General features: G+C 45.0%; 2 protein-coding genes and 1 long non-coding RNA gene across 3 annotated transcripts; 1 reads left to right on the forward strand and 2 right to left on the reverse strand.

Moving 5' to 3' along the window:
• Nucleotides 1-35,542: 35,542 nt before the first annotated feature.
• LOC144768931 (solute carrier family 2, facilitated glucose transporter member 3-like) lies at nucleotides 35,543-143,962 on the reverse strand. Its single transcript, XM_078652939.1, has 19 exons — nucleotides 142,731-143,962; nucleotides 110,432-110,530; nucleotides 91,412-91,572; nucleotides 91,057-91,297; nucleotides 74,707-74,869; nucleotides 65,872-66,059; nucleotides 65,114-65,218; nucleotides 64,688-64,789; nucleotides 63,972-64,175; nucleotides 61,941-62,159; nucleotides 55,288-55,362; nucleotides 46,447-46,521; nucleotides 44,200-44,358; nucleotides 43,767-43,841; nucleotides 41,084-41,158; nucleotides 38,403-38,477; nucleotides 36,422-36,580; nucleotides 35,989-36,063; nucleotides 35,543-35,677 (listed from the first exon to the last, which is right to left on the reverse strand). The coding sequence occupies exons 1-19, from the start codon at nucleotides 142,752-142,754 to the stop codon at nucleotides 35,543-35,545; spliced, it is 2,409 nt and encodes an 802-aa protein (XP_078509065.1). The 5' UTR covers nucleotides 142,755-143,962.
• A 40,828-nt stretch (nucleotides 143,963-184,790) lies between these two features.
• LOC144768078 (solute carrier family 2, facilitated glucose transporter member 3-like) lies at nucleotides 184,791-234,812 on the reverse strand. Its single transcript, XM_078651465.1, has 10 exons — nucleotides 233,549-234,812; nucleotides 205,510-205,605; nucleotides 203,902-204,062; nucleotides 203,544-203,784; nucleotides 192,328-192,490; nucleotides 189,129-189,316; nucleotides 187,848-187,952; nucleotides 187,468-187,569; nucleotides 186,841-187,044; nucleotides 184,791-186,021 (listed from the first exon to the last, which is right to left on the reverse strand). Exons 1-10 carry the CDS (start codon nucleotides 233,561-233,563, stop codon nucleotides 185,785-185,787), a joined length of 1,512 nt encoding a protein of 503 aa, XP_078507591.1. The 5' UTR covers nucleotides 233,564-234,812; the 3' UTR covers nucleotides 184,791-185,784.
• Nucleotides 234,813-237,176: 2,364 nt separating this feature from the next.
• LOC144768079 (uncharacterized) lies at nucleotides 237,177-268,924 on the forward strand. Its single transcript, XR_013598464.1, has 3 exons — nucleotides 237,177-237,198; nucleotides 266,022-266,084; nucleotides 267,399-268,924. It is a non-coding gene; the product is annotated as an uncharacterized LOC144768079 (long non-coding RNA).
• Nucleotides 268,925-288,358: the final 19,434 nt, after the last annotated feature.

Raw genomic sequence — 288,358 nt, forward strand, 5'->3', positions numbered from 1 at the left:
TAGTTAGTGCAACTAACTATATATGGAATTTCAATGGTTTTGTGTGAGTAAAATAAGGTTTTTTAAATGCTAATTCCTAACTATATATGGTCTATAACCTATGGTTTTTTCAGTGAATTTTCAAGGTTTTGTAAATGCTAATTCCTAACTATATATGGTCTATAACCTATGTTTTTTTCAGTGAATTTCAATGGTTTTTTAATAGCAAATATCATAAGCTGTCGAATGTCAAGTACGTGGTAAGTGAAAACATTTTCGTGTTTATGCACACTGATCTGCTTTGAATGGTGCCCCCCCCCCTCATTTCTATTAGGAGTACTCTCTCTTTGCAGATAGTGAAAGGTAGTTAACGCAGGCCTTTGCCCCCGTTGTAATCCGTCGTGCCTGCTTCTCTCTCCATTTGATTGATTGTTATCCAAGTATTTACTGTTTTAGAATTAGTTCTCTTTGGTTCATTCTCTATTTACAAACAAACACAGAGTCGCAATACTCTGTTTAGTCTTTGCAGATAACGGAAAATCGTGTAAAAAAAAAGAAAAGGAATCGAGCAAAATCAGTAGGCCACTAATGGGATCTCTTTTTGACCTCGCTAAAATAGAAACATTAGGAACAACCCCTCATGACAAATACAAAACTAGTGAGATGAACTGAACTCCACACAATGATGGCTGCAAAACAGCTCGGCTCCGCCACCCACCCCGCCCAAAATAACGATAAAGAGCGGCTGCCATGATTGGTTGCGGAATGGCCACGACGGAGCTACGAAATGATGCTGCTCTCATGCTAACCCCAGCTTCAGTCTGAAACATCCAGAAACACTGTAGACTACCAATTCGATCAGTTCCGGTAGCGCCCCAATGTAACCCGGTAGAGAAGAACTAGCCCTCCCCTCTTTGACTGATGGTTCTTGTTGCCTGTCCCTTCTGTTCTCATTTAACAGAACTATTTAGCCTGCTGAAAGGGGTTGTGTTCCGACCGCTGGTTGGTGGAGACATTTTGACTATATTCTGGACCTGCGTTGTCGCGTAATGCGTCATATGACGCGCCGCGTTAGCGCATCCGGAAGTCATCCGGGGCGCGCAGCGCGTAACGTAAGCATAACAAGTCATGTGACTTGTTAATAAAACTTTTCATTGGTTCATTTTACTTTTCTTATTGTAATGATGAAAGGCTTGGTCATATGACCTAAAAATTACGCTTTTCATTACTTCCGAACATTATTTTTTCTTAAATATATGTTATAATGTTCCAGGCTAATGTACTTTCCCGGAAATTTTACAACTGTCCTGCAAGTAAAATATATTCTTTTTTCGAGAAAAAGAGCGTTTCTTCGTCCCATGATGGAGCCGTTGAGCAAAAGAGGGTCGACCTGCTGTCTTAGTCGCCGATACGCCTGAATATGAGATTCTTATCGATCACTTTATGTTGCAGGAATAGAAAACACAACAGCCCTTGACCATTTATCTTTACTGCGTTCCTTCGTATTATACCTTTTACCCTTCCTGTAATTGGTCTGCTTTATTTCACTTGCCTTTTAATGATTCTAAAACAGTGACTATTATTACAAACTTTACCAATGTATATACTACTACCATGTTTTCTTTTAAAAACCTTTATTGTGAAAATTTCATTATACAAATACGAGCCTATAACCACGTGGGCCGGCCACGGAGCAAACTGTAATCGTATGTGATGAGTAGACATTTACACTGTAGAGGAACGTAACGGGCGGGCCATTAGGTTGCAAGAACTAAGGTGTCTAACAGTTACGGAATCGGTGGACGTACATTTTATAATTAAAATACGACAGGGCCAGTTACAATAAAATTATCTAGATATACATTTGCGGGCAAGTACCATGGGTGACGTTAATTCGAACTTTCAACAGTACAGTAATCAATAACACATCAGAACTTAATATCAATAGGGATGTCGAAATATTCAATCAATTCTCGTCCCCGCCCGCCATGTGCTTCAAAACTGCATACGTATCTCGTGATTTCAAGGTTCTGCAACCAGTACACAACAAGGAGTTACGAGTCCCATTTATTCCGGCGCCATTTTGGGCGAGGACGGGCAGGTCCAGGATATAGTCAAAATGTCTCTACCAACCATCGACTATGATGATGTTCATATGCTGTATTTATTAGAGTAACACTCATCTGTCCACATGAAATTAATTTGCCACAATCTAAACATGTCATTTTAATCTTTCCAAAGTTCTTCTAAATATTTGGGACCGTTTCCCTTGCCTCTGAAGCTCTCAGTGCCACTTCTTTGATGAATGTACTAGCAGGTCAGGGGTTCTCCTCCAAATCTCTCTTTTATGCAGCACTATAATTAATTGGTGCCACCTCTCCATATGACGATGCATGGTATAGTTACCACAACTATATTTTTTTTCGGTTCCTCTGGAGAGTTCATCGTGGCAGATGAAGCGTGTAACGTACCGGGCATTTACCTTTTTTTGCATGTACAGGAAAGGAAAAAAAAATCGAGCGTCCGAGTTCTAAGGTGTCCCAGGGCCATTTTAGTGGAGGACATGATACAGCGATAATGCCCTGGATAAGGACACTTCCTTCGGGCACCCCACGCCGTCTTTCGGCGCAGCATTGTAGGATGGCCACACCAGTGCGGCAACTTGCTAGACACCACCTCGGTGCCATCCGGATCTCGGCGCCCCACTGCAGATGAACTGCCTCCACATGGAGAAGCGGGAGAGGCTCGTTTGCGCCGCCTCCCCCCCCCCCTTCGGGCACCCCACGCCGACTTTCGGCGCAGCATTGTAGGATGGCCACACCAGTGCGGCAACTTGCTGGACACCACCTCGGTGCCAACCGAATCTCAGCGCCTTGTGTTGTCTTCCATTCCGAAAATATTGTTGGCAGCATTTTGAAAGGAAAGATAAACAGCCGTTTGTGGCCCTCACTACACCGTTCTCCTAGTGAGTCTCACATTGTTACATTTAGGAAGAATGTTGAAGAGTAGTATGTTGAAAATCTGAAGCCATTGTTATACAAACTCTCAACCAGCCTTGGATGGAAAAATCCTGAAGAATGTACAAACTGAAAACCAGTTTTTGTCTGTATAGCATCAGCAGCAACGCTTGAGTCAGCTTTGTGTGAAGCCGCCATTTTGATTCAATCAATAGCGTCCCCCTGCACACATTCAGGGACCTGGTCGTGTCTTCAGGTCAAACGGATTGTGGGACAAGATGCACAAAGGAAAAGGAAAAAAGTTCCGCCGGACCCCGGGAGGTGGCCGCCTATGTCATGGGCGATCTTAGGCCACACCAGGGCAATAGTGAAGCTGCAGCAGGTGCAAATAAGCTTCAGACAGTGTTACAAGCGCTGCTCAGAACTCTCAACTATGACACCACCTCGGTGCCATCCGGATCTTGGCGCCTTGTGCTGGTTCCGGCCTATTCACACATCGGTCCGCTACTGACGCCACCTCACAGGCCAACGGGGCACCCCACGCCGACTTTCGGCGCAGCATTGTAGGATGGCCACACCAGTGCGGCAAATTGCTGGACACCACCTCGGTGCCATCCAGATCTCGGCGCGTTGTGCTGCCTTCGGCCTATTCGCCACAAGTGCGCACGCAACTCAGCTGCATAGCGAGTGAAACACCAAGGGGCGCCCCACTGCAGCCGAGGAACCTCCATCTTGGGGGCGACGCACAGCATCACATTGCTTTCCAATGCAGTCAGATCCTCAAACAGCCCCCACTGACTGACGCGAACTCACAGGCCAACGGGGCGCACCACGCCGACTTTCGGCGCAGCATTGTAGGATGGCCACACCAGTGCGGCAACTTGCTGGACACCACCTCGGTGCCATCCGGATCTTGGCGCGTTGTGCTGCCTTTGGCCCCATTCGCACATCAGTCCGCTACTGACGCCATCTCACAGGCTAATGGGGCGCCCCACGCCGACTTTCAGCATTGTAGGATGACCACACCAGTACAGCAACTTGCTAGACATCACCTCGGTGCCATCCGGATCTCGGCGCCCCACTGCAGATGAAGTGCCTCTCAACTATGAAACCACCACTGTGACATCCGGATCTTGGCGCGTTGTGCTGCCTTCGGCCTATTCGCACATCGGTCCGCTACTGACGCCATCTCACAGGCTAATGGGGCGACCCACGCCGAGTTTCAGAATTGTAGGATGACCACACCAGTACAGCAACTTGCTAGACATCACCTCGGTGCCATCCGAATCTTGGCATCTCAACGCCTAGTGGTATCTTCCATACAGAAAATATTGTTACGCTACCTTTGGCCCCATTCGCACATCAGTCCGCAACTTAGACATCACCTCGGTGCCATCCGGATCTTGGCATCTCAGCGCCTTGTGGTGTCAGTCAGAAAATATTGTTGCGCTGCCTTTGGCCCCATTCGCACATCAGTCCGCTACTGACACCATCTCACAGGCCAACAGGGCGCCCCACGCCGACTTTCAGCATTGTAGGATGGCCACACCAGTGCGGCAACTTACTAGACACCACCTCGGTGCCATCCGGATCTTGGCGCGTTGTGCTGCCTTCGGCCTATTCGCACATCGGTCCGCTACTGACGCAAACTCACAGGCCAACGGGGCGCCCCACGCCGACTTTCAACATTGTAGGATGGCCACACCAGTGCTGCAACTTGCTGGACACCACCTCGGTGCCATCCGGATCTTGGCGCGTTGTGTTGCCTTCGGCCTATTCGCACATCGGTCCGCTACTGACGCCGCCTCACGTGCCAACGTATTTTCTCCGCATTTTATACCCTATGCCGCATAACAGGTCATGTGACTTGTTTATAAAACTTTTCATTGGTTCATTTTACTTTTGGTTTCCTAATGATGGAAGGCTTGATCATATGACCTAAAAACAACACTTTTCATTGGATGAAAACTTTTTTTTTTTTCCAAACGATGAAAGCCCCACCTTGTTTCTGGATGTTTCAGACTGAAGCTGGCGTCAGCATGAGAGCACCACCATCTCGTAGCTCCGTCGTGGTCATTCCGCGAGCAATCATGGCAGCCGCTCCCCACCAGAAGCCTGCAGGAGTCGGGGCCCCCAAAACTTTTGATGAATTCTCAAGGCGGAGGGGACGCTTTCGAGAATGGGGTCCAAGACCTAGCAGACAAGCGTCCGATTTCCAAGGTGTCCCAGGGCCATTTCAGTGGACCAGGCCCAAAAAGGAAAGAGCCTGCCGCCATTTTGAGAGTCCTGTGACAGCCGCCTATCGCTGCACCGCAAGAGTGGGCGCAACTCAGCTGAATTGCGGCTTTTGACACAGTGGACCAAAAACGGACGGAATGGCAACTGAAACGGTAAAGGGGCGCCCCACTACAACAGATGACACTCCACCTGGAGAGGCCCGTTCACGCCGCCTCCCCCGGGGCGCCCCACGCCGTTATTCGGAGCAGCATTGTAGGATACCAAAACCAGTGCGGCAACTTACTGGACATCACCTTGGTGCCATCGTTCTGCTGCCTTGGAACTATTCGCACAACAGTTTGCTACTGAAGACCCACCCCCCGCGACGCCCCACGCCGTTATTTGCTGGGTGGCAACTTACTAGACATCACTTTCGTGTCATCTAGATTTCAGCGCGTTCTGCTGCCTTGGAACTATTCGCACAACAGTTTGCTACTGATGACCCACCCCCCGCGACGCCCCACGCCGGAAATCTGGAAGTTGTGCTGCGTTGGGACTATTCGCACAGCCGACCGCTACTTCGTTGTTTTTCCCTAAAAATGTTTATATGTTATTACTATTTTTGTTTTCTTGTATATATTTATAAATTATTAAAGTTTTATAATCTTACTACTTTGTCGGAGTGCTATATATTTTTAATGTGACACATAATTGTAAAAACTTTGATGTACAAAGAGTCATCCCTGGAATCTTCCGCTTCACGCTCGGTCCCCTCCCCAATCACAATACAGGATGGTTTTCAGATAATAGCAACGCTTCTGCTGTGACGGATCTCATCGAGTGTGGGCCTTGATCTACTATAACTCCTTTGAAGAGGGGTGAATCTTTACAGCTGTGGCCATAAACTACATCTGCAGGGCTAGCTGATACCCTAGGACCAGCCTGGACAATCGGACACAGAGGAAAAGGAGTGTCAGAGGGTGCAGTAGTGAATAGGGCGAAAGGGAGGTGTCGGGCGGGCACAGGGTGTGATTCTCAGGAAAGAGCAGCGCAGATGGGGGGAGGTTTATTACCCATGCATAAGACAGAGAGCGGGGGTGACCACTGCCTGGGGGAGATGCTTGCGAGGGTGGGGAGCCATGCTAAGGATCGACAGCGTGCACAGAGTGGGTCTGGTCAAGGCATCTAAAATGGCTGCCGTGCACGACAAAAGTGTGGCATTTGAAAAAAGACAAGATGGCGCAGACAATGTTTTTCAACACTTCCTGATTTCCTTCGAATCGAACGTTAACAGACGTTGGGGCATATTACCAAAGTTAAGCGATATTTATCCCTAACGATGCATTGCAAAGATTTTTTTACCGTCAGAAATTATCTCAGATAAACCTTGCTATTATCAAAGTTTATCGCAAATACGATAAAAACCGACCGCAATGCATTAATATCGCTGAAAACTCAGCGATATTCATGCATTACCGAGCTAATCCTCTTAGCCATGTTATCCACCTCCCATAGGATAACATGGCTAAGAACTGCTCAGGGCAGCTGTTACTTTTTGGAGATATTCGCGCTTATCTCGAATATTTCCAAAAGTTGATAATAGGAGATAGCGATGTTAGCGACTGTTTCCAGTCGCTAACATCTTGGCATGCCCACTTTGCATGTCATTAGTGATAAATATCACTCACATGCAAAGTGGGGCCCAAGATGGTCGCTATCTCCTACTAGCCGTCGCTAACTGGTGTTAGCAACAGCTAGGTAATACAGATATAATTTTATCTCCGCGAAGCGGAGCGCTGTTACAGATATATATCTTGTTTTTGAACGTTAATTTCTCAAAATGCACTGAAGCACATATATTGAGACCTAGCAAAGGCACATCGGGCTACCAGTCCCTAATATTTTACCAAGTTTCGTGCAAATCCATTCAGCCGTTCGATTATTATTATTATTTATTTTTTTTGCCCCGCGGGGCCCTTTTAAAACCTCCACATCAAACCTAGGGGATCAGCGAGGATCTACTATGCCCCCTTATGGTCATTTGCCCCTTCGCTTTGGCCTCCTCTTGTCTCTCGATCCTACCGAGAGACAAGATGGCGGCCGCTACGGACTGTTTGGAATGTTTACAGACACCGGAGAGCCAATCAGCTTCGCTTCGCAAAGCTCCGTAACGCGAAAAGTACGCGAAGCGGTGCGCTGTTACAGATATATATCTTTTTTTGAACGTTAATTTCTCAAAATCCACTGAAGCACATATATTGAGACCTAGCAAAGGCACATCGGGCTACCAGTCCCTACAATTTTGCCAAGTTTCGTGCAAATCCATTCAGCCGTAAGATTATTATTATAATTTTTTCTTTTTTGCCCCGCGGGGCCCTTTTAAAACCTCCACATCAAACCTAGGGGGTCAGCGAGGATCTACTATTCCCCCTTATGGTCATTTGCCCCTTCGCTTTGGCCTCCTCTTGTCTCTCGATCCTACCGAGAGACAAGATGGCGGCCACTACGGACTGTTTGGAATGTTGACAGACGCCGGAGAACCAATCAGCTTCGCTTCACAAAGCTCCGTTGCGCGAAAAGTACGCGTCCTGGGCCGCTGCCCGGTCCGCTGTTACAGATATATATCTTTTTTTAAACGTTAATTTCTCAAAATCCACTGGAGCACATATATTGAGACCTACAAAAGGCACATCGGGCTACCAGTCCCTACAATTTTGCCAAGTTTCGTGCAAATCCATTCAGCCGTTCGGGCTAAAAGTGAGGCCAACCGCCCTATGGAAATTAACATGGGAAAAACGCGTTTTGGGACCCCCCTTTTTTCTCGGCCCCCCCTTGACGAACCCCCCCCAAATTTTCAAAGGCTGCTCAGAAACAAAATGTGCCATTTTCCTGAAAATTTCAGCCAATTCCGTCCACAAACGGCAAAGTTATTAGACATAGAATTTTCAAAAATCCCATAGAGAAAAAATCCTAACTATATATACCTACTGGCGACCGCCAGTAGGTAATATATATTTTTTTTATTTGTGGGTATGTGAAACTGTGCATGAGACTAACAACCCCTCGGATGTTGATGGGGGTAAAAGATCAATTTTTAAAATTACGCTGATGACAAAAGGAAGGCCACAAAATATACAGGCCAGCAGCGACAGCCCAGGCAGAGGTCGAGGACGAGGAGGCAGAGGAGGAAAAGGGAAGAACTTCGCCGCAAACAGTACAGAAAATACCCCAGTGGGAATGCTAACAAGGGGAAGGCAAGCGAAAAAATGAAGAACCGGATGACAGTGGTAAATCTTTCAAACTGTTTGTTCTCTGAAATTGAAATGGATGTTTTGTCTAAAGGATCATCATTTTGTCCGTCGGCAGGTTTTAACTATACTGAACCAAGAATTGACCTTTTTAATTTCACTAGAAAACTTAAATTGACAAAGTGGTTTGCACTAAATAATAATAGAAGGACACATAATGTCTCTGAAGTTCCAACAGGTCTAACTGTCCATGACATTGATACATTACATGTGGTTCAGGAACTGAGAAATCCGGGAGGATTTATTGATGATCCTTTTCTGAACCTTATAAATACAGAAATTGACATTGAAATGAGCAGTGGAAGTAATTTCAAACCTAAATCCACCTTCATCCCCCAGATCAACAATGATGCAATAAATTGCTTTGAAAGAGGGATGATAAAAGAACTTAAAAATATTGAAAAGAAAGGCTATAAGGGCAAACAAAATGTATCTCAATTTCAAAGAGACGCCATTAAGAACATAGATAAACGAAGAGACATTGTTATCAAAAAAGCGGACAAGGGGGGAAATGTGGTAATTTGGCCACTACAAATGTATTTGGATGAAGGACAGAAACAATTATCTGATTGTACAAAATACAGTGTGGTGTCAAAGAGTGATTATGCGGCAGCAAATAAGGAAGTGATGGAGAAATTGATTGGGTGGCGGGACCAGGGTATACTTGAGCAAAATGAATACCTGTTTTTACACTGTAAAGACCCCAAAATCCCCATCTTATATCTCCTGCCCAAAATACACAAAAATGCCACTGTACCACCAGAGAGACCCATAATGTCTTCTCGAGGCAGCTCCCTAGAAAATATGTCTAAATATGTAGACCACTTTCTCCAACCCTTTGTACAGGGACTGCCAGCATACATGAAAGATACTAGTGCTTTTTTTTAAGAACATTAAGGAAATTGAGAGGAAGAAAGGATACTTGCTTGTAAGTATGGATGTGTGTAGCCTCTACACCAGCATCCCACAAAAAGGAGTGGATGCTTGCAGGCATTTCCTTAAAGGAAGGTCTTTATCATTTCTGTTGCACACAGAAATGATTTTGGAAATTATATCGATTTGTCTAAAAAATATTTTTTTTCTTTTCAATAAAGTTTTGTACAAACAGACCCAGGGGACGGCAATGGGAACCTGCTTCGCCCCCAGCTTTGCAGGGCTATACCTCGGCTGTTGGGAGAAGCAGGTTGTCCGGAACATCAGTCAGTATCATGACCATGTCGTCCTCAGGGCTCGGTACACTGACGACATATTCTGCATCTGGGACGGAAACCAAGTACAGGCAGATGAATTTGTGCGAACATTGAATCAAAACTGCTTTAATCTACAATTTAGCAGTGAGACAAGTGAAGAAAGGATTGAGTTTTTAGATATGGAACTAAAAATTGTGAATATTAAAATCTGTAGTAAGTTACATAGAAAGAAAGCAGCTGGTAACAGTTTACTACAAGCACAAAGCTGTCACCCTAAAAACCTCATAAATAGCATCCCCTTTGGGGAATTATTGCGTGAAAAACGCAAGGATGGCTACAGTAGAGAAGAACTAGTCATGTCACAAAGATTCAAGGATCGAGGTTACAGCTAAGCCACCATCAAGTCAGCTGTTGATAAAGTGGCCAAGTTACAAAGGGAAGAACTGTTTATGGAAAAGGAGCCAGAACCAACGAATAATCAGCTTAGGTTTATTACCACGTACCATAACCAGACTTGGGTGGTATGTAAAAGCTTGACGAAATTCTGGGAGATCCTTAAAACAGATGAGGACTTACAGGACAACATTGGTGCATATCCTTCGATGACCTTTTGAAAAAATAGATCATTGAAGGATACTCTGAGGACTAGTAGCATCAAGGAACCTAAAAAGCCTAATCCTATACAAGGATTCTTCACCTGTACCAAGTGCAAAGCATGTGGATACAGCCAGAACTGTAAAACGGTTAAATTATGTAGTGAAAAAGCAGCTTTCAAGATCATGAGACACTTTACCTGTGATACAGATTTTGCAAAGTATGCGCTAAAATGCCCCTGCAATCTGTATTATATCAGAAGTACCATCAACAAGGTTAAATTGCTTATTCTGCAACATTTACGTGCGCTCACCAAAATGACAAACAATATCCGATCGCCCGCCATTTCAGTGCTAAACATAACCAAAATCAAAAACTTCTGCAGTTCTGTGTGTTGGATTTGATCCCACCAAGAGAAAGGGGAGGGAACCGCACTCTTGAACTGAGAAAACTGGAACCCAGAATGATTATAAAATGCAATACAATGAGTCCCTGGGGTTTGAATCAGGATGAAGAGATGTCGATACATTTGAGATAATAGAACAGTCCTGAGCTGTGCCCATTCGTTACTGCCTTTCTTTTAACAAGTTTTTAACAAGTTCTAGTTATGTTTTAAAATTAAGGAGTTCTTTTGTTTGGTAACATGAGTTGTATTTGGTTGTGTTGCAGAAATGAAGAAAAAATAAATTGGAGATGTGGCTGATTCCATAGAAAGGATAATGAAATTTAGCTCACTGGAGCATGATTGTCAACTATCTGTATAACGTTGTTTGGTGAATTATGAAATTAAATGTAATGAAATGAGGTGCACTCACTAAATTCTCCTATGATCAAACTGTATTATAAACTAAACTATTTCTCTGTTTGGGGTGCTACACTATACTCTTGTTGGCTAACACAGTAGAAATCATAAAAAAGAGAATGCAGACAGCAGTCTGCACTGTTCCCTGGAAAACTATTTCCACTACAAAATTAACGAAGGTAATCAATTTTTTCTTTATGTACATTTTTTTGTTTTGAAAAAAACATCATAATTCATATTAAAGAAACAATTACATAATTATTTCTGAATGTACAGTACATATTATATACATACATATGTTAATACTGAATGTCTATCTATCTAAATTAATGCATTTGTATGATTTAACATTTCAACAACCAAACAGCATATTGTTGAGGAAATCACTTTTATACAGAATCTATGTATACATATGATTATAAATTTCATAGAGTCCGAAGCCCAATGCATTTCGGGTATTAAGTTTCCCTTCGTCAGGGGCAATTTCCTGAAACATAAATAAAATAGGTGTGTATCTGTATGAGTAAAAAAGCAAAACATAATTGAAACAAGACACTGCGGGGGTGCCGCTACATGATACTAGTGTGATTCTCCCATGTAAATGAATCTTTGGAAATGCGGGGATAGATTTATCAAAATATAAACCAAGTGAAAAATGGGTGAAAAGCCAATTAAACTTACAGTGAATGTGAACCTAAGTGTCAGTATAAAGATGATCATGTGAAATATATTAGCGTGTATGAAGAAACCAGTACCTGTGCTGCCACTTGCATAAGCTACTATACAATTTATCTACCTGAACTCGATACACCAATGTGAAATCCTCTTGTGATAACCTGGTATCAAAAATAATGCACAAAGCAATATGCACCTAAAACAAAAATCAAAGCGAAATAAAAAAAACTTTCAATACCTGTGCACATCATGTATACAGATACAGTCATAATGTCTCAACTATCCAATGAAGAATCAACACAATCATAGTGGTGAAATAATAACTATAATGAATGTTCTCTACGAAACCTTAGCGAAACTGAGTGTTTCCATCCCTGGCAATCATATGCCAATGCGCTAGCAGCACTTACACGTATTGAAACCTGATGTAACTAATAATAAGTTTATACGACCTGCCATATCTCTAACATGATGTTATGGTGTATAAATCCATACTAACTCAACTCAGTTTCCTAAATGAACCTGCTTCGCCCCCAGCTTTGCAGGTCTATACCTCGGCTGGTAGGAGGAGCAGGTTGTCCGGAACATCAGTCAGTATCATGACCATGTCGTCCTCTGGGCTCGGTACATTGATGACATATTCTGCATCTGGGACGGAAACCAAGTACAGGCAGATGAATTTGTGCGAACATTGAATCAAAACTGCTTTAATCTACAATTTACCAGTGAGACAAGTGAAGAAAGGATTACGTTTTTAGATATGGAACTAAAAATTGTGAATAATAAAATCTGTAGTAAATTACATAGAAAGAAAACAGCTGGTAACAGTTTACTGCAAGCACAAAGGTGTCACCCTAAAAACCTCATGAACAGCATCCCCTTTGGGGAATTATTGTGTGCAAAACAGTACTGTAGTACAGAGGATGACTACAGTAGAGAAGAACTAGTCATGTCACAAATATTCAAGAATCAAGGGTACAGCTTAGCCACCATCAAGTCAGCTGTTGATAAAGTTGGTAAGTTACAAAGGGAAGAACTGTTTATGGAAAAGGAGCCAGAACCAACAAATAATCAGCTTAGGTTTATTACCACGTACCATAACCAGGCTTGCGTGGTACGTAAAAGCTTGACGAAATTCTGGGAAATCCTTAAAACAGATGAGGACTTACAGGACAACATTGGTGCATATCCTTCGATGACCTTTAGAAAAAATAGATGATTGAAGGATACTCTGATGACTCGTAGTATCAAGGAGCCTAAAAAGCCTAATCCTATACAAGGATTCTTCACCTGTACCAAGTGCAAAGCATGTAGATACAGCCAGAATTGTAAAGCGGTTAAATTATGTAGTGAAAAAGCAGCTTTCAAGATCATGAGACACTTTACATGTGATACAGATTTTTCAGTGTATGCGCTAAAATGCCCCTGCAATCTGTATTATATCAGAAGTACCATCAACAAGGTTAAAATGCGTATTCTGCAACATTTACGTGCGATCACCAAAAATGACAAACAATATCCGGTCGCTCGCTATTTCAGTCTTAAACAAAATCAAAATCTTCTGAAGTTCTGTGTGTTGGATTCGATCCCACCAAGAGAAAGGGGTGGTAACCGCACTCTTGAACTGAGAAAACTGGAATCCAGAATGATTATAAAATACAATACAATTAGTCCCTGGGGTTTGAATCAGGATGAAGAAACGTTGATACATTTGAGGTAATAGAACAGTCCTGAGCTGCGCCCATTCATTACAGCCTTTCTTTTAACACGTTTTTAACAAGTTCTAGTTATGTTTTAAAATTAAGGAGTTTTTTTGTTTGGTAACATGAGTTGTATTTGGTTGTGTTGCAGAAATGAAGAAAAAATAAATTGGAGTTGTGGCTGATTCCATAGAAAGGATAATGAAATTTAGCTCACTGGAGCATGATTGTCAACTATCTGTATAACGTTGTTTGGTGAATTATGAAATTAAATGTAATGAAATGAGGTGCACTCACTAAATTCTCCTATGATCAAACCATATGATAAACTAACCTATTTCTCTGTATGGGGTGCTACACTACATACTCGTGTTGGCTAACACAGTAGAAATCATAAAAATGAGAATGAAGACAGCAGTCTGCAAGCAGTGTGCACTGTTCCCTGGAAAACTATTTTCCACTACAAAATTAACGACGGTAATCAATTTTTTCTTGATGTACTTGTTTTTCTTTTGAAAAAAACATCATAATTTTTATTAAAGAAACAATTACATAATTATTTCTGAATGTACAGTACATAATATATACATACATATGTTAATGCTGAATGTCTATCTATCTAAATTAATGCATTTGTCTGATTTAACATTTCAACAACCAAACAGCATATTGTTGAGGAAATCACTTTTATACAGAATCTTTGTATTCATATGATTATAATTTTCATAGAGCCCGGAGCCGAATACATTTTGGGAATTAAGTTTCCCTTTGTCAGGGGAAACTTCCTGAAACATAAATAAAATAGGTGTGTATCTGTATGTGTAAAAAAGTAAAACATAATTGAAAAAAGACACTGCGGGGGGTGCCGCTACATGATACTAGTGTGATTCTCCCATGTAAATGAATCTTTGGAAATGCGGGGATCGATTTATCAAAATATAAACCAAGTGAAAAATGGGTGAAAAGCCAATGAAACTTACAGTGAATGTGAACCTAGGTGTCAGTATAAAGATGATCATGTGAAATATATTAGCGTGTATAAAGAAACCAATACCTGTGCTGCCACTTGCATAAGCTACTATACAATTTATCTACCTAAACTCGATACACCAATGTGAAATCCTCTTATGATAACCTGGTATCAAAAATAATGCACAAAGCAATATGCACCTAAAACAAAAATCAAAGCGAAATAAAAAAGACTTCCAATATCTGTGCACATCATGTATACAGATACAGTCATAATGTCTCAACTATCCAATAAAGAATCAACACAATCATAGTGGGGTAATTAATAACTATAATGAATGTTCTCAACGAAACCTTAGCGAAACTGAGTGTTTCCAACCCTGGCAATCATATGCTAATGAGCTAGCAGCACTTACACGTATTGAAACCTGATGTAACTAATAATAAGTTTATACGACCTGCCATATCTCTAACATCATGTTCTGGTGTATAAATCCATACTAACTCAACTCAGTTTCCTAAATGAACCTGCTTCACCCCCAGCTTTGCAGGTCTATACCTTGGCTGGTAGGAGGAGCAGGTTGTCCGGAACATCAGTCAGTATCATGACCATGTCGTCCTCTGGGCTCAGTACATTGATGACATATTCTGCATCTGGGACGGAAACCAAGTACAGGCAGATGAATTTGTGCGAACATTGAATCAAAAAGCTTTAATCTACAATTTACCAGTGAGACAAGTGAAGAAAGGATTGAGTTTTTAGATATGGAACTAAAAATTGTGAATAATAAAATCTGTAGTAAGTTACATAGGAAGAAAAAAGCTGGTAACAGTTTACTGCAAGCACAAAGGTGTCACCCTAAAAACCTCATAAACAGCATCCCCTTTGGGGAATTATTGTGTGCAAAACACAACTGTAGTACGGAGGATGACTACAGTAGAGAAGAACTAGTCATGTCACAAAGATTCAAGAATCAAGGGTACAGCTTAGCCACCATCAAGTCAGCTGTTGATGAAGTGGCCAAGTTACAAAGGGAAGAACTGGTTATGGAAAAGGAGCCAGAACCAACGAATAATCAGCTTAGGTTTATTACCACGTACCATAACCAGGCTTGGGTGGTACGTAAAAGCTTGACGAAATTCTGGGAGATCCTTAAAACAGATGAGGACTTACAGGACAACATTGGTGCATATCCTTCGATGACCTTTAGAAAAAATAGATCATTGAAGGATACTTGATTGACTAGTAGTATCAAGGAACCTAAAAAGCCTAATCCTATACAAGGGTTCTTCACCTGTACCTAGTGCAAAGCATGTAGATACAGCCAGAATTGTAAAGCGGTTAAATTATGTAGTGAAAAAGCAGCTTTCAAGATCATGAGACAATTTACATGTGATACAGATTTTGCAGTGTATGCGCTAAAATGCCCCTGCAATCTGTATTATATCAGAAGTACAATCAACAAGGTTATATTGCGTATTCTGCAACATTTACATGCGATCACCGAAAATTACAAACAATATCCGGTCGCTCGCTATTTCAGTCTTAAACATAACCAAAATCATATTCTTCTGAAGTTCTGTGTGTTGGATTCGATCCCACCAAGAGAAAGGGGAGGGAACCGCACTCTTGAACTGAGAAAACTGGAATCCAGAATGATTATAAAATACAATACAAAGAGTCCCTGGGGTTTGAATCAGGATGAAGAGACGTTGATACATTTGAGAGAATAGAACAGTCCTGAGCTGCGCCCATTCGTTACAGCCTTTCTTTTAACACGTTTTTAACAAGTTCTAGTTATGTTTTAAAATTAAGGAGTTTTTTTGTTTGGTAACATGAGTTGTATTTGGTTGTGTTGCAGAAATGAAGAAAACATAAATTGGAGTTGTGGCTGATTCCATAGAAAGGATAATGAAATTTAGCTCACTGGAGCATGATTGTCAACTATCTGTATAACGTTGTTTGGTGAATTATGAAATTAAATGTAATGAAATGAGGTGCACTCACTAAATTCTCCTATGATCAAACTGTATTATAAACTAACCTATTTCTCTGTTTGGGGTGCTACACTACATACTCTTGTTGGCTAACACAGTAGAAATCATAAAAAAGAGAATGCAGACAGCAGTCTGCAAGCAGTGTGCACTGTTCCCTGGAAAACTATTTCCACTGCAAAATTAACAAAGGTAATCAATTTTTTCTTTATGTAAATTTTTTTGTTTTGAAAAAAACATCATCATTCATATTAAAGAAACAATTACATAATTATTTCTGAATGTACAGTACATATTATATACATACATATGTTAATACTGAATGTCTATCTATCTAAATTAATGCATTTGTATGATTTAACATTTCAACAACCAAACAGCATATTGTTGAGGAAATCAATTTTATACAGAATCTATGTATACATATGATTATAAATTTCATAGAGTCCGGAGCCCAATGCATTTCGGGAATTAAGTTTCCCTTCGTCAGGGGCAATTTCCTGAAACATAAATAAAATAGGTGTGTATCTGTATGAGTAAAAAAGTAAAACATAATTGAAACAAGACACTGCGGGGGGTGCCGCTACATGATACTAGTGTGATTCTCCCATGTAAATGAATCTTTGGAAATGCGGGGATCGATTTATCAAAATATAAACCAAGTGAAAAATGGGTGAGAAGCCAATTAAACTTACAGTGAATGTGAACCTAAGTGTCAGTATAAAGCTGATCATGTGAAATATATTAGCGTGTATAAAGAAATCAGTACCTGTGCTGCCACTTGCATAAGCTACTATAAAATGTATCTACCTGAACTCGATACACCAATGTGAAATCCTCTTGTGATAACCTGGTATCAAAAATAATGCACAAAGCAATATGCACCTAAAACAAAAATCAAAGCGAAATAAAAAAAACTTTCAATACCTGTGCACATCATGTATACAGATACAGTCATAATGTCTCAACTATCCAATGAAGAATCAACACAATCATAGTGGTGAAATAATAACTATAATGAATGTTCTCTACGAAACCTTAGCGAAACTGAGTGTTTCCAACCCTGGCAATCATATGCTAATGCGCTAGCAGCACTTACACATATTGAAACCTGATGTAACTAATAATACGTTTATACGACCTGCCATATCTCTAACATCATGTTCTGGTGTATAAATCCATACTAACTCAACTCAGTTTCCTAAATGAACCTGCTTCGCCCCCAGCTTTGCAGGTCTATACCTTGGCTGGTGGGAGGAGCAGGTTGTCCGGAACATCAGTCAGTATCATGACCATGTCGTCCTCTGGGCTCGGTACATTGATGACATATTCTGCATCTGGGACGGAAACCAAGTACAGGCAGATGAATTTGTGCGAACATTGAATCAAAACTGCTTTAATCTACAATTTACCAGTGAGACAAGTGAAGAAAGGATTGAGTTTTTAGATATGGAACTAAAAATTGTGAATAATAAAATCTGTAGTAAGTTACATAGAAAGAAAAAAGCTGGTAACAGTTTACTGCAAGCACAAAGGTGTCACCCTAAAAACCTCATGAACAGCATCCCCTTTGGGGAATTATTGTGTGCAAAACAGTACTGTAGTACAGAGGATGACTACAGTAGAGAAGAACTAGTCATGTCACAAAGATTCAAGAATCAAGGGTACAGCTTAGCCACCATCAAGTCAGCTGTTGATAAAGTGGGTAAGTTACAAAGGGAAGAACTGTTTATGGAAAAGGAGCCAGAACCAACGAATAATCAGCTTAGGTTTATTACCACGTACCATAACCAGGCTTGGGTGGTACGTAAAAGCTTGACGAAATTCTGGGAAATCCTTAAAACAGATGAGGACTTACAGGACAACATTGGTGCATATTCTTCGATGACCTTTAGAAAGAATAGATGATTGAAGGATACTCTGATGACTAGTAGTATCAAGGAACCCAAACAGCCTAATCCTATACAAGGATTCTTCACCTGTACCAAGTGCAAAGCATGTAGATACAGCCAGAATTGTAAAGCGGTTAAATTATGTAGTAAAAAAGCAGCTTTCAAGATCATGAGGCACTTTACATGTGATACAGATTTTTCAGTGTATGCGCTAAAATGCCCCTGCAATCTGTATTATATCACAAGTACCATCAACAAGGTTAAAATGCGTATTCTGCAACATTTACGCGCACTCACCAAAAATGACAAACAATATCCGGTCGCTCGCTATTTCAGTCTTAAACAAAATCAAAATCTTCTGAAGTTCTGTGTGTTGGATTCGATAACACCAAGAGAAAGGGGAGGGAACCGCACTCTTGAACTGAGAAAACTGGAACCCAGAATGATTATAAAATGCAATACAAAGAGTCCCTGGGGTTTGAATCAGGATGAAGAGATGTCGATACATTTGAGAAAATAGAACAGTCCTGAGCTGCGCCCATTCGTTACTGCCTTTCTTTTAACAAGTTTTTAACAAGTTCTAGTTATGTTTTAAAATTAAGGAGTTTTTTTGTTTGGTAACATGAGTTGTATTTGGTTGTGTTGCAGAAATGAAGAAAAAATAAATTGGAGATGTGGCTGATTCCATAGAAAGGATAATGAAATTTAGCTCACTGGAGCATGATTGTCAACTATCTGTATAACGTTGTTTGGTGAATTATGAAATTAAATGTAATGAAATGAGGTGCACTCACTAAATTCTCCTATGATCAAACCATATGATAAACTAACCTATTTCTCTGTATGGGGTGCTACACTACATACTCGTGTTGGCTAACACAGTAGAAATCATAAAAATGAGAATGCAGACAGCAGTCTGCAAGCAGTGTGCACTGTTCCCTGGAAAACTATTTTCCACTACAAAATTAACGACGGTAATCAATTTTTTCTTTATGTACTTTTTTTCTTTTGAAAAAAACATCATAATTTTTATTAAAGAAACAATTACATAATTATTTCTGAATGTACAGTACATATTATATACATACATATGTTAATGCTGAATGTCTATCTCTCTAAATTAATGCATTTCTATGATTTAACATTTCAACAACCAAACAGCATATTGTTGAGGAAATCACTTTTATACAGAATCTATGTATACATATGATTATAAATTTCATAGAGTCCGGAGCCCAATGCATTTCGGGAATTAAGTTTCCCTTCGTCAGGGGTAATTTCCTGAAACATAAATAAAATAGGTGTGTATCTGTATGAGTAAAAAAGTAAAACATAATTGAAACAAGACACTGCGGGGGGTGCCGCTACATGGTACTAGTGTGATTCTCCCATGTAAATAAATCTTTGGAAATGCGGGGATCGATTTATCAAAATATAAACCAAGTGAAAAATGGGTGAAAAGCCAATTAAACTTACAGTGAATGTGAACCTAAGTGTCAGTATAAAGCTGATCATGTGAAATATATTAGCGTGTATAAAGAAACCAGTACCTGTGCTGCCACTTGCATAAGCTCCTATACAATTTATCTACCTGAACTCGATACACCAATGTGAAATCCTCTTGTGATAACCTGGTATCAAAAATAATGCACAAAGCAATATGCACCTAAAACAAAAATCAAAGCGAAATAAAAAAAACTTTCAATACCTGTGCACATCATGTATACAGATACAGTCATAATGTCTCAACTATCCAATGAAGAATCAACACAATCATAGTGGTGAAATAATAACTATAATGAATGTTCTCTACAAAACCTTAGCGACATTGAGTGTTTCCATCCCTGGCAATCATATGCTAATGCGCTAGCAGCACTTACACGTATTGAAACCTGATGTAACTAATAATACGTTTATACGACCTGCCATATCTCTAACATCATGTTCTGGTGTATAAATCCATACTAACTCAACTCAGTTTCCTAAATGAACCTGCTTCGCACTCAGCTTTGCAGGTCTATACCTCGGCTGGTAGGAGGAGCGGGTTGTCCGGAACATCAGTCAGTATCATGACCATGTCGTCCTCAGGGCTCGGTACATTGATGACATATTCTGCATCTGGGACGGAAACCAAGTACAGGCAGATGAGTTTGTGCGAACATTGAATCAAAACTGCTTTAATCTACAATTTACCAGTGAGACAAGTGAAGAAAGGATTACGTTTTTAGATATGGAACTAAAAATTGTGAATAATAAAATCTGTAGTAAGTTACATAGAAAGAAAACAGCTGGTAACAGTTTACTGCAAGCACAAAGGTGTCACCCTAAAAACCTCATGAACAGCATCCCCTGTGGGGAATTATTGTGTGCAAAACAGTACTGTAGTACAGAGGATGACTACAGTAGAGAAGAACTAGTCATGTCACAAAGATTCAAGAATCAAGGGTACAGCTTAGCCACCATCAAGTCAGCTGTTGATAAAGTGGGTAAGTTACAAAGGGAAGAACTGTTTATGGAAAAGGAGCCAGAACCAACAAATAATCAGCTTAGGTTTATTACCACGTACCATAACCAGGCTTGGGTGGTACGTAAAAGCTTGACGAAATTCTGGGAAATCCTTAAAACAGATGAGGACTAACAGGACAACATTGGTGCATATCCTTCGATGACCTTTAGAAAAAAAAGATGATTGAAGGATACTCTGATGACTAGTAGTATCAAGGAACCTAAAAAGCCTAATCCTATACAAGGATTCTTCACCTGTACCAAGTGCAAAGCATGTAGATACAGCCAGAATTGTAAAGCGGTTAAATTATGTAGTGAAAAAGCAGCTTTCAAGATCATGAGACACTTTACATGTGATACAGATTTTGCAGTGTATGCGCTAAAATGCCCCTGCAATCTGTATTATATCAGAAGTACCATCAACAAGGTTAAAATGCGTATTCTGCAACATTTATGTGCGATCACCAAAAATGACAAACAATATCCGGTCGCTCGCTATTTCAGTTTTAAAAAAAAATCAAAATCTTCTGAAGTTCTGTGTGTTGGATTCGATCCCACCAAGAGAAAGGGGAGGGAACCGCACTCTTGAACTGAGAAAACTGGAATTCAGAACGAATATAAAATACAATACAAAGAGTCCCTGGGGTTTGAATCAGGATGAAGAAACGTTGATACATTTGAGGTAATAGAACAGTCCTGAGCTGCGCCCATTCATTACAGTCTTTCTTTTAACACGTTTTTAACAAGTTCTAGTTATGTTTTAAAATTAAGGAGTTTTTTTGTTTGGTAACATGAGTTGTATTTGGTTGTGTTGCAGAAATGAAGAAGAAATACATTGGAGTTGTGGCTGATTCCATGGAAAGGATAATGAAATTTAGCTCACTGGAGCATGATTGTCAACTATCTGTATAACGTTGTTTGGTGAATTATGAAATTAAATGTAATGAAATGAGGTGCACTCACTAAATTCTCCTATGATCAAACCATATGATAAACTAACCTATTTCTCTGTATGGGGTGCTACACTACATACTCGTGTTGGCTAACACAGTAGAAATCATAAAAATGAGAATGCAGACAGCAGTCTGCAAGCAGTGTGCACTGTTCCCTGGAAAACTATTTTCCACTACAAAATTAACGACGGTAATCAATTTTTTCTTTATGTACTTTTTTTCTTTTGAAAAAAACATCATAATTTTTATTAAAGAAACAATTACATAATTATTTCTGAATGTACAGTACATATTATATACATACATATGTTAATGCTGAATGTCTATCTATCTAAATTAATGCATTTGTCTGATTTAACATCTCAACAACCAAACAGCATATTGTTGAGGAAATCACTTTTTTACAGAATCTTTGTATTCATATGATTATAATTTTCATAGAGTCCGGAGCCGAATACATTTTGGGAATTAAGTTTCCCTTCGTCAGGGGCCACTTCCTGAAACATAAATAAAATAGGTGTGTATCTGTATGAGTAAAAAAGTAAAACATAATTGAAACAAGACACTGCGGGGGGTGCCACTACATGATACTAGTGTGATTCTCCCATGTAAATGAATCTTTGGAAATGCGGGTATCGATTTATCAAAATATAAACCAAGTGAAAAATGGGTGAAAAGCCAATGAAACTTACAGTGAATGTGAACCTAGGTGTCAGTATAAAGATGATCATGTGAAATATATTAGCGTGTATAAAGAAACCAATACCTGTGCTGCCACTTGCATAAGCTACTATACGATTTATCTACCTGAACTCGATACACCAATGTGAAATCCTCTTATGATAACCTGGTATCAAAAATAATGCACAAAGCAATATGCACCTAAAACAAAAATCAAAGCGAAATAAAAAAGACTTCCAATATCTGTGTACATCATGTATACAGATACAGTCATAATGTCTCAACTATCCAATGAAGAATCAACACAATCATAGTGGGGTAATTAATAACTATAATGAATGTTCTCTACGAAACCTTAGCGAAACTGAGTGTTTCCAACCCTGGCAATCATATGCTAATGCGCTAGCAGCACTTACACGTATTGAAACCTGATGTAACTAATAATAAGTTTATACGACCTGCCATATCTCTAACATCATGTTCTGGTGTATAAATCCATACTAACTCAACTCAGTTTCCTAAATGAACCTGCTTCGCCCCCAGCTTTGCAGGTCTATACCTTGGCTGGTGGGAGGAGCAGGTTGTCCGGAACATCAGTCAGTATCATGACCATGTCGTCCTCTGGGCTCGGTACATTGATGACATATTCTGCATCTGGGACGGAAACCAAGTACAGGCAGATGAATTTGTGCGAACAATGAATCAAAACTGCTTTAATCTACAATTTACCAGTGAGACAAGTGAAGAAAGGATTGAGTTTTTAGATATGGAACGAAAAATTGTGAATAATAAAATCTGTAGTAAGTTACATAGAAAGAAGAAAGCTGGTAACAGTTTACTGCAAGCACAAAGGTGTCACCCTAAAAACCTTATAAACAGCATCCCCTTTGGGGAAATATTGTGTGCAAAACACAACTGTAGTACAGAGGATGACTACAGTAGAGAAGAACTAGTCATGTCACAAAGATTCAAGAATCAAGGGTACAGCTTAGCCACCATCAAGTCAGCTGTTGATGAAGTGGCCAAGTTACAAAGGGAAGAACTGGTTATGGAAAAGGAGCCAGAACCAACGAATAATCAGCTTAGGTTTATTACCACGTACCATAACCAGGCTTGGGTGGTACCTAAAAGCTTGACGAAAATCTGGGAGATCCTTAAAACAGATGAGGACTTACAGGACAACATTGGTGCATATCCTTCGATGAAATTTAGAAAAAATAGATCATTGAAGGATACTTGATTGACTAGTAGTATCAAGGAACCTAAAAATCCTAATCCTATACAAGGATTCTTCAACTGTACCTAGTGCAAAGCATGTAGATACAGCCAGAATTGTAAAGCGGTTAAATTATGTAGTGAAAAAGCAGCTTTCAAGATCATGAGACAATTTACATGTGATACAGATTTTGCAGTGTATGCGCTAAAATGCCCCTGCAATCTGTATTATATCAGAAGTACAATCAACAAGGTTAAATTGCGTATTCTGCAACATTTACGTGCGATCACCGAAAATGACAAACAATATCCGGTCGCTCGCTATTTCAGTCTTAAACATAACCAAAATCATATTCTTCTGAAGTTCTGTGTGTTGGATTCGATCCCACCAAGAGAAAGGGGAGGGAACCGCACTCTTGAACTGAGAAAACTGGAATCCAGAATGATTGATGATTATAAAATACAATACTCTTGAACTGAGAAAACTGGAACCCAGAATGATTATAAAATGCAATACAAAGAGTCCCTGGGGTTTGAATCAGGATGAAGAGATGTCGATACATTTGCGATAATAGAACAGTCCTGAGCTGCGCCCATTCGTTACTGCCTTTCTTTTAACAAGTTTTTAACAAGTTCTAGTTATGTTTTAAAATTAAGGAGTTCTTTTGTTTGGTAACATGAGTTGTATTTGGTTGTGTTGCAGAAATGAAGAAAAAATAAATTGGAGATGTGGCTGATTCCATAGAAAGGATAATGAAATTTAGCTCACTGGAGCTTGATTGTCAACTATCTGTATAACGTTGTTTGGTGAATTATGAAATTAAATGTAATGAAATGAGGTGCACTCACTAAATTCTCCAATGATCAAACTGTATTATAAACTAACCTATTTCTCTGTTTGGGGTGCTACACTACATACTCTTGTTGGCTAACACAGAAGAAATCATAAAAAAGAGACTGCAGACAGCAGTCTGCAAGCAGTGTGCACTGTTCCCTGGAAAACTATTTCCACTACAAAATTAACGTAGGTAATCAATTTTTCCTTTATGTAAATTTTTTTGTTTTGAAAAAAACATCATAATTCATATTAAAGAAACAATTACATAATTATTTCTGAATGTACAGTACATATTATATACATACATATGTTAATACTGAATGTCTATCTATCTAAATTAATGCATTTGTATGATTTAACATTTCAACAACCAAACAGCATATTGTTGAGGAAATCACTTTTATACAGAATCTATGTATACATATGATTATAAATTTCATAGAGTCCGGAGCCCAATCCATTTCGGGAATTAAGTTTCCCTTCGTCAGGGGTAATTTCCTGAAACATAAATAAAATAGGTGTGTATCTGTATGAGTAAAAAAGTAAAACATAATTGAAACAAGACACTGCAGGGGGTGCCGCTACATGATACTAGTGTGATTCTCCCATGTAAATGAATCTTTGGAAATGCGGGGATAGATTTATCAAAATATAAACCAAGTGAAAAATGGGTGAAAAGCCAATTAAACTTACAGTGAATGTGAACCTAAGTGTCAGTATAAAGCTGATCATGTGAAATATATTAGCGTGTATAAAGAAACCAGTACCTGTGCTGCCACTTGCATAAGCTACTATACAATTTATCTACCTGAACTCGATACACCAATGTGAAATCCTCTTGTGATAACCTGGTATCAAAAATAATGCACAAAGCAATATGCACCTAAAACAAAAATCAAAGCGAAATAAAAAAAACTTTCAATACCTGTGCACATCATGTATACAGATACAGTCATAATGTCTCAACTATCCAATGAAGAATCAACACAATCATAGTGGTGAAATAATAACTATAATGAATGTTCTCTACGAAACCTTAACAAAACTGAGTGTTTCCATCCCTGGCAATCATATGCTAATGCGCTAGCAGCACTTACACGTATTGAAACCTGATGTAACTAATAATAAGTTTATACGACCTGCCATATCTCTAACATCATGTTATGGTGTATAAATCCATACTAACTCAACTCAGTTTCCTAAATGAACCTGCTTCGCCCCCAGCTTTGCAGGTCTATACCTCGGCTGGTAGGAGGAGCAGGTTGTCCGGAACATCAGTCAGTATCATGACCATGTCGGTCTCAGGGCTCGGTACATTGATGACATATTCTGCATCTGGGACGGAAACCAAGTACAGGCAGATGAATTTGTGCGAACATTGAATCAAAACTGCTTTAATCTACAATTTACCAGTAGAACAAGTGAAGAAAGGATTACGTTTTTAGAAATGGAACTAAAAATTGTGAATAATAAAATCTGTAGTAAGTTACATAGAAAGAAAACAGCTGGTAACAGTTTACTGCAAGCACAAAGGTGTCACCCTAAAAACCTCATGAACAGCATCCCCTTTGGGGAATTATTGTGTGCAAAACAGTACTGTAGTACAGAGGATGACTACAGTAGAGAAGAACTAGTCATGTCACAAAGATTCAAGAATCAAGGGTACAGCTTAGCCACCATCAAGTCAGCTGTCGATAAAGTGGGTAAGTTACAAAGGGAAGAACTGTTTATGGAAAAGGAGCCAGAACCAACAAATAATCAGCTTAGGTTTATTACCACGTACCATAACCAGGCTTGGGTGGTACGTAAAAGCTTGACGAAATTCTGGGAAATCCTTAAAACAGATGAGGACTAACAGGACAACATTGGTGCATATCCTTCGATGACCTTTAGAAAAAAAAGATGATTGAAGGATACTCTGATGACTAGTAGTATCAAGGAACCTAAAAAGCCTAATCCTATACAAGGATTCTTCACCTGTACCAAGTGCAAAGCATGTAGATACAGCCAGAATTGTAAAGCGGTTAAATTATGTAGTGAAAAAGCAGCTTTCAAGATCATGAGACACTTTACATGTGATACAGATTTTGCAGTGTATGCGCTAAAATGCCCCTGCAATCTGTATTATATCAGAAGTACCATCAACAAGGTTAAAATGCGTATTCTGCAACATTTACGTGCGATCACCAAAAATGACAAACAATATCCGGTCGCTCGCTATTTCAGTTTTAAAAAAAAATCAAAATCTTCTGAAGTTCTGTGTGTTGGATTCGATCCCACCAAGAGAAAGGGGAGGGAACCGCACTCTTGAACTGAGAAAACTGGAATTCAGAACGAATATAAAATACAATACAATGAGTCCCTGGGGTTTGAATCAGGATGAAGAAACATTGATACATTTGAGGTAATAGAACAGTCCTGAGCTGCGCCCATTCATTACAGTCTTTCTTTTAACACGTTTTTAACAAGTTCTAGTTATGTTTTAAAATTAAGGAGTTTTTTGGTTTGGTAACATGAGCTGTATTTGGTTGTGTTGCAGAAATGAAGAAAAAATAAATTGGAGTTGTGGCTGATTCCATAGAAAGGATAATGAAATTTAGCTCACTGGAGCATGATTGTCAACTATCTGTATAACGTTGTTTGGTGAATTATGAAATTAAATGTAATGAAATGAGGTGCACTCACTAAATTCTCCTATGATCAAACCATATGATAAACTAACCTATTTCTCTGTATGGGGTGCTACACTACATACTCGTGTTGGCTAACACAGTAGAAATCATAAAAATGAGAATGCAGACAGCAGTCTGCAAGCAGTGTGCACTGATCCCTGGAAAACTATTTTCCACTACAAAATTAACGACGGTAATCAATTTTTTCTTTATGTACTTTTTTTCTTTTGAAAAAAAATCATAATTTTTATTAAAGAAACAATTACATAATTATTTCTGAATGTACAGTACATATTATATACATACATATGTTAATGCTGAATGTCTATCTATCTAAATTAATGCATTTGTCTGATTTAACATTTCAACAACCAAACAGCATATTGTTGAGGAAATCACTTTTATACAGAATCTTTGTATTCATATGATTATAATTTTCATAGAGTCCGGAGCCGAATACATTTTGGGAATTAAGTTTCCCTTCGTCAGGGGCAACTTCCTGAAACATAAATAAAATAGGTGTGTATCTGTATGAGTAAAAAAGTAAAACATAATTGAAACAAGACACTGCGGGGGGTGCCGCTACATGATACTAGTGTGATTCTCCCATGTAAATGAATCTTTGGAAATGCGGGGATCGATTTATCAAAATATAAACCAAGTGAAAAATGGGTGAAAAGCCAATGAAACTTACAGTGAATGTGAACCTAGGTGTCAGTATAAAGATGATCATGTGAAATATATTAGCGTGTATAAAGAAACCAATACCTGTGCTGCCACTTGCATAAGCTACTATACGATTTATCTACCTGAACTCGATACACCAATGTGAAATCCTCTTATGATAACCTGGTATCAAAAATAATGCACAAAGCAATATGCACCTAAAACAAAAATCAAAGCGAAATAAAAAAGACTTCCAATATCTGTGCACATCATGTATACAGATACAGTCATAATGTCTCAACTATCCAATGAAGAATCAACACAATCATAGTGGGGTAATTAATAACTATAATGAATGTTCTCTACGAAACCTTAGCGAAACTGAGTGTTTCCAACCCTGGCAATCATATGCTAATGCGCTAGCAGCACTTACACGTATTGAAACCTGATGTAACTAATAATACGTTTATACGACCTGCCATATCTCTAACATCATGTTCTGGTGTATAAATCCATACTAACTCAACTCAGTTTCCTAAATGAACCTGCTTCGCCCCCAGCTTTGCAGGTCTATACCTTGGCTGGTGGGAGGAGCAGGTTGTCCGGAACATCAGTCAGTATCATGACCATGTCGTCCTCTGGGCTCGGTACATTGATGACATATTCTGCATCTGGGACGGAAACCAAGTACAGGCAGATGAATTTGTGCGAACATTGAATCAAAACTGCTTTAATCTACAATTTACCAGTGAGACAAGTGAAGAAAGGATTGAGTTTTTAGATATGGAACTAAAAATTGTGAATAATAAAATCTGTAGTAAGTTACATAGAAAGAAAAAAGCTGGTAACAGTTTACTGCAAGCACAAAGGTGTCACCCTAAAAACCTTATAAACAGCATCCCCTTTGGGGAATTATTGTGTGCAAAACACAACTGTAGTACAGAGGATGACTACAGTAGAGAAGAACTAGTCATGTCACAAAGATTCAAGAATCAAGGGTACAGCTTAGCCACCATCAAGTCAGCTGTTGATGAAGTGGCCAAGTTACAAAGGGAAGAACTGGTTATGGAAAAGGAGCCAGAACCAACGAATAATCAGCTTAGGTTTATTACCACGTACCATAACCAGGCTTGGGTGGTACGTAAAAGCTTGACGAAAATCTGGGAGATCCTTAAAACAGATGAGGACTTACAGGACAACATTGGTGCATATCCTTCGATTAAATTTAGAAAAAATAGATCATTGAAGGATACTTGATTGACTAGTAGTATCAAGGAACCTAAAAAGCCTAATCCTATACAAGTATTCTTCAACTGTACCTAGTGCAAAGCATGTAGATACAGCCAGAATTGTAAAGCGGTTAAATTATGTAGTGAAAAAGCAGCTTTCAAGATCATGAGACAATTTACATGTGATACAGATTTTGCAGTGTATGCGCTAAAATGCCCCTGCAATCTGTATTATATCAGAAGTACAATCAACAAGGTTAAATTGCGTATTCTGCAACATTTACGTGCGATCACCGAAAATGACAAACAATATCCGGTCGCTCGCTATTTCAGTCTTAAACATAACCAAAATCATATTCTTCTGAAGTTCTGTGTGTTGGATTCGATCCCACCAAGAGAAAGGGGAGGGAACCGCACTCTTGAACTGAGAAAACTGGAATACAGAATGATTATGAAATACAATACAAAGAGTCCCTGGGGTTTGAATCAGGATGAAGAGACGTTGATACATTTGAGAGAATAGAACAGTCCTGAGCTGCGCCCATTCGTTACAGCCTTTCTTTTAACACGTTTTTAACAACTTCTAGTTATGTTTTAAAATTAAGGAGTTTTTTTGTTTGGTAACATGAGTTGTATTTGGTTGTGTTGCAGAAATGAAGAAAAAATAAATTGGAGTTGTGGCTGATTCCATAGAAAGGATAATGAAATTTAGCTCACTGGAGCATGATTGTCAACTATCTGTATAGCGTTGTTTGGTGAATTATGAAATTAAATGTAATGAAATGAGGTGCACTCACTAAATTCTCCTATGATCAAACTGTATTATAAACTAACCTATTTCTCTGTTTTGGGGGCTACACTACATACTCTTGTTGGCTAACACAGTGGAAATCATAAAAAAGAGAATGCAGAGAGCAGTCTGCAAGCAGTGTGCACTGTTCCCTGGAAAACTATTTCCACTACAAAATTAACGAAGGTAATCAATTTTTTCTTCATGTACATTTTTTTGTTTAAAAAAAAAAAAATCATAATTCATATTAAAGAAACAATTACATAATTAGTTCTGAATGTACAGTACATTATATATACATACATATGTTAATACTGAATGTCTATCTATCTAAATTAATGCATTTGTATGATTTAACATTTCAACAACCAAACAGCATATTGTTGAGGAAATCACTTTTATACAGAATCTATGTATACATATGATTATAAATTTCATAGAGTCCGGAGCCCAATGCATTTCGGGAATTAAGTTTCCCTTCGTCAGGGGCAATTCCCTGAAACATAAATAAAATAGGTGTGTATCTGTATGAGTAAAAAAGTAAAACATAATTGAAACAAGACACTGCGGGGGGTGCCGCTACATGATACTACTGTGATTCTCCCATGTAAATGAATCTTTGGAAATGCGGGGATCGATTTATCAAACTATAAACCAAGTGAAAAATGGGTGAAAAGCCAATTAAACTTACAGTGAATGTGAACCTAAGTGTCAGTATAAAGATGATCATGTGAAATATATTAGCGTGTATAAAGAAACCAGTACCTGTGCTGCCACTTGCATAAGCTACTATACAATTTATCTACCTGAACTCGATACACCAATGTGAAATCCTCTTGTGATAACCTGGTATCAAAAATAATGCACAAAGCAATATGCACCTAAAACAAAAATCAAAGCGAAATAAAAAAAACTTTCAATACCTGTGCACATCATGTATACAGATACAGTCATAATGTCTCAACTATCCAATGAAGAATCAACACAATCATAGTGGTGTAATTAATAAATATAATGAATGTTCTCTACGAAACCTTAGCGAAACTGAGTGTTTCCATCCCTGGCAATCATTTGCTAATGCGCTAGCAGCACTTACACGTATTGAAACCTGATGTAACTAATAATATTTTTATACGACCTGCCATATCTCTAACATCATGTTATGGTGTATAAATCCATACTAACTCAACTCAGTTTCCTAAATGAACCTGCTTCGCCCCCAGCTTTGCAGGTCTATACCTCGGCTGGTAGGAGGAGCAGGTTGTCCGGAACATCAGTCAGTATCATGACCATGTCGTCCTCTGGGCTCGGTACATTGATGACATATTCTGCATCTGGGACGGAAACCAAGTACAGGCAGATGAATTTGTGCGAACATTGAATCAAAACTGCTTCAATCTACAATTTACCAGTGAGACAAGTGAAGAAAGGATTACGTTTTTAGATATGGAACTAAAAATTGTGAATAATAAAATCTGTAGTAAGTTACATAGAAAGAAAACAGCTGGTAACAGTTTACTGCAAGCACAAAGGTGTCACCCTAAAAACCTCATAAACAGCATCCCCTTTGGGGAATTATTGTGTGCAAAACAGTACTGTAGTACAGAGGATGACTACAGTAGAGAAGAACTAGTCATGTCACAAAGATTCAAGAATCAAGGGTACAGCTTAGCCACCATCAAGTCAGCTGTTGATAAAGTGGGTAAGTTACAAAGGGAAGAACTGTTTATGGAAAAGGAGCCAGAACCAACGAATAATCAGCTTAGGTTTATTACCACGTACCATAACCAGTCTTGGGTGGTACGTAAAAGCTTGATGAAATTCTGGGAAATCCTTAAAACAGATGAGGACTTACAGGACAACATTGGTGCATATCCTTCGATGACCTTTAGAAAAAATAGATGATTGAAGGATACTCTGATGACTAGTAGTATCAAGGAACCTAAAAAACCTAATCCTATACAAGGATTCTTCACCTGTACCAAGTGCAAAGCATGTAGATACAGCCAGAATTGTAAAGCGGTTAAATTATGTAGTGAAAAAGCAGCTTTCAAGATCATGAGACACTTTACATGTGATACAGATTTTGCAGTGTATGCGCTAAAATGGCCCTGCAATCTGTATTATATCAGAAGTACCCTCAACAAGGTTAAAATGCGTATTCTGCAACATTTACGTGCGATCACCAAAAATTACAAACAATATCCGGTTGCTCGCTATTTCAGTCTTAAACAAAATCAAAATCTTCTGAAATTCTGTGTGTTGGATTCGATCCCACCAAGAGAAAGGGGAGGGAACCGCACTCTTGAACTGAGAAAACTGGAATTCAGAATGATTATAAAGAACAATACAAAGAGTCCCTGGGGTTTGAATCAGGATGAAGAAATGTTGATACATTTGAGGTAATAGAACAGTCCTGAGCTGCGCCCATTCATTACAGCCTTTCTTTTAACACGTTTTTAACAAGTTCTAGTTATGTTTTAAAATTAAGGAGTTTTTTTGTTTGGTAACATGAGTTGTATTTGGTTGTGTTGCAGAAATGAAGAAAAAATAAATTGGAGTTGTGGCTGATTCCATAGAAGGGATAATGAAATTTAGCTCACTGGAGCATGATTGTCAACTATCTGTATAACGTTGTTTGGTGAATTATGAAATTAAATGTAATGAAATGAGGTGCACTCACTACAGTCTCCTATGATCAAACTGTATTATAAACTAACCTATTTCTCTGTTTGGGGTGCTACACTACATACTCTTGTTGGCTAACACAGTAGAAATCATAAAAAAGAGAATGCAGACATCAGTCTGCAAGCAGTGTGCACTGTTCCCTGGAAAACTATTTTCCACTGCAAAATTAACGACGGTAATACATTTTTTCTTTATGTACATTTTTTTCTTTTGAAAAAAACATCATAATTTTTATTAAAGAAACAATTACATAATTATTTCTGAATGTACAGTACACATTATATACATACATATGTTAATGCTGAATGTCTATCTATCTAAATTAATGCATTTGTCTGATTTAACATTTCAACAACCAAACAGCATATTGTTGAGGAAATCACTTTTATACAGAATCTTTGTATTCATATGATTATAATTTTCATAGAGTCCGGAGCCGAATGCAATTTGGGAATTAAGTTTCCCTTCGTCAGGGGCAACTTCCTGAAACATAAATAAAATAGGTGTGTATCTGTATGAGTAAAAAAGTAAAACATAATTGAAACAAGACATTGCGGGGGGTGCCGCTACATTATACTAGTGTGATTCTCCCATGTAAATGAATCTTTGGAAATGCGGGGATCGATTTATCAAAATATAAACCAAGTGAAAAATGGGTGAAAAGCCAATGAAACTTACAGTGAATGTGAACCTAGGTGTCAGTATAAAGATGATCATGTGAAATATATTAGCGTGTATAAAGAAACCAATACCTGTGCTGCCACTTGCATAAGCTACTATACAATTTATCTACCTGAACTCGATACACCAATGTGAAATCCTCTTGTGATAACCTGGTATCAAAAATAATGCACAAAGCAATATGCACCTAAAACAAAAATCAAAGCGAAATAAAAAAGACTTCCAATATCTGTGCACATCATGTATACAGATACAGTCATAATGTCTCAACTATCCAATGAAGAATCAACACAATCATAGTGGTGTAATTAATAACTATAATGAATGTTCTCTACGAAACCTTAGCGAAACTGAGTGTTTCCAACCCTGGCAATCATATGCTAATGCGCTAGCAGCACTTACACGTATTGAAACCTGATGTAACTAATAATAAGTTTATACGACCTGCCATATCTCTAACATTATGTTCTGGTGTATAAATCCATACTAACTCAACTCAGTTTCCTAAATGAGCCTCCTTCGCCCCCAGCTTTGCAGGTCTATACCTCGGCTGGTAGGAGGAGCAGGTTGTCCGGAACATCAGTCAGTATCATGACCATGTGGTCCTCTGGGCTCGGTACATTGATGACATATTCTGCATCTGGGACGGAAACCAAGTACAGGCAGATGAATTTGTGCGAACATTGAATCAAAACTGCTTTAATCTACAATTTACCAGTGAGACAAGTGAAGAAAGGATTACGTTTTTAGATATGGAACTAAAAATTGTGAATAATAAAATCTGTAGTAAGTTACATAGAAAGAAAACAGCTGGTAAAAGTTTACTACAAGCACAAAGCTGTCACCGTAAAAACTTCATAAACAGCATCCCCTTTGGGGAATTATTGTGTGCAAAATGCAACTGTAGTACAGAGGATGACTACAGTAGAGAAGAACTAGTCATGCCACAAAGATTCAAGGATCGAGGTTACAGCTTAGAGACCATCAAGTCAGCTGTTGATAAAGTGGCCAAGTTACAAAGGGAAGAACTGTTTATGGAAAAGGAGCCAGAACCAACGAATAATCAGCTTAGGTGTATTACCACGTACCATAACCAGGCTTGGGTGGTACGTAAAAGCTTGACGAATTTTGGGAGATCTTTAAAACAGATGAGTACTTGCAGGACAACATTGGTGCATATCCTTCAATGACCTTTAGAAAAAATAGATCATTGAAGGATACTCTGATGACTAGTAGTATCAAGGAACCTAAAAAGCCTAATCCTATACAAGGATTCTTCACCTGTACCAAGTGCAAAGCATGTAGATACAGCCAGAATTGTAAAGCGGTTAAATTATGTAGTGAAAAAGCAGCTTTCAAGATCATGAGACACTTTACATGTGATACAGATTTTGCAGTGTATGCGCTAAAATGCCCCTGCAATCTGTATTATATCAGAAGTACCATCAACAAGGTTAAATTGTGTATTCTGCAACATTTACGTGTGATCACCAAAACTGACAAACAATATCCGGTCGCCCGCCATTTCAGTGTTAAACATAACCAAAATCAAAATCTTCTGCAGTTCTGTGTGTTGGATTCGATCTCACCAAGAGACAGGGGAGGGAACCGCACTCTTGAACTGAGAAAACTGGAATCCAGAATGATTATAAAATACAATACGAAGAGTTCCTTGGGTTTGAATCAGGATGAAGAGATGTCGATACATTTGAGATAATAGAACAGTCCTGAGCTGCGCCCATTCGTTACTGCCTTTCGTTTAACAAGTTTTTAACAAGTTCTAGTTATGTTTTAAAAATAAGGAGTTCTTTTGTTTGGTAACATGAGTTGTATTTTGTTGTTTTGCAGAAATGAAGAAAAAATAAATTGGAGTTGTGGCTGATTCCATAGAAAGGATAATGAAATTTAGCTCACTGATGCATGATTGTCAACTATCTGTATAACGTTGTTTGGTGAATTATGAAATTAAATGTAATGAAATTAGGTGCACTCACTAAATTCTCCTATGATCAAACCGTATGATAAACTAACCTATTTCTCTGCTTGGGGTGCTACACTACATACTCGTGTTGGCTAACACAGTAGAAATCATAAAAAAGAGAATGCAGACAGCAGTCTGCAAGCAGTGTGCACTGTTCCCTGGAAAACTATTTTCCACTACAAAATTAACGAAGGTAATCAATTTTTTCTTTATGTAAATTTTTTTCTTTTGAAAAAACATCATAATTCATATTAAAGAAACAATTACATAATTATTTCTGAATGTACAATACATATTATATACATACATATGTTAATACTGAATGTCTATCTATCTAAATTAATGCATTTGTCTGATTTAACATTTCAACAACCAAACTGCATATTGTTTAGGAAATCACTTTTATACAGAATCTTTGTATTCATATGATTATAATTTTCATAGAGTCTGGAGGCAAATGCTTTTTGGGAATTAAGTTTCCCTTCGTCAGGGGGAACTTCCTGAAACATAAATAAAATAGGTGTGTATCTGTATGAGTAAAAAAGTAAAACATAATTGAAACAAGACACTGCGGACGGGTGCCGCTACATGATACTAGTGTGATTCTCCCATGTAAATGAATCTTTGGAAATGCGGGGATCGATTTATCAAAATATAAACCAAGTGAAAAATGGGTGAAAAGCCAATGAAACTTACTGTGAATGTGAACCTAGGTGTCAGTATAAAGATGATCATGTGAAATATATTAGCGTGTATAAAGAAACCAGTACCCGTGCTGCCACTTGCATAAGCTACTATACAATTTATCTACCTGAACTCGATACACCAATGTGAAATCCTCTTGTGATAACCTGGTATCAAAAATAATGCACAAAGCAATATGCACCTAAAACAAAAATCAAAGCGAAATAAAAAAGACTTCCAATACCTGTGCACATCATGTATACAGATACAGTCATAATGTCTCAACTATCCAATGAAGAATCAACACATTCATAGTGGTGTAATTAATAACAATAATGAATGTTCTCTACGAAACCTTAGCGAAACTGTGTGTTTCCAACCCTGGCAATCATATGCTAATGCGCTAGCAGCACTTACACGTATTGAAATCTGATGTAACTAATAATAAGTTTATACGACCTGCCATATCTCTAACATCATGTTATGGTGTATACATCCATACAACCTCAATTCAGTTTCCTAAATGAACCTGCTTCGCCCCCAGATTTGCAGGTCTATACCTCGGCTGGTGGGAGGAGCAGGTTGTCCGAAACATCAGTCAGTATCATGACCATGTCGTCCTCTGGGCTCGGTACATTGATGACATATTCTGCATCTGGGACGGAAACCAAGTACAGGCAGATGAATTTGTGCGAACATTGAATCAAAACTGCTTTAATCTACAATTTACCAGTGAGACAAGTGAAGAAAGGATTACGTTTTTAGACATGGAACTAACTGTTTATGGAAAAGGAGCCAGAACCAACGAATAATCAGCTTAGGTTTATTACCACGTACCATAACCAGGCTTGGGTGGAACGTAAAAGCTTGACGAAATTCCGGGAGAACCTTAAAACAGATGAGGACTTAGAGGACAACATTGGTGCATATCCTTCTATGACCTTTAGAAAAAATAGATCATTGAAGGATACTCTGATGACTAGTAGTATCAAGGAACCTAAAAAGCCTAATCCTATACAAGGATTCTTCACCTGTACCAAGTGCAAAGCATGTAGATACAGCCAGAACTGTAAAACGGTTAAATTATGTAGTGAAAAAGCAGCTTTTAAGATCATGAGCCACTTTACATGTGATACAGATTTTGCAGTGTATGCGCTAATATGCCCCTGCAATCTGTATTATATCAGAAGTACCTTCGAAAAGGTTAAATTGCGTATTCTGCAACAATTACGTGCGATCACCAAAACTGACAAACAATATCCGGTCGCCCGCCATTTCAGTGTTAAACATAACCAAAATCTAAATCTTCTGAAGTTCTGTGTGTTGGATTCGATCCCACCAAGAGAAAGGGGAGGGAACCGCACTCTTGAACTGAGAAAACTGGAATCCAGAATGATTATAAAATACAATACAAAGAGTTCCTTTGGTTTGAATCAGGATGAAGAGATGTCGATACATTTCAGATAATAGAAGAGTCCTGAGCTGCGCCCATTCGTTACTGCCTTTCTTTTAGCAAGTTTTTAACAAGTTCTAGTTATGTTTTAAAATTAAGGAGTACTTTTGTTTGGCAACATGAGTTGTATTTGGTTGTTTTGCAGAAATGAAGAAAAAATAAATTGGAGTTGTGGCTGATTCCATAGAAAGTATAATGAAATTTAGCTCACTGGAGCATGATTGTCAACTATATGTATAACGTTGTTTGGTGAAATATGAAATTAAATGTAATAAAATGAGGTGCACTCACTAAATTCTCCTATGATCAAACCGTATGATAAACTAACCTATTTCTCTGCTTGGGGTGCTACACTACATACTCGTGTTGGCAAACACAGTAGAAATCATAAAAAAGAGAATGCAGACAGCAGTCTGCAAGTAGTGTGTACTGTTCCCTGGAAAACTATTTCCACTACAAAATTAACGAAGGTAATCAATTTTTTCTTTGTGTACATTTTTTTCTTTTGAAAAAACATCCTAATTCATATTGAAGAAACAATTACATAATTATTTCTGAATGTACAATACATATTATATACATACAAATGTTAATACTGAATGTCTATCTATCTAAATTAATGCATTTGTATGATTTAACATTTCAACAACCAAACAGCATATTGTTGAGGAAATCACTTTTATACAGAATCTTTGTATTCATATGATTAAAAATTTCATAGAGTCCGGAGCCCAATGCATTTCGGGAATTAAGTTTCCCTTCGTCAGGGGGAACTTCCTGAAACATAAATAAAATAGGTGTGTATCTGTATGAGTAAAAAAGTAAAACATAATTGAAACAAGACACTGCGGACGGGTGCCGCTACATGATACTAGTGTGATTCTCCCATGTAAATGAATCTTTGGAAATGCGGGGATCGATTTATCAAAATATAAACCAAGTGAAAAATGGGTGAAAAGCCAATGAAACTTACTGTGAATGTGAACCTAGGTGTCAGTATAAAGATGATCATGTGAAATATATTAGCGTGTATAAAGAAACCAGTACCCGTGCTGCCACTTGCATAAGCTACTATACAATTTATCTACCTGAACTCGATACACCAATGTGAAATCCTCTTGTGATAACCTGGTATCAAAAATAATGCACAAAGCAATATGCACCTAAAACAAAAATCAAAGCGAAATAAAAAAAACTTTCAATACCTGTGCACATCATGTATACAGATACAGTCATAATGTTTCAACTATCCAATGAAGAATCAACACATTCATAGTGGTGTAATTAATAACTATAATGAATGTTCTCTACGAAACCTTAGCAGACTGAGTGTTTCCAACCCTGGCAATCATATGCTAATGCGCTAGCAGCACTTACACGTATTGAAATCTGATGTAACTAATAATAAGTTTATACGACCTGCCATATCTCTACCATCATGTTATGGTGTATACATCCATACTAACTCAACTCAGTTTCCTAAATGAACCTGCTTCGCCCCCAGTTTTGCAGTTCTATACCTCAGCTGGTGGGAGGATCAGGTTGTCCGGAACATCAGTCAGTATCATGACCATGTCGTCCTCTGGGCTCGGTACATTGACGACATATTCTGCATCTGGGACGGAAACCAAGTACAAGCAGATCAACTTGTGCGAACATTGAATCAAAACTGCTTTAATCTACAATTTACTAGTGAGACAAGTGAAGAAAGGTTTACGTTTTTAGACATGGAACTAAAAATTGTGAATAATAAAATCTGTAGTAAGTTACATAGAAAGAAAACAGCTGGTAAAGTTTTACTACAAGCACAAAGCTGTCACCCTAAAAACCTCATAAACAGCATCCCCTTTGGGGAATGATTGTGTGCAAAACACAACTGTAGTACAGAGGATGACTACAGTAGAGAAGAACTAGTCATGTCACAAAGATCCAAGGATCGAGGTTACAGCTTAGCCACCATGAAGTCAGCTGTTGATAAAGTGGCCAAGTTACAAAGGAAAGAACTGTTTATGGAAAAGGAGCCAGAACCAACGAATAATCAGCTTAGGTTTATTACCACGTACCATAACCAGGCTTGGGTGGTACGTAAAAGCTTGACTAAATTCTGGGAGAACCTTAAAACAGATGAGGACTTAGAGGACAACATTGGTGCATATCTTTCGATGACCTTTATAAAAAAATAGATCATTGAAGGATACTCTGATGAATAGTAGTATCACGGAACCTAAAAAGCCTAATCCTATACAAGGATTCTTCACCTGTACCAATTGCAAAGCATGTAGATACAGCAAGAACTGTAAAACGGTTAAATTATGTAGTGAAAAAGCAGCTTTCAAAATCATGAGCCACTTTACATGTGATACAGATTTTGCAGTGTATGCGCTAAAATGCCCCTGAAATCTGTATTATATCAGAAGTACCTTCAACAAGGTTAAATTGCGCATTCTGCAACATTTATGTGCGATCACCAAAACTGACAAACAATATCCTGTCGCCCGCCATTTCAGTGTTAAACATAACCAAAATCAAAATCTTCTGAAGTTCTGTGTGTTGGATTCAATCCAACAAAGAGAAAGGGGAGGGAACCGCACTCTTGAACTGAGAAAACTGGAATCCAGAATGATTATAAAATACAATACAAAGAGTCCCTGGGGTTTGAATCAGGATGAAGAGATGTCGATACATTTGAGATAATAGAACAGTCCTGAGCTGCGCCCATTCGTTACTGCCTTTGTTTTAACAAGTTTTTAACAAGTTCTAGTTATGTTTTAAAATTTAGGAGTTCTTTTGTTTGGTAACATGAGTTGTATTTGGTTGTATTGTAGAAATGAAGAAAAAATAAATTGGAGTTGTGGCTGATTCCATAGAAAGGATAATGAAATTTAGCTCACTGGAGCATGATTGTCAACTATCTGTATAACGTTGTTTGGTGAATTATGAAATTAAATGTAATGAAATAAGGTGAACTCACTAAATTCTCCTATGATCAAACCGTATGATAAACTAACCTATTTCTCTGTATGGGGTGCTACACTACATACTCGTGTTGGCTAACACAGTAGAAATCATAAAAAAGAGAATGCAGACAGCAGTCTGCAAGCAGTGTGCACTGTTCCCTGGAAAACTATTTTACACTACAAAATTAACGAAGGTAATCGATTTTTTCTTTATGTACATTTTTTTCTTTTGAAAAAAACATCATAATTCATATTAAAGAAACAATTACATAATTATTTCTGAATGTACAGTACATATTATATACATACATTTGTTAATGCTGAATGTCTATCTATCTAAATTAATGCATTTGTCTGATTTAACATTTCACCAACCAAACAGCATATTGTTGAGGAAATCACTTTTATACAGAATCTTTGTATTCATATGATTATGATTTTCATAGAGTCCGGAGCCCAATGCATTTTGGGAATTAAGTTTCCCTTCGTCAGGGGAAACTTCCTGAAACATAAATAAAATAGGTGTGTATCTGTATGAGTAAAAAAGTAAAACATAATTGAAACAAGACACTGCGGGGGGTGCCGGTACATGATACTAGTGTGATTCTCCCATGTAAATGAATCTTTGGAAATGCGGGGATCGATTCATCAAAATTTAAACCATGTGAAAAATGGGTGAAAAGCCAATGAAACTTACAGTGAATGTGAACCTAGGTGTCAGTATAAAGATGATCATGTGAAATATATTAGCGTGTATAAAGAAACCAGTACCCATGCTGCCACTTGCATAAGCTACTATACAATTTATCTACCTGAACTCGATACACCAATGTGAAATCCTCTTGTGATAACCTGGTATCAAAAATAATGCTCAAAGCAATATGCACCTAAAACAAAAATCAAAACGAAATGAAAAAGACTTTCAATACCTGTGCACATCATGTATACAGATACAGTCATAATGTCTCAACTATCCAATGAAGGATCAACACAATCATAGTGGTGTAATTAATAACTATAATGAATGTTCTCTACGAAACCTTAGCGAAACTGAGTGTTTCCAACCCTGGCAATCATATGCTAATGCGCTAGCAGCACTTACACGTATTGAAATCTGATGTAACTAATAATAAGTTTATACGACCTGCCATATCTCTAACATCATGTTATGGTGAATACATCCATACTAACTCAACTCAGTTTCCTAAATGAACCTGCATCGCCCCCAGCTTTGCAGGTCTATACCTCGGCTGGTGGGAGGAACAGGTTGTCCGGAACATCAGTCAGTATCATGACCATGTCGTCCTCTGGGCTCGGTACATTGACGACATATTCTCATTCTGGGACGGAAACCAAGTACAGGCAGATAAATTTGTGCGAACAATAAATCAAAACTGCTTTAATCTACAATTTACCAGTGAGACAAGTGAAGAAAGGATTACGGTTTTTAGATATGGAACTAAAAATTGTGAATAATATAATCTGTAGTAAATTACATAGAAAGAAAAGAGCTGGTAAAATTTTACTACAAGCACAAAGCTGTCACCCTAAAAACCTCATAAACAGCATCCCCTTTAGGGAATTATTGTGTGCAAAACGCAACGGTAGTACAGAGGATGACTACAGTAGAGAAGAACTAGTCATGTCACAAAGATTCAAGGATTGAGGTTACAGCTTAGCCACCATCAAGTCAGCTGTTGATAAAGTGGCCAAGGTACAAAGGGAAGAACTATTTATGAAAAAAGGAGCCAGAACCAACGAATAAGCAGCTTAGGTTTATTACCACGTACCATAACCAGACTTGGGTGGTACGTAAAAGCTTGACGAAATTCTGGGAGACCCTTAAAACAGATGAGGACTTACAGGACAACATTGGTGCATATCCTTCGATGAAATTTAGACAAAATAGATCATTGAAGGATACTCTGATGACTAGTAGTATCAAGGAACCTAAAAAGCCTAATCCTATACAAGGATTCTTCACCTGTACCAAGTGCAAAGCATGTAGATACAGCCAGAACTGTAAAACGGTTGAATTATGTAGTGATAAAGCAGCTTTCAAGAACATGAGACACTTTACATGTGATACAGATTTTGCAGTGTATGCGCTAAAATTCCCCCTCAATCTGTATTATATCAAAAGAACCATCAACAAGGTTAAATTGCGTATTCTGCAACATTTATGTGCGATCGCCAAAACTGACAAACAATATCCGGTCGCCCGCCATTTCAGTGTTAAACATAAGCAAAATCAAAATCTTCTGAAGTTCTGTGTGTTGGATTCGATCCCACCAAGAGAAAGGGGAGGGAACCGCACTCTTGAAATGAGAAAACTGGAATCCAGAATGATTATAAAATACAATACAATGAGTCCCTGAGGTTTGAATCAGGATGAAGAGATGTCGATACATTTGAGATAATAGAACAGTCCTGAGCTGCGCCCATTCGTTACTGCCTTTCTATTAACAAGTTTTTAACACGTTCTAGTAATGTTTTAAAATTAAGGAGTTCTTTTGTTTAGTAACATGAGTTGAATTTGGTTGTGTTGCAGAAAGGAAGAAAAAATACATTGGAGTTGTGGCTGATTCCATAGAAAGGATAATGAAATTTAGCTCACTGGATCATGATTGTCAACTATCTGTATAACGTTGTTTGGTGTATTATGAAATTAAATGTCATGAAATGAGGTGCACTCACTAAATTCTCCTATGATCAAGCCGTATGATTAACTAACCTATTTCTCTGTTTGGGGTGCTACACTACATACTCGTGTTGGCTAACACAGTAGAAATCATAAAAAAGAGAATGCAGACAGCAGTCTGCAAGCAGTGTGCACTGTTCCCTGGAAAACTATTTTCAACTACAAAATTAACGAAGGTAATCAATTTTTTCTTTATGTACATTTTTTTCTTTTGAAAAAAAATCATAATTCATATTGAAGAAACAATTACATAATTATTTCTGAATATACAGTACATATTATATACATACATATGTTAATGCTGAATGTCTATCTATCTAAATTAATGCATTTGTATGATTTAACATTTCAACAACCACACAGCATATTGTTGAGGAAATCACTTTTATACAGAATCTTTGTATTCATATGATTATAAATTTCATAGAGTCCGGAGCCCAATGCATTTCGGGAATTAAGTTTCCCTTCGTCAGGGGAAATTTCCTGAAACATATATAAAATTGGTGTGTATCTGTATGAGTAAAAAAGTAAAACATAATTGAAACCCGGACACTGCGGGGGGTGTCGCTACATGATACTAGTGTGATTCTCCCGTGTAAATGAATCTTTGGAAATGCGGGGATCGATTTATCAAAATATAAACCAAGTGAAAAATGGGTGAAAAGCCAATGAAACTTACAGTGAATGTGAACCTAGGTGTCAGTATAAAGATGATCATGTGAAATATATTAGCGTGCATAAAGAAGCCAGTACCCATGCTGCCACTTGCATAAGCTACTATACAATTTATCTACCTGAACTCGATACACCAATGTGAAATCCTCTTGTGATAACCTGGTATCAAAAATAATGCACAACGCAATATGCACCTAGAACAAAAATCAAAGCGAAATATAAAAGACTTTCAATACCTGTGCACATCATGTATACAGATACAGTCATAATGTCTCAACTATCCAATGAAGGATCAACACAATCATAGTGGTGTAATTAATAACTATAATGAATGTTCTCTACGAAACCTTAGCGAAACTGAGTGTTTCCAACCCTGGCAATCATATGCTAATGCGCTAGCAGCACTTACACGTATTGAAACCTGATGTAACTAATAATAGGTTTATACGACCTGCCATATCTCTAACATCATGTTATGGTGTATAAATCCATGCTAACTCAACTCAGTTTCCTACATGAACCTGCTTCACCTCCAGCTTTGCAGGTCTATACCTTGGCTGGTGGGAGGAGCAGGTTTTCCGGAACATCAGTCAGTATCTTGACCATGTCGTCCTCTGGGCTCGGTACATTGACCACATATTCTGCATCTGGGATGGAAACCAAGTACAGGCAGATGAATTTGCGCGAACATTGAATCAAAACTGCTTTAATCTACAATTTACCAGTGAGACAAGTGAAGAAAGGATTACGTGTTTAGATATGGAACTAAAAATTGTGAATAATAAAATCTGTAGTAAGTTAGATAGAAAGAAAACAGCTGGTAACTGTTTACTGCAAGCACAAAGCTGTCACCCTAAAAACCTCATAAACAGCATCCCCTTTGGGGAATTATTGTGTGCAAAACACAACTGTAGTACAGAGGATGACTACAGTAGAGAAGAACTAGTCATGACACAAAGATTCAAGGATCGAGGTTACAGCTTAGCCACCATCAAGTCAGCTGTTGATAAAGTGGCCAAGTTACAAAGGGAAGAACTGTTTATGGAAAAGGAGCCAGACCCAACAAATAATCAGCTTAGGTTTATTACCACGTACCATAAAGAGGCTTGGGAGGTACGTAAAAGCTTGACGAAATTCTAGGAGATCCTTAAAACAGATGAGGACTTACAGGACAACATTGGTGCATATCCTTCGATGACCTTTAGAAAAAATAGATCATTGAAGGATACTCTGATGACTAGTAGTATCAAGGAACCTAAAAAGCCTAATCCTATACAAGGATTCTTCACCTGTACCAAGTGCAAAGCATGTAGATACAGCCAGAACTGTAAAACGATTAAATTATGTAGTGAAAAAGCAGCTTTCAAGATCATGAGACACTTTACATGTGATACATATTTTGCAGTGTATGCGCTAAAATGCCCCTGCAATCTGTATTATATCAGAAGTACCATCAACAAGGTTAAATTGCGTATTCTGGAACATTTACGTGCGATCACCAAAAATGACAAACAATATCCGGTTGCCCGCCCTTTCTGTGTTAAACATAACCAAAATCAAAATCTTCTGAAGTTCTGTGTGTTGCATTCGAGCCCACCAAGAGAAAGGGGATTGAACCGCACTCTTAAACTGAGAAAACTGGAATCCAGAATGATCATAAAAAACAATAAAATGAGTCCCTGGGGTTTGAATCAGGATGAAGAGATGTCAATACATTTTAGATATTAGAACAGTCCTGAGCTGCGCCCATTCGTTACTGCCTTTCTTTTAATACGTTTTTAACAAGTTCTAGTTATGTTTTAAAATTAAGGAGTTCTTATGTTTGGTAACATGAGTTGTATTTGGTTGTGTTGTAGAAATGAAGAAAAAATAAATTGGAGTTGTGGCTGATTCCATAGAAATGACAATGAAATTTAGCTCACTGGAGCATGATTGTCAACTATCTGTATAACGTTGTTTGGTGAATTATGAAATTAAATGTAATGAATTGAGGTGAACTCACTAAATTCTCCTATGATCAAACCATATGATAAACTAACCTATTTTTCTGTATGGGGTGCTACACTACATACTCGTGTTGGCTAACACAGTAGAAATCATAAAAAAGAGAATGCAGACAGCAGTCTGCAAGCAGTGTGCACTGTTCCCTGGAAAATTATTTTCCACTACAAAATTAACGAAGGTAATCAATTTTTTCTTTATGTACATTTTTTTCTTTTGAAAAAAACATCATAATTCATATTAAAGAAACAATTACATAATTATTTCTGAATGTACAGTACATATTATATACATACATTTGTTAATGCTGAATGTCTATCTATCTAAATTAATGCATTTGTCTGATTTAACATTTCAACAACCAAACAGCATATTGTTGAGGAAATCACTTTTATACAGAATCTTTGTATGCATATGATTATGATTTTCATAGAGTCCGGAGCCCAATGCATTTTGGGAATTAAGTTTCCCTTCGTCAGGGGAAACTACCTGAAACATAAATAAAATAGGTGTGTATCTGTATGAGTAAAAAAGTAAAACATAATTGAAACAAGACACTGCGGGGGTGCCGCTAAATGATACTAGTGTGATTCTCCCATGTAAATGAATCTTTGGAAATGCGGGGATCGATTCATCAAAATATAAACCATGTGAAAAATGGGTGAAAAGCCAATGAAACTTACAGTGAATGTGAACCTAGGTGCCAGTATAAAGATGATCATGTGAAATATATTAGCGTGCATAAAGAAAACAGTACCCGTGCTGCCACTTGCATAAGCTACTATACAATTTATCTACCTGAACTCGATACACCAATGTGAAATCCTCTTGTGATAACCTGGTATCAAAAATAATGCTCAAAGCAATATGCACCTAAAACAAAAATCAAAGCGAAATGAAAAAGACTTTCAATACCTGTGCACATCATGTATACAGATACAGTCATAATGTCTCAACTATCCAATGAAGGATCAACACAATCATAGTGGTGTAATTAATAACTATAATGAATGTTCTCTACAAAACCTTAGCGAAACTGAGTGTTTCCAACCCTGGCAATCATAGGCTAATGCGCCAGCAGCACTTACATGTATTGAAATCTGATGTAACTAATAATAAGTTTATACGACCTGCCATATCTCTAACATCCTGTTATGGTGTATACATCCATACTAACTCAACTCAGTTTCCTAAATGAACCTGCTTCGCCCCCAGCTTTGCAGGTCTATACCTCGGCTGGTGGGAGGAACAGGTTGTCCGGAACATCAGTCAGTATCATGACCATGTCGTCCTCTGGGCTCGGTACATTGACGACATATTCTGATTCTGGGACGGAAACCAAGTACAGGCAGATGAATTTGTGCGAACATTAAATCAAAACTGCTTTAATCTACAATTTACCAGTGAGACAAGTGAAGAAAGGATTACGGTTTTTAGATATGAAACTAAAAATTGGGAATAATAAAATCTGTAGTAAGTTACATAGAAAGAAAACAGCTGGTAAAATGTTACTACAAGCACAAAGCTGTCACCCTAAAAACCTCATAAACAGCATCCCCTTTAGGGAATTATTGTGTGCAAAACGCAACAGTAGTACAGAGGATGACTACAGTAGAGAAGAACTAGTCATGTCACAAAGATTCAAGGATTGAGGTTACAGCTTAGCCACCATCAAATCAGCTGTTGATAAAGTGGCCAAGTTACAAAGGGAAGAACTGTTTATGAAAAAAGGAGCCAGAACCAACGAATAAGCAGCTTAGGTTTATTACCACGTACCATAACCAGGCTTGGGTGGTACGTAAAAGCTTGATGAAATTCTGGGAGATCCTTAAAACAGATGAGGACTTACAGGACAACATTGGTGCATATCCTTCGATGAAATTTAGAAAAAATAGATCATTGAAGGATCCTCTGATGACTAGTAGTATCAAAGAACCTAAAAAGCCTAATCCTATACAAGGATTCTTCACCTGTACCAAGTGCAAAGCATGTAGATACAGCCAGAACTGTAAAACGGTTGAATTATGTAGTGATAAAGCAGCTTTCAAGATCATGAGACACTTTACATGTGATACAGATTTTGCAGTGTATGCGCTAAAATGCCCCTGCAATCTGTATTATATCAAAAGAACCATCAACAAGGTTAAATTGGGGAGGAGCTTGGTGGGCATCCGTGATGGCCGCGTGAGCACAGCGCTCTCCGGACCCCCGCCACTCCCGGCATGATATCCTGAACATATCCTGATTTCTCACAAGGATTAATGGAGAAGAACCTGGGCTGATCTTAATATTGTTTTCAGATTTTGAATTGGACAAGGGGCACCGAAGTTACGTCGACTCAAACTTTCGGGGCCCGCCTTGGTGCCGTGCCCGGGTCTTGGTGAGGCTCTGTTGCCGTGTCTGAGTTGAACAACAGCGGCAGGGGGACTCGACCTAGGGGTCCCCCTCTTAACTTTCGGTTTCGATTCTGACTCAGGCGACGTCTCCCAACGGAGGTGTCTGGCCGGTACTGAGTCCAGCGGAGCGAGATTGCAGTTGAGCCTTTTGTCTGCTCTGTGTCCCTCCGGGCCGGTTCACACCTCGACTTGCCCTCGCTACTGACTTCTGGTTCCGGCGCCCTGTCTTTCTGCGGCCATTTTCACCAGGTCGCGTGGGTCCCGTGGGGACGCGGTCTCCGATATGACTGGCAGGGGGGACCAGGAGCGGCGGAAGACCAAGACGCCCCTTCGCGGGGGCCCGGTCCAGTCTAATATCATGGACCGGTACACACAGTCGAAGGTGTCCCCCGGTGCCGCCTTGTCTGGCCCGAGTGCAGTGGGGCACCCTTCGGAGGCTTCGGCGGAGCCGTCCCTGCAGGACATCATGGGCGCCATCTCGGGTATGAGAGAAACCATCGGCCAACAGTATGAAGCTTTGGCCCACAAAATTGACACTGTGGCTATTGATGTGAACCTGATTCGGGCCGACTTATCTAAAACCAATGAGAAGGTGAAGTCATTGGACCTCAAGTCATCTAGCCTCACGGCCGACGTCTCGGAGATACAGACGGAGATCGGCAATCTCAGAAAGGTGAATGATTTCATGACTCAGCGCTTGGAGGATTTTGAAAACAGGGCACGGCGTTGTAATGTACGTGTTATTGGTGTCCCGGAAAATCCTGCTCCGCATTCTGTTGATCTTCTGGTTGAGGACTTGATACAAAACTACCTTTCTCCATCCGGATTGAGCAAATTCTTTGCGGTGGAACGTGCCCATCGTGTTCCTGGTGGCCAGGGCAAGCCGGGCGCCCCGCCGTGCCCATTGTCGCAAAACTTTTTTATTATAGGGACCGAGACGCTATCCTGCAGTCCTCGAGAGCTAAGGGCCCGGTGGCCTTCGAAAATGCCACAGTGAACTTCTATCCAGACTTCTCACAGCTGGTGCAGAGGCAGCGAATGGGCTTCCGTGGAGTCAAGAAGCGTCTTCGGGACCAGGGTCTGCGATACGCCATGCTTTTTCCCACCAGGCTGCGAGTGGAGTACAATGAACGGACCCTTTTCTTTGATCGACCTGATTCGGTGAATGACTGGCTGGACTCTCTGCCGGATCGGCCTAATTTCGCTGATCCCACCGAGCACCCGGGTGGTGCCGAGGGTGGCGTGGAGAGTTGAACTTGTTATCTGGGCCCGGTGTCCGTACCATGTAATTTCTTCCTGGGTTCGGTAAATGAGTGATCTGTTTTCTGTGTACTCTCTTCTCCCCTTATTTCTGTCGGGGTGGCGGGTGGGACAGGGCCTTTTCCTCTTCCGGGGTCTTTTTGTAGAATGGGGGTTTTCGGGCGACAGGCACACTGCATGTTGGGGTGCCTTTTTTGTCTACTGCAGGGGTGCAGGGTGGGGGGTGTTTCCTTGGGTGTTGGGGGGGGGGTTGTTGGGGCGTTTGTAGTTTGTGTTTTGTTTTTTCAAGGCGATTCTATTTTGCTAATTGTACTTTCAGTGTCATGCTCATTGGGGGGTGGTTTCTGTGTTGCTTCGTGGGATGGGGGGTAGCGGGTTGAGGTTTGTTTCATGGAATGTCAATGGTCTAGGGGATCGTATAAAGCGAGGGGTGGTGTTTCGATGCCTGCGACGTTTGTCTCCCGATATTGTCTTTCTGCAGGAGACACACCTAGTGGGCAACACTTGTCACGCGATGAATAGGTGGGGCTATCGTCTTGTTGCGCACTCAGGGTTTACAACGGGTTCTAGGGGGGTGGGCATCCTTGTCCGGGCTTCTCTTCCCCTGGCGATAGATGATGTGATCCTCGATTATCGGGGGCGTTATGCCGTCCTCGTGGGACGATATGAGGGCAAGACCCTTTCCCTGTTCACCGTCTATGTGCCCCCTGGCCTGCAGACCTCTACCTTCTCTGATTTGGGCCGAGTTTTGTTGGGACTCCCTGATGGTGCTCTTTTCATGGCTGGTGACTTTAATTCTGTTCTCTCTGGTCTGAGTGATCGTTACCCCCCTAGGGATACACCTTGGACCCATTTATGGCTGGGTGGCTTTTTGGATACCTTTGGTTTGGTGGACTGCTGGAGACTTATGCACCCCACTCAACTTCAGTATACTTTCCACTCTGGGGCCCATGGGAGTTTGTCTAGATTAGATTACTTCCTCATGCCGGCTGAACAGTCGTCGGCTGTCCGTGAGATTAGGCACCTCCCCCGGGGCATCTCGGACCATTCTCCGCTCTGGCTCTGTTTTGATGTGGGGGTGGAGGCGGCGGGCCTGGTGGCTCCTATCAACCCTTGGTACCTGACCTCCCCTGAGACCCGTGGTCAATTGATTAAGTCCCTGGACAATTACTTTCTGGAAAACGAGGGGTCTGTCTCTTCTGCGGTGTCCCTATGGGAGGCTTTTAAGACAGTCATTCGTGGGCAGGCCCTGTCCCTTATTGCTGAAACCAAAAAGGCAAGGAATCGGGAGGTGGTGGATCTTGAGATGGAAATACTTGAGATGGAGGCTGACCTGGAATCGGGTGTCACTCGTGCCAAACTCCATGCCCTGGGTCTGAAGCAATTTGCCTATAAGTCTCTGGTCACAGATGCGGCCAAACTGATGTTTAGGGAGCAACAGGGTCGTCTGTATGATGTTGGGGACAAAGCGGGTAAGTTGCTTGCCTGGTTGGACAAAAAAGAGAGGGCGAATCGAGTGGTGCCTGTGATTCAGACTTTGAATGGTGTGCGGGTAACGGACCCGGTTGGAATAGTGGAATGTTTTGCGGACTATTTTCGTGCGGTTTACTCCCCAGTGTCGGTAAGGGATGAAGACGACTCTCGCCTCTTGCTGCGCGACATAGCTTTGCCCTGCCTCTCCGATCTGGAGCGGTCCTCCATGGAGGCCCCGTTCTCTACGGATGAAATCGCAACTGCTATTCGCTCTCTCCGTTCGGGCAAGGCTTTGGGCCCAAACGGTTTGCCAATCGAGTTATACAAACTACGCCCCGATCGGATTGCGCCCTATCTTCGAACGATGTTTTCGGAGTCCCGTGAGCGGGGTGTTCTCCCTTATGACCAGCGTCTGGCCACGATTGTGCTAATTCCTAAAGATGGTAAGCCCCGGGATCTTTGTTCGTCATATAGACCCATCTCCCTGTTGAATGTCGAGCCTAAGGTTCTTGCCAAGGTCCTGGCTACTCGCCTCCTAACGGTCATTAGTGACTTGATTCATCCGGACCAATCCGGATTTATCCCGCACCGTAACACAGCTCTTAATCTGCGTCGCCTTCATGGAGTCATCGCGAGGGCGGGGCTTCTGACGGAGCCGGCCATTTTGGCTTCGTTGGATGCCTCGATGGCCTTCGACACGATAGAGTGGCCCTACCTTTGGGCGGCTCGTGAGAAGTTTGGTTTTGGCCCGGGGTTCATCGGGTGGGTGAAGCTGCTGTATACCGACCCCTTGGCACAGGTCGTGGTTAACGGTCGAGTGTCGGCTCCCTTTCACCTTGGTAGGGGGACCAGACAGGGGTGCCCCTTGTCTCCACTACTTTTTGCTCTCGCGTTGGAGCCGCTGGCTGCGTGGCTTCGTTGGGAACCTTCTCTCAGGGGTATACGTTGGTCCCCAGATTTTGAGGACCGTGTTTCGCTTTATGCGGACGACATTCTTCTTTATCTTACTTCCCCGCGTAAATCTTTGAATGTCCTGTTTGACGTTCTCGCCTCGTTTGGAAAGAATTCTGGTTTGGTTATAAACTGGGCTAAATCCTGCATCTATGCTATTTCGGGCGATCTGCCTTCGTTGCCGAATAGATTTCCCATCCAGGTTGTTCAGTCCGGTTTCAAATACTTGGGGGTTTTTATTACATTGGATTCGTCGCTCCGATTTGAACGTAATCTCCTTCCCCCGCTTCATAGATTGAGGCTGGACGTTGCTCGCTGGCGTAAATTACCCTTGTCGCCGCTGGGCAGGGCCGCCCTTTTCAAGATGATGTCCTTGCCGCGATTCCTTTACGCGCTCCAGAATAGCTATGACGATATCCCCGCTACTTATTTCCGAGAGGTCGAGAGTCTGCAAAGGCAACTGATTTGGGACGGGCGCCCACGTATTGCACTTGCGAAGCTCACCATCCCTTGGTATGACGGGGGCATAGCACTTCCTGATATCAGAAGATATTATTGGGCTACGCAACTGTCTGCCATTAACCATTCGATGTATTCCCCGGGTCCGGCTCCGGCCTTTGAAATGGACAGACTCCAGCTACCGGGTGGTGACTTTAATAGAGCGCTTTACTCTAGGTCAGCTGGGCGCCACCTTACGGGACCGACTAGGATCGCGGTTCGTGTGTGGCGCGCTGCGAACGTGAGCTTAGGGTGGGATGATCGAGTGACGCTGGCGACTCCGCTTTTCGCGTCTGAGCTTTTGGGATGTCTTTGGACAACGAAGGGGTTTGACCACTGGGACATGATTGGGATCTGTAGAGTGGGTGACGTGTGTGCGAATGGAACGGTGAAGTCCTTCGAGGCCCTTCGGAATGATTATGACCTGAGTGATAGGGAATTTTTTAGATATTTACAGGTCCGTCATGCCCTCACTTCTGTTCTGACTTCTGGTACCGCAATCCCCGAGTCCTCCCCCCTCGAAGATCGTATCCTGGATGGTCATATCCCTGATAGCACTATCTCCTTGATTTATAAGAAGCTTATTCACAATCGCACGGACTTGCTCGTTCGACTTCGGGAGGCATGGGTCGGCGACGGGCTGGAATTGGATGACGAGGATTGGCAATTGGCGCTGTCTTCTCCGAAAGAGGTTGCCATTCCGGCCCGTCTCCGTCTGGTTCAGCTCAAGATCCTCCACCGGGTTTATGTTACTGGTCCTCGTCTGGTTGTGATGGGTTTTTCCCAGGATGGCCTCTGCAAGCGTGGGTGTGGGATGAGTGCCACGTTTCTTCACATTCTTTGGGAGTGTCCGAGGGTGGCTGCCTATTGGACGGGGGTACTTGCGGTGATGGCTTCTGTGACTGGAATTTCCCTGGTGCCGGAGGCGAGGAGATGTTTGTTGAATGTTTGGGAACCTACAGATTGTTCGGTGGCCCAAACCAGGTGGGCGACCCTGGGGTATATGGTTGCGAAGCGGGACATAGCGCAACTTTGGGGCTCGCACAGGCCCCCCACTGTCTCCGTGTGGGAAGAAAACATGGATTGGTCTATGTTCCGCGAAAAGACTGTCTACACAGCCAGGGGCAGACCTAGGGCATGGACGAAGATTTGGTGTCAGTGGAATGCCTATCGCGGGGATATTTGTGCTCCTCCCCTGGTGGAGGCCCCTGATGTTCCCTTGTTACCTTAGGTTGGCGATCCTGAACTTTCGTATACTGTCCTTTGGTTTGATATATTTGTGCTCCGCCCCTGGTGGAGGCCCCTGATATTCCCTTGTCACCCTAGGTTGGCGTTGCTGAACTTTCGTATACTGTCCTTTGGTTTGATTGACCTCCCCGCTGTCCCCCCCGCCTTGACTTAGCCTACTGATTGTGACTTTGTATTCCTGCTTAGTGAAGCTTCCGCCCCCCCTCCAGGGCTGACTCTCTGTGTATTATTCCTTCGCCTTGTTTTTGTTGTTTGTTGTTTTTGGTGTGCTTTAAAATAAGAAAAATGTCTTCTCCTGTTCCATATTGTGGGCGACATTTTGTATCCGGATTGTGCCTGACCGCCAAAGTGGCGACCACTGTTTTATACCGTGATATGTTCCGATCTTAGCGGCCAGCCCGTGCGGTTGTAGGCCCATCTCTGTACACATGCTTTTGTTGCTCAATAAAAGTTTTTAAAAAAATAAAAAAACAAGGTTAAATTGCGTATTCTGCAACATTTATGTGCGATCACCAAAACTGACAAACAATATCCGGTCGCCCGCCATTTCAGTGTTAAACATAACCAAAATCAAAATCTTCTGAAGTTCTGTGTGTTGGATTCGATCCCACCAAGAGAAAGGGGAGGGAACCCCACTCTTGAAATGAGAAAACTGAAATCCAGAATGATTATAACATACAATACAATGAGTCCCTGGGGTTTGAATCAGGATGAAGAGATGTCGATACATTTGAGATAATAGAACAGTCCTGAGCTGCGCCCATTCGTTACTGCCTTTCTTTTAACAAGTTTTTAACACGTTCTAGTAATGTTTTAAAATTAAGGAGTTCTTTTGTTTAGTAACATGAGTTGAATTTGGTTGTGTTGCAGAAATGAAGAAAAAATACATTGGAGTTGTGGCTGATTCCATAGAAAGGATAATGAAATTTAGATCACTGGATCATGATTGTCAACTATCTGTATAACGTTGTTTGGTGAATTATGAAATTAAATGTCATGAAATGAGGTGCACTCACTAAATTCTCCTATGATCAAACCGTATGATTAACTAACCTATTTCTCTGTTTGGGGTGCTACACTACATACTCGTGTTGGCTAACACAGTAGAAATCATAAAAAAGAGAATGCAGGCAGCAGTCTGCAAGCAGTGTGCACTGTTCCCTGGAAAACTATTTTCAACTACAAAATTAACGAAGGTAATCAATTTTTTCTTTATGTAAATTTTTTTCTTTTGAAAAAAAATCATAATTCATATTGAAGAAACAATTACATAATTATTTCTGAATGTACAGTACATATTATATACATACATATGTTAATGCTGAATGTCTATCTATCTAAATTAATGCATTTGTATGATTTAACATTTCAACAACCAAACAGCATATTGTTGAGGAAATCACTTTTATACAGAATCTTTGTATTCATATGATTATAAATTTCATAGAGTCCGGAGCCCAATGCATTTCGGGAATTAAGTTTCCCTTCGTCAGGGGAGATTTCCTGAAACATATATAAAATTGGTGTGTATCTGTATGAGTAAAAAAGTAAAACATAATTGAAACAAGACACTGTGGGGGGTGCCGCTACATGATACTAGTGTGATTCTCCCGTGTAAATGAATCTTTGGAAATGCGGGGATCGATTTATCAAAATATAAACCAAGTGAAAAATGGGTGAAAAGCAAATGAAACTTACAGTGAATGTGAACCTAGGTGTCAGTATAAAGATGATCATGTGAAATATATTAGCGTGCATAAAGAAACCAGTACCCATGCTGCCACTTGCATAAGCTACTATACAATTTATCTACCTGAACTCGATACACCAATGTGAAATCCTCTTGTGATAACCTGGTATCAAAAATAATGCACAACGCAATATGCACCTAGAACAAAAATCAAAGCAAAATATAAAAGACTTTAATACCTGTGCACATCATGTATACAGATACAGTCATAATGTCTCAACTATCCAATGAAGGATCAACACGATCATAGTGGTGTAATTAATAACTATAATGAATGTTCTCTACGAAACCTTAGCGAAACTGAGTGTTTCCAACCCTGGCAATCATATGCTAATGCGCTAGCAGCACTTACACGTATTGAAACCTGATGTCACTAATAATAGGTTTATACGACCTGCCATATCTCTAACATCATGTTATGGTGTATAAATCCATACTAACTCAACTCAGTTTCCTACATGAACCTGCTTCACCCCCAGCTTTGCAGGTCTATACCTCGGCTGGTGGGAGGAGCAGGTTTTCCGGAACATCAGTCAGTATCTTGACCATGTCGTCCTCTGGGCTCGGTACATTGACAACATATTCTGCATCTGGGATGGAAACCAAGTACAGGCAGATGAATTTGTGCGAACATTGAATCAAAACTGCTTTAATCTACAATTTACCAGTGAGACAAGTGAAGAAAGGATTACGTGTTTAGATATGAAACTAAAAATTGTGAATAATAAAATCTGTAGTAAGTTACATAGAAAGAAAACAGCTGGTAACGGTTTACTGCAAGCACAAAGCTGTCACCCTAAAAACCTCATAAACAGCATCCCCTTTGGAGAATTATTGTGTGCAAAACACAACTGTAGTACAGAGGATGACTACAGTAGAGAAGAACTAGTCATGACACAAAGATTCAAGTATCGAGGTTACAGCTTAGCCACCATCAAGTCAGCTGTTGATAAAGTGGCCAAGTTACAAAGGGAAGAACTGTTTATGGAAAAGGAGCCAGACCCAACAAATAATCAGCTTAGGTTTATTACCACGTACCATAAAGAGGCTTGGGAGGTAGGTAAAAGCTTGACGAAATTCTGGGAGATCCTTAAAACAGATGAGGACTTACAGGACAACATTGGTGGATATCCTTCGATGACCTTTAGAAAAAATAGATAATTGAAGGATACTCTGATGACTAGTAGTATCAAGAAACCTAAAAAGCCTTATCCTATACAAGGACTCTTCACCTGTACCAAGTGCAAAGCATGTAGATACAGCCAGAACTGTAAAACGATTAAATTATGTAGTGAAAAAGCAGCTTTCAAGATCATGAGACACTTTACATGTGATACAGATTTTGCAGTGTATGCGCTAAAATGCCCATGGGCAATCTGTATTATATCAGAAGTACCATCAACAAGGTTAAATTGCGTATTCTGGAACATTTACGTGCGATCACCAAAAATGACAAACAATATCCGGTTGCCCGCCCTTTCAGTGTTAAACATAACCAAAATCAAAATCTTCTGAAGTTCTGTGTGTTGGATTCGAGCCCACCAAGAGAAAGGGGATTGAACCGCACTCTTGAACTGAGAAAACTGGAATCCAGAATGATCATAAAATACAATAAAATGAGTCCCTGGGGTTTGAATCAGGATGAAGAGATGTCAATACATTTTAGATATTAGAACAGTCCTGAGCTGCGCCCATTCGTTACTGCCTTTCTTTTAATAAGTTTTTAACAAGTTCTAGTTATGTTTTAAAATTAAGGAGTTCTTATGTTTGGTAACATGAGTTGTATTTGGTTGTGTTGTAGAAATGAAGAAAAAATACATTGGAGTTGTGGCTGATTCCATAGAAATGATAATGAAATTTAGCTCACTGGAGCATGATTGTCAACTATCTGTATAACGTTGTTTGGTGAATTATGAAATTAAATGTAATGAAATGAGGTGCACTCACTAAATTCTCCTATGATCAAACCGTATGATAAACTAACCTATTTCTCTGTATGGGGAGCCAACGCAATCAATTAATATGTTGTCGGTCTCCCTGCTCCTCACAGGGCAGCGTCTCTGGCTTTCTGTTTCTGCCCTGTGAGGAGCAGGGAGACCGACAACATATTAATTGATTGCGTTTTAAATCCTGAAGACAACCCTTGATTTTAAGAACGCCGTGGTAAATAGCATTTCGGGCACGGCTACAGCGATTTTTCGAAGTGACAGGAAATAGGTGATATACAGCACCTGAACTTAGATCGGTGGCTCCTCCATGGCGGTGTACTTTTTAAATTTATAAATATACAGAAATTGAACTCACTATACCACGTAGACATATCGGTGCGGGTATACTCTCAACTGAGCATATTCAGACGTAGATGCGATATTGCAAAGTGTCTCCTAATAAACCCAGAAAATTGATAATTAAGAGAAACAGTCCTGAAGAAGGTGCCTATTATCAACACCGAAACGCTCCGTCGACATTTGTTCTCTTGAACAATTTTAATATATGGATGTGTAATCTTTGTTTTTAACAAATCTGTTTTTATATGTATTGTTTTTTTTAAAATGTCTATATGTAATTGTTATTGCACAATAATTTCATTGTATGAAACAGAATAAACATATATGTTTTAATTTTGTAACCACACTCTTGCCACAGACATTTTGTATTAGTACACTTACTGTTTTGTTAGAATTGTGTTTAGGTATTGTGTTTACAAATTGCTAATACCATTGATTTAAATACCTTATTGTAGTCCCTTTTGATATGAGTAGGTTCATACTTTTGTGGTTGTGAGGTTGACCCAAAAAACAGGCAAGTCCTATGGTGGATGCATAGTATCTTTTGGACCAACGTAGTAATCCATTAGATACATGCTCTAGGGACATCATAGATCTTTTTGAGAGTTTACATTAGGTCATTGTTTTCCATTTCTTGTGCCTTCTAACAGACTGTTTCATTTAGGAAGAGAGAAACCACAGCATACCAGCTCAAAGACTAGCCTCTCATTGTTTTCTTTTTTTACACAAACAGGTTAGGTAAGAATTATAAAGTTATTTAATGATTCCCTCTAGCTGTCATGCTGGGTTTAGTTTGCTGTTGTTTGTTGAATACAATAATAAGAAGAGTTATACAAAAACATGGAGTTAGTTCAACACGGTCCCATGGCACATTAACAATGCAGCTTTCTGACATACCCCCCACAACAACCCAGAAAAATATTTTGCCTTCCAATCAACTAAGTGCATAAAATATTCCTTTTATCGGTTATTTTCTTTGCAGTTTGTGAGCTCAAATTCTTTGAAAAATGTGTTTCTAGAATTATCTATTTACCTCACTCCGCTGAACATGCACCAGCTCTTTTTTATATAAATTAAAACCAGAAAAATCTTAGTTGTTATGTACACATTTTTGTTGTTTTCATTTCTTAAATCATGTCGATAAATGTGTGTCAAATTGGAGATCGTGTTACCAATTACACTTCTAAAAAGTCATAGTTACCAATTGTAGCAACATTTAGAAGAATTAGTTGCATAACATTGGATTGTGCACATTAGCACCAGTAAATTTTAAGGCACAACAAATACAGTTTAGTAAAGCATCACCACCATTTAAAGATAAAAACATACTAGCACCCAGACTAATTTATAGCATCTGATTCAATATCTACATCCTACAAGTCTTGTGGTACAACCTTCTAGAAGCATCTTTATCTACAATACTTGCAAAGAACAAATATGGAACTTCCTGCATTCCATCAAATGTATTTCACATTTTAATGGCTTGGTGGACTTCACTACATAACTCTTTCTTACTCACATCTCTTGGAGACTGATTTTAAGCAACAGCCTCTCCTTGAATATTAAATAAATATCCAAAGAACCCACCCTTCTTTTGGAGGAAGGTCTTATTAGTGGGACAAAGGGCTCACAATTTTACACATTTGTGAAATTTTAAAATAAATTGGTGGAGCACGCTCCCTATTGGCCACCGAAGCGTCCAAGGCCAGAGCTGACGTTTATACAGAAAGGAATCTGTTCAAGATAATATTCAGAAATACTCTCTCGGATCCTCACCAACGCTTTCCTTTGACCTTGAAATTCCATTGAAGTATTGTGAAGATTACTTTTCAAACCCCTAAATTTAAGGCTTCGTTTCCCTGAGAAATGCTGGATTTCAATGGCAGACATACACCAAATTTAAAGACAGGTGGTAACATCTGCTCAATTTTCTGCTTTCTTGCAACTTGACCTTAAATTTCAGTCCACACTGGAAGAAGATTCCATGTAGTGCGGTTCGGATCAACAATTTACAGAGCTTGAAGATTCTCTGCCACTTGATATATTTGGTTTATTAGATTATTGCAATTAAAAGGGAAAATACTCCTGAGTCTGTTTATCCAATAATAATGAAATCAGCTAAACTGTGCTCAGACAACAGCAACTTTCTAGTGAATTGTATGTAAGTGTGCCTAAGTTACCTCTTCATTAATAAAAGAAACATATCTCTAGTTGCCAGAATTTGGTAATAAACATCAAGGCCCATAGCTACTAAAGTTTCGACAGGCGTTGATGCAACGCTACTGAACGTAGTTTACTAACACAGGTAATAGACACTATATTTTGCGTCAAGTTGTGTCACGCAAGTGGCTCGGCAGTATTTTAAACCTGAGTGGGCTCAAATTTATTTCGCTCTTAAGGTACTGCTTAGCTGCTTAAAACATTACGAAGTAACATGTCTACATTTTCGGCCTTTCCAGTGAAATCAAGGATATATAGAAGAAATATTGAAAGATAATTCCAATGGAATTTTATTTCCCCAGGCGCAAAGTGCAGCATTTCTTTTTTTTTGGCAGTGTAAGGCATAGTATTGGAGCAGTTGTTCTAAGAGGTGAATTGTACACTTGTAATTCACAGGAAGATTGATACAGTTTCACACATGTACACAGATACATTACAGACACATGTAAAGATCTTAAAACACTACACATAAACCTCTCATTAGATACGCCATAAAATGTCAGATTCTGCAGAGATTTATGTGCTAATCATTAGCCCCATATACCAGTGGTTCCTGAAGATGGAAGCCTGGGGAACATTTTGTAGGTAGCTCTTATTTTCTTTGGCTGTGACTTTGACACACAGTATATTAATACATGGCTAATTGTACAGGATGCTCTGTTTGACCCAGAAGATAAAGGTTTCAGCTATTACTTAAGCTAGAACTTAAATAAATAACATTACAACCCACAATGCTTGTTTCTAACGAGGGCCTTCCTTCCCTGCAAACGAAGGAGGTGGTGTAAATAGCAAAAAAAGTTAAGATGCCTCACAATATCTCAGTTTCAATCCGTTGACCACTCTGGGCAGTCGAGCAACACAAGCTGGAATGTTGCAACAGCTAAGTACAAAAAATGGCAACACCTTTCTCAAAAATTCAATTTTCATTTCTACCTTTCCTTCCTTTTTTAGATCTCTCTGCAGAATTTCTAGAATATATTTATTTTATGGCAGTGATTGTTTATGTTGTCAAACTGTTTGTATACTTATTTGTGCTAAGTTCTTTAAAGAAGAAATAATATTATATGGATAAATGCCTGACATACACACGTCACAGAGTATTTCCAGAGACCAAGACAGCTGTAAGGAACAGATGCAAAACTGTACTACATACACACTAGCACAAACACCCCCTACACATACACACACGTGAACACCACGCACAGTTACGACATATCCCTAAATTGATAATCAGAGGGCGCCAAAAATAAGCTAATAGGCTTTGCAAATCGGGCTATTGACCAGAAGTGTGCTAAGAGAGTTATCTTACTACACTGTTATATCGATGCCAATTTCAATCAGCTCTTTTCATTACATCTTCTCGTATAGGCGAGGTGACGAAGTAGGGAGTTGTGAAACAATACCTCACTCTGTCATTGTAATAAAGCAAAGACGTCTGGTTCCATGCGCCGTAAGTACTTAAGATCCATAAACACCATTACCATTACATCATAAAAATAAAGTTATATATATTTTTGAAAAACTCAAGTTGAGATCTCTTTCTTTGCAGCTCCATGTCAGAGGAGTTAGTTGACCAACAATTCTGGCTTTGTTTTTTATCGCCATTTGTATGGAGATTCCAAATCTCTTGCCCTCTTAAAATTTACACAAGTGTGAATGGATGCCACCTGCAATCGACGATGTCAAATGTAGTTGTTTTGCATTTGCTCCAACAGATAAACCTCATTTCAAATGTGCCAACAAAAATTTGCCCGGGAACAGGGCAATCTACACTCTTGCTATGCTGCCCCGCTTCCTTAAAACCCTTCTAAAGCAACATTTGGATCCTGAGGTTGTTTCTTCTCACTGGTGATTTTTGTGAGTCTTCCAGGAAAACATTTCTCTTCTTAAATAGGCCGCAGGGAACAGAGGAATTGGAAATTTGCCATCACATTCAGAAGCTCTTCTTCACGGATGTATTTGGGATTTGCCCAAATCAGGGAGGAAATCTGTCCCACCCTCCAGAACAAAAACATTTTTAAAGTGTTACATTGGTCACAGAGAATTTGTTCTGACAGACTCTGGAACATGTTGGCATGCACCTTTTCCACCAGCAGCCATTGTGATAACATTATTACAACAGAACAAGTTCCAGCCATTGAAACAAGTCTCTACAGCTTCTTCTTGAGAGTTTGGTGAGGTCATGTTGAGTAGTGCCTCTTCTCACACCGGTGGCTCCCCATTTATGGCAGGATCAGCTTTCTTGATGTCTGCCAGCTCCTCATTGGGACCTTTCTCCACAGGTTGTTCCGCTGGGCATCTTTCAAAGTCCCGGGAAATTTCTTCAAATGTCCGTCCCTTGGTCTCTGGGACTTTGAAGAATGTGTAGACGAAGAAGATGAGAAGCAAGATAGCGAAGATGATGAAGACGTAAGGGCCACAGCCTTCCTGTTTGATATTAAAGAAAAGAAGATGAAACGAAGTAAGCATGTTTGCATGGTGAGTGCGGATATGCAAATTTTCTAATAGTTGTCCACCAAGGGCGCCAAACGCACACTTATCTAATGTTAATAACGAGGCTAGGGGAATATTTGTGGTAGTAGAAGGAAAACATTGGATGATTCCCCACAAGATAAACCCACATAAATCTAGTTCTGACTAATTTTATCAAACCTTGGGCAATATAATGCCAGCAGGTTGGAGACGGTTCTGCTCGTCAGACACAGGCGCATCCTCATTTGGCATGCATCAGTAAATCCAAATTCAGAGACACACACAAAGTATATAAAATGGCATCAAGCGGATCCAGTATTTTTGTAAAGGGCGAACAGTTACCCGATGGCATCCTGGAGCTGGGGGCCGTCAGGAAGATTAAGCAAGCTATTGCCCTTAGTCACTTGGTGCTGGGCTGATCGAACTGTGAGCCCCAGATTCCAGCGCCAGTCGCCCTGGCCGTGGCGCCACACCTCTTCCCTAAGCTAATCCCAACCCACAGCTGATGCTAATCACACAGCACATCCCTTGCTATTATGGAGAATATTTTGAAAGAAACTCAATTTTCGACCCAAAAATGACAGTTATCCAATTTCATCAAAAGGCTCACTCTTCATTCACGAGCAAAAGAAACAATTGATGGGGGGAATGTGGAACAATGCAAGCATTCACCCCCAGTCACAAGGATCTGGGCTTAAGCCATCATTCTTTTGCTCACCAAGGCACCCCAGTTTGGACCCAGCCATATATAAATCAATCTTGGCCCTGTTCCTCATGGAAACAGTCCAGCCCGAACTGCTAGGCCAGGTCCTCCCTAGACAGGAAACAAACACTGGGGGTGAATGCTTGCATTGTTAAGCATTCTGTCCATTATTTGTTCCTTTTGCTTTTGTCGCCCTAAGTGGGAAGGGTATGCCCAGACGTGAGTCCCATGCTCACTGCACCACTGGATTCAAGCTAGCCTGGCTGATGAGGGGTGAAGCCCGAAACTGGTCTCAGGATGCTTGTTTCCGATCCAGGGAGTAGCTGGCTTGGCAGTTTGGGCTGGACTGTTACCATGAGACACAGTGTAAAGACTGATTTACATATGGCTGGGTCCAAACTGGGGGTGGCGTGGTGAGCAAAAGAACGATGGATTAAACCCAGATCCTTGTGACCGGGGGTGAATGTTTGCATTACTCAGCATTCCGTCCATCATTTGTTCCTTTTGCCACCCTTCATTCATGGCAGCTTTGAAGATCTTCTGAAGAGACCCACATATAGAAACTTTAAAGTTGCCTCATGGCTATTTAATTAATTTCCCATGACCCACAAGGTAAGGGCAAACTTGATGCAGTTTTGCAGACCACATTAAGCTGCTTCTTCATTGACACCACCATTATGTTTCCACAGAACTGCATGTTCTTTAAAAAACTGGGCTCTCCCTTTACAGAAAGGCTGTAAACCCACTGACATCCACCATTGCTTTTAGTTCATCTGGTCTCCAGGTACATGAACTCCAAGTACTTACTGGCTGCACTCACACTGGCTGTAAACAGGCTCTCCCAGAACTCTTTGGCTGCACTCACACTGATCACAAATTGAACACAGCCATTATGCAAGTGCGCCACCACACTGAATATATGCTGAGCTATCCTAGTCCTCTTGGGAAATACTAATAGTGACACAAAGCTTAGATGCCCTTAGTTTTACAGGTTTAAGATACCGATGAATACACAGTCACAATAAGTGAGAACTCATTCCAGTTTTTGGAGAACACTGGCTTACCGCTGCATATTGGAAAAGCATGGCCACAAGGAAGTTGGCTGTCCAGTTGCAACATCCAGAGACAGCCATGGCGATTGGCCGTGGACCTTGGCTGAAGAGTTCTGCCACAATGAACCAGGGGATTGAGCCTGGTCCAACCTCAAAGAAGGCCACAAAGCCAAATATTGCCACAATGCAGACATAACTCATCTGGAAGATGGTCTCCTATTGAGATAAAGTAAAGCAATGATAGGGCACTGGAAGGGTTCAATATGGAGGAAGCAAAACACAGGTTCGAAACAATAGGTGACCACACACACACACACACACACACATATAAACATATATATATCAAAATATACTTAAATACATACATATATATATATATATATATACACAGACACATATGAAATATACCCTCCTGTTGACCAATTAAAAAACTTCAATCCCAAGTGCATGAGGACTAGTCCCAAGATGAACCACCAATAACAACTGGTTTACAATCATAACAACAACATGTTTCCCATGGAACCCTCTATGTATCATCTCTACCGCGTCATCGACTCTAAGGTGTGGCCTTAACGCACTAGCACCAGATATGGCAATTAACGTTTGTGTGACATTGTTTTGGTCATTTAACCATCTTTCTCAGGTCTGTCATGTATACCACCTTTCCTAGCCTTGCCCTTCTCTGTATCTGGGCCAGCAGGTTGGTGAGAGGATCTAGAAGGCCTCACCTTGAGTTTGAGTGCAATGGTCATCAGAATGGCACAGAAGAACATCCCACCAAGTCCTGTCAAGTGAAGGGTACGGCGTCCTGCTCGCTCAATCAGAAACAGCTGTAATGTAAATATTTAGGAAAAAGACAAACAGGTGTATACAGCATGAATAACTTATCTCAACCCAGACAATACCATATCTTGATGCATAGCTACCAAGTTTCCAATTTGGAAAAAACAATGTATTGACTCAGTTAAGTAGCTCTGAAAACGCGTTCTTCATCTCTTCGACGCTGCAGTCTTTCTGATTACTTTATGGATGCCCTTCTTTCAATGCACCATTTTTCATAGAACACATGGAACTCTTCTTCTTTAAGCAGCCCCAACCTTTCCCCCTCATTGCCCAATGGAAAAGATACTGAGTGATTTACAAATTGGCCTCACCGAGACAACAGTGAAGAAAACATTGACAGCCCCGACTCCAATGGTTGCGTAAACTGGGTAGAGAATACCGGCATCTGTGAAGATCTTAGTGGAGTAGTAGAAGACCTTGGAGAAGAGAAAGAAGATATGCTGGTTTTTAAGAAAAACAGAACCTAAATCCACATTTTTCATCAATAGATTTTCTGACACTGAAACACGGCCATTATGCAACCACTCCCTAGTTTGATGTCAAGGAAGAAATTGTGCCATATCTCAGGAAGTGCACCATCAAATCCTATCACCAATTGTCTACAAACTATTCAGACTGCTTGAGTTATAGGCATCAACAAACCAGAGCCAGTCTTAAATGTACAAGGTTTACAACTTAGAGATCTTAAAACCATGGATTGGCAAGAAAACGGCATGCTATTTCTTCCGAAAGCTCACCCTGCTTCCTAACATTCTGTCTTTACATTGATATTGCACTAGTCTCAACTAAGATGTTAAGGTCAGTCATCCTAAGGAAGCTGCTGTCAGTTAGGGTACTCCGTACTGTTGTTCTTTTGAGGCTATAGCACTAATGTTGGCCAACCTTTTAGAGGTAGGAGAATAGTCTTTGTTTAAATTCTGTGTATGCATTCATGTTAAACTAAGTGGCTTATCCCAGATAGTGTACTCCGGATATATAGATGTGTGTTTGGCTTGGTGTGCCTCAATCTAGCAAGAGGAATAGATCTTCAGGACCAGCAATGATGTGTATATTTTTGGATAGGACTTACAGCATTGATGCCAGACAGCTGCTGAGAAAGTTGCAGCACTATGGCGATAAAGATGGGTTTTCGGTACTTGCTCAGGCGGAAGAGCTGGATTATAGACACTGGCTTCTCCAGTGACATCTTGGCACTCTCCTCCTTCATCTCCTGGATGTCCTTTGATACATCGTCTGTGCCACGAAGCTTTTGCAGTACTGAGGACAAGATGGTAGAATGAAGATAAGTTGATGTGGAGGCTCTCATGCAAGGAACATCAACTTCTCCCTTCCTACTAACTCTATCTTGCATGTCTCAGCCAATTTTTTAACATGCAATGTCATATTATCAGAAGTTCTACCACCCATAATAATATCACCATGATTACCAGAATACAAATCCCCCCTATTTTTTAAACAGCTAACAGAAGCCCCAGCACCATCAATAATCTCCAGGAAGTTTCAGAAGCCCTATCGGAAGCTTAGTCCTCCTCCACAGTCATCCACCACATATTTGAAGTCCAACAATCCTCAATAGCCTTCCTCTCAGTGTTAGAAACAACCCCAATTAACCTCCCAACATGCCTCTGAAACCCCAGTACACTCAATAATGTATCAATATGTGTCAGAACAGAAGGCCCACCAGATTTGATTATCTCTGATAAGTCATGGGAACCCCCAACACCCTTAATCTCGGGACAGCCTTCAGAACCCACACTGTCATACTCAGTTATCTGCTGAGATGCAATAGAAACTCTATCCCGCTCAATAATCTTCAAAACATTATGGGCTACCTCACCACACTAAAACTTTGCAAATAGGTCTCATAACTACAATCACTCTGAGTAATCTCCCATCAAGTTTCAGGCATTCTCACACACTCAAAAAATGTCCAAATTAATGTTTGACACACCACCATCCTCAGAAATTCTCCCATGAATCACCATCAACTCTACCACACTCAGTAGTCACCCCATAGGTAACAGAAGGATGGCTGCCTTCAATAGTTTGCCAACAGATTTAGAAGCTTCACCACTCAAAACAATCTCCAAACAGTCATATGAAGCCTACCAACCTCAATAATCTGCCAGTATATGTCAGATACTCCACCACCCTCCATAATCCCCCAGGGGCAATCACAAGCACAGCCACCCTCTACCAGTGGGTACCAGGAGCCCAAGTACTCTTAATGATTACCAATATTAGGGCTCCAGAGAGCCCAACACAAGATGGCCACACTGTGGTGTAGCATTGTGGACCGGAACATAATATCCATACAATATCCTGCATCTATGCACCCATCTCAGCCGTGAAAGCTATGCCCTGTGTTTGTGGTGACTTTCTGTACGAGAGGCAACAAAATAAACATGCCCTCGAGGCGATGCAGCTCTGATAGACCCGCCTAGCCTCCCTGCAGCCTCGCCACATGGCGGTGGTGCTGTGCTGAAAGACAAATCATTCTGCTTGGTGACAACAGAGCTATACCTCGTAAGTTATGCTGCTGTTGATAGACTGCCCCCTGACTGACGACTTTCCGGACCTGGCAGGTGAGCTGCGGGAGACTACTGTGTGAGACACGGGAAGCACGGGGATGGGGGCCTGCAGGGCGGGGCCCTGCTTCCACTGGAGGAGCCCACAGAGCCTGCTATCGGACTGAGTGGAGGAGGTGCTGGTGCAGAGTGCCGCGTAGCCTGGGGCCTATAGCCGGGGTCCAGACACCACACGTCTTAGACAGCACCAATGGGTTATGGGCTGCATGAAGATGGGACTTCTGTGAAACGTCAGAGGATGTGCTTTCTTGCTGTACAAAGATTGAGGGGGAGCTGTGCGTAGAGCTGCCCGGTAGGATTTTGGCAGCCTATTGCTAGTCTGACCAGGAGAGACCCAGGGGAGCTGTCTGACTCCCTGTAGTGTGCTGCTGGGGGCCCTGACAGGAGTCCACTGCATCCGAGGTCAGCACTGAAGAGGATTTGGGCCAAGAGGACATGTGCAATGGTTAGTGCATTTTTTGGGGGTTTGAAGACATTGCTGCCTTGGGCGTTGCAGAATGAACTGCTGCGGGCCCTGAGAGGTATTGGACGGCCCTGACAGCCAAAGTGTGGCGGTATAGCACGATCCTTGGGCACCACGTGCACGTGTTGAGTGTCCATGCCTCCTTACCTGCTGCTTTTGTACTCGGCGGCCCTCATGGTGGTGTCGTTGGAACTGTACTGAGCGGGTTGGTTGTGGCTGCACTGGCGGGACTCGCTGACTAGGAACATTGGGCCCACCTGCTGCCATACTGAGCTGCCTACTATATCCTGAGTTGCTGCGCTTCCCAGATATTGTCACCCAGTGATTTGTTCTCTTCCCTCTGGGCGGGCCTGCCCTCCCGCCATGGGAAGACAGATAAGCAGCAATCTCACCTAGCCTTGTGCAAGCTGACCCCACGGTAGACCCTATCGAAATCTGAACAAGAGGGGTCGCCACAGGCAGGCAAAATATTGAAGGCTATGCTGTTGGCCATGCAGCAGAGCTTACAATCGATTAATAACAAAATTGATACCTTGACTCTCAGAATGGATCATATGGCAACCAAACTTGACAAACAGGCGGTGTGCATACCTGAGGCTAAGCAGCATATATCCACGACTGATGATACACTTCAGACCACGAGAGAAACCTGTCTCAGCATGGAGAAGGTGATTGCAGTTATCCAGGCTAAAACCAAAGATCTTGAGGTGTGCTATCGCAAAAACAATATACGTATTATTGGGTTACCAAAAACCACCAACATGGTGAGGATGGAGCTATTTGTGAACAACTGCTGGGTGATGTCTTTGGTGCTGATCAATTCTCTAATATGCTTGTTGTGGAGCATGCCCACATATCTTTGGGGACACTGCCACCTTCGAGGGGCCCCAATGCCCTGTCATTGAGCAGCTGCTGAATTATCGTGAACATGACACAGTGCTCCGCCTTTGCAGGAGAAAAGAATTATCCAACATCAGGGCAATACCTCGCTTTTTTTCGCAATTGAACCTCGGCAGTCCAGGGTGCACTACACAAGTTTCTACCTGTGAAGAGGAAGCTACAACAGACTGGTGTAGGGGTATGCTGTGATATACCCAACAAGGCAGAACATTGACTTGAAAGACGGGCAGAAGATATTCTCAAATTCATTAGCAGCCTTAGACTTTTTAAAGAAAGCAGGAATGGACTATCCCGCTTCATCATACAAAACTGCTTAACTGGTAATGGAGTCTAATGGAAAGGTTGGAGATTGGGTTGGAAACCCTGGGTTTGCCTCTCACTGTACATTGTCATGACATATTCATAGCTTGGGTCACTGTCTTGCACTGTTTCAGATTCTGACTTAAATTATATGGGGTTGGTTGGATTCCTTTTCATCCCCCTCCACCTGGAAGCTTACTAGATCTCTATTTGCCCCACAGAGGGAACACCTCATAAACCTATGGTGGCACTTTGTGCATTTTCTGTTTCTTTGGGAAAATGTTGTTGTTTATTGGCAATAGGACATTTGTGTACCTGGGGATGTGCCTTTAGCAAGTTGGGGATGCTGCAGTGGGAGGAGGGAGGGAATTTTAGTTTGATTGCAATTGCCCGCATAATGTGCTTAAAGGGTGCTCTGTTAAGCCTTGGCTCTCACAATAGTCACATCTTAGAGTTGACAGACAGGAGACACGAGTGATAACACTGGCCCCACTGCAGCTCCCCATACCCTTTTGTCCTGGAACTTTAGAAGTCTGAACAACCCAAAAATACAAGATAGGTACTGGCTTATTTAGATCACGAACATGTGCACGTCTCATTTCTTCAAGAAACGCATCTGTTGGACTATGCAGCAGGTGTGGTGGGTGCACCCTGGGTGGGATATATCCATGACTGATAATACACTTCAGACTACGAGATAAACTTGTTCCAGCATGGAGAAGGTGATTGTAGTTATCCAGGCTAAAAACAAAGATCTTGAGGTGTGCTCTCGCAAAAACAATATACAAATTATTGGCTTACCAGAAACCACCAACATGGTGAGGATGGAGGTATTTGTGAACAACTGCTGCGTGATGGCTTTGGTGCTGATCAATTCTCTCATATGCTTATTGTGGAGCATGCCCACATATTTTTGGGAAAAGCAAAAACAACAGTGGAACTTTAGAAGTCTGAACAAACAAAAAAAACAAGACAGGTACTGGTTTATTTAGATCACCAACATGTGCACGCCTCATTTCTTCAAGAAATACATCTGTTGGACTATGCAGCAGGTGTGGTGGGTGCACGCTGGGTGGGATACTGCACGGCCTCCAATTACTCCACCTATGCTTGAGGGGTGATCATCTTAATTAAGCAGGTGTGCCATTCAAACTTGTACATTCAGAGGCTGATGCTCGCGGACTCTATGTAATCGTTCAGGGCTGCCTGTGCAGCATCTTGGTCACCATGGTAAACACCTATGGGCCAAACATGGATGATTCTGAATACTTTGCACTACTCTGGTGACGGGTGCATGCCTTGCCCTCTATGACCTTGCTTTGGGGGGGGGGGAGATTTCAATGTATGCCTCGATCTTCGGCTAGATTGGCAGCCAGGATGGGTGGGCAAGGTGAACATGCAGCTCAGATTATGAGAGTTGGCATGTTGGAGTTTGGGGTGGTGGATGTGTGGTGTGTCTGGCACCCGGAGGTGTGGGAAGGTACATACACCTCTTCAGTTCAAGGCTCCTGGTGCCGCATAGATTATTGGTTAACTACCAGGGAGGTTCAGACCTGCGTGGGGGATGTTCGCCATCTTCCCAGAACAATATCCGACCGATGTACACTTGACACTGACCATTCCTGACCATATTCCTATGCAATTCTGCTGGCAACTGCAACCCACAGCTATGCTAGACACGGTGGTCCGGGGGGGGGACGTCTGAAAGGCAATAGTGGAATTCTTTCTACTTAACAAGGACTCAGTTGAGAGCATGGGCATACTGTGAGAGGCCTTCAAATCAACCATTGGGGTATCTTCCTAGGAGCACAGGCAATTATACTGAAGGATATACGGACTCAATTGTGAAACACAGAGGAAAAGATCTGAGGGCCGGAATGTGACTATGAAAAGCACCCAAAACCTGGCGGCTATTCGAGAATATGTAACTGCATACAATGAAATGGGAGAACAGGAAGTGCACCACTCGTCTCTTAGGCACGTGCATACAGGGAGGGAGGCAGACCGAGCCTCGCTCTGAGTACTAAGCTTAAGAACCCCAGAGCACATTCTCATGTTCTGAATACTGCTAGGTCAGATGGTGCACCATGCTTGGACTCCCCGTCCATCCTTTCAGCATTCTCAGATTCATATACCGATTTGTGCGGCTCTGAAGGGTCAGTGAATGCCAGTAACGTAGCTTCTATCGCCCACTATCTCTCATTAATACTGATACCAAAACGTTAGTCAAATTACTAGCAATCAGACTCCAGCCCTTACTTACTACCATGGTCCTGCAGAACCAGGTGGGGTTTATACCCACCCGCGAATCTGCTCAAAATCTTTATAAGCTATTTGCTGTATTGCAATACCTAGATCCCTCCTTGAGGGCTGTCACGGTCATGCTGGATGCTGCTAAGGCACTTGATTCTATTGCCTTGATTTATCTGTTCCCAATATTGCAAAGAATGGGAGTCCCCTGCTTTTATCAGCCGGATACAGCTGTTTTATATGGAGCCATTTTCCAGGGTGCTTGTTAACTGTCTCACCTCAGACCGTATCCAGATCCACAGGAGAATGGGGCAGGGCTGCCTCTGTTGCTGATCCTCTTTGCCCTCGCTCTGGAGCCACTGGCTTGCATACTCAGGCAGTGACACGCAGCAGTGGCCTTGCGCTTTAGACTTTACCCGCTGGTGATTCATTATACGCCAACGATATGGTGCTGTATGTCAGTTCTTGGAATTTGGGTACGTAGAGATCCAGACCTTGTTGTGAGGTATAATTACGGCAGGACGATCTCCAAAATGGAGGATCGAGTACGGAGGTGGTCAAGATTGCCTTTATCCTTAGCAGATCTGGTAGCAGTGTTAAAATGGTAATATTGCCTCAGCTTCTGTCCGTGTTTATTAATATACCGGTGCCCCTCACTCAGGCCTTCTTCAAAACCCTACAATCCACCCTAATATTGCTGGTCTGGGAAACAGCGGTGTATAGCATGACGTCAACTCACACTTCCTTGTGACCGGGGAGGGTTCAACGCCCGAACATCCTCCTTTACTATCTGTGCACCCAGGCTTAGCATTCACAGTACTGAGTGCACCCCCTCATGATATACTCCACACTTGGTGATCAAGCATGATGATGCCTATCCTGTGCCGCTCTCATCGCTGTTCATGCGAGGGGGGATAGAGTCGCTACCGGGTAGCATTAGTACCATCAACTGTACTCTGGGGCTTGGCAAGCACTTGACAGGTGAGCAAGTAAACATCCGCTCTGTGCCCGATGCATTCACTGGCTTATCAACCTGCTCTATCTGTTATGCCTCAGCCGAAGGTGTTATCGCTTTTATCGGTGGTGGGAGTCTAAGTGATGGGGGATGTATATCCAGATGATCACTTTTTTTAACCTCTGGGATCTGCCGCAGAGGAGTCACCTCTCGCCCTTCTTGCACTTTACTTATATGAGGTTACGGGATGCCCTGCATGTACCTTAGCCATCCTTTTCCCAGATCCCCCCAATTTGCAGTTGCTTCAGACTCTGTTGACCAGGTACACCCTTAAGGGCCTTATCACGCCCTCTATGAAGCAGCACAGGCTGATGAAGCGTAAACCACAAGCACACTATTTGACAAATGGAATGCTAGATACACCACTCACCGAGTCTGACTGGACCTTTTGCTGTGCATTGACTGGGCCGCTCACTGCCAATGGAAATTTGCGTATTATTCATTCCAAATTTTTGCAGCAAATGTACTATACACCTACACAGCTGGTCAGATTTGGGCTTAGACTTGAGGACAAATGTGAAAGATGTGCTGACTTCCTACACTTATACTAGGGTTGCCCCTAAATCGATCAGTCCTGGGAACAAATTACGCAGACACTGACGGCTGTGACGCTGGAACCAGCACCCTGCTACCCCCGCACATGTCAGTTGGATTATAAAACCTCTGCAGCCCGCCAATCGTAGGCTGGTTACTGTTACTCTTTCGCTAGCTAAGAGATGGGTGGCTATTAACTGGGGGGAAAAATTGTATCCAACACTGAAACAATGGTTCAGAGATGTCGCCTACTGCAGAAACCAATACATAAGAATTGCCAAAGATCTCACGTCCCAAGGACTTTTAGGCACCCATGACAACTGCTTATCTTTTGACATTGACTGTGGAATCAAAGATTGGGTATGTCCAAGATATGGTGAGAATTTTTCTTAGTTTCAACACTGCTGGTTTCCGCTTTCTCTTTCTTATAACCTGCAACTATGTGTCAGTATGTAATTTACAGGGCTGCTCCGCAGTTGTGCAGTTGTGTCTTGTTGTTTTCTTTATGACTTCTAATGAAATGTTTAATAAAAAGCTATAAAGAAATGATTACCAATAATTATCACAAGCCCCAGAACACTTTCTAACATACCAAAAAGTTGTCAGATCCATATCACTCCTACTTTCTGATACATAACAGGTGTCCCACATCCTAAATAATATTCTGACAATGGTGCACCCCACCATCACATTCATTAATCTCTTGACAGTGGTCAAAATCCCAACCTCCTTCAACAATTCCTAACAGGGCCTATACCTTTACCTCCTACAATAATATACTGACAGTTGTCCAGAGGCCCAGGACCTTAAAATACTGTCCTTACAGGTAACTGAAGCTCCACCGCTCAGAGTAATCTCCGGGCAGGAAAGCGCCATTGCTTTCAAAAGTCTTCTCATACACCTTCGATAATCTGCAGCCGGCGGTCTGGAGCCCTCCACTTTTAGTAAACTGCACAGTGGCCCAGGGCTCTGCCGCCTTCAACAATCTCCTGACCATAAGCCTGCCTTCCTGGATAATTCCCTGACAAGGGTCCAGTGCCCCAACACCCTTAATAATCTGACTGGTTCAGAGTCCTTCCACCTTCAATCGACTCTTGACCGGGGTCAGGAAACCCACCACCTCCGATAATTTCCTGATACAGATATCGCTAAGAATTTATCAGCAAACAACTGAGTTTCTAGCTGGTACCGTTTTGGTGAGCTCTAGAGATCTAATTTAGACTAGAGCAAAGTTTCCCCATTTCGATGAGACAGTCCTGTTTTACAGTAGCGGCTGGTGTTGTCGAAGAGTGGTGGGGAGGGAAGGGCAGAAGGGGTCGGGGGACGACAAAACAAAACAAAATTAAGAAAAAAGTACCTGTAGCTGGCCCCATCGTGCTCTTCTGCTCCTCTCACCCGCAGGCACGGGCTCCTAGACTTCACTGCGGCCAATCCTGAAGCTGCTCTCATGCTGCTGGAAGCAATGTCAGGATTGGCCTGAGCTCTCTGAATTTGGGCTCCCAATGAGACTGGGAACCTGTGCCTGTTGTCTCCAACCTGACAACTCAGTTCGGGATGGAGATAGGGTTCAAGATGGTTTGGCCGGCCTGAGACGACTGGCCAAACCATCATGGGCACTGACAACTGTGCCAACCACTCCTCCTGCAGCCTATCACCCATGGCCCTGACCCAAGGACTCGGCAGGAAAGAAAAAATAAAACGATAATAAAACGAGTCTTGAGGCAGTCGGCGGGGGAGGGGGGAGACACTCTTCTAGAAGCAGTTTGTTCTTATGGTCTTCAGCTGTGGCCCACCTTTCTGCCTGGAGTTTGACAGGGGCACTGCCCATAGAAAGAGACTGAAAACCTCACGTACTGGCCTCCGCTCGCTCTTCCTCCTTCTTCATGATGAGCAGGAACCGAGGGCTCTCCGGGCAGAAGGGCAGCAGAGCAATCTGTATGAAGGCCGGAAAGACAGTGAAGGCCACAAGAAGGGGCCAGAGGCGCTCAGAGCCCATGATGACCTCCAGACCGAAGACCTGCGGAGAGGACGGGCAAGAGAGGGAAGGGGAGGATAGGGGGCAGAGGGGAAGTAGGAGGCAGGGGGAGGGTAGGGGAGGGGAAAGTGTGAGGGGAAGGGAGGGGAAAGGGGAAGGGGAGGGGAGCAGAGCAGAGGGGAGGTAAGGAGGGGAGGAAAGGGTAAGGTGAGGGAAGGGAAGGGGAAGGGGAGAGGCAAGGGGAGGGAAGGAAAGGGAAGGGAAAGGGGAAGGGGAAAAGAAGGGAAGGAGAGGAGAAGGGGAAGGGAAGTGCAAGGCAGCATGGGATTAGATAAAGGTCACCAGAAGATGAGGGGAAGGTGGAAGCAAAAAAGGAGGAGAATGTAAGAAAGTGAGGGATGGATAACGGAAGGGATGGAGTATAAGGAGGAAGCTCAGATGAAGAGAGGGTGGGAGAGAGACAATTGGAGGGAAACAATGACAAAAGGAGGAGGAAAGGGGGAGAGTGATGACGTTAGGTAAATACATTGGTATTATTGGCATTGTTTGATACTCCAAAGCACTCACATTTGACAAGAACAGCACTCATGGTGCTCACTTTATCGACCTTGACAGAATGAAGTACTGGTTCAACAACAGGGGGACTAGTACCTGTTGTTCCATGTTTCACACTCATCTCTACACCAGGTATACGTATCCACTGTCCCATTCTCCTGGCACACTCTTGTTTCTCTTGCTCTATCTTATAACTGTATTTTCCTTAACAAGTCTTCAGATTTTTTTTCCATATGTGGATTATTGCTTCAAGATTCACAACAACAACAACCCATTGTTGACTGTCTGCTTCCTCCGCCTATTACAGAGCTGGGTGGGAGGAGTGTGTCTTGGAGAACAAGAGAAGCATTACATCCCTAAATTACAATCAGGTAAAAAACCTTTTTATCTTTCCCCTCTGATATCTTTTTGGTGATACTTGAACTCCATAAATACCCTATCACTACCTCAGGGGGGCTAATTAAAAAAATAATTTAAAGTCTCTGGATGCAGAGGAACATATCTACACATGGCTCAAGTCACAAAAAGAGAGTACTTCAGGAAGCTGTCACTGTCACATTTGTGCTAAGATTACCCATGGAATACTTTGATGCACTCATTCAAGAAATTCACCCTTTCTCCAGCCCAACTTGTGAGCAGATTTTTACTTTAAAGAGAAAAAATTCTATTTCACAAGGTGTGCACTCTGAAAACGGCCCCCAGAATATCGATAGGACATAATATTGAAGACACAACATTGAAAGCAAAAATATGGAAAGATAAGAATTTACATTTTCTATGCTTAACTCCACATATACGTACCTACGTGGTACATATATATCTTCAAGGTCCGTGAATGTGGAGTTAGGAATATTAAATCTATACTTCTCTACATGCACTTACCTTTTCGATATTTTGTCCCTCAATATTCTCTCTCTGATATTCTTGTATCACAATATTCTGGGGGTCAGTGTTCACTAGTACAATCGACTACTATACATTTCAATTCTCCAGCTTGAAACTGCATGGCAGAATATGGCCAAGGACCAGAGAGGCTGTCATCTAAGCCATATACATGACACAGCAATAGAACACTTAATTTGTCATAATCCCAATTTTCTTGACCTGTGGAAGAATATTTTCCATCATCGTTTAGAGTATCCGGCATCAGGACAATCAAGAGTATCCAGCATCGGGACAATCAAGAGTATCCTGCATCGGGACAATCAAGAGTATCCTGCATCGGGACAATCAAGAGTATCCAGCATCAGGACAATCAAGAGTATCCAGCATCAGGACAATCAAGCGTATCCAGCATCAGGACAATCAAGAGTATCCAGCACCAGGACAATCAACAGTATCCAGCACCAGGACAATCAAGAGTATCCGGCATCAGGGCAATCAAGAGTATCCGGCATCAGGACAATCAAGAGTATCCAGCACCAGGACAATCAAGAGTATCCGGCATCAGGGCAATCAAGAGTATCCGGCATCAGGACAATCAAGAGTATCCGGCATCAGGGCAATCAAGAGTATCCGGCATCAGGACAATCAAGAGTATCCAGCATCAGGGCAATCAAGAGTATCCGGCATCAGGACAATCAAGAGTATCCGGCATCAGGACAATCAAGAGTATCCGGCATCAGGACAATCAAGAGTATCCGGCATCAGGACAATCAAGAGTATCCAGCATCAGGGCAATCAAGAGTATCCGGCATCAGGACAAACAAGAGTATCCGGCATCAGGACAATCAAGAGTATCCGGCATCAGGGCAATCAAGAGTATCCAGCACCAGGACAATCAAGAGTATCCGGCATCAGGGCAATCAAGAGTATCCGGCATCAGGACAATCAAGAGTATCCAGCACCAGGACAATCAAGAGTATCCGGCATCAGGGCAATCAAGAGTATCCAGCACCAGGACAATCAAGAGTATCCAGCATCAGGGCAATCAAGAGTATCCGGCATCAGGACAATCAAGAGTATCCGGCATCAGGACAATCAAGAGTATCCAGCATCAGGGCAATCAAGAGTATCCAGCAACCAGGACAATCAAGAGTATCCGGCATCAGGGCAATCAAGAGTATCCGGCATCAGGACAATCAAGAGTATCCGGCATCAGGACAATCAAGAGTATCCGGCATCAGGACAATCAAGAGTATCCGGCATCAGGACAATCAAGAGTATCCAGCACCAGGACAATCAAGAGTATCCGGCATCAGGGCAATCAAGAGTATCCGGCATCAGGACAATCAAGAGTATCCGGCATCAGGACAATCAAGAGTATCCGGCATCAGGACAATCAAGAGTATCCGGCATCAGGACAATCAAGAGTATCCGGCATCAGGACAATCAAGAGTATCCAGCATCAGGGCAATCAAGAGTATCCAGCACCAGGACAATCAAGAGTATCCGGCATCAGGGCAATCAAGAGTATCCGGCATCAGGACAATCAAGAGTATCCGGCATCAGGACAATCAAGAGTATCCGGCATCAGGACAATCAAGAGTATCCGGCATCAGGACAATCAAGAGTATCCGGCATCAGGACAATCAAGAGTATCCGGCATCAGGGCAATCAAGAGTATCCGGCATCAGGGCAATCAAGAGTATCCCGCATCGGGACAATCAAGGAACTCTGTAATTTTTGTTTTAAAAGTTCCTCGCACAAATCAATATGGACTGTTATGAAATATTTTGAACTGCTTCAAAATTACTTATAGATCTTTTGTTTCAAAACAACTTTGTTGACAAAATGTGATCATGGTGCACCAAATTGTAATGTTATGTTCATCTTTTTTAATGAAATCTATCTGAAGGTTTGTAGACCTGTCATCCTTGGCATGGTACTTTTTTTTACCTTCGCTCCTATTTTCTATGCTAATCTCAGTTCTGTTTATTCATTAAGGCTCTGGGCACTTTACCACTACTAACCAGCGGTAAAGTAGTTGTGCTCTTTCTCTATTAAACATGGTAAAATTGGCCTACAATTGATTGGTACATTTACTTTACTTGCAAATCCCCAGTAAATAGCACTGTCTCAGGCTTGCCACTGCAGACTAGAGTGCAGTTTTAAACTGCCATTTCGGCCTGGCAGAAAAAAACTTTTGCCAGGTCTAAACCTGCCTTTTTATTAATTATAAGTCAACCCTAAGGAAGGTGGCCAAGGTTCATAGGCTATAGTGCATAGTATTTAAAAAGTAGGAAATGGATGCTTAAGCTTTATGTGTCCTGACAGTGACAAACTCCTAAAGTTATTTTCACTGTTGTAGCAAAGCGAGCAAGCAAAGGCGAGCCCGTCTGCGCCCGTCCGTGCCAGCACGGGGCAAGGGGCAAGTTACTCTGCCCAACCTCTTAGCTACACATTAGCAGATCTTTGTGGCCTACATCGGGCGCGGCTCCCTTTAGAGACCGCCATAATAAACCATCTCGAAAGGTATGAAATCCATCAGCAACGTGAAAGCTTCCCAGAGATATCGCGCACTAAGGTAAAGGAAGGCAAAATTGCCCCCTCTAAAGTACTCCGGGTGTACTACTTAAACACACGCTCCCTAGTTAAACATCAGCTAGAGATTTTCACACTACTGTCTACTGATCAACCTGACATCTTGTTTGTCACCGAAACCTGGCTGACTCCTGACTCCACACCAGATATAATGGCCACACTCCCCACCAATTACTACATTTTCCACATTGATCGTCCCCCTGGGAAATCGGGTGGGGGAGTGGCTGCGATCATTCACTGCAATCACAAATTCACGTCTATTGCACCCTAGAACCTGGTAGCCAGGGACAATTTAGTCATTAAATTGGAATCTGACTCCACCTCATTGATCTGTGTTGTAATTTATAGGCCCCCTCTGCACATGCCTTTATTCCCTCTTTCCCTGAGCGAGCAAATAGCAAACTTAGCGATTAAATATTCTAACATTATGCTTATCGGCGATTTTAATTACTGGTTTGGTGATACATTAGGTGGCCCCCACTTAAAGGAATTCACTGACCTACTAACCAATTTTAACCTTACACAGCATCTATCGATACCAACACATAACAAGGGTCACATACTGGACAAGGTCTGGACAACTAACACGATTATCTCTGCCCTCAGGGTACTTCCATGCATATGGTCCGACCACCATCTTATTCCTTTTTGGCTGACCCTGCCTCCCAGAACTAAGTCTCTTCTGGACGAGGGGGGCCTGACAAGATGCTGGGGCACTCTTGATAGACGGGAATTTATGAACCTTTTAGCCACATCAATCCCAACGCCCACTGAGGACTTGGACCTCCACGACACTCAAACCACGCAATGGCTCAAAACTGCGAGCGATCACTCTGCACCACTTAAAAAGATTAAGGTCAATCGCAAGGCGGACGCTCATAAGTGGTTTTCTAGTGAACTAAGGGCAATGAAACTGTCACTCCGTCAGAAGGAGAGAAAGTGGAGAGCACACTACGCTCCGGGAGACAAGCTCCTCTACAAAAAAGAGCAGGAAAATTACAATAAAGCTATTAAGGCAGCAAAAGAGGAGTATTTTTCCTTGAGGGTTCTGAACTCCACAAACAGATCGAGAGAGATTTTCTCGATTGTGAACGAGCTGTCCAATGCCGACAGAGTCTCGCCTAAACCTACTCCTACCCAGGAGCTATGTGACGAGCTGAACACCTTTTTTCTGGATAAAATAGCGACAATCAAATCCAGTATTTTGTGCTCCCCATTAACTGAACCCCCATTAGATACATTTATGAACACTTCATTGCTAGAACAGTTTCCTATAATTAGTCCCCAGACACTTCTCCTTCTGCTGGCCAAAGTAAAATCAGGATCTCCACGGGACTGCTGTCCTCCGTACATCCTGAGGGAAATTTTTTCCACCTTCCCTCAGTCTGCCCTGTTTCTTCTGAATGCCTCACTGTCACAGGGCTGTGTCCCTAAATCATTTAAAGACGCAATAGTGGTCCCCCTGGTAAAAAAAACCTGGTTCAGATCCGTCAAATCCCGCCAACTACCGTCCAATTTCCTAACTCCCATACTTGGCCAAGGTACTGGAGGCACATGTGGCCAAGTGTATGTCTGACTTTAAAGAACAGTCTGGACATCTGGACTCCCACCAAGCGGGCTTCCGCCCTGGCCATTCTACGGAAGCAGTCATCCTGGCAGTACTAGATGACCTACGTAGGAAGGCGGACTCTGGAATCCCCCAGGCACTGGTCCTTTTGGATTTGTCGGCCGCGTTCGACACGGTGGACCATAAGATACTGGTGGACCGTGTCGGGCGGGCAGGCATCCAGGGCCGGGCCTTGGAGTGGATTATGTCCTTCTTGGAGGGCCGGACACAGGCAGTGCGCCTGGCAAATTTTACAGCGCCCAGGCTGAATATTACTTGTGGGGTACCTCAGGGCTCCTCCCTGTCCCCCCACCTATTCAACGTGTACCTTCTCCCCCTGATTAAAGCACTAAAAAAGAGAAATGTGACCACATTCAATTATGCGGATGACTTACAACTATCTTTTACCATAGACAACTCTCCTGATTCCATCACTAACTTTCAGGAAACTATGTTGTACATACGCCATTGGATGGATCACAATCACTTGAAGCTCAATCCTGGGAAGACGGAGGTGCTGCTGATAGGTGGCAGCCACGTCTTCTGGGGCCCCCATTACTGGCCAGCTGAGCAGGGGCCATACCCTAAACCCTCCACCTCTGTGAAAAGCTTGGGGGTAACTATAGACAGCGATCTTTCCCTGAATACCCAAATAGGGACAGTGATCTCAAAATGCTTCTTTCAATTACGAAACATCCAGAAGATACACCATCTGCTTACTCAAGCAGCATTGATACAGGTGGTGATAGGGTTGGTATTGTCTAACCTAGACTATGCTAACTCCATATACCTAGGGCTCCCTTCCTGCCAGATAAAGAGGCTCCAACTTGTACAGAATCCGGCCGCAAGAGTGATTTGTCAGCAGCCCAAGTGGCATTCTGCCAGACCTCTTATAAAAAAGCTACACTGGCTCCCACTGCGTCAACGATCCACTTTCAAGACAGCGTGTCTAACATTTAAGTCTCTAAACTGTCACAGTCCTATATTCATTAATAACCTGATATCCAGATACACTCCTACTCAGGACCTATGCTCGAAATATCAAAACCTGTTAGTCAGCCCGAAGTTCAAGCGGACACAATATGGTGGTTGCCGTTTTGCACTCTTGGCCCCACAGCTGTGGAACTCACTCCCACCGGAGTTCCGGTCTTGCTCTGACTTACTTCGGTTTAGGAAGCACCTTACAGGCTCATGAATAAGTCCTTCCTCGGTATGCGACCAGCTTAGAATAGCACCATGAAACCTTGGTCTACGTGCACTTTATAAATTTGTTATAACATAACATAAAATAACATCTCTCCCATAGAATAACACTGGGTTACCTTACCGCACTGAATAAGTGATAACCTCAGTTCAGGAACAGATAGAAAACCACTTCTTCCAATCAAATAAATCGTAATTATTATTATTATTATTATTATTTTATAGCATTTGTAAGGCGTGCAGCTACCCACAAAGGGTTTCCCGGCGCCAGAACTGCAAAACACTCAAATATCACTGGGGAGAGAACAGACAAAGCAATTATTTATTAAACAGCCACGTTTTTATGCTCTTTCTAAAATTCACGTAGCTTTCCTCCTTGCGTATGTGGATGGGCAGTGTGTTCCACAGCATTGGCCCTAGGTAGGAGAAAGATCTCCCGCCTATTCTGGCTCGTTTAAACCTTGGTACTACAAAGTTTGCCGCTGTACCTGAACGCAGGTTGCGGTTTGGGAGGTAAGGCTTAGCAAGGGCCTGAAGATATTTGGGGGCCGTGCCAGCTTTGATTTTAAATAGGTAGCTCAAGGCTTTGAAACGAATACGGTTCTCGACCTTAAGCCAGTGCAGATCCCTGAGATGTTGGGTGATCCTAGCCGATCTGGGGATTTTGCAAAGCAGTCTAACCGCAGCGTTCTGCACTAGTTGCAGACGCTTTATCGCTGCCTTATTTGAGCCCAGGTATAAGATGTTACCGTAATCAAGCCGCGATGTCACTAAGGCGTTGACCACGGTCTTCTGGGTAGTAGGTGGCAGCATCCAGATGATTTTGCGTAACCATTTGAGAATGGCGAAGCAAATACCTGCTACTTTGTTGGCTTGCTGGGACATGGATAAACAGTCATCAATGATGACCCCAAGGTTTCTAACCTGAGAGGCTGGAGATGGGAGTTTACCCAATGATGGTGGCCAATGGGAATCATTCCAGAGATCTTTACTATTTCCCAACAGGAGAACCTCTGTTTTATCTCCATTTAGTTTAAGTTGGTTGTCTGACATCCAACAAAAAATTTCTTGGAGGCCTACTTTTAGTGCAGATGGGGTAGAGACATCAGATTTAGAAAGTGAGAATAAGACTTGTGAGTCATCTGCATAGGTCATTAAACTTAGGCGAAAATTTTCTGCAAGGTTGGCCAGTGGGCGTAGGTATAAATTAAAAAACAGAGGGCTCAAAATTGATCCTTGTGGCACACCGTGAGGAGAGTGGAATACCTCAGAGCATGCCTCCGAAGAGGAGATCTGAAAAGTGCGGAGGGATAGGTAGGATCTAATCCATTCCAGAGCTCTGCCTTCGACACCATTCTCCCCCAGCCTGTCTAACAGTATGGAGTGAGAAATGGTGTCGAAGGCCGCACTGAGATCTAACAAGACCAGTGCTACTGTTTGGCCATCATCCATAAGCTCCCTGATCTTTTCTGTGACCCCGAGCAGGGCCGTCTCAGTAGAAAAACCACTCCTAAACCCAGATTGAGACGAATGTAGGAGATTATTGTTTTCTACATAGGTTGAGAGTGCCTTGTGGATATGCCGCTCTAAGATCTTGGAAAAGGCAGGTAGCAAAGAGATTGGGCGATAATTAGCCAATATCATAGGGTCTGCGCCTGGTTTTTTAAGTAGGGGGCTGACCATAGCATGTTTCCATAGAGCAGGAACTATGGCTTGCTCTATGGAGGCATTCAGTATTTCTGCTATGGGAGTTAAAGCAGCATCCTTTAATTTGTTTATGATACTGACAGGAATAGGGTCCCGTGGGGAACCCGATTTGATTGATTTTAATAGTTCCTTCAGTATGTCTAATTTAATAGGCGGCCAGGCTTCAAGACGACAGTTTACTCTAGGGACTCGGGTGGTGTTCCCTTGTTCGTCTGTTGACATGTTGGCATTTTTAATATTAGAGACGATGTTCTCAATCTTATTCGTGAAGAAAGAGGCCAAGTCCTGGCATTGCTGGGTATTAAGAGGGGTAGGTTCTGCTCTAGCGTTCTCCCCAGCTAACTCTTTTACCGTGTTAAAGAGAGTCTGGGATTTATTTACGGCCATGTTAATAGTATTGGTGACATAGCAAGCTTTAGCTTTCATGCATGCTGAATGGTAACAGTTTCTGGCCTTTCGGTAAACTTCTTTTTGATAAAGGTCGTAATTTTTTCGCCACTGCCTCTCTAGGTTCTTACAGGTAGATTTTTCTTTCTTCAAGGCTTCTGTGAACCAGGGAGCAGGAGGGCGATGGACTTTCCCTTTGCAACGAGCTAGGGGCAAGCAAGTGTCAACGGCACCAGTTAGCCACTTTTGTGTTAACTCTGCAATGCTATCCATATCTCCATCCAAAGTCGGGTGATCTTCCTTCAAAGCATTGTTCAGATCATCCAAGTTTAGGAATTTCCAGTTTCTTCTAAAAGATTCTGCGGGAGTCGGATTTGAACCTTTCTTGGGCTCTAGCAAAATGGCGAAACTTTGAAGAAAATGATCTGACCAAGGAACAGGCGTGGTGTTAAGCCATGAAAGTTCTTTCATGTTTGATATTATAGGGTCCAACAAGTGTCCGGCTTTGTGAGTTGGACCACTATTTCGTAATGTCATGTCCAACACCATGAGGTCATCTATTAGATTTTTACAGGTCTTGTTTTGGACGTCATCTAGATGAAGATTCAAATCTCCTAGTACAGTATAGTTTTGGGCTTTTAGATGTAGGGGTAGGATAAAGTCTGCCAAGTCGTCTGACCAAGAGGGGTTGTTTACTGGTGGTCGGTAGATTAATAGGCCGGAAAAGGTGAAATTTGGACTAAGGGAAATTTTGAAAGATGCAGCCTCGCAGTTAGGGATAGCTGCAGGTTCAAAAGTGCACACGTAGTCTCTGCTGTAGATGATAGCAATACCCCCTCCTATTTGTCCTACCCTATCTCTCCTGGCTATAGCGTAGCTCGGGGGGAGGGCGGTTGCAACATCAGGGCCCGATCCATCATGAAGCCATGTCTCAGTTAAAAATATGGCGGTGGGCTTTATGTCAATCAATAGGTGGAAAATATCTAATTTATGCTGGGGCAGTGAACGGCAGTTAATCAGAAGGAATAAATATTCTTTCGAACTCACTTTCTGTTGATGGGATTTAAAAACAGTCCCCTGTGGGGTATCGGGATAGGGCTGGTAATTAGTCAGGGTAAGGCTACACTTCGGGCATGTTTGTGCACCAGCTAGTAGAGGATTCAGAGTTATACAGATGTCATGGCTAAAGGGGCGTAATGCCCTGAGTTGGTTACCTGTTAGCATATCTTTACAGAGAAGTGGGCAGAGGGTTGTGCCCTATGTCCCGGCCTGGCCCGGACGGGCACAGACGGGCTGACTCTGGCTGGACTCCGGCGAAGACGAGGCGCGTCCGCTCAAAACGCGTCCGCTAACGCGGAAGAGACCGTTTCCTTATAAAGCCGAGACTAGAGCGCTCTCACCGCTCTATCCCGCCCCAAAATGGCCGCCACGAAATTCCCTACTGCTCGGTGATTTGCCCTGAAATGGCAAGAACGAGCGTGTGTATGCTGGGGTGACTGCGTGTGGGCGACAGGTATGCTGAATGCAGTTTTGTGGTTTTTAAAAACACAGGAAAACAATTGTTATTTACAAATTCTAATTTTAAAAATTCGAGTCAATAAAGCCTCCTAAAACATTTCCAATTCCTCTGACAAAGTGTACAACAGAGAACGTTTTTGCCTGTCCTCTCACAAGCTATTGGCAGAAAGATGAACACTGCCGAGTGCTTGCTAACTCGCAAGACACTGCCTGGGGGCTCCTTATAAAGCCGAGACTAGAGCGCTCTCACCGCTCTATCCCGCCCCAAAATGGCCGCCACGAAATTCCCTACTGCTCGGTGATTTGCCCTGAAATGGCAAGAACGAGCGTGTGTATGCTGGGGTGACTGCGTGTGGGCGACAGGTATGCTGAATGCAGTTTTGTGGTTTTTAAAAACACAGGAAAACAATTGTTATTTACAAATTCTAATTTTAAAAATTCGAGTCAATAAAGCCTCCTAAAACATTTCCAATTCCTCTGACAAAGTGTACAACAGAGAACGATTTTGCCTGTCCTCTCACAAGCTATTGGCAGAAAGATGAACACTGCAGAGTGCTTGCTAACTCTTAAATTGTAAAGTCAGTCTCTAAGCCTCAGTTCTGATAATTGCAAAAAACACAGTTGATGGACAGAATGTAGAACAATGTCATACATTCACCCCTGGGCCTGGGCCTAAATCCATCTTTTTTTGCACTCCACACCACCCTGGGTTAGACACTTGCTATATGCAAATCAGCTCTGACCCGGTGCCTCATGGGAACAGTCCAGTCCGAACTACCAAGCCATGTCTTTCCCAGACCGGAATCAAGCATCCAGGGACCGGTTTCTGGCTATCAGCCTTCATCAGCCTGGATAGCTTGACTCCAGTGGTGTGGAGAGCCTGGGACTCACGTCTGAGCATACCCAGCACACTCTGGGTGAAAATTGCAAAAAACACAGTTGATGGACAGAATGTAGAACAATGTCATACATTCACCCCAGTACAAGGATCTGGGCCTAAATCCATCGTTTTTTTGCACTCCACACCACCCTGGGTTAGACACTGGCTATATGCAAATCAGCTCTGACCCTGTGCCTATGGACTATGGTAATGCCCTTTTAATAGGTCTCAATCTCAAAGGCCTTCACCAGCTCCAATGCATTCAAAATACGGCGGCTCGTCTGGTGTTAGGTCTCCCGAGAAAAACTTCTATTAAATCTGCCCTAACCAAACTGCACTGGCTTCCTATCAAGGAAAGAATTATTTTTAAAAATCTCTGCTATGCCCACAGGATAGCCCATAACAAAGGCCCCCTGTACCTAGGTAGTCTTCTGACTATACACCGACCGATGAGAGCTCTAAGGTCATCTGGTGCAATGCAATTTAAAATCCCCCGCATTAAAAAAGCTAAAATGGGTGGTAAATCCTTCCGATTTTTAGCTGCTAAGCACTGGAATGATCTCCCCCTTCAATTGCGGATGGAACCGTCCGAAAGAATTTTCAGGGCAAAACTCAAAACGCTCCTCTTCCCTAAATAGTTAGCTGATATGACTCTCTTTCTCTAGTATCTCTGGGTCCACCTTTTGGATGATTTATAAGCAGTTAGCGCGGGGACGCACAGTTTGTGCAGCCAGGCGCTTTATAAGTGTTTTTATTATTATTATTATTGTGCCTCATGGGAACAGTCCAGTCCGAACTACCAAGCCATGTCTTTCCCAGACCGGAATCAAGAATCCAAGGACCGGTTTCTGGCTATCAGCCTTCATCAGCCTGGATAGCTTGACTCCAGTGGTGTGGAGAGCCTGGGACTCACGTCTGAGCATACCCAGCACACTCGGGGTGAAAATTGCAAAAAACACAGTTGATGGACAGAATGTAGAACAATGTCATACTTTCACCCCAGTACAAGAATCTGGGCCTAAATCCATCGTTTTTTTGCACTCCACACCACACCACCTCAGTTCTGATAATGGCACTTTTTGAAAGTTAGTATTTTTCTGATTAAACCAAATGTGGATTTCTACCAGTGTCCTGGGTCACATGAATGTCAATGGCTGCCCTGCTGTGGGTTGTGTATTCCTTCCAGACATGGGGACAAAACGTAATTGATTTTATAAATTTGTAGTATAAAGTAATGTCGTACAATACCATCTGCTGCTAAATAGCAATCCTCCATCACTTTTTTGCTAAATTTGTCAAGGACCCTGGCATCAGACACTGTACTTGCAAATGTTATGCTCCATCCCTCAATCTATAAAACCCATGTGAAGATGCCATCTTTCAGCCAGCACCACAGGGCAACACTGTCATTTGCCTTTTTTACCAGTCAGTGCCAGTCAGAATCTCTCATTCTGCAGCTGTATGACGTATGGCCTTCTCGTTAAGTTTCCAAGTGCAATCTTCAGCGACATGTTGGATGGTAAGCACTATGTACGCAGATTGTGTGCATTTGAGTGCTGTGTAAATTAGAGGGAACTTTTGTTTGGGACATGTGCCGCAAATGCTGCCAGAGGGGTGCAATCAGGCATAATGTCTGAGTAGAATTCTCAACGCTTGAGATCGCTCGGTAAAGCAGGGTCGTTGCAAAAGCTGGTTGATGAGCTCATCGGAGACCAAGGCAGCTAAAGCAGACTGGCCAGAGATGGGAGTTTGCCTGTTTGTGAAACAGAGGATTATTATTTGTGGTGGATGGCGGTCCACCACAAGCAATAATGTCCCTATTCTTGTTAGGTTGGGTAACATTTTCATTAATTTAAACCTGAGCTCAACCCCTTGTAGCCATGGCACAGAGCAGACAGGCTTAACATAAGAAAATGTGCAAATCATGTAGAAGTATCAAAACACTTACAAAGTCCAACACACAGTGCAATAAAAATCCTACTATCATTTACAAAAATAGAGAGCAATTCAATTAACAAATTGACACCAAAACTACAACAATCCAATAAAGGGGAACGGAGCTAAGAATGAAATATTTAAATTAAAAATAGCACCAAAAAGCGTGAAGTGCCAACCATGGTCATCTGTTTTTTCTTGACCAGTACCTAGGCTTGATTTAAGGCAGACCACAATGGAGCATGTCAGATAGAGGAACAAGGTTTGACCCGGTTAGAAGTTTTATCGTAGGACTTAGTCTCTGAAATGGAAGTCAACAATCCTCAGCGGGAAAAAGCAGGGGGCTGTGGTCAAATAAAGGATCCAAAAGGCCGGATAGCTGTTGGGTGAAGCCTTTGACTTTAGATGGGAAAGCTTCAAGCAGGAAAAATTCTAAATACGCATCCAAGGAAGGTCTCCATCAGTCAGATACATTTGGCTTCATCGCCCAGTGAAGATTTCAACATTTGAACATAGTCACTTTTTTGGGGTTTGGGTTTTTCCAGCAGGGCAAGGCTGCTGGAGGTAGCCAAACAGGGCTCTACGAGGCCAGATATCGTCTCTGCGATGTCTCGCTGACATGGATTTGCTGCTGTAGAAAACCTCTGAGTGGGAGCAGCCTGAATCTTTGGGCCAGTGGCAACGCACCGTTGAATGGAGTTGGCAGGTTTGTCCCAGTCCTCCAAAGGTGCGGAAGGTACGGGCTGGAGGGAGCTCCTTTGGCTTCCTTGCCTCAAAGGCCTGGAATGACCTACCTGTTGACCTTAGGACGCGCCCGTCAGAGATTTTGTTCTGGAAAAAACTAAAAACATGGCTCTTCCAGCACTCTCTGGGGAGCAGAAAGTAGACCTTTTTACTTGTTCTTCTGAGGCTTTAGGCTGGAGGGAGGGAGGTTTCAAGCCAGCTGCCGAGGTGTTGTTGGTGTTCTAGTGCGGGGACACTCTGTTGGGAGTACAGAGACGCTCTATAAGCTGAATAATAATAATAGAGATCTTTGGAACCAAAAGGTTTCTAAGTCCTAGGCTTTCCAGGATGGTGGCATACCCTGACACAACTGAGGCTCCCAAGATCTCAGGAACAGCACTTGGGTGTCAAAGCAGCAGAAACCACTAGCAGGGTCCAGGGCAGGTCCAGTTAGAACTTGTCAGCTGCCGACCCCAGAGGTGTGGCCAGGGAAATGCTCAACCATTCGCTGTGGTCACTTCAAATCAGTTCTGGGGCATCTCCCCCCACTGAGATTGGCACCTACCTGACTGGGTAGAAAAAGGAGTGCCTTGCCAAGGTGTCAGCTAACCTTTGCTTATGAAAAGTAAGGCTTATTTGAAGTTAATGAAGTTCCTGAGTACAGCCCAACTGGTCATCCTGCAAGAAGAAGAGAATTACAGAACACCTCCCCAAAGGGCTTTGTCTTAGCTCTGGGAACACGTTTATACCTCATCAAGAGGGCTATTCGGCTCCTGGGTGACCTTTGAAGCTCATGTAAATGGGCTTCTAGAGGCTTTTGGGAAGGGGAAAGGTAGCTTTTGAAAAGTGACTTTTCATATATGTATTACAAATCTGACTTTATCAGTGGATTTGGCTTGTCATAAGGAGTTTAAGCACCCCAAGAATTCATTTGATAGCTGTTACCTAGCTGGTGATAATATTATTAAAAGTAATACTGTATTCTGATGCTTTACTATGGAACACCCAGCTATAGTGAAAACAGCGTTGTGGCTCTTTTCCTTGGAAGGACATGTTTAAAACTAAACTTTTACATGTCCTACTTTTAAATAGCATACTCTCTCCCTTACTTCCTGTAAGGTGTGCATAGGGGTTACATGTTAATATTTAAAGGGAGGGTTGAGGCCTGTCAAAAAGGGGTTATTTTGGCAGTGAGAATTTTCTGTTTTATAACTGCACAGTCCGGCTACAGTGGTAGGCCCTCAGTCATGTTTGCACTGTCACTGTAACGGGTTGGATAATGGGTGCTGCAGTCCATTTGTGATATTTAACTGACATGCCCTGGGTGCACTTTCCACCATATACTAGGGATTCATAGTTAAGTTACATTGGCCAATAAGGATTATAGCCAATTTCAACATGTTTAGGGTCAGAGCATATCCACTGGGCCTTGGTTAGCAGAGTCCCATTGTACACAGTAAAGAAACAGCAGCATCAGTCCAGAAACGGGGGAAATCAAGCAAAAAGAGGGATTTTTCCTACTCTTTTGTTCCACTTCAGAGAACACAACAGCATGGAATGGCCCCTTGGTTTTCTGGATCCCCTTTTCCTGCAACTTAGCCCAAGGACCTTCAGGCACTATCTTTTCCCAAGAGGAATGGTGCCTGATACATAGTTAGATGAATAAAGATAGACTGAAGAAGAACAGCATTCGAGGCGTACCCCAAATTTACTTTTTTGTGCAGCCAATGTGGTGGTGGACTAATGCCCAACTGGATCTGGTTATATCGATAAATGTGTATGGGGAGGGCATAAAATAGATTAGAGTCTGAGTAAGCTCCATTTCAATTAAGGTATCAGGGTCATAGAATTATCAAGGGAATATTGATATGAAGCGCTTCCGACTGTAAATATGCGTTGATAACACGTATGTTGAGGGCTTTTTAGGATCCTGCTGCAGCTCCAATGAAGGCATGTGGCTCACAGATCCAGATGGGCTTGTGAGGGTCAAAGTTATCAGTAATTTGGCTCCTGATTGCCCAACCTGCCAGGTCCCGCAGGGACTGTCACCTTGCATTCAGTAAACCACTCCAAACACATCACACACTGCCCTACCAAACATTGTCAAATCATATCCTCCCATCCAGGGCCTCAGTTTCCCACTGAATTCAAATTCTTAGACTTCCATTTATTTCTCCTGTCTTGCTATAAAAAGCCTTCCCAATTTCATAAACACCAAGCCTGCTTTCTTACCTGTGCGATCAGGATGCCAATCACGATGGCCAACTGGTGGAGAGTCCCAAAGGCACCACGAAGGCTGGTGGGTGAAATCTCCCCAACATACATGGGTACAAAGCCTGTGCTGAGTCCGCTGTAAACACCAATGATGAAGCGTCCAACGATGAACATTTCATACGTGCGGGCCAGTTTGGAGAAGCCCATCAGTGCCCCACTAATAATGGGCAAGATGTTGGCCAACAACATCGAGTTCCTTCTGCAAAGACAAGAGTAAAGAGATGAGTGAGCACAGGACAACTATGGGTCCCCAAAGGTGGGAGAGAGTTTGAATAATACATATGTCAGCACAACGCAGCCATCAGTCACTCACCTGCCAAGGCGGTTGACAAAAAGTCCCACCGAGAGGGCTCCGACCATGCCACCAACAGGAAAGATAGAAACGGAGGCAGACCAGAGAGAGGTCAGGAAGTTGCGGTCTATCCATTTGTTGTACCGGGCCATGTACGTCTCATTGTAAAATTTCTCAATGATCTGAAGAGAATGAAGAATGCACAAGATTTATGAGCTCCATGTCCCAGAGACAAGGGGCATGTGGAGAATTGGACCAGGAGTGTTTTGGGGACTCAGTACTGAAATAGCAGGAGAGCAACAACTGTGGTGCATGAAGTGGACTGGAAGAGGATTCAAGCACTAGGACAAGAGAGAGGCATACCGTAGGACAGGGTTAGAGATTATGTGCCTAATTTGTGCCGGCGTTTCCCAGAGCTTGGCACCAGCACTTATCACCAGCACATATTTATGACATTCCACCACATGGTGGTGGTGTTTGTGTAATTTCATTCAAAGCAGTTCTGCTGCATGTTTAACAATTCAATGTACAATAAAAATAGTTTTACCAGTGCATGTCGGCTATTTGTTATAGCATTGGGTGATGTAGAATAGATCAAATAGTTACTTTTGTAGGAATTTGAGGGTCTGCAGGTAGTGTAAGTATTGGCATTTAACAGCACTGGCAGGGACAGTATCCAGTGCAAGCTGTAGTGTGTTCCTGAAAAATATCCTGGGCCCTGCACTGAACAGAGTGCTTAATGTATAGACATGTAAATATCCTAGTCCTGGATCAGTGGGAGAGGGTGCAGAACAAAACACCTGAAAACACCTGGAAGAGCACCATGTTTGCTTGGTTTCATCAGGGAGGTGTACTTTAAGTCCCTCTGAGTTGGCAAGCATTGGACCCACCTTCTGGCCATACCAGTGTAAATTACTAGGAAAAACATAAAGTCTTGGTTTGAATTAACCGTAACATTTGCTAATTGCTCTGGGGAGATTGGTCCATCTCTTTTGCTCACTGTGCTGTTACAGACATGGATCATTCATATCCGAATCAGTCTTGGATCCACCCTATAGCTACAGTCCTGCACCCACTGCATGGCCCTATCCCCCCGATGGGAACACTTCTAACCCCAGAGACATTTCAGCTTTCATGGGCCTTGAGAGTAAGGTACAGCAAGCCTCTTGCAGCTCACTGTGGGGAATATGGAGCAGCTTTTGGAATGACCTCTATATATACTCATTCTACTTAGGACAGGTCAAAGGAGAAAGCAAAAGGGTGTGCTATGGGTGGGCTCTTGTCCTTGAAAAGGCATGGAGTCTCCTCTTGACCTGTGCAAAAATGCTTGCAAAACAGGGCAATTCTCAATTATTTGTTTTTTTTCAGAAGAATTGTCTACTTCATTACTCAATAGGGACTCCAACCCCAGCACAGAACTGGGACAGCCTTACTGAAGGTATCCAACATGGTTAAATTCACCTTGCACATGTGCTGCCCTTATTTTTCTTGATTTAACCTCATCGTTCTATACTTTCTCCTGTCAAATTCTCCTCCAGTTTATAGTGGAGCTAGGTATCACAGGGCAGGGATGGAGTTGGATAAAATCTTTTCTGGAACAAAGAGACCATGATATCTGGCTGGCACCAGTCTCTTCACTTAGCCCCACATTGTTTAATATCTACATATCACCTCCAGCCAAACTTATTGAGTCTTACGAGATGATTACTGTCTCCTATGCAGATGATACCCAGTTGCTCTTTACGTTTGATTCCACCATGACAGACATAGATCCCATCTTTCATTCATGTCGGGTATATGCATTGAACTGGCTGAAAGAGAGCCATCTACAATGCAATGCAGATAAAAGAGAGATTCTTCTCTTTGGGCCAGCAATTGATCAGTTGGTCAATGCTTGTTGGTCGAAGGATCTTCCACCTTCCCACCAGCAGCACTAGTAGCTAAGATCCTTAGAGTCAGGATAGAAGCCGTCTCGAGAGGAACATGGCGGCGGGCTGACGCCGGACGCAGGACGCAGGAGCCCTCGATGCAGCAAGCTAAACGCCCGTCTTAGCGAAACTCTTTTTCTTGTAGTGATGTGACCCTCACGGTGAGAACGGATGAGGAGCATTTTGGTGTCGTTTGTATGTGCGAGTGGTTGACCTCCATGTTTTTCTTGTTTTATCTTTCTCCTCTGGCTGCGAGGCTGAGAGACTACGAGGCTGAGGAAGAGTGGAGCGTTCTAGCATTGGAGCTGCGGGACCGGGAGTCGGGCGTTAGGACCCGGGTTGGAGGCTGTATGGGGAAAGAGGTGGAGGCGGATTCCAAGGAACTCGAGGAGGTCTGTGGAGGATACGGAGGACGCCGCACTTGGCTCTGGAAGAAAATCCAGGCGGCTGCTGCACAATTTGACTTTCGTGCCCCGGAGGGCCGAGGGGTAGCTGCAGTACGGTCAGTGGCGGGGGGTAGGGGTTGTACGTGGCGTAAACAGAGCAGCCTGCAAGTGGGAAGTGAGTCTCACTTCTGTAGGGCTCTGCTCATGGAAAGGGATTTCCCTGTGGAAAACGGAGGGGGAGGGAGAGCTCCCCTGGTGAGGAATAGGTATCAGCTACGCTCCCAACTTGAATTAAAGCATAAAGACCTGCAAGCGGCCCAGGGGCGAGGTGCTGGATGCGGGGGGGTGGTTCCACTTACACCTTTGAAGAAAAAAAAAAGTACGAAGGCTGGAGAACCTAAAAAACGTAAGGCATTTAAAGACCCTGCACCTTCCCTCAAAACGACGCCATCACTTAAATCATATTTCAAAATAATGGAGCAGTGGCTATCTCCAAGGGGCTGAATTCTCCGTCAATATCCCCCCCCCAAACAGTGCCTCCTTGCTACTCCCATTGAAAATCGCTACTCCCCCTTAACTTGTGATCCCGATATTGAAGAGGAGAATGCCTCCCCGATCCGGTGTTGCCCGGCTCCTCACTTCTATCGTCCGCTATTTTGCCAACTCAGCACTTGGACTGTTCTATAGGTGCAGACAGCGGCACTAATAACCTGGCAGGCCCTCTACCCGATCTTCTTTTGGGCGATGATATAGATGGTCAAAATAAAATTTGTCAAGGCCAGCTTAGAACAGGAGAGAATTCTCTTAGCTCTGAGAATCCGGATAGGGGGCAATCACAGCTGGAACTTTTGCTACAGTCCCTTAAGGGGGATCTTCTTTCTAAATTCGAGATCTCCTAAGCTAATCAAAAAGGAATCCATGAGAAGTGTGAAAACCTGGAGTCCAAATTAGATGACATCTGCAAACGCACTGGGGTTCTAGAGTCTGATGTGGAGGCCCTTACGGAAGTAGTTCAGGGGAATACAAAGGATATTGAGAGCCTAAAGTCGCAGAATAGATTGCTCCAAATGGACATTGAGAGGCTTCAGATGTAAGCCAGAAGGAACAATCTAAGATTTTTGAAAATTCCGGAAGGGGCAGAGAACGGGGACGTTAAAGGCTTCATTTGTAAACTCCTTAGGGAGGGAGTACTGAAAGATAGACAGGATATAGACTTGGAGAAAGAAATCCAGAGGGCCCATAAAGATCCCTTTAGGCTCCATCCCGATAGGAAAGCTCCCAGGAAAATCTTAGTAAATTTTCATACCTACGCGACTAAGGAGCTGATATTGGGAAGAGCGCTAACTGATATGGCACTCCAATTCAATTCTGTGAACTATGAAATCTGCTCCGATGTGGGTAAAATAACTGCTCAAAGGCAATGAGAGCTGGGTTCTAGAATGCCCGAGCTGAGGAGGCTGGAGGCACATGTCCAGATGAAGTTTCCCACACTGTTGAAGGTGATGTGGAGAAATAAGCTTCATAATTTCAGCTCTCCTCAAGAAGTTGATACCTTCTTGACTCTAATTAAAGAAAACTCTCACTAGGCCCTCTTAAGTTGGAGGGAGATATCTGTTCATGCCACCCACTTTCCTGCCTCTATACTGCAGAGAAACGGTAGAGAAATGGGAGAGAATAAAAAAAATCAATTATTAAATGAAAAGAGTTGAGACATGAAAGAGTAAAAAAAAAAAGAGGGGGAATTCTTTAAAAAAAAATGGAGATACATCCACAATGGTTAGGGGGGGTCACAATTTCTAGTTACTTGTTATAATGTTTAATTTTACAGATATTAGGGGTTTGTTTTGGTGTTGGATTGAGGGTGGTCCTGAACAGGCGACAATGGTCGCCGAAGGCAAGAGTGGGGGGTTCCTCGCGGGGGGGAGGAGGGGTAGGGTGGGTAGGGAGCAAGGTCGGGAAAAAAAGGTAAATTAGTCCTCATACACTTAAAAACAAAAGGAAGTATAATATCAGACTGGGTAAAGAACTTTGTATGTTAGGGAGTCCTAAATAATGAATAGTGTTAAAAAAATTAAATTCTTAAGCTGGAACGTGACTGTTTTAAGAGAGGGGAGGAAACTGTCTAGAGTGTGTGAATTTCTTAATAAGTGTAAGGCCCATATCTGCTTTTTAGAAGAAACCCACTTAGAAGCTCACGAGTGTAAGCTGGGCTTCGGCAAATGTAGATGGGTCCAGGAGGACCTTTACTCTGAGCAAAGGGGCAGTACCAGGGTAGTGGCAATAATAATTAGAGGTAATTCAGGGATTAAGGTCGAGAAGTTTGTTACGGACCAATCCGGGATATGGCTGGTGGTTACTCTATCAATACATGGTTTCCCCCTGGTGTGCGCAGTTTATTATGGGCCAAACCAAGACAATCCAGGGGCCCTTGTAAAGCTGAGGGAGAGCCTAGTGGATACATCAGCACCTGTTATTTTAAGGGGAGACTTTAATCTGGTATTTTACGAGTCATTAGATCGTACCTCCAAGGCCAAATATATTACCCCCCCCCCGTAGATCATACTCAGAGCTTAAAAATATTTTAAAAGAATTCAGTCTACTAGATGTGTGGAGGGTAAAAAATGGGTGTAAAGGGGATTTTTCTTTCTACAGCAAGAAATACAGGCACCACTCTAGAATCAATTTTTTCCTGCTGGATCAGTCCATTCTTTCGGAAGTAGAATACATCTCTTATATTCCAGCCATTCTTTCACACCATTCAGCTGTGGAACTGGTAGTTAATCTTAAGCAAAAAAGATGCCAGAGAAGGTGGACCATAGATATATCTCTGCTGGTGAAGGAGGAGGTTAAGGCTAAGTTAGCAGTTCAATCAGAGGAATATTTTAGACACAATCATGGTACCACAAATGATAAAACAGTCTGGGAGGCGTTCAAGGCTGTTTTGAGAGGTGTGTTAAGCTCGCTGAAGTGGGGAGGAAGAGCGGCTCTGTAAGATCAAGAAAAAGAGCAGGAGCTGCAGCGGGCTTCAGTTGTCTCCCAGAACTTGGTTAATTATACAGAACAGAGGACCCTAGTAATTTTAGGATCAAACATAAAATAGACATACACTAGATAGTACATATGTCCTTTGTCCAGCCGGACAGGAATTTATTTTTGGAATATTATGTATTGGTTCAAATGGCAAACATTTATACACAAGTGGGCACAACCTGTGACCCACAAAGAACAAGACAAAACAAGTGAAAGAAAATGATGTAAGGACGTTCAAGGCGGTCTGTACTAGTATTCAGTTTTTTACAGACTTAGATTCATTTTAGCAAACCATTGTAAAGCATAATGTGACTTTGCAACAAACATATGGTGCTTTTAAGGTCGACGACGTTTCGATGCAATCTAGAATACATGCATCATCATCAGGACAAAAAATTAAATAAACATTTCATGTTTGTCTTGAGAGCATATTCATAGCCTCTATGACATATTTACATAATGGCTGCGTGGGGGGACACGTGAGTTTCCGATAAAAAGGAGCATGAATTCGGGTGTGTACTTCACCGAATTGTAAATATCTATTCAGGTAGGTGCACCGCGTTGGGTGAGATAAAAAAGTATTGTAACAGAGTCCGATGTGTACGTGCACGGCAGCGCAATGCTCCGGCGTTAAAGGGTTTTGATAACGTCTTGCTCGATGGCACGACGGATGGGATTCTGGCAGTGATGGCTGAACCAGAACTTGGTGCCACATCTGCAAACTGAATTAGAGGGACTTCGGGCAGAATTCCAGGCTAATCTCGATAGGATCTTAAAAGAAAGGTGGGATACGAGCAAGCTTAAGAATTTTTCTTATGGGGAAAAATGTGGTTCTCTTCTGGCCTGGAAGGCCAGGGCAGATAGGGCGAGGAACTTGATAAAAAGTATATCTCAAAGAAGTTCAGGTACCATCTTACTTGGAGATGATCAGATCAGGGAGGAGGCTAGAGTATTTATGCAGGATTTGTATAAGGAAGACATCAACTTCAGATCTCAGAAAACCAAAGAGTGGTTAAACCAGCTTGAACTCCCTCAGTTGTCTGAAGCTGATAGGACTTTTTTTTACAGTCCAGTATAACAGAGGTAGAAGTAGAAACCCAGCTGAAGAAAATGGTCAGAGGTAAAGCTGCCGGCCCGTATGGGCTTCCAATTGAGATATATTTGGAGCTATCTGATAAGGTAGTGCCTGTTTTAAAAAATCTCTTTAAAAGGATAAATATGCTGGGTGAGGCTATTCCGAAGTCCTGGTCTGAAGCCACAGTAACTTTGATTCTGAAAGCAAACAAAGATCCGTTAAAGATAGAGTCATATAGACCGATCTCTCTTTTAAACACAGGTTATAAAATCTTTGCTGGGGTGTTAGCAGCTAGGACAGCTAAAATTATTAAAACAATAATACGGGGCGTGGCTTCGGCGGCGATGTAAACGGACACAACTTGGGCGAGCTCCGTCGCCCCGCTACCTTCACGAGCGTCTGAAAGCATTTTTCGGGGGCCCCATCGATGTCCCTGACCCCCGTGAGGCTCCTGAGTGGGTAGAGACACGTTTGGTGGCCGCTCCCGGGCGGAGGTTGCTGCGAGGAGTGCCTGCAAGCCTGCGGACCCGGCTGTCAGAACATCGCATAGCGGCCATCTTCCCGCCGCGTCCCAGCCTCGCTTGCTTGGCAGGCGGAGATCTGAGCGAGGGGACCCTTGGCGACTGGCCGGACACACCGTGACGGACTCCGGCTGGGGTTGGCAATCGCGGGCCCTGCAAGCGGCTGAAGCGGAGCCGCCATAGACTGAGTGTCCGCGGGCCGGAGAAGTGCTCTCATACTGGCCGCAGACCCTACGAGAGGACCCCGGCTCTAGAGCGGCGGCGGGGCCGCATCGGAAGTGTAGCGGACCCTGATCGCGCGCCTGTGGAGCCCCTGACGCTAGGGGGGCTGCCCTGGAGATCCGCGCCAGGCGGTCCCTTGCAATCGGCAGACCCTTGCTGCCGGGCGCAGAGGTGGTGCCTTGAACTACGGCGCTGCGGGTTGGCGCGCTGGAGGAGCCGCCCGCCATCTTATCTATCGGGTGCCTGCCTGCTGACCTGTCTCCCCTTGCCGGCGCCTGTGTCCGGAGCGCCGGATCCAGCGGACAGTGGGAGGCACCGGTGTGTGCTCGGCGGAGGCGGCCCTGCGTGAGCGACAGAGTGGGCCCTGGACCCTGCCCCCCCCCCCCCGGCACCTGGGCTGTCCCTCAACTACTGGACACAACAGCACTCGCTAGCCAAGAGCAGAGAGAGTGTGTGGCCTGCACTGCTGGCGGGGACCTCCTTGGGCCTGCGCCCCCTACGAACAGTGAGTACCTCAACATCTACTAGAGGGTCCTGGAGCCCCTCTCGGGGGGAACGTCTGTGGGGCCGCTGCCCGCTGGGGGGCTAACCTGGTGGACTGCGTCTGGAGGACCCTAGCTGCCCCGCCGCTTGTGTTCGTGAAGGCGCCCTGAATTCCTGCACGGGGGGTTGGTGCACTGGAGGAGCGGCCCGCCATCTTGTTCTCCAGGGCGCGAGTCTGCCCACCATTTTGCCTCTCCACGCCGACGTCGGGACCTGGTGCGCCCATCCCGGCGGGCTGTGGGGAATACCGGAGGTCACCCGTCGGCGGCGGCCCTACAAGAACATTGGAGCGGACCTTGGTCCCACACCCCTGGCACCTGATCTACCCTTCGAGCGCTTACCGCTGCCTGGCTGGCCGTAAGGGCGATCTGAGCACCCCTCTGCACGCTCGCTGATCGGTGCCGAGTGAGCGTGTGGCCTGCGCCCCCCCCCTTGCTGGTGGGGGATCCACGAGTGGCTGACTGACTGGCCTGCGCTATTTCCTGGAGAACACTCCCCCTGCGGCCTGGGACTGTGGGTAGCCCCCTTCTCTCGGAGGGGCCGGAGATTTGGCTCAAAGAGGGCGGCGGAGGTGGGGAGTGACCCGCACATCGGCCACCTCTGGAAGGTGAAACCGCTGACCACTGCGACCACTGAGTACACCCTGCAACTCCCTGAAGAGAGGGGGGCTTGCGTGTCTCATCGTCTGGGAGACAGAGGACGGCGTGGGAGAGAGCGCTTGCCGCGAGGGAAGTTGATCGGTGAGGCCCTGCCCTTCTGCCACGCTTCTACAGCACCAGGGGGGTGCTGCACTACAGACAGCGAGCGACGAACCATGACTCGCGGGAGAGGAGGCAAGACAGCTCAGACGACGGCCTCACAGGGCACCTCGGTGGTTGCCATGTGGGGCAAGGCAGGAGCAACGGCATCAACTGAGGAAGTGCCACCAACGGCCGCTGAATCCCCGCCGGTGACGCAGGCCTTCATGACCTCTTTCATGGCGGACCTGAAGTCGGAAATAGGGTCCCTACGATCGGAGGTGCAATCATGCGTCAGAGAACTGCGCACGGACGTGACAGAGCTGGGGGACAGAGTCGACGGTCTCGAGAAACTGGTGGACACACGCACTGAAGACTTAGAACACCTGTGGCAGAGAGTGGCAACCCTGGAGGAGCAGAATATCGAACTTCAGATTAAGCAGGAGGACCTCGAAAATAGGGGACGCCGCAACAATCTCCGCATCCGGGGTGTGCCACTCGGAGAAGAAGGGACGGACACCATGGCCTACGCGGCACAGCTCCTGCACGAGGTGAGGGGCGACAAAGAGGCCCCCCTACCGCTTCTGGACCGGGCTCATCGAATCTTCGGAGCGGGAGGCAAGTCGGGCCTCCTTCCAGACATCATCACTCGTGTGCATTATTTCACAGAAAAGGAAGCCATCTTGAAAGCGGCGAGGGACCAGCAGGACCTGCGATATGGCGCCCACAAGATCCAAATATTCCAGGACTTGGCCCCTAACACGTTACACAGGCGGAAGGTCTTTCGCCCGGTGACCGAGAAACTGAGGGCCCTTGAGATCCCCTACCAGTGGGGTCATCCCTTTGCTCTCATCTTTCGCTGGGAAGGTACACGCAAAGTGATCCGCTCCTATAACGAGGCGGCGCAGCTGCTCAAGCTCTCGGAACCCCCGGAACGCAGTCCCGCTCGCAGCAACCGCCCGGAGAGGCCCCCGGCCCGGCCAGAGTGGACCACAGTGAATCGACGCCGCCGATCCCCTCCGATGGACGCAGGCTCCATGTCTCAGGCGAAGCAGGACATCATAGCTCATATCCGTTCCCTTGAGCACGACTGCGAGGATCGCACCCTGGAGCCCCACACTCCGTGATTGCCCACACTCTCATCATTGCTATGCTCCTCTGGGGGGCACCGACAAGGCGTGGTGGATGGCCACTCAGGGACATTGATGGGACAGTGATTATCCTAGTCAGAATGGTGCACAGCTATTCTCCCGTGGATGCCACTGACAGCTGCTACTGGCGGCCGAATGGCCTGGGTAGGGTGTCCCACGGGTTGAGGCCTGACATTGCTGAACCGCCTACATTGGTACGACTCTCCCTACACTGCCTCCACGCTATCCGCCCCCGAATCAACCCCGAGCAGCGGGGTCGACGGACCTCAGGGTGCCTGAGACTCATCTATCTGACGAGAAAACCCCCCACTTTGTCCCCTAGGAAGTGACATTCCTGAGTACATCCGAACCCTCGGGTAGAGGTTGCCCGGAACCTGGGACATTGTATTACGGCCATGTTGGCCTGTTGTGGTTCTATACTTCTTCTATGTTCTCCCCCTACTTGCTTGCTCTTTTCCTCCTACTTCTTGCTCAAACTTTCCCTTTACCTGGCTTTCATTCCAGTTGTGTGCTGTGGTGGCCTGGGGGTTGCTGGGGGTGCTTTTGCGTTTGCGGTGGGTGGGGGAGGAGCAACCCCTTTGCCTGATGGGGTGGGTGATGCTGAGTGTAAAGGCGGTCCTCTTCCCCTTAGTGATATGGTGATGACTATCCCCGCGCCTCTCAAACTCATGACCCTTAATGTCAAGGGACTTAACTCCCCCAACAAGCGGAACCAGGTATGGCGCTACCTCCTGCAGCACTCCCCTGACATTGTCTTTCTTCAGGAGACACATCTCCTGAGGGGAGACACTGGACGCATGGCACACCCCAGATACCCCACACAGTTCTGGGCATCAGCTGACACTAAAACGGCGGGGGTGGCTATCCTCTGTAGAGCTGGCATTAGACGGGGATCCACTAAGCCCTACAAGAGTGGTGACGGACGCTTCCTCCGGGCCACGGTACAGATGGGAGGAACACAGTACACCCTTGGCAATATATATGCACCCAACCAGTCGCAAGATAAGTTTCTTCAGACACTTCTACGGGAACAGTTTCAGTCTGGCGCGGCGCGCACAATCCTAGGCGGGGACTTCAATTTAGTGTGGGATCCTGGAGTTGATCGTGGGGACGCAGCCTTTAGCGGTGTGGGCGCAATGTCGGCCACGCTGAAGGACCAGATTACGGACTTAGGGCTAGTGGATGCGTGGAGATATCACAACCCCGGAATCCGCGACTATACCTTCTATTCGCATTCCCACCGAACGTACTCGCGCATTGACTACCTATTCACGTCTCTTGATCTGGCGCGGGATACACTGAAGGTCACCATCTCTGATATCTCGATCTCGGATCACGCACACGTGGAACTGCAGATGCAGGACCCGATGACATGCGCCCCTCGAGAACGACGCTGGACTCTTCCGCCGAGCATCCTGCGAGACCCGGAAGACGTTGACAGCATTCGGGAAGCCATAGACTCGTACTTCGCCCTCAACGACATTCCGGAGACGCCATTTCAGGTGGTGTGGGATGCCTTTAAGGCCACCATACGGGGGCACATCACCTCCCTGGCGATTGCAAGGAGGAGAGCGGCATATAAGCTGGAGGCTGACTTGGCGAGCGAGATCAAACAGGCGGAGGCGCAGGACAGAGAGAGGCCTTCGCTGGCATCCAGAAGGACGCTGGCCAATCTCAGGGGACAGCTTCGCCTCATACGCACTAACAAGGCCGAACATTCCCTTCTTGCGTTGAAACAAAAATATTACGAAGGGGGGGATAAAGTGGGGAGACAGCTGGCGGGACGGCTGAGGGCGCGGGCGGCCAGAGCTCATATCGCTACAATACGGCATCATGATGGCACGTGTGCGGTCACTGAGCGAGCCAAACAGGATGCCTTTGTGGCCTACTATACTTCCCTGTACGCGGAGGAACCTACATCGGCGGAGGCGCGGGCGTCCGTCCTCGCTGACTTTGAGGGGACCCCCCTGTCGCCACCCCAAACGGCGGAATTGGAAGAGCCCATTCTAGAAGATGAGATTTCCTTGGCTCTCAAGGACCTCCCCATGGGGAAAACCCCGGGACCTGATGGCTTGCCGCTATCCTTCTATCGAGTCTTCCAAACCCAGCTTCGCCCACAGCTGCTGAGACTATACAGCTCCTTCTCGGACTTGGTGGGGCCGACCTCCGACATGGGAATGGCAGAGATCGCGCTAATACCAAAGCCAGGGAAAGACCCTGCGTTATGTGCCTCCTATCGGCCCATCGCCCTCTTAAACACCGACCTGAAAATTTACACCAAGATCCTGGCCAAAAGACTAGACCCATACATGCCGGGGTTGGTGAACCCGGATCAAGTGGGGTTCATCCGAGATCGACAGGGGGCTGACAACGTGCGCAGACTGGCCCACCTGGTGGGCAAGGCGCGACACTGGGATATCCCCGCGTGCCTTCTCTCGCTCGATGCAGAGAAGGCTTTCGACCGGGTGGACTGGTCCTTCTTAAAGGAGGTCCTCCGGAAAATGGGCCTAGGCCCCAAAATGATAGCGAGAGTCATGGCCCCATATATGGGACCACAGGCCAGGATCAAGGTAAATGGCCAGCTAACGCCACCACTAACGATCCACCGAGGCACGCGGCAGGGATGTCCTCTCTCGCCGCTCCTGTTTGCCCTGGCAGTGGAACCCCTAGCGGCAATGCTCAGACGGGACCCCAGAATACATGGCATAACCCTCGGGGGGAGGGTCAATAAGGTGGCGCTCTTCGCGGATGACCTGTGCCCTACCAATGGGCGGAGAACCCCATTCGTTATCTGGGCCTCACCCTTACTCCGCATCTGGACTCCTGGTCCTCGGTGAACTGGACGGAATGCCGCAAAGCAGTACTAGAGGATCTTAGGAAGTGGAAGCCCCTGATGATATCCTGGTTGGGGCGTCTTAACGCAGTCAAGATGTCGATCCTCCCTCGCATCCTATATGTGTTCCAATGCCTGCCCACCCCTATTCCCCTGCACTGTATTCGGAGCCTCCAGCGTGAGATCACATCCTTTATCTGGGGAGGGAAGCGCCCCCGGTTCTCGCAAAAGGTCCTCATGGAGCCAAGAGACAGAGGGGGCCTGGCGTGCCCCAACTTGGTGCATTACTACTGGGCGGCACATCTCCGCTTCGTGGTGGAATGGGGTGCACGCGAAAGCGATAAACACTGGTTCCATATGGACCGAGCGGTCACGGGCCGTACCATATGGGACCTACCCTGGCTCCCGCGGACGGCTCGATCCAGAAGTGCGTACCTTGCAGTCCCCACGAAAACGGTGCTGGATATATGGGACAGCATAGCAGTGACAAGAGGTTTGACCTCGTTCCCATCCCCGCACACCCCGATAGCTGGGAACCCGCAGTTTCCCCCGGCCCACCGGACTCGGGCGTTTGAGAAATGGACTCAGGGGGACTGTAGAGTAGCTGGGGATCTCTTTCTGGAGGGCATGCCTAAAACTTGGAAGGATTGCAGGGAGGAATTCCGGGTGCCGCCACAAGCTAGCCTTCAACATATACAGCTACGCCACTGGACCACCAGCGACGAAATGTATCAGGCAGTTACTCGGGCGTACACGCCCTTTGAGAAGCTGGCGCGTACTCTCGGGGGTCTGAAGAAGCTGATCTCCCAAATCTATAGCATACTGCAGCACCCTACAGTGGCGCCAGCGCATCCCTATCAGAGGAATTGGCATTCAACATCGGGCACAGACATTAGCCCCTCTCAGTGGAGCAGATTATGGCGGGATATACCCAAGGTATATCGCAGCATCCAACAGAGGGAAAATGCCTACAAGCTACTTACACAATGGTACTACACCCCTCTTCGCCTTAGCCAGATGTTCCCTAACGTTTCCCCGGTGTGCTGGAGGTGTAAATCTGCGACTGGTGACTTTGTGCATATCTGGTGGACGTGTCCGACCCTTGCTGTTTTCTGGAAGGAGGTGCTTAGCCATATCAAGGGGGTACTGGGGTTCCCTCTGCCAGAGGATGTGACCACGGTCCTGCTGGGCATACGCCCTACCGCTCTCAAGGCGCTCACCCGCGGCGATTGGATCCTCACGCTCCATATGCTGGGTGCTGCCAAGCAGCTCATTGCATTGTACTGGAAGCGAGTGGAGGCGCCACCCATAGCTTCTTAGTTTGTGCGCCTTTGGCAGGTCCTTGCAATGGAGCTCCTAACAGCGCGGCTGCAGGCGCAGGATACGCGCTTCAAGGCGGTATGGGAACCCTTAGTACGACATCTCTGCTCTATAGAATATGCGCGATACATGCCCACTAGGCTCCGCACTCTGCACCTCTTCGAAGACGCGCTTGTCCCTAGAGACCCGGCCCGGCTGCGTCCCTGACTTCCATGCACAACGCAATTGCGTCTACAGACACACACGCCCCTGCACCAGCTGTCCTCCGCCATGCCGCCAGTGCCTGACATTCTGCCCCCCCCCACTCCATGTCCCCACCTAGGACTCTCTGTCTTTCCTACTCTCTTTCTTCCTACTTGCCACTATGGCACTTGTTTCTCTAAGAGACGGTTATGCCCCGTTGGGCAGTTAGAGACAGACGGGCCATCTGCCCTTTACGTATCCTACTCACCACTGCGAATAACCTCCTGCCTGCCGCGAACGCTTTGACACTGTATCTGCAAGCCGTGCGGCCGGCCCTTCTGAGAGGGTTGTAGGCAAGGCGCTGTGTTAAAGTTTGTACTTCTGGCCGCTTTGCCGCCGCACTCAGCAATTGCATCTTACGCGGCCGGCCTCGATACGAGGTTGTAGGCTCATCGCTGTGTTTAAAATAAACAGACTTGAATATAAAACAATAATACATCAGGATCATAGGGGCTTCATCCCTGGTAGACAGTTGAATGAACTAACTTTTCAAGCTATTGGGGCAATAGATGTGTCAGTAGATAAGAAACTCCCACTAACGCTAGTTGCCATTGATGCCGCTAAGGCTTTCGATCAGGTGTGCAGGTCATATTTGTGGGAAGCCCTTATTAGCTTTGGATTCTCCAGCAATTTTGTTTCAGCAGTTAGATCTCTCTACTCTGGTCCCCAAGCAAGAATCTTAGTCAACGGAGCGCTGTCAGACTGGGTGACTATCTCCCGAGGTACCAGGCAGGGGTGCCCTCTGTCACCTCTGTTGTTTAATCTCTATATTGAACCTTTTGTTTGCTGGCTCAGGTCCGACCCTCTGATTAAACCTTTTAAAATGGGGGATCTGGAGTTAAAATTGGCCTTGTATGCGGAAGATTTGCTCATGTACACTACTAATCCCGCAGAAGCTATCCCTAGATTAGTAGAGCAGGCTGGACTATTCGGGAAAATCTCAGGCTATAGAATTAACAGGCACTGAAACACAGGGGACAAAGTCTCGAATGAGATATCTTGGGATCCATTTAGCGCGGAAAATTGAAGATATACCTAAGATCAATTGGAATAGGGTCTCTAACGATATCTGTAGCCTGTTACTGCAGTGGTCTAGCTTCCCTTTAAACATCTTTGGGAGGGTAAATTTTATAAAAATGATCATCTTGCCAAATATAACCTTTTTATTTAACTCGATCCCATTATCTTTTAATGCTCTCGACATTGCACAATTGCAGGGAAAAATCAGTTCATTTATCTGGAACACTCTTGTCCCCTCGAATTGGGTGGAAAAAGCGTAGGAGAAATTTAAATATGAGTGGTCTAGCTTTACCAGACCTACTTAACTACTGTCATGCGTTCCATTTTAAAAACTTCAGAATTTTGGCTAATAAGCCTGACCAGTCCTCATTGGGTCTACTGTTTCGGGCACTATTACATAATACTCCCCAGGGGCAGGAATTTTTTCTCTTTAAATTTTTTTTAAAAGTCAGGCTTAAGATCTTGGGGGCTGCACTAAAAAACTGGATCTACATTAGGAAGCACCTTAAAATTCCCTACTATGCATGTCAGGCTCCAATTTGGGACTCCCCAGGCACCCTGGTTTGTCTTAGAGATCAACTATCCCAGCAATTGAAATCAGCAGGCATTCAATTCTGGGGCGATCTCCAGAAGGCCTCACAGCTGATGAGCTGGGAATCTCTTTCTGGTATAACCGGGGGGACGCTCACTAGGTTTACGTTTTATCAATTGTCGGGGTGGTGGGCAACGCAGTCCTGGGATCTTGAAGGAGCGAGCCTGAGTTTCAATTCGGTTTCCAGAAGGGAGGCTGGAAACGGGAAATCTCGTTTTGGTACTGGGCCTCGCTGGAAGATGGTAAAGCGGCAGAATCTGATCTTCAAAAACTTTGGGGCGATGTCCTTGGTACTAATATTAATAATCTGGGAGACATCTGGGGCGATTCCTTTACTATGCTACAAGCCGTAGTTAAACCAGCTTTCCTCAAGAGAAATCATCTTTATACTGCATATAGGGTATTTTGGACCCCGGGGAAGTTAGCTAAGGTGACGGGTTCTGTTCTGAATATCATTGCCCTAGGTGTAGTCACCCCGCCGCAGATGATCTCCATATGTTTATAGACTGCCCGAAGATTATCGGCTACTGGATGGAGGTACAAAAATTCCTTGAAGATGTGTTACTTCAACAGGTAGAGGTTAATCCTCGGACAATTTTTCTTGGCCTGACGACAAATTACTGCTTGAAAGATCTAGCGTCCAGATTCATCTTCTATGTTTCAATCCTGGCGAGAAGAGAGATATGTAAGGCCTGGAAAGCTGTAGATCCCCCAACATTTGTGGAATGTTTGAAACATATTATCTACACAAGCGAATCAGGTATGGCCGGTGACATTACAAGCCGAGATAAGATATGGGCGGCTCTAGTAGCCTGGCGAAAACGAGAATGCCCAACATGCTGTAGGAGGACCAAAAAAAAAAGAACCTTAGAGTCTTAGAGACAGGATTGACGACAGGCTCTCTTTTCACTCTCAGATCCTTTCATTAACAGGCACCTGGTTTGCGCTGCTGCTTTCCATTATAAAGTACCTTGATCTTCTCCCTCTGGGAGCACGCAGGACAGTTGTCCATGCATTAGTAGCTGCCAGGTTGGACTATGTAAACATCTTGTACCTGGACATCCCTGATAAATAAATTAAAAGACTGCAGACAGTGCAAAATGTACCTTATTCTGGGCATATATAGATGTGAATCTCTCACTAGGTGTCTTCATGAACTGCACTGGCTCCCAATTAAGAAGCGGGTTCTTTTAAAGGCGTTGTGTGACCACAGTGCTTGATAACAGGACCCATCATTATCATCCCTCCTGCACCCTCAAATCCTTGTCAGCACTCAGAGTTAGAGTACCACATTTTAGGAAAGTTAGGTGCACACACTGCTCTTGTTCGGTGCTGCCAAGTAAGGAATGGAAGTCGATTCCCCACTGTTTGAAGCAATCTCCCAAAAACTTTCATTCCTGAAGGCTTTAAAGACCAGTCTCCCCGCTTTGGCCTCAGGCGATGTAGTAATGTGACCTTTGGTTGTCTTTAGTGCAGGGACGCTGTCTGAGTAGCTGAGCGCTTCACAAATCTTTCTTTCATTCATTCATTTATTCAGGTCCTTAGAGTGAAGCATTAGACCTGTCTTGTATGGACAACTTCAGCGGGTCTTGACTTTTTAGTCAACAACTGTTGCAGACTGAGACTTTTCAGCCTTACCTATAATAGCTATTCTGAAACTATGTTGTAGTGTTGAAAGCCAGGCAGCAAAAGAACTGTGGAAGTCTTAGAGGTCCTGGCAACTATGCATTGGCAGAGACGTGTGCATCTCAGTTCTACAATAGTAGGGATAATGCAGCTTTGGTTTGAAGTGCATTGGCAGAGCTTTCTGAGGGCCCTATTAATGAACCTTCATGAGTGCTGCAAGTGCACTGAGAAGAGCGGTGGGAGGGTCATCGTACTGAAATAGAAGAGGAGCGGCAGCTCAGGATTGAGGTTGGTTTGAGGAAACGTGTATGATTCTTCGTGGTGGAATAGCGGATGTGCTGCACATCAGACGCGAGGTGCATTGACAGAGCTATCCATGGGACCCAGTACTTAAATAAGAAAGGGCGCTGAGGGTTAGGACTAAAGGGCATGGTCAAGTGTTGTGTAAATGTCCCATTAATGGGACATCTGCAGATCAGCGACAAGATAGACCTGCGAATGAGTTTCTGAGAGGGAATAGCAGAGGGCGCTATTGGTCAATACTGAGGTGCTTTGTTAGAGTAGCAGGGGTGTAACAGAGGCCCCCAGGATTTCATGCTTTGAAGGGTGCCCCCTCACCCTCTATGCCATGCCACTGCATGCCTTGCATAATGCGTGCAATAGTATGGAATAAGAAATAGTTAAATGCTCAGGAAAGCCACTCTGCTTTACTGAGCAGACCCCTGCAGTTTAGGGGGGGCAACCATTCAGGTACACCCATTGAGCCAATTCTGTAGGAGGTCCCATCATTTTTGGTTGAGCCATTGTAGATCTTTTTTTGGGTCTCAATATTCAAATAAGAAGGCTCTGAAGATCCAAACTGAGGTGCATTAGTGGAACTGTGGATCAGTCTTAGTGCTGGTTTATCAGTGGTACTGCAGGAGGGGACTGGACTGCTTTGGCAAGGCTGTGTTTGGATCTCAGTGCTGAAATCACAGGGGTGCTGCGGGTTAGGCCTGAGGTTTAGCTATGCAGATAAGGTCAGTCTATGAGTGTCAGTGATGGAATGATGGGGAGCTGCTGCTGCGGGTCTGGACTGAGGCTCATTGGACATCGGCTGCACTCAGTGGGAAACATCCTTTACAACGCAACTTTTATTCCGCACTACTATTACGACGCAACTATTACAACGCACGTCATTACAACGACTTGCGCTGGAGGGCGCTCTAGGATAGGGAATAGTTTAATTACTATCCAACACCTTCCCTACTATCCACGGGGACTGGAGTTGGAATAGTAAATTAAACTATTCACTATCCAGCGCCCCCCAACGCAAGTCGTTGTAACGACTTGCGCTGTAAAAGTTGCGTCGTAATGGCATGCGGAGTGAAAGCATGCGTTGTAATGTCATACATCCCACTCAGTTGCTTATCTATCAGGACTGAGGGGCCCATGCACAGAACTAATCTGAGATAACATCCTGAATTTACTACTTTTAGTATTCACAGAAGACATTTAGTAGTAGTAAAGTTTGGACTCCTAACTTTACTACTAAATGCCTTTTGTGAAAACCGAAAGTGGTAAAGTTAGGATGTTGTCTCAGTTTAGTAGTAGTAAAGTTAGGAGTCCCAACTTTACTACTGCTAAAAGCCTTCTGTGAATATCAAAAGTAGTACATTTAGGATTTTATCTCAGATTAGTTCTGTGAATCGGCCCCTGAGTTCATAGGGGGGAGTACAGATCTAGAGTGAGGTGCACCAACAGAGCTGTAAACAGATTATTTTAGCAATCCTTGTAACATACAATCCCAAGAATGTCCACCTCCCCGCTCTCACCGACTGAGGGGCGTTGATCACCCCGGTGTTGTATCCATATTGAAAAGAGCCAATCACAGCAACCGTCACAGAGAAGACCAGTGGGCAGGTGATCTGTTTCTGAGAAAGAGGAAAAAATGTGTTGTGACTTATAAAAACCAAACACCGGGACATATCTGAAAAATAGAAGAAGGGCTACAATTTTACATCAACAGAGGGGCTCAGAAAGACGTATATGACAGAGATCATCAACACAGAACCACAGAGAATGAGGCAATACGTGAATAAATTACACACAATTATTGAACCAAGAATCATGATTGTTAATTAAATTGCTTTCTGATAAGAGCTGCTACCTAGTCCTACCTTGGATCATAAAAGCATGCATCCCTCATGTTCAGTCCTCTATCTTTGAAGAACAGGATACATACTACATTTGTGAAATCCACCTCAACAGGGTAAGAAATTGGGTTATTGATTTACGGGGTTTGGAAGCGCCCTTTAGGCAGCAGCGACAATCCTTGTCAGTGTAAACCTCAAAAATCAATAAATTAACCTATGCTTAACCCTCTGGTAGCTTGGCACAAAAGCAGTTAGGCATTACTTAAAGGCAATGTGTAGCACACAAACAGTAATAAAGAGAACACACAACACAAGAAACATCCAAACCAATTTAGGAAAATACTGTAAAGTTTAATGAATACAATGATACCAAAATGACAAAAATCCAATCAGTAGAACTGGAGATATGCAATTTTAAACTTTTAGGTAAGTAGAGCGACTAAAAACACAAAGCGTCAATCACATTCATTTGGTCATCCTAGACCGGGGGAACGTCACAAGTTTAGGCCGACTGCAATGGAGCATGGAGAGGATAAAGGGACCAGGTTAGACCCTCTGAAAAAGTTACTATCTCAACCTCAGGAGTGAAGAGTTCAGTTTGCATTGGAGGAGGCCTTAAGAAGCAGGAAGAGAGTCACAGATGGTTGTTGCTATAGTAGAAGAGCAGGTTGGCCGGTGCGGGTTGTCTTGCTGTAGTGCAAAGAGATAGTCAGATGTCTTGGACGGTCATTGTACAAGCTTCACGTTGGTGGTTGCCACAGGCTTTCTTTTTCATTGTGCGGAGTGTAGATCTCACATTGCCGGTCGTTGCTGTAGCAGGAAGAGTCGCTCCACCAGAACTTAGAGTTGGAGGTCATTACGGGCAGCAGAGCCTTGGCGCGAAAGGGTCTTTTCACGGTCGAAAAGAGAACCACACTTCAGGATTTCTCTTTTTCTTGTGTAGGAGTGCACCCTGATGCCAGCCAAGGGTTACAGGGCCTAGGGAGGCATCTCTTTCGTGGGTGTCAGGGAATCACTCTAGTTGAGGCCAGCAGGGCTCAGGCAGATCCAGTTGCAGCAGATCAGCTAGGCAGTTACAGGTAGGCCTCAGGACGCTTGTTGTGTCCCTGAAGCTCACAACAGGAGGTCAGTCAACTGACTCATGAAGTCGCTTAGGTTCTCCTGGGATGAAGAGAGCAGGTTGAGTCTTCCTTCTCAGAGAGCAGTGTAGGCCCCAAACAGCAAGGCTGTCCTCTGTGGGAACAAGACAGGCCTCAGCAGCATGGCAGTTCCATGGTAGCAGCAGGGCAGTCATCTTGGGGACAAGTCAGGTTTCAAGCCACAGGTTAGACCTCTGGGGAACAAGGTGGTCCTTCTTCTGTAGTGTCCACATCTCTAAGAATGTTCTGAGTTTTCAGAGGTTTCCGCTTGTCAACGTCAAATAGGCGAGCGCGAGCAAGGAAAATACTCCTCCTGGTGAGATTTTGTCTTGCTTGTGGTTGTCATTGTCTAGTTGGCGAGCACGATCGAGGAAAATCAACCTCCTGGCAAGATTTCTCAACGCAGGCAGTGAGATTTCTCAAAGATAGTGGTTGCGTATGTTCGCGACCGCTCGCGTTGAGAAACCTTCTGTTCACGTTGAGAAAGCTGCAGCTAGGGTAGAAAATCCACCCGAGTAGCAGAAAGAAAGAAGTGCCTTCTTGCACTGTGCATGGTGCCGTTTGCAATGATTTACCAGCGCAGGACAAACACCCGACACTTTAAATCATTGCGATCAGCACGACTCTAATGCACTCTGCTGCTTGTGGAACTTTGTGTAGCGGCCAGAGTTTTTTTTGTCACTTCGCGGAGTTCTGTGTAGCGGAACTCTGAGAACTCGGCCCAGGCTTATTCTTAACGGGGGAACCATTTACAGGGCCAGGCAGCTGGAAACTCCTAGAAGGCCTTAGAAACTTTTAGGAAGGAAAATGCCAGCTTTCCAAAAATGCAAAACAACAGGTGATGGACAGAATGCAGAACAATGTCATACATTCACCCCAGTACAGAGATCTGGGCCTAAATCCATCGGTTTTTTGCTCCCCATGCCTTTCCAGTTTGAACCCAGCTAAATGCAAATCAGTCTTGACCCTGTGCCCCATGGGAACAGTCCAGCCCGAACTGCTAAGCCAGGTCCTCCCTGGACTGGAAACAAACATCCAAGGACCGGTTTCGGGCTTTCAGCCCTCTTCAGCCTGGATAGCTTGATTCCAGTGGCATGGAGAGCACGGGACTCACGTCTGAGCATACCCGTCCCACTCGGGGTGACAAATGCAAAACAACAGGTGATGGACAGAATGCTGAACAATGTCATACATTCACCCCAGTACAGAGATCTGGTCCTAAATCCATCATTTTTTGCTCACATGCCTTTCCAGTTTGAACCCAGCTATATGCAAATCAGTATTGACCCTGTGCCCCATCGGAACAGTCCAGCCCGAACTGCTAAGCTCCGTCCATCACCACCCCCTTTTGTACCGCTTTTGGCCGCCATAAGTGTGGCAGGGTATGCTCAGACGTGAGTCCCTTGCTCACTTTGCCACTGGATTCAAGCAAGCCGGGCTGAAGACGGCTGGAATGCCAGAAACCGGTCCTCGGAAGCTTGTTTCCGGTCCAGGGAAGGCATGGCTTGGCAGTTCGGGCTGGACTGTTTCCATGAGGCACAGGGTCAGACTGATTTGCATATAGCCATGTCTGAACTTGGGTGGCAGAGTGGGCTAAAGAACGGTGATGGATCAAACCCAGATCTTTTGACTGGGTGTGAGTGTTTGATTGGTTCAGATGCTCCGTCCATCACCATCCCCTTTTGTACATCTTTCCAAAAATGGCATTTTCAAAAATGTAATCTAAATTCCGATTTTACTATTAAAGAGGATTTTAAATTGCAATTAATTTAAGTCTAAACAGCATATCTCTACCTGCTCCCAACCCAAAGTTAGCACTTCTTAAATGTAATAAGGTAACCCAGTGTTAGTCAGTGGAAGAGGTAGGTCTTTCCAGAACAGGTAAAACGTAAACATACCTTTCCTTTTAAATATAATACACCTTGCTCTAGGAGCTTTTAGAGCTCACTTCAGTGGCGACTTATAAGTATTAAAAAGGAAGGTTTTGGGCCTGACAAAATATTTATTTTGCCAGGTCAAAATTGAAGATTTAAATTGCACTACAGGCTGTATTTGCAGAACTGAGACATGTTTTAAAAGACTTCTTTAGTGAGTGACAAAATGAGTGCTGCTGACCACCAGTAGCATTTAATTTACAGAGCAGTACAATATAATAGGGACTTATTAGTAAATTCAATGTACCAATTAAGTGCAGGCCAATTTCACATTGTTTTAGGGAGCGAGCATAAGTACTTTAACACTGGTTAGCAGTGGCAAAGCAGAGTCATAAAAGTCAACAAAAAAGAATTTAGAAAATAGGAGGTGTTAAAGGCAAATAGTTTGGGGGTGACACTGCAAAGAGGGCCAGGCCCAACAGAAGCAAGGTTGCTTTGTCTTCATTGTGGACTTGTTATGTTAGGCTGTCCCCCCCATGCAGTCAACAGCCAACCCAGCTCTCCTTAAGACATATGAAAATGAACGCTGACTATGTCCCAACCATTTATGGTTTCGCAAAACACAAATTTGCGCCTTGCTTGGCTCATGTGGATTAAGTTTTTATGTGGGTAGGTCATTACCAGGGGTGTAACACAGGCCCCTAACCCTTCGGGAACGGGGGGCATTCAGTCCAAACTCAATAAATATTTGTGACACATGGGAAATTTAGGGGGCGCTCATTACATTATTGGGGGGGGCATCATTTTGTGTTACACCACTGGTGATTACTTGCTAATATTCAAAGATAAGAGATCTTTCAAATGAAAGATTAAGTAAAACCATCCTAGAGTGACTCACTTAAAGGATGTACACAGGTACAGACAAGCACAAGCAAACGTAAAGTGAAAGCGTGCAGAATTCGTTGCAACGGGAGCTTGTCCATTCTTTTAACTTGACTGTGAAAAGGTCCTATAAACAATGGAGCCAATTTACAAGCCCCCTGCGCCACTTTTGCTTCATTTTTAACATGGGAAAAGTGACGTTAGGGTGGCGCAAAGAGCTGTTAAATAAGCCCCAATACGACAGGCTCTTGGGAAAATGAGCCGAGCAGCACGTCTGTGATGCGAAGCTACAGATGCCACTTTGCAGAGATCAGCATTGAAGGTTCAAACATACAACTTTCTGGAAAGTTATGCCCAGATTTCACCCATCACAGCCCAGCAAGGCATCCAAGGTTGCTGCGATGCGTGATGAGAAACAGGGTAGAGACGTATATTGGTGGCACCGAGTGCGACAATCTTTTTGGGTGCCTCCCATGACCTATTTCACTTGTTTTATAGCTCTAATCATACCAATGTATGAATCAGAGCTTCGGGGGGAGAGGAGTGTTTGGGGTGTTACACCCCCTAATAAATGGATTCTCTGATAAATAGTTTGGTACTGGTGCTTTTCGTCAGATATGGCGAAGTGGTTGCCGGATTTCACCTAAGATTTTTGCATGCACTCGGACAAAAACATACACACACACTCTCTGATTTGAAGTTCTCAAAACAGTTGGTTATTTTATAACATGTTGAGGTAGATTTACCAACATTTTGCGCTGACGCAAACCAGCACAAAATGCATTTTTTATTAGGTACTTTCCAGCGCAAAACTTGATTTGTGCTCAAAATTGCCTAAAAGTGAGGAGGAGGAGCCAAGCTCGCAAGCGTAATGGTCGCCTTGTAGCTCGGCTCCGTCAGCCCTCTGGCCTGACTCGCATATCCTGTTGTATATCCTGCCCAGAGACGACACAATTCCGAAGAAATAGTAACGCAACGTTTCGCTCTTACTCACCGTTTGGCCTGGAGACTCCGGCGTGCTGCGGTTCTGAAGTTGTGCCCCCCGACGGGAGCTGGGCCTTCGTGGTGTTGAGACCGGGGCCTCGCCTATCGGATCCGGCCTGGCGTTGTGGTGACCGTCGGCCCCGGCCGAGAGACTGCGCCACTGGTGAGAGCCGTTGTGAGAACATCCCGGTGACCCTGATCCGGGCCCGCCTTGACGGCTGTGAGGCTGGTGCGGGGCACGGTGCTCCGTGGACTGATCGTGTGAAGGGGTCCCCCCGCCGCTGCTCCGTCCATCGACCCTGGACCCTCGTCCTCGGACTCTGTTTGAGAGGAGCGCCAGCGATATTGCAGACGGCCCCCCGCCTTGGGCGAATCTCCTTTTTTCACCGAGGCTGCTATTGCTGGGACCCCCCGGAAATCTGTAAAGATCGCGGAGGGTGGTGAGGAGGCTGAATTCACAAAATGGCTACCGACGACCTGTGCTGTGGGTCTCCTCGTGATGACGGACTTGGGTTGCTGGACTGCTCGGGGGCCTGGACGTGTGTGCGTGAGCCTACGATTGGAGACGTTCTTGATGCCTTACGATCCTTACACGCGGCCCTGGCCCCCGATGCTCTGGGAGACTCGATTCGTTCCACCGCCATCTTGGGTGAACGCTCCTTCATGGTCCCCTCTTGTCTCAGTGATGCCACCGCCTCGCCTCCCCCGGTCGCTACGAGGGTTACTGTCGCTATCCATTGACGGATTTGCTGGCCGGTGGATTTGGAACCTCCTGCTCTTCGATGTTTGGAGTTTGGGGACTTGGATGTCGTGCGGGGATCCGATCCTCCCCGGGTGCCTGTGATCAATGGTGGACCGCTGCCTGTTTTTGCCTTGATGAGTTCGTGTTGCTATTCTGCAGGGAAACCCCCGCTTTTCCTAACGGCGAGACTGAACTCCTGTCTATTATTGCCCTTGTTGTTATTGCTGAGACATTTGAACTGCCTATTTGAACTTTTGCCCACTTGCTTATTGATTGCCCTCCCTGGCCTACGTTTTGCTCGTACTCTCTTTCAATTGTGTGCTTGCCTCGCATCGTGTTGCTTACTTCACACTGTCCTGTGGTGGGTGGTAACTGTGGTTCGGAAGGGACTGGGGTGAGATGCACGGCTCCCAGTGGTTTATTGATGTATAGATCTGTGGCGAAGTTGCTCATATTTCTAGTGCTGTGTGAGACCCCCTGTACGTTTTTTGGAGCTCGAGATTGTGTCGTTCTGGTTCACATGTAATATGATCGTATGGTTGGGTGGAGGGCGGTGGCCGACCGTATTTGTTTCTGCCCTTTTGCTCCTCCCTCCCGTTTATTTCTTTTGTTTTGATGTCCTTTTTTGTCTCTATATTCTTCTTTTCTCTTGTCTCTACTACATTTCGGGTTCTGGTTTAGGGCGACAGGCGCGCTGTTTGGAGGGTAGGCCGTAGCCTTCTGCAGGGGTGCTGGGTGGGATGGGTGGGTTGGGTCTTATTTGATGTTTTATTTTCCTCAGTTCTATGGCCCTTTTGTATCTCTTTACTGGAGTGCCGCGTCTGTCCTTGCCTTCCGTGGTATGATTGGGGTGGGGTCTGTATTGTCGCTGTTCTTTTTGTAGTTCTGCTGCTTTCCATTGCGACTCCCATGCCCTCCTCGTTGTTGATATTACCGCTCTTTTATGTGTTCCTTGCTACGGGGCGCTTGTTTAGGCGCGGCATTCTTTTCTTTCAGTCTGTGTTTTCCTTTCCCTCTCTTCTTTCCTCTTTCCCCCCCCCCCTCCCTCCCTTTTTCCTTCTCTCCCAAGGTTAGTATGACGGGTTAGTCTTGGTGTTGTCGCTATTCCGGCCCCTTTGTTCTGTTTCCGATGTGCTACTGGGTGGTGGGGATGCAAAGTCGTTCTTAATTATATACTGACTTGTGTTCACGGCCCTGTTTTTATACTGATATCTACAGTGCTGATATTCCTGCATGGCTGCCCTTTAGCCTTTCGGTTACCGATAGTTTGATTTGGGAATCCGGATTCTTCTATATTGTCGCCGAGCCTGTCATGCTCCTTATCGCCCTATTATAAAAAATACCCTTCTTTGCTCCTGTTTGCTGGCCGTTTGGATCTTCTCTCCTCCCCCCCTATTTAAGATTGTATTGCTTACGTTCCTCTATGATTGATTCTGTAACTTCATTCTGGACTTCTTGACTGCTTTCACGTATTATGGCCGGCCAGTTTGGTTGTAGGCCCAGATTTGTATATCCTGTCTATACCAATAAAGGTTTACAAAAAAAATAATAATAATAATAATAAATTGCCTAAAAGTAGCACAAAGTAGCACAAAGAGCTGCTTTATGTTACTTAGCACCAAGGGGGCGTTACATGGGCATTCCCATTTCAACCACCCATGCGTCTTCACGCAAAATCCTATCTACCGAAAAATATGGATATGGTTTTATGTAAAACATTAACGCCTTTTGAAAGCAGTTACAATGAGAAATGTTTTAATTTCGCCTTTCTTTTCTGACTTTGCATGTGTGCAGCACTGTACAGCACACTGACAAAGAAGGACAAGTTTTAAAACTTGTATAGGCATAGTCATATGTACTGGAAGGGAACCCTTAGAGTACAAAACCTATGCTAGACTCACGCCCAGACCCATGCACTATGGCGCAAATGTCTGTGCCTGGTGCACAGCAGCCAAACCCTATGTCGGCGCCTGGGAGAGGGGAGGAGAGTACCGCATCTCTGTAGATATGGCACTCTCCTGCTCCCTCACCGTCACGCGGCGCAGCATTTTTGCCCACTGCGCTGCGTTCTGTGATATCTTTTTAAGTAACCCTAACAATCCAAACTACTCTCCTTTCCACCTATCATACCCCCCTCATGCCCTTCTTCTCATTTAATCTATTTTAGAAAGATATGCCAGCGTGATTGTTGGGAAATTTGAAGCTTTCATCTCCCCACCCCCAATTTTACAGACCAATCTACACCCTTGACTTTACATCACATATATTGTACATGTGTAAATCAGTGTGCATGAGATGTACGTTGTTACAACGCATGCTTTTAACACGCATGCTTTTACAACGCAGGTTTTTCAGCGCAAGTCGTTACAACGACTTGTGTTGGGGGGTGCTGGATAGTGAATAGTTTACTTTACTATTCCAACTCGTCCCCGTGGATAGTAGGGAAGGTGTTGGATAGTAAATTAAACTATTACCTATCCTAGAGCGCCCCCCAGCGCAATTCGTTGTAATGACTTGCGTTGAAAAACCTGCGTTGTAAAGGCACTGCATGGTAAAAGTTGCGTCGTAAAGGATGTTTCCCGTGTGCATGATGTGTTACATAAGACAAACAGGACTGCCTGGTGTAGGAGTCACATGACAACCATACTAGTGCTTGGTCCGGAGTAGTATAAAGGCAGTGGCAACTTCTGTAAATAAAATATGGTGAGACGCGAAGGCGAGTGATTCACAATAAATTCAGGAGCACGACTGGTGCGGCACTTCTCATAGTTTTCCATGAGCAGGAAAAGGAAGGACTTCCTTCCTTCTTGGGGAACGCAACTCCAACCAGTCCTGGAGCTGCTCTCATGCTGTGAAAGCTTCTCCGGTATTGGTGGGAGCAGGCTCACCCAGCGCTCCTTGTGAGGCTGTGGGCATTTGTCAGCAATCCCCAGGCTGTTTCAAGGCCTTTGGATTGCTGGGTCTGCAGTGCGCATGTCGGGCTGGCCATTGCAAGACGGCGGCTAATCCGACATGCACACTCAAGGCCAGTGCTGCCATTCTCCATTTTCAGGATTCAGCCTCACCCTCAATCTGTACACTGTGCTTGCCGGTACGGTGGCAAATAAATAAAATGGCAGTCACATTTTATTTATTTGTTTTTGCCTGCTGCACTCGCAGCAGGCGGGGTGACGCTCCTGCACTCCAGAGGAGGAGCCACCCCGGCATAAACCTAACACTGTGGTTGGGGTTAGCTTTACTAATAAGAACACATTTCTACCCAAACTAACCCTTTTTAGTAACATAATGAAAGGCTGGGGAAAAACTGAGGGCCAGATGTAGGTAAATCATATTTACCGGTAAATCATATTTACCGACTCTTAAATACCGAATTTTACCGATTCGGTATTTAAGAGTCGGTAAATATGAAGGGGGCAGATGTAGGTATTTCCAGATGTTGAAATACCGAATCGTTAGAATTCGGTATTTACCGATTCGGTAAATACCGAATCGGTATTCCCTATTGATTCCTATGGGCTGTGAAGCCCGTAGGAATCAATGGGAAATACCGATTCGGTAATTACAGACTCGGTAAATACTGAATTTTGCAAGGGTGCAGGGGGTGTCACTTTGACACCCTCTGGCACCCCAAAAATAGGCATGTGCGCCATGTGGCACACAGACATGCCCTAAGGGCATGTCTGTCTGTCACATGGCTAGGTGTGCATGCACACATGTGCATGCACACCTGAATTCGGTATTTTAACACCCAATTGGATTGTGTGTTAAAATACCGAATTTGTAGGGCCTTTGGGACTCAGAAGAGTCCCACCTACATCTGGTATTTACCCAATCGGTAAAAATACCGATTCGGTATTTTACAGAATCTGTAAATTTACCGATTCGGTAAATTTACCGATTCTGTAAAAATATGCCCCTACATACCAATTCTTGAATACCGGTCGGTAACGGCCGAAAATACAGATTTTCGGCCGTTACCGACCGACCTACATCTGGCCCTGAGTGTTCTAACTTATACCTTCCAGTTTGCATGCTGATCTTTGATTACGGTTCATAGCTCACTGTGCTACACTAGGATTATAACTTATTAAGTGCAAATAACAAAAGGATCTCGGTGACTAAAGCAATAATCCACGGAGTTATCTACATTAAATACAATTCTGGGATCTGCATGGTACGTTCTTTGCAGCAGGCACATTAACCCTCTGTGCTACTTTATGATGAGTCCAAACTGGCACTAGACAAAAAACACACACTCTCCAGCAGGTACAATAATCACCAGTGTGATCTTGGCGTTTATTGTTATCTGGCAATTGCTGGACACACAACGAACCCTGCAAGAGGTTTTTTTGAAACCATGAAATATTTCAACACACAACTCCTTCCAACTTGGCGCCGGACGCATTTGCACCGGTCGCACCACCCTAAAGCCGGCCCTAACCATATATACCTGTGTGGGCCTGCTGCTGGGATCCCCTGCACCAGTACACAAAGCACCACACACACACACACACTTTCACCAGGGCACAAAGATGATTGTGTGCTACCCAGGGCAGGGTTTGTACTGGCCAATAACTTAACCTTCCCATACAAATTCCTAATCATAGACAACTACAGAAGTGTCAGGCGCATTAGATGTGTGTCATGCACTGCAGCACACATGCAATTGCTCTGGTTTAGGAGAGGATTCAATACATTCTTTCTTATTTCCACTAGTTTTTGACACAAGGTCTGGTCAGGCTATCTTAGTAGCTCAAGCTTTGCATAAAAACCTACGTGTGTTTGAGGTGACATCCCACCAGAAACGCCCTCAGGATGCAAAATAGCACAAAAAAGGGATTTAGGGCCAGATGTAGGTAATCACATATTATCGATTCCTAAATACTGAATTTTACTGATTTAGGAATCGGTAAATGTGATGTAGCTAATAATTCGGTAAATGTTACCGAATCGGTAATAGGGGGAAGCCTTACCAGGGTGGCATGGTGTCACATTGATACCCTGTTGCCCCCCTGAATAGTGCATGGGTGCACATGTGGCACACATGTATGTCTGCCACATGGCAGTGTTAAAAAAGCACAAAATTGCTTTTTTAACGGTTTTCGATATTTACCACCAACTTGTAGTTGGTGGTAAATAACTAATCCTTAAATGAGAAATGCACTTACTCAAAGGCTCCCTACATTAGGGATTCGGTAAATTACCGATTCGGTATCTTGAGGATTCTGTAATTAACTGATTCCTTAACTTACCGATTCGGTAAATTACCGAATCCTTCAATTTGGCCTCCTACATCTAAAAAGCCTAATACCGGTTGTTAACGGCCGAAATTCGGTAATTTCGGCCGTTACCGACCGGTATTAGGCCACCTACATCTGGCCCTTAGTGCTGTGAAAAGGGCACAATTCCTGCCCGAAACACATTTACCAGTTTATTTTTCATCCCCGTTCCGAGCCGAGGGTCAGGGCAGGTTTTCTGAGTCAGCAGCAGGGAGGAGGTTGGGCTACTTGGGCACTTTTCAAAGTGCGCATGTACCTTTGGCCCGCTGTCTTGCGACGGCCAGCCAGACATGCGCACTTTGAAAGCTCTGATCCAGCTGTCTTAAGACAGCCGGGTTAGAGTACATGCCAGGCTCCAGTGTCCTGGGGAGCAGCGAGAGGCGCTCACTCCAATCCTGGTGCTTCTCTCATGCTGGTAACAGCATGAGAGCAGCGCCAGAATTGGTTAAGGCAATTGACTGGGGCCCGCGTCGCACTCCAGCAGCAGGAGGAGGATGTGCAGCGAGGAGGAGGCTGTGTTCAAGGTAAGTGTTTTTTATTTTTATTTTTACCCACCACCCACCACCCACTTGCCCACCACTCCCCATAGATGCCAGCCGCGACTGCTGTTGTCGCTTTCCACCACTTTGTATTGCGCCAGCGCTGGCCACAAAGCTTCAGCAAATCTGGCCCTCAGAGTGTGCCACCAAAAATCTTGTCCCAGGAGACACTGCTGCTCATAAAATCAACCTTGGCCCTCAGCTCTTGGGGGGAGAGGGGGTGCTACAGGAGTTTCTCTAGCAGGATCTCCTTTCTCCCCAGGGTCTCTCAGTGACAGGTCGATGCCTGTCAGAGGAAACCCCACCATCGGGCTAATTGTGGGTCCCCTGGCCACCCCTGGACAACTTTAGGTAAATGCCCCCCGAATAACAAACGTTGCCCTTCTCCCTCTCACCATCCCTTTGGTATTCAGCCTGAAGGCCTGCCTGGGAATTGAGGAAACGAATGAGACAAGGAGGGATGAAACCATGAGTTAAATGTAAGTGCCAAAAATTAAATGCTTCATGTAAAGGAAAACTGTAGAACAAATGCTGAGAGGTAAAAAGGGAGATATCAGGTTCACTATCCAGGTGGCTATCAATTAACCCCAGGGTCTAGCTTAAATGACTCCAAAAATGGAAATTAGCAAACAAATACCTAGTTCAGCCTATTAATAAAATTCTCTCAACCTTCCTCTACCTAAAAAATGGGAAACATCCATTACAACGCGGTGTTTACCACCGCGCGACCTTTACGACGCAGCCATTACAACGCAAGTCATTACTACGACTTGTGCTGGATGGCGCTCTTGCTTAAGGAATAGTTTGATTTTCTATTCCAACACCTTCCCTACTGTTACGTGGGAGTTGGGATAGAAAATTTAATGAATCCTCAATCCAGCGCCCTCCAAGCCAAGTCGTTGTAACGACTTGCGTTGTGAAAACCATGTTGTAAAGTACAGCGATTAAAATAATCGAGTTGTACTGACATACATCCCTAAAAAATGCACTTGAGAATCGTGCCACCCTGGCTACAGGGGCCTCCAGAGTGTTTGATATTTGCTCATTTCCACTGTCCCCCGGCATCACTGCCTTTTGGACTCTTCCTACTTACAGGTCACCTGTAGCAATGGTTTCATTCCCAGGTGGATCTTTTTGTCTGGCACGTTGTTGTACCCAGCGTTGATTGCCTTTTTAGTTCACATTTACAGTGAAAATGATAAGGTAGAACCTGGGTGGTGCCACCAATTACATCTTTCTTTCAAATCACTGAGGGTCCCAAAGTGGCAAAGGAGCCAATCTTGGACCAAGGCTTGGCACTTTCAATCAAGACCTTCCACTGGAGATTCTACGAGTAGTCTCTGCAGCCCGGGGGGAAGATCGGAGGGTCTTCCCTTCTATGTGACTGGGTTGATTGTGAACTCAATGGGAAGTAAGCCATGGTAGGTCCCTGGTAGTTTATTAGTCAGAAAAGAGTAGAAAGAAGGAACCGCCTTGCAGGAGGCGGCCATTTTGTCATTGCCAGGGGACACTAGGAAACGACAAGATGGCCGCTTCATCCAAGGAGCATTTTCCTAGAGCCTCTGCAATGAGCGCCCTTTGACCCCGCTAAGCATGATATCACATGCTCAGCAAGGTGCAAGAACATGAATTGATTGGTGGAAACTCTGGAGGCCTTATTATCAGGGATAATGAGCACGGGAGAGGGGATAGGACACAATAAAATTTACTGGGGAAGTTTCCATGACAAATGAGTGTTCTTAAAATGACTGAAGTAGCTACTTATACGTATTGGGCCCAAGACAGAAGACACACATACATATACACACATTTACAGATGGACATATATTTATAGATAAGATATATGTATTGTTGAAAAGATTATATATATAGTCTACTCGCTGTTCATTCATTGGTCACTCCATTTCAAAGAAATCTCCATTATGCAAAGGTGAGAACTGGCTGCTGTCGAACCCCGAAATCTGCTGTGATGTGAGGTGACATGATATGATATGATTGATATGATATGATATATGATATGGTATGATATGATATGATATGATATGACATAATACAACACATTATGATACAATATTAGATATGATAGATGATATGATATACTTGGAAATGTTTAATTGCACCAGAAGGTGGCACTACAGAAATGTCTGGAAATCAATCTAAGCATAAGAAATTGAGGACCTTATTTAGAGTTTTATGACAGCTACCAAATTACACATCCATTAAATTCTACCTCTCTTTTTATATGGCGGACAGGATATATGTCACAAATTGATGAGTATTCAAGCTAGCCTGGCTGATGAGGGGTGTTACCCTGAAACTTGTCCCAGGATGCTTGTTTCTAGTCCAGGGAGGTCCTAACTTGGCAATTCAGGCTACACTGTTCCCATGAGGAACAGGGTCAAGACTGATTTCCATATGGATGGGTCTGACATGGGGAAGTAAAGGGAGCTAATGAGCAATAATGGATTCAACCCAGATCTGTGACTGGGGGTGAGTGTCTGAAAGTTTCAGCGCTCCGTCCATCATCTCCTTGTGTTTGCTTTGTTCGCCCAAGTTGGCAGGGTATGCCCAGACGTCGGTACTTTGCCACTGGATTCAAGCTAGCCTGGCTGATGAGGGCTGTTAGCCTGAAACTGGTCCCATGATGCTTGTTTCCAGTCCATGGTAGACCTGGCTTGGCAGTTCGGGCTGGACTGTTCCCATAAGGCACAGGGTCAAGACTGATTTGCATATGGCTGGGTCTGAACTGGGGTGGCGAAATGAGCCAAAGAACCATGATGGATTCAACCCAGATATGTGCCTGGAGGTGAGTGTCTGAAAAGTTTGAGCGCTCTGCCATGATCTCCTTGTCTTTGCTAAGTATTGATGTGTACCCTGTCTGCAAAACTTTAAATCAGGCCCTAAGTCAGCACAGCCAGAAGTGAGCCACAGGGAAAGAGGCAGCGGATTGGGAAGGTAATGCAGCCCACCCCTTCTTTTGCTCCCGACCTTAAAAGGGAGGATTGCTCTATGCACGTTGGAACAGCACTGGAATTAGAAGTACTTTGTTAAATCCACAGCCTCTGCTGTCATATCAGTCTAGTTTCAAGGTGCCAACAGAATACCACACACAACTGCAATAACTTAGAACAGAAAGTAAAATGCATGCACTCCCCGAACCACCACCCCCACACCCCAGCTTGTGATGGACAGACTGCCTCTCCATAATTGGGGGTTGTCAGATTTCACAACAATCATGGTGGCATATAATGTAAAAATATATGATACAACAAGCAGGGCGCATCAGATGGGCTTAAGAGGCAGAGGAAAGGGAGAGCAATGCAGATTGGTCGGCGGACTAAGTGAGAGAAACACAATATTTAGTCAAATAACCAAGATTTTGAGGACTTTCAAAACAGAGAGGAGAGTGTGTGTCTGTGTTTTTGTCTGTGTGCATGCAAAAATCCCAGGTAAAATCCGACAGGCACTTCACCATACCGACTGAAAGCACCTGTGATGGAGCGAGGTGGCAAACACAAAATTTTGTGTACCCCTCGTAAAGTTAATGTCCCATAACGTTAATATTTACTGATTGCATGTTTTGTGAAAATAACCAACCATAGAGTAAGATGCACATATTATTTTATTATTACACACGAGGAGAACTAACTTGCTTGCATGATGCAAATAAACCCAGCTAATATGTACTGTTATTGTGTTGTGAATTAATGCACAGCTTGGAAAATAATCAAAACGCAACTTAAATGTGCTTATTGTATTCATTTATGTGGTGGAGAGGTCGAAATGTAAGTATAAAATGCATTTATGTGGCTTATTTGCTAGGTAACAACTAACTGGGAAACATTAGTTAGGTGGGAGGTAAACAGAACGGGTTTAAATTCAATAATTACCATAAGTCTGTGTTTGTTTTTACGATAGTTCCAAAAGTGGCCTCTGAGGCCTGTGCAAAGATGGCTTCTCGGGTACACTGTGAGCAAGAGTTGAACTGTGCAGGCGCGCCAAAACCTGCAAGTCAGAGTGAACTGCCTGTGCTTGAGGAGGTTCAAGGCTGCCAAGGCCCGGAACCTAGGGCGGGTGCCAAGCATGGAAGACGTAATGTTCAGAGCCTGGGAGAGTTTATGGATGTTACCAGTGCAAGGAAGCGCCTAGGCCATGGACTGATTTAAACAAAGAACTATTATTTCTTGCTGACACGTTGTGAAAATGATGCTGTAATGGTGAAGAGATGTTCACCCACCCCGATTTTGTCCAATCACAGCCCAAATAAGTGGTGTTAGTTACAATTTAGATAGATTAAGTTAGGGATTTAGGGTATAAAAAACCCTCGATTTGTCTAGTTGGGGTCGCCTTTTCAATTTCTATCGGAGATGCTGCCCGATTGCTGACCGATTCCTGGATGTAAGAATTTTAACATTTTTCTTTACTTGTTTGCTTTGCAGGATTGAAGGATAAGATGAGGGTGTTAGTTAGGGATGTTAGGAGAGAATAAATTGGAACTATCTATTCTTTGCTAATCTTTAACTGTTTTCTAAAATACAATTTCTTGAGCTCTAAATAAATGATCATTTTTGAAATAAAGTTTAAGTTTTACTGAATAAAGATTTACTAATGCATAAATGTCAGACATTATATACAAAGATCGGTAGTGGTGTTTCCAAAAGAGAATTTTGGAAAAAAACGCACATACACTGTTATTGGTAAGATAGAGTCAGTACTGGACCGTAAATGGAATCTCTACAAGTGTTAGAGACGGAGTGCTGCATAGACCAGTGTCCCCCACTACCAAGAGGAACAATACCCGTTAAATCAAAAGATTCCCGAGTATATACATGGACAAAAAAAAAAGGTCAGGAGAGCACAATCCTATGATACAACCGTATATACGACTAATGCAGTATACAGTCAAAGTAACATATAACTTCAAATAGCGTCAATAACTTCTCTTGTGTTATAGGACAAAGGGATGAATAAAGTTCATGTTTCGTGTCATCATTTTCTTTATTTATTCTTAAAGTGACTTCCAATTCATAAAACAACAGCCGACACGTGTTTCGTCTGTACTATGGATAAGTACAAAGACTTTTTCAAGGCTCAATATATAGAATAATCAAACACATGTGATGTCAATTCATCTGTAAAATATAGTAGATAGAAGGCTCCAGTAGTAATCAAAAACCCCCGTCTGAAAGGCTCGATTAGGAGGAACGTAGGTTGAGCAGCAAAATGGATAACAGTATAAAGATGTTCACCGTGTGCATCCAGTGCATGTGATTAATATATCAAGCACCACTTGGTAATAGCGTTCTATAGGCTTATAGAACGCCATTACCAAGTGGTGCTTGATTCTTTAATACGTTTGTTGCAACTTACAAGTGACCGTATAGCACGCCGTTGATTCAAATACACCATTGGGACATATTATTACCCCGGTGTTTTGTGCAACCTTTATCGACTCTGTTTGTTGCTTCTCGCAGAACGTGTGCGGTAGTCATTCATTGATTCATATATTATCCTATCGCCCATCTGTGATAAATGACTTGATTAATTACTGAGTCCAGTATTTTGGCATTATTCTTTCAATTACGGTGACATTGTAGATGTCGGCTCCACATGGATAAACCCATGCTTTACATGCACTGGATGCCCACGGTGAACATCTTTATACTGTTATCCATTTTGCTGCTCAACCTACGTTCCTCCTAATCGAGCCTTTCAGACGGGGGTTTTTGATTACTACTGGAGCCTTCTATCTACTATATTTTACAGATGAATTGACATCACATGTGTTTGATTATTTTATATATTGAGCCTTGAAAAAGTCTTTGTACTTATCCATAGTACAGACGAAACACGTGTCGGCTGTTGTTTTATGAATTGGAAGTCACTTTAAGAATAAATAAAGAAAATGATGACACGAAACATGAACTTTATTCATCCCTTTGTCCTATAACACAAGAGAAGTTATTGACACTATTTGAAGTTATATGTTACTTTGACTGTATACTGCATTAGTCGTATATACAGTTGTATCATAGGATTGTGCTCTCCTGACCCTTTTTTTTTTTGTCTAAATGTCAGACATGATAAAGTTTGTTCTGAAAAAAATTAGATAAATGAAGAAGTACAAGCTGGTCTTTGATTCTTCCTACGCCTAATTTTCATTCTAGTAGATCCATTGCCACTATGGTGGTGTGTCTGAATAATTAAAGTCTGAATAAAACCATGGTAAATTGTTTTAAATCTGCAGGTGTAAATAATGAATAGTTAAATAGGTTTAGACGCTCCACCTAAATGTTATAGCATTTCTCCAGTGTGATTCACCAGAATCCTTGAAGCCAAGTTTAAGTGAACAGGGTAAATGCGCAGTGTTATGGGCCCCACTGATGCATGATTTGTGTGTTTTAAGGTTTCAGGGAAATGGTGAGTATTGATTAGAAATGATTTCTGGAGCCGCGCTGTAGCACCTGCACCCAAATATTCAACAGAGAATACATTTATATGGGGGTGTAACGCCCCCAAACGCCCCCAAACACCCCCTGAAGCTCCCCCCTGTCCATAGCTGTCAGTGTGACACCTTCACCCACTTCTAGTTCATAAGCCAACAGGACATCTTGTTATGGGGCATTATGGGACATTCCTGTTGTTGCGTTTTGTGACATAGTAAATATGGGATCCAAAATCCCAGCATGCAGGATTGGCTGAAGGTGCCAGGGGAAGCGGATACAGACACCTCAGCTAGCTTCCTGTAGCCCTCTCCTAGCGCCGTCCATAACTCGAAGCGCTGCAGGACAGACTCCTCAAGAAAGTTTGCGCACACTTTATTTATTGCTAATAACTCAGATTCAAATTGCCTTTGAACTGCTGCCAGATGCTCCAGTTTAAAGGTGGCTGTACTGACAATACAAGGGCTAAATATATAATTTTAAAACACGACCAAAAATTCAAAAATGCTCATTCAAAAGGGCAAAATCAGACGACCGCCAGCTGCCTCTCATAGCGCGGGGGTGACACGAAGACACCCACCGTGGGAAAAAAAACGTGTTTTTAATTAGAACATTAATGCTAGAATTATAACCACTTAGATTGTTTACACATACACTGTCTCATACATATTCATTAGAAATAATAACGTAAATACCTGACTGGTAGGTTCACATGCTATGCCCATCCCCTGGCAGCCTGCACAGTCTAAAGCAGGGGCATGCCCTACAGAGAAGAGGAGAGCAGGGAGTGGGCAGCGACTGCTGAGGAAAGCAACAGAGGCAGAACAGGAGAGCAGGGAGGGGGCAGCAACTGCTGAAGAAAGACACAGAGGCAGAAGAGAAGAGCAGGGAGGGGGCAGTAACTGCTGAGGAAAGTAACAGAGGCAGAAGAGGAGATCAGGGAGGAGCAGCAGCTGCTGAGGAAAGCAACAGAGGCAGAAGAGAAGAGAGAGCAGAGAGGGGGCAGTAACTGCTGAGGAAAGCAACAGAGGCAGAAGAGGAGAGCAGGGAGGGGGCAGAAACTGCTGAGGAAAGCAACAGAGGCAGAAGAGGAGATCAGGGAGGGGGCAGTAACTGCTGAGGAAAGTAACAGAGGCAGAAGAGGAGAGCAGGGAGGGGCCAGCAACTGCTGAGGAAAGCAACAGAGGCAGAAGAGGAGAGCAGGGAGGGGGCAGAAACTGCTGAGGAAAGCAACAGAGGCAGAAGAGGAGATCAGGGAGGGGGCAGTAACTGCTGAGGAAAGTAACAGAGGCAGAAGAGGAGATCAGGGAGGGGCAGCAGCTGCTGAGGAAAGCAACAGAGGCAGAAGAGAAGAGAGAGCAGAGAGGGTGCAGTAACTGCTGAGGAAAACAACAGAGGCAGAAGAGAGCAGGGAGGGGCAGCAACTGCTGAGGAAAGCAACAGAGGCAGAAGAGGAGATCAGGGAGGGGGCAGTAACTGCTGAGGAAAGCAACAGGAGTAGAAAAGGAGAGCAGGGAGGGGGCAGTAACTGAGTAACTGCTGAGGAAGGCAACAGAGGCAGAAAAGGAGAGCAGGGAGGGGGCAGTAACTGCTGAGGAAAGCAACAGAGGCAGAAGAGGAGAGCAGGGAGGGGGCAGTAACTGCTGAGGAAAGTAACAGAGGCAGAAGAGGAGATCAGGGAGAGGCAGCAGCTGCTGAGGAAAGCAACAGAGGCAGAAGAGAGAGCAGAGAGGGGACAGTAACTGCTGAGGAAAGCAACAGAGGCAGAAGAGGAGAGCAGGGAGGGGGCAGAAACTGCCGAGGAAAGCAACAGAGGCAGAAGAGGAGATCAGGGAGGGGGCAGTAACTGCTGAGGGAAGTAACAGAGGCAGAAGGGGAGATCAGGGAGGGGCAGCAGCTGCTGAGGAAAGCAACAGAGGCAGATGAGAAGAGAGAGCAGAGAGGGGGCAGTAACTGCTGAGGAAAGCAACAGAGGCAGAAGAGAGCAGGGAGGGGCAGCAACTGCTGAGGAAAGCAACAGAGGCAGAAGAGGCGATCAGGGAGGGGGCAGTAACTGCTGAGGAAAGCAACAGGAGTAGAAAAGGAGAGCAGGGAGGGGGCAGTAACTGCTGAGGAAGGCAACAGAGGCAGAAAAGGAGAGCAGGGAGGGGGCAGTAACTGCTGAGGAAAGCAACAGAGGCAGAAGAGGAGAGCAGGGAGGGGGCAGTAACTGCTGAGGAAAGCAACAGAGGCAGATGAGGAGAGCAGGGAGGGGGCAGTAACTGCTGAGAAAAGCAACAGAGGCAAAAGAGGAGAGCAGGGAGGGGGCAGCAACTGCTGAGGAAAGCAACAGAGGCAGAAGAGGAGAGCAGGGAGGGGGCAGTATCTGCTGAGGAAAGCAACAGAGGCAGAAGAGGAGAGCAGTAAGGGGGCAGCAGCTGCTGAGGAAAGCAACAGAGGCAGAAGAGGAGAGCAGGGAGGGGGGAGCAACTGCTGAGGAAAGCAACAGAGGCAGAAAAGGAGAGCAGGGAGGGGGCAGTAACTGCTGAGGAAAGCAACAGAGGTAGAAGGGGAGAGCAGGGAGGGGCAGTAACTGCTGAGAAAAGCAACAGAGGCAGAAGAGGAGAGCAGGGAGGGGGCAGCAACTGCTGAGAAAAGCAACTGAGGCAAAAGAGAAGAGCAGGGAGGGGGCAGCAACCGCTGGAGAAAGCAACAGAGGCAGAAGAGGAGAGCAGGGAGGGGGCAGTAACTGCTGAGGACAGCAACAGAGGCAGAAGAGGAGATCACGGAAGGGGCAGTAACTGCTGAGGAAAGCAACAGAGGCAGAAGAGGAGAGCAGGGAGGGGGCAGTAACTGCTGAGGAAAGCAACAGAGGCAAAAACGGAGAGCAGTAAGGGGCAGTAACTGCTGAGGAAAGCAAGAGAGGCAGAAGAGGAGAGCAGGGAGGGGGCAGTAAATGCTGAGGAAAGCAACAGAGGCAAACAAGGAGAGCAGTAAGGGGCAGTAACTGCTGAGGAAAGCAAGAGAGGCAGAAGAGGAGAGCAGGAAGGGGGCAGCAACTGCTGAGGAAAGCAACAGAGGCAAAAAAGGAGAGCAGTAAGGGGCAGTAACTGCTGAGGAAAGCAAGAGAGGCAGAAGAGGAGAGCAGGGAGGGGGCAGCAACTGCTGAAGAAAAACACAGAGGCAGAAGAGAAGAGCAGGGATGGGGCAGCAACTGCTGAGGAAAGCAGCAGAGGTAGAGGAGGAGAGCAGGGAGGAGGCAGCAACTGCTGAGGCAAGTAACAGAGGCAGAAGAGAAGAGCAGGGAGGGGGCAGCAACTGCTGAGGAAAGCAACAGAGGCAGAAGAGGAGATCAGGGAGGGGCAGTAACTGCTGAGGAAAGTAACAGAGGCAGAAGAGGAGATCAGGGAGGGGCAGCAGCTGCTGAGGAAAGCAGCAGAGGAGAAGAGAGAGCAGAGAGGGGGCAGTAACTGCTGAGGAAAGCAACAGAGGCAGAAGAGAGCAGGGAGGGGCAGCAACTGCTGAGGAAAGCAACAGAGGCAGAAGAGGAGATCAGGGAGGGGGCAGCAGCTGCTGAGGAAAGCAACAGAGGCAGAAGAGGAGATCAGGGAGGGGGCAGCAGCTGCTGAGAAAAGCAACAGAGGCAGAAGAGGAGAGCAGGGAGGGGGCAGCAACTGTTGAGGAAAGCAACAGAGGCAGAAAAGGAGAGCAGGGAGGGGGCAGTAACTGCTGAGCAAGCAACAGAGGCAGAAGAGGAGAGCAGGGAGGGGGCAGTAACTGCTGAGAAAAGCAACTGAGGCAGAAGAGGAGATCAGGGAGGGGCAGTAACTGCTGAGAAAAGCAACAGAGGCAGAAGAGGATAGCAGGGAGGGGGCAACTGCTGAGGAAAGAACAGAGGCAGAAGGGGAGAGCAGGGAGGGGGCAGCAACTGCAGAGGAAAGCAACAGAGGCAGAAGAGGAGAGCAGGGAGGAGGCAGTAACTGCTGAGGAAAGCAAGAGAGGCAGAAGAGGAGAGTAGGGAGGGGGCAGCAACTGCTGAGAAACGCAACAGAGGCAGAAGAGGAGAGCAGGGAGGGGGTAGTAACTGCTGAGGAAAGCAACAGAGGCAGAAGAGAAGAACAGGGAGGGGGCAGTAACTGCAGAGGAAGGCAACAGAGGCAGAAGAGGAGAGCAGGGAGGGGCAGTAACTGCTGAGGAACGCAACAGAGGCAGAATATGAGAGCAGGGAGGGGGCAGTAACTGCTGAGACAAGCAACAGAGGCAGAAGAGGAGATCAGGGAGGGGGCAACTGCTGAGGAAAGAACAGAGGCAGAGGGGGAGAGCAGGGAGGGGGCAGCAACTGCAGAGGGAAGCAATAGGAGTAGAAAAGGAGAGCAGGGAGGGGGCAGCAACTGCTGAGGAAAGCAACAGAGGCAGAAGAGGAGAGCAGGGAGGGGGAAGCAACTGCTGAGGAAAGCAACAGAGGCAGAAGAGGAGAGCAGAGAGGGGGCAGTAGCTGCTGAGGAAAGCAAGAGAGGCAGAAGAGGAGAGCAGTAAGGGGGCAGCAGCTGCTGAGGAAAGCAACAGAGGCAGAAGAGGAGAGCAGGGAGGGGGGAGCAACTGCTGAGGAAAGCAACAGAGGCAGAAAAGGAGAGCAGGGAGGGGGCAGTAACTGCTGAGGAAAGTAACAGAGGCAGAAGAGGAGATCAGGGAGGGGCAGCAGCTGCTGAGGAAAGCAGCAGAGGAGAAGAGAGAGCAGAGAGGGGGCAGTAACTGCTGAGGAAAGCAACAGAGGCAGAAGAGAGCAGGGAGGGGCAGCAACTGCTGAGGAAAGCAACAGAGGCAGAAGAGGAGATCAGGGAGGGGGCAGCAGCTGCTGAGGAAAGCAACAGAGGCAGAAGAGGAGATCAGGGAGGGGGCAGCAGCTGCTGAGAAAAGCAACAGAGGCAGAAGAGGAGAGCAGGGAGGGGGCAGCAACTGTTGAGGAAAGCAACAGAGGCAGAAAAGGAGAGCAGGGAGGGGGCAGTAACTGCTGAGCAAGCAACAGAGGCAGAAGAGGAGAGCAGGGAGGGGGCAGTAACTGCTGAGAAAAGCAACTGAGGCAGAAGAGGAGATCAGGGAGGGGCAGTAACTGCTGAGAAAAGCAACAGAGGCAGAAGAGGATAGCAGGGAGGGGGCAACTGCTGAGGAAAGAACAGAGGCAGAAGGGGAGAGCAGGGAGGGGGCAGCAACTGCAGAGGAAAGCAACAGAGGCAGAAGAGGAGAGCAGGGAGGAGGCAGTAACTGCTGAGGAAAGCAAGAGAGGCAGAAGAGGAGAGTAGGGAGGGGGCAGCAACTGCTGAGAAACGCAACAGAGGCAGAAGAGGAGAGCAGGGAGGGGGTAGTAACTGCTGAGGAAAGCAACAGAGGCAGAAGAGAAGAACAGGGAGGGGGCAGTAACTGCTGAGGAAGGCAACAGAGGCAGAAGAGGAGAGCAGGGAGGGGCAGTAACTGCTGAGGAACGCAACAGAGGCAGAATATGAGAGCAGGGAGGGGGCAGTAACTGCTGAGACAAGCAACAGAGGCAGAAGAGGAGATCAGGGAGGGGGCAACTGCTGAGGAAAGAACAGAGGCAGAGGGGGAGAGCAGGGAGGGGGCAGCAACTGCAGAGGGAAGCAACAGGAGTAGAAAAGGAGAGCAGGGAGGGGGCAGCAACTGCTGAGGAAAGCAACAGAGGCAGAAGAGGAGAGCAGGGAGGGGGAAGCAACTGCTGAGGAAAGCAACAGAGGCAGAAGAGGAGAGCAGAGAGGGGGCAGTAGCTGCTGAGGAAAGCAAGAGAGGCAGAAGAGGAGAGCAGTAAGGGGGCAGCAGCTGCTGAGGAAAGCAACAGAGGCAGAAGAGGAGAGCAGGGAGGGGGGAGCAACTGCTGAGGAAAGCAACAGAGGCAGAAAAGGAGAGCAGGGAGGGGGCAGTAACTGCTGAGGAAAGCAACAGAGGTAGAAGGGGAGAGCAGGGAGGGGCAGTAACTGCTGAGGAAAGCAACAGGAGTAGAAAAGGAGAGCAGGGAGGGGGCAGTAACTGCTGAGGAAGGCAACAGAGGCAGAAAAGGAGAGCAGGGAGGGGGCAGTAACTGCTGAGGAAAGCAACAGAGGCAGAAGAGGAGAGCAGGGAGGGGGCAGTAACTGCTGAGGAAAGCAACAGAGGCAGATGAGGAGAGCAGGGAGGGGGCAGTAACTGCTGAGAAAAGCAACAGAGGCAAAAGAGGAGAGCAGGGAGGGGGCAGCAACTGCTGAGGAAAGCAACAGAGGCAGAAGAGGAGAGCAGGGAGGGGGCAGTATCTGCTGAGGAAAGCAACAGAGGCAGAAGAGGAGAGCAGTAAGGGGGCAGCAGCTGCTGAGGAAAGCAACAGAGGCAGAAGAGGAGAGCAGGGAGGGGGGAGCAACTGCTGAGGAAAGCAACAGAGGCAGAAAAGGAGAGCAGGGAGGGGGCAGTAACTGCTGAGGAAAGCAACAGAGGTAGAAGGGGAGAGCAGGGAGGGGCAGTAACTGCTGAGAAAAGCAACAGAGGCAGAAGAGGAGAGCAGGGAGGGGGCAGCAACTGCTGAGAAAAGCAACTGAGGCAAAAGAGAAGAGCAGGGAGGGGGCAGCAACCGCTGGAGAAAGCAACAGAGGCAGAAGAGGAGAGCAGGGAGGGGGCAGTAACTGCTGAGGACAGCAACAGAGGCAGAAGAGGAGATCACGGAAGGGGCAGTAACTGCTGAGGAAAGCAACAGAGGCAGAAGAGGAGAGCAGGGAGGGGGCAGTAACTGCTGAGGAAAGCAACAGAGGCAAAAACGGAGAGCAGTAAGGGGCAGTAACTGCTGAGGAAAGCAAGAGAGGCAGAAGAGGAGAGCAGGGAGGGGGCAGTAAATGCTGAGGAAAGCAACAGAGGCAAACAAGGAGAGCAGTAAGGGGCAGTAACTGCTGAGGAAAGCAAGAGAGGCAGAAGAGGAGAGCAGGAAGGGGGCAGCAACTGCTGAGGAAAGCAACAGAGGCAAAAAAGGAGAGCAGTAAGGGGCAGTAACTGCTGAGGAAAGCAAGAGAGGCAGAAGAGGAGAGCAGGGAGGGGGCAGCAACTGCTGAAGAAAAACACAGAGGCAGAAGAGAAGAGCAGGGATGGGGCAGCAACTGCTGAGGAAAGCAGCAGAGGTAGAGGAGGAGAGCAGGGAGGAGGCAGCAACTGCTGAGGCAAGTAACAGAGGCAGAAGAGAAGAGCAGGGAGGGGGCAGCAACTGCTGAGGAAAGCAACAGAGGCAGAAGAGGAGATCAGGGAGGGGCAGTAACTGCTGAGGAAAGTAACAGAGGCAGAAGAGGAGATCAGGGAGGGGCAGCAGCTGCTGAGGAAAGCAGCAGAGGAGAAGAGAGAGCAGAGAGGGGGCAGTAACTGCTGAGGAAAGCAACAGAGGCAGAAGAGAGCAGGGAGGGGCAGCAACTGCTGAGGAAAGCAACAGAGGCAGAAGAGGAGATCAGGGAGGGGGCAGCAGCTGCTGGGGAAAGCAACAGAGGCAGAAGAGGAGATCAGGGAGGGGGCAGCAGCTGCTGAGAAAAGCAACAGAGGCAGAAGAGGAGAGCAGGGAGGGGGCAGCAACTGTTGAGGAAAGCAACAGAGGCAGAAAAGGAGAGCAGGGAGGGGGCAGTAACTGCTGAGCAAGCAACAGAGGCAGAAGAGGAGAGCAGGGAGGGGGCAGTAACTGCTGAGAAAAGCAACTGAGGCAGAAGAGGAGATCAGGGAGGGGCAGTAACTGCTGAGAAAAGCAACAGAGGCAGAAGAGGATAGCAGGGAGGGGGCAACTGCTGAGGAAAGAACAGAGGCAGAAGGGGAGAGCAGGGAGGGGGCAGCAACTGCAGAGGAAAGCAACAGAGGCAGAAGAGGAGAGCAGGGAGGAGGCAGTAACTGCTGAGGAAAGCAAGAGAGGCAGAAGAGGAGAGTAGGGAGGGGGCAGCAACTGCTGAGAAACGCAAAAGAGGCAGAAGAGGAGAGCAGGGAGGGGGTAGTAACTGCTGAGGAAAGCAACAGAGGCAGAAGAGAAGAACAGGGAGGGGGCAGTAACTGCTGAGGAAGGCAACAGAGGCAGAAGAGGAGAGCAGGGAGGGGCAGTAACTGCTGAGGAACGCTACAGAGGCAGAATATGAGAGCAGGGAGGGGGCAGTAACTGCTGAGACAAGCAACAGAGGCAGAAGAGGAGATCAGGGAGGGGGCAACTGCTGAGGAAAGAACAGAGGCAGAGGGGGAGAGCAGGGAGGGGGCAGCAACTGCAGAGGGAAGCAACAGGAGTAGAAAAGGAGAGCAGGGAGGGGGCAGCAACTGCTGAGGAAAGCAACAGAGGCAGAAGAGGAGAGCAGGGAGGGGGAAGCAACTGCTGAGGAAAGCAACAGAGGCAGAAGAGGAGAGCAGAGAGGGGGCAGTAGCTGCTGAGGAAAGCAAGAGAGGCAAAAGAGGAGAAGAGAGAGCGGGGGGTAACAGCTGAGGAAAGCAACGGAGGCAGAAGAGGAGAGCAGGGAGGGGACAGTAACTGCTGAGGAAAGCAGCAGAGGCAGAAGAGGAGATCAGGGAGGAGGCAGAAACTGCTGAAGAAAGCAACAGAGGCAAAAGAGGAGAACAGGGACGGGACGGTAACTACTGAGGAAGGCAACAGAGGCAGAAGAGGAGAGCAGGGAGGGGGCAGTAACTGCTAAGAAAAGCAACAGAGGCAGAAGAGGAGATCAGGGAGGGGGCAACTGCTGAGGAAAGAACAGAGGCAGAAGGGGAGAGCAGGGAGGGGCAGCAACTGCAGAGGAAAGCAACAGAGGCAGAAGAGGAGAGCAGGGAGGGGGCAGCAACTGTTGAGGAAAGCAACAGAGGCAGAAAAGGAGAGCAGGGAGGGGGCAGTAACTGCTGAGCAAGCAACAGAGGCAGAAGAGGAGAGCAGGGAGGGGGCAGTAACTGCTGAGAAAAGCAACTGAGGCAGAAGAGGAGATCAGGGAGGGGCAGTAACTGCTGAGAAAAGCAACAGAGGCAGAAGAGGATAGCAGGGAGGGGGCAACTGCTGAGGAAAGAACAGAGGCAGAAGGGGAGAGCAGGGAGGGGGCAGCAACTGCAGAGGAAAGCAACAGAGGCAGAAGAGGAGAGCAGGGAGGAGGCAGTAACTGCTGAGGAAAGCAAGAGAGGCAGAAGAGGAGAGTAGGGAGGGGGCAGCAACTGCTGAGAAACGCAACAGAGGCAGAAGAGGAGAGCAGGGAGGGGGTAGTAACTGCTGAGGAAAGCAACAGAGGCAGAAGAGAAGAACAGGGAGGGGGCAGTAACTGCTGAGGAAGGCAACAGAGGCAGAAGAGGAGAGCAGGGAGGGGCAGTAACTGCTGAGGAACGCAACAGAGGCAGAATATGAGAGCAGGGAGGGGGCAGTAACTGCTGAGACAAGCAACAGAGGCAGAAGAGGAGATCAGGGAGGGGGCAACTGCTGAGGAAAGAACAGAGGCAGAGGGGGAGAGCAGGGAGGGGGCAGCAACTGCAGAGGGAAGCAACAGGAGTGGAAAAGGAGAGCAGGGAGGGGGCAGCAACTGCTGAGGAAAGCAACAGAGGCAGAAGAGGAGAGCAGGGAGGGGGAAGCAACTGCTGAGGAAAGCAACAGAGGCAGAAGAGGAGAGCAGAGAGGGGGCAGTAGCTGCTGAGGAAAGCAAGAGAGGCAGAAGAGGAGAGCAGTAAGGGGGCAGCAGCTGCTGAGGAAAGCAACAGAGGCAGAAGAGGAGAGCAGGGAGGGGGGAGCAACTGCTGAGGAAAGCAACAGAGGCAGAAAAGGAGAGCAGGGAGGGGGCAGTAACTGCTGAGGAAAGCAACAGAGGTAGAAGGGGAGAGCAGGGAGGGGCAGTAACTGCTGAGGAAAGCAACAGGAGTAGAAAAGGAGAGCAGGGAGGGGGCAGTAACTGCTGAGGAAGGCAACAGAGGCAGAAAAGGAGAGCAGGGAGGGGGCAGTAACTGCTGAGGAAAGCAACAGAGGCAGAAGAGGAGAGCAGGGAGGGGGCAGTAACTGCTGAGGAAAGCAACAGAGGCAGATGAGGAGAGCAGGGAGGGGGCAGTAACTGCTGAGAAAAGCAACAGAGGCAAAAGAGGAGAGCAGGGAGGGGGCAGCAACTGCTGAGGAAAGCAACAGAGGCAGAAGAGGAGAGCAGGGAGGGGGCAGTATCTGCTGAGGAAAGCAACAGAGGCAGAAGAGGAGAGCAGTAAGGGGGCAGCAGCTGCTGAGGAAAGCAACAGAGGCAGAAGAGGAGAGCAGGGAGGGGGGAGCAACTGCTGAGGAAAGCAACAGAGGCAGAAAAGGAGAGCAGGGAGGGGGCAGTAACTGCTGAGGAAAGCAACAGAGGTAGAAGGGGAGAGCAGGGAGGGGCAGTAACTGCTGAGAAAAGCAACAGAGGCAGAAGAGGAGAGCAGGGAGGGGGCAGCAACTGCTGAGAAAAGCAACTGAGGCAAAAGAGAAGAGCAGGGAGGGGGCAGCAACCGCTGGAGAAAGCAACAGAGGCAGAAGAGGAGAGCAGGGAGGGGGCAGTAAATGCTGAGGAAAGCAACAGAGGCAAACAAGGAGAGCAGTAAGGGGCAGTAACTGCTGAGGAAAGCAAGAGAGGCAGAAGAGGAGAGCAGGAAGGGGGCAGCAACTGCTGAGGAAAGCAACAGAGGCAAAAAAGGAGAGCAGTAAGGGGCAGTAACTGCTGAGGAAAGCAAGAGAGGCAGAAGAGGAGAGCAGGGAGGGGGCAGCAACTGCTGAAGAAAAACACAGAGGCAGAAGAGAAGAGCAGGGATGGGGCAGCAACTGCTGAGGAAAGCAGCAGAGGTAGAGGAGGAGAGCAGGGAGGAGGCAGCAACTGCTGAGGCAAGTAACAGAGGCAGAAGAGAAGAGCAGGGAGGGGGCAGCAACTGCTGAGGAAAGCAACAGAGGCAGAAGAGGAGATCAGGGAGGGGCAGTAACTGCTGAGGAAAGTAACAGAGGCAGAAGAGGAGATCAGGGAGGGGCAGCAGCTGCTGAGGAAAGCAGCAGAGGAGAAGAGAGAGCAGAGAGGGGGCAGTAACTGCTGAGGAAAGCAACAGAGGCAGAAGAGAGCAGGGAGGGGCAGCAACTGCTGAGGAAAGCAACAGAGGCAGAAGAGGAGATCAGGGAGGGGGCAGCAGCTGCTGAGGAAAGCAACAGAGGCAGAAGAGGAGATCAGGGAGGGGGCAGCAGCTGCTGAGAAAAGCAACAGAGGCAGAAGAGGAGAGCAGGGAGGGGGCAGCAACTGTTGAGGAAAGCAACAGAGGCAGAAAAGGAGAGCAGGGAGGGGGCAGTAACTGCTGAGCAAGCAACAGAGGCAGAAGAGGAGAGCAGGGAGGGGGCAGTAACTGCTGAGAAAAGCAACTGAGGCAGAAGAGGAGATCAGGGAGGGGCAGTAACTGCTGAGAAAAGCAACAGAGGCAGAAGAGGATAGCAGGGAGGGGGCAACTGCTGAGGAAAGAACAGAGGCAGAAGGGGAGAGCAGGGAGGGGGCAGCAACTGCAGAGGAAAGCAACAGAGGCAGAAGAGGAGAGCAGGGAGGAGGCAGTAACTGCTGAGGAAAGCAAGAGAGGCAGAAGAGGAGAGTAGGGAGGGGGCAGCAACTGCTGAGAAACGCAAAAGAGGCAGAAGAGGAGAGCAGGGAGGGGGTAGTAACTGCTGAGGAAAGCAACAGAGGCAGAAGAGAAGAACAGGGAGGGGGCAGTAACTGCTGAGGAAGGCAACAGAGGCAGAAGAGGAGAGCAGGGAGGGGCAGTAACTGCTGAGGAACGCAACAGAGGCAGAATATGAGAGCAGGGAGGGGGCAGTAACTGCTGAGACAAGCAACAGAGGCAGAAGAGGAGATCAGGGAGGGGGCAACTGCTGAGGAAAGAACAGAGGCAGAGGGGGAGAGCAGGGAGGGGGCAGCAACTGCAGAGGGAAGCAACAGGAGTAGAAAAGGAGAGCAGGGAGGGGGCAGCAACTGCTGAGGAAAGCAACAGAGGCAGAAGAGGAGAGCAGGGAGGGGGAAGCAACTGCTGAGGAAAGCAACAGAGGCAGAAGAGGAGAGCAGAGAGGGGGCAGTAGCTGCTGAGGAAAGCAAGAGAGGCAAAAGAGGAGAAGAGAGAGCGGGGGGTAACAGCTGAGGAAAGCAACGGAGGCAGAAGAGGAGAGCAGGGAGGGGACAGTAACTGCTGAGGAAAGCAGCAGAGGCAGAAGAGGAGATCAGGGAGGAGGCAGAAACTGCTGAAGAAAGCAACAGAGGCAAAAGAGGAGAACAGGGACGGGACGGTAACTACTGAGGAAGGCAACAGAGGCAGAAGAGGAGAGCAGGGAGGGGGCAGTAACTGCTAAGAAAAGCAACAGAGGCAGAAGAGGAGATCAGGGAGGGGGCAACTGCTGAGGAAAGAACAGAGGCAGAAGGGGAGAGCAGGGAGGGGCAGCAACTGCAGAGGAAAGCAACAGAGGCAGAAGAGGAGAGCAGGGAGGAGGCAGTAACTGCTGAGGAAAGCAACAGGAGTAGAAAAGGAGAGCAGGGGGGGCGGTAACTGCTGAGGAAGGCAACAGAGGCAGAAGATGAGAGCAGGGAGGGGGAAGCAACTGCTGAGGAAAGCAACAGGGGCAGAAGAGGAGAGCAGGAAGGGGGCAGTAACTGCTGAGGAAAGCAACAGAGGCAGAAGAGAGCAGGGAGGGGCAGCAACTGCTGACGAAATCAACAGAGGCAGAAGAGGAGAGCAGGGAGGGGCAGCAACTGCTGAGAAAAGCAACAGAGGCAGAAGATGAGAGCAGGGAGGGGGCAGGAACTGCTGAGGAAAGCAACAGAGGCAGAAGAGAGCAGGGAGGGGCAGCAACTGCTGAGGAAAGCAACAGAGGCAGAAGAGGAGAGCAGGGAGGGGGAAGTAACTCCTGAGGAAAGCAGCAGAGGCAGAAGAGGAGAGCAGGGAGGGGGCAGCAACTGCTGAGAAAAGCAACAGAGGCAGAAGACGAGAGCAGAGGGGCAGTAATTCTGGGGAAAGCAAAAGAGGCGGAAGAGAAGATCAGGGAGGGGCAGTAACTGCTGAGGAAAGCAACAGAGGCAGAAGAGGAGAGTAGGGAGGGGGAAGTAACTCCTGAGGAAAGCAGCAGAGGCAGAAGAGGAGAGCAGGGAGGGGGCAGCAACTGCTGAGAAAAGCAACAGAGGCAGGAGAGGAGAGCAGGGAGGGGGCAGCAACTGCTGAGGAAGGCAACAGAGGCAGAAGAAGAGGGAGAGCAGGGAGGGGGCAAAAACTGCTGAGGAAAGCAACAGAGGCAGGAGAGGAGAGCAGGGAGAGGGCAGCAACTGCTGAGGAAAGCAACAGAGGCAGGAGAGGAGAGCAGGGAGGGGACAGTAACTGCTGAGGAAACTAACAGAGGCAGAAGAGGAAAGCAAGGAGGGGGCAGTCACTGCTGAGGAAGGCAACAGAGGCCAAAGAAGAGAGAGAGCAGGGATGGGGCAGTAACTGCTGAGGAGAGCAATACAGGCAGGAGAAGAGAGCAAGGGGGTAACTGCTGAGGAAAGCAATACAGGCAGGAGAAGAGAGCAGGTTGGGTGTAACTGCTGAGGAAAGCAACAGAGGCAGAAGAGAAGAGCAGGGAGTGGGCAGTAACTGCTGAGGAAAGCAATACAGGCAGGAGAAGAGAGCAAGGATGGGGCCGTAACTGCTGAGGAAAGCAACAGAGGCAGACAAGGAGAGCAGGGAGGGGGCAGTAACTGCTGAGGAAAACAACTGAGGCAGAAGAGGAGAGCAGGGGGTAACTACTGAGGAAAGCAACAGGAGTAGAAAAGGAGGGGGAAAACGAAAGAGGCAGATGAGAAGAGCAGTAAGGGGGCAGTAACTTCTGAGGACAACAATACAGGCAGAACTAAAAAGGAGAGCAGGGAGGTGGCAACAGAGGCAGAATAGGAGAGTAGGGAGACGAGAAACTAATCACGGGATAGAGGGTCAGACATGGGAAATGCAGAGAGAGTGGGAGCTGCCTGGTTCAGGAGTGGTGGGGATCAGGAGCAGCAGGGGGTCTTATGGGGCAAGGAGCAGAGAATCAGGGAGAAGGATATAAGCTGAAGGGAGAGCGAGAACAAGCAGAGGGTGACCACAGGACCCACTGCTGGAAGCTGCTACTACCATACCTTCTTGGGCTCCAAGGGGGTCATGGCCTCCTTTTGTCTGCAGGTGATCACACCCGTCTCAGGTCCAGGTTGACTATGGGGTCACCGGTGGGTCCTGGAATTCTTAGAGTACATTTAAATCCAATGATTGGTGCTTCTAGTTTTTGGTGTTCTTTGGCAATAGTGATTTAGATGGTGCTAAGTGGCCAAAAGCTTCAACGCTGATGTCAATATGTTCTGATTGCCGACAAGTCCTGAAAATTAGGACTCAGTTAGCCCGGATGTTGTCCTATCTTAGAGTTGTCCAAGACTGATAATGACTTTGTTTCGATACATCCCAGTTCAGTGTTGGCTGGTCCCGGTTGTGTCTTGGTTGATCCCAAGTGAGTTTTAGGTAGTCCGGGAATGTATGATGGTTTGCACCGGTTGTGTGCTCACGGATGCCAGTTATGTCTTGGTTGGCCGCAGATAAGTGTAGGTTGGAGCCAGTGAGTGTTGAATGGATCCAGTTGTGTTGGTTGGTCCAAGTTGAGTGTTGGATGGCCACATTGAGCTCAGATTGTTGGTGTTTGTGTCTTGGATGGTGCCAGTTTGTTGTTCGATGTTCTGTGTGAGCTTTACCAGGTTCAATCTTGGTTAAACCTAAGTGGTAGTTAGTTAGTTTTGTTTCTATATTGTTTTTTCTAATTGGATTTTAGTTTGCTGTTGCCAGTTGTGTGTTGACTCGTCTTGATTGTGTCTTGGTTGATCCTAGATGAATAGTGTCTATTGAATTTTCCTGGTTCGGTCTTGAGTACGCTCTTGATTGTTCACAATTCAGTGTTGGCAGGTGTCTTCGATGTTCCTGGTCCAGGCTTTCTTGGTCTCAGTTGACTGTTGGCTGGACCCGGTCTCCTGGTTGATCTCAGTTGATGGTTAGACAGACCTGTTTTGTATTGTTTTTTCCTGCTTGATTCATTGTTGATCTCAGGTTAGTATTGGCTGGTCTTGACTGGGTCTTGGTTGATGGCAGCTGAGTGTTGGCTAGCTGCAGATTACTCTTGGCTGTTGCTGAGGTCTGTCGCTCCCACTTCTTCTCCTGCCACTCTCGGTTTGTACTGGTCCCTCCTGCTCTCCTATGTACCAGCAGGGTAGGGTGGTGTACTGGGAGGTGTCAGTGACATCAGAGTGCCAAGCGTTGAGCACGTCGTCTCCACGAGCAGGTGTTGTGTTGTGCAGCTGCACGGATGTTGTGAGAAAGTGATGTGTGTCTTTAGACTGGTGCAACGACGTGTCCTGCTCTGTCTGTATCCCCTCCCACCTCTCTCCCTACACACTCCCTTTCCCAATCCTGTCTCCCTTCTGCCTCCCTTGTGTCTCTCTCCCTGCTTGGTCCTGTTTGTTCTTCTGTCTCTTCTCTTGTTTCGCACACCTCCTTTTTTGGCAGGAGTTCAGCACCAAACTCTGGCACAGCTCCTCAGGCAGACAACCTGCCCTGCGTCTGTCCGTCTGTCTGCAACACATGGCATCACCCCCTGTTGTGCAAGGGAATAGCCAATCAGAAAATTGCTTTGAGAGTCCAGCAAAGATAGGCTCTCTCTCTCGTTCTTCCCTTTCTTACACGGTTTCCTCTGTGTTGTGGTCTGCTTTTCTCTCTTTCAGTTTCTTAGACGAAAACACAATCTCACACACACACTCTCTCTCTCTCTCTTGTGTTCTGTTTGCTTCCCTCTCCTTGTATTTATTTAATTTGCAACAAGCCAACTTTTCACCGAGACACTTGGCAGTGTGGTAGGAACAAGGTAGGACACTCAAGAATCCATAGGCTGACCTTAAATAGGAGAACTGACGCTGGAGATAGACATGCTGGAAGCTTGAGGACGATTTATAGGACATTATCTCTCTCGCTCGCTCCCTCTCTCTCTCTTTCATGTACTGTTTCCTCTCTTCTTCCTTGTCTCCCTCTCTTACATACGCAGAGTTTCACACAAAAAAACACTCTTTATTTCCTCTCTTTTTCGCTTTCTCTTTTTGTGTCTCTGCTGTACTTTCTCTCTCACACATGCACACTATATTCTTTCTCTTACGCATTTTCTCACAAACACAACACCCCCATCTTTCTCTACCTTTCTTGCACGCTCTCTTTCTTTCATTCTTTGCACACTCCTTCTCTCTCACTCTCTATCTCTTACTTCCTCTCATCAGTTTCCTTCCTCTTTCTATTCTATGTCTCTCTTCTTGTCTATCTGTATGTCTCTCCCTCTCTCTCTCTCTCTCTCTCTAGCTTTATCTCTCAAGAACAAACTCACCTGATCTCTGTTTCCACCTTTCTGTCCTCAGTCATTCTCACACACTCACTGTCTCCCATCTTGGGACCTCTCTCCTCTCTCTCTCTCTCTCCCTCACTCTCAGGCAAACATACTCTCAATCTTCCCTTGTGAGCTCTCACATTCACACACATTCTCTCTTCCATCTTGCCCTCGTTTACACTTTCTCTCACCCTTTGTTGTCTCTTACACACACACACACACGTTTTCTCTCCCAATTTCTGTCTTCTCTTTCTTTAAAACGCAACTGAACACGTTTTTAACTCTAATCACTCATGAGTTAAATGAAAAAAAGCTATTCACATATTATCTTAAAGTATGTGATCCTAACCTATCACCAGATAAAAAAAATACTTCCATGCTTAATCACTGTTTAGCTGCGGAAGATTAGGACATATGTGAAAATTTACCAGATTTAATTGTAGAAGGCAAGGGTGGCAATTTAAATGAAGTTGAGTCATCTATCAAAAAACATTACATGCATTTCCTTCCTAAAGTGCCTGTGATTTTACAAAGATTTTACTTTGGCAAATGAAAGCAGGTGAAAGATAAAACAGTTAAAAAATGTGTGACTTCCTTAATAAAACTAGCAGCTTAATGTAATTTCTGAGAGAATATGGAAGAAAGAATCCGTGACCAATTTATGTTGAAATGTAAAAAGGACAAGGTGAGGGAAGAATTGTGTTCAAGGAAAGATCCCTCATTAGCTGACGTTTTGACCATAGTCAAACAAACTGAGCATCCCTTGCAGTGCATAAGTGAATTGAAAAGAAAATCTTAAAATAGTGTGTCCTCTGTGCAAACGAGCACTAAAAAACAACAACTAAATATTGCCAAAACTAAAGCACAGTGTTATAGATGCGGGAATCCCAATCACCTACCCAACAGTAAAGATTGTCCTGCATTATGAGTGGTATGTAGATCATGCAGAAAAAATGGCATTTCACACAATGGGACTCGTTACAATGTTGGTTGGAAAGGCTCCAAGCGGCATTCGGATTTTCCCAATCCAATTCAGAGCATATGTTTCCAACTGACTTAGAAATTTTTCCGACTGACTAATTACGATGGTAGGTAACCCTTCGGTCTGTTCGACTCGGTTCTGACTGGCATTCAGAGACTCTGAATCAGTTAGGGCAGAATCCTACAGCTCTATGAACCGTGTTTCTGACCGATGTATTACGATGCTTGAATCAGTCTGTCCGACACAGAACAGCTGTCAGAAACTGACTTTGGGGGCCCATAGCAGGCCCCCTTCACTGTAGGCCTCTGAGTGGGGCCCGTGGGAGTACCCATGTGAACCCTCTTTGCATCCATGCACAGTGTGGTAGGCACCATGGGATGCCCACCACAAGGTGCAAGGTTTTACGCAACCACCCCTTTCTTCAATGGAAGCCTGTATTGTCGGTAAGAACAAAGGCTCCCATAGAAGTCAATGGGAGTCTGACCGAACGGTGTTCGGAACTATCATAATCGGTCAGTCGGACTCCCCGAACCCGAATGCTTTCCGAACGGCATCATAATGAGGCCCAATGTTGTAAACCTGTACCACTGAAAGAGAAAATTAATGAAGTTGATGCAGAGGAAGGTGATTTTGTGCTACAGGTTGCTTACGATGTGAGATATGGCATAATTGCATATTGTGTCAATCCTGCTGATGTCATGGCGTCAATGGCATTAAAATTTGGATTCAGGTGCGAAATTGTCACTCATGTCAGATGATGATTTATCAAAATTTGTTTGAGGAGAAGGTTGAACTTTCTGGATCCTGATGTCATGCCATACAGTTATGGGGGAAAGCCCACCAAATTGGTAGGCTATTTTAAGAGTGATATTGAACTTAAAGGTAACCATGCCAAGGGAAATGTATATTTCCTGGAGAAGGGTGACACCATACTTAGCTGGCCACATCAAAAGCTCTTATGAATATTTATTGACCCTAATCTAAATCCCGAGGTGCAAGTAAGGAAGATTGATGTGGTGTTTAATATGTTCACCCAGGAATTTCCGAGTGTGTTTTTGGACAAAGTGGGGTGTATCAAAGTTTACTCTCACCGTATCAGGCATGCCATTCCTGTTGCTTGCAAGGCAAGAAATATTCCGCTGAGGTGGCAAGATGCCATTGTGTCAGAGTTGGACAGACTTAAAGATGAAGGTACAATTGAGCCTGTGGAAGCAGCCCAATGGATAGCATCTGTTGTAGTAGCAACTAAATCATCAGGAGGCATTTGTTTATGTAGCAACCTCCGGAATAATAATTAAGAGGTGGTGGAGGACAGATATCAGTTGTCTGACATCATGGAAATGACCATGATGATTGGCGGTGCCTAGTTCTTTCTCACCTTGGACTTGACATCTGCCTATCATTTGGTTTGTTTGACAGAGGATTCTAAATCTCTGATGGCTTTCATCAGGCCTTTTGGGGTATACAGGTTTAAGAGAATTCTGTTTGGGCTTTGTTTTACAGTCTAAGTGTTCCAGAGGCTCATGTCAAACCTGTTCAAAGCTGAACCAAATGTTAAAATGTTTCCAGATGATGTTTTAATCTTTAGTGAGAATTTAGAAGAACACAAAAATAAGGACAGGAAAGTTTGAATTATTTTCGAACAGAAAGGAATTATGCTATAACTTAGTAAATGCTGTTTTTGTAGTTTGAAAATAACATATCTAGGTCACAAGATTTCAGGAGAAGGAATAAGTTCCAGAGATGATTTAGTCAAGACTATTGGAAAATTACCACCTATCAATAGGAAAGAAGTTGTTCAATCCTTTTTTAGGCACGGCAGAGTATTATTTGAAATTTGTGTCAAACTTCGCTAGCTGTACTCTAGCCATCAGAGCTCTTTTAAAGAAAAATGTCCAGTTTGAATTGTCAAAAAATTGTCAACATGTGTTTCAAGATGTTAAGTCAGCTCTCGCTACTGCGCAAAAGTTGAAGAGTTTTATACCGGGTAGTCCATGTGTAATTGTAACTGATGCCAATGATAAAGGGTCGGGAGCTGTGTTGAGACAGAAGCAGTCACTTTAACTTCCAGGTCCTTAAGGGGAGCAGAAGAATGATATTTGACAATTGAAAAGGAAGCCCTTACAGTATACTGGGCTATAAGGAAATTGAGGCAATTTGCGTGGAATTTAATGTTTATGGCCCAAAAGGACCATTTTAAGAGGTGTATAGCAAGAATGGTCTAGACAATGTATCCTCAAGGATATGCAAATGGCTAGGAGGTCTGCAGAATTTTCAATTTGTTGTCACTTACATTCCAGGAATAGAAAATAGAGTTGTGGACTGTCTCTCAAGATTGTATGTGGATGATAGGAATCAGGAACATGAGTGCAGTGCATGGTAGAGTGATGATGGGGTGAAGGTTTGTAGTGTGACGCAAGGATGTGTGTCTGAGGGTGAGTGGATACGCAAATTGGATTTTGATGTGGAACTGACCCAGATTCATGATTGTATTCTCTTGGGAATAAGTAATATGGGAAATACCAAAAGAGTATTTGCGTTTACACGGTATTTCATGAGATGTCCGTGGTATACGGTATTGTGCTAACAGGGACTAAATTGATTGGTATCCATGGACGTTTGGTACGTTTCGCACATGACAGACACAAAGAGATAAGCAAGACCAAGGAGAGTCTCAAGAGCACATATTGGTGGCCTGGAATGGACATAATGATTGAAAGTTGTGTAAGAGAGTGTGGGGAATGCAGAATGGATGACAAAGCCATGAAGGTAAGGAGTTCCAATGAGGTGCACAACAGCACCAAATGAGGTTTGGGATGAAGTAGGTCTTGATATTGTTGGTCCAATAAGTGCCAAGGGAGGGAGTAAATATTTGTTTGTCGTCATGAACATGCTGTCTAGATGGCCAGAAATTGTGTGTCACATGAGATTAGCTATTCAGCAGTAAATATATTTTGTCAGGGAAGGAAATCCTAAGAGCATCCATACAGACAATAGGTTGCAGTTGACTCCCAAAGAAATGGAAGGATTCTTGTCTGTCAGAGGAATAAAGCGTAAACAATGTTCTCTCTACCACCCCAAGAGCAATGGAATAGTAGAGAGATTTAATAGGACGCTTAAGGAGACCATGCAAACGGCCAAATCTAATGGTCATGATTGGGTGCAAACAGTGAAGAAGAGAGTGTCGGGGTAAAGGTTCACTCCTCACACAGTCACATGTGTGAGCCTATTTTTGCCCCTTTAAAGCGAAATCCCAATACCCCCATGAAACCCCGTGGGTGAAAGATTACAATTGTAATATGGAGAGTGGGTGCAGTCATGGAAATGAGTCATTGAAAGAAAGAAAAAGACAGATATGGATGCATAGGAAGGAAAACGATGATCCCCAGAAGGCTGTCGAATCCTAACACTGTCAAGATGTGGCCTTGTGTGAAAATTAAATTGCCAGGAAAGGGCCATGGAGTTTCACATTTCAGTGTTCATTATTGTGTGACTAAGGTGATCAGGAGTGCGATTAACACAGCAGTACAGAGTCTCTATCCCCGAAAGAGATGGCTCATTATGAACAAAAATACTATGATAGACACATGCACTCGTCCTTTGTTGTAATGATTATGCTCCTATAAAATGGTAGGTGGTGCGAATGGGTTGATCCTCCTGAGAGCGAGGATATAGAATGTGCAGATAGCGCTCTCCTCTGCGATAGAGGGGCGTCACCCAATTCGCACTCAATAAAGTTTCTTAAATATTCAGAAAACAGATGAAAAAGTTACTTGCAACAAGTGGTGTTTATCAGTCTTGAATTTTATTCACATGAAAATCATTACTCCATGAATTTTAACTTCTTACTGAAGAATACACCCGATTGTGCATCATTATCTAAGTTATCAGAATGGACATCTTTTGTTACATTATCATTATCTGATTAGATTCCATTGTTAGATTTTCTATTTGTGTATTTTTGCTTTTAATCTTTGTTCGCTTTTCCATTGTTTCTGATGCAAAGTATCCTTGTCTTTGTGTTAATTTTTGGTGCCCCATCAGTTCACCCTCATTCTGAGCTGCAGTCCCCTCCCTTGCTTTGCTGGTGCCACAGTGACGCTGAGCTCTGCAAGTGCTCCTCAATCCTGGTCTCCAGCTGCTCCTATGCTTTGCTTGCACCTGGGACCACTTGGACCACTTAAGATAGGGTGACCAGACGTCCCCGTTTTCCCAGGACGGTCCCCGTTTTTGGAGAAGTGTCCTGTGTCGCGACACTTTTCTCCAAGTGACTCAAACAGTGTCCCCGTTAAACACAGAAATGTCCCTGATTTTCATTGTTCCGGTTGAGCATGTGCGTGCATGCTCTCTTTGCACTGGCGTTTCCTAGCCTGTAATGTTTTATTGATTTTTGGCAAATATATGCTATAGTCCTTAAAAGTGTAAATGTAATAAGAAGTACTAATGCTGCTGTGTAAAGGAGAGGGGTGCCAATAAAAGACCTCGGATTTGTTGTCTGTAACGCTTCATCTTGGTCTGTGGAGGGAGCTGTCATTGTAGTCCCTTTTCTATGTCTAAGACAGCTGTCAAATAATCCTACTTACATGTGGATAGTTACTGCAAACCGTAGTCCTACTTCTATGTCGTATGACCTGTCCCCGTTTTTAGGTTTTGCCTGGCGAAAAGATGCGCTCTGCGCATCTTTTTCGCGCAGGCGAAATCCTGATGAGTTCTGTAGTGTGGCTTTGGGTCGGCCCTCGTCATTCATTGGCTGGCTCCATAAATGGAGCCTAGCCATTGGACGAGGGGCCTGTCCGTCAATGCCGGACCAGATTCGGGGGCGTTCCCGCGTTTCTTTGGCTTTTGCCGACGTCACGCGACGCCGGGAACGCCCCCGATTCTGTTCCGGCATTGCCGGCACCTCCCTTGCTCCCCCTCCCGCTTGTTTCCTGGTGCCCGCCTTCGTGCTCCGGCCGGCCGTCGTCAGCGTCTCTCCTCCCCCTTTCCCGCCCCCTCCCGCTTCTCTCTGATGCCCGCCTTCCGGTGAGACACTGTGATGAATGCCACTGAAAGCCCTGGATGGACTGGGCTGGGTCCGGGTCAGTCTGCTCGGTAGTGGGCTGACTAAAGCGTGAACGCTTGAAAACAGCTTGAAACATTGAAAGAACATATTTGAACTAGCCTTTGACAATAAATTATGACGTAATGCAGCTAACACAAATGTAACGTGTGAAACTGCAGACTGTTATGTTCAGCCAGAGTGGAGCTTCAGAGTGGAGCTTCAGAGTGCAGAGTGGAGCTTCAGAGTGGAGAGTGGAGCTTCAGAGTGCAGAGTGGAGCTTCAGAGTGCAGAGTGGAGCTTCAGAGTGCAGAGTGGAGCTTCAGAGTGGAGCTTCAGAGTGGAGCTTCAGAGTGGAGCTTCAGAGTGGAGCTTCAGAGTGCAGAGTGGAGCTTCAGAGTGGAGCTTCAGAGTGCAGAGTGGAGCTTCAGAGTGCAGAGTGGAGCTTCAGAGTGCAGAGTGGAGCTTCAGAGTGCAGAGTGGAGCTTCAGAGTGCAGAGTGGAGCTTCAGAGTGCAGAGTGGAGCTTCAGAGTGGAGCTTCAGAGTGGAGCTTCAGAGTGGAGCTTCAGAGTGGAGCTTCAGAGTGCAGAGTGGAGCTGCAGATTCAGAGTGGAGCTGCAGATTCAGAGTGGAGCTGCAGATTCAGAGTGGAGCTGCAGAGTGGAGCTGCAGAGTGGAGCTGCAGAGTGGAGCTTCAGAGTGGCGCTTCAGAGTGGAGCTTCAGAGTGGAGCTTCAGAGTGGAGCTTCAGAGTGGAGCTTCAGAGTGCAGAGTGGAGCTTCAGAGTGGAGCTTCAGAGTGCAGAGTGGAGCTTCAGAGTGCAGAGTGGAGCTTCAGAGTGGAGCTTCAGAGTGCAGAGTGGAGCTTCAGAGTGGAGCTTCAGAGTGCAGAGTGGAGCTTCAGAGTGGAGCTTCAGAGTGCAGAGTGGAGCTTCAGAGTGCAGAGTGGAGCTTCAGAGTGCAGAGTGGAGCTTCAGAGTGCAGCTTCAGAGTGCAGAGTGGAGCTTCAGAGTGCAGCTTCAGAGTGCAGAGTGGAGCTTCAGAGTGCAGCTTCAGAGTGCAGAGTGGAGCTTCAGAGTGGAGCTTCAGAGTGCAGAGTGGAGCTTCAGAGTGGAGCTTCAGAGTGCAGAGTGGAGCTTCAGAGTGCAGAGTGGAGCTTCAGAGTGGAGCTTCAGAGTGCAGAGTGGAGCTTCAGAGTGCAGAGTGGAGCTTCAGAGTGGAGCTTCAGAGTGGAGCTTCAGAGTGGAGCTTCAGAGTGGAGCTTCAGAGTGGAGCTTCAGAGTGCAGAGTGGAGCTTCAGAGTGGAGCTTCAGAGTGGAGCTTCAGAGTGGAGCTTCAGAGTGGAGCTTCAGAGTGCAGAGTGGAGCTTCAGAGTGGAGCTTCAGAGTGCAGAGTGGAGCTTCAGAGTGGAGCTTCAGAGTGCAGAGTGGAGCTTCAGAGTGGAGCTTCAGAGTGCAGAGTGGAGCTTCAGAGTGCAGAGTGGAGCTTCAGAGTGCAGAGTGGAGCTTCAGAGTGCAGAGTGGAGCTTCAGAGTGCAGAGTGGAGCTTCAGAGTGCAGAGTGGAGCTTCAGAGTGGAGCTTCAGAGTGGAGCTTCAGAGTGGAGCTTCAGAGTGGAGCTTCAGAGTGGAGCTTCAGAGTGGAGCTTCAGAGTGGAGCTTCAGAGTGCAGAGTGGAGCTGCAGATTCAGAGTGGAGCTGCAGAGTGCAGAGTGGAGCTTCAGAGTGGAGCTTCAGAGTGGAGCTTCAGAGTGGAGCTTCAGAGTGGAGCTTCAGAGTGGAGCTTCAGAGTGGAGCTTCAGAGTGGAGCTTCAGAGTGCAGAGTGGAGCTGCAGATTCAGAGTGGAGCTGCAGATTCAGAGTGGAGCTGCAGATTCAGAGTGGAGCTTCAGAGTGGAGCTTCAGAGTGGCGCTTCAGAGTGGAGCTTCAGAGTGGAGCTTCAGAGTGGAGCTTCAGAGTGGAGCTTCAGAGTGGAGCTTCAGAGTGGAGCTTCAGAGTGGAGAGTGGAGCTGCAGAGTGGAGCTTCAGAGTGGAGCTTCAGAGTGCAGAGTGGAGCTTCAGAGTGGAGCTTCAGAGTGCAGAGTGGAGCTTCAGAGTGGAGCTTCAGAGTGCAGAGTGGAGCTTCAGAGTGGAGCTTCAGAGTGCAGAGTGGAGCTTCAGAGTGCAGAGTGGAGCTTCAGAGTGGAGCTTCAGAGTGCAGAGTGGAGCTTCAGAGTGCAGCTTCAGAGTGCAGAGTGGAGCTTCAGAGTGGAGCTTCAGAGTGCAGAGTGGAGCTTCAGAGTGGAGCTTCAGAGTGCAGAGTGGAGCTTCAGAGTGGAGCTTCAGAGTGCAGAGTGGAGCTTCAGAGTGGAGCTTCAGAGTGCAGAGTGGAGCTTCAGAGTGGAGCTTCAGAGTGCAGAGTGGAGCTTCAGAGTGGAGCTTCAGAGTGCAGAGTGGAGCTTCAGAGTGGAGCTTCAGAGTGCAGAGTGGAGCTTCAGAGTGGAGCTTCAGAGTGCAGAGTGGAGCTTCAGAGTGGAGCTTCAGAGTGCAGAGTGGAGCTTCAGAGTGCAGAGTGGAGCTTCAGAGTGCAGAGTGGAGCTTCAGAGTGCAGAGTGGAGCTTCAGAGTGGAGCTTCAGAGTGCAGAGTGGAGCTGCAGATTCAGAGTGGAGCTGCAGATTCAGAGTGGAGCTGCAGATTCAGAGTGGAGCTGCAGAGTGGAGCTGCAGAGTGGAGCTTCAGAGTGGCGCTTCAGAGTGGCGCTTCAGAGTGGCGCTTCAGAGTGGAGCTTCAGAGTGGAGCTTCAGAGTGGAGCTTCAGAGTGGAGCTTCAGAGTGCAGAGTGGAGCTTCAGAGTGGAGCTTCAGAGTGCAGAGTGGAGCTTCAGAGTGGAGCTTCAGAGTGCAGAGTGGAGCTTCAGAGTGGAGCTTCAGAGTGCAGAGTGGAGCTTCAGAGTGGAGCTTCAGAGTGCAGAGTGGAGCTTCAGAGTGGAGCTTCAGAGTGCAGAGTGGAGCTTCAGAGTGCAGAGTGGAGCTTCAGAGTGCAGAGTGGAGCTTCAGAGTGCAGAGTGGAGCTTCAGAGTGCAGCTTCAGAGTGCAGAGTGGAGCTTCAGAGTGGAGCTTCAGAGTGCAGAGTGGAGCTTCAGAGTGGAGCTTCAGAGTGCAGAGTGGAGCTTCAGAGTGGAGCTTCAGAGTGCAGAGTGGAGCTTCAGAGTGGAGCTTCAGAGTGCAGAGTGGAGCTTCAGAGTGCAGAGTGGAGCTTCAGAGTGGAGCTTCAGAGTGCAGAGTGGAGCTTCAGAGTGCAGAGTGGAGCTTCAGAGTGCAGAGTGGAGCTTCAGAGTGCAGAGTGGAGCTTCAGAGTGGAGCTTCAGAGTGGAGCTTCAGAGTGGAGCTTCAGAGTGGAGCTTCAGAGTGGAGCTTCAGAGTGCAGAGTGGAGCTTCAGAGTGGAGCTTCAGAGTGCAGAGTGGAGCTTCAGAGTGGAGCTTCAGAGTGCAGAGTGGAGCTTCAGAGTGGAGCTTCAGAGTGGAGCTTCAGAGTGGAGCTTCAGAGTGCAGAGCGGAGCTTCAGAGTGCAGAGTGGAGCTTCAGAGTGCAGAGTGGAGCTTCAGAGTGCAGAGTGGAGCTTCAGAGTGCAGAGTGGAGCTTCAGAGTGGAGCTTCAGAGTGGAGCTTCAGAGTGGAGCTTCAGAGTGGAGCTTCAGAGTGGAGCTTCAGAGTGGAGCTGCAGATTCAGAGTGGAGCTGCAGATTCAGAGTGGAGCTGCAGATTCAGAGTGGAGCTGCAGAGTGGAGCTGCAGAGTGGAGCTGCAGAGTGGAGCTTCAGAGTGGCGCTTCAGAGTGGAGCTTCAGAGTGGAGCTTCAGAGTGGAGCTTCAGAGTGGAGCTTCAGAGTGGAGCTTCAGAGTGGAGAGTGGAGCTTCAGAGTGGAGCTTCAGAGTGCAGAGTGGAGCTTCAGAGTGGAGCTTCAGAGTGCAGAGTGGAGCTTCAGAGTGGAGCTTCAGAGTGCAGAGTGGAGCTTCAGAGTGGAGCTTCAGAGTGCAGAGTGGAGCTTCAGAGTGGAGCTTCAGAGTGCAGAGTGGAGCTTCAGAGTGCAGAGTGGAGCTTCAGAGTGCAGAGTGGAGCTTCAGAGTGCAGAGTGGAGCTTCAGAGTGGAGCTTCAGAGTGCAGAGTGGAGCTTCAGAGTGGAGCTTCAGAGTGCAGAGTGGAGCTTCAGAGTGGAGCTTCAGAGTGCAGAGTGGAGCTTCAGAGTGGAGCTTCAGAGTGCAGAGTGGAGCTTCAGAGTGGAGCTTCAGAGTGCAGAGTGGAGCTTCAGAGTGCAGAGTGGAGCTTCAGAGTGCAGAGTGGAGCTTCAGAGTGGAGCTTCAGAGTGGAGCTTCAGAGTGGAGCTTCAGAGTGGAGCTTCAGAGTGGAGCTTCAGAGTGGAGCTTCAGAGTGCAGAGTGGAGCTGCAGATTCAGAGTGGAGCTGCAGATTCAGAGTGGAGCTGCAGATTCAGAGTGGAGCTGCAGATTGGAGCTGCAGAGTGGAGCTTCAGAGTGGCGCTTCAGAGTGGAGCTTCAGAGTGGAGCTTCAGAGTGGAGCTTCAGAGTGGAGCTTCAGAGTGGAGCTTCAGAGTGCAGAGTGGAGCTTCAGAGTGGAGCTTCAGAGTGCAGAGTGGAGCTTCAGAGTGGAGCTTCAGAGTGCAGAGTGGAGCTTCAGAGTGGAGCTTCAGAGTGCAGAGTGGAGCTTCAGAGTGCAGAGTGGAGCTTCAGAGTGCAGAGTGGAGCTTCAGAGTGCAGAGTGGAGCTTCAGAGTGCAGCTTCAGAGTGCAGAGTGGAGCTTCAGAGTGGAGCTTCAGAGTGCAGATTCAGAGTGCAGAGTGGAGCTTCAGAGTGCAGAGTGGAGCTTCAGAGTGCAGAGTGGAGCTTCAGAGTGCAGAGTGGAGCTTCAGAGTGCAGAGTGGAGCTTCAGAGTGCAGCTTCAGAGTGCAGAGTGGAGCTTCAGAGTGGAGCTTCAGAGTGCAGATTCAGAGTGCAGAGTGGAGCTTCAGAGTGCAGAGTGGAGCTTCAGAGTGGAGCTTCAGAGTGGAGCTTCAGAGTGGAGCTTCAGAGTGGAGCTTCAGAGTGCAGAGTGGAGCTTCAGAGTGGAGCTTCAGAGTGGAGCTTCAGAGTGGAGCTTCAGAGTGGAGCTTCAGAGTGGAGCTTCAGAGTGGAGCTTCAGAGTGGAGCTTCAGAGTGGAGCTTCAGAGTGGAGCTTCAGAGTGTCAAGAGCAATGCCAATAGCTCTAACTTTAACAAAGGCAAAACCATTGCATTGTAAATGCTTGTTTTGTTTTGAGAATCTGGTCATCCTAACTTGAGAGCGTTCTTGAGGTAGCCGAGACCCCATGATAAACTTGGGGATGCGGTAAACATTTCACCACATGACTATCTCAGTGCAATGTTTAAAAAATGTAGAGGCGCCCATAGGTTTAGTATTATTCCTTGTATTTGTATTTCTAACCTTACAATGGAATACACTGCACCACAGTGTCACAGGTCAAGGGTAAAACCTGGACTGGATGAGGTGAACACATGGACCTAGGAAGCTTGAGGGCTGTGAACAACCTGTCGCCAAAATGGCCTCTTAGTCAAATGTGTTTTCGAAAAAAATGAGAAAATATCCCGCACACAGGGCTTTAAGTGGGCCTGGGTCTCACCGGTGCTGAGCGCCAGCAGTTTTTATAAGGGGGCCTTGAAACGCGTCTCTAGGGGCTCTGTTTTGTGCCCTGGCCCAGGCAGTCCGTTTTTTCCGGACTGCAGTGACAGCAGGCACATCCTTGTGCGCGTGATCACACTCCTCACTTTTCACTAGTGTGTGCTGCTCACTTCTCACCAGGGCCGGACTGGGAACCACAACCGGCCCTGGCAAAGTGCTTGGCCGGCCCCCCTTTCCCACTGGGGGGGGGGGGTTGGAGGTGCCGCAAAGCTCTTTGCCAGGGCCCGTTTTCGGCTGATTTTGATAGCTGCAAAACCGGTCTTGTAATAAAAACGGCCCCCAGGGGCCCAAAACCGGCCCCCACCCGTGAGGCGCACCGGGGTATTGCCGGGTGCACTGGGGGATTGCCCGGTGCCCACTATGGCCAGTCCGGCCCTGCTTCTCACTAGTGGAGCAGTTACGGCATGACGTCATGCCATGTGAGCGCAGTATGGGAGGGGAAATCCTTTAAAGAGCCTTTTCTCTCTGGATTTCCTTTCTCTTTTTGGAACTCAGGAGCAGCAACATTGTCGTGGTGTCACCAGGGCTTTAAGTGGAAGCTTTTTCCATATTATATACAAGCCACAGTTGCTGCTTAATTATCTTATGCAACTAAAAACCACCGACAAAGCCAATAGTCCTGACTTATAGTAAGTATGATGTTACTTGTATGATATATCTGGATGCAATGAGAAACAGCAAAATACATGTCGGCGGCGCACTATGCAAAAGAAACAATTGATGGACGGAATGCTGGACAATGCAAACACTATGCTAAGTGCAGATTGTTAGTTTATGTGCTTTGCAGCCCCGCCCTTAATTACATTGGCCACGCCCCTTTGAGGGACCCCCTCAGTTTTTACATCCCACTTAAAGCCCTGCACGCACAGTTCCAAAACATCTCACTCGGCCACGTTCAGCCCTCGGGAACGTTCCCAGCCCCCCTGGCAGGGAGCGGGGTTGTGTCAGTTTAGGAAGCCTTCCATCTGGCGTTGGGAGCGCCGCCCGGGGAGCCTGTTCTGCCGCGTCCCTTCCGAGCTGGAAGACGCCTTCCCATTGGTGCACTTAACGCCCATTGTCCTCTGCCAACATTTGGCATGACCCACTTATAAGTGTATAAGAGCGTCATGGCGTTCACTTCCGAGCATCCCTCGCTCTCAGATAAACTCTCAAACTGGTTGCGCCGCTCCTGGTTACTCAAGACTTAATGCCCGGCTCATTAATTATTTGGCCCGTCTACAAACCTTTCCAGCCTTCCAGCATTCGTTTCTACACAAAGCGCCTAGAGGCGAAGGCGCTGCTAAAGTATGAACAGGGTAAGGTGCTCTGTGTACTCTGTTCTGAGCCAGCGATGTACAGAAGCAATGGAAGAGGCAATCAGACACTTGCCAGCGTGGCCAGTTTGTGTTTGTGTTGTGATCTTGTGCACATCTGCGTCCAGAGAGGACCACCATTGCTATGCACCAATTCCCATTCTCTGCTTAGAGGTGGTTGCCCGGTGGTTGCCAGCTTTTAGGTGTGCACAGGCATCATGTCAACCTGAGGCAACAAAGACCAGCCCGGCTGTAGGAATAAACATCAGGGGCCCTATGACAGAGAGGGCGCACTTTCCTGTTTGCGCCACGGCGCACCTGCCCTCAGGTGCGCCGTGGCGCCAACAGGAAAGTCTTTATGTGCAGACGGCAACCCACCTGCACTTTCAAGAGGAATTAGAGATCCCTTAAAAGGCAGGTGCAGTGCACCTACCTGCAAGCGATGTCTGGGGAAACCATGGGACCCCCTTTCATCCCTCCAGACGGCTGCCTGTAGGAGGTGCACCTTTTTGTGGCCGCTTTCAGTGCGTCCTCTAAAGGCATGTTTGCCTCCGCACCCATGTCGATAATACGGCGGAGGCGCAGAGGCAAAGAGATTCCCTCATTTGCATGGGGCCACGCCCCGTTAAAGTGAAGGAGCATCCTCTAATGATGGCCCTGGCGCTAAATGTGCCCCATCTCTATCTGTATCACAGAAGGGGCCGCACAAGCGTTTGTGGCCCCTGCTGTAATGGCAAAATGCTCTGAGGGGGCACAAAGTGGGCACAAACATCCGTTGAGCTCCTGGGCACCTCTGAAATATGGCCCAGGGGCGGGTGAAGTCACTCCCTGCACCCACCTGCTAGGGGATCTCTGATCCCTCTTAAAAGTGCCGGTGGGTTGCCTCCTGCATAGAGAAACAATGAGCAGCTTTTAAAGAGCTGCTCTGTATTTCTCAAGATAGTGCCCTGGGGCCAGTGCAAGTTTGTAGCTGCCCTAAGGGCAGCGCATTCAACATCATAGGGCGCACTTTCCCTGTTTGCACTTGATGCACCTGCTTAAAGTGTGCCCGACCTGTAATAACACCCCTGGAGTTGCAGGACACCTATGTCCAAACCTGGTTTTTTTCACTTTCTACTTCAGTAATTTCCCCAGTTTGACTTTTTACCCTCTAGTCTTAGAGCACCAGAGTCCACCCGGGGGCACAATGCCATGCCCCACCCCCCCAACGATCTCGGTTGCTGCAGGTTTGAAGGGGAGTGAGGAGCAAAAGTGTTTCACTACTTTGTTTACAAAGGTGAGGGCTACAAGCTGTCCTTTGCCCGATGTGAACGTATGTACCCTCCCAGAACAGAACCCTCTAAAGAGGTGCACTGTGACTCTTAGGAAGGCGTGAGATTCCCACTAGAGGGATGCTTTGCTGCAGTGTAGCTGTTATCTACTAAGGGAAAGTCCAAGAGCAACGTCCCTCGTCACTCTGCACCTCTTGCAGGAATGTGATAGCCTTAAAAGAAGTGCTTTTCAGATGTCTGGAAAAAAAAAGGAAAAAAAGACTTGCCTCAAACGGCCGGCCGTCGCTTCTCCTCTGTTCTTTGCCCGTCTCAACTTCCTGCAGTCCCGGCCGGCAGCAGGAAGCACCCACCCAGGCTACCCTAAGCCAACCACAACGCAGCAGAGAAGCATTGTGATTGGTCTTGCCGCCGTGGATCGGCGCTGAGACAAGGATTACAGGCTTCGCATGTTCCTCACCAGGCTGCGTAATGTAGCCTGGTGGGCAAGATGCAAAGTGCGCATGACTGTTTTGAGAGCCCAAGACGGTCGGTCAAGCAGTCATGCCCACTTAAGGAGTGCAAAGTACTCCTCTCCCCTGTTGTGCCCAGCTCGCCCCACCCCGAGAGCCACTGACTGCAAAACAAACGATAGTGCTGGATGCTGAATGCTGGATTATCCCATTATGCAAAAATCTTGGTTTCAGACACTGTGCACACGCCTGTAGAGCGCTAACTTATGACACTGCCCCACCTATTGTTTTTGCTGTTTCCCGGTTTTTACTAGGCATGTGGCGGAGGAGAACTGTTTTTATTCACAAGAAATAACGGACTGCTGTTTTCTATCCTTTATCATACCCTTTTTTTTTTTTTATGTTTGAAAGCTTTATTAAAGGAAAATAGATATTACAATAAGGTGACATCAGCAAAATATAAGAAAAGGGCATACAATGGAATAAAGTAAATAGAGGCAGCCAATATCACAATGAAAAACAAAGCATTTTGAATTATTGGGAGGGGAGGAAGGGGGAAGGGAGGAGAGAGGGAAAGAAAACATGGTATTTATCATAGAAGATGGATAAGTAAAAATATAGAAAATACAGTAAATATTAATCAAAAAGTACAGTAAAAACCATCATATTCAGTAATTACTTGAATGAAGAACATGTAGTAAAGGAGACCAATATAAAGCTAAATAATTACAATATGAAAACTGAAAAATATCATAACTGAAAAATATCATAAAACTACAGGCGAGAGTACATGTGTTCAGGGGGGTTTGAAATTATCCGAAGAAAGTGGAGAGTAAATCTTTTTGGCAGATTGATCTAAGTATAGAGTAAGAGGTAGCCAGTAAAGTTCAACATTTCGGGAAGGTTTGCAGGAGGAAGCAAAGGCAACATCAAGTCTGTGTGATTGACATACAAGATTCCACCAACAATTTAGAGACAATTTGTTCAAAGATTTCCAATTAGAGACGATATGTTGTAATGCAAGAGCCAGCATAAGATCAAAAAGACCGTGAGAATGTGGGGGGAGAACTAAATCTTCTGAAAGGCTACCAAGAAATACAAAAGAAGTGGAGAATTGAATAGAGATGGTAAAAATACGAGATAGGCGAGAGAATATCTGAGACCAGAAAATACGAGTTGAAGGACAGAAAAAGAAGAGGTGCAAAAGATCTGCAGAGGGAGCATTACAGGTCCAACAAGTAGATACAGAATCTGGTTGAAAACGAGAGATAGAAAGAGGAGAAAGGTATAGTCTGTGGTAAAAGAAAAATAGGGATTGAGTGAGAGAGGCAGTACGGGAAATCTTCAAGGATCTGGCCCATATTTTGTCCCAAAGAGAAGTCGGCCATGAAGAATGTAAATCCGTTTCCCAAGACAATTCCAATTTTGATTTGAGACGATCTGGGTTGGGGGCTGAGAAGTACCGGTAAATGATGGAAGCTTGAGGAGTTGTAGAAAGAACAGTGAGTAGAGAGGAAGACGAGGCTGATAGGTCTTCAGAAGGGAGAGAGTAATAACGATCTAGAATGGTTTCCATAAGGATAGGGAATTTCTTTGCAAAAGAAGGAGGGCAGTGGAATTGGGAGCGAAATGTAGGAAATGAGCAAGGGGATGAACCATCAAAAAGATGATATACCCACATGATACCTTTCGCTCTCCATGAGGGCCATGCAATAGGTCTATTATTTATTAATAGAAGTGAATTGTACCATATAGGCAATAGTAGGAAGGATTCCTGTGATACTGAGGTAGGGGAGACTAAAGGGCGTAGAAGAGAAGAAGTATGTTTGAATAGAAGGGGATTAAGGCATGGGGCTTTAGAGGTGAAGCGAATTACCTCTTGGAAGGAGTATGGGAGCAATAACTCCTGTTCAACAGAAAGCCAGAGGGGAGAAAAAGGGGAGGGTTCCTGAGATAACCAACGGGAGGCTTGTCGAAGGGAAAAGGACTTATGGTAGAGGCGAAAGTCTGGAAAGTTGGTGCCACCATTAAGTTTAGATTTACGTAGGTGTAAAAGCGATATGCGAGCTTTTTTCTGCTTCCAAAGAAATTTGGACAACACAGAATCAATGCGACGGAAATATGAGGTTGGAATACGAAGTGGGAGCATGGATAGTAAGTAGATCAGAATAGGGGCAATCATCATTCTGATGGAGTCAAGACGGCCCCACCAGGAAAGAAATAGTGGATTCCAAGAAGTGAGTAATGAGTCTATTCTAGAGATGACTGCATTCATGTTGAGTTGAATAGACGAAGAAATAGAGCTAGAGAAAAGAACACCAAGATATTTAATTTTTGTAGAATTCCAAGCAAAGCCAGTGGCTGTGAAAAAGTGGGGAAGGCAAAATTTGGTTAAAGGAAGGATCTCTGTTTTGTCAGAATTTATTTTGTAACCTGAGACCAAGGAAAATCTCTCAAATTCGTTTAATAAAGCGGGGACAGAGGTGGTCGGATCTGAAATAAATAAAAGGATATCGTCAGCATATGCAGACAATTTAAGATGGTGTTTACCATACGGGAAACCAGAGATGGATGGATTATTTCGTATGGAAGTAAGGAAGGGCTCAAGCGCTAAAATAAATAAAAGAGGTGATAAAGGACAGCCCTGACGAACGCCACGTTGGAGTATGAATGGGGAAGTGAGTTGACCATTAACGAGAACAGAGGCTTTGGGCATAGAATATATCAAAGAAATATAAGATATAAATTTGGGATGGAAGCCGTGCCATTTTAAGGAGGCCATGAGGAAGGACCAGTCAACCCGGTCAAAGGCTTTCTCAGCGTCTACTTAAATGGCTGCAAGGGGAAGTGATAGTGAAGGGGCTTTACTTAAAACATTAAGAAAAAGTCTAGAGTTGTCCGATGTTAAACGGCCTTTAACAAAGCCACATTGTTCTTTCCCTATAAGATGTGGTAGGAGCGGGTCAAGGCGAAGAGCTAGTAATTTCGCAAAAATTTTATAATCAACATTAACTAGAGATATAGGTCGGTAATTTTTACAAAACTTAGGATCCCTACCATCTTTAGGGATAAGGCATATGGTAGCGTCTTGAAAGGAGCCTTGGGCTGATCCAGTAGAACAAAAAGACTGAAAGAGAGATAGAAGTTTAGGTAAGAGGAGGTCTGAAAAGTGAAGGTAGAATTCAACTGGGAAGCCGTCAGGTCCTGGAGTTTTGCCTTTAGTGAGGGAGGAAAGAGCAGAGGATAGTTCCGAAATAGTGAGGTCAGAATCAACGTCCGAGAGATTAAGGTGGGAAGTATCTGGGTGGGGTATGTTGTCAAAGTAAGATTGAATAAGCTCTGGGGTGGGAGGGTTTTCCGGAGTATATAAAGTCTCATAAAAAGAGTGGAATTGTTCTAAAATTTCTGCGTCAGTATGAAGAAGAGTATTAGAGGGGGAATAAATAGAGTCAATATTAGTTCGTTCTTTACGGGATTTTAAATAGTTAGCTAATAATTTACCTGATTTATTTCGACCTCCATAATATCGCGCGCTGCTCCGGAGGAGAAAAGAGGAAGCAGAGTCCGTGGTAAGCTTGTTAAAGGCTATCTTAGCTTTAAGTAATTCAGGAGACATAATCTTAGTAGAGGAAGTATAGAAATGATGTTCCAGCGATTTAATATGTGCAAGGGTAACTTTACGTTCTTGAAGGAATTTTTTCTTCTTTTTAGAGACAAAATCAATAATAAAACCTCGGGCTGTGGCCTTAAAAGAATCCCAAAGAATATGAGGGGGGGTATCAGGTGTATAGTTGAGGTGAAAAAATTCAGAGGCGAAAGAGCGAAAAGAGGAAGAAAAAAGAGGATCAACAAGAAGAGAAGGATTAAAACGCCAGCGAGAAGATTTAGGAGTTAGAGGAAGAAGGTCAAAAACAGTGATAATAGGAGCATGGTCAGAGATAACAATCGGTTCAATAGAAGAGGAGATAAGGTGTTGAGAAAGAGATGAAGATAGAAAAATATAGTCTAAGCGGGAGAAAGAAGCATGAGGAGGAGAGAAAAAGGAGAAATCCATAACATCTGGGTGAGTGAGCCTCCATGAGTCTACAAGATGAGTTTGAGTGATAGTGTCAAGGAATTGCTTATGTGGTTTGTGAGGGGAAAAACGAACAGAGGATCTACGGTCTAAAAATGGGTCCACGATCTGGTTACAATCTCCACCTAATAGAAAGGAATCGTCTTTATATTGAATACATTTTGCTGTAATGGAGGGCCAAAAAGAGGAGTCAAAACATGTAGGGCCATAAACATTGAATATCGTAATTGGGATATTATTAATTATTAGTTTAGCCAAAACCCAGCGCCCCTCATCATCCTTTTCTTCTAGAACTACTTTACACTGGAGTCGTTTATGAATCAAAATAGCCACCCCATTCTTCTTTTGAGAAGCAGGAGAAAATAAAACAGTTCCAACCCACAATCGTTTTAGCTTTAAAGATTCAATATCAGAGAGGTGGGTTTCTTGAATAAGGACAATATCTGGATTGTAAGATGAGAGGTGGGAGAGTACTCTTTGCCTTTTGATAGGGTGGTTAAATCCTTTCACATTCCATGAAACAACTTTGAAGGTGAAAGCTTATTAAACTGATCAAAACCGAGAATTGCAAAAACATACTGTACATCTAGTAATTCAAACTGTAGAAAAATAGTAACCATAACACTCTTCAAAAAGGAAGAAGGAAGAACAGGTAGAAAAGGAAGAAGAAAAAGGAAAAGGGAGGGGGAGAGGGGTAGGAACAGGGAAAGAAGATCAGTGGGGAAGGAAGAAGGAAGGAAAGAGAGAAGGCATAGAAGACAGTACAAATCCAAAAGGATGACTGTATTAAACATACCTGAATGGGGAAGTATACATAAGGGAAGGTGGGGAGGTGGTGATGCGTTACAAGACGTACGGACCAGGATCAGGAGGAAAACCACATCGAGACCGCACAAAAGGAACATGGGATGGGACAAGATGTTGAAAGGAGTATCCGATACATATCCGTCTGGGGAAGAAAAATGAAAAATTGTTAACATACAGAACATATGACGAAGAAGTACAGGTCCAGAAATTAGAAAAAGAAAGTAGAGATATATAGGAGACGCAAGAAAAAGACAAAAGGGAAAAGATACGCAAAAAGAGAATGTGAAAACTGAGATGAGGAGCATGGAGAAGTACATGAAGTCAAAGAGAAGCCATTAGAAGAACAAGCATGTAGACAATAAAAGTCCAATTTCAGCCACTGTTCGAAGCAGAAGAGGAGGCGTCCATCCCTTCTTCACTGTGTAGAAGAAGAAAGTTTCTTAATTCTCCAGGTTCCTGAAATGACCAAGTCTTGTCGCGATAGGTGACTCTGAGAGTACAAGGGTGAAACAAGCCATATCTTGCTCCCAGGGAGCGCAGAGAAGGACGCATAGCCAGAAATTCTTTACGTCTGGAGGCAGTGACATTAGAAACATCCTGAGATAGATATACTCGGTGACCTTGCCAAGACACTTGTTTTTTAGTCCTCGCAGCTGAAAGAATCAATAGGAGATCTGTGTATTTCAGAAATAAGATGATGACTCCACGAGGTTTTGAGGAGGAGCCCGTTCTGGCACCTAGTCTATGGGCTCTTTGTATTCTAATGGAGGTGGACGGTGGTAGGTCCAGAAGTTTCGGCAAGAAAGTGGTGAAGAAAGACACTGGATTGTCCCCCTCAAGATTTTCCGGCAAATTGTAAATACGGAGGTTATTCCTCCTATTGCGATTTTCCAAATCTTCTGTATGCTTTTGCAGTGAGAGGACAGTTTTTTCTAAAGTGTCTATACGTTGTGTGTTGGACTGAACTTCAGGAAGGTGCTGTTCAACAGTAGAAAGACGGGCGTCCATATTTTCCCATTTATCTTTTAAAAGCTGCATATCTGTACTCGTTTTTTCAACAAATGGGCGCAGCGCTCGCAGCTCCTCTAGAATTTGGTCAGTAGGAGAAGTTGAAGGATTGTCTTCTGGCGTAGGAGAATTTTGCTTAAGGCGTTTGCCCGTTGGAGCAGGTGGGGAAGGCTTACTGGTATTGGTATGAGCCAATGATGATTTTTGAGAAGTCATTTTCATAGATGATTTGGCTTTATTTGTACCAGATGAAGAAGCCCCTGAAGCACTCCCCGATGGTGTGAAGACAAATTGAGGTTTGCGTAATCTGACCGTAGAAATGACTGATCGTGCTTCACGTAATCTCAATTCCCTGAGAAACAACTAAAGGTGCGTTTGAAATGTTCCAGAAATATCTCCAGAGAGAGGCGAAGCACCAAGAAGTAACTGATTTGAGAAAGCGTCAGGGAATTAGAGTGAAATAGGTAGTGAGTACAGAAGAGAGGATGACTAGAATGGGAGCATATGGAAGGGCATCCTGAAGTAGCTGAGGCGCATGAAAAATGAGCAAAGAGTCTCAGAGAAAGTTGTTATTATAGCGCCATGAGGAAGAACACTTAGGAGAAAAAGGATTTCAGGGCGTTGAGCATGTTAGGATATGAAAAACACAGCTGTCAGGGGGTGACGCGCCGTGAAAACTGCGTATTGGTCGTGCCCTCCAATGTGGAAGAGGAGAAAAAAAAATGCAGTAAAAGAGTCTTTCACATTATATGTATTTCTCACCCCTGAGATGAAGTCGGCGTCTTAAAGGTCGTTGGTGTCCAGTGACACGTCGTGTAGTGGCAGCGCCTGGCAGCAGAGGCTCCGAGACTCGGAAGAGCCTCAAAATGGCGGCTCCGTGAGGGGCTGGGAAAACATCGCGGAGAGGGGCGAAAACGGCACCACAAGCGCTGTAAAGCCGCTCCGCCGACTCCGCTAACGTTCCGCAAGCCAAATCCGGCGACGGTGCTCAGTAGCGGTCCCGTTTACATCGGAAAAACACGCTGTGAGGTGCTCGATGCGGCGGAGCTCCGTACCTAGCCGGCCATCTTGCGCGGCATCCAAGCCACGCCCCCCCTTTATCATACCTTTGATAACCAAAGTTTAATAACTTTCTAATTCTAATGTATTTATGTTTTATCACTGTGCTTGTATATATTTTATTGCACTTTTATGGTCTTTGACCGAAATAAAGTTATCAAAGTGAAGTGATAGTTATTATCATTTAAGTTTTCTTTTGTTCAGTGGGGCGACACTTCTTCGCCATAGCGGAAGAGCCACTACTGTGTCTGGCTTTAGCGTGGAATACACATTCCTGTCCTGTTGCCTGAAACAGCTCTCCAAAAATGCTCTTTTTTCACAAACACTGGTCAACTAAAATTCCAACAAAACTTCTCTTTGGCTAAATCTGTCTCCTTTGAACCCAATAGGTACAAGGTTTCTGTGTTTAGGGGTAACACAGTACATTACATGCGTCATCTGTGCACCTCCAGCACTGATCATGGAGTCATCATTTAGATTTCTTCAATTTGTGGGTCATCCATTACCAGTTATTTGGGATCTTAAAATACTGGAGTTTTAGCTTTGATTCTGAAGCATCCTGTCGTGGTCATGTGATAAGGTTGCCCAGGCCTCAGGTGTGTCTTCATTCCCTAAAAGAGTCTGCCAAGTTACTCTAGAAGAGCAGAGGGAAGGCCTATAATTTAATATGAACTCCGTATAGGCCTGAGACCACTACCCTCAATAAACCTAATGGGCCCGATTCACAAAAGTAAACTGAGACGAAAATATAACTTTACGACTTTTGATATTCACAAAGGGCATTTACTTGTAAATGCCCTTTGTGAATACCGAAAGTCGTAAAGGTAACTTTCGTCTCATTTTACTTTTGTGAATCGGGCCCTATGTTTGTAAATATTGTGCAATGAGTGATTACGATTGGCGGTGTGTTAATTGACAATATTTCCAGTGTCCTGACTGGGTGAAGTCACATTCTGTCCTTAGGTCATGAAATGGTTCCATCTGTCCATCTCTTTATAGTTGATTTACATATTAGGTGACTCTTGTGCATCAATGTGGTCAAGATATTGACCTGCATTGGATTGCCAAGTTATGCCACAGTGGTGCTTTTTTATTACATTATCAAGTTGTGGGCCATTTTTCAGGCCCCTAGAGTGGTCTTGATAATCGGATTGCCCATATTGTTATGTACACTGGTAGTGAAATAAAATGGTGGGAATGTATTAAGGCATTGCAGGAGACAGCGTTCCATCACCACCCACGACCGTGCCTTCTGTCGGCCTTGTATGTACTATATCAGTTGTAAAAGTAAAAGGTAAGGCTATATGACAAAATATGTGTCAATCGAAGCCCACCCGCTGTGGTATGGGCCCAAAGTTTGGCTGCTGTCATCCTGGTCTATTATCAGAATTCATTTGGGTCAAGCATCATCTAGGTATCTATAGCGGTAGCATGCCAAAAATATAATTGAAGTCTGGTACTATAATCATCCTAACTTTTTGCTCTCAACCCCACAGAGTTAATTCTAGATATCTTGAGTTTATAAATGCCTTTTTGGTGCAATCTATTGAAGGTAGCAAATTATCTTCCAGTATATACAGTAGCCCTCAATTGATAAAAATACCCAAGTAATGAAGCCTCTCGGGCACCCATTGTAGCCGTGAAGAATGGATGTATTAGTAATCTGAGACATTGAGATGGCCTCACATTTACTCCGATTGATCTTTTAACCAGGGATGCCGGAGAATCTGTCAATAATAGACATGATTGCTGGGCTAAAAGTTGTGTGGTTAATGAAGGTAAGCAATGTCGTCCGCATATAAAAAAGGATTAAATTCTGTCTGTACCCCCTGCACTCCTTAGAACTGTTTGATGGTTGCTGATTTTTTGACTAGGCTGGTATTCTACCAGGTTGGCATTCTGGTCATACCACTCTTTAATAATTTCCTGGCTGGCCTCCTTCTTGTATTGCCCTATCTTCAATCTGAGGACTAACATGTAGTCTACCACATGTGTGAGGGACTCTTGGATGCTTTCCCCACCTCCCCTGCCTGAGACAGAGGTCCTCTCACAGGGTGACCAAATGGGAGCTAATGGAAGCCTTCTCCATTGTGTGACACCTCCCAGAAAACAAACAGCAGGCATGGCAGTAAAACATCCCACTTATACCTTATGGTCCATGATCATGTCTTATTGTGCACACACACAAACAGCAGATTTTGAGTGAGTTTGCACAGTGGAAAGGGCCTGCCCTTACCACCTTTCTTTGGCATTGCTCTCTGGGCGGCTCAGACTCACGGAAGCTGGGGGTACAAAATGGAGATGGCTATCTTGGGGTTCCTTCCACAGTGTTAAGGGGCTGTGCAAGGTGTGAGGGAAGGAGGAATGTCTGCTAAGGTGACTGGCCCAATCACTTAACATAAAACTGGTGAACAGAGGGGGGTGAAGGGAGCTTCTGTTCAGCTTACAATCTATCTGGAGGCAGACTAGCCCAATAAAACACTTGGCAGTTCTTTTTCATCCTTGCAGGTAAGGTCCAGTGTAAAGCCACCAAATAGTGCTTTTCATGCATGTAAAACCTAACCTTCTCTTACCACCCTAAAATGACTGCTAAACACACTTCCAAACACAATTTGAGCCACAGAAGACATATTAGGAAGTTTCCATACACTCAGATTAGGACTTTGGGTTACTTTGTCTTTTTTGGCAGTATTTTGAGGGGGAGGTACTTGGCCTTTAATAACCTTAGTGCAGATAAGGGAAAACAAGGAAATAATTTAAGCTGCTGTGCATTCACAAAAAGAGCAACTTTGGAGAGAAATAGTGGCGGCTACTCCGTTTAGGTGGAGGATCGTCGCCCAACTGCTCTCTGAGCGGTGCAGAAATTAATAATAAAATGATAATAACGCAATGTTACATCCTTTTATTTTACAGTACTTAGTCTGTATTTACCATAAGGAAAGAGTCTTTCTTCCTTTGCGATATGAGCCGGTCTGGGGCGGGGCTGGGCTGTTGTGACGCAATGAGCAGGGAGGATTAGTGGACACTATAGGTGCGCATGACAGTTTGGCCAGCCACCTTACGATGGCCAGACCGTCATGGGCACCCGACTGTGCTGCACAGCTGGGGGTAGAACAGTCTCAGTCTCCCAGACACTGCCTGAGCGGCAAATCAGGCCGCCCAGACCAATAACGACGCATCTGTCATTACCAGCATGACAGCAGCGTTGTGATTGGCTTAGGGAGTCTGGGAGCCTGTGTGCAGCTGGGAGTCACCCCCTCCTCCATCCTCCCACCCCTTCTGTACCACAGCAGCCGCCCCTGAATTGCATAGCAGACAGTGCCTGGTCTTAACACCTTTTCTTTAGAATGCTCTCTGGGCTGCTCAGGGTTGACAGAAGCTAGGAGATGGAGATGACTACCTTAGGGTTTCTTTCTGAAACTTAAAGGGTTGTGCATAATGTAAGGAGAGATGTAAGGACCACTCAGGAGGCTCTGGCACAATCACTGAGTCTGAAACTGGTGTGCAGAGTTCAGAACGGTGCCCTTTTTCAGCTCACAATCTCCTTGGAGGCAGACTGGCCCAATACACACTTTTCAGTTCCTGTTCAACCCTGCAGGTAAGGGCCAATATAAACCACTAAATATTGTTTTTCGCACACTCATCACAACTTCTCTTCCCACCGAAAAACAAGTGCTAAACACACTCCCAAACACAATTTAAACCACAAAAATATATTAAGCAGTATCTACACACTTGGGTTAGGGTTTTATGTTTTCGCCTTGGGGGAGGACCAGTTCAGGGTGGCCGGCACAGCCTTCACGTACAGACCTGGGTGGTACACCCAAGAAACCATGTTGGCACAGGCTGTCACCTTTGTCTTTATTCTCAGGCGTTGACTCTTTCACAATGGGCATCTGTGCTTGATGGGTTTCCTCCCAGGCCTGAAGGCTCTTTCAAAATCCGCCTTCTGGGCATTGTCACCCAGCTTCAACTTTCTATTCTTGCATAGGGCCTTCATTCTTCTTGAGTCAGCCAGCTCCAACTCCATGTTCCCTTGGATTGGGAAAGGCTCAAACACCAGAATCAAAAAAAAATTGAGAATAAAAAATTACCCAATTAAATGTCTGATGGCAATTAAATATCAAAAAGAAATTTTTGCTCTCAGTTCAATTAGGAATTTTAAATTTCAAATATAATACCTGAGTGGTACTGCCAAACACAATTCTGGGTCCCACTGCTGAACACCAGTATGAGAATGTGGTTATTAGTTGGAGGGGATTTGACCCTCACCTAGTGACAGTGTCATAATTTGGTACCAGGTCTAGTTAGATCACAGTAATTTAAACCTGATGTCAACCATTGGTAACTGTAGTACAGTTCAAACACGCTTAATTCAACGTAAGAGAAAAGTTAAAGCATTAATACCAAAACAGTTAAAAATAAAAATTCCACCTCTAAAAATTGAGAAAGTTTTAATGAACAAATAGATACCATAAATGACAAAAATTCAATAATGGGGGTACCAGAGATATACATTTTAAAAGTCTGAATGAATTTTTATGCCAAAAAGCACAAAGCACCAATTTAAGGCCAACCTCGATGGGGCGCATATCGGCTACAGAAAACCAGGTTTGACCAGTATGGATGTTTTGCCTTCTAACATGGTCTCTGAAATGAAAGTCAAAAATTCTCAGCATGGCAAAGCCGCTGGCTGTGGCCGAAATGGGTTCCACAATGCCAGACAGCTGTCGGACAAAGTCCTTGCAAAGCCATTGACTTTTGGCAGGAAAGTTAAAAGCGGGAGAAATTAAATATTTGTGCCCAAGGAAAGTCCCTTGCCTGCGGGATACTTTTTACACCTTCTCCTGCTAAAGATTTCTACCTTCGTACTAAGGGGCCTATTACGATGGAGGATTTTCCGCATTCTCCGGGCCGGTGGAAGCCACCGCCGGCCCGGAGGATGCGGAAAATCCTGTGCGGACCCACCAAAGACCCACCGCCACATTAGAATGGCTGGTGGGTCCTGGTTTCCGTCCGCAGCTTTTCCGCCGCGGTTGGCTTACAACCGCGGCGAAAAAGCTCTAATATGGTGACGGTGTCTCTCAGACACCGTCAGCCATATTAGGATGGGCTGTGAACAATGCTTTTCTGCGGCGGGTTTTCCGCCGTGGAAAAGCATGTGTAACTTCACTGCGGGGGCCCGTTGCGGGCCCCCTGGGTGAAGGGGGCATGGGGGGTGCACATGGGGGGTACCTATGGTACCCCCCTGCATTTGTATGCAGTAATCGGCAGGCACCACACGGTGCCTGCCGCTTTCTGCATACAAATGCAATGTATGCATTTTTACCATTGCGGCGGATGCAGCTTGAAGCCGCACCCGCCGCAATGGTAAAAATAGAGGATGTGACCGCCAGGGTGGCGGTCACATACTAATTGCACAGGAGGGAACTCCGCAGGCCATGCGGAGGTTCCCTCCTACTCTATGGTGGCGGACGGACTCAGGTCCGTCCGCCATCATAATCGGCCCCTTAGTCACGTTTTTGGAGCTAGGATTACTCTAATGGGTCAGAGCTGCAAACTGTAGCCGTACAGTGCTCCATGAGGCTGGATACCTTCTCTGTGATGTCCGAATGAAATGGATTTGCTGTGGCCCAGCGGCAACACACCTTTGTTGGGTTGATTAAGATTTGGAAGGCTGGACCTGGTCTTCTATCAGGTCTTCCCACAAAAATCCTTGAAGAAGTTTTAAGTCCCAACATTTAAGGTTATGCAGGAGTACATTCCGACACTCATCCAAGTGCACCAGAACCTTCGGGACAAAAAAATTGGGTGTCAGGGCTCACTCCAAAGGATGCCACAAGCAGGGTCAAGGGCAGATTTAGTTGGAAATGGCCAGCTGGGCTCTTCATGAAGGTGAGCTTCTTTCCACTTTTGTGTCTCTGTAGCTCAACAGGAGGTCAGTCAACCTTGATGTCTAATTCTCAGGGCTGGTAGTAAAGTGGGAGCAGGTTGAGCCCCTGTGCTCTCTCTCCACAGGTTCAACAGCAGATGCAGTTCTTGCTCTGTTTTCTACAGGTCCTGAGATGTTCTGAAAGGGAGAATGAGACACATGTATGCCTAATACCAGCTAACTGGTGGAGTAAAGTCCTAGCCACTCCCTAAGTAATGGGATAAAGATTCCCAGAGGTTCCACTACCCGCTGTTGCAGCAGCACATCCGGTGTGTTTTACTGTAAACTATCCCACAGCACACCTCTAAACCTAAAACCAATATGGCAGAACCTTTCTGCCCTTGTGCAGACGTCCCTGTGCCCACTGAGGAGTAGAGCTATGATAATGAACCAACACTCCATTGTAGTCACTCAAAACCTTCTCTGTGGGCGGCCCCACTCCCACTGAGATTGGTGCCTGGTTGGCTAGCAGGGCAGGTCTGAGTTACATCTGCTTGTGACATGGTAGGCACCTTTTAAAGTGTAATTAAGTTCCTGGGCACAGTCCAGATTATCATCCTGTAAGAGGAGAGGGAAAAAGCATCTCCCCACACCCAAACTCTTTGTCCACTTTCTGGAAGCAATACAATCTCACCACAGGAGAGTCGTTAACAGTCAGGTGAGACTAAACAGTGCCAGAAAGGCCCTATTGGCACAGTCAGGAAAATCCCAACTTTCTAAAAGTGACATTTTCAAAATAGTAATTTCAAATTCGACTTGACCATTAGATTGGATAATAAATTCCTATTAGGTGGAGTCCTTGAATCATTGTTCTAGCTATTACCAAACTGAAGTAATGCATTATAAGGTATTATAATATAACCTGTGCTCTTCTTTGGTAGAGTCAGCCCTGCCATAATGAATAACAAATTATGAAGATTTTTCACTGCCAGGACATGTACACATGTCTTACTTTTTAAATACCGTGCCGCCTTCCCAATGGGCATTCGAGGCCTACCTATAAGGTGACTAATAAGTATAAAAAAATAAAGGTTTAGACATGACAAAAGGTTTATTTTGTCAGATCCAGTATGCATTTTTAGAACTGTGCCCTCAGGCTGCAGGGGCAGGCTTGAAGACATGCCTATTACTGTCATTTTAGTAGTGGCAAAAGAGGTGTTGCAGGCCACTAGTGACATTTAACTTTGGATACACTGGGTATCATATACTAGGGATTATAGGTAAGTTAAATGTGTAAAACTTGATTTATAATCAATTCAACAAGGTTTTAATGGTCAAAGCACTTGCACTGGGGCCTGGTTAGCATGGCCCCAGTGTACAGCTTCGAAAATCAACAGCATCAGTCCAAAAATGGGTGTGATCATGGAAAAATAGCTATTTTCTTTCACATACCTTTCCTGTGCCTTATTAGACGAGTTTACAAAATCCTTCCAAGACTGGGTACCCCGAAATACAAGTGATATTCCTCGAAGGATAAACCAAATCTGCAGTTGAGGGACTCTTTCATGGAGGCATACCTAGCCCGCCCATTTGCATCTGGAGCTAATAGTGTATACCTCCCAACAAAAACAGGTGCTTTTTAATTTTAACTTAAATCACTGTGTGGCCTGAAAAACACAAGTACTGGACTTCACCACTGAACATCAATGTAGGCCATTGAATATTTGGGTTGAGCTGCTGCTCATCTCGAGAAATAATCACAACTCTTGTCAGTTGATATGTCAATGGGTAAAGTATTTACACAGTACCAAATCATTAATAAAGTCAAAATGCAAAACAATAAAAATCCCAAACCAATTAGAAAAATAGAATACAATTTAATAAACAAATTGAAACCAGAAAGACAACATTCAATAATGGGAACTGGAGATGTGAATTTTTAAAGCTTTAAGTAAATACCATGCTAAAAAGTGCAAATGATAGTCAATGGTTGCAGTAGACTTGGACCGTTGGACAAATTGGAGGATGGTTTTAGTACTGTCGCCATGGCAAAGTACTTTGCATGGTGAGAGTACTCCGCCTGCCAGATTTAGAGATGTTGACTGGCCCAGCGGACATCTCCTGCATTTCCAGGAACCCCCTCACAGCCGTTCCTGTAAATACATTGATGGTTTGACGGATGGTTCTGTCAACATGACAGAGTCATATGCCAACATTTCAACCTTCTTATTTTTAAAAACAAAATTCCAAAGGAGGATGTTGTTTTTGAAAATAGAAACAGCAATTACCCCCTTGCCTGGAGAGTTTTCTCCCGTGGCATGTGGGTAATTTTCCAATTTTCACTGCCCTTTACCACCAGGTTTTACCTGGTAGTGATAGACATTGAAAACATGGCACTTGTCCACCCACTCTAAATAGTGTGGGCAAAAAAAAGGGCAAACGTCCAACGTCCCTTACTCTGTCGAGCCGTTGGAGGTGTATGGTAGATGGGGGAGACATTCTGAAGGTCGGCTTCACTCTAAATGAGGCGGGCAGACCTTTAGTTTGAGGGAAAGGCTATGCAGTCACATTGGCAATGGCGTTTCCTCTCCCCCAAACTCTAAATTGGGCCCTTCGTCTTTTAGGTCCCACTCAACTCCAAGAATACACTTCTAAGAACCCTAGGGCCTGAGGAGAGGCACTAAGAGACCCACAGGGTGTCACTTAGAGCCAACAGCAGGGTCCAGACCAGGTCCAGGTGCCACTTGTCAGCAAGGTACTTCCAGGAAAAAAGCCTCTTGCAGCTTCTCCCTGAAGTCACACAGAAAGTCAGGTAACTGATCCTTGGAGTCAACTGTTTTGTCCTGGGTACAAGAGGGAGCAGGTCCAGTTCCTCAGTCACCGCGATATAAATCTTGTAGCTCACAACATAGAATGCATGTCATTTAAAAGTAGGGCATGTAGAAAATAAATATTATCATGTCTTTCTAGAGACAATGCCAAAAATGCATTTTTTTCACTGTGGCAGGCCTCACTGTCCTATGTATAAGACCAGAGTACACATTAAAATACTAATACTGCTAACTTAGGAAAGGGACCAGTTAAAGAAATAATTTAAAAACTGTTTCAATAGTTATGAAAAATTCAGGTCAATGTTGAAGTTGGACTTTTAATCAAGATTAGGGAAAAGTAACATTTAGAAAGTTACCTTTTTCCTGCCTGACGGTCCTGAAGACTAAATTCTATTAGCTCTCCCACAGTAGCCCAGCCATTGAGTAGCATGGAATACTCACACCCCCAGAGCCCAAGTTTAGTGCGGCTGAAGACTTTTGGCATTTTGAAAATATCCTAACACTTGGCCTTTCGGGCCTGTTTTTAGTAATTCAAACAGGAACTTCTAAAAAAGAGGCTAAGGTTGGCTTAGGGTACTTTTTTTTTTTTTTTTTTTTTTTAAGTTCAAGTTTATTGAAACCAAAAACATAGCATAAATACAAAATGTAATACAGTCAATCAATGAGAGGCATAAGAGATATACAAATGAAATTTAAGGAGGTATAATAAAACGGAATCAATAAACACCTATAGCTAAATCATGAAAAAGAAATAGCAAGGAAGGGAAAAAGAAAATAAAATAAAAGGGGGAATGGAGCATGACAATTCATAAAACGTAACATTGTATGCAAATAATGAATGTAAATAAAACAATGTGTGATAGACAGCAAGCAATAAATAAGCACATAACTTGTAAATCGAAATAAAAAGAGAAATAAGCAAAAGCATGGTGGTTTGTGAACATCATCAGATGGATTTTGGTAATTAACAATAACAGTTTGAGGAGAGGGACAGGTTTTGGAAAGGTAGGTAGTGAGAGGGATCCATAACATATCTCGTTTAACAGCCAATGAAACGGAGGTAACATAGTTGGTATCAAGTCTATGATGGAAACAAATAGTTATTCTGCTTGGTGGAAGGCTTAGGGTACTTTTAAGCTTTGGGTGTGAAGTGCCAGGAGTCAATCCCACCCATTCGCTAGAGCCAGGCATAAATGTGGCCTCCCCCTCTTCAGAACACCCTCTGTACCTGTCCAAGAACAGAAGAGGATTAGATGTGTTGTCTATGACCCAAGAGAAACCCCGAAGGCCTCAAATGGAGATCTATGACAGCTGAAAGGAGTTTGATTTGGGAAATATACATAATTCATACTGCGGGCCGAGCCAGAGCTGATCCAGGGGTCTGGTCAAGCCAAACACGGATATTTGGCATGAGGATTGGACCATATGGCATTATTTATAGTTTGATTAACAGGATGCTGCATCAGAAACATGGTGAATATCCTGTCTGCTGTATTACAAGTGCATTGTAGTCTACGGCACTTTAAATAGCGCATATGGGATATCATCAACGTTTTGTCAGAGTATCCCATCCACCAAACACTAAATTAAGGCCCTTTCTTGGTTCTGCATCATCATATGATAGGATGTTAACTTACTGAGATTAGCTCTTGAGAGCAAGGACAAACAGGACAACTTCAACATGTGTTGGTTACAGGCAGCGTTGGGGAGTGGAGGATAAAGAGGAATATGAGGTTCTAGAGGCCATCCAAAGAATTGCCAAATAGCCCTAGCGTGGCTATTTGTTCACTACTGCGGTGTGATGGTGCGGCAACAGGATCACACACATTAGGTAATAAGGAGATTCCTTTTGGGTACTTTTTCAAACAAACATTCCACAGTACCTCATAGCCCATCATTAATGTTAAAATTTCAACAAAGCAATGCAGCAAGGTATAACTATTCAGATAATTCGAATTTTTGTACAAAATACTGAAAAGATGGACTCTAAGGGGCCCATTATGATGTCGGGGGGATTTCCCCCGCCAGGCTGGCGGTAGCAATTCGCCCAACATCCACACTCGTTTTTCCCCCGCCATATTAGTATGGCGGGGGGACCTCGGCGGACGGAAAGACCGTCGCCGCCGCCCCGGTCTCTTTGGGCCGGGGCGGAAAATGAATAATATGGTAGTGGTGACTATCAGACACCGCCAGCCATAATATGATGGGCATTTTTCAATGCCTTTCCGCATGCGGAGTCCCCTTGCAGGGGCCCGTTGCGGGCCCCCAGGGACTCCGGGGGGGGTGGATGATGCACATGGGGGGTACCATAGGTGCCTGTCATGTTGTGCAGTGAAATGCACAACGTGCATTTTTTGCATTACGGCGGGCGGTGCTTTCAGCACCACCCGCCGCAATGATAAAAATGCGGGAAGCGCCCGCCACTGTGGCGGGCGCATCCTAATCTGTAGGACGGGACCCCCGCCCTTATGGCGGGTGGTCCCAAGCACCGGAAGGATGACAGGCGGACTTTGTCCGCCCGTCATCCTAATGGACCCCTAAGATCGGACTGGCCACACAACCATTTTTGTATAAGAGTCCCATATCCTTATGAAAATTCCAACCAGGAAAAAGTTGCTCGATTCAACTTTTACAATGAGGCACTTTATGAAGTTTTCAAAATATATAATCTCCTATCCAGGCCATGAATGCTCAAACATATGAAGGATTAGGTTACAAAATGAAATCACTCAAGGCATGGCTATAAACCACCAGTAGATTTTGTTTTATTACAAAACATAATTACTTACACCATTACAGTACTTAGATTGCATATCAATCTTTTACATACCTTTGGAAACAAGTCCATAGGACGCTCAGACTTCTATTGACGATGTTCAATACAACAGTTTTCATCACAGATGCACCTTGACAGACAGGACTGAACGCACAAACACAGGAGAGTGGGGGAGCAAATCTGGCAGATGGAGATGACTAGTTACATCAAACATCATAGTTCTTGGCCACCAAGCACTCACCCAGGCACGAACAGGCTTGGCACCGGTCAACAAACGCATCCCAAGTGTGATTTGAGGGAGACTGATCTTGCGTTAGGGTGGAAGGCCATGAGAGGTTTAGAGACTGTTTTTCATCCTCATTTTGCAACACTGTGGAGAATAAACCGTAAACCTAAGGCTAGGAGCCTGTGTCCTACTCATTTGAGACAGGGAGGTTGGCTTGACCATAATGTGCATCTACTGTGGATCTACAAAGATGCAGCTGGTAAGCATAGTTCTAGTAGTAGAACTGTCTTTACAGTGCTAAAGTTTGACGCTCTCACGCCTTCTGCATACTTCTCAAGACCCTAACAACCTTCAGCCTTCTGCTCAGCCGCTGCCACCAAGTGGACCTCAATTTTCAAGCTTTGTTGCAGTGGGCTCTCCTGGGCACAATTCTCTCCCAAGAATCCCCTCCCCTTAAATCATTATATATACTCTATAAATATACTCATCTATATAGAAATATTTATATATTTATTGCTATGATATATACATCTGGTACAATAAAGACAAGACACGTCAAAGCCATTCGCCAGCGTGGAGCCCCAAGGGTTGCAGGGAATGTAACAGCTGTTGCTAAGAAGCAGTGGGAGACCATCCTCTGGTTCCCCCCTTTCTCTCTGTGTGGTCACTATGTATGGGTCTTTAGATATCTCATTAGGTCATTAACATCTTGTGCCTTCTTGTAGACTGCCTTATTTAGGAGGCGGTAAACCATGTATTGCCAGCTCAAAGAATAGAGGGGCATATTAGCAACAAAGAGCGATATGTATCGCTAAATGCGCCTAGCGCCTTTTTTTTTATCGCTGCCTATCATCGGATATTGTCGCAGAGATAACATGCTATTAGCAACGTTTATCTCTAATGCGATAAAATATCCGGCGATAGCGGCTCAATGCGTGAATATCGCTGGAAATCCAGCGATATTCAGGCATTAACGCTAATGGGGACTTAACCTGAATATCCACCTCCCATTGGATAAACAGGCTAAGTCATGGTCTGAGCAGGCTTTAGGTTCTGGCGATAATCGCGCTTAGCACAACTATTTTAATCGCGTTAAACCATGTATAGCCAGCTCAACGAATAGAGGGGCATATTAGCAACAAATAGCTGCCTATCGCTGGATATTGTCACAGAGATAACATGCTATTAGCAATGTTTATCTCTAATGCGATAAAATATCCGGCGATAGCGGCTCAATGCATGAATATTGCTGGAAATCCAGATATATTCAGGCATTAACGCTAATGGGGACCTAACCTGAATATCCACCTACCATTGGATAAACAGGTTAAGTCATGGTCTGAGCAGGCGTTAGGTTCTGGCGATAATCGCGCTTAGCACAACTATTTTAATCGGACAGCCTGCCTTGCTAATAGGCGATAGCTGTGTTAGCGACTGCTTTCAGTCGCTAACAGGTTGGGTACGCCCACTTTGCATGTCATTAGCGATAAATATCGCTGACATGCAAAGTGGGCCCCAAACTGGTCGCTATCGCCTAAAAACTGTCGCTAACTGCTGTTAGCAACAGCTTGCTAATAGGGTGATACAATTATGGCCGCTTTAGTGGGAAAAAGTCCCGCTAAAGCGGCGATATTGCCCTTGCTAATATGCCCCACAGTTTCCTGAAAAATGTTCACTTTGTCCCCGAAAAAAACATTTTTCCTACCACCGACAAAGTACGTGCAACATTTAATTTTGCTCCCTTTTAAGTCTGTTAAAATGTATTTTCTTTGCATTGTGTGGAATGAAACTCCTCCAAAAGTGTTTTCTTCTGTAGTTATTTCATCACCGTAATTCGCTAAACTTCCAATAGGCTCTTTTTTAATAATCAGAGAAAAATCATAGTTCTGAAGTATAAAGTTTTTGGTGGTCTAATTTGTTAAAAATATACAGATAACTGTTTGCTAAAATGTAAGCCTTTTTACAAATTCACAACTGAAAAAACACAATTGCAGAAATGCAGCAACTTCTAAAAGTATCCGGTGCACTAAAATAGGACTGTGAAAATTAGCACCACCGGGTAGTAGTGTAAGGCATAGTTTTTAAGAAGTTGTTTTAAGGGGTGAACTGCACACTGGTAACTGACTGGAAGATTGACACAATTTCATATATATTTAGAAATAACAGACATACATGTACCTTACTCAAAACACAACACATGACCTTCACATTGGATCGCAATGTAAAGTTAGACCCTAAGCAACTGATGAGTGGTATGTGCGAGTTATTAGCCCCAGATAGAAGCGGTTCCTGAAGCTGGTAAGGTAGTGGTAAACTCAGTAGGTAGTTTTCCTTTAGTTTGGATGTGACTTTTCCTTAAAATAATGAGTCATTTATATAGTTCCAATGGAACAGGATACCCCTTTTGGCCCAACAACCAGGCCTCCATCCTTGCTCTGCTTTAACCACGATTTTAAATAATTTGCATTTTAGGTCACCTTGTTTGTTTTTAGCACAGGCCATCATTGACTGTAATTCTTAGGGGGTATTTAATGCATTTATGAAGAAAGCGGAGGCAAACCCAATCGGTCTCCCTTTGAGAATGCTATCAGCTTGCCTCTAATGGCGTTGCTAATGTTTTTAAATTTGCACGACCCTTGGTAAATCCTATGAGGGTAGCTAGCCATCTTGATATTGTATTTATTTAAACTTCCAACTTGACAGCTATCTTGAAAGTATACAAATTACAATTCCAAAATGGCTGCCAACGCTAACGCCATTTTGAAAGTACTGTCTTTGACAAATTCAATAGAGCTGAGCGGGGGATGACTGGAGAGGGGAAGCAGAAGAGAGGCTGGGAAGGAGAGCGAAAGACTACGAGGGGAGAGAAAAGCTGCAGAGAGGAAGGAGATGCAACACCAGGCCGCAGCGGTGACTTGTGTAGGGGGGAGGGATATTTGTGGTTTTATTTTTCTGGAGGGACTGGGCTATACAAAAGATAACTGGAGGATGGGGGGGTCAGGTAGCAAGGGATAGGATGAGAGCGCTGCACTCAAAAAAAGTGTGTGTGAGACACAGAAAGAGAGAGGGAGAGAGAGAGAGAGAGACACAGGACATGCACACAGGAGTGCTAAAATCTGAAATTATATGAATCAGAAAAAAAAATATTGTTCCCTAACATCAAGGAAGAAGATGAATAGACTCAGTGAAAGAAAAAAAGTGGGAACATTGAATGCTCCAGGGATGGGACAAATACAAGAACAGGGATGAAAGCCATTGAATTGCCATTAGAATGGACAAGCAAGTCATCCAATCAGAGCAAGGCCAAAGCCCACGCTATGTAGAATTGTTTACAATAGTGTCTGTGACAGGCAGCTGAAGCTGTCTGTAGCAAGACAGCAAATAGTACTCAAGTTAATTGTGAGCTGTATTCTTCTCCCCTTACCACTCCACCCAGTCAAGTATCATACATTTGCATGCTTAAACAACAACGTGCAAAATATGGTTATATCTTTGGCAAAAATCCTTTTCATGTCTAGCTTTACAAGCAGCTCTCTGCATTAGTACCAATACTGAAACATAAATAGATTGGCCTTTACCTCTGCTCAAAGGAGTTTTACACTCACATCATTCTATTGGCTATTTGGTGTAGCATTATGCTCTCTAGGATTTGCTCTTTTGATATGCATAAAGGACGATTTTACATCTGAAAAGTACACTCAATCATCACTTTGTTTGTCACTTTTAATTCTTTATCTCATATATACATTCTATAAACAAAGCAATTCTTTTTTATCTTACTTTTTTCCTAGAATTAGCAAAGCCATTAAAACAGGCTTCAATGTGCTAAATAGCATTGGGCTTGAAATATATGGAAACAAGAATGTGAATGGCTGTGTTTACATGGATTTGCCCAGTAAAAAGCCTTGTTTACTTTGCGAGTACTTATGCTATTTCTACCCTGTCAAGTTTATTGTTTTGCTTTCCATTTTATTAGGAGTTGGTGGAACTCGCGTAGTTTTACGTTGTGGCATTCCGCAGAGTTACATTAAAAAACTGTGAGATTCCGCAGGGGTCCGCCAATGGGCAGAAATACACGTGACGCTGCTTGTGCTGCAATTTGGTTCCAGTACTGCAAGCAGCGCTGACCAATCAACACGAACAGCACCATGTGATACGCAAGAGCGCGTGACCTTTCAAGTTGATTTTGATGCCACTGGAGCTGAAAATCTACTCGAGCGGCAGTAAATCTACTCAAGAAGCAGCCCTCTGACCGTAACCACCCGCAATCGCCTGTGATCGCGGCTGAAGAAACCTACAGCGGACCCCACCGACCTCAAAAACTTCCGCCCCATCTCGCTCCTCCCTTTTCCTGCCAAAGTCATTGAGAAGATCGCCAACAGACAGCTTGCCGCCTTCCTCGAGACGAATGGATCCCTCGACCCCTCGCAGTCCGGTTTCAAAGCCAACCACAGCACCGAGACCGCCCTCATCGCAGCCACCGACGACATCCGAGCCCTTCTCGACAATGGGGAAACAGCAGCACTCATCCTCCTGGACCTCTCCGCAGCGTTCGACACTGTCTGCCACCGCACCCTAGTCCAACGCCTCAGCATCACCGGCATCCAAGAGAAGGCACTGAAGTGGATCATCTCGTTCCTCGAGGGAAGAACGCAGAGAGTCCGCCTCCCCCCGTTTCGTTCCGAGGCCACCGAAGTCATCTGCGGCGTCCCACAAGGATCATCACTCAGCCCCACCCTCTTCAACGTCTACATGAGACCCCTCGCAGCCATCGCACGCCAACACAACCTCAACATCATCTCATACGCCGACGACACCCAGCTGATCCTCTCCCTCACCAGAGACCCCACCGCCAGAACCAGCCTCCACGAAGGGATGAAAGACGTCGCCGAGTGGATGAAGAACAGCCGCTTGAAACTGAACTCAGACAAGACGGAAGTCCTCATCCTTGGACCATCACCCTCCGCCTGGGACGACTCATGGTGGCCCCCAGCCCTGGGCACCGCCCCCAAGCCGACGGACCACACACGCAACCTGGGCTTCATCCTGGACTCCTCCCTCTCGATGACCAGACAAGTCAACGCCGTCTCCTCTTCATGCTTTCACACCCTCCGCATGCTCCGCAAGATCTTCCGATGGATCCCGATCGAAACCAGGAAGACGGTCACCCAGGCACTCGTCACCAGCCGGCTGGACTACGGAAACACCCTCTACGCCGGAACCACAGCCAAGCTACAGAAAAGACTACAGCGCATCCAGAACGCCTCCGCCCGACTCATCCTGGACATCCCTCGACGCAGCCACATCTCCGGCCACCTGAGGAACCTACATTGGCTCCCCGTCAACAAGAGGATCACGTTCAGGCTCCTCACCCACGCACACAAGTCTCTCCACAACCTGGGCCCCAAGTACCTCAACGACCGCCTGACCTTCCACACGCCCACCCGCCAGCTACGGTCCGCCAACCTCGCCCTCGCCGCAGTACCACGCATCCGAAGAGCCACCGCCGGAGGCAGATCCTTCTCCTACCTGGCGGCCAAGACATGGAACTCCCTCCCCATCCACCTTCGGCTGACCCAGGACCACCTTGCCTTCAGGAGACAACTCAAGACCTGGCTGTTTGAGCAGTAGCGGCCCCCCTCCCCCAAGCGCCTTGAGACCCTTCCGGGTGAGTAGCGCGCTATACAAGTATTCTGATTGATTGATTGATTGAACACCCACCGGCATAAGAACATTTTGCCAGGGGATGGCAAATCTTGCTCTAATTTCTGAATGCTCACAGGAATAAATTGCTCCACGTAAAAATTGGCGGAATTTAACTGGAACTGCGCATTACAAGAGTAAAGCAGGGAGGCCAAATTCTGCAAATTCAGCCCACCCGTACTTTTTATTGCCACTTGTCTATCTCATTGTCGCAACATCTGCATAGAAATGAAAATGCTGGTAATGCTGGTAAAGGTGATGCAGGTGTTCACAAGCCAAAAAGCATTACAAAGCCAAAGCAGAATATCATAGTTCAGGACTTTTTCACATGACATCTCCCTAAACAGTAATCCGAAATGAATAAAATAAAAGCAACAGACAAATTAAATAAAATAAAGATATTCTCTCTGGATCTCTGCACCTTTTATGCTTCTACAGAATTGATGGATTTTATTACAATCATGGCATTGCCTCTATAGTTTGTCAATGTGTATGTATGAATATCTGTATTAAGTTCACTTTAAAGAAAATAATGCATGGTTTTCTGGCTGGCACCCACCTGAATGGCAAAAGAGCAGTGTTGAAGACCAGGAAATCTAAGAGAAACTTGTAAACATGCCCTGCAAAGTGCATACCCAATCACATAAACACACACATGCATACAAAATGCCACTCATAATAATCAGACAGCCCCAAAAATACAAAAGACGATATCCATTTACTACTCAAACTATTGATCAGGCAGGATGTGAAGTGAGGGCAGTTATTGTATTGATACTGTGACAAGCCATATAGAGTTGGTTCTTTTTGTTAAAAATAGTTTCAGTGGAACTGTGAAGTAATGGTTTGCCCAGTCACAGTAATAAAATAATAACATCTGGTTCCCTGCACAAATATTTCTTAAAAAACAGAAAAAGAATGTATCTTTTGTTCATAAAAATAAATGAAAATATATATATTTTTAAAGTTCAATGTGAGACTTTTGTAGCTTCTCCATTTCACTGTAGTTAGGATTGACCAATATATTGGATTTGTTTTCTTAGCCATTCTTTAAGAGGTTCTAAAATATCTTGCCTTCTGACTTTTTCATTTACAGAGGCTAGCATGTGAATGGCCGCCCCGTATACCCAGTTATGCCATACTTAGTTGGTCTTCAATCTCTCATTTTGGCAGATGATTCTCATTTCACGTGGGCCAACACGGTTTTGTCTAGGACCATGAATCGTGGAACGCGGCTGTGCTATATTAAAATGCTTCCGAAGGAAAATGTGGTTCCTCAGGTAGTTTCTACAACTAGGTGTCCCTTGACCATCTTCCAGAGTGCAATTTCTCTTCCTACAGCAGGTGCAGGGATCAGAACAAAGAAGACCTGAGCATCTCTCCATTTTATGTAAAATTTTCAACTACATTTAGTGGTTTTTCCTCCAGGACGTATCGCGTATCAGTGTTCTGTCCAAAGGATTGAAAAATCTGACAATCGTTCCCTTAAAGGAGAACTTTCAAATTGTTATATTGAGCTTTGAGAATTTGTCTGAAGGAAGCGGTCTGCCCTAGCAATCTCTAACCCTTTATGTGTCTGCATGAACCCTTCCCATTTGTAGCCAGGAAGAGGGTGAAGTTCTAGCAGGTTTTAAAGCAGGGTCTCTGGAGGTGCTTCTTGACAGTCCTAAGACGTGGTGAGTTGTCTGCCATCTTACACTGGTGGAGGGGAGGTTGGCTCTCCATCTGCAGCTGGAGAAATCTCCTTGATGTTGGTTAACTCCACCATGGGACCTTTCTCCATGGCCTGCTCAGCTGGTTGTTTTTCAAAGCCCCGCGAGATGTCCTCAAATGTCCGCCCCCTGGTCTCTGGAACTTTGAAGAAGGTGTAGATGAAGAAGATAAGGAGCAAGACTGCGAAGATGATGAAGACGTAATCGCCACAGTATTCCTGGATGTTAAGGAAGAGAAGACATTGATCGTAGGTTAGGAATAGGATATAGGTTTGTAGCTGATGTGTGGATTTAACAATGGTTGCTGCCCCTGCTGTTAATACAAGTGACATTGTGTAGAAGGTCACAAGACCATGGGAGAATCAACACAAAAAGAAAATAGAACTCAGAGGCTGCAAACACTGACATCCACCTTAAATGATAATTACGCACTTATATAGCGCACGACTACCCGGAGGCATCTCGGCGCTTGTACGAATACCGCCGAGGAACCCTTCCTGGCCTTTCCCTGTGAGGAGCCCACTCCTGGGCCCCCCCAAGGTGAAGTCAGGCATCCTCAGAGTTGTTGGGGCCGTTGTAGAGATTAAGCAAGCTATTGCTCAGAGGTGCAGAGTGGGACCCATGATTAGAATAGGCACCGAGGCAAGAATTATCAGGTCCGAGGAAATTGAGCCTGAGACCCGCCGAAGCAGGAATTGAACCCTGGTCCCGGGCTAGACTACTGCATCAGGGTCTGCCGCTCTAACCATTGAGCCACACTTCTCTACCTTAGTTCCACTGGTAAATATGGCTCTAAGCACCTTGCCACCAAGGTGAACTCTGCCAGAAGGCATGGGCTGCCCTCACACTGACCACAAGCTGAGTGCTCCCAGTACTCGTGCGTATCAGTTACTGAATACATTCTCAGCTATCCAAGTGTTCACGGACAATACAAACAATAATATGAAAGTTAGATACCCCACTGTCACGGGCTTAGAGCAATCTCACACTCACAGTATGTGGGAATTCACTCTTTTTTTTGGAGAACACTGGCTTACCGCTGCTATTGGGAAGAGCATGCCGACAAGGAAGTTGGCTGTCCAATTGGAACATCCGGAGACTGCCATGGCAGCTGGCCGCGGACCTTGGCTGAAGAGTTCAGCAACAATAAACCAAGGTATTGGGCCTGGTCCAATCTCAAAGAAGGCCACAAAGCCAAATATGGCCACCATGCTGACATAACTCATCCAGAAGATGGTCTCCTGTGGCAAAAGAGAGAAAGAAGAAAAGACATAAGAGGGATTATCATGGAGAAAGTAGAATGCAGGATCTGAACAGCAGATGAGGTTACAGACACACATATGCCTATCACCTGATAACCCATAAATATATGAGCATCATCACAGTCCTAAATGCATGATGGCCACCACTAACTAACTGGTGAAGGACCTATAACCCCACATGTTTTCACTTTTACTCTATGTGTATCATCACTAACTTGCAGGTTTATCAATTCTAAATTCAAGTCCCTCTGCAGACCTGCCCATTTATGCTTGACATATAACACTACTCATTCAAGCAATATCCACATCATGCTACCTGCTGCCTTAGGCCTTTCACGTGTTTCACCTTCCATAGCCCCGCCTTGAGGTATAAGAAGGTAAGCATATTGATGAAGTTCTCACCTTGAGTTTGAGTGCAATGGTCATCAGTATGGCACCAAAGAACATCCCGCCAAGACCGATCAAGTGAAGGGTACGGCGTCCTGCTCGATCAATCAGAAACAGCTGCAAAATGAAAAAGATATATAGAAACTGATAATGTGCCCCAGTCAATTGGTGGATGGCACAGTTAAGTTTGAAGTTTGCAAAAACCAAAACATAGCATTAGTCTATTAGCTCCGAGCATGCTCCCACCAATCCGTGAATCTGCAAAATTTCTTGCTATCCTTAGGCTGCCCATTTCCTTCGCTCTCTCTTTATTTGAGCTCAAGTAGTTCCTCTATTTTTCACCTGCCCACAAGGTCCCACTTTTCCGAGCCCTATGGTTTTCCAATGAGCCTTACCGAGACAACTGTGAAGACAACGTTGACAATTCCAGCACCAATAGTAGCGTAGACTGGTTCGGGAACACGGGCACTTTTAAAGATCGTAGTGGAGTAGTAGAAGACCTTGAGGAAGAAAAAGAAGGCATGATGTCTCTCAAACATTAGAACCTAAATCCACATTCAATCTCACTAGATGGTGATGCACAACTTGAAACACAGCCATCTTGCATCCATTGTGAAGTTGGTTGCCACCCGCTAATTAGTTGTCATTGAAGAAATTGTGACCATCCGTCCAGCAACACAAAATGAAATCCTAATGCACTGCAACAGGTCCCATCCTGACATCCTTTGTCTACAAACATATTGTCACGACCTGAGCTCTGAACATGACCACTGGTGGCAATGATATATGTATAGGCCACAAACCCCAAAGATCCTACAACCATGAATTGCTAATAAACTCCTAGAACATGGTTGCTTATTTTTATCAAATGTTCACTCAGCTTCAATAATATTCTTTGTCCAATATCTAAACTCATAGCAAGTGTCAACAGTGTCCATTAAAGTAAATTTGCTTCCTACTTGCTTCCAATTTTGTATCCTCATCCCTTCATCCTGGGACTCTGAAAGCAATCATTGTAAGAATCAAACACTCTCCGGTTAATGAGTGCTGCCAAATTGGGTCACTGCAAACTGGCGGCACAGTATGACTCTTCTATCCTCCACAATATGAATCTATAGAAGCCTGATCAAATACTATACTTCACGAAGATAAAATGCTCATTCGTGAATGTTATATTTAGATCTAGGAGACATTAGTGGTCCTATACCAGCTGTTCTTACTCTACGTCTGGAGGATTTCATACATCTGTCCTATAAAGATCTAAAGGTACATACTCACTTAGTTTCTGGACCTTCACAAGAGCACTGACCAGATTAGGCATATGTAGGGAGACCAGTGTGATAATAAGCTACGTCAGCTTTCTCCTCCTTAACCGTGGACTTATTATGTTCTATGATAAAAGTTGGCTTACACTGCTAGAGATTTTAAGTATTTCACTGTTGTTTCTGCACATGATTTTGGGTCTACAGTATCAATGGTAGCCATTACTTTAATATTTCTATAGAGAGTATTGCTTCCACTTTGAATAGATAAGTTAAACTTTTGGCTAATCTTGAGTAGTGTTCTGTGGACATTTAGTTCTAAACTTGGTTCCCCGCTAGTGTTTCCCAAGTCGAGATACGCGAAGGGAACCTGAGCCTTCCCAGTACTATGGATAAGTGAAAAATAGAACTTACAGCATTGATGCCCGACAGCTGCTGAGAGAGCTGCAGTACAATGGCAATAAAGATGGGTTGGCGGTACTTGCTCAAGCGGAAAAGCTCGATGATGGACACCGGCTTCTCCTGTGACATCTTGGCACTTTCCTCCTTCATCTCCTGTATGTCCTGTGATACATCATATGTGCCATGCAACTTTCTCATAACTGGGGAAAGAATGATAGAATCCTGATTAATAAACACATAGGCTGGCATAACATCTTCCCTCCTTTCTCAGCCCACTCTTCAAATGCTTTAAGGCGTTATAAGAAGTGCCACTGCTCATAATTAATCTACAGACAAATTGTATTATCAGGAACCTCACTGCCCTTGATAAGCACCCAAATGACAGTAGATGTCCTACTCCTACCATAGTTTTTCACTTGGTATAATAAGTCCAGTCCTCAATAGTTTCCCACTTGTGATCAGAATATACACCACCCACAATGGTCTACGCACAGTTTTCAGAAAACCTCCAAACTTCCAGCTAGCCTCTGAAGCTCTACTATCATCAATGATATCCCAATTTGCACCATAAAGACAATCAAACTTGCAAACCCCCAAACAACTACTACAAGTGTAAAAACCCTCAATCTCCAGACAGTTGTCAATAGCCGCATCGTCTCCACTTATATCCTGACTGCAGATATTGCAATATTCTAATCAATCTTTAGTCTGGCCCATCTCTTTCCCAGTTTAAAGAAGTCTCTATTAATCAGGTCAGGGACATTGTGTCATCCATCAAATCAGGCTCTGCCCTTGATCCCTGCCCTTTTAAAGTACTGCTCCCACTCTCAGAAGCACTGCTTCCAGCCATCACTACCATCTGTAACACCATGATTAACACAGGTGTTTACCCCTCCGATCTAAAAAAGACGCTACTAAAGCCGCTACTGAAAAAACATAACCTAGATAGGAACGAGCTTAAAAATTACCGACCGATTGCCAATCTGCCTATCTTGGCTAAAGTTGTCGAGAAGGCCCTAAACACTCAACTATCAGCCTTTTTAGAAACCCATAATCTACTGGATGACTCCCAGTTTGGTTTCCGCCTAAATCATGGGACAGAGACGGCCCTGATCAAGGCTACAGAGGACATCAGAACCATTCGCGACGCGGGTGGTACAGCAGTCTTGATACTGCTGGACCTATCAGCGGCATTCGACACGGTCGATCATGCCATCTTGATCGACCGTGTCGAAGCACTGGGGATTAGACATAGGGCTAGGACTCTCCTGGCTTCCTTCCTTGCCGAGAGAACTCAGGTAGTCACCATAGGGCCTTTTCAGTCCACCACCCTGTCCTTGCCGTGCGGTGTACCTCAAGGCTCATCCCTGAGTCCGACACTCTTTAACATATATGTGTCAGACCTTGCCAAAACCATTCGTGCCCATGGGATGAGCCTTACATCTTACGCCGACGACACTCAGTTGGTTCTGGCCATCAGAAATGACGGCCAAAAAATCGCTGATAATTTTAATCTGGGCATGCAGGCCATAGGGAATTGGATGGCATCCAATTGCCTTAAATTGAACTCGGATAAGTCCGAGGTGGTCATCTTTGGAAGCTTAACCCCAGAATGGTCCTCCCGCTGGTGGCCACAGTCTATGGGTCCTCCCCCCACTCCTGTCAGCAAAGTGAGGAATCTAGGTGTCATGTTTGACGACCGTCTCACGTTTTTCCCCCATGCAAATCAGATTGCCTCCTCTGCTTTTTATAAGCTACGAATCATTAAAAAAATTCTCCCCTTCCTTCCTGCCTCAGCTGGTAAAACCCTGATCACGTCCTTGGTCCTGTCCACCCTGGACTATTGTAATGCCCTATTTTTGAATTCCCAAGAAAAAGTTCTCAATAAGCTGCAAACCATCCAAAATGCGGCTGCCAGACTGCTGGGTGATATCCCCAAGTTTCAATCAGTCTCAGGAACCATCAGAGAACTTCACTTGCTTTCCATCAGGAACAGATCTAAATTCAAAGCTTTGTGTATTGTCTATAAGGCGTTGCATAACCAGGGACCAGCCTTTCTTACGCAAAAACTTGTTCCCTATCGGCCCACCAGATCCCTGCGGTCTTCTGACCTCCTCCAGCTGGAAATACCCCGTACCAAACTGGTTTCATGGGGCGACAGAAGATTTCTCGTTTCAGCACCCAAGCTCTGGAATACTTTGCCACTATCTATAAAGAGCAGCCCCTCTCTGTGGTCTTTCCGAAAGCATCTTAAAACGTGGCTATTTGATCAATAATTACATCCTTCTCTAAGGCAGATTTCAGCAAATACTTAGCGCCGAGATGCCCACGGGCCTTCGTTGCGCTTAACAAGTGTTTAAATAAATAAATAAAATAAATAAATAGTCAAGTCTCAAAAGACTCACCACAGCCAATAACATCCCAATAAGTTTCACAAGTCTCCCCACCTCAATAATCTTCCAATGACTGCCCCTTGGTGATTAACCTTTATCCCCAGAAGCCCTCAATAGTTCCACCATACTCAATAGTCTCCAAACAGGTAACAAAGCCCCTCTACCTTCAAACTTCTTCCATCAAGCCCCAGAAGCCCAAACACATAGGATAATCCTCGAAAAGCTATCAGGAACCACCGCCACCACCTTCAGTAACCTCCTGGATGCTATTACTAGGATTAATCTCCCAACATGTATCAGAAATCATATCATCCTGCCGCATCACCCTCAATAGTCTCATTTGAGGGTATCAAAAGCTCCACCATTCACAATGATCATCAGACAGGCATCTAAAGTTCCACCATCCTCAAAAACCTCCCATCAGATAATCACCACCGTCAATATTAAGCGTATCAGAAGAAACACCGCCTTTTAGAATCTGTCTATTGGTCTTGTAAACCACAGAACTGTCAATATTCTATTGTGAGCTCCCAGAAGCCATGCTATTAGAAGTTATCTCCCAGTGGTTAGCACTGCTGCTTAGAATAAAGACTCATCAATCAAGCAGTGTAGCTAAGAACCTCATGGTACACGCTGTGCCCAGCTTCAGCATTCCCATTTCTCTTGGGGACTTGGGCAAAGTTCCTCCATTAAGACAAGATAGCCCTGCGACTGCCAGAATGAGTTGGTGCCTCGGTTCTGGGCTCCTATTCTATATGCCAGCAGAAAGTACGTTGGCAGAGGCACTGCCCATAGAAGAGCAGGAAAACCTCACGTACTGGCCTGCGCTCGCTCCTCCTCCATTTTGATGATGAGCAGGAAACGTGGGCTCTCTGGGCAGAAGGGCAGCAAAGCAATCTGTATGAAGGCCGGGAAGACAGTGAAGGCAAGGAGAAGGGGCCAGAGGCGCTCAGTCCCCATGATGACATCCAGACCGAAGATCTGCGGAGAGAGAGGAGGGCAAGAGACAGAGAGGAGACAGGGCAAGGGATAAAGAATAGCGGATAGGAGGGGGTGCAAGTTAAAATGCAAGAGAGGGATGAAGTAATGAATTAAGAGAAGAAAGGGAGCAAAAAGGATGGAAGGGGGAATAAAGGAAATAGAGAGAGAGAGAAATGTTTGGTAGGTGGAACCAAGAAAAAGATGAAGGAAGGTAAAAAGCGGTGGAGAAAGGTTAATAAACTGATATTATGGGCAGTATTTTCATATTATTAAAAAGACTCATATTCTGCAAGAGTTGTTAACACAACACCAAGATTAGAACATAATGGGTCTGATTCACAGAGGTAAATGTACTTGTTTCCGTAAGTTAACTCTATTTTTTGGTATTCACAAACTACAAGTTAATAGTACGTTTATGAGTGTAGAGACTCCGCAGTCTGGGTGGAGCACTCCGCACATAAAAAGATAGGCCTGTACTAAACTCAACTATTAACTTGTGGTTGGGGAATACCCAAAAAAGAGTAAACTTACACAAAAGTGCATGTGTACCTTTGTGAATCACACACTAATCAGCAAACATATCTATCAAGTGGCCTATGACGAATTACCTGACAAATTCTCTATGCCATCCTTCTCAGTACATAATCTGCCCCCTCCGCTGCCTCACTTCCCACCCCGCATTGTTGTTCCTGCCCCTACCTTCCCTCTGACGGTCCCCTTTACACACATCTATCATTGCCCTTATCAAACATGTAGTGTCTTCCCAGTGAGTTTACCCATAAAGGACTACGCCACACACGGAGCGTAATATCACACGTCTTTGTTCGTCTCCGTGTAACTAGAAACTCAACATTCTAAAGCGACCTTCACTGTAATATACTCTATTCATTATATCATAGCTCTACGGAGTTCATCAGGAGCCAAAATGGCTCTGTCATTGTTTATTTGCAAGACACTACACCACCTCTCTGTTAAATGAAAATGTACCAGTTTTACAAAATATATACACACATATACATTTAGGTCTCTTCAATTAATCTCTTTGGCGCTGTAATTGATTGACCTGAACGCATCGTGTTATGGTGATACCTTCCGCCATCATGATCCAAGATCTGCTGTGATGGTGAAAATGCAGCAGCAGTCACTGGTGCTTCAGAATTGGTCCCTACTTCACCATGGAGATCTGGTGTACAATGAATCACATGCCGAAAGTGAGACGAGTTTCTGGTATAAGTTTCCCCGGGGTGCTGGGCAGTCACCATGTGTCCTTTGGTCGACTCCACTTGGAAAGATTTCACATGAATGGGAGCATCAGATTTTCTTTTCTGCATCTGATGCACAAGTACTCTGTCTCCTTTCCGGAAGACGACGTTTTTTGCATGTCGTCTTCGGTCAGCATATGTTTTCATCTTTTGTTTCTGAACCAAGTCCATCGTACGCGTTGCATTTTCATCTCCTTCTCTCTGATTGGCCCACTGAGGTATCTTGGTTGCCATTGCTCTCCTGAATATCAATGTTGCCAGACTTTTACCGGCGGTTGAGTGAGGTGTTGAATGGTAGGCTCTCAATGTAGACTTTAACACAATTTGTAAATTGAGCTTGTAAAGAGTAGCATGCTGGACAGCTTTCTTACTCATTCATCTTAACCAGTCCATTGGTCTACGGCCACAGAGGAGTGCTCTTTTGATGAATTACATTCAGATGCTCTAAGAAGTCTTTGAACATCCAACTATTAAAAGACAGGCCATTGTCAGATTTTAGTATTGCTGGAGCACCCCATGTCACAAATATGACATTCAGTCTCTCAATGACTCCGTCTTGAGTGGTTGGTGGATGAGAGATCCTCAATTAATGGAAATCACAAGTATTCATCCATCATCACCATCAGGTGATGTCCGTTGACAAGTAAATCGGAAATGTCAATGGCTATTCTCTCCCAGGTATGCTTCAGGAGTTCTGACATATTTAGAGTGTGTTGAGTAACTCTTACAGAAAGGCAGTTGCATAGATGGCAGGCCTTGAATTCCTTCTCAAGCCGCTCATTGAGATACAAAAACCAGAATCGGTCTCCAAGAGCTCGTTTTGTGGCCACAATTCCCCCATGTCCTTCATGGGCCGCTTCAATCCTTTTCTGCCACAGACTCTCTGGAATCAAGATTCTCGACCCTTGAGTTATGGACGGCTCATCTTTGACATTCCTATATGTAGATATTCACCCTTGCAGATGAGAAGTCAAGTGTGCTGGTTCCACGACTGAGGTGTAATTCTATCTTTCAAATTTAGCATTTCACTCTTGTGGCTCATGACAGTGATAATCTGAGCTAACGAAATGGCAGCCGGTGTGTTTGATTTTACAATAAAGTTGATGTAAGCTTCAGCTGACTCGGAAGGAGTGCCATGACCTTGAATGGACACTATGGAAAAAATTATCAGGAGAGTTCTGAACCTTTCCTGGATGATGCACAATGTTATAATTGTACTGTTGTAGCCATAGTCCCTAACGTTCAATGCGAGGTGGCATCTTGGCCTTTGGATTGCCAAATATTGTTAGTACAGCTTGAGCATCAGTTAACAGCGTAAAAGGCTTTCTGTGCAGAAATACATGAAAGTGTTCACATGGCCATACCACAGATAAACTTTCTTTTTCAGGTTGTAAGCATGTTCTGGCTAAGATAAACTCCTACTTGCATATGCCAAAATATGTCTTTGAGCATTCAGGTGTCCTCTGTGCTGTACAAGTTTAGCACCTAAACCAACTCAGCCAGCGTCAACAACAACCTCTGTATAAAGTTTGGGATTGAAAAAAGCCCTTGCAGAAGCATTCTCAATGGGTTGTTTGATTTTTTTAAAACTGTTCTTACATTCCTGTGACCACTTAAATGAAACATTCTTTTTCTTCAATTCTCTCAATGGAGCACTTACAGTGGCAAAGTCTCGTATATATCTAGAACAGTAGGTGGGCATGCCAAGAAATGAACGCACCATTGCAGCATCCTCTAGGGGATCAGCATTTGACATTGCTTATACTTTAGCAGGATCAGGTGTCATACCCCATCATAAAAGATATAAGAGAATAAGAATTTTAACTTTGTCTTAAGGAACTCATATTTATCTGCATTCCAAGTCAAAACGGCATCAGCCAGTAAACGACATACTTGTGTGAGAGCCTAGTCATGCTCTTTTTGGGTAGCTCCAAAAACTAATATGTCTTCACTATAATTGCACGCATTCATGAAAGGCTATATGATACGTCAAATGATGTCTTGAAAAGGTTTTGTAACTGATGACACACAAAAGCTGAGCCTTTTGTATCTAAACAGACCAATATGTGTAGGAAAGGTTGTAATGTACCTTCAGTTTTCTGTGTATTCCAACTGAAGATAATCTTTATTCAAATCAAGGTGAATGAAAACCTTTGCCCCATTTAATTGTGGTATCATATCAGCAATGTATGGACCTGTATGTTGTTCTGGTTTAATTGCCTGGTTTATCTGACGCATGTCAATTCATATGTGTACCGCTCCTTCACTGTCCTTCTTGGGCACTACCACTATGGGAGAAACCCATGGCATTGGACCAGTCGAACGCTCAATTATATCATGCTTAAGTAACAATTCAATTTCATTTTTAACTGCATCTTGTAAATGAAAATCAATTCACCTATGTCTCTGAGCAACCAGACAGACATCCTCATTAATATGAGAAGGATGTGGCATAACAGACAGAGCTGTTGACTTTGGAACTGGGGAACCAGGTTCAAGTATCGTTATCGGCTCAACATCCTGTGATTTTGGGCAAATCACTTAATCTCCCAGTGCCTATCAGAAATGCATGTGTCCCAATGTAATGTAAGTGGTGCTCCTGTAAAGCACTTCAAAACCTTCAGGTAAAGTTTGTGCTATATAAAAAATGCAAAAAAACAAATATGCAACTTTACTTGCATAGTTTTAAGATTTTCTAAACCATGAAACAAGGAAGGGAACTGTGCTGAAGCTGGGTAGAGAGGTACTTGACCCTGTCCCTTGAAACACATGGATTGGTGCTTGCACCTTTGTTTACTTGTGTTTCATCGTCGGTACAAATGGGCTTTACTTTTTAAGAGTGTTGATGCAGCTCATGTTTACATCTTTGTTTTTGACTGCATAAGTTGTGGTGAGAGATGCAATTCATTATATTTTTCCTCATGCACAATGTTTATTGACGCACCACTGTCGATGATGAAAGGTATCAAACAACCATTTACTTTCAGTGTAATTTTAGGGCAATGTTTGAATGACTTTGGTGCTTTGGCATGTCAACATTTCTTTGACTGACATTTTTCTTCACATGTGGCTGGTCTAACATGCACATGCTTTTCTGAAGTAAACATCAGTACGGCAGCAGCATTGTAGACCAGCAGGGAACTTAATGAGGCAGGATGTGGCAGTCTTTTGGCCACTGTTTCTAACGCATTCTCAATGAGACCTTGCGACTTACTGGCCTATGGATCATCCTTGGTTATAAATGAAGACATGATTTTCTTCTTGTTCTCCATTGGAGGAAAAATCTGCCACTATTCCAAACCCCTCACTGACTTTCAGTCTTCAAAGAACTGTGGAGTTGTTCTGAGCCCCACTCAGCAGCTTTGGTGGCTCCCCTCTTCAGGTATGAGTGGCTCCGTAAGCACAACCCCAGGTGCTTGTCCTTGGGTTCCTTTGCCCAGTGATGTGGTCTCTTTAATTACTTCTGGTAAGCAGACAACTGTTTCTTGCATCTAGGTCACTCTGTACTGGGTGTGGCTCTATGTTGGGTAGTAGCGTGGTACCTTTATGTATGTCCTGACCAACAACATGTTGATTCTCTGTAAATGCTTTCGTTTTCACCTGCTTCACAGCGGCTGGAACTGCGCTTTGACTCCACATGCACTCAGCGTCGACTATGTACTTCGACTATGGCACACGTGTCACACACGAGCTGTTTGTCTGGAGCACGACACACTTACTGAGAAAGCACTATCAATTTTCAGGTTACTTATCCACTATGTCATCACCATTTGTAGCTTCTGCCCAGCCAGGGTACCCGTAAATGACTACGCCACAAACAGAGCTTATAGTATAACACTTCTTTATATGTATGTGTGTAACAGTGAACTCAACATTCTAAAGCAACTTGTTCTCTAATTCACTGTATCCATTACATCATAGCTGTATGGAGTTTATCAGGAGCCAGAGGGTTCCATCATTGTTAACTCGCAAGACACTTCATTCCCATAGCGGGACATTTTGCTTCCTCACTATGCCCTGAAGTTTCCCCATAGTCCTTCTCTACCACCCGGACTACAACAGCTCTCTCCCCTCCTGAACCCTTGCCTCTCGGAGGGCTCGCAGTCACCATGTATCTTGACAGTCCATATAGGAATTCTGGACACATTCATGGTGCACGCTCTATCTGAGATGCTCGTCCTCATCGTTCTTGGCTGTCCTTCCGTACCACCTTCTTCAATGTGCCAGCGCCCCATGTTCCTGCACTTCCACAGCTGACCTGCAAGAGGACCCCTCTCATCCCCCTGACTGTGACCTGCCTGCCTCCTCTGCCCAACCCTTCCCTCCTGCTCCCCGGATGTCGTTGCCCCTTACCTTCAGGGACCAACCTTCTCCCACATTTGTCTGCCTGGGCACCCCCTACTAGCTCATGGGTCCTTACTTCCGACGCATCTCGGGGGTGTCATACAGCCCATAATAGCAGCAGATACCAATGCTGACACTGCTGGAGGTGAACCATGAGATCCTGAGGGACTGTCTTACTTTAGAACATTGGGACTCCATTCCATGGCTAAAATATGTTAAAAAACTTGCAGCCTCCCTAGGTCGCCCAGAATTATTTGATGAGCCGTCCAAATTGGTCAAGGGAGACATGAAATGGGTCAAGACCGCATTTAGGCTGCACAAAGGGATGGATAGAGAAGGTCACGAGTTGACTAAGCCAACCGTGAGAGCCCATCAGTTAGTAGTAACAACAGATCATGACCTAGAACCGTATCTGAAGGTTGTTAACAATGCTAACCACAGATATCTACTAACCAAGTTTAGGCTGAACAAACTTCATCTCCTTCTCTCTGGGCGCCCATGCTGGACCAAGGCATCAGAATTAGAACTGTGTACTTGTGATGGATTTTCGATAATGGACACTGCTCACTTCATGTTCTTTTGTGGTTATTTTACGGACATTCGGAAAAAATTCATTGTACCCCTACTAAAAGATAAAGGGTTTAGACAAGTGAAACCGGCCTTAATGCATCTTCAGTTACTGTCCAATATGTCGGAAATCATTAATGTTGCTACATTTTTAACCATAGCCATGAGACTAAGGAAAAAACTATTCAGCTCTAGATAAAAGTCTTGCATGGTCTATTTTTAGAGTTTGTAAATAATGACTTTTAAGTAAATTGGAGTATTTGTGTATGCTTTTTAAATCTGTATATGAATTCTGAATATATTTTGTACAGTTTTTATCTTTTTTATATTTCTTGCTGTCTGTTGACCATATTGTAATTTGGTACCTTGGCCCTCCGTTTTTTGGATTTTGTATACTTTTGTGGTTTTTGTAATGAACCGAATAAAGTATTTCTGACTGACTGACACTGCTCTTTTGGGTCAGTCATCATGATTGGGGTCTTCAAAGTTGCAATGCTATCCACTTTATCACATCTGCACAGCCCAAGCAGTACTGAGTAAACTTCCATATGTATGAAAATGCCATGTAACTCCATCCATGGTTAGACAACATCCCAAATGACAGCAACAAAAGGATCTGGTGCTTGGGCCACATCCTTCAATGGGTTGTGAAAAGGTTCTTCTGCATGAGCCAGAACTCAGATCATCCTAATGGGAGGAAGTGAGTCTCCCTCACTACCCTTTGACTAGCCTTTGGGTCTGGGGACCTTCCTTGGCCCACCCCAAAAGATAGAAACCTGGGGATATTCCTTTACTCAAAACTGTTATTAGTTGACAGAGTTGGGGTACCCTGGCCCCATGCCCCTTTTTGGGGGAGTCCCAGATGGGAACCCCCTGAGGGCAAATTAAAAGGAACTACTGTGGTGGTCACTGCAACCTGCGTGTAATTTTGCGGCAGTACCGAAGGCGGAGGGTTGTACGCAGGGCCTGGGCAGCCATTCACGCCCTGAGCACCGCATATTGCCATCTGCAGCGGGGGCTGGCTTCCCGCAGGAGTTGAGGGAGCGCGGCACGGAGTAGGTCTAGTTAGGTATCGTAATAAAATATTAATGTACGTTTAAAAAAAACTAGAAATTCACTAAAAAAACAAAGGTTAAAGTGATGTTATAGTTTGGAATGGTTATATTGTTTGTACCTCACACTAAAGAAAAATCTGAGCAAGATTTCAGGGTCTTGGCAGAAAATGGCAGGCTGAGAGATCAGGAGACGTTTCTCACCCTTCGCCGTGGGTCAAAGGGTGGTAGCCGCCATCTTACTGGGAGGAAAGGGTTGCAGTCCAGCTGCAGGACGCCTCCCACCCTCCTCCACACTGTATAAAAAAATCAATGCCTTCCTGTCCGCGCAGCGGGCGGGAGCAGCGGGCAGGTGCAGTGGGCGGGTGCAGCGGGCGGGTGCAGCGGGCGGGTGCAGCGGGCGGGCGCAGCGGGCTAGCCTATGGCGTGCCAAAGGCGCGCCAAAGGCAAGCCCGTCTGCGCCCGTCTGCGCCCGTCTGCACCCTTCTGCGCCGGGACTGGGCCCAGGGCCGTAACCCCTGGTCCTGATGGCGCAGCTCACAGTATCCCCTACTCGACTACAATGCTGAACGACCTTCGCCCACCTCCTGTACATAACTGCATAAAGCATGACCCTGAGCTGGCCCTAGAACTTACATGCATGTCCCCATTGTAAGGCCATCATACCTTTGGTAAACAACATAACTAATTCCAGCAAAAAGAAAAACCCAAAGATCACCACGATAGCGCTTACTAATGTTCGTTCACTAGGAAAGCACAGACAGGACATAGCGGATCTGGTTAGGGACAGGAATATAGATATACTGTTCATGACCGAGACTTGGATGGATAGCACGTCCGACCCAGATCTAGTTATCGTGGTCCCTAGTGGATTCAAGGTCTACCGACAGGACAGACAGGGCAAAAGAGGGGGCGGGCTAGCTATAATCGCTCGCGACACCTTCACAGCAAGGACTTTTCCGATCCCCTCACTCACCTGTGAAGCCATGCAATTTGCCATCAATCTGTCCCCATCCCATAATTTCAGAGGTATGCTCGTATACAGACCACCAGGAGCACGCTCCGGATTCCTTTCCGACCTAGGCACCATCCTCGAATCCCTAGCAATTGAAGAGTCACTAACGGTACTTGGTGATCTTAATTTTCATCTAGAGAAACCAGATGACAGGGATACGCTCCCTCTTCTATCAGACATGGAAACCCTGGGGCTCCCTCAACTGGTTAACTCTCCCACCCATGATGCCGGTCACATCCTGGACGGCATCTTTTCCAACCTAGAGGATATCCATATAACTGATATCCTCCCGCTCCCATGGTCTGACCACCATGTAATTCTTGGTACAATCACAACCAATGAGGTCCCCACTGCTAGCGTATCAATTCCCAGTCGCGAACCTTTTAAGGCTTGGAAAGATATAAACAACTCAAGCCAAATGCTCTTACTCGACAGCACCCAGCCTATTTTATCCACAGATCCCAACACAGCCACCAAGCAATTCCAGGATTGGTTAGGTCATGCCACGAATTCACTGGTTCCTCTCAAAACAGTAACCAGAACCAGGATGGCCCCTTCGGCACCATGGTTTACCGAAGAACTCAGGAATCAGAAACAACTCTGTAGGAATAGGGAGAGGCATTGGCTGAAATCTTACAATGAAGAAAGTAAATCCCGCTACAAGGAGATGCTCGCTAAATACAAATCTATGATCACAGATGCTAAGAGGAAGTATTTTAGCGAACAAATAGAGAAAGCTAAGAATTCTAATAAACAACTCTACGATATTACTAAGCAGCTAGCAGGGAATACCCCTGATTTAAACCCTCCTCCCTCTCAATCTATTTGTGACGCACTGGCAAATTTCTTTTTTACAAAAGTTAACGATATCTATTCAGCTTTCTCCTCCAATACCAACAACCCCACACATACCATAAATTCCACTCCTCCCGATTCCTTATTCACCCAGTTCAATGACATTACGGAGGCCCAAACAGCGGACATTATCACTTCCATCAAATCCGGATCAGCCTTGGACCCGTGCCCTTTTAAAATTCTTCCCCCGGTCATGGACTCATTGATTACGGTCATTACTCAAATCTGCAACTCTATGTTTAGATCAGGGATCTATCCGAACATACTCAAAGAAACTCTCCTAAAACCACTCTTAAAAAAACCACATCTAGATAAGGACGATTTGAAAAACTATTGACCGATAGCCAGCCTCCCATTCTTGGCAAAAGTTGCAGAAAACGATGAATTCCCAGTTATCAGAATTCATCGTGGAACATCACCAATTGGATAGCACCCAATTTGGGTTCCGCAAGTTCCACGGCACAGAAACCGCCTTGATTAAAGCCGCCGATGACATCAGAGTCATTCGAGATCAAGGAGGAACAGCAGTACTAGTGCTACTAGATCTATCTGCAGCTTTCGACACGGTCGACCATTTGATCCTGGTCGATCGTGTCGAAAAAATGGGCATTCAACAGGCAGCTAAGGGCTTATTGGCCTCCTTTTTGTCCGATAGAACACAAGCTGACACCCTGGGAACGTTCCAGTCGGCTAATCTGTCTCTGCCTTGCGGGGTCCCACAAGGCTCATCCCTGAGTCCTACACTCTTTAATATCTATGTGTCGGACCTAGCTAAAATCATCAAAGCGCATGGGATGTGCCTTACCTCATATGCAGATGATACTCAGTTAGTCCTGGTCATCAAAAACGATGGAGAAAGGGTGGCCGAGAGTTTTAAAGCAGGTATGCTGGCAATTGGAGACTGGATGTCCTCCAATTGTCTAAAGCTCAATTCCGAAAAGACGGAGGTTGTCATATTTGGACAACTAGCCCCAAGCTGGTGGCCCGCTTGGTGGCCCGCGTCTTTCGGAACCCTGCCCAAACCTGTTCCTAAAGTAAGGAACCTGGGAGTTGTCTTTGATGAAAACCTTAACTTTGTTGCCCATGCCAACCAAATAGCGGCTACAGCTTTTCACAAGCTGCGACTAGTAAGGAAAATCATCCCCTTCCTACCTGATAGTGCCGGCAAAACCCTGATAAGTTCCCTGGTGTTATCCTCACTGGACTACTGCAATGGCCTATTTGCCAATGCTCAGATCCGTGTAATCAACAAAATGCAGACCATACAAAATGCGGCAGCAAGACTCCTCTCCAGAATCCCCAAACATAAGCCCATCGCTGATACAATCAGAAACTATCACTGGCTCCCAATCAGAAACCGGATCAAGTTCAAGACTTTATGTATCGTATACAAAGCACTGCATAAGCAAGGACCTCAGTTCCTTAAAGACCAGTTGACACCCTACTGCCCCCCCCAGACTACTTCGATCCACTACCCTCAACGAACTAGTGGTGCCACGCACCAAGACCGTCTCTTGGGGAGATCGCCGCATCATGGTGACGGCACCAAGACTGTGGAACACCTTGCCTCAGTCGATCAGGACCAGTCACTCCCTCTGGTCATTCCGTAAAAAGCTAAAAACCTGGCTGTTTAATCAGTAAACCCTAATGAACCAGCTGTGGAGAATTTTGCAGAAGTCGCAGCGCCGAGACGCCCAAGGGCAATTGTTCGCGCTTAACTAAATGTCATAAATAAATAAATAAATAAAATATGGTTGTAAAATATTTCACTAGCATTCTAATCTCCCAGTCTGAAAAGTACGGCAGTGCACACACCTCCTTCCCCGGAAGCCCACCTTGACCGCCCATACATTGTCCCACCTAACACCGTAAAGACCCTCCCCACCTTCAAAAACCTGCATTCTTCCACTCAATACAAAATCTTCCTTCTTATATAAACACAAAGCCTGCTCTCTCACCTGTGCAATCAGTATGCCCACCACAATGGCCAGCTGGTGGAGAGTCCCAAAGGCACCCCGCAGCCTGGTCGGTGCAAGCTCCCCAATGTACATGGGCACAAAGCCAGTGGTGAGTCCGCAGTAGATGCCAACTATGAAGCGTCCAATGATGAGCATCTCATAGGAATAGGCCAGTTTGGAGAAGCCCATGAGTGCCCCACTAATGATGGGTAGGATGTTGGCCAACAGCATGGAGTTCCTCCTATGTGGGAGAGTGTAAGAAGAAGGTGTGGACATGGAGACAAATGTGAACCCACTCATGGTGATACAGAGGTCAAAAGGTAGGAATGTTTACAAAACCCAACCCTCAATCACTCACCTGCCAAAGCGGTTGACAAACAGCCCCACGGAGAAGGATCCTACCATGCCACCCACAGCGAAGATGGCAACCGAGACCGACCAGAGAGAGGTCAGGAGCTCTTGGGGCATCCATTGTCCTGTCCGGCGCATGTACGTCTCATTGTAGAATGCCTGAATGATCTGAAGACAGGAAATAATACAGAAGACTTAGAAGGACTGTATCCCAGAGGGCAGGGATCTGTAGAGAAAATGGTCTGATGTGAGGGCCAATCTCAGGACTAAGCAAGCATTCGCAGAGCCAATAGGTTTCAGCAATGGCCTTGTCAATCTGAATGTCTTTTAGCCTTGTTGTCTAGCAGCACATCTGCCATTCAGTATGGCTGAAAGTTACTGAAAGACCAGAATCCCAGCATTGAAAACGCAGGAATGTGATACCGGTCAGGACTATGGTGCACGACGGAGAGCTGTTTGAGGGGCCTAGCTCTTGTACGGCAGTGGGTTCCGACCGTAAACCAGGATTGGAGTGCAGCACGCACGGTAGTGTTAAGGTTCTAGCTCTGGACTAATAGGAGGAAGAGCACTCGATAAAATGATTTGTAAAAAGGTGAGGACTAGAAACATTGACCCTGGCCCATCTTCACCTATTTGACAGCTCTACCATCAAGGCTTCTTGTAGCAGACACAAAGAAGAGTGTGTGCAGTCAAAAAATATTTAAAATAACTGCTTTAGGAGTAGAGACTCCAGGCTGTTGTGTTGGACATGACTGTAGTCATGAGTTCCCAGTGAGAACTACCCAGCCCAGGTGGGAAGGGGATGGGCATTTTTTCAACAGCAGTGTTTGGGGATGTGACACCCCTCAGATGCATTCTTGTTTTTTTGTTAGGTCCAAGGGGTGCCCTGAGTCGGGTCTGTTATGTCTGTGTCGGTTTTTATGGTAGTACTCATTTCATATTAAATTGTTCATTTTTTGGATCTTGAATATATATAATGACCGGTTTACCAAAAAAGTAGAGAATCTGAAGCCATGGAAGGACTCCTCGAGTGGATGCTAATATACTAATTTTTGGAAGTCCCAAACACTGACAGTAGCAGGCTTGGAAGGCTGCGTCAGTCTCAAGTTTCCAAGCATATAACTGGCAGATGCCCACATAATGCAAATCAGTACTAACCCTGTTCCTCATGGAAACACACAATCCAAAGCCTTGGTTATCTCACTATTCTACCCTTCAGCCCACTGTTTTTTGGGGTGGAAAATTTGAGAGTCACCCCCCCAAATCTCACTGACTACACTACGCCCCTGCTTATTAAGGAATCACCAGCTGTGCTACCTTCCTGGAGGTAGGCGCGTCAGCAGAGCTGTGAGTGTATCTCCGTGGGGAATAAGCAGAGGATGGTGCAGGTCAGGACTAAGTTGAATCACTAGCACTGGGTGTGGGCTCCAGTGGTTGAACAGAGGTGGCAGCAGCTGCAGGCGGGGAGGACACATCTGCATGAAGCATCAGTAATAGTATGAGGTGGTCTCTCAACTGGAGCAGCAAGTGCTATAGCAGGTTGGCAGTGAGGGGTTTCGACAGAGTTAGGTAACTCGATGAGTCCCTGTGCCGCACAATCTTGCCCCACTCTCACCGTCTGGGGAGCGTTGATCACCCCGGTGTTGTATCCAAACTGAAGGGAGCCAATCACAGCAACCGTCACAGAGAAGACCAGTGGGCAGGTGATCCGCTTTGAATAGAAAGAGAAAAAAGATGAGCGTGGTTTTATGTCTCCCTTGAGGACGACTTATGTTATATTTCCCTCTTGCCTCCCCTTGCCCAACACCCACATCTCTCCACAGCCATACATCTAACCCTCTCAAAACTATGCATTTGAGCCACTGTGCAGGTCCCATATGAAAGTAGAATTGCTGTAGGTTTAACAAGACTCTATAATATCTCCCCCTTGTTCAACTGGCTTGGGTGACTATTGCTTATGTGGGTATATAAGGTCTGGATTAAAAGTGTTTATGTGGGTAGAACTGGCCTGGACGAATAGTGTTTATGTGGGTAGAACTGGCCTGGACGAATAGTGTGTATGTGGGTATAACTGGTCTGGACTAATATTGCTCATGTGAGTAGTACTGGCCTTATTAATAGTGTTTATGTGGGTAGAACTGGTCTGGGTGAATAGGGATTATGTGGGAAGAAATGGCCTGGATAAATAGTGTGTATGTGGGTAGAACTGGGCAGCATTAATATTGCTTATGTGGGTAGAACTGCCTGTATTAATAGTGTTTATATGGGTACAGCTGTTCCAGATTATTAGTGTTTATGTGAGTCAGAAAAACTGGGATTAAGAGTTTATGTAGGTAGAACTGGCCTAGATTAATAGTATTTATGTGAGGAGAAATGGTCTAGATTGATAGGGTCTGGATTAATACTGTGTATGTGGATAGAACTAGCCTGGATGGGTAGTGTTTATGTGGGTGGAACTTAAGTTAAGGAACTCTCAGACCCTAATAACATCTCACCCGCATCAGCACTGTCCCAGCCTCAGTGCAAAGAATTGGTGCTTTTTTTTGTCAAAAAGGAGTTGGACGTCCAACAGTCACTGGAGGCAGGTTGGAGGGATGCCTCCCAGCCCAGCATCAGCTCACGGTCTCCTGTCACTGAGGACCTGAACACCTCAGCCACCACACAAGCTCACCAGAAACTGAATTTGTGGGACACTGTACCTTCCCATGCTTCTGTTGTTGCTGCAATCAATAAGGTCTGGCTCCCAGGAAATCCTCTCCCTCCTACCAAGCTCATCACTTTGGACCAGGGATCATGCAGCTTCTGGTGGGGCTCCTCAGTAATTTATTTACAGGACGGGTATATTCCACGGAGATGGAAGCATGCCATGTTCCTGCCCCTCTTGAAGAAACCTCCCTTGGACCCCTCCAACTGGTCTAATTATAGACCAATTTCTATGCTCACCATCATGTCCAAAATCATGGAGAAACATATTAATAAGCAACTCTCCATCTTTGCGCAGTCCGAACATTCCTTACATCCCTCTCAATCAGGGTTCAGGGTGGGACACAGTACTGAATCCGCCCTTCTAGGAGTCATGGAACATCTCAGACGACTCCTGGACGAAGGCGAGATGGCTGCAAAGATTTTATGGGACCTGAAAAAACCCAGAAATGTCGGGTAAAAGAACCTAGCCAAAGGAAAGAAGAAATTTTTTCACTCAATATGAGTTCGAAAATGGACAGGAAAGAAAACTTTCTTTCTTGAGTCCCCTCACTCACCAGGATTTCCCCACGGTGACCTGCTTCATCATAGGGGCCATCTCAGTCCTGAGGCGTGCTACGACTTGCGGTATTACCTAGGAGCACTTTTTTGAAGACTATGGGGGTCATTAGGATGGCGGGCGGACTTTGCCCGCTCGCCATCCTCCCCGGGATTGGGACCGCCCGCCATAAGGGCGGGGGTCCCGTGGGGGGAATTAGGATGCGCCCGCCACAGTGGCGGGCGCATCCTGCATTTTTAACATTGCGGCGGGGGGTGCTGAAAGCACCGTCCTCCGCAATGTTAAAAATGCATGGCGTGCATTTGCATACACAAAGTGGCAGGCACTGCGCGGTGCCTGCCGCATTGTGTATGCAAATGTAGGGGGGTACCATGTGCACCCCCCACCTAGCCTTCACCATGGGGGCCTGCAGGGGGCCCCCAAAGTAAAGACCGCCTGCCTTTCCGTGGCGGCAATGCATCTCCCAAAGCCCATCGTAATATGGCTGGCGGTGTATGATAGACACCGCCACCATGTAAACCCTTTTCCGCCCCGGCCGCAATCCTACCGTGGCAGAAAAGCGGCGGACGGTGTTTCCGTCCGCCACGGTCCCCCCCACCAAAAACAGTGGCGATCCGCCCGACATCCTAATGGGCCCCTAAGTGGGGTGCAAAACATATAGGGCCTATCGGTATTTGGGACCGGCCGCCATAAGGGCGGGCGTCCCGTTGGGGGAATTAGGATGTGCCCGCCACAGTGGCGGGCACATACTTCATTTTTAGCATTGTGGCGGGCGGTGCACTCTGCACCGCCCGCCACAATGCTAAAAATGCATTTACGCATTTGCATATACAAAGCGGCAGGCACCGCGCGGTGCCTGCTGCTTTGTAAATGCAAATGAAGGGGGGTACCATAGGTACCCCCCCTGTGCACCCCCACCTCGGCCTTCACCAGGGGAGCCCACAGAGGCCCCCCAAAGCAAAGACCGCCTGCCTTTGCATGGCGGCATCGCCGCCGCGGAAAGGCACCTATTTGCACGCATCATGATATGGCTGGCCGTGTCCATTGGACACCGCCACCATATTATGCCCTTTCCGCCGTGGTCGCAAAGCGACCGGGGCGGAAAAGTGGCAGACGGTCTTCCTGTCCGCCCCGGTCCCCCCGCCATACTAATATGGCGGGGGGAATTAGGGAAACAGTGTCGGGCGGATTGCCTCCGCCAGGCAGGCGGTGGCTACCGCCAGCCTGGCGGAGGCAATGCGCCCGACATTGTAATGGACCCCATAGTCTTCACTTCTGGTGAGTGAGGGGACTCAAGAAAGAAAGTTTTCTTTCCTGCTGATTTTCTAACTCATATTGAGTGAAAACATCTCTTCTTTCCTTTGGCTAGGTTCTTTTACCCGACATTTCGGGTTTTTCTGGTCTACTATTGCATCAGGAGGGTGGACCTAGCTCATACCTCTACCTTATTATATGAAACTTGTAACGCGCTCAGCTTACCCGGGGGCATCCCGGCGCGACAGACCAAAAAAGAAGAGACTCGATTAATCACTACTGTGGAAACAAAAAGGTTTTAAGAAGTTTCCTGAATAGTAGGATCTTGGGCTCTGAGCGAATCTTGAGGGTAAGAGAGCTCCACAGAGTCGCCACCTGCAACGAGAAGCGCCTGCCCCCAGTACGAGCTCTCCTAACTCTCGCTGACTGCAGAAGATGTTTTTGGTCCGAGCGCAAAAGGCGTGGGGGTTTATAAGGACGGGCCATATTAAAAAGGATGGGGGGGCCTTTGCCATGTAGAATTTTATGGGCCGTACACAGCGCCTTAAATTTCACCCGCTCCTTCACGGGGAGCCAGTGAAGCGCTTTGAGGGCCGGGGCGGCAGACTGCCTTCTGGGAATCTCCATCAAGACTCTGGCAGCTGCATTTTGCACCTGTTGGAGGGTTTTAAAGGTCGCTTCGGGAGCGCCGAGAAACAGGGCATTCCCATAGTCAAGCCTCGAAAGGATTAAACCACGTATCAAAAGCTTCTTAGCTGGATCCGGAAGCAGTGGTAACACCTTTCGGGCTGACTTCAGCAGACCGAAGCAGACCCCCGCGGTCTTCCTGGCGTGGGTCCTGAAGGACAGATCTTCCTCCAACCATACTCCCAAGGACTTGATCTCCTTCTTGGGGGATGGTGGATCACCAAGAGACCGGGGCCAACAGCTAGCAATAATGGAGGGACTGGAGTTACCCAGGAGCATCAGCTTGGTTTTTCCTCCATTAAGCTTTAAAGCAGAGTTGGACATCCAACGGTAAACATTGGCCAGGCAGTCATGTAGCACCTTGGGTTGTTCCGCCAGCTGAGTGAGGCCCACCACCAGCTGAGTATCATCAGCATAGCTGATGATCTTCACCCCCGAAGGGGCTACCACTCTTTCAAGTGGAGTCATATATGTATTAAATAGGGTACGGCTCAGCGATGAGCCCTGCGGGACTCCACATTGAAGAGGGAATAGGGAAGACTGCTCTGCTCCTTCCCAGACTTGGTAGAAACGGTTGGAGAGAAAAGATCCCAGCCATTTCAGGGCCGTCCCTGAGACACCTACCTCTGACAGGCGTTGGAGGAGCACCTGATGACTCACGGTATCAAAGGCAGCACTCAAGTCCAGGAGGATCACTGCCACTGATCCTCCTGTATCAAGAGTGCTCCTTGCTTCCTCCACTACCGCCAGCAGGGCTGTGTCCGTTCCCTTGCCGGGGCGGAAACCAGTCTGGGAGTCTCCCAACAGGCGGTTGGACTCTAGATGGTAAGAGAGCTGACGGTTAACCAGCTTCTCGGCGATTTTTGAGAACCCAGGCAGAAGCGAGATTGGCCTGAAGTTGGTCAAGTTGGAGGGATCCAAACCTGGTTTTTTCAATAAGGCTTTTACCACTGCCCTTTTCCATCTCCATGGCACTATGCCATGAGAGAGAGAAAGATTGATAAGGTCGGTCAGCGGAGTTGACAAAGTATTAGCCACAAGCTTAAGATATTTCATAGGCACTGGATCACTCGGAGATCCACTCTTCATCTCCAACAGGACCTTTGTAACCTCCTCTTCCGAGAAGGGGCCAAAGGAGGCTAGTTCGGTCGGACAACTTATTGGACTAACAGCCGGCTCAGAGATTTGAGGAGTAGCGGGCAGGGAGGATAGTATTTTCTCTATTTTTGAATGGAAGAAACTAGCCAGTTCCTCACATTTATCTTTAGGATTAGCATGCACAACTGGCGGGACCGGGGCTTTCAAAAGTTCTTTAAAAATTTTAAACGATTCTCTTGGAGAATTACTTGCCCTCTCAATCCTATCACTAAAGAAGTTCTTTTTTGCATCCTTCAGTGCACTTTTGTATTTCCTCATCTCTCTTTTATAGTTAGCCCGGCTTTCTTCCGTCTGCTCTCTCCTCCAGGCACGTTCAAGCCTTTTGCAAGAGGTTCTGCAACTCCTAAGTTCCGGGGTGTACCAGGGGGCAGAACCGATTCTTCTCTCCCTGATAAGCCTCCTTTTATTAGGAATCAGTAAGTCAAGAGAGTTAGTAAGCCATTCGCCCAAATGCTGATCAGCAGTGTTGGGGTCATCTACAGGATAAGGGCAGGTTATGGCTAGCTCTTCCACCCAACTGTCCACCGGCAGCTTCGACCAGAGTCGTTCCACAGTATGTTGTCTAGGTGCGGGATCTCTCCGGTTCCCTAACAACCAGCTGAACGGAATAAGATGGTGATCCGTCCAGGGGAGAGCCAACATCTGGAGGGCTTGCAGGTTGACAGTGTTGGCAAGAACAGCATCAAGCTGATGACCTCTGTTATGAGTAGCTCCCAAATGAGCGAGGTGAAGATCTAGTGCACCAAGCGAGCTTAATAAATCTCTTGCTACTACATCATTGGGGTCATCAAAATGAAGATTAAAGTCCCCAAGAAGTACAAAGTTGCACGAGGCAGCAGCTAATGGAATAATAGCCTCAATGAGAGAGTCTACAAAATTCCCCAGCGTAGCAGGAGGCCGATACACAAGGAGGCCGGAGATGGAAACGGAGGAAGATATGCCAAGGGAAAAATGACAGCTTTCAGTGTTGATAATGCCGCAGTCTACTGCCTTGCACACGAATGTGTCTCTATACACGATGGCCACTCCACCCCCTCTCCCATCCGGCCTATCAAGATGGAAAATGAGGTATCCCGGCGGGAGAGCGTTGACAATATCGGGACCAGAACACGCGGTCAGCCACGTTTCCGTCAGGAACAAAACATCCAGACTGTGGTCCAAAAGGAGGGAGTGTATTTCCATAGCGTGACAAGGCAGTGATCTGCAGTTAAGCAGAGCCATAGTGAGTGAATTTGGGTTCACACAGCTATTAGACGGACGACACCCAGGACAGTGTTTAAAGGCAGTACCCTCAACCCAATAGTAACGGCAACTAAGATGTTTAGGCGCGCGAAGCGAGAGCAGAGAATCCCGTGAATACCTGTAGGAGGGGGCCAGAGGTCTAGATGGATTGAGCAGAGTGGCATGCCCTGAGCCCGTCTGGGCCCGGACGGGCCCAGACGGGCTTGACTCTGGCGAAACTCCGGCGATATTCCGGCATCCCCGCTGCGCGTCTCCGCTGCGCGTGGACATGGCAGAATTTAAGCCCTGGTCGCCTCCTAGAGAGAGGACTAGCGCGTGCACCCTCTTCCCCAACCAAAGATGGCCGCCAACCAAAACGAGGACGAGGGACCCGCAAAGAGCAGTGGTTCTTACAATTAGAGTGCGTGTGGGAGGACACAAATACAGGTATGCGTGGCCAGTTTGATTAAGAGCAGGGGAAACAGTTAAAAGTAAAATTAACGCAAATACCAAAAACGGGATTTTAAAAGCTCAAAAGAGCAGCAATCAAGTTCGCGCTGCGAGTAAAAGCGCGGCGTGTAGTGCGCTAGTGGTCAAGAGCGAACTGACCTGATTTGCCAGAATTTAAGCCCTGGTCGCCTCCTAGAGAGAGGACTAGCGCGTGCACCCTCTTCCCCAACCAAAGATGGCCGCCAACCAAAACGAGGGCGAGGGACCCGCAAAGAGCGGTGGTTCTTACAATTAGAGTGCGTGTGGGAGGACACAAATACAGGTATGCGTGGCCAGTTTGATTAAGAGCAGGGGAAACAGTTAAAAGTAAAATTAACGCAAATACCAAAAACGGGATTTTAAAAGCTCAAAAGAGCAGCAATCAAGTTCGCGCTGCGAGTAAAAGCGCGGCGTGTAGTGCGCTAGTGGTCAAGAGCGAACTGACCTGATTTGCCAGAATTTAAGCCCTGGTCGCCTCCTAGAGAGAGGACTAGCGCGTGCACCCTCTTCCCCAACCAAAGATGGCCGCCAACCAAAACGAGGGCGAGGGACCCGCAAAGAGCGGTGGTTCTTACAATTAGAGTGCGTGTGGGAGGACACAAATACAGGTATGCGTGGCCAGTTTGATTAAGAGCAGGGGAAACAGTTAAAAGTAAAATTAACGCAAATACCAAAAACGGGATTTTAAAAGCTCAAAAGAGCAGCAATCAAGTTCGCGCTGCGAGTAAAAGCGCGGCGTGTAGTGCGCTAGTGGTCAAGAGCGAACTGACCTGATTTGCCAGAATTTAAGCCCTGGTCGCCTCCTAGAGAGAGGACTAGCGCGTGCACCCTCTTCCCCAACCAAAGATGGCCGCCAACCAAAACGAGGGCGAGGGACCCGCAAAGAGCGGTGGTTCTTACAATTAGAGTGCGTGTGGGAGGACACAAATACAGGTATGCGTGGCCAGTTTGATTAAGAGCAGGAGAAACAGTTAAAAGTAAAATTAACGCAAATACCAAAAACGGGATTTTAAAAGCTCAAAAGAGCAGCAATCAAGTTCGCGCTGCGAGTAAAAGCGCGGCGTGTAGTGCGCTAGTGGTCAATTTTGTTTTGAATTCACAATGATTTTACTCCATCTCAGCGCAGCCTTCGATACTATGTCTCATGCCACTCCCTCGGAGAGGTTGGCTAATCTGGGTGTCCAAGGGACAGTACTATTCTGAATGGTATCCTTCTTAAAGGATCACACTTTCCAGGTTTCCTCAGCCTGTGCCTCCTCCAAACGGCACGCCCTTACCACAGGAGTTCCCCAAGAATCAGCCCAAACCCGGATGCTATTTAACATCTATGTTCACCCATTGGCTGACTTGGTGGCAAGCTGTGGCCTCATTCTATTCTCATATGCAGATGACACTCAAATCATCTTCTTTTTGTCATATGCCTAGGACCACGACTCTGAGGCCTTGAACTCCTGCTTTGATTGGTTGCCATGTGGATGAACAACAATTCACTCAAACTCAATGGAGACAAGACAGAGGTACTAGTACAGAAAAAGAACCTGTCACTTTGGAGCCCACAGCACTGGCCAGAAACCTTGGGTGCTTATCCATATCCAGCCCCCAAGCTTAAGAACCTTGACTTTTTTGCTGGTCAAAAAGCTGTCCACGAAGCCTCAGGTAACAAAGGTGTCCACCACCTGCTTCGCCATCCTGAAATGGCTGCAAAAAATCATCTGACTACTCCTGCTCCCAGGAAAAGGAAGGTTAATCAGGCACTCATTCTGTTGAGACTGGACTACGGCAACATACTCTATCTGGGGGCGGATAAAGCTTCCATCAGATCGTTGCAAGCGATCCAGAATTCAGCTGCTGGGATGCTCTACAGACTCTCTAAAAGTGCCTCCACCTTAACCCTCCTCCTGGAGCTTCATTGGCTCGCAGTGAAGAAGCGGATACAATTCAAAGCCTTGTGCTGTGTGCACAGAGCAAGATCAGGGGTCGGCCCATGACACCTTCTTGAACTGGGGAGACCGTATCAGCCGGCTCGTCCCCTACGTTCTAGCAACTTGTACCAGTGCACTGTCTCTAGAGTCAAATGTACATGGATGGGAGGCCGGTCCCTCACATACCAGGGCCCTAAACTGTGAAATGCCTTACCTGAACCCTTGAGAAGCTGTACCTCGCTGACCATCTTTCAAAAACAGCTGAAGACCTGGATGTTTTGCGTCAGTGGGACCTTGTTATTCCAGACCTGACACCCGGTGTGAGCGATATACAAGATGGTAATATTAATAATAATAATAATAATAGAATTTAGCTGGATTATTGTGTTCATGTGGGTAGAACTGGTCTGAATTAATAGTGTTGATGTGGGTAGAACTGGTCTGGATTACTAGTGTTGATTTGTGTAGGACTGACCTGGATGAACAGTGTTTATAAGTATAGAAATGGCCTAGATTAATAGTGTTTATGTGGGTAGAACTGACCTAGATGTATAGTGTTTATTTGGGTATAACTATCCTGGATTTAAAAAGATTATGCGGGTAGAAATGACCAGGATTAATAGTGATCATGTGAGTAGAATTGGCCTGGATGAATAGTGTTTAGGTGGATAGAATTGACCTGGATTAATAATGTTTATGTGGGTAGAACTGCTCTGGATGAATAGTGTTTTCGTGGGTAGAACTGGCCTGGATTAATAGTGTTCATGTCAGTAGAATGGTAGAAATAAATAGTGTTTATGTGGTAGAACTGGTTGAGTAGTGTTTAAGTGGGTAGAATTGGCCTTGATGAATAGTGTTTAGGTGGGTAGAATTGACCTGGATGAATAGTGTTTATCTGGGTATATCTAGTTGCGGGAAATGATTATTATTGTGCAGGAAGGGAAACCTTCTTGTACAAAAACAATCACACGACTCTTTTCCCTCTTCCTATGTGTGCAGAATGCAGCTCATATAGAAAGAGGAAAAACGAGGAGAATTAAAGATATTTCTCCTCATTGTGCCTCCTATATGCCTCCCCTGGAAAGGCATACGTTTTTTGGCGCTGCCTCAGTCTTACGATTTCTTATAAATCAGGGGCAGTGTCAAAAAGCCATGGATGTTGCTGGGAACGCCCCCAGCAACATCCATGGCCTGGATTAATAGTGTTTCCAGCAGTTTTCTGCGTGAAAGGGGCACCGATTTATGAGGCCATGAAAAGCCATGTAACGTGGATTTAAGTGTCCTTATAAAGATGCCAGTGGCACATTGCGCCACGAGAACATCAAAAAAGTAACGTTACGGCGGCTCGATAGTACAGGTAGTGCCTCATTTATGTGGGTAGATTTGGCCAGGATGAATAATGGCTATGTGGGTAGAACTGACCTGGGTGAATAGTCTTTATGTGGGTAGAATTGGCCTGGATTAATAGTGTTTATGTGGGTAGAAATGATCTGGGTGAATAAGGTTTATGCGGGTAGAACTGACCTAGGTGAATAGTGTTCATGTGGGTGGAACACAACGTGCTAATAAAGGTGGCAGACAATTTGAATGTAGGAAAGATTAAATAAAAACAAATTAAAGTGATGCACTTAAAGGAATAAAGGGTCTTGTGAAACCTGTCTACACAGTTCAAGACACATGAAAGTTAAATAACCAAGTATTTGTGGAGTTCATTGAAAGGAGACCTGGGCTTTCTGTTTGACCTGAATTGAAAAACTGAAGTAGATAAATAGACGAAATGAATTGAATGCCATATTTGTAGACCGCAACTTTGGATACCTTAGGAGCATCTTGGCGCTGTGCGGGTGAGAGCAAGATTTCGAGACACCGGGGATTCACAGGATTCTGACCTTAAACAATAAGTACCTGGCACATTGTGTCAGTGGATGGAAAAGAACCAAGTTTTGAGATTTTTCTTAAACAGGGGTTCAAAGTCAATAAAGCTCATCTGTTTAGGGAGTTGATTCCAAGCCTTTGTTCCCAAAACTGCAAAGCATTTACCGCCTTTGGTCTTACACCATACATAGGAATGATCTGGAACATGGGCGGACCTTTACTTCTGTTTTATGGATTTCCAGAAGATATTTTGCAGAGCTTGCAGTTGAAGATCCAGACATAAACTGAAGTTCACTGCCTGACCCTATTGGCCAAATAACAAATCTTGGACAACCCCACCCCCTTGCCCCCATCCCTGTCTCTCTATTGGACAAACGTAAGCGATACAGGCAGCAGATTCACGATTTTTGAAGCCAGAAATAGCTTTTAGCTTATTGATTGCTAAAATTGCCTCTCCTTCAATAGGTGTCAGTGGGGAAAATACCTCCCCCCAAATTGTCTGTGACAAACTCGTCCACTTTCCAGTTTTAAAATGTTTGCATGCATGGAGCTGCCACAATTTTCAGACCCAAGGTCCTTCTGTGTGTTTTAAGTTGCCCAATTAGCCAGACCTTGGTGGGACTACAGATTTTAGGGCCCGATTCACAGAACTAACTTAAGACAAAATCCTAAACTTACTACTTTTGGTATTCACAGAAGGCATTTAGTAGTAGTAAAGTTAGGATTGTGTCTTAAGTCTGTCTGAAGTCTGTCTTAAGTCTGTCCTAAATTTGTCTTAAGTCTGTCTTAAGTCTGTCCTAAGTTTGTCTTAAGTTTGTTTTAAGTTTGTCTTAAGACTGTCTTAAGACTGTCTTAAGTCTGTCTTAAGTCTGTCTTAAGTCTGTCTTAAGACAAAATCCTAACTTTACTACTACTAAATGCCTTCTGTGAATGCCAAAAGTAGTAGGACAGACTTAAGACAGACTTAAGACAGACTTAAGACAAACTTAGGACAGACTTAAGACAGACTTAAGACAGACTTAAGACAAACTTAAGACAAACATAAGATAGACTTAAGACAAACTTAAGACAAACTTAAGATAGACTTAAGACAAACTTAAGACAAACTTAGGACAGACTTAATACAGACTTAAGACAAAATCCTAACTTTACTACTACTAAATGCCTTCTGTGAATTCCAAAAGTAGTAAGTTTAGGATTTTGTCTTAAGTTTTGTTCTGTGAATCGGGCCCTTACTGTCCACTTCACACTTTCCCATCACCAAAGGCACTTGTGTCACTCCCGGGTGCGTCCAGTCTGTCCAGTGCTTTGTTGTCTGTTTTGTGTTCCTGGAGTTGAGTGCCTCAAGATTGACACATACCTCAAAGGAGGCTTACATGGCCGTAAGCGGATGGGAAGAATGATATCATCATAGTATCTTGTTCTGTATCGAAATATTGAATGCCCCAAGAGTGCACAAGAGATGCTCTTGGTGCATTGGATGGCATGGAAACACCCCCATGCAAGTACTCTGACAGCAGCTTCTAGCAGTACCCCCTACTGCTGCGGGGAAGGAGTCAAGGTCACACAGTGCTTGATCTCTGAGTGACTAGGCTGATCGTTAACTCAGTGGGATCTAAGTCAATATATCTCTGTCACATAAGTCTGTCAGGCGGCATCCCAAGCAACAACATGAAGACAAGATGGCCGCCTCCTCCAGGGAGTGCGCTCTAGAGGTCCCTCCACTGAAGGTTCTTTGACACCCAGTGGCGTAACACAGGCTCCCGCAGCCCCCACGGTGCTGAGGGCCCCCGAGCTCCGAGGGGCCCCATCAGCACAGTACTCTGGCTGGAGATCTCTTGATTGAGACCAGAAGGGGCCCCTCCACTTGCCTTGCGGGGGGGGGGTCAAGTTTCATTATTCCAGTGTTGACACTCAGGGGTTAAAACAAATTTGGGGGGAGGGGTGAAGCTCCCAAGGGTCTTTGGTCAGAGATGCAGAAAAGTCAGACTATCGCACCAGTGTTCATGCAGTATTTAGAGAATTGCAAAATTATAGTTTGTAGTTGGGCGAATTACAGATGAAGGTGGGAGGCTAGAAGGGGGCAGAGTCAAAGTAACACAAGAGGATTTCATGAAAAATATAGTTCTACTAACACAGACAAAAACAGATAGCTAATTATACACTTTGTTACATTTATTTTAATTAAATTGTCTATTGGATTTTCTCCCTATTCTTGATTTTGCTTATCATATTTTCTTCCTAACTTCAGCCAATGGATGACTAATAATGAACTCCAATCAACACCCAGTATAACAAAGGATGACTGAATTCAGCCCCATCTCTGGGCGTCAACTTCTTCGCTTCCTCTATAGACCCCTCCCTGGTCCTAGTCTCAGTTGCCAAGACCTGGGAGTTGTGTTCAAGAGGAATCTGGTGCTAGTGACACCCGCGAGCACTGTATTCAGAACTCTTAGGTCTTTCTTGGGGCTGAAAGGTGAATCTTCCAACAACGGGCTTCTTTTTTTTTGATGATCAAGTTTATTGGCATTTGAAAATCAAATTCACATAAGGACAGCACACAATTGCACATTAGATCAGAGCGCATCGCTAACCGCCAACGAAAGCCACCATCATGATTGAGATGTTCGAACAAGCTACCCCATTTAAGAGGCAACCTAACACTGCAGGAGAAAATCAGAACAAATAAATCAAAACAGTAGATTCAGCCCTTTGCCCCATACCTAAGGAATCTCCCAGGACATCCTCGGGCCTCGAAGAGAGGTTCCTCCTTGGCCGCGCACCAGTCCACCCCCCGCCACCATTTTGGCAGGGTAGGGGGTTTGGCCTGAGCCCAGGCCGAACAAAGGGCCTCTTAAACCTTCTTCTGTGCTTTCACTAGGCACCTATACATTGGAATTTACCATCAGCCACATCTGACTCTCAGAAGTAACCAGCAGGGATTCACTCCATAACCCTCAATAGATGCAAATTCCACAGATTCAACATCAGCAGTGACTTCTCCTTCAAAACGCACACGTCACAGAAAACACAGACATCTAGCTACCAAAAATCAACTTTACAGAGAAAAACCACACACCTCCCAGATTCTGTTTTCAAAAATACAGCCAAGCCCTGGTCCCCTACTTCATAGATGGTGCCAATGTCCCGCTCAGTAGCGTCCTGAATTGTACATTGTTGCTTAGGAAGGGAGTACTACATGACTTTGGATGACTTCTTTAAGGGTGTAAATAATACAATCAACACCCACCCACCCTGAGCTACTCACAGTACCTACAAAACCTGCTGCGTCAACTTCAAGATTCTATAACTCAACAAATATGGCCGTGTGGCAGAAAAACTAACCATCTACCGCAGGCAACGTTAAACACAAGGGGGCAGATTTACAATAACTGGCGCATCCCTGCATATCAGCAGGGATGCGCCAGTTATTGTGCGTCACAGCAGACACCTCTTGCACCACCATGGATGCGCCGCATTTATAATGCGGCGCACCATGGCGCAAGAATCGACAGATGCGTGACGCATCTGATGCCGGAAAGTTGACGCAGTGCTGGAGTTGTGTCGCAAGCGCGACGCAACTCCAGCACTGCTCGGGGGCCCTATGCCTATGTAGGAGAGTAGGGTCTCCTTTCCTATGGTCATCCCATTTTTTGCTTTTTGCTTCACTGGTTTTCGACTTAATGTGGCTGTGGGCCTGCTAATCAGACCCACATCCCTGCTGTTCTCTCTCTAAATTCACACCATGTAATTTAGGTACATCACCAATTGGGATTTGGGTCACTCTTGTGAGTCCCTGTACAGTGTACCATAGGTACCCAGGGCATAGGTGCACCCAAGGCCTACCAGGGGCTGCAGCATATCTTTTGCCACCCCAGGCTGGCCATCCAAACTGACACAACTGGCTGATCACTCAGCTGGGGCAAGGTCGTGTAATCACCCCTTGCTTAGATATAGTATTCCTATGTCTAACTTTATATCTAGACACATATACACCTATAAGTCACTCCTAAGGCAGGCCTTAACAATCCTGAAGGCAGAGTGCTTGGTTTTATGTGAGATGGTGCTCTAGCATGAGCTGATCCTGTCTGCAGCTTTCGGAACCATGTCCTTATAGCTGTTCTAGGATAATGCCATACCATATACTCTTAAGTGCATTATAAACCTTGCGGTTAAATGCTATCTTTGGTTTGGCTTTATCAAAACATGTCGTGTAAGGTGTCATACGCTTTGGAATACTACTCACTAGTCCTGGCGATGGGGGTAGCATTCCAACCTTCTAGAGAAGAAGACATGTTACTTCCATTAATCCCGGTTAAAGTTAACCAGAGCCTCAGCATCACAAAATGGATGCTGCTGCCACAGACACAAGTCTGACCTCCTGCTGCTGGGAGTCCTTCCAGCGAGGGAGGCTTGGACAATAGGTTTCCTGTCACAGGGAGGTGCTAGCACCACCCCAGACAGGCTATAGTGTATTGGGGCAGGGAGGGCTGAATGAAATGAGACACTGCCTGGGGCACACAAGGTGTCCCATGCATAGTCCAGTTAAAACCGGTGCTGGGGCACTCCAGCCCCAGCTCTGGCGCGAAACTGGACAAAGGGAAAGGGGTGTAACCACCCCCTTCCTGGGTCCCACCCATAGGAGGGACCTAGCAGGTAATCCAGCCCCTAGATTTGGTATATAGATAGGAGCTGAGTCCCAAGACTTTAGATATATCCTGACTGAAACTCTGATACGAAACTCTGGACCTTCGACATCCTACTCAACGTAGTAGACTGAAGAATCTCGCTTGTGGTCAAGGAGTGACCACCCCGTGCAAGCAGGCACCATCAAGCGCTCAACAGTTTGCTTTGTCGTTGCTCCCGCCGGAGCTCAAACACAGAGCCTGATAAGACCCAAACTTCCAGACATCCAACAGCCTGATCCACAGCCACAGCAAAGCAGAGACCCGTGGAGGCGACGAGAGACGTGGGACCGGCCATCTTGGAAAGCCAGCAAATTGCTTTCCGTGCAACTTCTGAGGCACCCTCGAAGTTGTGCATTGGGGATTGAGAAGCTCCAGCCCCGAGCACCAACTGCACCGAAGATCACCTCTCCACACTCACCGAGTGCTGCGTGGGGCCCTTTTGCATTTTCCTGCTTGATGCGTCTGCCCGGTCACTTGCCCATTGGTTAGTGACCTCTGTGACAACGAAACCCAAAATCCACACTGTTGGTCTGGTTGCTTCAGACTGGCCCTTGCTTCCCTGTGAAGGATAAGCCCCTCAGTCCTTGCTGGCCTGAGTAACAAGCCATCTTTGATTCCTGCGTGGGTTGCATTTGCCAAGGCCTGTTGACTCCGAATCGAGATCCGATACCGCCAACAGCGAGAGCCTTTATGGGACAGTCAGTATTTAGCTCCTGGTTGCCGTTGACACCTCCTGGTCCACGTGGCTGCAGAGACAAGCTTCACAACATCACCTGATTGCTTCCCGACATCGCCTGGTTCCTTCCTGGTTCCTTCCTGGTTCCTTCCTGGTCACTGGCTAGTGACCCAGACTCTGTCCCCTCTGCTTTCAGGTACTCTTCATCCTCGATCCACCCTCGGATCCAACCGGACTCTTCTCAACTGGTCGCCTGCAGCATCTTTTCTCCAAGGCTCCATAGAACTCCCGACGAAACCCGACACACTTTGACACCTATGCACCCGCTTCCTGTGGGTGAGGTAACGCGAGTACTGCGGTGCTCCTGTAAAGATTAACTCTCCTAGTGTCCTAGTTTCAAGTGGTTAGCTTCTAGTCCAGTCGGAAGACTCCTAATTCTTTAACTTTGTAACTTTACGCACCCATTGACTTCTATGTGTGCACGCGTGCGCAATTAGACACTGCACACGCATCCCGTGGGCCTCCTGCTCCCTAACAACTGTTAGTCCAGTGTAGCCCCAGCGATTCCCAAGGCCCTAGGCCTTACCATTGTTCGTGACGTGGTTCTTATACCACTATTTTAGTATATGGTTTAGCGGGCCACCGGGGCCTATCCATATTTGTGCAACTTATTGTATGTTATATTAAGTTTCTTGTTATGCGCTTGTGCCTCTGACCTCATAAAGAGTTCAGAGGATTGATTTAGAAATAAACACATATATATTTTGAATATATAACCTGTGTTGTGTCCTTTCATTTGGTATTAAAGGGATTGCATATGGTAAAACAGCTGGCTTCACATGCCCTCTTGAGTTAAGCCTAAGACTGCTTTTGTCCATGCTACCACTAAGATAGCTGGTCTATAAGGTTGACTTTACAACCATCACCATAAGGGTTGTTTGGACTGGTGCAAGGTGCTCACTAGAATAGTGAACATCATATACCAGGCCAACTTCTCACTCCTAACATGCTGCGTCAATCCTTAGGCCTGCTTTATGCAGCCGCAGGGGTTTGACGCAGCATGGCCGTAAAAGTGACTAAGTGAAATCTTGTAGATTTCACTCAGCCACTTTTGCGAGGCATTCCTGCGCCGGAACGCCCCCCCCCCCCCCCGCAAAGGAATGCCCACATGTGGCGCAGGGCTTTACAACGTGACGCATCTCCCTAGATGCATCACGTTGTAAATACCCCGCAGTATAGCCCTGGCTTTGCGCCACAGCTGCGTCACAAAAGTGACGCAACGGCAGCGCAAATGTGGCGTACGGAGCTTGTAAATCTGCCCCATGGAGTCATGATGATATGACCAGACTCCAAACCACAAACTGCAGGATGGAAAAGGACAGACAGGAAAGCCTTTTCAAAATATGTGCTTTAATCTACAAAATTCCTCTGCACACAGGTTCCCTGCATCACTCCTGGAGTTTGGAGAGGCAGAAAAACACGAATATCTTCAAGGGGCACATCACCCTTCAGAGGTGAGAAGGGCTTCTTTGCAGAGTGGGATCATTTTCACTCTAATCAAACCCAGTCAAGCAGGAATGTGTCTGCAGAATTTTCATGACAAGTTTACATTGTGGGGGTCTTTTGTGTGCCCACTGGCCGGCACCTGAAGAACACACGCAGATTCCTGTGCAATATATCTTTTCCAGTGCCATTTTGTTAAAATTGAATATGGATACATATGACATAAATTGTTGTACAAGTCATGGTTTTGCTACAGTTGCAGCAAAGTGATATATTTGGAAAAGTAAGCAAATTAGCAAAGCTTCCCATTAACCTTCGTGAAGGCAGTAAAAACATCTTCAAAAATTAGAACAACCGTATCTGGAGCCTCTCTTGCGTGTACTCGGTAGTTCACCCACCTTTTACTTCCTACTGCGCTCAGTTGCTAGCAGGGGCGGCTCCTCCTTTATGGCGGAGGAGCGTCGCCCCACTGAAAAATAAAATGATAATAAAACCATTTTATTATCTTTTTTTTTTATTGCCAGCTGAGATTAGGGTGGGCGGGGCCACCCTGATGAGTGTCACATCACAGTAGAGAGGAGTGATGGGCACTTGTAAGTGTGCATACCAGTTTGGCCGGTTGTCTAAGGCCGGCAAAACAGACATGCGCACTTATGTTTCTGCAACACAGCTGCGTTGCACAGGCAGATTGGAGAAAAGTCATAGGCTACCTGTGCCTGAGCGAGTGTCAAGTCAGTGGAGGAGTGGTTGGAGTACTTTAGTGAGCATGACAGTTTGTCTGACCATCTTGGGCCGGCCAAACAGTCATGGGCAATTTGCATGTTCTCCACCGGCTGTATTGTAGAGCCTTTGTGGAGCACATGCGCAGGCACATATCCTTGTCTGAGAGCGGAACCAAGGCGCTTGAACCAATCACGATGCTGCTGTCATGGTGACAGCAGTTTCATGATTGGCATAGGGGAGCATGTGCATGCTTCCTGCTTCCAGCAGGAACAGAAAAGGACAGAGGCCAGCCGAGGTGGCAGCCAGGTAAGTCATTTTAGCATTTTTTTTGCTGCTGCCCGCCCTTAGTTTCGTTGGCAGCCGCCACTGATGTAGAGCCATGGTTGGACAACCCCAAGTCTCCAGTGACGATGGCCTCAAAAGCACATTTTGGGGCCCTTCAGCCCCTGTTTGCTCCTTGCTCCTCTCTCCTAACAGGGTCTGACAACAATGAATTCTGGAGGTCATGACTCTGAGAGAACTATGAATTCCAGAGGACATGCCCTATGAGAGAGAAACATATCCTGGATTTCATGCTGCAGGAAAGGGCTGTGACCTGGAGGAGGGATGCATCATCTTGAAAGGCCCCCAAACCTGGTGCTCTTGTTCTCTAAAAGGTTCCCCAGCCCGGAAGGCAAAGTTCTCTGAGTGGGTTGTAGTCCTCCCCTTCCTGGCCTCTTACCGATTTGATTACAATACTGAGAGTGTAGACTCCCAGTGTTAAGATAAGAGGACCTATTTGGAAGGATAAAAGCATACTCCTAGGAGCCATGTCATATGAAAGGATGCCAAGTCCTGGATGCCATGTCACCTGGGGGGCTCTAAATTCAGAGGCTATTCCCCCTGAGGGGGGGGGCAAATATGTGTCTCCAGGCACCCTCAGAAAACCCCAATCCTCCAATCTATGCCCAAAAAAAAGTGTAGCCCTTGAAGCCATGTCTTATAAATGGATGCCAAGTCCCAGAAGGTATGCCACCTAAGGAGGGGGCTCTAAGTTCAGAAGTTATGGTTGTATGATGTTACAACACATACTTTTACAACGCATGCCTTTACAACGCAGTTCTTACATCGCAACATCCACTACAACGCATTCCATTTCATCGCATGACCCTACATCGCATTTTAAGAAACTACCTTTACAACGCATTCTATTACATCGCATGCTACCTTTTACAACGCATATCATTACAACGCATACCATTACATTGCAATTAAGCTAAGTATTGGATAGTACAGGGGTAAAAATTACTATTCTAACTCAAGGGGGTGCAACAGTAGGGTAAGTGTTGGATAGTGTAGGGGTAAAAATTACTATTCTAACTCCAGGGGGTGCAACAGTATGGTAAGTGTTGGATAGTGTAAGGGAAAAAATTACTATTCTAACTCCAGGGGGTGCAACAGTAGGGTAAGTGTTGGATAGTGTAGGGGTAAAAATTACTATTCTAACTCCAGGGGGTGCAACAGTAGGGTAAATGTTGGATAGTGTAGAGGTTAAAAAATGCTATTCTAACTCCAGGGGGTGCAATAGTAGGGTAAGTGTTGGATAATGGTATGTGTTGTAATGCCTGTATTGTAGTGACATGCGATGTAATGGTATGCGCTGTAAAGGTATGCGTTGTAATGCTTCCGTTGTAGTGACATGCGTTGTAAATGATGTTGCGATGTAATGACTGCGTTGTAAGTGTAGTGCGCTGTAATGGTTGCATTGTAAAGGTTGTTTCCCGAGGTTAATCAGTCTGATGAAGGTCATGACCCTCAGAGATGCGTCATCTCTCAAGTCATGGCAAGAACTTGACCACTGGTGCTAAAGGCCAGGTCTGGGGACAGTGCCCCTAGCCCCGAAGTTCATGACCTTTGCTAGGATACCTATTTCTCGAGGTCCTGCCCTCTGACACTCCAATCACCCTGGAGGGCATGACCTCTGAGGGCATCATGGGTACCATGAACCAAAGGCTGGTCCTAGGGGTCATGCCCTTCGAGAGTTCCCTACTACCAGAGGTTTGGCAGTGCTCTCTGTACCCCTACATTTCAGGTCTATCTAACCAATCAGGACACGGCTCAGCAAATATCATTCAAGTGTTGATTTAAATTCTATAGCACTTATATGTTTCTTCGTGAGAGGTTAAAACAATTTCTGAACAGATTTAATTAGATTATCCGCAGCATTTTAAAACCACTTGAATATCCCCATGCTTGCTTTGCTTCAGTGATTTGGAAGTCAGTTTTTCAAGCATTTGGCTAAACCTAGGTGTGTCAAAAGCAGATATGATGTGCTTCTGTTTGTTAAGGTCCACACAGAAGACAATTGTGTAGCATCAAATTCCATAATGATGAGACATAAACAGATATGTAACCACAGCCACAAGGTCATGGCTTAGCTAGCAGAGAAATCACGTAGAATGAGCCTTTCCAATGTAATCCCATGTACACAGGTCCCATCTAAATTTGCAGCATATAAATTTATCTCACATGGATATCCCACACATCTGGCAAAGACCCGGCCGGCTGTGAGCTGCACTGGTCATGCGTGACCCCCCTCAGTCCATTCTGCACAACATTTCATGCCCATGAGCAGGTGTTACTGTGGCCCCTATGCCTTGATCAGCCCCCCTGTCTCTTAGGTAGCTAAGCAAGAAGGCAGAGGGCCTTCCGCTCCACCATGATGGGGGCGAAGAGGGGGAGGGGAGTACAGAGGTGCAGCAATACTTTTGAGCCCAAAGTAAACCATATAGTTACATTTTTGGGCGACAACAGACTACCTTGCACATTTGAAATAACAACCACTGGTATTCATAAAACGGGTAAAAAAAACAAAAGTGTAAAATGCCACAAATGGAGTACTAAAAGTACAGGCAGAATAATTCAAAATATTCAGGGCAACAGCAGTTGGAAAATTACAGCATCTCTAGGCACTATTATTTATTTATCTGGTTTTAGAGCCATATTCACAATGTTTTACCTGAGACCAGTTCAGCGGCGTGTGTGTACATTCACATATATATTTATATCCTTGCTTAAAATGTTGATATCTGACTTTGTATGTGTGGATGGATGGGTGGATGAATGGATAAATAAATGGATGGATGGATGATGGATGGATAAATGGATGGGTGGGTGGATGGATGGATGGGTGGGTGGATGGGTGGGTGGATTGATGGGTGGGTGGATTGATGGGTGGGTGGGTGGATGGGTGGATGGACGGATGGATGGATAGATCAATGGATGGATAGATCAATGGATGGATGGATGGGTGGGTGGGTGGATTGATGGATGGATGGATGGATGGATGGATGGATGAATGGATGGATGGATGGATTTATGGATGGATGGGTGGATGGGTGGATGGATGGGTGGATGGATGGGTGGGTGGATGGGTGGCTGGATGGGTGGGTGTATGGAAGGGTGGGTGGATTGATGGGTGGGTGGATGGATGGATGGATAGATCAATGGATGGATGGATGGATGGATGGATGGATGGATGGATGGATGGATGGATGGATTTATGGATGGATGGGTGGATGAGTGGATGGATGGGTGGGTGGATGGATGGATGGATGGATGGATGGATGGATGGATGGATGGATGGGTGGGTGGATGGATGGATGGATGGATGGATGGATAAATCGTTGGGTGGGTGGATGGGTGGGTGGGTGGATTGATGGGTGGGTGGGTGGATTGATGGGTGGGAGGATGGATGGATGGATGGATGGATGGATGGATGGATGGATGGATGGATGGATGGATGGATGGGTGGGTGGATGGATGGATGGATGGATGGATGGATGGATGGATGGATGGATGGAACGGTTGTTGTACAAATTAAATGTTGTGGCAAGGGGCAGTGTCTGTTCTGGGGGGTGGAGGTAGGACAGAGTTGGGGGACAAGTCTCATCAACCTTCACCCTCTACAGACGCCACTGACAGTTGTATATTACTATAGACGTAGGCGTGACGTACTTTGTAATTTCCAGGAGTAAAACACTCTTACTGATGGAATGAGGTCCAAAACTCACAACTGTGGGCCTTTGCATAAAAAGGTTGTGGCATAGTTATAAGTTTTGTGGCACGGAGCAGCGCAGCAAGGTGACTCTGCATCACAGGGAAAGCGCAGGAATGCGCCATCTTTTTTATCGCCCTTTCCCCCAGCGATGGTGCCATTTTTTGCAAGCCTAGCGCCAACGCAGGCACCCATGCACCAGGGTGCAATAGTGCCTCTATTGTAGATAAGATGGTTTTTGAGCAGCAAAGGGGCACCTTCCTGCACAAACACAACCCTAAGAGGCGTTTTCCTCTTAAAAAAAGAGAAATAAAGATATTTCTCCTTGTTAAGCCTCTCCTGGGAAGGGGTATCTTTGTGGCAGGTCCCAGCCATTGTAAATCTATAACTTCTTCGACGCTCATGACGAGGTCAGCTCGTCATGAGCCACGGTGCTCGTGTGCTCATGACGAGCTGAGCTCGTCATGACCGTTAGAACGCTCGCACGCTGGGCTAATTCCCCTGCTGTGCGAGTGTTCTAAGGAAACGGGTGTGGTCATGACGAGCTGAGCTCGTCATGAGCACACGACCACCGTGCTGCATGACGAGCTGAACTCGTCATGAGCACGGGGGTGCTGTGCGTGCCCCCGCTTCCCCAGCACGGCAGAGGAATGTGCCCCGCAGGGAAGGTGATAAATGCATCAAAAACCATGGGAGTTGCATGGGAACACCCACCGCAACACCCATAGAATGCCTCCCTTGCGCAGAGAGATATGCAACGCAGAAGTTAGCGTTACGTTGCCTTACTACAGATTTTTTTAAGCCATTCAAAGCCACCCAAAGTGTTTGTGCGTGGCATCAGGGCACAAGTCCTATAAAAAGAAGTGAGGGGGCTGACAATATGCAAATGACCCCATGACATCACGTGCTCAACGTGTCCCGGTGTCTGAAAATGACACCGGGACACGTTAGCTTATTTCTGTGGGGCCCAGCTTCTTGGCAGGGGGCACGGCGTCCACCCAGTGAAAAGAGTGGGGGAACGCTGTCCACCCGCGTGTACCTCTGACTCGAGCCCTGCGTGGCATGTACCACATTCAGTGGTGCAAGCATGAGGCAAAGCTCCCATAGATATGCCCTGTAGAGTTCAATGTGCTGCAGCTTTTTCTTGCAGACGCTGAGACAGGGACGTGGCAAGGGTCCCTCCCAGTTTCTGATCAGGGCCCTGAAGGGCCATTTCTGTTGCTTTGCCTCAGAAGGGCCCATTTCTGCACCCTGATAATCGAATTAGCTCCTCACGTCCGTTCCTAGCGCCTACTAAGAGTTTATTTATTTATTTATTTAGTGTATTTTATAAAGCGCACAGATACCCCAACAGGGTGTCCCGGCGCTGCTGTGCGATCTTAAGCTGAGTTAGATGATTGTTGGAAAGAGAGTTAGCAGAACAGGAAAGTTTTTAAGGCTTTCCGAAAGGGGAGTTCTTCCTGAATCATCCGGATGGAGATTGGTAGCTTGTTCCAAAGGGCAGAAGCACAAACTTGAAAAGTTTTTCCGCCAGAGCGGGTTTTTTTGAATCGGGGAGTAGTGAGCAGGTTTTTTGAAGAAGAGCGAAGGAGCCTAGTATTACTGTAGGGGGAGAGGCAGGTGGAAAGATAGGCAGAACCCATACCCCTCATAGCACGATGGGCCAGCACTAATGCTTTAAATTCTGCCCTTTGACACCTGCAGCTGGTTCTGGCGTTGTTATTCAACAGAATGATGCATTATGGGACCCGGCGCCATGTTTTTATTGACATAGTGGGTATAGCTGAATGCCGCGTCCCGCGTCCCATGCAGGGGGACATTGGCAGGGCAGCCACCTTAGTGGCCACTAGTCGCAGCCCACCATCCCCTGTCCAGGGCTTTGTAGGAGGCGCGGCACGCCTCGTCTGCCCCTCCCCGGGGTCTCCATGATGCTCGGCCAGGGGAGAGCTTACCAATGGGCCAGTGGGGGTGGGCCAGGTACTTAAGCTCCGGCCACCCCTAGCTCTGCCTCTGTTCTGCTTCGGTTTGCTGTCCGCCCACCTGAGCGCTGCACGTTGTCGTTCAGTTAGGGATCGTCGTCTTCTAGGTGAGTGCCACGCTCTCTCCTCCCCCCGCCCCGTCCCTGGGTCAAGCCCAGGTTGCACAGGGGCCTGTGGTTGGATACCACGGGAGCGGGGGAGACGTGGCCAAATTGCGGTCTCGACCGCATGGACAGGCGAGCGTAGCAACGTGGTCCTCTTTGGGTACAGCGAGCAGCAATTCATTGAGTAGCTTAATGGGGCAATAACTAGGGTGCGCAGTGTCGCGAACAATTACACAAGTGGTGACAAGATGGCTGTTTCCTCATCAGGTTTTCAGGTGCGGCTGCGGGAACACTCATTCGTTGCCAGGTTGGCATGGCGGGCAACGCACGGGGACTGGACCCAGGGTCTCGCACGGACGCAGCTGTATGTGGGCTACCCCGGGACGGGGGAGGAGCAGGCGAACAACAGCTCTCTTTGGGGACCCCCTCCCCTGTCCTGGTTACCCATGCAGGTGGCAAGGACTTAGTAACCATGGGGAGGAGGGCACTTCCACAGGCCATGCGAAATGATATAGCGGACTATCAGCAATAATTGGGGCCATGCGAGCTAGTGTGGTCAGGGATTGTTCCATGTAGGGAACAGCGGGGTGCCAGGTCCATAGCTGCAGTAGAGCATTGGCACTATTACAGGCAAGAGTGTAAGGCTATCATTAGAAGGACGGCGTGCACTTGTCCAAGTCGGGATGGATATGTTTCTCCTTGATATACGGAAGCACGGGAAGCTGCGAGATGGAAGTAGGGAGCTCGGAGGTGGGGGGCTCTGTCATCGACGGTAGCCTCCTCCAGAGCTGTGGCGGAGTTACAGGGCGATCTGGAGGCAGACGGGTACAGTAAGGGTACCTCTGCGGCAGACTGGTACAGTAAGGGTACCTCTGCGGCAGAAGGGTACAGTAAGGGTACCTCTGCGGCAGAAGGGTACAGTAAGGGTACCTCTGCGGCAGACTGGTACAGTAAGGGTACCTCTGCGGCAGAAGGGTACAGTAAGGGTACCTCTGCGGCAGAAGGGTACAGTAAGGGTACCTCTGCCTGGCACAGTAAGGGTGCCTGAGCCAAGGACCTGGAGCCGCAGGAGGTTCCGGGAAACAGTGACGGCGCCCCGTTATTCCTTCGGGCGGTCCGGAGGCCTGAACCGACCGGGGGTGTGCCATACCGCTCCGCCCTGAAAGGGGGGCGGGAGTATAAGATAAGGATCTACAAGGTGCTGCACTGTCCGAGCGTCGACTCACCGTGCTGGCTGACTCATCAGGCTGGCGGGACCACGAGGGGCTGCCTGCCTTGGATCGCCCGTAAGATAACCCATCAAATGTCATACGCTTGTTGTATGAAAATAAACCGGCAGCAGTTCTCACCCAGAAACAATGCGTCCAGTGTAATCATTATATCGGCAAAATGTGTATGATGATGGGTGGGAGTGGAAGACGGTGTGGGCACTAAGAGGAGAGTCCCAGCTTGCCAATGCTGTTGGCTACTAAAAGCCAGGTTTGGCTGAGGTTTCACCCAGCCAGGAACTCGCAGGGCAGCTCCACGGATCCCAGCTCCCTTTAGCCCAAAAAAAACACTGAACCCTGCGGCACAGACTCCTCGAGAAAGTCTTATGTACTTTATTTCTTATTGACTCTGAATATCATTTGCACAACACACACAGAGCTGTGGTTTTGGGTCTTCGTTACTCAGACGCTACTGTTTAAATAAGTTTTGCACTTAAAAAAGAGTGAAAAAAAAGTAACAAATGTCAATTGTGCTGAAAATGTCATAACGTCACTGGCCGGGAGCAAACATGGCGTGGCCCTCGCGTGGGTACGATGGAGCACACTGTGTAGAATAAATAGTTTTAAGTAGAACAACAGAGCTACAAATGTGACCACTAAAAGTATTTAAATATGAATTATGAATTCACCTCTTACATATTCATTGCTCCTTGTGATCTTGTGCAAACCCTGCAATGCTACCCCCTACAGCAGAATACAGGAAGAGGCTGGCGCCGTGCCTGTGGTCAGCCTCACAGGGGAACGCCCACTTCAAGAGGAGGGGGCAGCCACTGGTGGGAGAGGGGGGTAGGGGCAGGGGGGAAGTGCAGGCATTGCTGAGGAGAGAGAAGCCAGAGGGAGGGGAGGGGTGAGCAGGGGCTTCGGAGGAGAGAGCCGGAAGAAGAGAAAGAGACATGACGGCGGAGGAAAGAGCTGGTAGGGGAGAAAGGCGAGAGAGTGCAGGCACTGCTGGGGTGAAAGGGGGCGAGAGGAAGGAAAACGGACGAGGGACAGGGCTTCGGGGGTGAAGAAAGAGCAGAGGAAAGGGGGGAGCAGTAGCCGCTCAGGAGAAGTGGGGGAAATAGCGCAGACACTGCTGAGGAGAGAGAGGCCATCAGAAGGAAGGGGAGAAGAAACAGGCACTGCTGAGAGAGAGAGGGGCTGGAGGAAAGAAGAGGGCATGGACTGCTGAAGAGAGAGAGGCCAGACGGAGTCAGAGAGGGGAGGGCAGTGCGGGCGCTGCTCAGGAGATAGAGAGACAAAGTAAAGAAGGGAGAGAAAGTGGGCACTGCAGAGGAGAGAGAGCGACTGGAGGGGAGAAGAAGGGGGCATGGACTGCAGAGGAGAGAGAGATAGACCACTCGGAGTAGAAGAGGGGGGAGAGAAGAGCGGGTGCTGCTGAGGGGAGAGAGGCCAGCGGAAGGATGGGAGACGAAGCAGGCACTGCTGATGAGAGAGAGGCCAGTGGAAAGAAGGGGAGAGGGAACAGGCACTGCCGAGGAGAGAGGCCAATGGAAGGACGAGGAGAGGAAACAGGCACTGCCGAGGAGAGAGAGGCCTGCGGAAGGAAGAGGAGAGGAAACCGGCACTGCCGAGGAGAGAGGCCAATGGAAGGACGAGGAGAGGAAACAGGCACTGCCGAGGAGAGAGGCCAATGGAAGGACGAGGAGAGGAAACAGGCACTGCCGAGGAGAGAGAGGCCTGCGGAAGGAAGAGGAGAGGAAACCGGCACTGCCGAGGAGAGAGGCCAATGGAAGGACGAGGTGAGGGAACAGGCACTGCCGAGGAGAGAGGCCAATGGATGGACGAGGAGAGGAAACAGGCACTGCCGAGGAGAGAGGCCAATGGAAGGACGAGGAGAGGGAACAGGCACTGCAGAGGAGAGAGGCCAATGGAAGGACGAGGAGAGGAAACAGGCACTGCCGAGGAGAGAGGCCAATGGAAGGACGAGGAGAGGGAACATGGACTGCTGAAGAGAGAGGCCAGTCGGAGTAAGAGAGGAGAGGGAAGAACAGGCACAGCTGAGGAGCGAGAGAGACGTAGTGAGGATGGACGAGTTCGCAGGCCCTGCTGGTGAGAGGCCCAGAGAGAGGAAGGGGAGGGTGAGAATATGAACTGCTGATGGGGGAGAGAGAAGGCTCAGAGGAAGGAAGAGAGGGGAGCTAAATGCCGATGAAAGATGGGTGTGGAGAGAGAAGTAGAGATAGTGAGAGTACTGTTTATTTATTTATTGCGTGATTTAAAAAACCATTGCAAATACAAAACTTTAGAATTTTTTTTGAAAAAAGATGTCAAGATTTCATTTAAAATGTCATAAATCATAAAAACCAGCAATAACATCATAAAACCAGTAGGGGTAGCAATAACAGGTGAAGCTTATGTAACATTATGCCAATGGGGAATCGCATTCTGTCGGCGCCTCACTGAGTTTTTTAACAGCACGCTCCATGAATTTGACTAGGGCACAGTTTAATTTAGTGTTCCTAGGATCAAAGCAGGCCAGGACTGCTGCTCTACAGCTTCTGATCATTTGTATGTTCCAAAGAGGCTAGAGAGAGTACAAGTGCTGCTGAAGAGAGAGGTGCGGAGGTAAGGAGACTTGAGAGAGAAGTAACTGCTAATGAGAGAGAGGAGTAGATGGACAGGGGAAGAGCAGGAGCCCTGAGGAGAGAGGGGTAGGGCCAGGGAATGACCGAGAGGGGGGTTGATGAAGGAGGGCGAGCAGGGAAAGGTGAAGGGAGGGCTGAAAGAAGCAGGAAGTGCAGGAACTGCTGAGGGAGAGACGGGGTCACCGGGCTCTCAGCAGAGAGCTGCACCCCAACAATCCTACCTTATTGGACTCCATGGCGCTCACCCCCTCCTTCAGGTGTCTGGTGAAGTCACTGGGTCAGACTGAGTGCAGGAGGGTCACTGGTGTGTCCAGGAAGGCTAGAGAAGCTTCGGATCCTCTGATTGGTCCTTCTGTTTTTTTGTATTAGTTATTAATCTGGGGCTAGATGACCAAAGCCTCGAAGCTAGTTCAAGGTGTCCTGGTCAACTTTCGTTCTCAGCGGTCCCTTGCTTGGATCCGCTATCTCATGGTCGCCCTACTGGCCTTGCTTTCGGTTGGATGAATCCGCTTTGCCTGCCAGTGTTGGCTGCCTGTCAGACTCTGAGCTGTCAGTGGGTTTCACTTCTCTTTCAGCCCTGGGGGCGTTTTGGTTGCTTGTGTTTTGCTTGATCCCACTCAAGTGTTGGCCAGTCACAGTTGTGTTTTGGTTGATCCCAGTTGACTTTTTATTGATCCAGAATTGAATGTTGTGTGCTGATTAGTAGCAGTTGTGTCTTGTCAGCTCTAAGATGATTGACGGATGTTGGCAGTTCAATGTTGGCCAGACCATGTTGTGTCTGGATTAATCCCTGTTGACTGTTGGTCTATTCCAGTTGATTCTTGCTTGCGGTAAAACAAGTTTTAATCAGTCCAAAAGTGTATGTTGGGTGTGGATTTGTGCCACTTGTGTCTTGGTTGGGTCCAGGTGAATGTTCACCGGGATGTATGTTGTTTTTCCCCGGTTGTGTATTGTGCACTGATTGGTGCCAGTAGTGTCTTAGATGGTGCCTGATGATTGTTGGTTGATGCTAGATGAGTGTTGGCCGGATCATCTTGTGTCGGTTGGTGCACGTTGAGTGCTGGTTGATCCCAAACTAGGCTGGTCTCAGTTGTGCCTTGGTTGATGCAAGTTGAGTGCTTGTTGATACCAAAGTAGGCTGGTCTCAATTGTGTCTTGGTTGGTGCAAGGTTAGTGTGGTTGTTCCCAAAGTAGGCTGGGCTCAGTTGTGTCTTGGTTGTTGCAAGTTGGGTTTTGTCTAGTTGCAGAATTTGTGCTGCCTTGCCATGGTTCCAGGTGGATGTTGGCTGATCCCAGTGTTAGCAGCCTTGGTTGCTCACCACTGAAGGTTGTGTGGTCGGTTGGTCGTGGTTCACCGCCCCCGCTACCTGAGGTCGCTCTCTCGTACTGTTTGCGTGTGCTGCTCTGGGTTTGCACCAGCTTCCTTCTCTCCTATGTACCAGCAGGATGGGGGCGGGGTAGGGTGATAGGGGAACTGACATCAGAGAGCCGAGCCCCCAAAGCGTCCTATCCACGAGCAGCTCTTCTGCAGTGCAGCCTTCCTCTCTCTTCCTCTCCAACCCCTCTGTCCCCCATGTCTGTCTCGCTCTCCACCCACCCTTAGATGACCCTCCCTCTCATCCCCCCCACCCCCATGCCTCAGTGTGTGTGTTCACTCTCTCTCCTGTTACACACACTTCCTTCCCTGAGCTTGACTTAGACGCCATGCGCTGGGGCAGCTTTTCAGGGCGGGGCAACTGTTTGTCTGTTACACACATTATTTCTTCATGCTGAGTGGAGGGGGTGGGGCACCTCGCTCAGAATATTCAGGGGCGGCCTTAGGCATGTGCAAGCTGTGCACCTGCACAGGGCCACCAAACCCCAGGGGCCGCCATGCAATATATATCCTTAATATAATAATCCTCTGAGGATGGATACATATTTGAGTGGCGGCCCCTGGCAGGGATTTGGCGGCCTCGGGCTCTGTTCCACTTCCAAACACGCTGACCCCCCCCCCCCTCTTCACTGGCCTCCGCGCCTGCGTTCCTCCGGGGGCCCTCTACCTACGCTCCCTGCCCAGGGCCGCCATGAGCCTAGAGCCGCCCCTGGAATATTATTTTGTAAGCCCATCCTGGACATCTTGGCGCTCTCTCATACCTTCACACACACTCTCTCACTCTATCTCCCCGGGTCTCCCCGCTCCCCTCACACGCGTTGTCTCCATCACTTTCTTCCGTCCTTCTCTTGCACTCTCTTCATCTCCTCCCTCTCTGGCCCTCGCCCCATGTCTCTTTCTAATGCTCTCTCACCCCCCCCCACACCCCCCCCCCCCCCCCGGGCACTCACCATTTCTTCTCAATCTCTCCCTCATAGCAAACACCTGTTGCTCCATTATTATGCCTTCTCTCTTTCTTACACACCCAGTCTCTCCCCTCTATTTCTCCAGTACAGACACTCGCGCTCTGTCTCACCTCTTGCGAACTCTCTGTGTCTTCCATAACACCCGTTTAATCACTTTCCACTCTTTACCCACCCATCCATATCTCTCTCTCTCTCTCTCTCCCCCTCCCTCCCTCCCCCCCCCCCCTATATTTCTTTTTGTTCTTATTTCGTCTGGGTTTGACGGGGTCATGATGTACTGTTAGATGTTTCTATTAGCGTCTTCACATAGCTGATGCGGCTTCATGGCGCTGTAGGGAATGCCATCACCTCGCAAGAAAAGCGCAGAATCACATCTCAAAAGGGAGCGGATGGCTCGGCTGCTCTCTGAAGCGGCGGTACGTGGGGAACGTGACCCCGGTACGTCCCGGGTGGAAGTGGGCGGGGACTACGCAAGGCGTATATTCAGCTGCTCACCAGGACCCCTCACCCCCACCACACCTCCCCCGCGTGGACAAGCGCTCTGCTCTCCATCACTTCACACCGACGTTGCCATAGCAACCGATCTGGCTGCTGGACCACCGTTGCTGCCTTAGCAACCTACCCAGCTGCTTGATCACCCCTGCCACAGAACAGAACCCTCGAAGGACAATCGGACTTGGGGTCTTTGAATGCAGAGCGATGCCTCAGCCCCGGGGGCCCTGGGACCGAGGACAGAGAAGGTCAGGGGAAGGAGGGGGGCTTCCTTCTCTGCACTCCTGGAGTGTTCAAAGAATGCTTCGTTCCGGGATAGAGTTCAGATATAATTTATTTGGCATAACTGTGCTTATGAGTTACTTCACTTCTAGTGGTTTAGCAGAATTAGCCATATTTAATGATTTCCTTTCACTACAAACCCTTCTGTGTTTTCAGGACACGAGACGCCGCCGACTCTGCCAAGAAGTTGGGCCCCACTGAAAAAGGTGCTGAATTCGTCCCGGTGTATTTTCCAAACACCCAGACACTTTCAGCCGCGCCTGCACGTTGTTATCTGCTTGAAATCAGCAACAACTTGCAGGGGGGGGGGGGGGGGGCGGGGCTCTCTTATTTCTGACTCCTGCTGGGCCCATAACAAAGGCCGAATCTGAGGGGTCATCAGGCCTCCTTTTGTTGGAGTCGCCTGGATGGCAGCAGTCAGGAGCCTCACACCTAGAAGCAAATGCAGCAGAGGGGAAACAAAGGCTCACACCTTGTTAGCACGTCACACATACTTAAGAGACTTTGCTAAGGCTCTGTTTAGGAGATATGCATGCACTGCAAGAACATCAGGGGCTCGATGTAGGTAAATCTCATGTGTTGAATAAGCATAGTCGAATACAGGGTTTGATCGACTATTTGATATGTTTAATCTCCATGCTTGAAGTATATGTTTTTTACCATGTAAAGCACCATCACTTTATTTGACAGTATTTTCCTATTCTCTTAGGGATGAAGAAATAGCTCACAATCTACACACACATGGGATGCATGTCTGGTAGGGTGATATTATACCACTGATCTATTTTCTTCTGATGCAAGAATTGATAAAAAAAAAATGTCATTAATAATCAAAACATTTCTTTGCAGTAGCACACGTCACTTTCAAGGTCCTGAAGAAAGCCAAGCCAGTGAGCTACACGGCTGAAACATGTCGACCTCACATATAGTCAAGAGATAGTAACAATTTCTTAAACTATCAGGCGGTTTTTATTACATGGCATTAGGACAATCCCTAATAAACATATTTTTTGTCCTTTTAGTCATTTTTATTTTCACACACGTTTACCACTTGCACTGCACTCCATTAGTTTCCACATACCTTGGACAACCCTAGTGGCTGATATCTCTGAAAGTAGGTGGTTCTATATCCATGTGCATTAGCCCGGAAATAACTTGGGCTACATGTGACCCCTCTGAGTTTTCCAGATTACGAAGTTCCGCCAAATGGGTGGGCTGATGGAAACTCTTCTCAAGCCAGGTATTGGACAAGCTTTGTTAAACTGGTGAATTGTATACTCTCAAGTATTGGAGATTCTTCTGTCATACCAAATAGACCGGTTCCTCCCCATAGTCAGTTGGGTAAATCTCATTTACCAACTCTAGAATACTGAATTTTACTGATTCGGTATTCTAGATTCGGTAAATGAGATTTAGGTAAAAATTTGGTAATTACCGAATTGTCAAGGGGGACAGGGTGTCAAAGTGACACCCTGTTGCACCCCTGATTCCTGCTTGTGTGCCATGTGGCACACATACATGCCCTTAGGGCACAGGTGTACATGCAAAGATGTCCATGTATACAGGAATTCGTTATTTACCATGAAATAGCATTTCATTGTAAATAACGAATTCTTAAGGGCCTGTGGCAGTGCCACCTACATCTAGATTTACCGATTCAGTAAATTTACCGATTTGGTATTCTACCTAATCGGTAAATTTACCGAATCGGTAAATTTAAGGCCCCCTACATCTCAAAAGCCGAATCGGTAAATTTAAGGCCCCTTACATCTCAAAAGCCAAATACCGGTCAGTAACGGCCGAAATCGGCCGTTACCGACCGGTATTTGGTGTCCTACATCTGGCCCCAGATGTGTTAATCTTTCCCAGTATTCGCACAAAATATATTGCATTTATATAGCACTTACTACCCCACTGGAGGCGTTGTAATAATTTAAATATCACTATTTTTTATTTGAAAGCACTATGGGTAGAGGAAGCTTTACGCTGACATAAGGCATCATTGTTTTATGTGAAGCTTACAAAAGTGTGAATCTTCTGCCTAAATAAGGAGGGTTGTGTTACAGCAAACAAATGATGAAGGTAATGCTGACAATGCAAACATTCTTCCCCAGTCAAAAGATCTGGGTTAAATCCATCGTTCTTTTGCCCACTACGACAACCCAGTTTGGACCCAGGCATATGTAAATCAGTCTTGCCCTGTGCCCCGTGGGAACAGTCCAGACCGAACTGCCAAGCCAGGTCCTCCCTGGACCGGAAACAAGCTTCCTGGGACGGGTTTCAGTTCGGGCTGGACTGTTCCCATTGGGCGCAGGGTCAAGACTGATTTGCATATGGCTGGGTCCAAACTGGAATGGCATGGTGAGCAAAAAAACAATGGATTTAGGCCCAGATCCCTGTACTGAGGTGAATGTATGACATTGTTCTGCATTCTGTCCATCAATTGTTCTTTTTGCATAAATCAGGAGGGTTTGCAAGTGTACTCGAAATGTGCTCAAATGTACTCATGAAAGACCTGCTTAACATATTTGTGAGGGCTTAAGATCTGATATCACTTCTTGTGATGCCACTTCCTGTGATGTCATGCGCTGTGCAGTCACGCGCCTCACACGCCGTGATGCCGCGCGTTGTGATGTCACGCGCCTTGATGTCACGCGCCGTGATGTCACATGTCCTGATGCCACTTGCATACTGATTAATTAGGTTAGTTCCCCCACTTCTTTTTTAGGGCTTGTGCCCTGTCCGTGTTCTGCTCTAGAAGAGATATTTAGCAGTATGGACGCTCTGTCCATCTCCGCAGCCCCAGCTGTTCCAGGGAAGACAGTAGCAGGGACACACAGCTCTTCTCCACGTCCCCTGCTATTCCAGGGAGCAGAGGGAACATGGACACACAATTGTTCTCCACAGCCCCTGCTATTTATTTATTATTTATTTATTATTTATTTTGAGAATTTGTAAAGCGCAAACTGTCACCATTGCAGGCATCCTGGCGCTAGCAGAAACCAAGAGGGGTGGAAACCGATACCATAGGAGAGAACTAACAGGGAAAGAGCCAGGTTTTCACCTTTTTTCTAAACTGCAGGAGTTCATTTGTGGACCTCAGCTCGATTGGGAGGGAGTTGGAGAGTCTGGCGGCAGCCACCTCGAAGGATCTGCCTCCAGCTCTGACCTTCCTGAATCTTGGAACAACTACCAGTCTAGCCTCCGACGAGCGAAGGTGTCTGGTAGGAGTATACCAAGCAAACTTGGATTGTAGCGGGGTAGGACCACATCCGTGAAGAGCTTTAAAAACTATACAGAGGGCTTTAAATTGGATTCTTTGTCTAAGTGGAAGCCAGTGTAGTTTTACCAAGGCAGATGGTCCGTGAGCTCTTCTTGGCCACCCCAAGGCCAGTTTAGCTGCCGCGGATTGGACCCTTTGAAGTCTGTCCAGTAGATACTCAGGGGCCCCGAGCAGGAGGGCATTACAGTAATCCAACCGGCTCAGGATAGTACATCTGACCACTTGGGCGCGCGCAAGGGAGGGTAATAGGGGCAGGACCTTCCTAAGAGAACGCAGTATGGCGAGGCAGCACACCGTCGTTTTCTGCACATGGGTGTCCATGCTGAGTCTCTGGTTCAGCAGGACCCCAAGGTTGCGGACAGATTCCGCCGGTCGGACGTTGGAGCCTGTTTCCGGGGGCCAGAAGTTATTAGGGAATGGGCGAGGAATCCTCGACCCAGCACTAAAGAGTACTTCGGTTTTCCCGACATTAAACTGAAGTGAATTAGCCTTTAACCAGATAGACGTATTCCGTAGGCAGTTGTGAAAAACCTCTACGGCGATAGAATCCTCACCTTCCAAGGAGAGGATCATCTGCGTGTCATCGGCATAATTAATGGTTCTAATGCCGAATCCTTTAATGAGTTTAATTAGCGGCCTGAGGTACACATTAAAAAGAATAGGGTAGATAGCGGAGCCCAGAGGAACTCCGTACAGCGCCGGGGACAAAGATGATTGGAAGGGAGGTAAAGAAACAGCCTGCTGCCTATCTTGCAAAAAGGAGTGGAACCATTGCAGTGCTGAGTCTCTTACTCCTACCTCAAACAACCGCCTCAGTAGGATCTTATGGTCTACTGTGTCAAAGGCGACAGACATATCGAGCAGGATCAAAAACGAAGCCTGTCTTCTGTCTGCACGCCTTTGCAATTCGTCCATAGCGGTGATGAGGGCAGTTTCGGTTCCATGAGCAGGCCGGAAGCCGAATTGGTCCGCATCAAGTAGGGAGTGATGTTCCAGGTGGGCGGAAAGAGTGTTACTGACCACCCGCTCCACTATTTTGGCGGGGAACGGCAGTAGTGAAATAGGAAGGAAGAATGTAACATGTTTGCACAGCTCTACTCCACAGTCAAGGCTATTCCAGGGAGGAGGGGGTACATGAACACACAGCTCTTCTCCACAGCCCCGGCTATTCCAGGGAAGAGAGGGAACATGGACACACAGCTCCACTCCACAGCCCCTGCTATTCCAGGGAGGAGAGGGTACAGGGACACACAGCTCTTCTCCACTGCGCCGGCTATTCCAGGGAAGAGAGGGAACATGGACACACAGCTCGTCTCCACAGCCCTTGCTATTCCAGGGAGGAGAGGGAACATGGACACACAGCTCTTCTCCACAGACCCTGCTATTCCAGGGAGGACAGTAGCAGGGGCACACAGCTCTTCTCCACAGACCCTGCTATTCCAGGGAGGAAAGGGAACATAGACACACAGCTCTTCTCCACAGCCCCTGCTGTCCCAGGGAGAAGAGGGTACATTGACAAACAGCTCTTCTCCAGATTCCCCGCTATTCCAGGGAGGAGAGGGAAGAGAGACACACAGCTCTTCTCCACGTCCCCCGGTGTTCCAGGGAGGAGAGGGAACATAGACACACAGCTCTTCTCCATGTCCCCTGCTATTCCAGGGAGCAGAGGGAACATGGACACACAATTGTTCTCCACAGCCCCGGCTATTCCAAGGAATAAAGTAACATGTTTGCACAGCTCCACTCCACAGTCAAGGCTGTTCCAGGGAAGAGAGCAACATGGACACACAGCTCATCTCCACAGCCCCTGCTGTCCCAGGGAGGAGAGGGAACACAGACACACAGCTCTTCTCCTCAGTGCCTGCTATTCCAGGAAGGAAAGGGAACACAGACACACAGCTCTTCTTCACAGCCCCTGCTGTCCCAGGGAGGAAAGGGAACACAGACACACAGCTCTTCTCCACAGTGCCTGCTATTCCAGGGAGGAAAGGGAACAAAGACACACAGCTCTTCTCCACAGCTCCTGCTGTCCCAGGGAGGAAAGGGAACAGACATACAGCTCTTCTCCACAGCCCCTGCTGTCCCAGGGAGGAAAGGGAGCACGGACACACAGCTCTTCTCCACAGCCCCTGCTGTCCCAGGGAGGAAAGGGAACACAGACACACAGCTCTTCTCCACAGCCCCTGCTGTCCCTGGGAGGAAAGGGAGCACGGACACACAGCTCTTCTCTACAGTCCCCGCTATTCCAGGGAGGAGAGGGTACATGGACACACAGCTCTTCTCCACAGCCCCGGCTATTCCAAGGAGGAGAAGGTACATGGACACACAGCTCTTCTCCACAGTCCCCGCTATTCCAGGGAAGAGAGCAAACATGGACACACAGCTCTTCTCCACAGCCCCGGCTATTCCAAGGAGGACAAGGTACATGGACACACAGCTCTTCTCCACAGCCCCTGCTATTCCAGGGAAGGAAGCAAACATGGACACACAGCTCTTCTCCACAGCCCCGGCTATTCCAGGGAGGAGAAGGTACATGGACACACAGCTCTTCTCCACAGCCCCCGCTATTCCAGGGAAGAGAGCAAACATGGACACACAGCTCTTCTCCACAGCCCCGGCTATTCCAGGGAGGAGAAGGTACATGGACACACAGCTCTTCTCCACAGCCCCCGCTATTCCAGGGAAGAGAGCAAACAAGGACACACAGCTCTTCTCCACAGCCCCGGCTATTCCAGGGAGGAGAAGGTACATGGACACACAGCTCTTCTCCACAGCCCCTGTTGTCCCAGGGAGGAGAAGTTACATAGACACACACCTCTTCTCCACAGCCCCTGCTATCCCAGGGAGGCGAGGGAACATGGGCACACAGCTCTTCTCCACAGCCCCCGCTATTCCAGGGAAGACAGTAGCATGGACACACACCTCTTCTCCACAGCCCCTGCTATTCCAGGGAGGAAAGGAAACATGGACACACAGCTCTTCTCCACAGCCCCTGCTATTCCAGGGAGGACAGTATCAGGGACACACAGCTCTTCTCCACGTCCCTGCTATTCCAGGGAGGAGAGGGAACATGGACACACAGCTCTTCTCCACAGCCCCTGCTATTCCAGGGAGGAGAGGGTACATGGACACACAGCTCTTCTCCACAGCCCCTGCTGTCCCAGGGAGGAGAAGGTACATGGACACACAGCTCTTCTCCACAGCGCCTGCCATTCCAGGGAGGAGAGGGGACATGGACACACAGCTCTTCTCCAAAGCGCCTGCCATTCCAGGGAGGAGAGGGGACATGGACACAAAGCTCTTCTCCAATGCCCCGGCTATTCCAGGGAGGAGAAGGTACATGGACACACAGCTCTTCTCCAGAGTCCCCGCTATTCCAGGGAGGAGAGGGTACATGGACACACAGCTCTTCTCCACAGTCCCCGCTATTCCAGGTAAGAGAGCGAACATGGACACACAGTTCTTCTCCACCGTCCCCTGCTATTCCAGGAAGGAGAGGGAACATGGACACACAGCTCTTCTCCACAGCCCCTGCTGTCCCAGGGTGAGAAGGTACATAGACACACACCTCTTCTCCACAGCCCCTGCTATCCCAGGGAAGCGAGGGAACATGGGCACACAGCTCTTCTCTACAGCCCCCGCTATTCCAGGGAAGACAGTAGCATGGACACACAGCTCTTCTCCACAGCCCCGGCTATTCCAGGGAGGAGAAGGTACATGGACACACAGCTCTTCTCCACAGCCCCTGCTATTCCAGGGAGCAGAGGGAACATGGACACACAATTGTTCTCCACAGCCCCGGCTATTCCAAGGAAGAAAGTAACATGTTTGCACAGCTCCACTCCACAGTCAAGGCTGTTCCAGGGAAGAGAGCAACATGGACACACAGCTCTTCTCCACAGCCCCCGCTATTCCAGGGAAGACAGTAGCATGGAAACACACCTCTTCTCCACAGCCCCTGCTATTCCAGGGAGGAAAGGAAACATGGACACACAGCTCTTCTCCACAGCCCCGGCTGTCCCAGGGAGGAAAGGGAACATGCAATGGTGTCTCAAAAGTTGAGCCCCCGCCCCCCTGCAAGGTACACAGAGTGCCCCCCGCTCCGGATTTAATACAGAGCTCTCAGGCCTGACTACTGTGCTGGGGGATGGGGGGCCTGCAGCACGGGGCCCCCCGCACCGCAGGGATGCGGGGGCCAGTTTTACGCCCCTGGGAACATAGACACACAGCTCTTCTCCACAGTCCCCGCTATTCCAGGTAAGAGAGCGAACATGGACACACAGTTCTTCTCCACAGTCCCCTGCTATTCCAGGAAGGAGAGGGAACATGGACACACAGCTCCACTCCACAGCCCCTGCTATTCCAGGTAAGAGAGCAAACATGGACACACAGCTCTTCTCCACAGACCCTGCTATTCCAGGTAAGAGAGCCAACATGGACACACAGCTCTTCTCCACAGACCCTGCTATTCCAGGTAAGAGAGCGAACATGGACACACAGCTCTTCTCCACAGACCCTGCTATTCCAGGTAAGAGAGCAAACATGGACACACAGTTCTTCTCCACAGTCCCCTGCTATTCCAGGAAGGAGAGGGAACATGGACACACAGCTCTTCTCCACAGACCCTGCTATTCCAGGTAAGAGAGCAAACATGGACACACAGCTCTTCTCCACAGTCCCCTGCTATTCCAGGGAGGAGAAGGTACATGGACACACAGCTCCACTCCACAGCCCCTGCTATTCCAGGTAAGAGGGCAAACATGGACACACAGCTCTTCTCCACAGACCCTGCTATTCCAGGTAAGAGAGCAAACATGGACACACAGCTCTTCTCCACAGACCCTGCTATTCCAGGTAAGAGAGCGAACATGGACACACAGTTCTTCTCCACAGTCCCCTGCTATTCCAGGAGTAACATGGTTACACATCTTTACTCCACAGTTCTGGTTATTCCAGGGAAGAGAGGGAACATGGACGCACAGCTCCTCTGCAGAGTATCAGCTATTTCAAGGGGGAGGGGAAACATGGACACACAGCTCTTTTCCACCGTCATGGCTATCCCAGTGAGGAGAGGGAACCTGGGCACACAGCTCTTCCTCAAAGCCCTAGCTACTCCAGGGAGGAGAGGTGACATGGACATTCATGTCTACCCCACAGCTTTACTCTTCCAGGGAGGATAGGGAACACTGACACACAGCTCTTCTCCACAGTCTCAGTTATTTCAGGGGGGAGGGGAAACATGGACACACAGCTCTTCTCCACAGTCCAAGAAATTGAATAGAGAACAGTGATCCGGATACACAGCCCTGCAGCACAGCCACTGCTATCCCAGGCCCCAGGCCAGGAGGATGTGAACACGGGTGGGGCACAGGGGCTCAACTAGACTCGAACCGGCTGGGGGGTCTTGCACTTCTGCCAATGGGGTTGGACAAGCATTTCCAGAAAAGGGTCAGAGTTATCCTGACAACCGATATGAGATAAAGAAGTGATATTATAATATACATGTTCGCTGATTATTTCTCTGGCAAGAAAAATTGGTTGTGAAATATTTATCATTGCAAGTCCAGAAAAACTCTCCTTACGGATTGTTCTCAGGAGGATAGAAAAGAAAACATGACTTTAATTTGAGAAGCAAAGAGCTCTATAAATGACATAAATAAATAAAAATGTACTCGACCAAGGGGGAAGAATATACACCTTTGCTCAGCTGTGACCTAAAACTTCCCGTGGAACATGAGCACGCAGTGAAATATATACTGTTTCATTTCAAAGGTGAATACGTCACATGCATAATTATTGATAGAAACTTCCAGCAAACGTCGCTATTAACAAAAGACAATACTGTTCTACAAAAATAACTTGTCATGTGATTATAAAAGTCTGCACCTGGGTTCTGATACATTTTTACATTAGCTTGGTGTCCTTGGCTTGCCTGGTTCTGTAGTGTGAGGCTCCACTCCTACATGCCTGGGGTTCCATAAAGCCTAACATCCTGGCTGCCTTGCACGTCTACTCTTATCAACATATTTTATTAAACATGTGTTCCCTACAAAGCCGGCCTGTGACTTTCCGGCTGCAGTATCTGCCTAAATATATTTATCGAGCCTAGGAAAACATGCATTTACTTTTCTCCCTTCAAATCTTAACCCTGTTGGTGCTGTTTTTCATCCTGCTATTGTAGCAAGGCTAGACCTGTATTGGTCTTTCACTACATACGTTTGTACACGTTTTCCAGCTGAGGCTTGCATTGAAACATACACACTTTCTCGATTATTTACATTTCTCCTCCCTTTAGTTGAATTTTCAACTACTTCCTCACCTTCCTTTGGGATCATCAAACTGTATACATTCTCCTCAACATCCTGCATTTAATTGACTCCTCTATAAGTGAGCATCGCTCCTATATTCTGACTAACCATCTTGCAACATCATATCACTACCTAGAGGATACAGACGATCAACAGCAAGATCACCACAATGGGCAACAAGGCCTTATATAGTCCTGACATCCAGGAAGGCACCCAAATAAACCACTCAGTGTACCATTTGCTGGGGGCTCCCCCTTCATCCACCATCTTCTTTTGTAAGGTATGCAGAGCTTGTATGGCCTCTGTGAGAGTTCCATTATCATATGTGCAGCAGGCCGTATGGATATTGGCACAGACTCTTCCTCCCAAAGCCATCATTAAGTCGAGGACACAGCAGTGCTGGATAAGCATCACTCTCACAGCCCGCAACTCGTCCTTGAAAGCGTTAAAACCTTCCTCCGCTACATTGATAGCTCGCTTTTGTTCAAAGCGGGTAATCTGCAACCAACGTGTCGCCGCTTTAGCTTGTATAAATGGGAGGATGCTCCCAAACAGTATCTGATCATCACTGAAAAAACTGTATTCTTGTGTAACATCTTCCCAGGCTGATGTGCCATAATACTCAGCGGTTCTCTTCCTCCGATGATAGTGTAGCATTGTCGTTGGACAGCCAATAGGATGTGCATGCAATTGAGAAATGTCTACCCCTGGAATCACCAAGGACGGTGTGTGCACAGTTGCCAGGAAGCAAATACCTTGCCATCCTGACGGGAGTCCAGTAGTAGTCCATTAGTCTGGAGGTGCCCCACTGTAAGTCCGAATTGAAGGTGGTGACATTGCAGTTGACGTTCCAGTCCACCGGGACTGTTCCATTTAATCTGAAACACAAAGAACAAAGAATGGGTTTTCTATCTGCTCGAATGGTTGTAGTGGTTTCTACCCAGGTTAGCCTAGAGATATTCTCACCCCACACTCCCTGACACTTCTGACCTGTACAATTATCAATTTAATTTCCCTTCCAGAGAGAGAACCTTATATGCCAGTGTCCATAAACAAAAACGGATCCATTTACGCTGAAATAAAGTCTTTCTTGACAATCATGGGTTCCGGGTGTAGCAGAATAATTTTTGCCGAAAAGCGTCGGCCTATTTACTCCGAAGAAGCCCTGTCTTAATATTTTATCTCTCCAATTCTGATCCTTGTACCTCATAATTCCTGTCTTCCTCATGAATATGACACATTACAACTCGTACTAATACCATGCGTGTCATTACAACGCGGGTATTACTACGCGTAGTCATTCATCAGGACCTACCATTACAACGCATACTTTTACCATGGATATGCCTTTGCCACGCGTGCCATTATAACGCAAAGGCATGCCTGGTAAAGGTATACTCTTGGTAAAAATATCTACGGTAGGTTACACTACCCTGCCCTACCCTAAACCCTAATTTAGTACCCCTTCACGACCCCCGAGCCCTAATCCTTTCCCTACCCTAAACCCTAAATCACTACCCCTGCATGACCCCAACCCTCAATCCTTTCCTTACCCTAAACCCTAAATCACTACCCCTGCATGACCCCAACCCCCAATCCTTTCCCTACCCTAAACCCTAAATCACTACCCCTGCATGACCCCAACCCCCAATCCTTTCCCTACCCTAAACCCTAAATCACTACCCCTGCATGACCCCAATCCTTTTCCTACACTAAAACACTACCCTGCATGACCCCGACACTACCCTAAAACACTACCCTGCACGACCCCCCGACCCCTGTCCTCTTCCTACCCTAAAACACTACCCTGCACGACCTTCCCCAACCCCCAAGCCTCTGCTTACACTAAAACACTATGCTGCACAACCCCCGACCTTACCCTGAACCCTAACACTACCCTGCACGACCCTCCCCCGTCCATAAGTCCTCTCCCTGCCCTAAAACACTACACTGCAGGCCCCCCGACCATACCCTAAAACACTACCCTGCACAACACCCTCCGACCCCAGCCCTCTCCCTACCCTAAAACACTACCCTGCACAACTCTACCCCAAAATACTACCCTGCACATCCCCCAACCCTATCCTAAACCCTAAAACAGTACCCTGCACGACACACATCCCCACCTGACCCCCTTTTACCCTAAAAAAGTAACCTCGAACTCAGACCCAATCCCCCTTACCTCTCTCTCCTCGTGGTTCCTCTCTCTCCGCATGGTTCCTGGTTCCCTCTGGTCGTCTGAGGGGCGGTGGACGTCGTTGTGAGGAAAAGGAAGAGCCTCTGTTTCCTGACAACGATGTGGATCGCCTATATTTTTTTACAACGAATGTGCTTTTAACACACATACCTTTACAACGAAATTCGTTGTAAAGGCATGCGTGGTATAAGCATATACGTTGTAAATAAATGCGTAGTAATGACTACGCGTTGTTACAACGCATGCATGTTAACGCTTGCGTTGTTATGGTATGCAGGGAAACAGCCACGTTGTAATGGCTTTTTCCTCTTCCTCATCTTATCTAGCTTCACTAATGTCCTTTTATGATCTGTTATTACATCCATTACATCTGCTACCTCTTCTTCAAAACGTGTAGGGTTTACAAAATATGCTGCCTGTCTAATGCACAGTGGTTGCATCTGTGCTCGCATTCTACAAAGAAAAAGGTGTAACAGAGACATAGTAACATTTGGGGGTACCTCTTTAACTGAGTGTACACTATCTGAATCCGTAGCATGTGGAATCAAAGAACAGACAAAACGAGAAACAGCTGAAGTTTGCATACCTATTTCTGTCATAAGCCTGTACCATAAGTTATCTACATGAACACTATGGGATACATTGTTTTGCTCATGTATTTCTCTTTGCAAGCATCATATACTTTTACACACATCCATACACTGGGTATAATACAACAGTAGTGCTGTTGCTAACAAGTAATGCTTCGGAAGAAGATCAAAATAACAACACATAACTGTCCATGAGTGGAGTCGACACTTGTGCTTTGAAAGGGTACTTGGTCATTCTTGCACTTTTTTCTGTGCCTCTTGGTATGCTTGGGTTTGCAGGGGTGTCTGTGGTGACGTGGGGTTCAGGCGCAATGTGGAGAAGCGTGGCTCAATGGTTAGAGCGGCAGACCCTGATGCAGAGGTCTGGCCTGGACCAGGGTTCAATTCCTGCCTCAGCGGGTCTTGGACTCAATCTCCCCAGACCTGATAATTCTCGCCTCGGTGCCTATTCTAATCATGGGTCCCACTCTGTGACTCTGGGTAATATCTTGCTTAATCTCCACAACGGCCCCAGCAGCGCTTGGATGCCTGGCTTCACCTTGGAGGTGCCCAGGAGTGGACATTTCACATGGAAAAGCCAGGAAGGGTTGCACAGCGGTATGAGTGCAGTGCCGGGATGCCCCGTCGCGTGGGCAGCTGTGCGCTTTACAAATACAATACATTTACATGGCTTCAATTAATCCAACATTTCCGACCAGCTACTCTCAGGGCAGTTGGAGTCCTCATCGTCACCGAGAAGGGTCCGTCGTAGCGAGGATCCTCCCATTTCCGGGTGAAGGTACGGATGTATAGCTCTTGGCCAACAAGGATCGGGCTAGTCTGCGGGGCTGGGGTGGACTTCACTGTTCACAATACCTGTTTAGAGAAGAACTTAGCAGACTTCAGTAACTCAGACAAATAACAGTTCATTTCATCTTCTAAAACTTCAGCTGTTTTATGGGCATCTGTCTTTTGCCTCGTTATTGAGAAAGGGGTAGGTATTGGGCGTGCTATCACTATTTGGTGTGTTGTTAGACGATGGTCACTTCCTGGATGATTTCTAAAGGCATATAAATTCAGTGGTAAGCAGTACAGCCATTTCTTGTTCAGAGTTCCACTGTTCTGTATTGTAATTGCACTCTAATAGGAATATCCATTTGAAATACCACTGTCTGAAGTGATGGACTGTCATCAAACATCTCTTCATCAGATATATCTGATAACTTGACTCCTGGATCGGTAAACACCAATGATGCCTTCATCACCTGTCTCCTATCAAATGCTACCAGTAAAGCATATTGTGTTTTTTTTTCAAGGGCCATTAATTCAAACTCCATGTTAGGTTTTTCTATAGGCTCTATAGGCCTCTCAGGTCTGAACAAGAATTCTTTAGGTACCTGCACTGTTTTTCCCAATCGTGCTGGGGCATGAGCTATCAAAGCATATATGCCACACTACAAAAGCCTATGGGCCCCATTAGGACGACGGGCGGACTTTGTCCGCCCGCCATACCGTCGTGAAAATAGACCGCCCGCCATAAGGGCGGGGGTCCCGTGGGTGCTATTAGGATGCGCCCGCTACAGTGGCAGGCGCATCTTGCATCCCTAACATTGTGGCGGGCGGTGCACTCAGCAGCACCCGCCACAATGTCACCCGCCACAATGTTAGGGAGGCATGTTGTGCATGGAACTGCAGGGGGGTACCATAGGTACCCCCCATGTGCACCCCCCACCCTCCCCAGGGTCCTTGGGGGCCCGCAACGGGCCCCCCTGGCAGACTCCGCATGCCTTTCTGGCATTCCTAAATGCACATAGTAATATGGCTGGCGATGTCAAACAGACACCGCCACCATATTGCAGCCTTTTCCGCCCCGTCGCAAGTCGACCGGGCGGAAATGCGGCAGACTGTCTTTCCGTCCGTCACAAACCCCCCAGCCATAATAATATGGTGAGGGGTCTTTTCTACAAGGATGGTGGGCGGATTGCCCTGCCGGCCCGGTGGGGGCAATCCGCCCGCCATCCTAATTGGGTCCTATGTGTCTTCTGAAATTGCTCTAACTTGCTGTCCCAAATCCTCATGATCTAGAAGTAACAACATCCTAACTGGTGTGAAACCTGGCATGTAAAATTCCATTGACCCATCTTCCAAAAAAGAGATTGTCATATTCAACTTACTCATTTGGTCTCTTCCAAGAATATTAACTGGAGCCTCAGGGGAGAATAATAATGGTACCTTTAATTTGTGTCCCCCACTACCATCCTCATTGACTCACTAAAATGAAACCCTCCTGACAGCCCCAGAAAAACCCTTGTGTGTCCATTATCTTGTTAGAAAGTGGTAGTGCTGCTTCCTTTATACAAGAGTTTGTGGCCCTAGTGTCAATTAGAAAGCTATAGCGGCAAACTTCTATGGCTACCGTAACAGCGGGTTCCTCATCTGATTTGCGGGTCACCGATAGTATCGGACACACAATGGTGGTTTGCGGGCTCTCCTTTTGTGTATAACTATTGGTTGGCATTTGGATGTACGTCGTTACAACGCATGCTTTAACAACGAATGCTTTTACAACGCAACTTTTACAACGCAAGTCGTTACAACGACTTGCGTTGGGGGGCGCTGGATAGTGAATAGTTTAATTTACTATTCCAACTCCAGTCCCCGTGGATAGTAGGGAAGGTGTTGGATAGTAAATTAAAACTATTCCCTATCCTAGAGCGCCCCCCCCAGCGCAAGTCGTTGTAATGACTTGCGTTGTAATGGTTGCGTTGTAAAGGTACTGCGTTGTTAAAGTTGCGTTGTAAACGCTGTTCTCCGCGTGGACCCTCCTGCTGTATTCCTAATAACTTGAGGTGCCTTCTGCAACACCTGCCTTTGCTGTGCCATCCACTGAACCCGAGGTACTTGCTGTTGGGGTCCCTGTATAACTTGCTGTTGGGGGCTCCACTGGCCCCATATGGTTTGAGGAATGGCCCATCCTTGTGCTTGCTCATCCTTTTTTCTCGCTCACCACTCTCTTGCAATGCGACCTATATTATAGCAATAATAACATTGTACTCCTGCTCTGGATACTCCTTGTTTTCCATCTTGCTGACCCCTGACCTCCTGGAAAACGTCCTTGTTTCTTTCCTATATTGTTTACTGGTTGCCCTCCTGGTGCCTGCGCCTGCGTCTGCATTGGCACAGTAACAGCCATCTACTACGGTGCTGCTAAGAGTGCCCCTTCTGTACTGGACTTTTTAAGCTTTTGTTGCACCAGTTTAGTTGTTTCCCTCTCTGCTTGTTATGTCCTTCCCTTATCCTTTTCTTTCTTTTGCTTGAAATAATGTATTATGCGAGCTTGTATGGTTAAGCTTCTAGTCTCACTACTCCATCTAGGCTTGCTTGTCCCTCTGTGGGCAGACCTCGCTTTAACACATTATAAAATAATATGACATTTCCTCCAGTATTTCCCAATTGCAACCTACTTCTTGCACCCATCGTTCTTTCATTCTGGTCATGAATTCTCCAATGTCTTCAGTTGGTTTTATACTTTCTGCCATAAGAGCCCCAATATCTAGTCTATGTGGATATGTTTGCTTTGGCGCACTCCACACATATTGTCTGATATTGTTTAAGAGATGACCCATCATATTGTGTGTCTATCAAGGTTATTTGAGGAAATCCTGCTCTAATAAAAATTGTGTTTACCTCAACACACAATCAGCCATGATCCCCAGTCCATTTAATTGAATGTATGAAAGGACACTGAACCCTAGTGGCAAGTCCGTGCTATTGAGGACAAATGCGTGAACGGATTCACTCAGCATTGGTCCATGCTCCATGCCACCCAGTCCAGAAGAGTGAATAGAAGACTAAAGTTTTCTCCATAGTCCTTCCTTTCTTGGTCTGATTGTATAAAAGCAGCACCCTGGCCTGGGCCATACTCCATGCAGCCGAGGAAAGATTGTGATTCACAGTCAATGCTACTCAATGTAGAGATGTGAATCCAACACAAAGGACTTTTCAAAGTTTCTTCTATTCAGTGTTTAATTTGAGATGTGGTTGCCGGTGGAGCCCACTAGCACTTGTTTTTGGCGACCAGCGTTTATTTTTCTTCAACAGACTTTGACTCACTCCCTTGGCAGTTCGGGCTGGACTGTTCCCATGAGGCACAGGGTCAGACTGATTTGCATATGGCCATGTCTGAACTGGGGTGGTGGAGTGAGCTAAAGAATGGTGATGGATTAAACCCAGATCAGTTGACTGGGGGTGAGTGTTTGATTTGCTCAAACGCTCTGTCCATCATCCCCTTTGGTATCGCTTTGACCCACAGCAAGAGAGGAAAAAACACAAGAGTATGAAAAAAGGAGAAATAGAAAGATGGAAAAACCAAGACAAAGGGAGAAAGCAGAATCCTGCACGAGTGAGATAAAGTGGCATGGAGTGTCTGGTGGTGGATGAAAAAAGAGGAATGAGATGGAATCAGGATCACAGAACCTTTGTATTCTTCATGCTGACTTTCAACAGCTCTGATTCTTTCACAAATTGTGTTTCACAAGCTCTTAGTTGTTCCAGAACATCAAAATGTTAGCAAATGTCTGGTATTTTTTTCTAAAAATAGGGGGCAACCTATGCAGCAGACCTTTCCGGGGCTAACCAGACGCTCTTGACCTGCTGCCAATGCTTGGCTCCTTTCTCCACCTTGACAGCCCTAAGAGGAATCCAGCCCTGTTTCAGCAAATTAGCCATGGGTGCAGCTGCCAAGGGCTTCACCAGGTGCCACCCTTGGCATTGCAGCATTCCATCTAAATTTGCTGTTTGAGAATATCATAACCACACACACAGGAACATTTTTACTTGTGCGTCTCGTCTCCTGGAAGCGTCTCCCTTCGTAGTTACTCCTTGAATATTTTCATAACTTAGTAAACTGCAAAGTATCCAGCTGGCTGCTGTATGAAGTGTGTGCTTCGCAGCGCTTTAAGTGGGATTAAAAAAAGTGGAGTGTCTTGAAAAGGGGTGTGGCCTATGTAATTAAGGGTGTGGCTTAAACACAAACTATATTTCTGTGATTTAAAGTGTGGCACCTGATTGTTTTTTTGGGTCCTCTCTGAGATTTGCTATTGAACCCAGGTATATAACACAACAACTGACATACACCTAAAGCTAGCCAGGACTGTTGGAATTGTCACTGGCTGTTGGCTGTTTAAAACAAATGAGTAACAACAATGATTTTGTTGTAAATAATTATTATTGAAAATGTTTCAATTCTGAAATTGTGAGACTGTCAAGTTTGTGACATAGTACCTATCCATCAAACTCTAAAACAGGCCCTTAGTTCATATTACACTCCATTCCTTCAACACATGTTTAGCAATACCTGTCTATTTTCAGTCTTTTATTTCTCTCCTAATGTTGGGTTTATATTATCTCATGAAGTTAATGTTTCAAAACAGTATCATAGTTTAGTGTTTTTAGAAATATTTTTTATTTCATTTCCGACATGATAACCTCTTTGTAGTTTTTCTAGGCAAGTCCAGAAAAGAAAAAACAACTATGGAGAGGTTATCAATCCAGAAAACATAAAATTACCAAAGTATTGCATTGCCTTAAAACACAGAATTTGTACCGGGGCATTTGTATTCAAGGGCATGGGTGGGATGGATGTACAACATAAAATTAAGTCTTTGGAAGTTTTATCTATAAAAAGAATGAATCTATTTAATCATGTCCTGCAATCCAAGGGAGTGAGGGTATACAACTACATTGATGACATGCAGCTGATCTTTCCAATTGACGAGACGGAGGAGTCTAAGGACTTCTTCCAACGTACACTGCTCTTCATTAAAGACTGGATGAGTCATAACTATCTCAAATTAAACTCGGATAAAACTGAGATAGTCATTTCTAATAATAGACTCGATCAGTGGACCCCAGCGCACTGGCCAGCTGCACTGGGCCTTCCACCTACCCCGAAAAATTCGGTTAAAAGTTTATGAATTAAAATTGATGTCAAGCTAGCTATGCACGAACAGATTAACCTGGTTACTTCCTCTTACATTTACTACCTGAGGACTTTTAAGAAAATTAGGAAATTCTTTACCAGGGAAGCAAGTACGGCAGTCGTGCTTGCCTTGATCATGTCCAAGCTATATTATGCTAATGCCATCTATCTAGGGCTCCCTGCATATCAGACCCATAGGCTGCAGTTAATACAAAACCAAGCAGCCAGGCTGGTCCTTCAGCAACCAAGACACTGCCACATTAAACTTCTCCTGAAGCAAATACATTGGCTTCCGGTGACTCAGAGGTCCATGTTTAAGACAGGTTGCATGATCTTTAACACCCTCTCTGAGAAGGGCCCTACATTCATCTCTGCTAAAATCTCTAGGTATCTCCCCAAATGCAATCTCAGATCGGCCTCGATGTCTATGCTGACGATCCCAAGATTCAAGGGCTCGAGAACGGGTGGCTCCCGTTTCTCTGTCCTGGGCCCCTCTCTATGGAATTCCCTGCCAATGGACATTGGACTTACTCCTGAATATACCAACTTCAGGAAAAAACTGAAAACATGGCTGTTCACTCTAGCCTACTGCTAGTAGCTTACAGGAAGTTTCTCCCCCTCCTTTAGCGCCCAAAGACCTTTTGGTATATGTGTGCTTAATAAATTCCCTAAACATAAACATAAAAGTAATCGTATGAACAATGAGTTTTTGCTCTTGAAATGAAAATATTATGCAAATAAATGTCTTTGTTTCAAAAGAATTCAATGGTGTTCTTGAAAACCACAAATGTTTAGCAGTATGACGACAAACATCACTAAGTAGTAGTGCTAAAGGTGGTAAACTGGGGCCGGACTCAATATACGAAATACTTTTTTTTTCACATGACCACAAAAGAGTAGGTTGTAAGCTAGAACAGTCTCCGGTCATCAACCTCTTTGAAACCCCAACCACATCCATTGTCAACTGGAGGCTAAAGGGCCCTTATGTGTGAGATTTATTACAACTAAAACTTTTTAATTTCCAGGTGTGTGACTCTATTACATTATATTGTGCATAGGATGATGCCCAGGAGTGAATCTAGGATCCAAGGACCATTTTTAAAAATATACTCTTCCTTTTCTGCATGGTCACCCCACATGTTTCCATTTTGTTTGACTCTATATGCTTTCTGGCTTTAGAACTCTGTGCAGATCACCCCTACTAACCAGTAGTAGAGTGCCTGTGCCCCATTTATAAACATAGTTGAATTAGCATACTGCTAATTGGCATATTTAGCTTACCTATACGTCCCTCGTATATGGTACAAAGTGTATCATTGGGCCAGAAGTTAAATGCAGTGGCAGTGCAAACCTGTATCCAGGCCTACCAATGTGGCCTGACAGCAGCAATATTACAAATGCAATTTCATCTGTCAAAATAACCCCTTTATGGGTCAAATCCTTCCTTTTAAATATTAATAAGACACCCCTATGTAGGCCTAAGAGCCCACAAGCCAAAGTGTATGGATTTTAAAAGTACCACATGTAGAAATGTAAAGTTAACATGCCCTTACAGTGACTAGCACACAAAATCTATTTTTCATTGTGGGTGGCCTAGCCGTCTTATGTAGAAGTGCAGATTTCTGACTAAAAATTGTGAAACTGTACCTTGGGAATGGGGCTAGCTAGAAGAACAACAACTATTTTCTATAGTTTTTAAAAATCAAAATTGAATGGGGAGTTAAAATTTTAAATAAATACTAAGGAACAACACTTTTTTTGAAAATTATTTTTTTCCTGTCTGAGGTTCAATGAGACTAAGGGGGTCATTAGGATGGCGGGCGGACTTTGTCCGCCCGCCATCCTTTCGGGGATTGGGAACGCCCGCCATTGGTGCGGGGGTCCCGTTGTAGACATTAGGATGCGCCCGCCACACTGGCGGGCGCCTACTGCATTCCTGACATTGCGGCGGGGTGCTCTCAGCACCGCCCGCCGCAATGCCAAGAAGGCATGTCGTGCACTTCCAGGCACAATGTGGCAGGCACCGCGCGGTGCCTGCCATGTTGTGCATGAAACTGCAGAGGGGTACCATAGGTACCCCCCATGTGCACCCCCCACCCACCAGAATCCCTGGGGGCCCGTTACGGGCCCCCAATGGCAAACACTGCATGCCTTTCCGTGTCGGCAAAGGCACAACCCCGCACTAATGCTAATATGGATGGTGGTGTCTCCCAGACAGCGCCACCATGTTAGCTGCTTTTCCACCTGGTCGACTCTGCGACGGGGCAGAAAACCGGCGGAGGGTCGTTCGGTCCGTTGGGGTCCCCCCGGCCATGGTAATATGGTGGGGGGAAATGCATGGCAGGCGGTGGTTTTTAGCGGGTGGATCGCCCGCTAACCTAATGACCCCCTAAATTTACATTTACTCCCCCAGTTCTGGAAGTTATTAATTCACATTTGAATAGGTGTGAAAAAGATGTGAGATGCTTCCCAGAAGCAAATTATAAGCTGACCTAAGTGGACAGAGAAGACTCCTCTGGTCCTCACAGAACATGCAGGGTGGGGATATGAGCATTCGTTTTGACATTACAGTGTCAAATTCTGATGGAGTGATAAATGCTGCTTATCAGGCCTACTGGCTTTACATATAACATTTTGGGGCACACTTTAAAGAAAGGGAAACGTCCATTACCAACACAAATCTTGTGTAACTACTGCCTGGTTGCTGGAAAAACTCTGCTTTGTTCTACCAGACTCTTGTCTCAGAGTTTATTGGAGATAATGTTTCTTCTTCAAATTGGCTTTTAGTGTTAAATTTGGAGAACACCACGGTTATCAAATACACTCCCAACACCCCCCCCCCTGCCCTCAGAGTGCGAGGATAGTGTGGTTGAAGATCTTTGCAATCTTGGAAATGCCCAACCTGGGTAGGGTTGGCCCCAATGATTACCACATTGATTGGGTAATGCCCAGGAGTAATTCCCACCCACTAGCTCGTGCCAGGTACCTACTTCAGAAGATGACTGGACCTGCTGTCTGTGACCTGAGAGGAGCCCTGAAGGACTGGGCCTGCTCCTTCTTGAACCCAGTAAAAAAGGTGGACTTGAAAGTCATAAGGCTGGCCTCTTGTTAAAGCTACAGGGACACAGATAGGCATTTTCTGCAACTGCCCAGCTGTCCAGTGGTAACAGAACCTGGACTGGACCTTGCTGTTGGCCTTAACCTTACACCCTGTGAGTCTCTAAGTGCTTCCACTGAGGTCCTGGGGAGGCTTTAGATGTGTGTTCCTATGGTACATTGAGACCTAAAAGACTAAAGTCAGAAGGTAAAATGTTTGACCAGAATGAACCTGGTTAGTGTATCCGGTCCACTCTCCTTTGCGATGTCAGATTGCTCTTAGGTCCCGGTATATCGTGACCATTGACTATCATTGGCACTTTATGCTTCTTGGCACTATTCCTACTTAAAATGTGAAAACATATTCATACCTCCAGTTCCTCTTATTGGGTTTATGCTGTTGGTTGTGTTGCAATCAGACTTTATTACTGTTTTGGGCCGCCTAAATGCTTTCATATTGCCTTAAGTTAAGCCAGTCTGTTCTGTGCAGAGCTACCAGGGGGTTGAGCTCAAGTTCATTTATTAACTTTAAGGGTTCACCCAAACAAGAGTTGTGATTGTCCAATTTCTTCCATACTGATTGCACAAAGTGGGCAAAATTTCTGACCAGTCTTTTTGTGATCAGTATTGAATTTTGCAAACCGACCTATCTATTAAATGACCGATTTGAAAAATACGGAATTTGAGTGGTTTACACCTAAACATACTTAATTATTAATAATTAGATAGGTTGCAAATTGCGACTCACTCTAATTGGTCACAGTCACAGGGATAGTGACCTGCAAGAGTGAGCACAGACCATGCCTGTGATTGCCTTTAAATAAAGTTTTTTTTTTTTAAAGCTTCCAATTTCATCAAAAGAAAAGCATGGTTCTTTAAAAATTAAGGGCCTGATTTTGTTCTTGGCTGATGGGTTACTCCGTCACAACGGTGACGGATAACCTGTCCGGCTAAATATAGACCCCACAGGATATAATGGGATTTATATTTCAAATGGGACATCCAAAGAACACGTTAGAAGCCTCCCTACACTCTTCCAATTCCTGGAAATGCTTAAAAAAAATAACAAAACTACTAGTAGTTACGGATGTAACAATCCCTAACCCACCTCAAAGCTAAAGTCTTTAGACAAACTAAACATATCTAGGCTTAATAGCAAAAACACTACATAACAACATAGTTTAACCTCGCTAAAACACGAATCCTTAGAATTTATATTTATTTCTAATTAATATCAAATAAAATATAAACACCAATCTGAATTAAAAAAGTGTAAAAGTCAATAACTGAGACTGTTAATTAAACAACCAACAGAATTTTAACTAAACAAAACTTTTCCACGCCCCCATTAAAATATACTACATTACAAAATAATTATACTGAGACAGTACATAAAGAAACATAAAATAAAAAAAAATTATTGCACACTCAGTAACATTAATAAATAAATAAATAGAATTTAAAAGACTTCTTATTTCATAGATGAAATGCTGTTAACTGAAACAAGCACCCCAAAAATTCAGTACCCAAAAAATGTATAAAAACGAGGCAAAAATAATGCAAACATAAACAACAGCAAAATAGAGCACCCACAATGGGTTCCTTAATCCACAGAATCCATACCAAAAAAAACAATAACTTAGAAAAAATACATGTCCATTAAAACCTCAAGAATAAAGAGAAAATTAAAGCAATATTTTGTTTACAAAAAAGTAACAAAGTCATTCTCCATAAAAAAATAATAAAATGCATCAAGGTTAAAAATAAACATTGACATCCGAAAAACACCTATAAAGGAAAAAAACATATAAACCAACTGAAAAAATACTTACACCCCTAGTACAAATCAAAGTACAGTAAAATATCATTAACACCTATGTTAAACACATAGAAAAAATATATAAAATACATTTAAGCATTACATTAAACAAAAAGGGCTACCACAATACCGCAAATTACAGAAAACATACCAAAATCTAAAATAATACACTAAGGGCCTGATTATGAGTTTTAGCGGTGTGCGAGCGGGACAGCACACCAACGTCTGGCTCCCACACTGCCAAACTTCATCGCCAGCCACCCGGCAGATTACGAGTTTTCTCGTGGTCTGGCGGACGGTCCTTTGGTGTTCCCGCGGTGTTGCCTATCAAAAAGGCACTCCTATGGAAACGCCAAAGGCTATTCCTGCATGGCATGTACTGTGCAGTCCATGCCATGCAGGAAAGGGGGTGCATGCAGACGGGGCTTACCATGTCCACCTCTGCATGAATCCTCAGGCCATGAGGGAACAGGGGGCCATGTAGGACCTCCTTAGTTTCCCCAACACCACAGGTTTCATGGTGGGCTGACTGCCATGAAATCTGCGGCATGAGGAAACTCGTAATATGCCTGGAGGTGTCGCAGCGGCACAGCAAGCGTGTTGCGGCCCTCAGACCACCACACCACCGCCAGGGATCACGGATCCCTGGCAGTTGCGGCGGTTCTATGGCGGCCCAACCACTGTAGTTCTAATACGGCTTTTGGACAACTGGTGCTGCTGATCCTTGACTGCCCCACAGTGAGTTTGGCGGTCCTATGGCCAGCCAAATGGTGATTAGGCCCTAAAACAACATCGAATTGCAAACATTGCCCTAACTAATCCTCACCGCTACACTAAACCCTTAAAAAATAAGTTTAAAATAGTCCTACCTGAACCGGAGACCAGCTAGGAGAAACTGCGACAAACAAGCTCCAGGAACAGTCCAAAATGAAAAAGAAAGACTAAAAAATCAAGGAAACTGGGGAAATAATTAGCAGAAAAATGATAAATCTTGATCCCAAAGAAAGAATGTTAAACATTTATTTTATTTATTACTGTTTAATAAATACTAAAGAACATATTGCAAATGTGAACTACATGTTCCTATATCTAAAAGAAAATATAAAAAATAATTTATGTATAAATATATTTAAGAAAATACTCCTAAAAACATATAATTATTTTCTATTACATTTTAAATACAACATGAAAGAAAAATAATGTAAAGTACGCCATGCTATTTAAAAACCACTGTACAGCATGGTTAAACAATTATGGGGTCTATTACAATGTCGGGCGGATCACCACCCCCAACATGGTGGTGGCGATCCGCCCGACATAATCTCCCGCCGGCTCTCATTTACCCACCCGCCATACTATGATGGCGGGGTTACTGTGGCGGACGGGAAGTCCGTCCGCCGCTTTTCCGCCCTGTCGATCAGTCGACCAGGCGGAAAAGGGCTGAATATGATGGCAGTGACTGCTAGACACCGCCATCGGAAAGGCTGCGGTTTTTGCAGTTGGGGGCCCGTTGCGGGCCCCCAGGATGTTGGGTTTGTGGTTGGGGCACATGGAGGGTACCTATGGTACCCCCCTACATTTGCATGCACGACGTAGCAGGCACCGCGCGGTGCCTGCCAGTTTGTGCATGCAAATGCACAAATGCCTTTTTTTGCATTGCGTCGGGTTCTGCTGACAGCACCGCCCACCGAAATGCAAAAGATGCTGGATGTGCCCGCCAGTATGGCCGCCGCATCCTAATTGTAAATGCGGGGCCGCCTCACACATAACGGGCGGTCCCATCTCCCGAAAGTCCGCCCGCCATCGTAATAGACCCCTAAATGTCTGCTAATAAAAATGTATGTACGCAACAATTAAATCACATGTGTATTTACTATTGTTCTGAATTAAAACATTTTTTTTCTTGAAATAAAGCAAACCCCAAAACTTGTTGTCATTACTGAAAAATAATGTACAGTAAAAATGGTACCTACTAAAATAAATATTTACATATTGGGGAAAGAGGTGGACGTTGAAGTGTTCTGATTTCCAAATCCCACTCCAAAATTAACAACACGGAGGAAAGTGTTGGACTTTGAGGGATTCGGATTTCCTCTTTCCACTGCAAACTTAACCTCATCAGGAAAAGCGTTAGACTTCGAGGGGTTCATATTTACTGCTCCCACACCAAACGATACCACATTGAGGAAGGTGTTGGACTTTGAGGGGTTCTGATTTACTATTCCCACTCCAAATTACCCACATTGGGGAACATGTTGGACATTTGGGAGTTCAGATGAACTATTCCTACTGCAAATCAAATCAAATTGAGGAAAGCATTGGATTTTATAGCGCCGGGACACCTCCTCGTGAGGTAGCTGTTCGCGCTTTATAAAACTCTGTATTATTATTATTATATTATTTTGGGACGTTAGGGGTGGTAGGATTTACTATTCCCACTCCAAACATAAACATATTGGGAAAAGTGATAAACTTGGGTTGTGGTATACAATTGAATATTACCACTCCAGTCATAACCACATTGGATAAAGTGTCAGTCTTTGAGGGAGGCGGTGAGCATCAAATTTAGGAGAAAGAACAAAATCAATGTCCTGAGCAACGCTCATATAGTAATGTCAACAATAAGTCCACACAGAAGTCTTCTCCAGTGTTCTTCTTGGTAGTTGATTATGCCAGATCTTGTCCGGTGTATATTTCAATTATTTTTCTTTTCTTTTCAACAACAGATAGCCACAAAGGAAGCACGTGCTTCGTCTTTAGGCATTAGCCCAAGACTTCATCAGTTCTATAATAACCAAATACCAAAAGCTCCATTATAACACAATGAAGTGATATATACAGTAATTACAAACACTATCACCAAAAGATAGTAAATTGAGAACGAAAAAAGGGGAAAGGGGCCACCTCAAAATAGACCAAACTTTGGTCCCAGTATGGTTCCAAGGAAAAAGGTGATATTGAAAATAAAATAAATTAATCTAATAAGAAAAATTGTTATAGTAGAAAGATATCCAAAACGTGCTCTTCCAGATTTAAGAGAAAAAATTGAACACAGACTCTAAAGGTTGATTGATTATTAATAGAACCACAACTGAAGTGCGTTGTTCCTAAAGAGGGAACAGTGAAAGAGTTTAGAACATAATTTGTTTTGTGCAAAGATTTATTGAGCTACTGTATTCCAAGCGAGAAACTCACCGCAAACAAAAATCTACATAAGTAGGTAAATGTAAAGTTTCTCTATTTCAGGTGATAAGATGTTGTCCTCAAAGCAAATAGTGCCCTGTAGTAAATTGCAATTAAACAACTTATTCAGCAATAGCCAGCCTGTAAAAAAAAGTCAAGCAATAAATCACAAATTTAGCTGACAATAAATAGAAAACTCACCACTCAAAACTCAAGTCATAAGAGTGGGCACTTATGACTTGAGTTTTGAGTGTTGAGTTTTAATTGCAATTTACTACAGGGCACTATTTCCTTTGAGGACAACATCTTATCACCTGAAATAGAGAAACTTTAAATTTACCTACTTATGGAGATTTTTGTTTGCGGTGAGTTTCTAATGAACTACCCGGAAGAACACTGGAGAAGACTACTGTGTGGACTTATTGTTGACATTAATATATGAGCGTTGCTCAGGACATTGATTTATTTTGTTCTTTGTACTATATGTGTGTAGACAGTGTCTGCACCCATCTAACAACGTAGGTTAGTCGCTGTTCAATGCCCGTCGAGCACTCTCATACATGATTGAATGAAAAAGACAGTTTTTTGATACATTTAGTTGCATTAATTTGCGCAGTCTATACCCCACATCCGTTTATTTTTCTATATCAAATTTAGGGGCTCATTATGATGTCGGGCGGAAGGCCATCTGACAGCTCAACTGTGGCAGTCCACTCAACATCTGAGGCATCCTGACTGCCGTATTACGATACAGGCGGTCTGACTGATGCCTGCGGTGGGAATCCGCTCCACCTCCAACAGGCTCAAGGAGCCCGTCGGGGCAGCGGGCGCATTGTAAGCTCCAAAATGGAGGCGGTGCCTGTACCTTTCCGACAGCCTTTTCATGTCAGTTCTGCCACTGTGGAAAGGCTGGTGGAGGCACCACAGGGTGCCTGCCACACGGTGCATGGAGGTTTCAAAAGTATATTTTTCATATTGCGGTTTGTGCTGCGGCCTGCAGCATAAGCTGCAATGTGAAAAATACACTTTCTGACTGCCATGAAGGCTGTCAAATCCTAATCATGGTAGCGGGACCACCAACTCCTTGTCAGGCGGTTCCATTTTCGCTACGATGCCTGTCCGATGTTTGTCCGACTGGCATCGTAATGAAGCCTTAAGTTTTTCCACAAATGCTATACTAACACATTTAAAGATTATCTTCCTCATATTCATAGAATATGTTACACAAAAAGAATATATTACAGAAAGATATTTTATTTATCCCCCAAAAAACGGAGAAATAAATAATAAATTGAAATACCTACTCAAAAATAAATAATATTGTTTTTTTTTTAATATAAAATTAACAACTATGATAATTTATCAAAAAATGAAAATATTCCAATTAAACATAATTACAATATAAAATTAAATACCAGAAATCTAAAGCTTTCAATGTAAAAAACTATTCATAGCACCTTAATCTAAACCAATACATTTATTACAATTATTTAAATTCAAATACATAAATAAAAACACATATTTTTAAATGATCAAGGAACAAAGAAACTTTTGATCAAATTATAAACCAAAAATAAACAATAAGAAATATTGAAAATGTAGCACTATTAAAACAAAATTAAAATAGGGAAAATATTACTTATAAATATTTTAATTTTACATAATTAAAAAAAATAGTTTCATAAAAAATTAAAATTAGCACAAGAATTTAAAACATAACACACTTAAAAAAATTAGACAGTTTAAATTACTCTCAGCCTTATTCCCCTATAAAACCAACTTCCAGCTCTGAAAGATTTTCTACCAAAAAAATGCAAACAATTTAAAAACAAATATAGAATATTTAAAACAATACAAAAACTACGCTTAAAACACTATATTAATTACAGTGACAGACATATAATTATATTTTAAACACTGATATAAAACATATAAAAAAAGATGACTTTATCTGCAACAATAATCTTTACATCACAATATTTAAGGCACGATATTTGTGTATCACAATGTTTTTCTAACAATATTTTGTCAAAACACTAATTTTACAGGTCACAAACCCACAGTTAAGCGAATTGCTGGGCTTAGAACCACTAAAAATTACATCTTGTCTTAATTTATTAGAATCCTAGGAGTTCTAATGGATAACTGAGACTTGACTAGTGTGAGACTGTCAAGGTGCAAGATTCAACTACAGTATATGGTACACAAAGGTATGGCCTGGAGTGAGCCTATGTTCCAAGTTATGAAACTCCAACTAGTTATAATGCACTCCTGTGACCAATTGGAAGTGAGAATGTGCCCGAAGGTGTGAGACAACATTAAAGCATATAGTACACAGAAGAAATTAACCCAAGATCCAAGTTATGAGACACCCACAAGGTATTATGCACCACTGAGGCCTACTGGAAATCAGACTATGCCTCAAGATGGAAGACTTGATTACAGTATATGATGGATGGGAAAGTGACCTCAAGTAAGCCTGTTCTCCAAGTTATGAGACCCGTGCGAGGTATAATCGAGCACTGAGACTGAATGAGAGTGTGACTCTAGCCTATATATCTATTGAGTCTGGCTAGGTGTGAGGCTACATCATACAGTAGGTCTGTAGGATCATTCTGGATAGAATTATGGTCAAAAGGATGAAGCACATTAATGCTTAGGTTCACTGATGTTGGTCTCGAGTGAGAGTCTGTGGGCTCCTGTGTGTGAGACTTGTGAGGCCTTATAAAGGTACGGATGTGGGTTATGACTTTTGAGTGGGGAAGTGTTCCACATTTGAGATGCCCTTATCACAGAACCTGGCCGTGAAGGAGAATACACATCTAGAGGCAAGACTTTCATCTAGTGGGGAAGAGTTTGAACTATAGGTAGAAACCACAGTCAAAAAAGTTCAGCCATTTATTCAGTGCTGGAATTGGAAATAAAATACTCCAGAACCCCATAAATTGTGACTGAAGAGGTGGCAACAGAAAGTTGGTGGTGTCACAAGGGGTAGAGTCATGAAAAGGAGCAAACAGTCAATGTATTCATTCATTTATTTTAAACTCTGTGACACAGAAATTGGCTACAGGGAACAAAAGTGATGATAAATGCGCTTTGGTTTACTTAACTGGTCACGAACAATGAATTTTCATATATCTTACAGGGTTATAGTACTAGCTGCAGAGATCTTTGGGTGCCCAGTAATCTTCATGGGATAATAATGATGGTAAGATAACTCTAGTCATTAATGCATTTGCTGGAGAGGTCTCTGATTTGTCTGTTCACAGTTAGAATCTTCACAAAGTAGCACAGAGGTTATGCATCTGCTGCAAAGCACAAAGTGTAACATGAAGATCCAAGATTTGGTTTTATGTGCATAGCTCAGTGGGTTAATGCTTTTGTCACAGAGATACTTTTATCTGCAGTTCATAAGTTACATTAAAGAGTTGGATGCAAACTGCAAGACCCAGGTTAAGAACCTTATTGTTTTTTCTCAATCTTTCGCTAATCTAGTTTTTATAAAACGTGTTCCTCTGGGTAGTGTTATGATGTATTATGTACTGTGATGCAATGGAATGTTTGGGGATGGACTATAGAATATTGGCTTAGAATGTATAAAGGACGGTTGGTGGAAAGGATGGAGGAAAGAGCACCAGCATTTGATGTCCTAAATAAACTTGATGAGAAGCTGAGCTGATTACAATCAATCGATTGGAATTAATTAAGAACATTACAGGTAGTAATAAAATGTTATTCAACCCCAACCATGGCATTACCTGTTAAATCCGGTCTTGGCATTTCTCAAGACCGAGCACTCCTAACATATAATGCCTACCACTACAGTTGTGTGTGAAGCTTGTTCCCTGTAATTCTCGGTGTCTTATTTCACATTTCCTGTAAATTGATTTACACACTTGTATGATTAATCATCCCTGCATTATAAGAGTGTGATGTAAAGAGTGCTGAAACCACACATTGGGATGAATAACTCTATAAAACAAAGTAAATAAAAAAAATTACTAGGTTTTGTTTAAATTGTTATTAGTGTAATTATTCATCCAGACAGATACATCTGACATTCTTACAACTCATGGATATCTCTTACAAACAGGGGTTGAACAATGTCAAAACCTGCCTTCAAACCAAAGTTTCTTCAAAGCACTTGAGAAGTGATGAAAAAATGAGCCTCCTTTGCATTGAAATCTAGTTGTTAGGGTCCTGTAGTATTCTTAACTGAATAAATTCCAAAAGTAAGTTGAAAATTACAAGTTTATTCCAGTAAAAGAGCACGTCTGGTAAGATCAGCTGTAGGATGGAAACTGACCTACTGTGGAACATACTACATTCCATTACAACTCTCAATTGGAACATGGAACATAAACACATTCAAAGGCTACATAGCATTTAAAGGGATATACAAAAGAGGCTACATAACATTAAAGATAAATGCTAATAATATTAACATACTACATACCTTCCCCTTTAACAAAAAAAAAATAACAGTAAAGCTAATAAAATATAAATTCTTTGTACTTTACAGGTCTCCTCACAGATCTTCCAAAAGAAGATTTTTTACCAGGAGGAATAACATCATTATCCAAGATTTCAGTATCATTGTTGTCAATGTCATTATCAATAACAAGGTCATTATCAGTAGCATATGAAGGTAAATCATGAAAAGATTTATCACTTTCATCATTGTCAAAACTTCAAGAATGACTACGAGATTTTGAGACTGGAACAGAATCAATATCATTGAACATATGCATATCACTTGGATGTGCTAAAGCTAAACGACTCATGTGCCATTTTTCACCATTATCTAATGTTACAGAATTATTATGAATTTTTGCAATTTGTTTGGGAGTGCTAAATTTGCTATGACCCTTGGAATTTATTTTAGCACTTTTAATACAGACCCACTGACCAACATTCAGATTAACAGGTTTAGAACCATGTCTGGTATCATGATAGACTTTATTCTTAATTTGTGAAGAAGTAAGGTTTGATCTAATTTAACTCGTATCATAAAAAGACATTTTATTTCTTTTCATCCAATTAGGATTAGTCTTAGATAATGGAATTCCTCATCTCAAGAGAGAAAATTGGCTTTTTCCTAAGGAAGGATGAGGTGTTACCCTATAAGCCCACAACATTTTTTTAAATTCACTTTCCCAAGAAAGTTTTGATTTGACACATAATTGTACAGTACCTTTGATGACTATATTAAGCCTTTCCACAGTACCATTGCAAGAAGGATGATAAAGTGGTGTCAACTTATGTTTGATACCATTAGAAGTAAGACAAGTTTGCAGTTCTTTAGACTTAAACTGCACACCATTGTCTGTTAAAATGGATGATGGGCATCCTTCCTGTACAAAAATGTGTTCCAAGAAATCTATTACATTAGTGGTGTTTACTTTGTCAACAATTTTTAATTCGAACCACTTAGAAAATAAATCAACAAGGACAATGATATAATTTAAAGTATTATCAAACCAGTTAACAGGACCCATAATGTCAATAGCTAAATCTTCCCAGGGAAGATTCGGAGAAGTGACTTCACCTAATGGTGGATTGAAAGTTTTTTTTGATTTGTCAGATAGTTCACAATTAATGCCTGATCTGACAACTCTTTCATTGTTATTATCCATTCCTGGCCACCAATTTTGGTCCCTAACCCTAGATTTTTTGTGAGAAATACCAGGATGACCTTCATGGGCTAAATGTATAATCTGATTTCTCAAAGATAACGGAGGAATTATTTTGTCTCCACTGATGAGAAAATGATCTGAAATTGAGAGTTTATCTCTGACCTCCCAAAAACCTCTCAATTCATCATTGAGGTCTTTTTTACCAAATGTGCACCAACCATTTACCACTTTAGACTTTACATTACACAAAACACTGTCCTCAGAATCAGTTTTTAGACCATTGTTCCTGAGAAATACTATTAATAAACGTGTCATTGAAAGCAACATTCGCAACTGAAAAATCATTCCAAGAATTTCAATCAGATTCTATAATGGGTAAGGAAAACCTGCTAAAAAAATCCGCTGGATGTATGACGTTACAACGCATACTTTTACTCCGCGTACCATTACAACGCGGTATTTACAACGAATACCGTTACAACGCATAGCGCTTTGGGGTGCTGGATAGTGGTAAGTATAATTTACTATTCTAACTCCAGTCCCCGTGGACCCTAGGGAAGGTGTTGGATAGTAAATTAAACTTACCTCTTATCCTAGAGCGCCCCCCAGCGCAATGCGTTGTAATGTCATGCGTTGTAATGCCCGCGTTGTAATGGTAGTGCGGAGTAAAAGTTGCGTCGTAACGGTTGTATACCGTCTTGCAAGCCTGGCAGTAGCTTTGTTAAGACCTTCTGTAGTGAGTAATTTAGTAAGCGGTTTGTGATCAGTTCTTACACAAAAACTTTTACCCCAAATGACTTTCTAAAATGCTCCAATCCCCAAACTACAGCTAAAGTTTCCCTTTCAATCACAGAATACTTTTCCTCTGTGGGTGTCAAAGATCTAGAAGCAAAAGCGATCACAACTTCTTGATTATTGTCTGAAATTTGAGTTAAAACAGCTCCTAGTCCCTTAGAACTCGCATCAGTAGTTAATAATGTATGAGCACAAGGATCAAAACCCTGGAGATTAGGAGCACGACAAATAGCTTTTTTAATCATGAGAAAGGCTTGTTGAGATTCATCTGACCAAATGAAAGGAACTTTATTTATCAAAAGATTCCTCATGGAATGAGTCTTTTCTAAAAAATTAGATAAGAACTTGGAATAAAATACAGCTAAACCTAAAAATGATCTTAAGTCATCTTTGGATTTAGGAGCAGGAGCATCTAAGATAGCTCTTACTAATTTAGTCTTGGGTCTTATTCCCTGTTCACTAATCTCATGTCCTAAATACACTGCACTTTTCTCTGAGAATTTACATTTTGAAATTTCAGCAGTAAGACATTTGTCATTTAAGACACTTAAAACGTTCCTTAATCTAGAATCATGTTGATGCGAATTTCTCCCATAACAAGGATATCATGCTGGAAGAAGACTCCTTGCTTATCTCCAAAAGATTGTGACATAAGTCGTTGAAATACTGCAGCCGCAGATGCCAATCCAAATGGCATGCGGTGAAAACGAAAACAACCAAAAAGGAGTGCAAAAAGCCGTCAAAAACAATGACTGGTATATTGTGCACTTTATGTATTTTCGGAATGCATTACCTTTAAATCTTATGCAATGAGAAAAACCTTTCAATTTACCTGAGAATACACTTGGGAATTCTTTAAGGACCCAATGTGTTGTGTCCTCACCTTCACAAGCAACCAGAACTTGTTCTGGACTATTGGGATCCAAAATAATATGCAAAGATCTTTGATCTTTCCAACCCAATGCGGAAGGACCATCAGAAGCAACATACAATTTGCATACAGCAGTGCGGTTTTTGAATTCGAACACTAATGAGCGATAACCTAACATATCAACTTTGTCACCTGTAAAACTTTCTCGGAGTACATTAGTAGGCTCTAAATGTGGTCCCAAATCATTAATCAATTCTTTTTCCCATACACTTTTAGCTATAATAGTGAAAGGAGAGCCCAAATTTGCTGCAACCTGTAAAGGAATCCCACCAAACTTTACAATGCACAAAGGTTTGCTTCTTTCATTATCACCAACATTTAAAACAATATTGCATTGTTTGTTTTCATTAAAATTAGGAACAGAATTGTTCAAATCAGAGTCGTAGTCCGATGAATCGTTATCAGTAACACAAGTAACCTTAGGTCGCTGAATAGATTTCCTTTTGCAGACTCTAGCAAAATGACCTAAAACGCCACAATTTGAACACTTAGTAGATCTAGACAGACATTTTTCGAAACCTACATTGTGATTTTTGTCACCACAACGATAGCATGCAAAAGTAGGTATATCATTTTTATTAGACTTAGGCTTGTTGAAAGATTTGTAATTGAAAGATTTTGTTTGAAAATTCTTGTTAGCTCCTTTTTTAGAAGGCTCTTTGTTTTTCTTGTAATCAGATATTTTGTTAACTGTAGGAGTAGATTCAGATTGATCAGATAGTGCTTTGGAACTTTTGTCTGAAAGTTCAGCTTTTTTTAAGAAGAGTGATGACATCTTTAAGACTGGATTCACCCTCAATCCAAAGTCGATCTTGAATGCTCTTATTTCTTGTGCAAACAACAACTTGGTCCCTAATAAGTTCATTGTGTAGCACCCCAAATTTACAATGTGCAGGTAATAATTTTAATTGGGAAACATACTTTTCCACAGTTTCATGCTGAAGTTGTTTCCTTTTGAAGAAGGCACATCTAGTAACTCCTATGCATACAGTAAGCAAAAAATGTTCAGTCAAATCTAAAACAGCTGCTTAAAAAATATAAAATCGCCTGATCTCTCTGGTTTGTGCATTTGATTATATATTCTTAACCCTTCGGGGCCAAGACTGTGTAGAAGCATTCTTTTCTTTCTTTCATGAGAAAGAATACCGACATTCTAAGGTAGCTATATAATTAAAAAAATATTCTTTCCATTTAGTCCATTTAATGATAGGTTCACCTAGGGCTGTTAGAAATTCTTTAGGAGTGCTCAAATTGATGTTGATACGTGAGGATGAATTTGAAGCAGTAGAGAAAGAGGTAGTGGCTGAATTATCTGTAGAATTATTGTTACTCTTAGTAATTCCCAAAGCAAGGTAATAATATATAAAAGTAAGTATTACATAAAGTTTGAAATTTGACTTGCTTGGAATGAAAAGGTAAATATTATTGCAGTAGAATAAGTAAAAATAAAACTGTTCCAATTCAACTTACTTGCGATGAAGTTATAAGGAATATTGTAGTACCAGTAGTGACAATAAAACTGTTTTGAAGTGTCCAAATGTGCTCGAAGAATAATTTGTTGAAGTATTCACAATAAACAAAAATCTAAAATGGCGGCACGTTCGCCGTATAGAGTTACGTTGCATAACCTAAGAATCCCGAAGTTAAAAATAAACACTGCACAGGCGCGAGGAAGAGCGTCTGACGAAAGCAGTATCCATAGAAGCGTTGCTATGCACAAGAGATCCTCATTGCGGGGCACACAAAAGAAACAGCGCAGTCGGCAACGGAGTTACAACCAGAGAGTGAATTCAAGAATAAACAACGGGTGAGTAAGGAGCAAGAAAAAAATAAGAAAAAAAATTGTTTACTCATAAAATCTGTTCAATTAACTTGAAATGCGCGATATCCATCAGATGAAGGTACGAAAACAAAAGTGAGAGAGAGACTGGTTAAAAGTAAAACCGCTCGATCTACTCACTGTTCGCTCGATGTTTTTCAGAAATAGTTCATGGAGTAATTAATAATTTGAAAAGCGTAATCCACCAGCTGTTGAAGAAATGTTGATGAGGTCACAAAGTAATTTCCAGTTTGAAAAAAAATAAGATTTTCCAGAGTAAATAGTAGAAATATGGAATTGTAAAAAAAAAATTTCAACCGTCGCCAAAAGATTGTAGTATTCTTGGCTGAATAAATTCCAAAAGTAAGTTGAAGATAACAAGTTTATTCCAGTAAAAGATCACGTCTGGTAAGATCAGCTGTAGGATGGAAACTGACATTATGTGGAACATACTACATTCCATTACAACTCTCAATTGGAACATGGAACATAAACACATTCAAAAGGCTACATAGCATATAAAGGGATATACAAAAGAGGCTACCTAACATTAAAGATAAATGCTAATAATATTGACATACTACAGGTCCATGTATCTCCCAGCAAGACTGAGACTCCATCAAAAAGAGGGGTGATGGCCTTTTAAGTGAGGCTTTTTGTGTTCCTCAGCAAGAAGCAAAATAATAAACCTCTTCATCCCCAGCATGTTGCTTGCTGCTTGAAGTGAAAAGCAATTAGCAAGCTGGTGATCCACAATGAGCCCGGGTGTTGGCAAATTACACCGGGACAAATTTGGCATATTTCAGTGGGGCCACCACAATGACAATTCCCAATGACAGTTTCTGCACAGGGTATACAGTACGTTGGTGTATCTGAATAGTGGTGTATTTTCATTTTTGTGTATTTGTTGGAACATTTGAATGTTAGTATATTTGTTTGTCGTACTTGTATATTGGTAAGATTGTATATTGGTATGTTTGAGCTGAACCTTTTGGTTATTCATCTGTTGGTGTATTGGTGATGTGCACTCTTGGGATGTATTTATTGGTGTATTTGATGTTGTATTAGTATTTTGGCGTGTTTATTGGTGTGTTTGAAGGTTGGTGTTTGCTTTAATTTATTTGCTTGTGGGGATGTTTCAACGTCTGTTTGTCTAATAGTGTATTTGTTTGTTGTATTTATATGTTGATGTAATTGTAAGCTAGTATATTTGAACTGTATTTTGTTGTATTCATCTATTGGTGTGTTTGTATTTAAGTATATTGGTGGTTTTGTATGTTGGTGTACTTTTCTGTTGGTATTTGGATGTTTGTCTATTTATATTTTAGTGTACTTGTCTATTATTTCATTTGTTAGGTTGATGCATTAATAATATGATGTGTTTATTGGAGATTTTGGTATTTTTGTTGATATTTTTGCTTGTTAGAATATTTACATTCTGACTTACTTGTCTAAGACTGTGTTTTATATTTTGGTGTATTTGTCTACTGGTGAGTTATTGTTACATTTAAGTATTTGGGTCTCTAGAGTATGCATGTGCTACTGATGTGCTTTAAATAGCTCTACCCAGAATATTATCTGGGCTTTTCTGGAGCTGAAGGTACAGAGGATATGAGTTTTCTTGACCTTCACGTATGGGAAAAATGCAGTGTTTTATTAAGTATTTCAGAAACCGTCAATGACAATGCTTCACTTCTCTATTTCGTAATAATATGACGCATGCACAAACGCAAAACTGTCGCTTCCTCAGGGCAGACGAAAGGAACGTGCTTCCTCACAACATCCCTAAATCGTGCATCAAATCCCATACGTTGAAGAAGTGTGATGCAGCGGCCAGGGTGCCTGACTCTCGACCATGGGTTCACGGTTCGATCCCTGGCGCCGGTGGCAGGTTAGCCCAGCACCCTGTGACTCAGGGCAATAACCTTCTTAATCTTCCTGACGGCCCCCAGGGCCAGTACACCCCTCCAGGGGTAGCTGCGTGCATTACAAATGCTGGCATTATTAATACGTTCAACCCCTGCTACCTATAAGTATTGTATTTTCCATTACATGGCGCTTTTGCAAACCGAGCAAACACCTGCTGCTCAAAAACATGATATGTGCCATTGCAGTCTTTGCCGAAGCGCATGACGCAACATGGCTTGTGGCGTATTGTCACTGAGTTGAGAATAGGATTCAGTTCTTTTTGCTTTCTTCTCTATCTACCCAGGATTACTCATTTAAAAAAGCAAATGTTTTGCCTGTCCGTCAACATCTTGGTTGAAAGCTGACTTCTCAGCAAGTCCTCCATACACTGACTGTCCTGGGATAGAGAATGGGCAGTGGTGGTGTTGCCCAGAGTCCCAGAGTCACAAGGAACACTCAGCCTCTTATAAAGTTTACGGTATGCCAGAAATGGCCAAAATAGGCTAACAATGATTATGCGACCCAGGAGGGCCCCAGGGCGTCTGGAGGCGTGTACAATAGGATTTAGAACAATTCCAATGGTGTGGTGCAGGCACTGTACTTACGATTTACAATATGTTATTGCTGACCCTTGTGTTGGTATTAAGTCTACCTGCATTGTCCTAGCTCAGGTCGATGTGTCATTTTGGGTTTGCGGGAAGAAGCAAGTATGGGAGGACCACGGCCATTGCACGAGTAAGGGTACTACGGGAGGCGGCACATTGAAGAGAACAGACAAATGAATGGGCAGAGGGGACTGCTCATGAGAGCCCTAGGCTACAGGCCTGGGAGTCATCTATGAGTAGTTGATGCCTCTTTGTCCATAAGTCGGATCCAGTCCTTTGCGCTCCCTCAAATTTCCGTCTATTGGCCCTCTTCCGCCACTGTCCAACGTACCTGAAACTTCGAGTCTCAACCTAACATAGCTTAGCATTCTAAATTTTTAGCACAGTGTCCCTCAATAAGTTCTGCCATTCCATCTCAATCTTGGCCTTCAGCCAAGCGTTCAGCTTGTAAAAACAAAATAAATAAATAAATAGGTTCAAGAGCCCAAAGTCTTCCTTAGGAGTTCACCCTGCCAGCACGGCCCAATGGCTGGGTTGCCGATATTGTGTAATTAAAAAGATACCACGGGGCTATTATGAGTATGGCGGTCCTGGGATCGCCATACTTGCGGTGGCATGCCAACTACCACTACCCCTTCGGGTCGAAACGCTGAGTGTGGCAGTCAGACCGCCACAAGACCTCCGCCTCCACCAGGAGCCAGGATCCCACGGTAGTGGCGGTGTGGAAATGGACAGGAATATGCTGGTGGTGCCATGATGGTGAGCCTGCCATGAAAAGAATGGCTGACATGCAAGCAAGGAGGCCCTGTGATGTATTCCTATAGGTTCTGTATCGATCCCCCTATTCCTGACCCTGGTCTGGTTAATAATTAACTAGCAGCCATCCCACGGTGCAAAAACCGTTATCTGATTAAGCCACACCACGGCACAGGAACGCGTTATCTGATTAGGTCATAACGCTTGCCATCTAATTAGGCAAGCACTATTCCTCCAGCCCCTGATAAGGCATACGGAGTTCTCAAAACAAATCAAACCTATGACAACCTGGGAAAATCCCTACAGCCATTGTTTTGATTTCACCGAGAACTTCAGTAAAGAATGTGCTAACGACCAGTTCGTATGACATCCTTATTGACGTATATATGTCCATCCTTACGTCAATCTCGGCACCTTACAGGTATAAATATTACCGACATTGCCTTAAGAAAACACACGCGGTGGTGACGAGATCGGAGCAGCGAGACTTGCCGAAGAGCCCAGCACAGAGCGAAGCCCACTGGCGCTGCCCCGCCTTCCTGACGCGCTGAGAAGGAAACGCTGCCTTTCTCCTGCCGAGAAATCCAGCTCCGGCGCTTCCAAGCAGCCCTTGCAGGCAGCTGGAATATCAAGACCAAAGACGAGAGATACCAGCCCTCAACCATTCTAGATCTCAGGTACAGAACTGAATAACCCCTTGCAGAGAATTCTTGAGTCAGTCACTTGGCAAAACAAACTTAACTTAAACTGCTACTTATCTACTCCCGCCCACGTATTAGGCTTAGGTCAGGTACACCGGGGTAGGCGTAGTTAGAAGCACCAGTTGAGTACGATTAGTCAAATGTATATATGTATGTATCTATTTTATCCATTTTAAATATCTTATGGCTTAGAAACCATATCAATGCTTTTACAGTATTATTTTATAATTCTGCTTTTACTGTATGCACTTTACTTAACCATAAGTATTACAATAATATCGATTCATTTCTCTTGTACGAGAAAAGAGACTGATCAATAAATAACATCTTTTATTGAACACGCCCGTCTCTTCCTTTTCTCTACAATCTGGTGAAACTAAGAATGCACTGAACTGACTGAGTAAAATAAGTTGTCTTTTGTTTTCACACAACTCTAGAGATACACTCTTGATTAGGGGAGAGCAAAGTTGTCATGTTCTATGGTTGTCAGAAACTAAATCCCTTCTTGTCTATCCAGGGAGGTTAAACTCCTCCTTGCCTATTCGAGAAAGTTTCTAGTGAACTCTAAGCTAGCTGGCAAACCCAAAACTTTAAGTCTAATATCGTCAGTAGAAGACCTAGTTAACCTCGGCCCTAGGTCTATACTATTGAAGGTATTATTCCAATGCGCAGAGCCTATTGGGATAATAGGAACTACACTACATGGCGCCCAACGTTTGGATAGGCGATAAAACTAACACAAGACATTAGAGTAACTCAGTCGTGCTTTTTCACTCAGAACCCTTTTTTCCCATAATACTCCAAAGACGTCTGGAGTGGGTGAAAGGTCATATCCGCCAAACTTCATAGAGAGGAGACTCCTATGTATGGTTCTTGGTTTAGTCAACGTTGAAGGATACACTGTTCCAAAATATTGTGCATCTAATCTTTGTTTCCATAAGAAACCTGATCTGTAAACAAACGGAATAACCTTCCTGTCGGTAAAATGGTAGACAGTGATGAAGAAAGAGAGACAGCTAGAATAGCAGCTGAACTCTTAGCAGCTGATACTACTATGCAGGAAAATGACCCGGATATAATACTCATCCCGGTCAACATAAGAAAATCTATAACTTTAAAACTTATAAAAAATGGACTGACATCGAGAGGTGGTACAGTCATATTCGTAATTGAGGCACACGAATATCGGCAGACAGAGGTATTCTATTCATGGATAAACTTTCCAGCAGCAAACGCTGTAACAAAGGACTTCCACTATTACAAAATAGAGGAACCTCCTGATGAGTACACTCCTTTCGAGGAGGTGGAAGTACCATTCAAATTCCAAGAGCACCTGCTCTTGTTTAATGGCGCCCTAAAACATAATAATCACATCACCAGGCTCGGTCCACTAGGTAGACCAGGAGCAACGTGGCTGGTCCTAGCCGGATACACACCACATCCAGACATTGAAGAAATGCCTGCAGCAGAGCTTTTAATACAGCTAAAACAATTAATAAAAATACATAGACAATTAGTCCAATATGTAATGCGGACTTCTACTGTCCAACCAGTAACCAAAATTCCACAGCTGACCCCTCAACAGGGGAACACAAATAAAATTACACCACAGAACATACAGTCCTGCCTAGGTAAAGTACCAGCTAAACGGGAACAAATTCCATTCTGGTTAGCACAAAAAATCACTCAAATAGAGGCGGTATTTCCAGAAACCACTCCTCTTGAGAAACACAGGATTCTGACTATCTGTCTTCCAATGGGAATCGCACCACACGTGGAGGACTGTGACACTTGGGGTACAGTCTTTGCTTCCATTTACACAAAAACACATGGTGTACCATCCATGTCAGTAATACCAGATGTGCTAAAACAAATTCAAGATGAATACGGTCCAGAACCCGCTTTAACTCTTGGTATGAAATTACTGAAAGACTTCAAGCAGGTCTCGGCAATATTACTAGCCAACATAAAGGGAGAAGCAGCAAATGTGGCGATCCGCCAGAGGTTAAAAGAGACAAATATAGCAGACCAACCAGCTGAAATTGCCAGAATTATAGAAAAATCCTATGAAGAACTAGGTAGAGATAGTTTGGGTGGAATACCGGTAAAACCCCAACTAATTGAAAGTCCAGAGAAAATATTTATTAAAAATACTCTATTCACTCAAAAAAAGAACTGGGATGGAAACAAACAATCCAATCCTAAAGAAAAAAGATTCCAGTCCAGAGGAAGGTCTCGGCGGAGAGAAAGATCTCCTGACCAAGGACGCAAGTCTCCCCAAAGGGAGCCCTCTGTGAAAAAATACAACCTTAGAAATAGGGATAATATAAAGAAACCTGATAGATATCAAGATAATGATACACGTCCCTCTCAATCTTTTCAGACTTCCTCGCAGAAATCGGAAAGTAGAGGACGATCAGAACACAGGGAAGAGCACGTCAAGTCCAAAGACAAGGAACCTGCTCAACCAAATAAAAAGTTACAATTTTTTGGAGGAGCCAAGCTCGCGATCGTAATGGTCGCTTCGTAGCTCGGCTCCGTCAGCCATCCGGGCTGCAACACATATCCTGCTTTCTATCCTGCCCCAGGACGACACACTCGAGTGGATAAAGATGCGTGAATTATTGCTCGTACTCACGTTTGACCTGGAGGCTCCTGCGTGCCGTGATTCCGAAGTTCTGCCCATGCGCCCTGGACTCTGTTCGTAGATCGCACAGGTGTTAGTGCGGCGAACCCCCGACTTTGGCGGCTCTCCTTTCTGCACCAAGGCTGTCATTAGCGGGGTCCCCCCCCTTCATTTTTTCCCCTTTGTGTGCCGGAGGGGATTCGCATCTGTGTGCCAGCTTCGTGAGCCGTAGAGAATGGTGTAGCGGCGGCACTACAAAATGGCGGTCGACGACCGGGGCTATGGATATCCCCAAATCGGTGGACCTGAGATGTTGGACGGCACGGAGACCTTGCTGTGTGAGCATGAGCCTACTATCGGTGATGTTATCAACGCCTTGCGATCCCTGCACGCGGCCCTGACCCCCGGTGCCCCGGGGGACCCTGTGCGGTCCGCCGCCATCTTGGATGGACGGCTATCCACGGTATCTTCTTGTTTCGATGGAGCCGCTACCTCGCCCCCCCTGGTCGTGGCGAAGGCTACTGTTGCCGCTCATCGACAGGTCTGCAATCCGGTGGCATTGGAACCTTTGGTGGCTCACTGTTTGGCGTTTGGAAACTTAGACCCCGGGCTCGGGCCTGTTCCTATCCGTGCACCCAACGGACATGGTGGACTGTTGTCTATCTCTGCTTCGGTGGGGTCGTTGTCCTGTGCTGCGGGGGAGCTCCGGTTCTTTCGGATGGCGAGACTGAACTCCTGTGTTCTGTGGCTCGGGTTGATTTTCCTGGGACGCTTGAATTGTATACCCGGACTTCTGTTCTCTTGTCTGTTGATGGCCCTCCCTGATCTACACCTTTGTCTAATATCTTCTCATTCGAGTGATTTCTTCATACTGAGTTGCCTATTTGCTGCCGCTATGTGGTGGGTGGTGGTGGTCACTAAGACAGGCCAGGGGTGAGGCAACTTATTCCCGGTGGATCGCCGGGGTACAGCTTAGCGGCGGACCGACCCGTACTCATGGAGCTGTGGGTGACCCCCTAATGTGTTTTACGATTCTCGAGAATGTGTCGTTCTGGTTTTAAAATATTGCGTTTGCATGGTTGTGCAGAGGGTTGGGGCCGAACATATTGTTATTGATCCTTTACTCCCCCCTCCTATTTCCTTCTTGTCTTTATGTTTTTTTTTTTTTTTTCGTCTTCATTCATTTTTCTTTGTCTTTTCTATATTTCGGGTTCGGTTTAGGGTGACAGGCACGCTGCTGGGGGGGTTAGGCCGTAGCCTTCTGCAGGGGTGCTGGGTGGGATGGGTGGGTTGGGACTCTTTTCGTTGTCTTCCTTCTTAGTTCTATGGCCCTTTTGTGTCTCTCATAGGGGTGCCGCGTCTGTCCCTGTCTCCCATGGGCTGTGTGGGTGGGGTTTGCATACCCGCTGCTTCCTCTATGGGGCTCTGCTGCATTTTGAACGCGACTCTCACGCCCTCCTTATTACTGATGTTCCCAATCCTTAAATGTTTCTGCTATGGGGTACTGGTATCAGCGCGGTGTTCTTCCCCTTCAGCTCTGTTTTTCTTTTTTTTTCTTTCCTTTCCTTAAGGTCAATATAGCGGGTTAGTTTTTCCTTTACGGTGTCAATATTCCGGTTCCTGTTTTGTCTCTAATATGCTAATGGGTGGTGGTCTGAATAAGGCGAGTGAAACTAATTATGGCGTTGATTTATTGATAGTTGCTCTTACACTGCTGTGCGTTGCTACACTGTTCTCTCACATTGTCACCCTTTGGCCTTATTGTGGTCAATGATTTGCTCTGGGAACCCGGTAACGTCTGGTGTTGTAGTCGAACCTGCGATATTCCTTTTTGTGTTATTATAAATTTAACCTTCATTGTTTTTTTGCTGGCCGTCTGTGCTCCCCCCCCCTTTTTTGCTGCCGTAATGATTGCGATTTACTGTGTTATATTCCGTACACTGTCATCCTGGATTTATTGCTTGCCCTCTCATATCAGTGGCCGGCCTGACTGGTTGTAGGCCCGTATTTGTATATCCTTTTTGTCCAAATAAAGGTTTAAAAAAAAAAAAAAAAAAAAGTTACAATTTCCAAAAAAGAAGGTAGCCAGTATTAAAGTAATCAAAGATGCCGAGAATACTGAGGACACAGCTGAAAAACGGAGAATGGGCTCAGACAATGCTAGACAGCGCAGCAGAAGTGAGCATAGCTCGCAAAGTCCTTATGAATCATCTGGAGACAGTGGACACGAATGAATACATTCAGGTGGAAACTGCCGATACCAGAGTTAGCAAACCTCACAAAATATATGAAATAACATTACGTATAGAGGGGGATAGAAAAATAAGGGGTCTATTTTGGGATAATCTCTCCGAGGGCTATGACATCCTTCTAGCTGATCGAGACTGGCCACCCGAGTTTGTCAGGGAGTGCCCACATGGCGAAGAAATAATTATGCCTGCCTTCTCAAATCATATTCCAATTCATAAAAAATATACACTTGCAAGAAAGTGGGCAGTAGCTCAAGCTCCTGCTTTATATAAAAATCATGTAGGATGGGATGAGGACTCTCCTCCTCACAAAATCCAGTTAAAATCACAACCTACTGCACAGAGGCAGTACCCAATTAAGCAAGAAGCTAAAAAACAAGTAAAAGAGATCCTAGATCAACTTGAATACCAGGGGGTGACTGAAACTTGCACCTCACAAATGAACAACCCTTTGTTTCCTGTCTCCAAGCCAGACAATTCATATCGTCTTGTTTTGGACTACAGACACCTTAACTCATGTTGCAAAACTTTTGCAGTGCAAAACTCGCATAGTGCTGCGCTAATGAATAACATAGTGCGCAAAAAATACAAAACAACATTAGACATCTCTAATGGATTCTTTTGTCAGAATATAGCACCAGAGAGCAGATATTTGACTGCGTTCTCAGTAAATGGCTCGCAAAAAAGTTTCTGCCGTTTACCCCAGGGGCACAAGAACAGCCCAGGATTATTCTCAGCGAGAGTAACAGAGTTACTACAAACATATGATGATGAGGCATTATCCTATGTCGACGACATTTACCTAACAGATGATGACTTGGATACTCACTTGAAGAGAGTGAACACCTTAATACTTGGGTTCGCAGCAGAGGGTTACAAATTCAACTTTAAAAAGTCAAGAATTGCCCATCTAACAGTCCTGTTTTTAGGATATGAATTATCAAGTGAAGGCAAAAGCCTGGCTGACAATTTCCTAGAGAAATGTGCTGTAATTTAAGCACCTAGAACACTAAAAAACTTGCAATCAATTCTAGGCTTCCTAAATTTCGGAAGAACTTACATTATAAATTACGCAGAAAGGGTCAAACCCCTTTATGATCTAATAAAACCAGATTTTAAAAGAATCAATTGGACTCAAAAACACACAGAAATTTTGAGATCTTTACAAACAGCCATGTTAGTTAAAACAAAATTACAAACACGTGATAACACACGCAACCTTGTGATTCGAGTCATCCCAGGAAGATGCGGATTCACATACCTGACCTCTAATGAGGGAGAAAAGGTACCAATTGCATACAAATCACACTTGTACACAAAAGCTGAAATGAAATTTAGCCCAACGGAAAAAATTCTGACCGCGGTACAGACTGCTGTAGCAAAGGAGCGGGCCCTAGCACAAGGTAAACGAATAATAATCGTGACACCGATACCAGCCCTGGAGGCGGTAACAAAGGCAAGCATTCCGAATGCTAAAGCACTCCATCCAAGATGGATACAATGGGCTAATTCTCTTGCTGCAACAGACGAATTTGATCCCAACTTAAAAACACAAGAATTTCTCCAATATGAATTCGAATGTCCTCCGCCGACCGAAATTCTGCCTCTAGAACATTACGGCTGTATAATATTTACAGACGGATCGGCACAACCCGCAGTGGGGGGTAAACAAGCTTACAGTGCTGCGTGCGCGATTGTTAAAGGTCACTGGCACGAAGGAAAATTTAAACCACTGGTCACTAAAACGCAATCTCTAGGAGATTGTACAGCTCAGCGAGCAGAATTACTAGCATTCAAGATGGCGCTTGAAAATACCGATCGAGAATTCCCCACACTCATAGTGTGTGATTCGTATTACTGCGTTCAGTCTTACAACGAATACTTGCAGATCTGGGTTCAGAATGGTTTTAAGGATGCAAAAGGAGGCACAATCAAGCATAAAATGCTTTGGGAACAAGTAGTTCTTTTACAAAAAGAACTACCAAAGACTCACGTGATACATACACTGAGTCATCAACGTGATGGCATTCACGTTACAGGGAATTCATTGGCTGATGAGGCCGCCAAGGCAGCTGTGAAAACGGCTTCCGTAGCTGCCATCACCCGGTCAAAAACAAAAATAGACAGCGAAATATTACAGGCTGTTAGCGCTACAGTAAAAGATGCGATAGAAACACTCCCGAAAGGCTTTCCAGTAAAGTACTCATACATAACTGATGCAAATAATGTTCCTTTTGCTCGAATCCCTGGAGTGGGGGATAGGGCAATTCCAAACATGGAACATAGGTTAGGACTAATCATAGCGGCACACGAAGGGCTTGCTTCTGTACATGCTGGCGTCTCAGCCACAGTATCGTTATTAAAACAGAGATACTGGTGGCCACAAATGAGAAGACAAACACGGAACTATGTTCTAGAATGTGAAATATGTCAAAAAATGAAAGTATCAACAGTGAGACGACCAGCGCAGACGCCCCTTCTAATCTCGGATAAACCATTAGCCTGTGTTTACCTGGACCACTGTGGTCCCTTACAAAGGGATGGTAACTATAAATATATCTTGGTTGCAGTGGATTCATGCACGAGATTCATATGGATGTGGCCCCAGCGATCGGCTGACGCCAGAACTGTTATAAAAAGATTTGCGAGTCTATAATGGCATATACGCTAGAAGCATGCTACGTTTGGCTAATGTTTTTTCCTCTTACCCTAAAGCGTGTGGAAAAACATGGCCAAATGAGCATAGCATAGCGGGACTCTTCTCACTTCCTACCTGAGGGATACGGGATGGTGTAAAGAAAAAACCAAAGGCATAGAGCAATCTATAACACCGAAGGTATTAGGTTCGGGAGCTGGGTGGGTCAAACATCTAATAAGTGTCCAACGTAGTCTAAACAACCTGCCAAGAAATTCTCTGAGGGGATTCAGTCCGTACGAATTATTGTTTGGGACTAGAATGATGATCTTAGATCTTGACAGTCAGACTTCAGTGGTTAAAGAAAAAAGCTTTGATATCAAAGATCGTTTGGCTATTTTGCAGGACTTAAACGAAACAAGGAAAGACCTGAGCAACATAAAGTTGAAACAACAGCCAACAACCACTGAAGAAAAACCACCTGTCCCAGCAAGACCTGTCTGGATTCCAAAAGTCGGGGATCTAGTCAGAGAAAAGATCGCGGTAAAGAAGGAATTTGGGCCTTCTTACAGAAAAGCAGTTCCTGTCTTGTCTATCAACGGGACAAGATCAGTAGTACTACCGCCTCTTGCTGGTAAAAAGGAGAACAGAGTTGTATCCATCGACCTGATAAAACCACAATCATGTGGCCGATAACAAACAGTAGGCCAAGTGGACTCCCGATAAGTAGTAGAACGCCAAGGTTTGCTACAAATACAGAGGTTCAAACTAAGAGGCTAATCACATTCAAAATGCCTACAGAACATCAACAAGGACTATGCAACAAAGCAATTGAACTTAAACCTCTAAAAACCCAAATAAAAACATTAAGTCAAGACACACCAACCTACAATGAAGTAACATATGACTATGCTGATGAAACAAAGGAAACTTCTAGAACAAAAAATAGTCCAGAAGCAATTGGAACAATAGACAGAACAGCATCCGGCTACTTCATCAACTTCAATGATTCATCTGAAGATCTGAGTGAATCAAAGAAACAGACATCAACAAAAACTTTTAAAGATAAAGCTAAGGAACTTTTTCAACATCTGAAAGAAACCTATCTAATTTCTCCATGGATTGAATTTTGGGTGGCCTTAGGTGCATTTATCCTCATACTTTGGCTCATCATGGTTCTATGCTTGGTACATTTCATTGAAGGAAAATATGCTAAAATGGACACAGCAAGCCAGAAAATCAACTTGGTCCTCAAACCACACACATCTTCACACGTCGAGAAAAGAGAACTTTCTTCAGTCAACTTCACAGCCAAACATATACCCGGTGGGGTAGCATGGGACAATACTGATTATGAAATCTATGGTCCGGTTGAAATCCTGAAGTATCCACATCAAATTAAGATCTCATTGAGTGACTTTGTAAAACCAAGCTCATTTGCTGATGATTGGGACTTTGAAAGTATTAATGATATGATGTCTGACCTAGTGATGTCTGCTAAATTTACAAAACATGATTATTTGCAGGGTTCGTCTAATTATGATAAGATGTTCTGCTATAATCACTTTGGTAACCATTATCTGCATAAATCTGCACAACCTAGAAATGTTTTAAATTATAATCAATGGGAACACTGTGCAACCCCTCCAAAAGGTAGCTCAAGAACTTTTTATGACAAATATTCATATTTTTCAGGGTTCAACACAAGTAATGCAGAAACATTTTATTTCAAATTGTCAAACAAGACAGGTACGAAGACCATGCTTACAAACACTAAATTGATATATTCAGACTCATTTTTTGAGCAAATGAATACATTTGGTTTTGATTACTGGGACAAAAATGTTGAAGTAAAAAGTGTTTGGGGTACATAAGAATGGGAAGTACAAGGTATGGAATCATTGTTTAGAGCCTGCATGATCCCAGAACAAATTATATTTTTGAATGACACTATTCAACAAACTACCTGTCTTGGGCTAGCCAAAATCAAAGATTTAAACAAACCGTCTATTCCAAAGCCAACAATGAACAGTAATAGCTCTATAGATGAGGAGATAGACGTAAACCATGTATTAAGCCAAAACAGAACACATCCTGATTGGAAACAATGGTTGATCTGGCGCACAGATACTAATAACTGTCAAGACAGATTCCTGAACAAAATACAGGGGTTCACATTGACCAGGCCAGACCCTAGATATTCCCAAAGACAACACTCAGGGATAATTACCACGTACAGTGTGGGCAAGCTCTGCCTTCAATGGCTACAAACATCCACACTGGCAGAAATTAAGCAACACCTAACTTTACTTACTGATGGTGCTGACTTGCGTGATTTCATTATGGGACCGCGCAAACAGCGTCAAAAACGCTTCATAGCAGCCTCTGTATATGCAGCTTATAACGAAGCCTGGAAAATAACTCAAATTGAGACAGCAGAGAGAATACGGGAAATTGACCGTATTAATTTGGAAAAATCACTTTCTGTAGTGGACAATGGGTTAATGACTCTGTCCTCCAGAATATATTCTTTGGACAGCATTGTGTCTTCAGCAATCGACATAATATCGCAAGACTTACTGTTGTTACAACACGGTCAGTCCCAATTGCGTTCTATTGTACAGCTTGGCTGGACGTTACAAAATCTGCATTCAGGCTATGTGCCTTGGCGTTTAATCAACACAACGTCACTATTCAATATCTTTAACCTTACTGATAAACAAATCAGTATGGCACAGAAGGGTGCTGATTATACAATCCTGAGCATTGAGAAACTCGAGAGATTACCATTGACAATGTCAGAACGACCTGTCATTGAATGGATAATACATGGGATAATTAATATTCCAATATCTACTTTCAGGTTTCAATACTGCCAAAAATATATACAGGCTGGCATGTACGAAAAATTGGGAAAAGGGTACATTAAGTCAACATGGAACTTGCCCTATTCACATGCATGTGTCAGTAATAAAGGCCAGAAAGTGTTTCTTAGTGGCAATAATTGTGCGATGTCACTAAGCGGTACACTTCTGTGTAATGGTATTAGTTTACATGGAGCCTGTGAAGGGTCCTCAAATAACCTTTCATGTCACCAGCTAGGCACACCTGCAACACAAATAGAACCATTCTTTAGGAGACTATCGAACGGGAGTTACATTCTAATAGTAGACCGCAGATGTTGTAGTTTGCTGCCCGGAATACCTTATCTCATTACTACGACTGCGAAGGTCATGTGCTGTGAACGGGTATTGTTCCCCAGCGCTTCACCAGACAGGGAGGCAAGGTTATGGCCCAAATTGAAAATTACTTCTATTCGAATTGATACTTTAAGCAGAATGAAGACAGTGCTCCTCCAGACGCCGACCAGGCTAACGTCATCAAAAGAAACGTATGATCTCCAAGTTGCAAGAACAACGGCAGAGATTCATTCATTGTTATCAACTAATTCCCCAATACATTTCGCAGAAATACTGAACGAAATCCTAAATATTTCTGATACCACTGGTGTCTCCAGTGTATTTAAAGCAGTGTTTTCAGGAGCTTTAACTCCATTCAAAGCCATTCTGGGTATTTTTCCAGACTTTGTCCACTCCATCTTTGGCGGACTTCCTCTCCTTTTGGGACTAGTGGCAGGAATCCTATTTTTGATCCTGTTATTTCGCTATGGCAAACCTTGTCACAGACAAAACAAGGGAAGAAACAATCCTAGCCATTGGATACCGGGACCGGATATCTAAAATCCTTGGACTATCCCAGCTTAGAGACCTAAACATGACTTGGTTTCTTTCATTTAGACCGATGTGGCAACGATGTGTTTTACCTGTATTAAGGTGCTTGCTATGCGGAGAAGAATGCGTGTTGGACACCTGTCTGACACTACAATCGGATGTGCCAATGGACGCAGAAACCTTGTTGGGTCCGGTAACGGCTCATGCATAGTGCTGTCCCCAGCGGCTACCAATCCTGATGACGGCATTCGTGGAGACTTCACCACTACGATTGAGGGGTAGTGAAGTACGAGATGAAAGCAGTATCGATCAGGTACGACCTTCTGTCAGCTATGCTGATCAAAACATCAATGAAGGCAATCATGCTCATGAATGCATGGTAACCACCTTTTCTGAGTTAGTGCAACTTTCACAGGAAGCTGTTGACAGCTTTTTCGACAGTCTAAATGATATGATGTTCTCACCAGAGCAGAAATAATGACTTTTGAGCAAGCTAGCACACGGCGTTCCCAACACCCTGAATTTGGCCTTCAACTTTGATAATAAAGTATCATGAACAATTTTTCTCCAGTTACGGACAGCGAAACATAATTTTTTCAGCGGCCCCAAAATATTTTGCAATTTTTCGGGACACTTATCTTCTGCTTAAAGTAGAAACTATTCTTAGAGAACTAAAATTCTATTTTAGGAACTTTAGAGACATTAGCTGCCCTCTGGCATGTTCATAAATATTTTATTTTTGTGATGAAATGGACTCGCACCTTTTCTTCTGTATTAAGAGCCATTTCATGTGTTATTTTCATATCTTATTAATAATGATGTATGAATATGCGTAATTGATTTAGCATTACTATACTGCTTGAGTGCATATGGTGCATATAATTATCTTTTCGTATATTACATGGTTTCAAAATGCATATGAATGTATTTTGGGGTGGTACGGTATACACGTGCTCTACTAGTATATTTACTATGCCTAGATTTGTAATTATGGACATAGTCTGCGTGGAGTGGGTGTGATGTATTCCTATAGGTTCTGTATCGATCCCCCTATTCCTGACCCTGGTCTGGTTAATAATTAACTAGCAGC

This window comes from Lissotriton helveticus, chromosome 7, assembly GCF_964261635.1.
Source record: "Lissotriton helveticus chromosome 7, aLisHel1.1, whole genome shotgun sequence".
Lineage (NCBI taxonomy): Eukaryota > Metazoa > Chordata > Amphibia > Caudata > Salamandridae > Lissotriton > Lissotriton helveticus.

Excerpts from the sequence above, each read along its gene's own strand:
- LOC144768931 (XM_078652939.1), bottom strand. The coding sequence starts at position 142,754 with ATGACCCCCTTGGAGCCCAAGAAG. Across the intron at positions 110,531-142,730 it reads CCCCCTTGGAGCCCAAGAAG|AAACAGATCACCTGCCCACT; the intron begins GTATGGTAGTAG and ends CCTCTTTCTCAG. Across the intron at positions 91,298-91,411 it reads TTTGTCAACCGCCTTGGCAG|AAGGAACTCGATGTTGTTGG; the intron begins GTGAGTGACTGA and ends TTGTCTTTGCAG.
- LOC144768078 (XM_078651465.1), bottom strand. Across the intron at positions 187,570-187,847 it reads TTGTCTTCACAGTTGTCTCG|CTGTTTCTGATTGATCGAGC; the intron begins GTAAGGCTCATT and ends TTCATTTTGCAG. Across the intron at positions 187,045-187,467 it reads CCATTGCACTCAAACTCAAG|GAGACCATCTTCTGGATGAG; the intron begins GTGAGAACTTCA and ends CTTTTGCCACAG.